Consider the following 288,358-nt stretch of genomic DNA (forward strand, 5'->3'; position numbering starts at 1 on the left):
TCCGCATACCTCGCAAAAGCGTCAGTCACCTTGCGAGAAGCGCAAAACACGGTGTCCGCACCGTCCTGACTTCCCAGTCTTTTACCTGCTTTGGAGCAGTTTGTACCTGTTAGTAGGTATGTCTACTGAAACTGCAACTCGAAACTTGGGGCAGTGCCAGAGGGAAAAGAGACAAATTCGGGCCTCTTCCCAATGTAAAGAAAAACCACTATGTTCTCTACGTAAAAAATTGGTCTCAGTTCATGCATCTGTTGGCAGGTAGAAAATCTTGCCCTAGTTTATTCACACCGTATGATGAGCGCAACAAACTCACACGAGTCACACGAGATTTACAGGAAAACATCGGTGGTAACTTAAGTTTCCCTGAAATTCTGTATAACCGGTCGTTTGCGGGACCGAATCATCTACTCGAGCGGTGTGCGTCGCTGTGCGAACACGTCGCTGTGCAAATGCAGTCTAACGACACGAAGCATAGAAACGGCAGATTTAGGGAAACTATCCGAAGTCCCTTGTTCAATTAAAACGACGTAATTTTGTTGAAAACGTCCGCAGCATTTTACTCACGGTATGCGTCGGGAATCTTCCACATTTTGAAACGGAACGAAGGAAGATTTACTTTTAAGAACGCTCGCTGCGTCCTCCCCGACCAGCTGGACCGGATCAGCTGACGGCGACGGGGCTAAACCCGTCAAACGCAACCCCACAACAACCAATATGAGCTCCGCGTTAGTGCGGGTTTCTACCTACAAGCACCGCACCACACACCAACACACCACGAACGTTTCGGCCCTTTCTAGCATCGCCGTGTTGCCCCAAACAGAACGAGATCGCCGAAGAACGCAGCGCTGTCGTGAACCTTGGCTTGTGGTTGCGCACTCGTGGACCCGTGACTCCCCTCGCTTTTAAAGCACACACGACGAATGGTACTTTCCGTCTTCCGGGAACATCACAGGGGCACTTTTCCGGTCACGTCTTCACTATGTGCTCGTAAACTGCGAAGCTTCTCGCGTCCCGTCAAACCAAAACAATAGCGGCTGCCAGAAATTTCTCCGGTCAAACAAAAAGAACGAAAGCCAACCGGCTCTTGCTTCCACCGTACATCGACGTTGCGCTTGATATGGCGAGATCGGCCAGATCGCTTGCAGTTGAAGCAGTTGAAGGTTGAAGCAAAAACGAAACCAACTGCAATGTCACGTGTTCACATCGAAGACACGCTTTTTATATCCATTTTAACTGTTTTGAACGAATAATTGGACCCATGACTTTATTTGTGGTGTGTAAGAAACTATTATCAAGAGCCCTAAACTAAATGCAAACATGGGCGACATGAGGGAAGCCGCATTGCCATCGACCAGAAAATGGCGGCGAGCCACGGTAAGCGCGGGTTTCGCCAACGTCCCGCGACATGGCGTAATTGCTTTTGGTGCATATCTGTTTCCGAGACATGTTTCTTTCCGCGGCATTTGTCTCGACGGTCCTTTCTAAGTGTGTCCCCAAGCATTCCGGTGCTTCGATAGCCGGCAATGCCGCGGTCGTCGCCGGAGGCGATGCGTGTTATCGAGGTCGGCTACACGGTTATGCGTGTATGACCGAACCAAAACACGTTTTTTACAACCTCACATGATATCTGAACGTATTATCCGTTACTCATCGTGTAAATTTATGGTAATTTGTGTAAATAGCGTGTTTTTCACCCCAAATATTCACCAAATACACGGCACTTGCTAACAGTGTACCACCTGCCATTGCCACAGAGGTGCGGGACTTGCTTATTTCACCGCCAGAAGAGGATGCCTACAACACCCACAAGGCCCAGCTTATCCGACGGACAAGTGCCTCCGAGCAAAAGCGTCTTCAACAGGTCTTGACAGCCGAAGAACTGGGTGACCGGACCCCCACCCAACTGCTGCGCCGACTGGAGCAGCTCCTCGGAGAAAAGGCGACCATCATTGACCAGTCCCTACTTCGTGAGTTGTTTCTGCAGCGGATGCCTTGCAATGTGAGGATGGTCCTCGCGTCCACAGGAGGGTGATTCCACGTCAATTCATGCATTGATGGTCCGGGTCATAATTTAGATATTTTTGTTAAAAATATATATGAAAGCCATGTTTTTGGGAGGGACATTCAGCTAGATACGAACGCCGTAACAATTTTTTTCGCTGAGATAAAAAATAGAGAAGCTTGAGGCGTGGAAATTGAGAAGATTTCACAACGCTATTTTGCACAGTCGTCATTTCCTTATCGAACCCTTCACGGCACCATAACTTTTTTAATAGGTTTTACAAAGGTTATACAACACATACATAAAAAATAAAAAAATATCAATAAAATATTTCTATGCAAACAAAAATATCAAACATGGCATAAAAACGCGTTTTAGAGACACATTCACAATTTTTTTGCAAATAAACCATCTTTCATAATACTTCACAAAACATATCAAAATATGGGTATTTAAATATTATTACGGATATGTAAAAATGATATGCCCACCATTAATTGTCTTCCTGTCATTAACGCGGAAATGCGGCTGATTTCTCAAAATGTGGCAAGATTGGGCGTCGATATTTAAAAAACTCCATCTTTCATTTTTTTTTTAACTCCCCGTGGCACTTTACAGTGACTTGAACTAACCTGTGATGGCAAAAGATTGAGTAACATATGACCTCCAAACGGGAAAAGCTACGACAAACCTTCACTCGGAGCGAGCCGACGTCTTCGTCAAGGCGGCTTTGCCGCACAGCACCAAACGTTTTGAGCGTTAGTTATGGCATGTATTTTATATTATTAAAATTCTTTTTTTCATAAGGGCTGAGTATTAGTGACGCGAAAATGGACTTTGAGCTGGAATACCATTAATTAGCTTACATTTCACAGGAACAAAATGGCCCCACTGTGCGAATTCGCTAACTATGCATAGATAAGCTTAAAACTCTCAGTTATGCGAGTGGCCATGTATGCATCCGGCCTCTCGGCATATGATGACTTCCACAGATGAGAAGCCTGGATTCCTCTCACAGGTTTTATGGTGGCCCACTCTGCTTGCTTTACCGCACGAAACTCTCGAACCCGTTCCACAGACAGGTGGAACATGCAGACATTTGTTACTTTTTTACGTAGCACTTCCACAAAGTCTTTAGCGGTGGCAATCGTTGAGTTGAGCGAAGATCTCAACTTGGTGAGCGTTGGTTCTTCCACCTACTTCATCACAAGCGCTTTCTCCGTGTCCAGTGGCTGAAAAGATCCATCTTGCCGAAGAGTGCGGTTTCCGAGACAATTCGTGGAATCGGAAGCGATTCTTGAAATGCGCCGCCGCTCCGTCTGATACAAAAATTATTTAAAAAAAAGACTGGGAAATGAACATTAACATACTATTTTATGGCCTATGTGGCTAGAAGAGCGTGAGCTGTGTCATGTGTTGTGTACCATCGGTGACAACGGCAAAGCTTTGCGTGCCTTGCGTGGACGTAACCACACTTGTGGAGAGAGACACTTGAGTTTTTTTTCAATGAAAACTCTGCACTTCGGTTGGAAAGAGTACTGTCAATTTTTCCGCAAAATCGAAGTGGAACATCACTGCTTTGGGTGGTAAGGCGGTTCGTGCGTCATGTATCAGGCTTCGTTCAAGGTCAAGGATGTAAGAATGCCTCATATACTTTTCGCTCTCCTATTGCCGCAGGAAGGCAGAAGTGTCCATAACCTTTTTGACGAGTTCGCCAGCCTCCCATAACGCGAAACAGATCTCTTCGTCTTCGTCGAAATGAAGCGACTGCAGCGAGATGCTCTGCGTTTTTGGGCACTTTTCGCAACGGCGCAGAAAGCAATCGTTCTGTGGAGCGCAGAAGAGGTAGATGCGCTTGAGGTCGTCTTCAGTAAATGTGTTTTTTGGGGCACTTGTTATTGCCGTTAAAATCAACTGAAAATTGACGCAATATATGCATGCGCACACCTCGTGCTCGGGACTTTTTTTTTACCCATTTTGGTCGTAGGGAATAAAATTTGGAGATGCCTAGTTCGGGATGGGGATGGTCCTTCCTAAAGAGCTGGTAAGCTTCCTTAATAGAGCGGGTCATAAACCTTTTTACGACTTTGAACATGTCGTTGATCATGGCTTTGACGACGTCCTTTTTGTTGGGGCTTTGAACAGAGCATGCGAGGTCGTCGCGTGTGTAGTACTCAATTGCAACCCTCACGTCTTCAGAATTCGCCTTTTTCCCCATGTAGGGATCAGGGGTTGCCCAAACACCACCTTTGCGCTTCCGTTTTCATGTTTGATCAATCATGTAGGCAGTCGGTTCCGACACCAGACGCAATATTTTTTCTTCAGGATGATTGGTGGCAGAAGCACGTACAATCGCTTGCGTTTCTGGTGGGAACTGCATGCCTTCAGCACTTCGCAAAACGGGTCAAACCACTCTGCGCAGTGCTCACAACTGTCTTCGAGTTCGAGAGCTTCGTGCGGTGAAGCAAGCAAAGTGGACCACCGTAAAACCTGTCAAAGGAATCCAGGCAACTCATCTGTGAAAGTCATCATATGCCGAGAGGCCAGATGTATACATGGCCATTCGCACAACTGAGAGTTTTAAGCTTATGTATGATGCATAGGTAGCGAATTTGCAGAGTGGGGCCGTTTTATTCCTGTGAATTGTAAGCTAATTAATGGTATTCCAGCTCAAAGTTTCTTTTCACGTCACTAATACTCACCGTTTATAAAAAAAGAACTTTAATGATATAAAATACATGCCATAACTAACGCTCAAAACGTTTGGTGCTGTGCGGCAAAGCCGCTATGACGAAGACGTCGGCTCGCTCCGAGTGAAGGTTTGTCGTAGCTTTTCCCGCTTGGAGGTCATATGTTACTCAATCTTTTGCCATCACAGGTTAGTTCAAGTCACTGCAAAGTGCCAAGGGGAGTTTAAAGAAAATAAAAGATGGAGTTTTTTAAATATCAACGCCCAATCTCGCCACATTCTGAGAAATCAGCCCCATTTCCGCAGTGATAACAAAATATATATTTAACGGTGGCCATATTATCTTTATATATTCGTAAAGAATATTTAAATACGCGCATTTTGATATGTTTTGTGAAGTATTATGAAAGATGGTGTATTTGCAAAAAAATTGTGAATATGTCTCTAAAACGCGTTTTTGTGCCATGTTTGATATTTTTGTTTGCATTGAAATATTTTATGAATATTTTTAATTGTTTGTGTATGTGTTGTATAACTTTTGTAAAACCTATTAAAAAAGTTATGGTGCCGTGAAAGGTTTGATAAGGAAATGACGACTGTGCAAAGTAGCATTGTGAAATCTCAATTTCCACGCCTCAAGCTTCTCTATTTTATATCTCAGCGAAAAAAAATTGTTACGGCGTTCAAATCTAGCGGAATATATATGAAAATATATATGAAAGCCATGTTCTTGGGAGGGACTCCCAAGAACATGGCCTTCATATATATTTTTAACAAAAATATCTAAATTATGACCCGGACCATCATTGCATGAGCTGACGTGGAATCACCCAGGAGACATTGCTCTGGCTAAGATAGCTGAGCTCGCGGATAAAATCATCGAGGTCTCGGGACCGTCAACCAGCATCTCAGCAATCCAAAGTAGAAGCATTCCGGATGAGATGAGCGAGCTGCGAGCAGAGGTCCGCCGTCTCGCCGACATGATGGCGAGGCTGCAAGCTCCACGCGGCCGCAGCACGTCACGCGGACGCCCACGACGCAAGCCTCGTTCATCGTCCCGGACGAACTCAGGTGAATGTTGGTACCACCAGTGGTTCGGGCCTGCTGCTCGCAAGTGTGAGTCACCCGCTCACAAGCGGAAAACGACAAGGCAGAGCATTAACGGTGGCAAGTGCTCCCACCAACGCAGACAGCCGCCGAACTTTGTTCTTCGTGTCGGACTGCAGCACTGGTGTTCGTTTCTTGGTAGACACGGGAGCAGAAGCAGTGTCATTCCAGCAACCGCGGAAGAGCGCCGGCGCTCCAGCACGTCACAGCTCTGCGCCTCCAGCAACACGGCCATTGCAGCATACGGTGAGCGCTCCTTGAAACTTGACTTCGGACTGCGGCGCACCTTTCGTTGGGATTTTTTCTGCGCGGATCTTCCCCACTCCATCATCGGGGCGGACTTTCTGACCCACTTTGGACTGCTTGTGGACGTCAAAGGCTGACGCCTCCGCGACAAAACAACTCGTCTGACGGTAAAAGGAATTGCCTTGTCTCTTGCTTCCATCAGTCTCACGTTCGCAGTTCCAACGGATGAGACACCGTACACCAAGCTACTCGCAGAGTTCCCGGAACTGACGCGTGTTGGGCCCGATGAGCGTCCCATCAAGCACACCGTAACACACCACATCGAGACGGCGGGTGCTCCGGTCCACGCGCGTCCACGCTGACTGCCACCAGACAAGCTACGAATCGCCCGACAAGAGTTTGAGCATATGCTCGAGCTGGGCGTTCTCCGCCAGTCAGAGAGCTCTTGGTCCTCCCCCCTTCACATGATTCCGAAGTCCACACCAGGGGACTGGCGCCCATGTGGAGACTACAGAGCCCTCAACCGGAACACAACCGAAGACCGGTACCCGATACCCCACATCCACGACTTTACAGCATCGCTGGATGGCGCTACTATCTTTTCGAAGGTTGACTTAGTACGCGCCTACCACCAGATTCCCGTTGAGCCCTCGGACATCCCCAAGACAGCAGTTACCACGCCCTTCGGGTTGTTCGAGTTTCTTCGGATGCCCTTTGGGTTGAAGAATGCAGCACAAACGTTCCAACGTTTCATGGACCAGGTGGTGCGTGGGCTGCCGTTTTGCTACGTTTACATCCACGACATACTCGTGGCAAGCACATCTGCCGAGGAACACGTCGCACACCTAAAACTGCTGTTCGCACGCCTCGTCGAGTATGGACTCGTCGTCAATGTGGGCAAGTGTGCTTTAGGGAAGCTGGAGCTAGATTTCTTGGGACATACGATCAACTCTTCGGGAATTCGCCCACTTTCCATGAAGGTGCAGGCCATCAAGGAGTTCCCGAGGCCGTCCAATAAGAAGCAACTCCGGGAGTTTCTGGGGTTGGTAAACGTTTACCGCCGTTTCCTCCCGGGCTGCACCACCAAGCTTGCACCTCTACACAGCATGCTTTCGGGCAAGACCAGCTCAGCAACCGAACTCGCATGGGATGCCTGCACCACATCGGCATTTGATCAAGTCCGACAGCTCCTTGCAACCAACACCATGATCTCTCACCCAAAGGAAGGAGCCCCACTCTCAGTTGTTACCGACGCTTCAGATATCGCTGTTGGTGCGGTGCTTCAGCAGAACGTGAACGGACACTGGCAGCCGCTTTCCTTCTTCTCTCGGAATCTGACACCCACAGAACAGCGGTATAGTACGTTTGGTCGAGAGCTCCATGGGGTATATTTGGCAGTACGGCACTTCCAGCACATGGTGGAAGGTCGGCAATTTTTTATATTGACTGACCACAAGCCTCTCGTCCACGCGTTCCAGTCTTTGAGACCAGACGGAGGAAGTCATTCTCAGAGAGAACTACGACATGTCCAACGTCACTGAGCTCACAAATGACATCGGGCACATCCATGGTGCTCAGAACGTTGTAGCGGACGCCCTTTCACGAACAGGTTCCTGCACGGTTGAACATTCAGCCGCCATCGACTTCGCCAAGCTGACTGCAGCGCAGCGCGAGGACGCAGAACTAAGAGAGCTCCGCACATCTCCAGGCCGGCTTGTGTTCGACGAGATTCCACTCCCCATGTGTCCCACCAACATCATTTGCGATACTTCGACAGGATCGCCGCGCCCGTACGTTCCGGAACAATTTCGTCGGCAGATTTTCGACGCCTTTCATGGGCTATCCCATCCTGGCATAAAAGCCACACAACATCTTATAACATGCCGGTACATCTGGCCCAGCATCAACAAAGACGTGCATCACTGGGCCCGCACCTGCTTACAATGCCAGCGCGCAAAGATCCACCGTCACACGGTAATGCCATTGGGAACCTTCGCCTACCCGGACGCACGGTTCGACAATATCCACCTAGATATTGTCGGACCGCTGCCACCATCACAGGGGAAAGCCTACCTGTTGACGTGCGTCGACCGCTTTACACGCTGGCCTAAAGCGATTCCGCTGCCCGACATCACCGCGGAGACCGTGGCGCGTGCAATCGTGGCGCAATGGATTTCAAGGTTTGGCTCGCCGTCCACGATCACCACGGACCCAGGCCGGCAGTTTGAATCCAGCCTTTTTTCCAGCCTCGTGGAGCTGCTTGGGTCAAGAAGGACTCGAACCGCAGCATACCACCCCGCGAGCAACGGTGTGGTGGTGCTTTTTCACCGTCAGTTGAAGGCTGCTCTCAAGGCTCATCAACGACATGACTGGGTGGAAGTGCTGCCTCTCGTGCTCCTCGGCATCCACACGTCAATCAAGAGTGACATCGGCTGCAGCGTGGCTGAGTTGGTATACGGGACCATCCTTCGGCTCTCAGGTGAATTCTTCGCGTCAACTCCATCCGACACCTGTCAGGATCCCGCAAGCTTCGCCACCAAACTCCGAGAGGCCATAAAGCAGCTTCGCGTCACAGCTCCTCGCTTAAGCCGTGGCCAGTCCACTTTCATCAGCGACGAACTGGAAACTGGAACCCATGTTTTCTTGCGGCATGACGCCGTACGAAAATCTCTCCAACCACGCTACGACGGCCCGTACAGGGTAGTGCGGCGAGGGTCAAAAACAATGACATTGGACATCCGAGAACGGCAGGAGGTTGTTAGTTTGGATCGTGTGAAACCAGCTCATATGGACTGTGATTCACCAACTACACTTTCAAAGGTCACACCCCAACCAGAAACACCGTCTGCAACTATGCCGATCCCACCAGACCAACTACACCTTCCATCTCCTCCCGACCGATTGCACCACGACTCATCGAATGCAAAACAATCGCACACACGAACACGTTCTGGACGACATGTGTATTTCCCAGCGCGTCTAGGCATCGCGCATGTTAAAACACAGGCGGCTAACCGTCGCTGTTTATCTCCCACAAGATTCCATCAGCAAATCGCGTAATGGTCAAACGTTCGCCTCCTGACTGGAGGTGGAGTCTATGGCGGCACGTGCCCTTTGCCAAAACGAATTCGCCGAAGCTCCTGCAGGCCTCGGGGATCGACAAGTTGAAGACGAGAAAAAGGAGGGACCCGAGCTTGGTGGATGCGCGAGGATCGAAGGAACAGGCAGAAGGCGCGAGACATCACCTTCAATTCCTGCTGACCGACGGACGTCCACGTTCTTTGTCTAGTTAGATTGGGTTGGTTTTAAGTAAATGTTTCAGTAACGTTCCTGCTTGTCTTGGTTATGACCCGTCGCGCACGCGAGCCCAATAGGAACGAACACTATCAATGTGCGGAAAGAGTGAGTCGATTTCAAATAGCCAAGTTCTTGGTTTCACTACCATTTTGCGTGCTTCTGTGGGTTAGCGACCTGGGCATATATTTTGATGGTCATCGTTCTTTTTCCTACCATGTCTCCCAAAAGGTCGCATCGGCTGTAAGATTGCTGGGCTTTAATTTTTCTTTCACCAATTTTTCTTTAATTCATTGTATAATATTCGCTTATTTTGCAGTCTAATTCGTTCTCGGCATGAGTTCGCAAGTGTTGCGTGGCATTTTCTCACAGCAACTGATGCATTGCAATTTGAAAAAAGTGCAGAAGAGGTTTATTTGAATCGTTTATGATAGTTTTTATGACTACGCGTACATAGGAGTTCTTATGACTCCAGGTACACGGTTGAGACCCAAATGCTTATAACAGTTGCGCCATAAAAATTCAGGTTCAGATAGACAACAGCTTGCTGTGTTGTCTTAACTCTTACGTCCCTCTACGTTGCAGTAGACACGGCAGTTTGTTTCATCCTGGCTTTCAAAAGAAACTTTGTCCGATCTTACGTATTCAACTGTTTTCTAGTGCCAAATCATCAAATACTTCTTTGGATGCTTTTACAGACTATGTATCTTTTTAACGTGATTTAGAAACTTTGCTTTTAACCTCATAATCATATTGTTTTCCTATATATGTGTTGTTTATATTGTAGGGACGTATGTGGCCCAGATCAAGACTTTGGTCGTTGTGGGGCACAGAATAATAAAGAGTGCATGATGTATGTATTCAAAGTTTAGTGTTTTTAGTCTCTAGAAATGTTTTTTATTCAGTAGTTTTTATAAAGCAAGAAATTATTGATTACGTGAATAAGCGGGAGCATACATCTTAAAACTGCCCTAAACGCCCTTTCGCCGGCGGTATAGTTGCAGTCTAGAAAAGGAAGAGGAAATAAAAGAAAGAACTAATTGAGGCTGTTAAAGTTTTGATAAAGGACGAGGCATTATGCGAGAAAACACTTCCGCAGTTTTTCTGAGTATCCGGAATTTTAGAATTATGTTAATATCAAAAACAAAATCATTTTTTTTAATTTTTTTATAAGAAGAGCAATAAGTCAAGAAGTCTGCAGTAAACTGTTTTAGTGGCGTAAGGAAAAAAATGAAGAACCTTCGATTTTGAATATGCATTGCGTCTACCAGATGCATTGAAAATGTATCATTCAGTTGTGTCACAGCATTTGGAAACGCTATTTTTCGCGCTTCCATAAACCACTAAAAAACTTAGTTTTGCCTACTCAATCAATCAATCAATCAATCAATCAATCAATGTTCATTTTTTTTGTTCTAACCAAGAGCTCTAAAGCCAATTGGGTTAAGCACACACACTTGAAATACGCACAAAATACAGAGTCGACAAAATAAAGAGTTAAAAAAAAAAACATGCAAGCACACAAACGTGTATATATGCCAATTAAAAACACATGCATCAAAATGATCGTTCTCCAAAGGACAGGTTTGTACTAAAAATATCGACGTCAGTAAATTGCATGTTTAAAACATGTTGGATACGCGGAACCGGTGATGCGTTTCGAATGAGGTCTGGGTAAAGTACTCTCGGATTTCTAGAGTTCGCTCTAAGTTTAATGCGAAAGTGAACACAGGTGAGGAGAGTAAGGCTGTCTATTGCATTATGAATTAGCCTATATAAAAACTGAACATCCCGAATAGACCTTCTTTTACATAATGTTAATTTCGCTGAAATCGATTTATATTCATAAAAACGCTTTCTTTCAAAATATCGGTCGTAAATGACGCGCACAAATCGCTTTTGTACATGTTCTATACTTTCACTTGCTCTTATAGATATGCAGTTCCACACTACAGATGCAAATTCTAGTTTCGAACGCACATGGGTACTATATAATCTCTAAAGACAGTGATGCGTGATAAATGATCTTGTTAAGCGAGACATTATTCCTAGCGTGCGTAATGACTGGCTAATAATGGAGTTTACATGAGAAAGGAAAAAAAGGTGGTCGTCCACAAGAACACCTAGGTTTCGCATCTGCGTGGTCCGACAGATCGTTTCATTTTCCAGAACATATAGATAGAATAAATTGTGGCGATTTCTCGACAGCGACATGACTTTTGTTTTGCGCGGATTTAAGAAAAGATTGTTAGAACCGCACCATTCTACCACTGAACGAAAATCGTCCTGCAACCAAGTACAGTAAGTGACTGAGGTGACCTCCCGAAACAACTTCACGTCATCTGCGAACATAAGTAAATGAGACTGTTTTACGGACGACGCAAAATCATTTATAAAAATAAGAAACAACCAAGGCCCAAGGTCTGAGCCTGAGACACTCCTGACATAGAAATGAATGGACGAGACAAGAACCCAGATACCCTTACACAGTTCTGCGTTTTATGAAGATAACTCCTAAACCAGGTATTGTACTCAGGACTGAGGCCATAGTCCCTGAGTTTCAACAATAGCAACTCATGATTGACCTTGTCAAAGGCTTTGGACATATCCAGATATACTGTGCCTACTTGGCTCCGACACTGAATAATTGGAAAAGCAAAATTTTAAAAATATGCACAGATTTGTCTCGACGGATCTGCCTTTGACGAATCCCTGCTGTACAAGAACAAACATTCTTTTAAAATAATTATACAAACGATTATACACCAGCTTCTCAAAAGCCTTTGAAAATGCATTGAGAAGGGAAACAGGACGCTAATTTCTAACATCACAAGAGTTACCTGACTTGAAAATCGGGACGACTATCGAATATTTCCATTTTTCTGGAAAGACACCACTCTGTATAGACAAGTCGAAGACTTTTTCGAAAACAGGAGCAAAACCTTCGGCACATCCTTTTACAACAAAGTTGAAAATACTATCTGAACCTGTCGACAATTTAGAATTCAGCTTTCCAATAGCTAAAAACACTTCGTGAACTGTAAACCTAGTAAAGGGTAAATAGTCATCAAAAGTAGTATTACATGTCACGGGTAAAAGGGTGGTGACATTAGAAAAGCATGAGCTGAAGTGATACGAAAACAACTCACAAACATATTTTGGGGACGTTTCAATAACTGACCCGTTGCTCAGCGTTATATTGTTAGAGTCCTTCGTGGTGTGCTTTTTCACATAGCGTCAGAACTCTTCTGGTCGATTGTTCAGGTTACGCTCCATCTGCCTGCGATAGTGATATTTATTGGTCGCTAGCAAGAAGCTTTTTTTTCATACCATAAGCCGAGCCTCTTTTTTTTATATATTATGTGGTAATGTAATTTTAATCTCAAGTAATATTGTAAATCTTTGGAAAACCACTTAGGGTACTTCTCTGGACGGTTGGTGCACTGGGGAAGAAACAAGCTCATGGCATCATTTACTACCGCTGTGAAACGATTCACCATGGAATCTACTTCAGAGTGTTGCAAGACGTCAGTCCAATCATATTGTTCGAAATATTTGTATAAACTAAAGTAATCACCAGCGCCGTACGCGTACCATAATGCACCTGACGAAGCTCTTGACCTTAGAAACATAGAAAACGAAACCGTAAGGGGAGGATGATAAGCATCAGGGGGACCAGCGGATCGTCTACACGAGCCACTTTCGAAGTAGGAATGTTAGACAAAACCAGAGCAAGAATGTTACCGGAACAGTTAGCGAACATGTGTTGTGGCGTAAAATCGTTAAAATTTATGAAGTTAAACAAACAAGACCAGCGGCGTAGAGTTTCCATTTTCCCGGGGGGGGCAGACCCGGAATGTGGCTCAAAAAAAAAAGGGGGGGGGGGAGAGGAGAAGGTTCTTGTTTTATTTGTTCCGTGGGTTCTCCCCATAAGGGTCACCTGCAGCAGTCGGAGCCTTTACCGAGCATATTGTTAAACCCGAGACTGGCGAAAAAGGGACAAGGACATAAACAAACGGACACGGACATTGTGACAGCTAACTACCTGGTGTCCCCAAATAAGACGCTCCGCAAAAGAATCGCTCTCTTCCCCACAGGCTTTTGTTTCAAAGCAGTGTCCCTTTGTTTTTGTTGTGTTTTGCGATGCTGTTATTTGGCTTCTGGTGTGTATTTTATTGTCATGTTTTGTTTATTTTGTTAACACATGCAGCAGGGGAGAGTGGGGTAATGGTGGCACAAGAAGCTTTAATTATACGACTGACTTCAATTTTAAGAGGGCCAAAAATAATTCTCAGACGGTAGCAAAGACCATTTGATACCACTATACCTTGTGCGAAGCTGGGGTTACAAATTTTTCCGCCAAAAGTTGTTTTCTGGACGAGTATTCGAGTCGCTGTTCGGTGACAAGACTGGTAGTAAAGCCCTTCACTGACCAATCAAAAATGTGTACAATATTTTCTTGGCCGAAAGGGCATTCATTTGTAGACGCGCAAGAAATTAAAATTTTTTTCTTGGCGAGCAGGTTTTCAGAATCAGTCACTGACTCACTGTGTCGGGGATGCTTCCTATTCTCAGAAGCATTTTTGTTGTCTAAAAACCAACAGAGATGTCGCGACGCTTTCAAGACTTTTTTTAGCCTGTCATAGCTGAAGCGGGCACTTCAGCTGTTCATTCAGACAACATATTCCGCGCATCTAACTTTGTCTGAGGGGAATTTTCCACTGAATGTCTGACCTGTCACTGTCCCGAGATGCACCATTTAAAAGCCTGAAAGGAAATAAGAAGCGGGAATAAACAGGCCCCTGTGAAATAGCTGCCAGTCAGGACGGCCAACAGTCCACTGTCGATGGGCGCAGACCCAAGCCAAGCTCTTTAAAAAAAATCCCGGGCCGGGGCCGGGGGGGGCTCTGCCCCCCCGTGAAGCCGTCCGGGGGGGGCACGAGCCCCACTGCCCCCCCGTAGTTGGCGCTTATGAACAAGACGCTTTTTGTCGTGTGCATGAGCTTTCACTGTTAAGACGACCATTAATCCAGTCAACGTTTGGTAGATTAAAATCCCAACGCGATATTTAGTAACGTCTATTTCATTTTCAAGAAAATTAAAGTAGCTTACAAATAGAGCCACATCTGAAGCGGGAGGGAAAAATTATGGCTCCAATTAGAAAGTTGAACACGTCACGAGACGGTATCTCGACCCAGACGGATTCTTGATAGGTTTCCAAATCATTTCGCCTTTGTGCATTCAGTGATTGTTTGCAAGCTATCAATACACCACCTCCATATTTTATCCAGAAAGTATAATCACGATCTCTACAAAACACAGTAAAGGAAGGTGTGAAATATTCACTTTTCGCAATGCCGTCGTGAAGCCATGTTTCTGACAATATGACAATATCGTAATCGGTACCCTGCAGATTAGACATAAATTCGTCCGATCTTGTTCAAAGGCCGCGGACATTTTGATAGTAAGCGTTAAGATTCCGAGCCATGAGTACCTTCGGTTAAACTTTCCACTGCAACCACGTAATTCCGGTAACTAGGCAACCTCCCAAAAAAAGGCGCAAAAGAGAGCCATCCGGCCAGACGTCCGAGTTGTTCAACACTTGCAACGACTCCTCGTCAACGGAAAGATGGAACGTGTTATACGTGGGGTATTTTGTTTTAAGTTGCGTGTAGATCACTGGCCTGTCCCCGATAACAGTTGATACTATATATTCGACGTCATTGACGCTATAGCCGTTCGCGATTAAGAATTGTTGTGCAGGTTGCGCAGAGTTTGAACGATTTCTTTACCTAACGGTCTGTAGGAGAGGGATCCTGCTTTTAGTTTGGAAAACAAAATGCGCTCAAAGTGCTTGTCATATCAAAATGCAAACATTGAAGGTGTTTGCCATTTAAACTCAAAACATTCCTCTAAATGCTTAAGTTGGTTGTAATAGGACATTCCTTTCATTCCGCCTGCCGATACTCACATGTATTGAGCTCTGTGTTTTGTTTATAGATAAAGAGCGATAGGGTCAAGTTTAATATACTCAAATGGGTCAGACTCTTTATCTTGTATATATCTAGGAGTCCGACTTTGACGTAATGTTTAGGGTTCGGGTTAAATATTGATCTACTGAAATATACGCGGATAAGAGATATCTATGTTCCTGAAAGATGGGCGTCGGAACGGCTTGACCGTAACACATCGAACGTACAACGTCAAATTGTTATTTCACCGAACCTATCTCGGCTCCGTAGTAAAGTACGACCTAGAAGTATTTACCTCGAATTTCAAGTACCCAGTCACACACTGGTAACACACACACAAACACACACACACGCGCGAGCGCGCACACGCACACACACGCACACACACACGCTATCCCAAGGATGTTCTCTTCGTTACATTTTTATATATGTATATTTTCAGACCCTCTCCAGACATGTTCTAAGCCTACATGTGCAAATGGACATGTAGGCTAAGAGCATGTCTGGGGAGAGTTTTTCTACGAGTTAATTGTTACAGAAGCGTCATGCAAAAAGGACACACGCCAGAGAGTGTCTGGATGATGCATTGTCAGTGCGGCTGTGTCTTTAGGGTAATCAAGGGTACACGTATACACCAATTCCTGTCGGATGCGTTTAGCTTAAAGTTGATTCTAAAGTCATGCAGGAGTGCTTTCTATTCGAGCATTTTTTTCGTTTTCAATAGAGCCGATTCATTACGTCGTCGATTTTTGAGTGATAGTAGAAGCGAAAGTTAAGGCTCGGCCTATTTGGTATATTATATGGGAGAATTAAAACCGCGACCAAGACGAGGGACCAAATGTGTCGGCGTCTTTCTTTATCTGGTCCCTCGTCCTTTGCGCTGTGTTAGTTTTGATAGTACAAGGTAATCTCATTATAATCATATGTATCATAACAATCACTAAATACGATGGCCCGGGGCCCCAGAAAAGGGGGGATATTAAATTAATATTTACCTAATTTAAAATTTTCCGAGAAACAATATCTTTCAGGCCTGTGTTTCCCAAACGGGATGTCGCGATCCCAGTGGGATAGGCTACAGATTCAGTGAAGAAAACAAAATGGCTCAAAAACGAAAAAAAAAAAAAAATTGGTCGTTCTGCGGTGATGTCGAGGAACACAAAGTCAGGTCCCCGTTCAACCTTGAGCAGGAACTAAAGAGGTGCGGTGTCCAAGCTCTGACTTTGTTTGAAGCTTTGCTCGAACGAAAAAGCTGCAGTTTTGTCATTAGGAGCAGTCAAGCCCGCTGGCAACCGTTGGTACACTTTTTTTGTGGTGGTGTCTGGCGCAGTTGATTTGTTGAAAGTATTAACTCGTAATCTAAATTCCAGCATAAATTTTGTGTAGTACTCTATATGTACCAAAATTAAAAGGGGGATCCGAGAAGGGGCAGGGGGGGGGGGGGTGGGGGGGGGGTCTGACGAGATCTTTTATATTTTTAATGGGTCTCAGGGTAGCAGAGTTTGATAAGCACTGCACCAGGCTGTGTGAAGTTTCCTCCTGACGCGCTTGGCGGATGCCTAGCTTACTTTATACTGCCGGACTTGAAAGGAGCGACATTTGCGCAACATTATAGTCGGTTTTCCAGCGGCATGAGACGTCAGCAACGTCTGATATTTATTTTTTTATTTATTTATTCGTACTCGTACTGTTGGCCTATAGGCCGTTACGGGAGTGGGATATTGGTAAAACAACCAATTTTTAACGCCCAATTCCACGAACAATACATTTCATGATTGTTTCAGCACACAAATGCGTTCACAATATAGGCAAATAACGAAAACAGGAAACACACAAAAAATAATTGCTTACTATTTAGTTGGGCGAGACTCCTCAGGAGGCCTTCAACCCCTCAACGGTGTCACCTTCAAAAACATCTTCCTGCCGTTCCGCTCATCTGTAGTCAGTGGAGATAAGGAATATTTAAAAGGATCGATTCGCGATTTCAATGGCGTTATCATTTCATTGTAACTTTTTTTACGTCCTCTAGGAGAACGAACAAAGAACAAGAAAAATTCAAATAATAAAGCAGTCTAGGTTGTTTCGGCTGTGTTACCTTAAGATTTTGGTCTACGCTCATTTGGCGATTATAGTAATTTAAAGAATACAATTATAAGATAGTTTTCTTCTTTTTGCTTTCTTATTTTTTCTACATTTACATTAATGCAGTGGTCTCGGAGAATATGAAGAAAAGCCCAAAGAATATCATATCGAATAAAATGTTTTCATCTCTATAATTGAACAAAAAGAACTATTTTCTATTTATTTGCGAACTTGAGTGTATAAAGACAGCGTTCGCCACCAGCCTGCGACAGTGACAACATTGGCACCCAGAGGATTTACACGCTGAGAGTCTGAAGCTTTAATATGCAGGCTCTTAACTTTTGAACAAAGAACGTTTGTTCGTTTCACTTGCTGCTACCCACCTACAGAAATGACATAAGAAAAAAGCACGCCCTGAAATTAAAGTACAAGTAGAAGGGGAAGGCGGGACGTGTACCGTATTTACTCGAGTAATAGCCGCACTATTTATGAACAAGGCCTTTGCGTCTACTTTCCCGCAGAACACATATACCGCCAATCATCGCGTTGCGCAGAAATAAGAGAGCGAATAACCCGATGGAGAACACGATTCTCCATACAAATGCAATCTTCACGGAAGGTACCTTCACACGAAGACGTTATCTCTGTCCTGTAAAAAGCTGGTATCATGCTGTCGATCGCGGTGATTGGCAATCTGCGTGCTCCGTGGAAAAGCGAACCCTCAGGTTTTTTTTCATAAACAGTGCGGATATTACTCGAGTAAATACGGTAATTGTGCTTAATGTATGCTTAGACAGCCGCACGGAAGTGTGCCTTAAAGAGCGACTTTTATCTCAGCTGTAGATGAGAAATTTTGCAACTTCTGTACAACCACTAGCCTAGGGCTTTAAAGTGCACCACGCGGTAGTGATACACGACCGCACGCCGGTGCGATGCTCGTCCGGATCGAAACGGGGTGGATATTGAACCCAGGGTCACTGTGTTCTGCAGTTTCACTCCACACGGCGCTCCCAGCTGCAATGCGCTATCAACGCCCCCATTCTCTCCAAGACAGCACAACCGCTGACTGGCAATTGACGTCGAATACACGAAAATAAGAAGAAAAAACACATGAACAAAAATAGTAAAGACAGAAGGAACGAAGTATATTCCTTCCTTCCTTCTTCTCCATGAAACGTTGATTAATTCTTGTCGGCACACTTGTATTTGTCTTTTGCGCGGTGTTTTCTTCTGTTTACTTATGTGTAACAAAGTAGCCAGCTAGTTACCGTATTTACTCGAGAAATAGCCGCACTGTTTATGAAGAAAACCTGAGGGTTCGCTTTTCCACCGAGCAAGCAGATTTCCAATCAGCGTGTTCGGCATCATCATTTCAGCTGTTTACAGGACAGAGATAACGTCTTTGTGTGAAGATACCATCTGTGAAAATCGCATTTGTATGGAGAATCGTGTTCTCCATATGGTTATTCGCTCAGTTATTTGTGCGCAACGCGATGATTGGCTGTCTATGTGTTCTGTGGGAAAGTAGACGCAAGGTCCTTGTTCATAAATAGTGCGGCTATTACTCAAGTAAATACGGTACTTCTATTGACAACGCACCGGCTTACCACAGAAAGGATAAATAGGGTGGCCAACGTTCTTAACTTGGTTGCATAGTGGCTTATCAGAAAGGAAACGCCGCCAAATGCATTCTGACATAGTTATACTTTTTTTTGTGCTATGAAGTGGCGAACTGAGTCTACCTTTAGTATATTGCGTATTTCAAAACGACACCTTACGTTCTATACTGGTGCAATTGAACATGCTTATGGTCACCCTCATTCGCTCTAGTGTCTCAGTATACAAATGCCTCTCGCGTAAGCCCCTTCCCTTTTTTTTGCAGACCCTTCAGCGGTGTCAGTCATCACCAGCCGCGAGGGAGGCGACGTAGCGCTGCCGTGCGACCTCCGCCACTCGACGCAGGACTCGTGGGCCTCGGCCGTCACGTGGTTCAAGCGGGGACTGCCGGCGCCCGTGTACTCGGTCGACATGGGCTCGCGGTCGGGCAACTTCCTGCAGGCCACGCACCAGCCGGGGCGCGTCTGGTCCGGCAGGGCGTACTTCTCGTCGGCCGACGAACCGGCGCTGCTCATGATCGGCGACGTGGAAGCCGCCGACGCGGGACTCTACGTCTGCTCGGCGACCTTCGGCACCGGGCACACGCGGAATACCACCGTCCAATTCATCGTTGTCGGTGAGTTTTACAGTGATGACTGCTATGGGCTCTCCCCACCACTGAAAATTACGTGACTTGTTGATGTATTTGTGGATGTTGTTAGTTGGCGATGTAAGGCGTCCGCCCTCAATGTTGCCGGATCCTTCAAAAAGATTGTGCGCCGTCTGCGACAACTGACCCTGGGTCCCCTCCGTGCAAAGCGGAGTCGTTTCCACACAGCTACGCCACAGTGTTAATCACCCGCTTTATACTTCGGGTTTTTGTAGTACCCAAAACTCGTGCACGCGCACCCTAGAAAAAACGATAACAAAATACCGTTGTAGCACTGTCAATCGAGACTTTTAGCGAACCGTTCCCGTGTTCCACATACCGCACTACCGGATCCTTGAAAGCATGCTTTTAAGCGGGCGCGCCCCGCGGTCATGGTGTCACCCGAAGGCGCGCTCAAAAGCGTGCTTCGAAGTCTCCGGTAGTGCGGTACATGGAATGGTAACGGTTTGCTGAAAGTTTCTAATGCCAAAGTCGCGTACAAAAAAAGGAGCTTTCACGCGTTCTAAGAATAAAAAAAAAAAAGAAAGAAAAAGAAGACAGCGTTTAGTGTTTGGAAAGAAATGGTCAGACGTTTATTTTGTTTCGAACGCGTTTATTCAGGCACCCCTCGGTGCGTGAACGCGAGCCCGATGACCCACGACTTTGTCGAGACGTGTGGCAGCTAACGCTGCGACCGCAGTGTGAATTTAAACAACTCTGCCTTTTGTTTGTACTTCTTTTTATTCCGCAACAACGCTTAGGTGTTTTTCACAGCGAAGATTTCTGTTCTGATCGTGCTGCGGTCACTTTTAAATGCGACATCATTTCTGAGCGTACCCTTCGCATGTCCCTGTCTCGGTTTGTTAGCGAGAAGAGTTCTGCTCAAGGCGCAGGCCTGCATCACGCCTCGGTGAAAGCCCGAACTACCACTGCTGTACGGAAGGGAGGTGCGCTGTCCCTCCTGTATAAAAAAAAAAAAAAAAAAAAAAACATTGACTTTATAATTTTGATAGACCCGGGGAACACAATGTTTCGCGCATGTATTATGCGCCCGTTATGATTTGCTATGTTTGTTTTCCGGAAGGTGTGGGGTTGATATGGGTGCGCCGCACACACAGCAGAATCTTGTGATCTCTCGGTTTATCAGAATGATCTGAGTGTAAATTTCTTCTACAGGAGTAGAGTGCGTTAGGAGCATATTTTTGATAAGTTTTCCACGGCTGCTGCTTCTTTGGTGGGTGCGTGTATAAGTTTCGAATTCTTCGTGCTCTTGAATTGTTTGAATTGTGGTAACTGAAGTATTCGCGAGGGAAGTAGGCTTATCGCGCCCTTTACTCTATTAATCGAGTGCTTCATTTAATTTCATTTATTTACTCTCAAGGCCGAAGCATTACATAGAGGAATGGTGAAGCAAAAAAAAAAAATACAACATGAACATAAACACAGCAGGGGGATTACAAAAAATGGTTGCAAATGGCACTTTCGAAACGGTAGGTGTCAGTGATTGAAGCGATGGAGGCGGGGAGGTGGTTCCAGTCTGTGCAGGTTGTGGGAATGAATGAGTGGAAGTGCAAATTGGTGCGGCTGCTTGGGACGCCAACCTTGAACTGATGATCGCTGCGGGAAGAAATGTACGATGGTGGCAGAAAGAGAGAGTCACTCAGTAGAGAATTGAAATGGTAGACCTTATGAAAGAGACAAAGACGAGATAGTTTACGACGCAATGAAAGATCTGGTAAGTTAAGATTAGTGTTCATAAAAGTGACACTGGCAGTTTAAAAGTAATTTGAGAAGATGAAACGCGCGGAACGGTTTTAAATGGCTTCTATTTGAAGAATAAGGGAGTTAATATGAGAGTTCCAGATCGATGATGCATATTCGAGCTTTGACCTCACTGAAGTTTTGTAAGCTATGAGTTTCAAGTTAGTTGGGGCTAAAGAAAAATTACGCCGTAGATAACCAAGTGCGCGATTAGCATTACTCGTGATGTCCTGACGTCCGAAGTCCTGACGTCCTGTACCCACTCTCCCCTTGGCACGTCATTTTATAATTTACTCCGCGATGTGTGAGTCCAAGTGGGGAGTTACGCATTGTCAGTATCCAGCTGCACGCGCCGACTGTCGCCTGCCCACTTTATTTCCTTACACTTTCAGTCCGACTTAAGCCTACGCTGCGATACGGTGAAGCCAATTCAAGCAGTGCCAGAAGTTCACGGTCATGACGCTCGTCGTGTTCGCACGTCTGCTATCACCGACTAGACCGATTGCGCGCAATGGGGGCGCCATGGTGCTGCGCTTTCTTCTAGCGTGATTGATGTAGCCGGCCATAGCAAACCCACGGAAAAGACGAGCGCCGTGACGATGCACTTTTCGCACTATTTGATTGGCTCCCTCAAATTTTAGCGTAGGCTGTGATCGAATTTAAGTATAATTATGTTGGACAAAGTATAATTTACGGCCGACGGTTGTCTATGGACTAATACCCCATTCACAAGACCTGCATAAAGGTACCTTTAACACAGGTCCCATTGCCATCGGGGAATCAGCCCACGCTGATGGATCGAGAGCACCTGCCACGCGCGGAGGATTGCGGACTGGTTCGCCGCTGGCCATAAAGGTCCCTTAGCTAAAGGTACCTTTATGTTCATGTGAATGGGGTATAAGTATGCTGGCCTAATGACGTCACTCCACCGATAGACTAAATATGTTGGGCAAAGTATGCCTTACAGCGAACTGTCGCCTACAAGCTAAGTATGCTGGACAATGTATGACTCGCCCCCGTTTTCAATGTTTTATTCTTTCATGTAATCGTATATTTAAAGGAGCTCGTTTCAAATGTCTTTAATGTGGCAGTCTGACCCACGCATAAATATTGCTCGGCGCCAACGATCGACTGCGTGCTAAGTATGCTGGAACAAGTATCACTAATCGCGGAGAGTCGCGTGCTACCGCAGGAAACCGTCGGCGGCATGTCATATTTTGTCCAGTTGCTTGAGCTCTTGGTCAATTCCTACTTGTAACGCCACAATAAAAACAATTATTAAAAATAATTCGCGGAGACTTTGGTTTGATACACGGTGAGCTGCTTAGAGAATATTTGTGATCTCTGCGCAAACCGCGTACTATACTTGATTATTTTGTTGTTGCTCTCTGCGGATATAGAACTAAATCCGCGTCTTCTTACTTCTGTAGAAGTAGATTTACTGAAAAGTCTACAGAGTGGTCAGGCAGACATTATGAAGAAACTAGGCTTTAAAAAAAACAGGTTCACCAAGCACGAAACTATGGTATCCAAAATAAACAATAAACTTGGAGTCGCAGAGGGACAGGTCGAAGCCGTTAACAAACTGGTATCTGAACAAGCTAATTCTATCAAATATTTAGCCCAACAAGTTAAGAACTTGAAAGACAAGGGCGTAGACTTGGAAAACAGAAGCCGCCGGCAAAATCTTGTTTTCTATGGTGTACAGGACAACCACTCAGAAACGTGGGATCAATCTGAAAAAAAAAATAATCGAGCGCATTTGTAAAACCAGCCTGGGTATCGATTTGACATCGGTACAAAGGGCGCATTGAATTGGTTGTTACAATCAATAAAAAAAACGACCGATTGTTGTAAATTTTGCGTCTTGCAAAGAAAACCAGGACATTATGTCCAAAGCCGAAAAAATTAGGGTACAACCCACAGCGTAGAGCAGCACTAGTCACCCGAAACTCGAGACATCCACAGGCGACTATGGGAATTCGCCAAAATTAAAGAGACAGATAGAGACAATCAGATAAAATTAAATTTTGACAAAGAAATTTTTAATGGTAAGGTTTTCACTTGGCACAAAGAAAAAGAGAAAGTTGTTCCTGTCCCAAAACATTGACGCCCCACTAAGAAAAAGGAAATAGTTCGTCGTGATTTAGGTGCTGTTCTTGTAAATTGCAAAAGTGTAGTAAATAAAGTGGATAAATTTGCAGGATTAATCGCGTCTGTCAATGCTGATATTGTGTTTGGGAGTGAATCTTGGCTGAATCCCTCTATCAGTGATAGTGAAGTATTTCCGAAGGAATTTATTGCTCATCGAAAGGATAGGCTCCGCCTCGGTGGAGGGTTCTTGTTGCTAATTCGATATTCACTAACGTCATCGGTACTCGATCTTGGTCATGAAGCCGTCGAGTCAATCTGGTGCACAGTCACTTTAACTGATCATCCTTTATGTGTTGTTGGGGCATTTTACCGACCACCAAACTCGGATATCGGCACATTGTATCTACTGTACGATATTGTCTCCAACGCCTCTGGCCAAACTATTTTGCTAGCCTGAGATTTTAACTTTCCAGATCTAGACTGGCAAGACGGCACTTGTGTAAACAATGTTAATAGCCGCGTCAACCTTGAAATGAAAAGTATAGCAGACACTTTCGAATTGTTACAGCACGTGAAAGAGCCAACTCGCATAATAGTATTCTAGACCTTTTCGTAGCTCACCAAATCTCGTTCGTTCGGTAGACGTCATTCCGGGTATTAGTGATCATCTCGCGGTCGTTGCAATCCTAAACACTAAAACTAATCGGTCGAAGTCGGGTGCATCAAGAAGAGTCTTTTTCTTTGTGAAAGGTGATTACAGTAGTATTTCCAGTGAACTTCTTGACCACTTACCTGTTTTTGAGTGTCTGTCTGAGGATTATGATATCCAAGCATTATGGCCAGTTTTTAAAAAAAGAGGTTACTTGAACTTACGAATAAGTATATCCCAAGCATAGAGTCGGCAATGCTTAAAAAATGAAAAACCATGGGTGACTTACGTGTCCTTGGAATAGTTAAAAAACGCAAGCAAGCGTTTGCCTCAGCAAACTTGCTGAGGTAACTCCGGACTACAAGTTGAATATAAAAAGTGCCAAGGAAAATTATTTCTGTAGACGAAATCATGGGATGAAAAAAAATTCTAAAATGGTTTGGCAATACTTTAAGGGGTGCGGCACAAATTTTGCAGGAATAAACAAATTACCTATAATCAGCAGGTAATTGTAGATGATGCATAAAAAGCTTCGTGTCTAAATAATTACTTTCAATCTGTTTTCTTACCCAAACACGACTGTAATTGTTTTTTACCCGTGAGCACTGTCCCAATAATGCGGCCAGTGGAACTAAGCGTGAGTGGTATCGAAGTGCTACTAAAGAGTATTGACGAAACTAAGGCTAATGCCCAGATGGCCTTTCTCCTCGTGTGCTTAAGCGCTGTGCTTATCCGATTTCACTCTATCTTTATTTAATTTATGCGCAGTCGCTATCTGTGGGTCTCTTGCCAAACGACTTGAAGATCGCTCACAAAGTCCCTATTCACAAAGGTGGCTCTAGGAAAGATGTCGAAAACTACAGGCCTATTTCATTAATCTCCATCTCATGCGAGGTCATAGAACATATTTTATACACTGAAATAATAAATCACATGTAAAAAAAACACAATCTATTATCTAAAGAACAGCACGGTTTCCGTAGAGGCTTATCTTGCACCACGCAACTTGTTGAAGTTTATCATGACTTGTCATCTGATGTTGATGAGGGAGGCCAAATAGATTGTATATTCCTAGATTTTCGCAACGCTTTCAATACCGTTTCGCATTAACTTCTGCTAAATAAACTTAAGATGTTAAATATAGACTTGACGGTACTAAGATGGATCGAAAATTATTTACTAGAGCGTTGTTAGTGTGTATTAGATAGTAGTGAATGGTAAAAGTTCGACATACGTTAATGTTACATCGGGAGTCCCACAGCGCTCTGTCTTAGGGCCGCTTTTGTTCTTAATATATATCAATGATATTTCCTTGGGTATTTCATCTTGTGTTCGATTGTTTGCTGATGATTGCGTGTTGTACAGAAAAATTAGTAACAAAAATGAAGCCACCCAGTTGAAAATAGATTTAGTATGCATTACTGCGTGGTGCTCTACGTGGAAAATGACTTTAAATCATAAAAAAGTGTGTGTATTTATGTTTTACTAAAAAGAAGTAGAAAATTGAAACCCAATATTATATAAATAACAATATAGTAAACAAGGACTCCAAGTATAGATACTTAGGTGTCACGATATCAACTGACTGTTCATGGAATTCACATGTGGATGACGTGATTGTAAAGGCTGGCAGGGCACTGAACTTCATTCAACGAAGCGTAAAATGTTCACTCCCTAACTTAAACGAAACCGTTTATTTAACATGTGTTAGGCCAATTTTGGAATATGCCTGTGTCGTCTGGGACCCGGAACAAAAATACATTAATAGACAAACTTGAAAAGATACAAAATAGAGCTGCTAGGTTAGTTCTGGGACGGTACGGGCGGAGAGACAGCTGTACTTAAATGAAGACTGAACTGAATCTAGAACCTCTTTCAACCCGCCGTGAAAAAATTGTGTTTAAAGTTTCTGTTTTTTGAGTTTTAAAAATAAAATTGGAATTAGCAATGAAACTTACTTAAAAGAACCATATTATATTTCTAAACGGAACAATCATGTTTCTAATAATAGAGAGTTCGGCGCCAGGACGAGCATGTACGCCAACTCTTTTTTTGTTAAAACGGTACGAGAGTGGAATGGGCTGTCGGAGCTGCAAGTGCGCAGTGAAAATGGAGATGTGTTTTTTTTTTTTCAGGTTTGTAACCCGCCTGTTGTAACGCCCTCGGGCTCTGCGGGTTAATCTCTGAATAAAGAATTAAGAAAAGATCTCGATTTTTGTTTTCCTATTTATGATTATGTATAAATTATTATACCTTATATCCCTTCTATGTGCCATGGATTATTATGCATTGCATGCTCCGGGCTATGCATACTTTATTTTGCGTTGGCCTGCATTGAACGGCTCTTCGTCGCAGTCTCTCGTTACGTTTTTTTTAAAAAGAAATTCAGTTCATAAACGCATTTTGCGTTAAAACATAGTTGCAGGGTTTGAGTCAAACCCTGGAACTATGTTTTAGGGTTTGCACCAAAACGAGAGAGAAAGCCGCCAAATCAGACTACTCGGCCAAGCCAGATCTTTCATTTCTATTTCATGGAAGAGAAGAACGTCATTGTAAGATGCCTTGCAATACTCTGCACAGCATACTAAAACTTGCGCATTTCGAGGAGTGCGTCCGATATGCGAGCCCACCCCGGTTCAAACTCCGGTTCACGATTAACATATGTTATCAAAACTTTTTATAGTAGTCTGAAAAATAAATATAGTGCCGAACTTCTTCCGCATTAAGTCCAGCGTGTCATACCGCCATGCGTGACCTCCACGTGCTGTACAAACCTAAAAACATCGTCATATCATAAATGACTCCATTCTTTTCAGACACGCTTAGGAAACGTATTCCGGTTGTGAAAAGGGGCAAAGGCAAATTACATATACCGTAGTAACAATGCTGGACGGTCACCTTACAAAGAAGGCGACGTCTACATCGCAGTGTGCCGAACTGAGCACGGTTGTTGCATGCTCGTTCTGCCCCACTAGCCTACCAATAATACACGACGACGCCATCGTCATGCTGTCCGATTCTGGGTTAGTCCCGGCATGAAAACGGTGTGCCGCCATGCAACCCGTTTTCAAGGCCTCTCGTAGTACATTATGGTAGACGTCGTTGCTTCTGCTTAGGACGTGTGGAAGACGGGACCCTTTGACGGTGTGAAGAAGCCCACACTTGGCTCGTTTGAAGCAGAACTGACGGTCCTTTCCTTGCCGCGTTCGTTGGGGCACTAATAACTGCCGCGGAGTTTGGAGTAGAGACCTCTCCAGATTGGCCGATGCAATGCAGAGCTTGAGCGAGTCGGGGAGCGTCGCATAGAATGGTCAGGTGATGCCCTCCGCAAGTGGTACAAGTTATAGGCTCCTTTCTGTGCGGCAGGCACCGGCGATGTGGTTGTGTTTGGTACACTTAAAGCAGCAGCGTGGCCGTGTGAGTCTTGATCGTTTATCCTGGGTTGATAGTGCAACCTGGAAGCTCTGAACGTCGTATTCGGCGGAGCCGCAGAGGGGACACGAAAGGGCTTGGTGGCGAACTGATTTCTTGGTCAGTGCCAGTGCAGATGCATTGTTTGATATGAAATGAGTTTGTAAATTCGACTGATGTGGTGTGCCTTCGTATGCCCGAGTAGATTGTTCGATGCATCCTTCCTCCCGTATTGTAAAATAGTTTGCTGTTGGGCGAGTTTGTGAACGTTTGGATACACCGTGTTTGTTTCTCTCTCTTGTGTCCGTCTTTTTTGCGCAAAACCATGTGTCTAAATCCTCTCGTATCTCTATCTGTATTTGACGAAACGTCATGAAAAGCTGGACTTGATCGTCTTGTCGCCATTCGAGCGCGTTGGGGCTGGCTGCTGTCGCGCTTTCCCTTAGTTTTTGGCGGTACATGAGTGCTATATCTTTGGGAAGAGCTCTTATCAGTACACGATGAAGAATAATCAAGTAGTTCTTAGGCGGACATCCAAGCCTTCTAGGGTTGTGCGGAAGCGAATGGCGTCGAACAGCTGACGAAGTTGGGTGACGTTTCTTGAGCTGTTTATTTTCGGGAGATTTAGTAGCTCGTTAATATATTTGTCGATCAAGATATCGCGTCTTCCAAATCTGTCCTAAGTGTACGAACTGCCAGGTCATAATTCTGCATGGCAAACCTCACTCACCCCTTTGCGTTGTGAGTGAGGTATGTCATAAGGTACTTAAATCTCTTGATGGGAGGGAGATCGCGATATCTGTGAATCGTGACATCGAAATGGTCCCAAAATTCCTGCCAGTCTGATGTTTCCGGAGAAGGTAGGTACCTGGAGTTTGGGAAGGGCAACCCTTCGATGACTGCCATGTGTTGGTGCTGCAGGGACGATTCCGGTGGAAGAAAGGCTGCTCAGGGTTTTCATTGTGGGAGGGAGGCTGCTGGGCTGCAGTGTGTTGGTTGGGGTGTTCGCAACACGCGTGGCGATGTTCTTGGGTTGGTTCAGTGCCTCCAGGGCGTAACGAAGGCGCGTGATGCCATATGGCTGATCCCTGTGCGGTAGTCCTCTGCTCAATCGATCTCCTTCTCCAAGTCGTTATCGGTTGTCGATATCAGGATATCCCGGTCCAGGTCGGTTAGGCTTGCCTCCTTCTGGATGAGATAGTCGAACGGGAGCCGCAAGTCAAGCTCTGTTAGGTTCGGGTTCTGGTAAGATCGTCCAGCTGGGATATTGTCCTGGTGACGGCGGAGTGGACGACGCCGCGGGTCCTGTGTAGGTGGTTCATGTCCTCTTCTTTGTTTCGGCACCAAATTTGAGCGGGGGAAGGGAACCGAGACGTGTCCCATTCGGATAGCCATTTATGAAACACTCACATTGTGGGTGCCCAAGCCCCGTGTGCTCCGCAATCGTCCGCGCGCTCTTCCCTTTATTTCTCAACACGACGCTCGTGGTCCAGTTTGACTTAATTCACATCCAGTCTACTCTACGTGGGTAGGGGGTCAAGAAAACACTCGACGATATCCATTCATGTTCGCCAACGGGATCGGAAGCCCAGACCTGTGAACACAGAATGCAGCTTGCCTGTTGCGTGGGCTCCGCTGTAGACAAAATGAAGGAAGATTCATTGGTGAATCCTTAGGAAATGTGGTAGCAACACCGTTGGGAATCGCTATCCCCGATGCCTTCACTATTTTGTTTTGGTGTTCTGTTTTGGCTTCTTTTTTTTTTTTTTTGCTTGCTGTATTTTTTTGCTGCCTCATTTTGGCTTCGTTACGGGGTCAGTGTTAGCGTTTCCCAAAAGGAACGTATGTGGCGTTTCCGAAGGGTCATGCTAACGGATTTCCTAAGGATCCACCGATGAATCTTCCTTTAATTTGTTTTTTTCTGGCGAAGCCGGCTCGCCGAGCTAGCTTCGCCCCCGCCTCTGTCGCAGGCAGACCCGTGTCGGCTTGCCGCCTCATGCGCCGCGTTTCAGCCAGCCGAGCTAGGTGTTGCTTCCGCTCCTCTGTCTCAATCGCTCGCCTTGCACGCTGATCAGCGGCATCCGCAGCCTGACGCTGGTCACCGCCATGATTTCCCGCGCGCCCATTGGCTTCCGCCCCGTGACGTCACCTCCTTCTCGCCTCAGTCTTTCTTTAGTCTCCTCCTCTCTACGCGGTGCGCTTCCCTTTTTACTGTTTTTTCCACAGGCGGACGCCATCAGCTTTTTCCCTGTCATGTAGATATTAATGATAACGCATTAAAATGTAGTGCAAGTCCAAGAGGGGTCAATTAATGTCAGTGAGAAAGATGTCCAGTAGCTATTAGGGGAGGTGAGTATGACACTGCGCTGTTAAGTCGCTGTGCTTTATATATCCGGCAACACGACAACCACATTTTTGATTCAGCTACCGAAAAGAGCGCCAAAATAGAGTGGTGAAAACAAAAAAAAAAAAAAAAAGTTCTACGGACTCCATTTTTCAGATCCGCCACGGCAGGACAATTCCTCAGGTTCAGTGTGCTGTAAACTGACAGCTTCGAGCATAGCGACTTGAAATGGCTCCACGCCTCTGTACAACCAATCGTTCCACTGCCCGTGGAACTATTAATCACTTTATTTTGTATCCCGGCTTTTTCTTTATTCCCTCGTTGTCGTGAACAATTAAAAAAAAAAAAAACATTTCTACGGGCTTCCGCAACTACTCGTTTCCCGCAGTGCTTGGCGAAGACGAGTTTTGCAGAGTGGCGCGCATTTCATTCTACAGTTATGTTAAGAAAAGATGGACAAGTTCCTCTGACAAAGCCTTCCATCGTTTAAACTTTGCTGTAAACGCTGGGGAGGAGAATAGTGGCGAGGAGGAAACTTCCAAACATATCGAGCAAAAATATCAACTTCGTCATTTTTTAACGTGCAACAGGTTATTCAATATTTTTCGTAAATCGAAGTTCTGGTCGTAATTTAGGCCTCGACCGACATTCGGGAAAATTCGCCGTAGTGTAGAAAGAACGCGTAAGTCTTCAGAAAAGGATATCCTAAGTACCTTAGCAATTACCGAGCTACTGCATTTCTACCGTGCCACAAGGCCAACGGCGATCGCTCGTTGCACAAACAGATAAACAAATGGTCTTCACCCACAGCTCACGAGCACTAAGCTAGTTCGAAAATTTCACTTGCGAGGTCGCCACATTTCACTTCTCTATAATGTGTAAACAGTATTGTCTCCCAAAAAAAAAAAAATATTCACAAAACGTAGATGCCAGCTTGTGGGAAGAAGTTTTATGCCGCTGAAGTGACGTACGTAGTGCTCTCAGCGTTTATTCAAAAGTCTTTATCATGCACTTGTCGTGTTTCTGCATTCAATGTTACCAGCTAAGTCTATCACCCGCAGAAAAAAGACCACAGGATCACGGCGCATTCACTGTGCGTGGCTCGCTTGGCCGGCGACAGCAAAAAGCACGAAAACAAGAGAGACGCCTTGAGCATGTACTTTTGGTGATGCTAAATGACTAATCCAGGGGCCCTAATCTTGACACTTGGCGAAAAAGTCGGCGAGAAATACGGCGGCCATGATTGGCAGGCGCCAAGGTCAAGTGCGACATCGGCCAATCGCAGCCGCCGAATTTCTCGCCGAATTTTTCGCCAAGTGTCCAGATTCAGGCCTGGTTCACACTTTCAGCTAATCCGCTGCCGCCGAAGCGGAATCGGCCGTGGCAATGCACAGTGGACGCTACGCCCGCCGGCAGAATTCTTGCAGATTCGCCCGCCGATTCGCAAGTGTGAACCAGGGCTAAGGCCCCAGGTCGAAGCGTCGGCTGCGCAGTGGGACTTTCTATGAAACTGAGCAAACTGAGTATATAGCAATATCTGTATTAAATGGCGTTCGACAGCGGGAGATATTGACCAACCCACTGTTTACAATCTAGCCAGTGTTCGCCCACACCTATAGCGGGAGCACTGCACTTGCGCAGAAACCAGATTCGCGAGAGACGGCGCATCTGCGCGTGCGCAGTACCGACAGTAGCGCCACCGCAGCGGCGTGACGTCAGAGTCGAGCTGGTGTATAGGAATGCCTGCACATACAAAGCAGACTTTTTCGATATTTGCTGGGGTAAACGTTGTTGACCGCCGTGCACACACCCCCGCAGCGCCACTTCAAAACTCGGACAGCCTGAGGAACGTTCGCACCCGCAAATTTTATAAGGCAGCCCAGGGACGATTTGTACAGCGCTACACTCTCAGGGGATCCGGAATTTACGGCGGTCGTTTTATAAAAGGAACTGGTACAGTCAGTATAATGAAGGTGCGAGCGGCTTCACTGAACTGCTTTACTCTGGCAGTGACAGCTAAGAAAAAGTGCTCGCTATTTTTAAGTCTGAGGTGACAGCGCTCGCAAAATTCACCTCGAACACTTTTTTTTTTTGCAAGCTGTTTTCGCTCTACATTTAAATTACCTACGTCAGTTTTTTATGATTTGCCTCAGGTTCATGGCCACACCATTGCGTTAAAGTGGCCTCATAAATGCATACAATGAGAGTAGAATATATAGAATGAAGTTTTCGGTTTCCGAATTGGAAAGACTGGAAAACGACGGACGGCGAATTCTGCCAAAAACTATCGGCCGAGACAATGCTGCGGAGCTTGGACGATCATTAGAAAGGCTTGGCGTGACTCAGCACTGAACCCTCCAGTGACTTATAAGCACACAAAAAGAGAGAGAAAGAAAGAATTTTGTTTTGTTGAGCTCGCATTGGAATTCGCGAGAGCACTAAGTGTTGTTTTATTTTATTTGTGTACGTTTTAGTCGCGGTGCCGTGGGATTTATTTGTCGAAATCGGGCGAGCTTAGAAATCAACTGAGCATCAAATATTTTTGATTCCGGAGCATTATCAACATGCAACTTTGTCCTCGAAGGATTCGAATTATGTTTTGTGACTTCGTCTCAAGAAAGAAACGTCTGCACTTTCTGCAAAGTGGGCTATCTCTCTGGAGTAAATTCGACTTTTACGATTCGGGTCGTTGACTCCCTATGCTGCTCGACGCACCACAAACTTGACGCCACAACAATTCCATTGTTGTAGCGTCCAGTATTGTATTACTTATACGCACTTTACACTGCGACGTTGCAATCTACGGAAGCCATGAATGTTAGATTTTTTTAAAGAATCAGTAACCAGTTTTTTGGGTACAGATTTCACTGGCGTCGTACTGCGCTCAAGGAGGAGAAGGAAAGAAGGAGGGAGAGGAGGAAAGAAGAAAGGAGAAGGGGTGAGGAGAACACTGGGGGAGAGCCCCGGAAAATTTGCTGGGAAAAAAAAGAAGGGGAGTTGACGAGGGTAGAAAGTTGGGCAAGTTGGTGATTCGTAATGATTAAAAAGCGCAACAAGACGACGGATACAGAAGAAGACACAGACACAGGTTTACTTACAACTGAACTTTATTTCCGCTGCAGCTCGGTATATATTACCGGCAACAACACAAACAAATTAGGAATATATAAGATGCACATCGTGAAAAAGCACATAAAAAAGGCTAAAACGTTTGCATCGTTCATTGGCACCCACCCAAAACTAGTCATCCTCGGTCAATAAACTACAATTCTTTTTCGGATAAAGATAAAGAGGGTGCGCTGGCACATTGCAGCCCTAATCTAGCAATATATCGAGCCTCGAGCATTTCCCGTGTGGTTTGGTTTCTGTTTTTGTTTAGCACAGTACAGTCTGTGAAAATCGGAGCACAACCACAATCCCGGCAATGCCCACCAAGGCGTTCCGATATGACGGCATCGACGTTGTAACGGTGTTCCCTCAATCTTTAATTTAGACAGCAATCAGTCTGCCCCACACAATGATGCCCACACGATAATGACACGGAGTACACAACCTCTTCTGTACACTCGACAAAGCAAGCTTTGTGCTTTTTCGTGCAGCCCGGTCTGCTTATGGTGTTCGAGGTGAAATTTACCTTTTTACATAAACTAGCCAACTTGACAGGTGCTGAAAAAACAACGTTAACCCCTGCGTGCAAGCCCACTCTTTTCAGGTTATGGGACACTTTATGTAGGTATGGTATGACCACTGGTTTCTCTTTTTTCTTTCTCTGTACTTCCGTTCCCTGCCTATTTCTGTTCTTTAACGTATTGAGAGTGTTATCTGCTACGGCTGATAGGAGGGAGACTGGATACCCCGCGGACTTGAGTCTTATTGACACCTGATTTTTAAAACTTTCGTTGATCTTGTGAGTGCACGACTTTTTTAGAGCATTACCGAAGCAGAGATTGATTATCTCTCTCTTCACGAGTTTTGAGTGCGCCGACCCGAAAGGCAGGATTGTCTTGTTCCCGCCTTGGTTCACAAATCCAACATACATGCTCCGGTCAGAAGTTACGCCTCAGGTGCAAGAACCTAATGTAAGCCCCACCGGCACTTATGTGTTACCACCAGGGGCCTTAGACCTAGAGTGGACAGGGTCACGGCCACTAGCTGCTCAAAGAGATCTGAGCGGCAGTCCAAGAGGACTAAAAAATCGTCCACAAATTTGAAAATGCTTATAACCTTAGAACCCTCAAGTTTGCTAGCCAGGATCCGATCAAGGACCACTTGAAAAATGTCGCTAAGTACCGATGCTATACGGGAACCGATACACACACCCATCTTCTGAATAAAAGTGCCTTCGTCCCACGTAGCAAACGTAAATCTTAGATAAAATGCCAGGAGTTCAAGAAAACTGCTTACACTGAGTCCTGCCTCATTTTGAAATGCAACCACATAATGTTTATCTATCGTATCTTCTACACAAGACAGCAACTCATCCTGGAGGATCGAGTGTTATAGATCCTTAATGTCAACAGAGCTCTTATTGGGAAGAGCTATGAAACATCTGTCACATCTTCCGAGCTCCTAACCCGAAAGGGTTAATCAATAGTCAGGAGATTTAACTTAGATATCAAGAAGATTGCTAGGGCTTTCTGCTAGGTACCATTTTTCGAGACAATTATTTGCAGAGGACAGTTTATCTTGTGTGTCTTGGCCGAAAAGAACAAGTTCAAACTCATTGTTTTACTCTTGTCAATGGCTAGGGCGAGTCCTTCCAAATATAATCTTTTGCACATGGTCCGTGCTTTGAGTTTCTTTTTTGCTAGCGGTCATCACGCCTCAGGAACGTGGACTCAATTGCCTCTGACGCCTTTGACATGAACATGCCCTTCGGCTTTACTGCGAAACCGCCCTCTTTATCTGCTGGGAGTGGCGACAATCATTATTTCTTAGAAATTTAACTGTACTTTTTAAGGGGAAATTACTGAACGTGGGTTTACAGTGTAGCAAAACATCCGTGCCTTCTGAGATGCATCTCTCTACATCAGACTCTGGGGCCCGTCCGGACACTTGCCTCACCAGTGTCAAAAGTTCAGGAGGTGTCTTCCTAGATTCGACGGCGAACTTTGGCCCAAGGCTAAGGACCCGCTGCACTTGTTCAGGATGGTTGACGTCTCCCAGCTTGTGGACCGACCCATCCCCAGTTGGCGGCCCCGTTGGTAGGCCTGCTCGTAGGTACAGCAGATTCCGCTGCCACAGGAAGTCCATCGCGCTGTCCGCCAAGCGAGAAAATTCACGCCACTTTTCACCACCCGTGAGTAATCCACTGTTGCCGAGGAGACGGATTCGCAGGCACTCCCTGTATAAGCGCACTTGTCTTTGAGTCTCTGAACGCAGGACCTTGCAGATCCTCATGCTGTGGCCCTACGAGGGCGTAAAGCCGCCGAAAAGGGCAAGTACCTTGCGGGGTATCATTCTCCGGTGTATGAAGAACGTCAGGGCTCGATCCCGGCAGGCAGTCCCAGCGATGAGTGGAACTAAGAAACTTGCTTGCAACGAAGCACATTTAAAAGGGCCCGATGTATTAGAAATAAAGCTGACGAGGGTAGAAAGTTGGGCAAGTTGGTGATTCATAATGATTAAAAAGCGCAACAAGACGACAGACACAGAAGACACAGACACAGCGCTACTTGCTAATGAACTTTATTTCGGTGGTGGTGGTGCGCCGTTCAGGTTTTACGTCACCTAGGTTAGCCTAGCCCCAATTAGCTGGCATGGGCAGGTGACGAGCTCTTAAAGAACTGTTAAAAAAAACGCACACAAAAAAAAAAACATTTTTTTGTTATGTTTTAGATACAACTACAGTCACTCGATCAAGCCAATGTCCCGCAGGAAGCGCAGCACCGCCTTGAACACTTTCTGGCACTTCCTTCGAGGTCCATCTGGGAAGAGTATATCGACTGTTGCTCCCGGATTATCCATGCCGATTTGTTCATACGGCACAGTTTGTTGAGTTTCGTATGCCGGGCAGACGCGGAGAATGTGGTGCACAGTCTCTTCCTTGTCGCATTGCAAGCATTCTGACATCCGCCGTTTTCCCATCTTGACCAGAAAAGACTTCGTGTTGGCCGTGTTTGTACGCAAGCGTCGCACCAGGGTCTCTGCCGCCCGTAACAATCCAGACAGGGCTCCTTTTGGCAGCGCCGGCTCGTTACTTGCATTTAAAAGGTACCAGCGGACGTCAAGTGCAGCCTGTTGCGGATTTGCCGGTGACGGGACAGCCGGGATTTCCAAGTGAGCAGCTGCGGCCAGCCTGTCTGCCTGTTCATTCCCTTCGATCCCCGCATGCCCTGGAATCCACTGGAGCCACGCTGTGGATCCGTGTGCTTCCAACGATGCTAGTGACTTTCTTACGGCGGTCGTTGCTGGGTCCCCGCACTCTGCATTCGCAATCTTCTGAAGGGCGCATCTCGAGTCGGTGAGCACCACCATTCCCTGTGGTGGCAACAGGGTGGCAGCTTGGAGGGCTTTATCGATGGCAACCATTTCGGCCACCGTGGAGGATGTGGGTGTTTGAAGTCTCCCGCCCCACTCCCAGCCTTTCTCTGGTATGCAGTAGGCCGCAGTGCTGGAGGTTCTTGCTTTGTTTACGGACCCGTCCCTGTACATTTGAAGCTATCCCCTATGATGTTCTTCCAAGTGTGCTTCAACTGCTGCTCTGATAGCGATGCCTGGCCTATCTTTCTTAGAACGCAGGTGCTTGATTCTTACGTCACTGGACACCTTGATTACGTCCCATGGAGCCATCCTTGCTTCGTCCGTCCTCGTCGGTAGTGGGTCCGTGACATTGTGGAACCCTTCTACCGCCTCGCTCCATAGCGATTTCATCCGGGCCTGGACTCGATATAGGAACCATCTGCCCGGGTGGGTCATAGATAATCACGCCAGCTGGTGAAGTCTCCTTCCTTTGGCCTGTCTTGCGAGCGACTCTGTCCCCGCCTCCAGAAGGACCGCGTCGTTCCTGGCAGCGTTGGGAATCCCCAGTGCTGTTCGTAGTCCATGCCGATGTCGCTGTTCCATCCTCTCCAGGTCCGTTCGAGGTGGGGCCATGTATGGGAGTCTATAAATTACCCTTGACGTTACAAGCGCCGTGTGGGCAGCTGTGATGGTCCGCTCCGTGCACCCCCACACGGTCCCAGTCATACGGCGAACAGTGTTCATGGCAGGCCTGCATGTTTCCGATGTCGCTTTTAAGGCTTGTGCCCATTTCAACCTGCTTGTGATGATGATTCCCAGGAACCTCTGCTTGGTGACCTTTGTGACGTTCTGCCCCGCTAACACGATGCCTGGCGGTTGAAACCTTCTTCCATTCCCCCGTACTGGCATCCAGACGGTCTTGCTCTTTGACAGGGACAAGCCCGATTCAGCCAAAAACTCGTCTACTGCTTGCGTGGCGTCTTGTATGCTCCGGTGTATCTGTGTTGTGTATATTCCTGCCACCCAGAGGCACACATCGTCTGCATAGATAGACACTTGTACCGGGAGTGCGGTTGGTGGGATGGCGTTCGGTAGTGTAGCCATCACGATGTTTAAGAGCACCGGGCTCAACACGCTTCCCTGTGGCAACCCTCTGTGCAGCACCCTTGGCGAGGACACTGTACCTTCGGACCTGATCTGAATTTTTCGCCTGGTTAAAAAATTTGCCAGGAACTTTTGAATTTTACCGGTCAGGCCAATCTCAGTCATTCTCTTAAGGACTGTAGGGAGAGGCACGCTGTCGTAAGCTCCTTCCACGTCCAAGAACACCGCAATCGTGTTTCCCCGCCTCTTCTTGTTGTCCTCAATATCACTTGTTAGGTCCAGGATACTGTCTTAGGCTGCCAGCCCTCTCCTAAAACCGGTCATGCAGTTCGGGAGCCAGTGATGTTCTTCCAGGTACCAGCATATCCGAGCTTGCACCATCCTCTCGAATAACTTGCTTATGCACGAGGTTAGTGAAACTGGGCGGTATGACTCCGCCTTTCCTGGCGGTTTCCCTGCCTTGAGCAAAGGCACCACCATTGCTTCTTTCCACTCGTTTGGGACGTTCCCGGAGTTCCATATAGCGTTGAACCATTTGACCAGGGCATCCTGGCCCTCTTCGGTGAGGTTCGTGAGTGCCTGGTACGGGACTCCGTCGGGTCCGGCTGCGCTCTTCTTCCGACATCTGGAAAGGGCACTCTGCAGTTCTTGGACTGTAAACTGGGCATCCAGAGGTCCCGACGTGGTGTTTGGTACCCCAGGTACAGGGCGTACAGGGTGTGCGCCCTGTACGCCTCTGCCGGGGCGTACAGGGCGCACAGAATCTCCGCTGCTGCTTGTGCTGTTTTGTTGGCCGCCAGCACTAAGACTTCCAGGGTATGTCTTGAATGGCTTTTCCCAGTCATTGTCCCTAGGACGGTCCACAGCTTAGTCACGGACGAGTGTGCGTTGGCATTCTTGCACATGAGTTTCCATCGATTCCTGACCAGCACCTTTGCGTGTCTTCGCAGCTTGGCCGAAACCCTGTTGGAACTGGTCTTATCCTCGGGCTCTCCCGTCCGGCGGTACCTCCTCTGCGCCCTAGTTCGTGCCGCTTGAAGGTTTAAAAATGTGAGGTCCGGCTTTGGGAGCCATTCTGTGACGGAAGTAGTGCGTGTGGCCATCTGTAACGCTTGAATTATAGCTGCTGGAATTTCTTCTTGGCTCAAATCCAGCGCTGCTCGAAAAACGTCCCAGTTTGTGCACGTACGCAAGACTTTCCTTGCCCCCTGACACCACTTGATGGTGATGTGGATGGCCCGTGTGTCCGGGGCTAGCTCCCACTTCATCTCCAGGGATGGCGAGTGCGCTGTCACGTCAAGAACACTGTACGAGTTCGGAGGCCTGAAGAATGTCGGCCGTCCATCATTTGCCACCGCAAGTCCCATCTGCTCTATTACTGTCATAAGGGCGTCCCCCGTCTTGTCTGTTCGAGCACTTCCCCAAGCCACATTATGTGCGTTGAAGTCGCCGCGTATAAGCAACTCCTCTGATCGGTCCTTACACCATGCCAGAATTTCCTCGCTCGGCAGTTCTGTGCCATTTGGTCGTACATATCCCAGAAGAATGGCGAACGTTCGGTTCCCGATGCTCATCCTGGCTCCCACGAACTCTGCTGAGGTCGTGTAAAGTTGGCTGGTATCGAGTTGTACATGCAGTATTTCCCTCCATATAAATAATACCGCGCTTCCATGTGGAAATCCTGGTATTGCCTGTGTCGTTAGTCTAAAGTATCCAGGTAGCGATCTTTTGCCCGGCAGTCCCGCTTCCGTCATTGCCAGCACCGGGCTTGGGTTGCTTTGCAGATGTAGGCTAACCTCACTGTGCTTGGCGTTGAGGCCTCTGGCATTCCACTGTAGGACGGTCGGTGCCGTTCGAGTGATTGTTGTTCCTCTGGGGGTTTGTGCTGCCATCCCGTGCGTTGCTTGCTTCTATGTGCTGTCCGTCTAGAAGACAGCCCCAAGGAGGCCCTCCAGGAAGAGAAGACTGTTTATTGTTGTGCGGAACTCCGATGGCGGCAGCAGCTCGAGGAGCCGGCGCACTGTGTTGAACACCAAGCTGATAAATTTGCTCGCTGTAGACCGCTCAGCGGACTCTGGAACTGACGTCCCTTGCTTTCACAGTATCCCCTGTGTCTCGGGATGGTAACGTAGCTTCTTTCTGTCCGCCGCCGGATTTGGGGGTGCCCCGAGTGACATCGCGATAGGTGAGACCCCTCGCATGGTTATCCCTGCCACCGTTGTGTAGGTTATCTGCCTTTGCTGCCCCTGCCGGACTAGAACTGTTTTGTGCCCCAGGGTCCACTCCTTGCGCGGTGGTATGGCTTTTAGGCTGCGAGGTGCCCGCTCCGGGTTTCTCTACATGTTGATTGTTGCGCCTTTTGATTTTTCGCTGTTCCTCGACTACCTTGGCCGCTTCCAGGAACGTGATGTTCTCTCGCACCTTGACCTTGCAGGTCTCCTTCTCCTTTTGGAGCTTTGGGCACTTCGTCGAGGTTGCCTCGTGCGCTCGCTGACACTTTACGCACTTCTGTGCTGAAGTGCAGTTTTCTTCACCATGAGCCTGTGCGCATTTGGGACAAATGGCGCTGTTAGGACAGGTTGCCACTACGTGTCCGATGCGAAAGCACTGTCGGCACTGTAGAGGACGGTGGACGAAAGGCCTAACGCTGTGCCTTACTAATCTAATCTTGACGTGGGCAGGAAGCGTGTCACCCTCAAACACAACCTTGACTGCTTGCGTTTTGCCTAGCCGCCTCCGCTGCCGATTATCTTACTCAGTCTGTCTTTGGTGATATCGGTGTCGACGTCCGAAATTACCCCTACTCGTGAGTTCTTCGAGCGAGGGAGAAAAGCTCGGACAGGCACTTCGCATATTTTGGTCAGAATGAGGAGCTCTAACACCCCCGCCTCCGTCCTCGCATCCGTGGCTATTATGTTTTTCCGTGTGTTTACTCGTACCTCGCTAAACTGACCGGGAGCCAGTGCTTCCAGTTGGTCCGATAGCAGCTGGCGGTTGATTTTCCTCAGATTTGTTGCGGGACCGGTTTGCGCGAACAGAACGGTGCGTGCCGTATTAGGAAGTTTGACGATACCTTGGCTCCGTTCAGATCCTTCGTGTCGAGTCCTCTTTTTCTTTCTGTTGACTGTTGTGAAGTCGCCGTCCTCCTTGCTTCCGAGAACGCTGCCGTCCATGGCCCCTTCGTCGTCTTGTAGCATTGATGTTGTGTGTGCAAACTCGCCGGAGCTGCTCTCACTCAGATGTCGCTTTGCTGGCGTGGGGGTCGCTCCTCCGTCCGGAAGTTGGCTGGCGTGGGACATCGTTTGGGAGGCCGGAACCCGCTGTATAGGGTGCTGTTTCCCGTACGGGGTGGTGCCGCCCACCGTGGCCAAAGCCTACGAACTTCCTATCCACTTTCCGAAAACACCCCCGCCCACTGGACTAGAAAGAAAGACTTTCACGTCCCAAGAAAACCGTGCGAACCGGTAGCCACGAGCGCTGAACTCGAAACCTCAACTTTATTTCCGCTGCAGCTCGGTATATATTACCAGCAACAACACAGACAAGTTAGAAATATTATCTTTATCTTTATCCGAGAAATAATTCCAGTTTCTTGACCAAGGGTGACTAGTTTTGGGTGGGTGCCGATGAGTGATGCATTACTTTTTTCCTTTTTTATCTTTTTTATGTTTTTTTAATATTTTTACGGAGTGTATCTTATGTCTTCTTAACTTGTTCGTGTTGTTGCCGGTAATATATACTGAGCTGCAGCGGAAATAAAGTTTAGCTTTCAGTAGCGCTGTGTCTGTGTCTTCTTCGGTGTCCGTTGCCTTGTTGCGCTTTTTAATCATTAGGGGAATTGCGGTCGGGGAGGTACCCCGGCGATCTTTTTGTGGGTAGTTTGGTATGGGGAAGCAGACGACGACTCTCAGGAGCACAGGGGCAATAAGCGTGCGCTCTTCACATTGAGACTATTTCTTTGGTTTTCGAGAACGTACTAGATTAATGGTTTTGATTGCGTATAGCTGCTTTCTTAGCATTTTTGGAGTGTGGGTTGTTTTGTTATTTTATTTCACAACGTGAATTATTTTTTTGGGGGGGACTGGGTCAATCCTGGGTAAGATTTGTTCTCCAAACTTATTTGAAAGGGGCTGTGAGGGTATTAATAATATAACCCAATTTATTATCAGTAACAATAAGCGACCACCGTTTGGTCAACTATCCAGAAACAGAGGTTCTAATGGTGAATTCCGCTCGCAGATCTCGAGCGCTCCAAAAGCGCTCCATTTGGAGCGCGCATATTTTGCTCGCAGATCTGGCTCGAGCTGGTCATCTTCTACTCGTAGATCTCTGGCAATGCCCGCTCCACGGAGCGCCTCAAACCCCGCCGAACTTGCTCTGCGGGATTTCACAGATCATTCCGGAAGTTGACAGAGCGGCCCACGTGATTTCCTTCTAAATCGGCAGTGCGCATGCGCGGCGAGGTTGGAGAGGTCGGCGGGCCGGTCGGGTCGTCGGGTTGGATCTGTTGGGGTGCGTTGGTTGTTTACGCGGGATTGTGACGGCTCGAACGCTTCTATCTCGCGTTGATCAGGGATACAAAGCCGGGACTGTGGAGCGTGGTAAATCTTAAAGGGGCGGTGCAACGATTTTACGATTAGAAGAATTTGCATCTCGTCATTTTTACGTTGTTTATCGTGTCCCGGAGGATGGAGAAAACACCTCCTTTATTAAAAATGTCGCGATTCCGCTGCATAAATGCAAAGCAAAAGTCAAGCTTCTTTCCCCACCTGCAGCCCCAAGTGGGAGCCGAACGAACTACGTCGAAAAGATTAGGTGACCTCGCTCGGCTCTAAAGTGCAGCATAACACCCGCTAATGTCAGCGGAGAGAGGGAGAGGAAGCGTCCTCCGATATAGCACACGGGAAGCCACACGGTTCTCCGAATGACGTCACTAGGAGGGGGACCAGGTGTGACCTTGAATGCTGGGAGTGAGTTGAGGGGTGCCCGAAATGCCAATCTTTATCTTTTTTTCTGCGCAACAACTAGGACACGCAGGCGAAATCGGTTTTCTGTTCTTTACTTCAAAAGTGTCAGAGGGCAACTTCTAGAAATCTTTGACCGAAGTCCGAAAATCGGTGCACTCCCCCTTTAAGTGCTGACATCTGTGATCGTGAGAGGAAGAACAAAAAAAAAAAAAACGACAGAAAATCCTGAGGCAGACGCAAGGGTAGGCCTGTTTATTCTGCAGCCAATGATCTTTTACCTTTTTACACTGCATTCCTCCGGCGTTTTCGCGTGCAATAAACCAAAAAGAGATTAGGCAACGACCATGCAAGTGATGGTTAGTTACCTCTGTGTTTATTAAAGTCGTACCAGAAATCTGAACTGCACCGCTGGCAATCGCTGTCCGCGCCCTGCCGCGTCGAGGCGGCCGAAAGCTATGTGACGGTGCAGAACGCGGACGTCTTCCTCGTTATTTGTGACATGGGCGCCGTGGTACGTATAATTTCGCCCAGCCTGTGTCGCGTGTTATTTCTGCAGCCAAGCAGTGACAGTTGTCACTGGTCGTCGGAAAGATCAGTCGGCTGAGGCTTGGTGGCCTTGTCAAGTTCGAGCAGCGGCCATTTTGAACGACGGAGGGGGAAGCTGTGGAGAGGGGTGTGGGGGAGATCGCTCCGAAAATCCAAGTTTATCTTTCCGTCGTTGATTCGGAGCGGGTCCCACGGAGCGGAATTTTGCTTCCCTTGCGGATTTTGGAAAGCGCTCCGGATCTACGAGTGGAATTCACCATAAATCTTCTAGAACGCCCTAAGCGCGGGAAAAAAAGATATTGCATTTCAAATCGTCGTCTTCCCCACCACAAAATACCCATAAAGAAATCGCCGGGGGACGTCCCCAACCGCAAGTCCCTTCTTTTTATTTTTCACAACAAACTTTCCGGGGGCCCTTCCCCAGTCTCCTCCTCACCCCTCCTCCTTCTCTCTTTCTATTCCTCTTCTCCTTTCTTCTTTCCTCCTCTCCAATTCTCCTCTCCCTCCTTCGTTTCTCCTCCTCCTCGAGCGGAGTGCAACGCCAGATGAATCTGCAGCCAGATTCTCAAAGCGAACTTACGACGAAAAAAGTGCGTACGACAAATTTAAGAGAAAATCCGTATTCTCGAAACGAAATTGTCGTAACTTTTGCGCAGGTTACGACAAAATCCTACGACAGCTCCGAAGCTGTCTTACGCACTTTTTTGCCAAGATGGCTGCTTACATCGCTTTGATGCTCAATCGCGACGCCGACAGAAGTTTGAGGCGCGAGCGGGTGTTCCGCAGTCGAATTACAGTAAACGACGTGCCAGAACACATTTTAGAACGTTATTACCGGTTGCCAAAAGAGGCAATACTCCGGCTCTGTGACGCGGTAGCCGCTACCCTTGTACGGCCGACGGCGCGAAACTGCGCGCTGCCGGTCGACGTGCAAGTGCTGGTGGCGTTGCGCTTCTACGCCAGTGGAAGTTTCCAATCTGTTGTGGGCGAAGTGGGCCACCTAAGCCAGGCGAGCACATCGCGTATAGTGAACAGTGTGAGCCAGGCCCTCGTCCTGATAGCCGGCGAGGCGATCTGCTTCCCCACCACGCAACGATCTGCGGCCCTTACGTCGATTGGTGAGTACCACAGCCTGAGAATACTCAAGGATGTCGATCCGCCGGCGTAAATGTAGTCGAGCAGTTTTATCGCTTTTCTACAAACGCGCTAAATCACAGCGTTAAGGCAGTGTGTCGGCTTACCGTAACTTGATATCAATACGGGCGCGATTGAGCGAAGTCCGCCGCCGCTCATGTGGCGAGCACGCACAAACACAAAACTTGCTAGAATGGCTCACGATCATCGATCGCGACGGACAAAGCGAGCTTGCAATAGAGCTTGCTGCGTCTCGCTGTCAGCCGCATACATCGCCGAAGTGCCACATCTCGGGCAATTCACCCCCTTCAGAATAACACGGAGGTCAGTGTACAGTAGTGAACGATTTTTAGCTCCAGGCTTGTGGATGTTAAGATCGTGGTCAGCGTGCTCTAGACACTCCCTGGTAAACAAGAACAACGATGGTGTTTGGGTAAACTATGCCGTGGCAGAGGATGAAAGGCAGCACTTCATAGAGCTTCCAACAGTATAACAAGTGCTGCACAATTGTGGTGGAGAGCCTCATTTCAAAGCACCAAATTTATAGGTCAGTGAGCAGATTATTGCATGTAGAAGAAACGAGACTGGCCTCCTCAAGCGTGTCGACATTTTTCATCATTTCTGGGCATATCAAAATCTCTATATTCTTTATGCAATATTGGTATTTACATGCTTATCATGCAACTAGTATACTTTGTGTACACATAAGTTGTAAAAAGCTAATGCTACGGCTTCCTCGAGCCAGCCTACGCGATGAAGCGAAGCATGCAGCAGCTCTCCACGGGAAGAGCACTCTTTGACGATACAGTGTCACATGCCTTGCTTCGACGTTCTGATCGGCTTGTTGGGGTTGCACCATGAGCCGTTTGCCAAGTTATAGTGAAATGGAGTGTACAAGGATCACTGTTGTATTGTAGTTGAATGCCTGTTTGCTTTTCATTCATTCTTCAGGGTTTGCTGCAATCGCCGGCTTCCCCAGGGTGCTAGGCTGCATCGATGGAACGCATGTGGCCCTCAAGGTAGCCAAAGCCGACAAGCCTGACTACCTGAACCGCAAGGGCTACACGTCGGTCAACGTGCAGGCAGTGTGCAACGCAAGCAATGTGGTCACACAACTGACCGTGAAGTGGCCAGGGAGCACACATGATAGCTTTATGTGGCGAAACTGTGATTTATATGAGCAGTTTGTCACAGGCACCGCACCTGATGGTTGGTTGCTTGGTAAGTTTCTGATGAAAATATGTAGTAAAGCATTGTTACACAAACATTCAGAGCCTAATGCTAAAACAGGGGTGCACAACATGTAACCCGCGGGCTGCATGCGGCTCGAGGGCACTTTCTGTGTGTCTACGCAGTTCCCAATGAACATTTTCTTGGCACGCGTCATTTTTTAGTTGTGCACCTCTGTGATAAAACAACAGTCAGCAATATGATTGCAAGAGGTAATTTCCATTTGTCTCCCATGGTTGGGAGAGTCCAAAGTAGTACTGATCAAAATGCATTTTTTTAGAGTTGTGTTGTCCCTTGGCAAGACTATTGCTTTGCCACACAATACATGAGGGTCCGTTCATTGCTGAAACCATGAAAAAACATCTTTTTCAGATTTTACAGCTTAACAATCGAAAAGCTTTAATAAAATCCAAGCTGCAAATCTTGGTTGATTACAATTCAATAGACTACTTATATAAAGCCCTGCATGCAACACGGCGCGCGTTGCACTCTGGGAACTAGTTGGCCAGGAAGGGGAGTGCCGTGGCTTCGGTTTCGATCGACATGTGAACAACAGATTATACACAGTGCGGACTACAAACGGCCATTATTTTATGTTTTCTGGTCCTGAGAGCGTCATTTGTGGTATCTAAGCTAACCTAAATGGCCAGTCCTCGAAGCTTTAGCACAAGCCCCAGACGTATTGCTTGTCTTAACGCATGCTTGTTGTATTTTTGTACTTGAGCCTTTCTGTTAGCGTTTCGAGGTATGTGGACTAGCCAGTGCTGGGAATCTCGACGCTGCGAAGCTCGGGGTTCTTGCTTGTGTATGAATCAACAAGCTGTAGACACCAGTAAGTATGCATACATCGAGCTCGCGCCTTTACGTTACTGCTGTTGATCAGAAAGTTTGTTTGTTTCGTGCATCCATAGACGAAATATAACTTTTTGCAATTACTGTTTTTCTTAATACGCCTGAGTATGCGAGGTAAAACTCGTAGGCGCCGTTGAAAAGCTCCATTTGAACACACTTCTCATCGCTTATCTGTACTGCCCCGCAGCACTGCACGAATTTGTGAAGCTGCTCAGTCGAAACTGAAACTGAGTGGCCAACTAGTTCCCAGAGTGCACTGCGTGGTATTTCGCCGCGATGGGGTGCGTCGGTTTTGGAAGAACTTAGGCTTAGATTAGGCTTTTATTTGGTAGATTCAAATGAAAGCACGATTGTGATAAAGTACTCTGCCGATGAAACTAGCTGTGCTGTCGTGTCACCGGCACAAAAGATTGCTCCACGAAAAGTGGGGCGCTCGAATTACGCAACACAGTTTGTTGCTTGTTTCTGGATGCCGAAGATTAACGCACTGCAGGAACGTTGTTATCTATGGTGTGCTGCTGTTCCCGCAATGTGAAAGGATTGCAAAACAACAGAGTGAACGTCCAACGAGTTAAGCGGCTCTTTGGTGAACATGTGTTAATATTGTTGCCGTCTTTCCTCTGCGCCAACAACAGAAAAAACAAGGTCTCGCACTTCCCTGCTTTCCCCACAATGTGGTACGCATTTGGTTGTGCTCACAGTCAGCACAACTGTATGAAGTGACCTTTATACATAGTCTCGGCGATGGGATAGTTGCCTTGTAGTTTCAGTGTATCCTGAGTCTCGGGTTTTTAAAAGATGAACTGTCGGGAGCTTGTCTCGCTTAAGTGAAGCAACATGAAATGACCATCTGAGCCCGTCTTGGATAATGCAGGGGACGCTGGGTACTCTGTCCAGCCGTGGCTCATGACCCCAATTCGAGCACCCAAGGACCAACCAGAGGTGGACTACAATGAGGCCCTGACGAAGACCAGACAAGTCATCGAGCGGACGTTCGGGCTCCTGAAATCCCGCTTCAGGTGCCTGGACAAGTCTGGAGGCTTCCTTCAATACAGACCCAAGATCTGCTGCAAGATCATTGTGGCCTGTGTGGTTCTTCACAATTACTGTATGCGCCACCACGTGTCTCTCAACGAACCACTAGGTAACATAATAGACCTTTTCCAGAGTGGAAGTGCCCCTAATGGAAAGGCATTACGCAGCACATTTTGGTTTTCAGTTGCTCAACCTCAGTTCCGTCATCATGTCGCGACCAAATGCACTGCCACATTTTACACATACTGTCGCAATAACTTTGAGGGCTCGTAGATCGAAACTGAAGCCCTGCCACCTCTTTCCATGGCCAACTCGCTGCCAGAACGCAGTTTCACACGCAGGGGTTTATAGAAGTAGGCTATTACAAGGCTGCTTTTTGGTGGGCGTTTTTGCACAATCTTTTTATATATTGGACCGCATCTGTTCACTTGACACTCTTAGCTCAATGAAATAATTTGTATCACCGGACCTATTTTTTTTTTGTGCAATGAAAACGTTTTTTGCAGTAAGCAAGCTATCTTTCAGAGCTGGCTCAGGAGAATAATTAAAAGACATTTGTTTCTTGCTAACCACCTTTAGCTTACAAGTTCTGTACAAACTAGCAGGTAGCAGTCACCATATACAATTGGCATTTTCTGCCTTAAATTTTTATGAGTGGGAAAGCGCTCTAATGAATATTCTCTTATGTATACAGTTGACCTGTCTGATGATGAAGAAGAAGAAGAAGAGGAGGAGGAGGAGGAGGAGGAGACACCCACACTAGCACCAAGAACTAGGAGGGCACGACCCATGGTGGCGGGTGCGGCTGCAAGAAGTGCAGTTGTTCGCCACGCTTTTACTTAAAAGTGTCCTCTTCCACGAGGAGCAAGTAAAGGTGCTGGAGACAAGCATGTGAGAGTGCTCCAAGCAATGAAGTGTTGTCACATGCTTTGCTCGGACACTCACTTGGCCAGTACCTTTATTTGTTGGTCAACAGATGTTGAAACGGGGCAAAATACATAGGTTTATTCAGGAAGAACAGGAGCGTTAACAAATTGCACTCCATATTTCTGTGCCTTTAGGGCCACTAACTGTTGCTGCGCCGCTAGCATGCCCTGCTGCGCCGCTAGTATGCCCTGCTGCGCTGCAACCAGTGCATCGAGCCGCTCCAGGATCGCCACCTGCGTCTGCAGGATCTCGTGTCCCACATCTTTGTTGTCGCCTGAATTGGTGGAGTAATGATTTGTTATTTTTTAAATTGGCTATGGGATATGTATACACACATGTGCCAGAGATCCTCAAAATACTAGCTCAAAATGATGAACTTTAATTTTTATTTAAATGTTTTTTTTTCATGTGTCGTGAAAAGTGCCTGTACATAAATATCCCCTCTAGCTTTGTGTTTTGAAGTATTTCTGAAAATAAATTTGTCAGCTTTGAAGTGTGGTCCTGTTCAGGATTGAAAGCATGGAGCACAAATAATCATCCAATTTTCTTTGCTGCAATCATAGTTTGTACTGCTACATGTTGCATGGATGTGTGACATAACCATTGTCATTCACACTTTAGACATTGAAAAATACAGGTGCTAGCAACCATGTCGGAGAGCTTTTGAATGTCGTCTGTGTAGTTTAGAGGTCTTCCAGTGATGTCACAGGTTCAAGCGGAAGTGTTGGACGTTTAGAAGCTCCTCAAAAAGTGACGCACAGCAAAAACATTAATCTAACAACAACAATGCAAGAATGTATAATCATGTTAAATATGTGTTTTAAGTATACTCACTCCGTCGATCTGTTGGGGGTGTGCTGGCAGCTATCTCAACAGCAGCCCTTGCTGCTGCAGCCCTTACTGCTGCAGGCCGTGCAGATGCAGGCTGTGCTGATGCAGGCCGTGCTGATGCAGGCCGTGCTGATGCAGGCCGTGGTGTTGCAGGCCCCGGTGTTGCAGGCCGGGCCGACGCAGGTCGCGCTAATGCAGGCCGTGCTACCGAGGGTTGTGAACTCACGGCTTCTGCAACTGCACCTCCACCTAATGAATAAAATATGTGGCGCTTCATGCTTACAGACTACTGTGTGATGGCTAAAGTGCCCGACACGGCCAACAAAACAACGTAATCATCGTACAATGTGCGTGAATGAAATTGGGTGGGATCAGAAGCAAAACAGATGTTAATGTATGAGGTCAGTCTGGTGTACAATTCTGCTGGTTATGCTGGAGATGAGGAATTTGGCCAGTGCAGTATGACTGCTAGCCTAAAGTCTACATGTATCGTGCAGTAGTGATAACCGACAGCACGCCGATACGATCTTAATCCAGATTGAAGCTGGCACAAATATGGAATGAAAACAGGATCCCTGGATTTTGAATGCGTGCTTGGAGCTGCGGAACACTAACACACCAGGCCACCGATCCTCCTTACGGAATTTCTGACCCAAGTAACGGTGTGCACTGTGTGCACCAGCAATCTAAGGTCTCCTGGCATGTCGTGATGCTTGTCGGATATTTAATTGCTGTGTAGTCGCAGTGGTGCGGCTAAACCCAAACTTGTTCGCTGCAAACTCGGGTTTTGGATAACTGGAACAGGGTTCGACAGTTGAGTGACAACTTTGACCAAATGTTTTCATTTTCTATACATGGGCAAGACGTGAAACATGTTACTAAATATTTCAGATGCCGAATGTAAACACTTGTACAAGAATACCCATAGCGTTGTTCATAATACTCACTCTGGTTGCACAGCATGCCATCCGAGGTACTGGGACTGGGACAGAGAAAAAGAAAGCACTTGTAATTTAACTGCAACTGTATATGTAGCACTTTAACTCGTTGATAAAGATAAAAACTGACCTTGAGTGCACCGACCAACTTCGTTGTGGTGCAGTGCTGGATCCAGCGCCCGGATCTATGACGAAAACTGAAAATACAATGTAATATTTTCACAATTTTATAAGAACATTGAGATATCGTGAACTTACAATCGGGGGAGATTTCCGAATCGCGATCGGCAGCTACTTGGGTCCTTTCGTGACGCTCTAGAAAATTGAAAAGGAAGAATCGCTCAGTTTTTCAATCAGCCTTTCATGCTTCTAGTGCTAGCAATACACGTTCGACATCATCAACCAGAGTGAAACCTCCCAGTATGTGCTGGGGGGTGGGGGGAGGCACCTTGCGCATTGGTGAACATTTAGCACTTACCCAACTGCCGTGCTCCGATGTCGAAGGCCCCTTCGATTCCTACTAGGGAGGCTTCGCTGAGGAGGCCGATCACCCGCTCCTCGGCGTCCGTTAGCTCCGGCTCTCCCGGGCCACCACCTGTCGCATTTTGGCTGCGCCGGACTGCAGCGCCTATACATTGCAACAAGGTGGTAAATCACGTGTAGCTTTACACTCAAATTGTTTAACTGAGTAGAGAATCTACCAAGCCTTACCGCGGATTTTGTTTGCACTCTTGTAATCGGTCCACTTTTTCTTTACTTCGTTGACGCTCCTCCGGACTCCGGAGACCGCGAACAGCGACGCGGTAATAATAGCCCACGCTCGCTGCTTGGCTAACGAGCCGTGCGGGCCACTTGTTTTTGCCTGAATGGCTAGCTTGTGGTCTTCGTAACCGTCGACCAAAGCGGTAATCTCCGCTTCCGAGAAATTTGGCATTCGCACTTTTTTGCACTCCGGTTCCGACATATTCACGCGCACGTGTGTTGTTCTAGGCGTTGTAAACACGCGCACGTGTTTGAAACTACGCTCATTGGTTGTTGGAGTCGCCGAAGACGCCGTCGCCATAGCAACAACAAGCTCTCGCGCTATTTGGGAAAAGGCGAGACACCGGAAGTCGTCGTTTTTCCGTAAGAGGTCGTAACCGGTCGTAACTTTCCTCCTCTCACTTAAGAACGCGTTTGTGAATACCGTTCCTGCCTCATCTTACGATGATCGTAACTTTACGAACATCGTAGCTAAGATGTCGTAGGTAAGAGGTTTTTTATGAATCTGGCCTCTGTACCCTTTTGTGCTTGTGAAAGCTTTACTCTAGCGGCTGCATGCAAGAGCGGTGATTGTGTGAACGCTTGAATCACTTAAAATGACCAACGCCAGGACATTTTTTCCTCATTTAAGGACGGTAACTTAGTGTCTCGCATTTCCATGAACTGGCTTGAAATCACGTAATAAATGGAGGCGCCAGACGTCGATTGAATGTTTTAACGTGATCAACCGCCACCCTTTATTTGATTAATTAATAAATTAATCGGTGACTGATTTCCAGGCATAATATCGGTAAAAAGCAAAAGTACACTTTTATGTTGTTTTTATGTGATAAACGAAGCAATGTACCTTTACTGCACTGTGCAATGTACATTTTCTGCACCTTACTCAGCTGAAGCATCTGCAGTTGCGTAATGGGTAAAAAAACACTCGCAGTTTATTCCAGCCGCGAAGGTGCAGGAGCTTTCTGCTCTTCTTCAAAATGAGAGTTTCTTACGTCTTTCCAATCATCCTTGCTGCATTTAGACAGGCACTGGAGGGGCGTTTTAGCCAGGAGATGCGTTACCTTTCTCGCGAGCGACACTAGCTCAGGAACGACGAAGCACTGCGATTGTCACCGCAGTTCACTGTTTCCCACGTCTGTTGTGGAGCGATACATCCACACATTCAGGCTTTTTGTTGACCATTCGACACCGCGCTCTAGTTGTGAAGGTCGGCTTCTTTGAGAGGATTGACAACGTCGGTGGCATCAAACACTTGACTAGAGTCATCTTGCTGGGACCGTGCTCAACGAAGTATTATGAACAATGTGTCGGCGGCCGTCGATGCCAGTGCAGCCAGGAAGAAGTCCCATACCCTTACAGGTGTGCCTCTAAGTGAGCGCGCCATAAGTGGAACTCAAGCCGCGGGGCTCAAGCGTGGTGTCCCTCTTGGTGAATTCACGCGTGCAGTGAACGCGCTGTCCTTGAGGAGCGTCTGCTCTAGATGGCGCGCTCCTGAGTGTCATGGACAGGTCATGGACGCCTTCGGCTTTCTATGAAAGCCAAGAAAAAACATGGAATTTGTTTGTAAATTGGACCCGCCCTTCGAGTTGGAAGTATCCCTGGCTTAGCCATGATAATTAATGACGTTATTTGTCAGTTTCTTGCCTACGAACAGGATAATGTTTTCGTTTTGAAGATGGTAAGCACGCAATTAAGAAAACAAGAAAATAATGCTTGTTTTGGTCTTGGTTTCCCGGTTTCATGTTAAACGAATTAGCCAGTTAACAAAAAATGATCGCGATTATAGCATTACTCGATTAATTGGAAGCTTAACCGATAAATTGCCCAGCCCGAAAAAAAAAGTGCCGTTTTAGGTTACCGCTTAAGTCGATTACGAAATGTTCTTGTCTACTCAGGGTCAGTTCACATAGGCGTCCAAGAGCTGAGAAAACGATGACTTGGAGCTCATTTGGCGCTGCACTTCGTGTGAACAGGAAAAGCCGGGTCTCATGCAGCGGAGTGTGGATACAGCCCTGAAGTATCACAATGTTAGTACCGTGTTTATAGCGATGAGCTAGCGCCGTGTTAATGGCGTGAGCGTGCCTTTAGTGCCGTCTTTCGACTTTCGACGTGCTATAAAAACCATGGCTCCTCTTACCAGCTGGACGTCACAATCTTCGTTATCGCATGGCCCACGGTAACCCGTCTTTTGTATGTGGGAATATTTGTTTTAAGAAAAATTTACTGTTAGTATTTTTTTCTATAACAGTCTAGTTTTTTTTTACAATATCTGCGCGGCTAGCCAATTCGCGATTGCTAACATTTAAATAATCGAAGTATTATAGCACATCAGAATGACATTCATATGTTATTGACCCCGTTGAACCGCTTACCTGCACGCGAAAGTAGTTTACGGTTACTTCATCATAATACACAATGGAACCCTAACTCGTTTATTATGATGTAACCTTAAGAAAATCATCTGAACAATATGTCTGATGAATTCCTTGCTCCAGAGATTGATCGTCTTTGTTAGGATTGTCGTGACTTTAATTATGCCAAAATCGTGTCACCGCTGTGCCTGCTTGCATGCCGTTTAATTTGTGGCATTGTCTTTACGCATAGGCGCGTTGTTTTGTCGACATGTGCAACACGTACTCACTCTCACAAATGATTAACAAAGCAACTCTCAGTTCTGCAACACTTAAACTTTTTCTTACTAGAAATCCCAATTCAACATCCGTGACGGCTGTTGAACTCCTAGAGGAACTTAGTGACCACTTGCGTATTATCGTCCAATTAAACACACCGACTCTAATGTTTAGCCCTTTAGTCAAGACAGTGTTCAGCTATCCACGTGCCGACCAAAAAGCCCTATTATTTTGCTTAATAAGTCTCAAGCTATCACTTTTTGAAGGTTTTTAAATACAACTGTGAACAAAAATGGGAATCTTATTCACACTGCTTTAATAGATGCATTGCAAATTTTCGTTTCTAGAGTTCATATCAGGTCATGTACGAAGCGCCCTTGGTTAACTTTCCGTCTCAAACCTTCCTTGAGTAAAAACCAAAGGCCTTACAGTCGCAAAAAAATAAATACTCTCCATCTGCAGCCTAAACATATCGAGAATGCGCTTTGACGTGTAAGTAAGAAATTAAGAAGTCCAAGCATAAGTTTGTTTTTTCTAATATAGATTTGTTTAACCTACTGAAAACAGATCACAAGAAATTCTGGACTGCTGTAAAACCTAAGCTACACAAAATGCCACCCCGCATTGTTTACCCTAAAGGAAATGAACTTTCCGAAATTGAGAGCTGCGAAGCCCTAGACTTTTTTCTTGTTGATGTTTTTACCGAGGGGTCTTTATTCTTACCGGCTCACTTGCCTCACCACACCATAACAGTAAAAATGAACCGTATTTCTATTACACCACTTGCAGTTGAGAAACTGAATGATAACATCCTGAACAACTGTGCGCCAGGTCCAACGGAATATCAACAAAACCGCTGCTCGTCCCTCCACACTATAAAATATATCCTAAGCTACTGTGGAGATTTTAAATGTTAACCACGCTGGTATATGCGAAAGGTTTGAATAATATTCGGGAACTACAAAAGTCTACGTAAACCTTAGTGTACCCGTCGAAGTTTTTACCTGAACACATGAAGTGTCCTATAATACTGGCAGAGTCTTTAGTAGCTCTTAAGGCTTTGGAAAATCTAAGATGTCTGACGTTTTACTATGCCTAAAAGTTGTTTTCAGGTATCTTTTTTTTTAATACTAAGAGGAGACCAGCACGGTAAGTAAGGTTGAACTCGCTTTTTCTCTTGCCCTTTTATCAATTTTTTACACGGCGGAAGAAGAGTATGGAACGAGAGCTTGAAAAAAAAATATTATTGAATACTCTGTGTGGGCCAACTGAGTGGCAGTATTGCAGCGGAGGCAGCAGCTGACTGCATTCATTCTTGGCTATCTACACTTACTTAAAATCTGCTCACTCGCCATAATAAAAGCAAAATCACCTTGTAATGTGTATGCCACGATTCGGTACTACCGAAAAAAAAAATCTTGTTTCGCAAAGCCGTTCAGACGATTTCCATTGGTGACAAATAAGTTTTTAATTTTATAGATTACAGGAGGAGGGCATGCATGGTCCTCGTTTAATCTGCGCACTTGATATGAGACGCGGAATATACTATCGTCAATGAAAACAACAAAAAAATATTATTTGTAAACAACTCATCTCAGCACAAAAGTAGCTATGAATCGCCAGCCTGTACATTCCGACCATTTGTGTTTAATACATTTGCCTTACCGCATTACAACGTGCGGATAAAACGCGTGTCTCACCATGTAGGATTCACATATTCATCGTCGAGTTTTACACACGAGTCATACGGACGTGCACACGCACACACACAAACACGAAGGAACGCACACGTAGATACGCACTCTAAATAATTATCCCGGTAGGTCTTTGTGGCCTCCATGGGGAAATTTGTGCCATATTGACGCACACTAATTGCAAATGCGCCGTCTCAATGCTCCAGATTAGTAAAAAAACAATATTCGGCACAAAACCATGGGCACTTCCCCATGCAACTTGATGTGAACCAAGCATTTTCTAGCTCCGTGTGTGCCGTGTATACGCTCATTAAATTCCCATTGTAATAGGCACAATTCGCGTTTATAGAATACCACGATGTTCTTTAGGGTCCAATATGAGCTGTCAAATACATACATATATAATGCAACCAACGATTGTTTGAATATATTACCAAATTTGTTTGTGTTATCATAACCACTCCACCGGAGTTTCCTGTGTTCGTCGCCTTTTATTCTGCGGAGTGTATACAGGCGCCGGATTACTGCAGTATCTCTTCGTGCTAGTGATGCAAAACTATCGATAAATTGACTATCGATACTATCGATAGTTTCTCCAAAACTATCGATAGTGTCGCAGAATTCTTGATAGTACTATCGATAGGTTTTCGATAGGCGACTATTGATAGTACTATCGATAGTTTTTTGATACTCGACTATCGATAGTGATATTGATAGTTTTTTTTACTACCGATAGCCAGGTCACTGGTGACTTTTGCTCCATTAGAGCGAACACAGTTGCCGCACCGCCGCTCGCCTCCCTTCCTCCTCTCTCCGCCCAAACTCCGTCTTCAGCATCACTGAAGGCTGAGCTGAAGTTGGGATGGTAAGTGCTAGTCGGTGCCCCATTTGAATAATTGAAGCGAGAAAAAGAAAAGAGGGAGCAAGGCGCAAACTACTACTGTCGCAAAACTATCGACAGTAAACCGTCGACAGTACTATCGGTAGGTTTACGATAGTCGAAAATCGATAGTTTCCCGATAGTTGAATAACGATCATTTTCCAATATTCGACTATCGATAGTAGTATTGATAGTTTTTGGATAGTCGACTAGCGATAGCACTATCAATAGTTTTTCGATAGTCGACTTTTGATAGTCCTATAAATAGTTCCTCGATAGTTGAGTGTCAATAGCACTATCAATAGCTTTTTTACTATCGATAGTCAGTTTACTGGCGACTATCGATACTATTGATAGTACTATCGATAGTTTTGCGCCACCACTTCGTGCCCCTTCTGGCCTAATATGGTGATGTTCGAACACAAAAAAACTGTCTGATCGCGATGAGAGAGTACTCTCTCTTTCTTCGCCGTCCTTCCTCGAACAATCACGTGAACTCTGACGAAACGCCCTCTCGCTAACGCCGGGCGGGGTTCGGAAATGTTCTCCGCACGTCTGGAAACAATTTGCGTGCTCTCGTGTCTCATGGTGAATTCCACTCGTAGGTTCGGAGCGCTTTCCAAAATCCGCGAGGGAGGGAAAATTCCGTGTGTGGAATCGACGAGGGGAAGATAAACTCGCATTTTTGGAGCGGCCTTCCCTCCCCCCGTTTCCCCCTCAGCCGTTCAAAATGGCCGCTGCTCGAACTTGACAAGGCCACCAAGCCTCAGCCGACTGATCTTTCCGACGACCAGTGACAAGTGTCACTGCTTAGCTGCAGAAGTAACACGCGACACAGGACGGGCGAAATTATACGTACCACGGCGCCCATGTCACAAATAACGAGCAAAACGTCCGCATTCGATACCGTCACACACCTTTCGGCAGCTTCGAAGCGGCGGGGCACGCACAGCGATGGCCATCGGTGGAGTTCAGATTTCTGGTACGACTTTGATGAGCACAGAGGTAACAAACCATCACTTGCACGGTCGTTGCCTGATCTCTTCTTGCCTTATTGCACGAAAAACGCCGGAGGAATGCAGTGTAAAAAGTTAAGCAATTATTTACTGCAGTAATAAGAGGCCTAAACTTGCGTCTGCCTCCGGATTTTTTGTCGTTCTTTCTGTCGTTCCCCTCGCAGAGGTGACCACCGAATTTCGGAAAGCATTGCCCTTCGGGTACTCGTGAGACGTCGGCGACCGGTTTCGATTTCTGAAAAGCCCTGACACCCGCATAATTCTAGAACGTTTCCGTTTTCACCCAAGAGTTCTCTGTCGAATTCGTGTGTAGTTCCCTGTGTTCCGGCAACTACTCAACAGAAGTATTTGAAAAAAGACACTAAATACCCATTGGAAAACGCATTTACAGAAGTCTTCAAGTTACTTTTAGTACGAGCGATGTTGAGTACAGTACATATGCATTAAAAACGTAATTTGAGTTTTATTCGAAGATAGTAAGTTTTGCAAGCCTCTAATTTAAGAGTAAAACGTTACAATGGACTGCTTTATTTTCCATGTATTTTCTGAAAAGCACGCTTTGCTCTGATATTTATGACCATCAAGGAGCGCCTTAGCTGCTGCAATTGAAGTTTACTCTGAAGTAATTCGAAGTATGCAACATTGTGCGCGCCGAAATATTCTAAGAAAAAACAAGACTTGTGGATTGAAGACATGAACTAGCCATGCTTTGGTTTGACGGCAGGTTTGTCACACGACGTATTCCGCAATGGGTTCGTAATATACCCTGCCGCGATTCGAGGGACTTGTCATGTTGTTCGGCGTTGCATATTCATAACAGCCGAGCTAGAAGTTGACCAGGCCGCCAGACTTGTTGAGTACGCAAGTGAAGGACACACGTGCACGCTCAGGAGAATCGTGGAATTTGAGGACAGCAGCCTCTGTCGCTGGTTAACAAACAGAAAAGAGTGCGTTGTCTTTTTTTCCAAAGCAAGAAAAAGCACCTGTACCTTTAAATTCTAAAAAAAAAAAAAAAAACGAAGGTTAAGAGGAAAACACAGGAGAGTTTCCAAAAAGCAGCCTCTGAACCCCCTTTCACCGCCCCCTTCGACACCAGTCCAAACCATTTTTGTCGCATTGAGGTCAATATCTCAGAATCTAAATCCACTAGTTTATATACAAGTCCATCTGGCAAAAAAAGAAACCTGTTTCGAAGGTTTTGAGGATGAAACAATGCGCTCATTCGGAAGCAGATGATATACACGCTTTTGAACGAGCTTCTAAGCATTTGTTCAAAGGGACCCTGAAATGGCCTTTTAACTTTTGCGAGATAAATTTTACATTAAACCTTCAATGTTCACTGAACACCGAACAGGCGACCGTTTTCGTTTTGGTTTATTCACTTCTACACAAAAAATATTAAAATATCGAGTTTTTCTTCCTCTCCAACTTACCGCAAGACAAGCCGCGTCGTATTTTTGATGGCCGTGTCGTACTATGGCACCGGGCAGTAGGAGAAAAATAGCTCTGAATTGTTTTAGAGGCGAGCTTGCGGTGTGCCGGTAAGTTTTACCACAAACATTTGCTGCGCTAATGGCGCCGATTCCACCGACATATTTTCTGAATCGGCGTCTCTCATTACCGCGATAGTTATGGACTCGTTGCAGCTGAGCGAAATTCAATTAGATGTGCTTCGGTACAGCAACAGCATGGGACTGGTCCCATGTGCCGGTACGCGGCGCAGCAGGTCGTCAGCACGACCGCCGCTTCTCCGACGCCGTCAGTCGTTTCCGCGGTATCTCTGAAAAGATGGGAACGCGCTGTTACTCAGGGGCGTAGCAGAAAATGCACATGTTTTTGTTTATGGGCTCGAGCATTATTAACTTTTATTTTGTCAGAATAGGCTCGCAGGGCAGAGTGCATGCATAAAGAAAACAAAAGGGGGCAGTACGCCGTCTTGGACTATCACGACTTTAAGACACAATTTTTCTGATAGTACAAATCTCGCCACACGCCTTTTTTACGATTGCAAACGACAATTTAATCTTAGCAAAGATATAGCAAGGTAAAATATGATATACTTTCGTTGAGCGCGTTGGCGATGAAGTTAAATACTATAAAAAAGAAAACATAAAGGACGGAGAAAACAACACATCACACTTTTTTCGTGATCATATAGACGTTGCAATCGTTCACAGAATTAACACTAATCACTTTTCTCGGATGATGAAAACGTGTCAAAGTTCGGATCCTTAATACACGTCCTTAAATACAGTACACACCAGTAATATCTTGAACTTGAGCGCACGCATTAAATGCACCAAAAAAGAAATCCCGGCAATGTTCGAGGACACAACTGCTAAGAAAGCACCACTGTAGTCAAAGTAAAAGAACACAACGGCTCAAGTGTTTCTGCTCTCTTGAAGGTGCCGCCACGACATCGCCGCACGAGGAGATGGATCTTCCATTCTAAGACGCGCTAAGTTCTCATCGCGACACGCAACGAGAATTCAGTCAAGGATAGCGCTCTACGCGGAACAATGAGCTTCCACCACAGCTAACACGTCAACGATCACCACCGACGCCATGTTTTTCAGTTAGAGCAGGAACGGCGCAGGCGCAGTCTTATCTTTCGCTTGCCTTGTTTACCACACGATAGATGGCGCATAACTCCGAGCATTATGAAATTTGGCAATTTCCGTCAGATAGCTAATTATTCAGCAACATATGGATCAGAATATTCTTTAACTAAACTTTGAAGACACATTCGCCGGCAATTTATTGTTTACGATCGCGGTGCTAGTGAGGCACGAATAGCTCTAACCCAATAGGCGACGTAGATTTGAATGACGGTCCATGGCCCCGCAAATGCATCGCAGTGGAGAGTCAGATAGCTTCGGAAGGAAAGAAGGTATACTGGAGTTCGCTTTTCTTTTAAAATTACTATAGCAAAATTGTTTTTGCGATCTATTTTTATGTTTTGGTTTTCTTTCCACACTCTTTACGACGTGCGGTGGATGAAATTTGGTTTCGAAATCGTTTTATGGTCCCTTTAAGCCACAAAAGACACGCAAGACGATTTAGGGATGGCCAATCTATATACGTTACTGCGGCTCAATGAAGCCAGCATGATCTACCCCCTTGACCGAGGGAGTGCCTGTGCTCGCATGCAAACGTGTTCGCGCATTTTCATACTCGAACCTCCTGAACCGGTAACTTCCGAATGTTGCTCATCGTGATCGAACTGAGCGTTGGCGTCATAATCATCCGGTGACGGGACCACTGTAGCTCCAGGAAAAGGTGAGGTCTGAGTGTAAAATCCGATGACGTCACCAGTACCTTGCTAGCTCGAAGAGTAACGTGCCATTCAAAGACAACTTAGAAAAACGAAAAGTGGACAAGAGGACACAGAGAGGCCGGCGTATTTGGAAGGGGCTATTCATTTAGTCTTTTGTCTGCATTCGGAAACTAATTTTCGCTCGTGCCTTGTTTCCTGTTCTGTGTTCGGTAGCTTGGCTCCAAGTTTGCAATAGGTTCAGCTTTAACATGGAGTCTGATGATCCCTAGTTCTGTACATGGTTCCGGCAAATTGTTTTTCTAGGGTTGCAAAAATGTATATGACATCCTGAAAACCATTTAGTAATGAATGTAATTAACATACAGTAGCAAATACTTTAGACTTAATGTGCTTGCATGATACCAAAATACTACAAAAGTATTTGAAATGCAGTATCTTTTGTAAAGTACTTCAGAAAAGCACAAGTCTTGTATTTCTAAAGTCTGCGCGACATGCGAGTTATATTTGCAAAGGGGCGAAATTCTGAACCTGACCACTAAAAGCAAATCCTTTGAAGCTCCAATATTTCAAGAAAGCAACGGCTACCACTCTCAATGGCGGCAAACTCTGTGCGGTTGTTTGAATTATTTCTTGCCCAATTAGTCCGAGTGGCTTGAAAAAAAAGATTAAACATTTATTGTTGCGGTTATTCTAAAAATTATTATTATTAATAAAAAATTAACCATATCTAACTTTCTTCCATTTAAACAATTGTCTCTACCAGAGAACGATACAAATTTTCGTTTATTGGTCCTGGTCTAATCGATGAATATTTCTGGTCGAAGACATCTTACTTTTCTCCTACGTCATCGGCTGACTCGTTGTTCGAGACAAATATAGAAGGAGGCACATGCACAGGAGACGAAGGGCACATTTATTGGTGCTGTGAGTTCTCTCCCCTTAAGCCCTCGGTCTCGTAAGATCTTTGTTGACTGAGGGATACCTGCATAGCGGGATGTGGACTGAGCGGTGCAATACTTCCATATTTTAGTAGTACTTGAATTACAGCAATTGAATTACTGTAATCTAATTTCTTTCTGGTAATTTGTAATTGCTATAATTGCTTTCGGCTAAAAGGAATTGTATTGCAATTCAATTACTTTCTAGCGTCAGTATTTACACAATTTATGGCACAATTACAATTTCTTTTGCCAGACTTTACGGTGCCGACGGAACCTCTCTGAAAGCCTGAGCGCTCGCACAAGCGGCCTAGTACTCGGTGACACACTCGCACACATAGACACGCACGCACATGCACTCACAACAAAAATAGCATCGCGTTTTTTTTTGTTTTTTTTTGCCGCTCACATTTTGTGCTGAGAGACAATCCTTTTTGGATCCTACCTCAACGGCGCCGTGAAGAGCCGTCTGCGATGCGACTAAAAAACAATAGCGTAAACATGAGAAAATATATAAAGCAAAAATTAACCTCAGCTTTCAGCCGAGGTTGAAAATTTTATTTGTCTAAAAAGTCACTTTTTTTGCGAGTTTTTTACGTTTTTTTTTTTTTTTAGTAATGTCGCATATTTGTATTTTTCTGTTATCTTCAGCTTTATTTCTTGCTGGGTTTACTTCGAACATTATTTGCATAAGCATTTAGTAGACTTACCTCCCATCTTTGAATATTGTCACCATTAATGGTTCGGGAGCCCCGATTCGGAACTGATGTATTTCTGAGGCATTATGATTTCAACTCAATATATATAATTACGATAACTTGATGTTTTTATATGAATGTGGTCGTATTAGCGCGCATGCATTTTAGTTTTGTATCACCACTTGTAAAATATGCATATATAACAAATTGTCGCATTTTTATTTGCCTGACTAACAAAGGAACCCTCAACCCTTTTTTTCTTTAGCCATCTGTCCTCTTCCAAAGTAATTTTCTGTTATTTCTTAAAAAAATTATAAAAATGTAGAACTTTATTGCCCCAAAATATCAAGTTCTATCATGAATTTAACAAAATCCATAAAAGCAAAGTACAATACGTGACATTTCTGTGGCGATACTTACGCCTCCTCAAACATTGGGATACAGAATGAACAAATGTGTTGCATTCTATACATCACTTTAAAAGTTATATGGCCCAAGTGGGGTCGCTCTAAGAAATAAGTAATTGAAAAGTACTCGCATTACTTTCGAAAAGTAAATTTAATTTTCACGTGGTAGTAATTCTAATGGCAGTTAAACTACTTGTGTACCAAAGTAATTGTAAATATAGTGAAATTACATTTTGGAAGTAATTTACCCGTGCGTCTAGACCAGGGGAGCCAAAGTGACATGGGGTTAGAGCCGCAGACAAAACAACAAAAGTTCAAAGAGCCACAGGAAAGTAAAGAAAAAAAGGCTACTTAAAAAAAAGAAAAAAGAAACCTTTGTGAAGGGAACAGCGCTTTCCAAAAAGGACAGGTATGATTATTGACTACAACAAATAACACCAAGCAGCGGCACGTTACTTTAACCGCTCAGCAAAAATGAAAGCTTCGACTGGTTTGCGAGCCAGCCACTGCCCCTGACGTCCGTTACGCGTATACGGTCCAAAATTTTCTCTAGAACAATAAAGGAAACAGCGTCACTGGACAGAATCTGTCAAAAACCAGTCCAGCTGTATCTACGCAGTGTAATAGAAGGCTGCCAAGTCTGTGAGCTTTTCTTTTTTAGTTCTAAAAGTCTGTTCGTCTTTGGAACACAGGAGGAGTAGGGTTGCACGCTTACCCAAAACCAGCGAGCCACACTTGGACCTGCGATGAACCGCATGCGGCTCGCGAGCCGCAGTTTGGCCACCCCTGGTCTAGACGAACTCAACTCTTTGACGTCACGTCACTGTGGTGGCACTGCTGTCTACTCTGCGCATGCGCAGATGCTTCGCCTCCGGCAAATCTGGTTTCTGCGCTTGAGCAGTGCCCACACCCGGTGTGGGCAGACGCGGGCTTGTTTGTAAACAGTGTGTTGGTCGATACTTCCCTTCGCCCTATGTCCGAGCGCAGTGAACGCTGCGAGACTAATCGATCAGCGCCGAACGTGCAACATCACTGCATTCGTAACCGTGCCTTGCGTATGTCTCTTCCTGCTCATCCAATGAACGCACAGAGTGCACCATGACTTTGCACTTTCTGGTATGTTTGTATTTGCTTGTGTATACTCCAGTCTTTGACTGCGTTCGGACTTTCGGTGAAACGGTGTACAAGCAGATAATGCGATTTTATCGTTTCAGCTTCCGCGCTCGTCACGGATGCGGTTCGCGTGTTCGAAGCTTGCTCGTCTGTGCTATTTTATTTTATTTTTAGGCTGCAACTGGCCTTCGGGGATGTGAGGCCCGTGCGTGTATCGTCTGTTTGGTCCATCAGACATGTTTTATACCGCTTATTTGTACGTGTTTATTGCTATAAAAGTGCGTAACATTTTACCTCATAATGGCGAAAGATAGGTGCAGGATGACAGTGTGACTTCAAGTCAGACTGCCTCATAGTTTGTCACCGACAGAATGTTTATTTATGAAGCGAACGCGGGATTAATGGCGTACTCTGATCGAAGAAGAGTGCTCTTGTACAGTCCTGAGAGCTTTTGCTTCTGTGTCCTCTCAAACAACACCGTTGTGTTTCAGCCTAATGCATTTGCGTGGTTTTCTCTTGCTCTCTAATGACAAAGCGTGACATACGTTCTACAGAGCGACCTAGAACTATAGTGTCCTTATTTTTTCCCGTATCCTAAATATAAACTATTGATAAAGTACAAAGGTACAGAGAAGTTATAAAGGAGGATAAACATCATGTTGTACAAGGTGGGGTTCCTAGTCGGTGTACTGAAATATATCATTTTGGTTCCTATATTCAGCGGATGAACTTGTCGATGCATAACAAACGCGGCGGTTGTTATAAACAAGAGGTAAAATAACGCTCTTTTTTTGTCACTTAAGTTAGGCTTATTTGATTTAAATCAGATTAATTTGGTTTAAATTACTGTAGCTAAAATAGTAATTATTTACCACTAAGTTTTTTAGCATGTCAAATTCATTGATTAATTTCTCGTATCACTCATAACAATACTGGAGTAAGAAGTGTGAAGTACAGTTGAAGTACCATTTTATTGCTGTATTTTTTTTTTCAGAGTATAAACAAAAACAACGATATTCTTTAGTTAGCTACAAACTTAATTTAATTTTACTTTCGAGTTGTGACTTAAAGAAAAAAAGAACATTAGTTTCACAATTTCCATTTCTGTCTTCGCGTTCTGATTTTGTTGCGACAGGATTGTAGTTGACGTAAAAATTGGAAGGTAGAAATCCAGCTCAACTTTCCGATTTGCTCAACATAGCTTTTTTTTGCTCATGTTCAACCTTATACGAATCTTTCTTGCTTAATGATTCTTTCATTTATATATAAATAAAACGCACATAAATGCATCAAATGACACACATAAAGTAAAGAAAAATATGTTCGGGATTATTTTTGTCGGAAAGTTTGATTTAAATAACCATAGTAAATCTAGTCTGATTTAATTCACGATATAAATTATGATTTAAATCAAAGTATAAATTTTATTAATTTTTAATCTCCACCTTGTTTAGGCGCACGTGTTTTGAGGAATGTTTATGAAAGAGGTTTTATATCTGTAATAAATATCGTGAGAATACGGGTACCCCTATGTGACCGTTACAGCTTGATCGCGGATAATTCTTGATGCGGCGAGATGAAAGTTGGCGACAAAACCACGTTCGCACACGTTTGTAATTGTTTCTCGCATATTAAATCACAAAGAACGCCGCACACTGCAAGGCATACTTTGAGGCGCCATCCGTCCTGGCGCACCAAACCCAAGATACATTTCAAGGGATTTCCGGTTTATTCCGTTCATTTCTGTCGTGACAGCAAGGTGGAAGAGGCATCTTCTAACCACTGAACCGTGTTTTTTTTTTACCACGCGATTATGTTTTTAGCTAACACTAGTGCGCAGATGCTCATTCAAGGTGGGTATTTGAATGGATCAGCTAGCACATACCTGACAGCGCCCTGACAGCTTAGCGCTAGGTACGCGCTAACATCTGGGGTCCGATCTGGGTCGAGGGGAAGGCGAGAACCCATTCGGCTGTTGATTGAACATGGCTCCACATCTTGCTCGTAGTCAAACAACTAGACGTTTTTTACTCCTTCGCGAGTTCAGAAATAGGGCCATGTTTTCGGTGAGAACGGCTCCCCAACATACAAATAGCGAGATAGATATGGCGGTATCTAATGGGCTTGTTTCTAGTACTCATTCATCCACCGGTCGATTTCAGCTTGTGTACGGCATCATAACCACTTCAGATTTTCAAACGAAGCGCTGGTAGTCAGTGACTTCCAAAGTTAAATAGCAGGCGACCACTCTGTCAGCCTGCGTCCAATCTACATTTCCCGCGGCACTCAACATTTTGCGAACGTGAGCTTTTATTTATTTTAGCCGACAAGGCACTGTGTTACCTTCTTTTACTGCCGTCTGCAAATGTCCCTTCGTAAGATACAAACCGCGTTTTATTTTCGTGTTAAGGTTGAACCCCATGGAGCGAATATGCGTCGAAGAACCGACGAACTTCGCCTAACGGAACATTGACTTCACGTTACCTATGCACCAATTCAAGTTCCCCGATAAATTTAGTGGAAAATTGACTTCTCGTGACCTTGCACAAATAATGGTTCCCTGTTAAATTTATCGAAATCAGGTCCCCCGTTAATTTTAGCGGAAAATTGACTTCTCGTGACCTTGCACAAATAATGGTTCCCCGTTAAATTTATCGAAATCAGGTCCCCCGTTAATTTTAGCGGAAAATTGACTTCACGTGACCTTGCACAAATAATGGTTCCAAGCTAAATTTATCGAAATCAGGTCCCCCGTTAATTTTAGCGGAAAATTGACTTCTCGTGACCTTGCACAAATAATGGTTCCCCGTTAAATTTATCGAAATCAGGTCCCCCGTTAATTTTAGCGGAAAATTGACTTCTCGTGACCTTGCACAAATAATGGTTCCCTGTTAAATTTATCGAAATCAGGTCCCCCGTTAATTTTAGCGGAAAATTGACTTCTCGTGACCTTGCACAAATAATGGTTCCCCGTTAAATTTATCAAAATCAGGTCCCCCGTTAATTTTAGCGGAAAATTGACTTCTCGTGACCCTGCACAAATAATGGTTCCCCGTTAATTTTATCGAAATCAGGTCCCCCGTTAATTTTAGCGGAAAATTGACTTCTCGTGACCTTGCACAAATAATGGTTCCTCGTTAAATTTATCGAAATCAGGTCCCCCGTTAAATTGAGCGGAAAATTGACTTCTCGTGACCTTGCACAAATAATGGTTCCCCGTTAAATTTATCAAAATCAGGTCCCCCGTTAATTTTAGCGGAAAATTGACTTCTCGTGACGTTGCACAAATAATGGTTCCCCGTTAAATTTATCAAAATCAGGTCCCCCGTTAATTTTAGCGGAAAATTGACTTCTCGTGACCTTGCACAAATAATGGTTCCCGTTAAATTTATCGAAATCAGGTCCCCCGTTAATTTTAGCGGAAAATTGACTTCTCGTGACCTTGCACAAATAATGGTTCCCCGTTAAATTTATCGAAATCAGGTCCCCCGTTAATTTTAGCGGAAAATTGACTTCTCGTGACCTTGCACAAATAATGGTTCCCCGTTAAATTTATCGAAATCAGGTCCCCCGTTAATTTTAGCAGAAAATTGACTTCTCGTGACCTTGCACAAATAATGGTTCCCCGTTAAATTTATCGAAATCAGGTCCCCCGGTAATTTTTGCGGAAAATTGACTTCTCGTGACCTTGCACAAATAATGGTTCCCCGTTAAATTTATCGAAATCAGGTCCCCCGTTAATTTTAGCGGAAAATTGACTTCTCGTGACCTTGCACAAATAATGGTTCCCGTTAAATTTATCGAAATCAGGTCCCCCGTTAATTTTAGCGGAAAATTGACTTCTCGTGACCTTGCACAAATAATGGTTCCCCGTTAAATTTATCGAAATCAGGTCCCCCGTTAATTTTAGCGGAAAATTGACTTCTCGTGACCTTGCACAAATAATGGTTCCCCGTTAAATTTATCGAAATCAGGTCCCCCGTTAATTTTAGCGGAAAATTGACTTCTCGTGACCTTGCACAAATAATGGTTCCCCGTTAAATTTATCGAAATCAGGTCCCCCGTTAATTTTAGCGGAAAATTGACTTCTCGTGACCTTGCACAAATAATGGTTCCCCGTTAAATTTATCAAAATCAGGTCCCCCGTTAATTTTAGCAGAAAATTGACTTCTCGTGACCTTGCACAAATAATGGTTCCCGTTAAATTTATCGAAATCAGGTCCCCCGTTAATTTTAGCGGAAAATTGACTTCTCGTGACGTTGCACAAATAATGGTTCCCCGTTAAATTTATCGAAATCAGGTCCCCCGTTAATTTTAGCGGAAAATTGACTTCTCGTGACGTTGCACAAATAATGGTTCCCCGTTAAATTTATCAAAATCAGGTCCCCCGTTAATTTTAGCGGAAAATTGACTTCTCGTGACCTTGCACAAATAATGGTTCCCGTTAAATTTATCGAAATCAGGTCCCCCGTTAATTTTAGCGGAAAATTGACTTCTCGTGACCTTGCACAAATAATGGTTCCCCGTTAAATTTATCGAAATCAGGTCCCCCGTTAATTTTAGCGGAAAATTGACTTCTCGTGACCTTGCACAAATAATGGTTCCCCGTTAAATTTATCGAAATCAGGTCCCCCGTTAATTTTAGCAGAAAATTGACTTCTCGTGACCTTGCACAAATAATGGTTCCCCGTTAAATTTATCGAAATCAGGTCCCCCGTTAATTTTAGCGGAAAATTGACTTCTCGTGACCTTGCACAAATAATGGTTCCCCGTTAAATTTATCGAAATCAGGTCCCCCGTTAATTTTAGCGGAAAATTGACTTCTCGTGACCTTGCACAAATAATGGTTCCCCGTTAAATTTATCGAAATCAGGTCCCCCGTTAATTTTAGCAGAAAATTGACTTCTCGTGACCTTGCACAAATAATGGTTCCCCGTTAAATTTATCGAAATCAGGTCCCCCGTTAATTTTAGCGGAAAATTGACTTCTCGTGACCTTGCACAAATAATGGTTCCCCGTTAAATTTATCGAAATCAGGTCCCCCGTTAATTTTAGCGGAAAATTGACTTCTCGTGACCTTGCACAAATAATGGTTCCCGTTAAATTTATCGAAATCAGGTCCCCCGTTAATTTTAGCGGAAAATTGACTTCTCGTGACCTTGCACAAATAATGGTTCCCCGTTAAATTTATCGAAATCAGGTCCCCCGTTAATTTTAGCGGAAAATTGACTTCTCGTGACCTTGCACAAATAATGGTTCCCCGTTAAATTTATCGAAATCAGGTCCCCCGTTAATTTTAGCGGAAAATTGACTTCTCGTGACCTTGCACAAATAATGGTTCCCCGTTAAATTTATCGAAATCAGGTCCCCCGTTAATTTTAGCGGAAAATTGACTTCTCGTGACCTTGCACAAATAATGGTTCCCCGTTAAATTTATCAAAATCAGGTCCCCCGTTAATTTTAGCAGAAAATTGACTTCTCGTGACCTTGCACAAATAATGGTTCCCGTTAAATTTATCGAAATCAGGTCCCCCGTTAATTTTAGCGGAAAATTGACTTCTCGTGACGTTGCACAAATAATGGTTCCCCGTTAAATTTATCGAAATCAGGTCCCCCGTTAATTTTAGCGGAAAATTGACTTCTCGTGACGTTGCACAAATAATGGTTCCCCGTTAAATTTATCAAAATCAGGTCCCCCGTTAATTTTAGCGGAAAATTGACTTCTCGTGACCTTGCACAAATAATGGTTCCCGTTAAATTTATCGAAATCAGGTCCCCCGTTAATTTTAGCGGAAAATTGACTTCTCGTGACCTTGCACAAATAATGGTTCCCCGTTAAATTTATCGAAATCAGGTCCCCCGTTAATTTTAGCGGAAAATTGACTTCTCGTGACCTTGCACAAATAATGGTTCCCCGTTAAATTTATCGAAATCAGGTCCCCCGTTAATTTTAGCAGAAAATTGACTTCTCGTGACCTTGCACAAATAATGGTTCCCCGTTAAATTTATCGAAATCAGGTCCCCCGTTAATTTTAGCGGAAAATTGACTTCTCGTGACCTTGCACAAATAATGGTTCCCCGTTAAATTTATCGAAATCAGGTCCCCCGTTAATTTTAGCGGAAAATTGACTTCTCGTGACCTTGCACAAATAATGGTTCCCCGTTAAATTTATCGAAATCAGGTCCCCCGTTAATTTTAGCAGAAAATTGACTTCTCGTGACCTTGCACAAATAATGGTTCCCCGTTAAATTTATCGAAATCAGGTCCCCCGGTAATTTTTGCGGAAAATTGACTTCCCGTGACGTTGCACAAATAATGGTTCCCCGTTAAATTTATCGAAATCAGGTCCCCCGTTAATTTTAGCGGAAAATTGACTTCTCGTGACCTTGCACAAATAATGGTTCCCGTTAAATTTATCGAAATCAGGTCCCCCGTTAATTTTAGCGGAAAATTGACTTCTCGTGACCTTGCACAAATAATGGTTCCCCGTTAAATTTATCGAAATCAGGTCCCCCGTTAATTTTAGCGGAAAATTGACTTCTCGTGACCTTGCACAAATAATGGTTCCCCGTTAAATTTATCGAAATCAGGTCCCCCGTTAATTTTAGCAGAAAATTGACTTCTCGTGACCTTGCACAAATAATGGTTCCCCGTTAAATTTATCGAAATCAGGTCCCCCGTTAATTTTAGCGGAAAATTGACTTCTCGTGACCTTGCACAAATAATGGTTCCCCGTTAAATTTATCGAAATCAGGTCCCCCGTTAATTTTAGCGGAAAATTGACTTCTCGTGACCTTGCACAAATAATGGTTCCCCGTTAAATTTATCGAAATCAGGTCCCCCGTTAATTTTAGCAGAAAATTGACTTCTCGTGACCTTGCACAAATAATGGTTCCCCGTTAAATTTATCGAAATCAGGTCCCCCGGTAATTTTTGCGGAAAATTGACTTCTCGTGACGTTGCACAAATAATGGTTCCCCGTTAAATTTATCGAAATCAGGTCCCCCGTTAATTTTAGCGGAAAATTGACTTCTCGTGACCTTGCACAAATAATGGTTCCCCGTTAAATTTATCGAAATCAGGTCCCCCGTTAATTTTAGCGGAAAATTGACTTCTCGTGACCTTGCACAAATAATGGTTCCCCGTTAAATTTATCAAAATCAGGTCCCCCGTTAATTTTAGCAGAAAATTGACTTCTCGTGACCTTGCACAAATAATGGTTCCCGTTAAATTTATCGAAATCAGGTCCCCCGTTAATTTTAGCGGAAAATTGACTTCTCGTGACGTTGCACAAATAATGGTTCCCCGTTAAATTTATCGAAATCAGGTCCCCCGTTAATTTTAGCGGAAAATTGACTTCTCGTGACGTTGCACAAATAATGGTTCCCCGTTAAATTTATCAAAATCAGGTCCCCCGTTAATTTTAGCGGAAAATTGACTTCTCGTGACCTTGCACAAATAATGGTTCCCGTTAAATTTATCGAAATCAGGTCCCCCGTAAATTTTAGCGGAAAATTGACTTCTCGTGACCTTGCACAAATAATGGTTCCCCGTTAAATTTATCGAAATCAGGTCCCCCGTTAATTTTAGCGGAAAATTGACTTCTCGTGACCTTGCACAAATAATGGTTCCCCGTTAAATTTATCGAAATCAGGTCCCCCGTTAATTTTAGCAGAAAATTGACTTCTCGTGACCTTGCACAAATAATGGTTCCCCGTTAAATTTATCGAAATCAGGTCCCCCGTTAATTTTAGCGGAAAATTGACTTCTCGTGACCTTGCACAAATAATGGTTCCCCGTTAAATTTATCGAAATCAGGTCCCCCGTTAATTTTAGCGGAAAATTGACTTCTCGTGACCTTGCACAAATAATGGTTCCCCGTTAAATTTATCGAAATCAGGTCCCCCGTTAATTTTAGCAGAAAATTGACTTCTCGTGACCTTGCACAAATAATGGTTCCCCGTTAAATTTATCGAAATCAGGTCCCCCGGTAATTTTTGCGGAAAATTGACTTCTCGTGACCTTGCACAAATAATGGTTCCCCGTTAAATTTATCGAAATCAGGTCCCCCGTTAATTTTAGCGGAAAATTGACTTCTCGTGACCTTGCACAAATAATGGTTCCCGTTAAATTTATCGAAATCAGGTCCCCCGTTAATTTTAGCGGAAAATTGACTTCTCGTGACCTTGCACAAATAATGGTTCCCCGTTAAATTTATCGAAATCAGGTCCCCCGTTAATTTTAGCGGAAAATTGACTTCTCGTGACCTTGCACAAATAATGGTTCCCCGTTAAATTTATCGAAATCAGGTCCCCCGTTAATTTTAGCGGAAAATTGACTTCTCGTGACCTTGCACAAATAATGGTTCCCCGTTAAATTTATCGAAATCAGGTCCCCCGTTAATTTTAGCGGAAAATTGACTTCTCGTGACCTTGCACAAATAATGGTTCCCCGTTAAATTTATCAAAATCAGGTCCCCCGTTAATTTTAGCAGAAAATTGACTTCTCGTGACCTTGCACAAATAATGGTTCCCGTTAAATTTATCGAAATCAGGTCCCCCGTTAATTTTAGCGGAAAATTGACTTCTCGTGACGTTGCACAAATAATGGTTCCCCGTTAAATTTATCGAAATCAGGTCCCCCGTTAATTTTAGCGGAAAATTGACTTCTCGTGACCTTGCACAAATAATGGTTCCCCGTTAAATTTATCAAAATCAGGTCCCCCGTTAATTTTAGCGGAAAATTGACTTCTCGTGACCTTGCACAAATAATGGTTCCCGTTAAATTTATCGAAATCAGGTCCCCCGTTAATTTTAGCGGAAAATTGACTTCTCGTGACCTTGCACAAATAATGGTTCCCCGTTAAATTTATCGAAATCAGGTCCCCCGTTAATTTTAGCGGAAAATTGACTTCTCGTGACCTTGCACAAATAATGGTTCCCCGTTAAATTTATCGAAATCAGGTCCCCCGTTAATTTTAGCAGAAAATTGACTTCTCGTGACCTTGCACAAATAATGGTTCCCCGTTAAATTTATCGAAATCAGGTCCCCCGTTAATTTTAGCGGAAAATTGACTTCTCGTGACCTTGCACAAATAATGGTTCCCCGTTAAATTTATCGAAATCAGGTCCCCCGTTAATTTTAGCGGAAAATTGACTTCTCGTGACCTTGCACAAATAATGGTTCCCCGTTAAATTTATCGAAATCAGGTCCCCCGTTAATTTTAGCAGAAAATTGACTTCTCGTGACCTTGCACAAATAATGGTTCCCCGTTAAATTTATCGAAATCAGGTCCCCCGTTAATTTTAGCGGAAAATTGACTTCTCGTGACCTTGCACAAATAATGGTTCCCCGTTAAATTTATCGAAATCAGGTCCCCCGTTAATTTTAGCGGAAAATTGACTTCTCGTGACCTTGCACAAATAACGGTTCCCGTTAAATTTATCGAAATCAGGTCCCCCGTTAATTTTAGCGGAAAATTGACTTCTCGTGACCTTGCACAAATAATGGTTCCCCGTTAAATTTATCGAAATCAGGTCCCCCGTTAATTTTAGCGGAAAATTGACTTCTCGTGACCTTGCACAAATAATGGTTCCGCGTTAAATTTATCGAAATCAGGTCCCCCGTTAATTTTAGCGGAAAATTGACTTCTCGTGACCTTGCACAAATAATGGTTCCCCGTTAAATTTATCGAAATCAGGTCCCCCGTTAATTTTAGCGGAAAATTGACTTCTCGTGACCTTGCACAAATAATGGTTCCCCGTTAAATTTATCGAAATCAGGTCCCCCGTTAATTTTAGCAGAAAATTGACTTCTCGTGACCTTGCACAAATAATGGTTCCCGTTAAATTTATCGAAATCAGGTCCCCCGTTAATTTTAGCGGAAAATTGACTTCTCGTGACCTTGCACAAATAATGGTTCCCCGTTAAATTTATCGAAATCAGGTCCCCCGTTAATTTTAGCGGAAAATTGACTTCTCGTGACCTTGCACAAATAATGGTTCCCCGTTAAATTTATCAAAATCAGGTCCCCCGTTAATTTTAGCGGAAAATTGACTTCTCGTGACCTTGCACAAATAATGGTTCCCGTTAAATTTATCGAAATCAGGTCCCCCGTTAATTTTAGCGGAAAATTGACTTCTCGTGACCTTGCACAAATAATGGTTCCCCGTTAAATTTATCGAAATCAGGTCCCCCGTTAATTTTAGCGGAAAATTGACTTCTCGTGACCTTGCACAAATAATGGTTCCCCGTTAAATTTATCGAAATCAGGTCCCCCGTTAATTTTAGCGGAAGATTGACTTCTCGTGACCTTGCACAAATAATGGTTCCCCGTTAAATTTATCGAAATCAGGTCCCCCGTTAATTTTAGCGGAAAATTGACTTCTCGTGACCTTGCACAAATAATGGTTCCCCGTTAAATTTATCGAAATCAGGTCCCCCGTTAATTTTAGCGGAAAATTGACTTCTCGTGACCTTGCACAAATAATGGTTCCCCGTTAAATTTATCGAAATCAGGTCCCCCGTTAATTTTAGCAGAAAATTGACTTCTCGTGACCTTGCACAAATAATGGTTCCCCGTTAAATTTATCGAAATCAGGTCCCCCGGTAATTTTTGCGGAAAATTGACTTCTCGTGACGTTGCACAAATAATGGTTCCCCGTTAAATTTATCGAAATCAGGTCCCCCGTTAATTTTAGCGGAAAATTGACTTCTCGTGACCTTGCACAAATAATGGTTCCCCGTTAAATTTATCGAAATCAGGTCCCCCGTTAATTTTAGCGGAAAATTGACTTCTCGTGACCTTGCACAAATAATGGTTCCCCGTTAAATTTATCGAAATCAGGTCCCCCGTTAATTTTAGCGGAAAATTGACTTCTCGTGACCTTGCACAAATAATGGTTCCCCGTTAAATTTATCGAAATCAGGTCCCCCGTTAATTTTTGCGGAAAATTGACTTCTCGTGACCTTGCACAAATAATGGTTCCCCGTTAAATTTATCGAAATCAGGTCCCCCGTTAATTATAGTGGAAAATTGACTTCTCGTGACCTTGCACAAATAATGGTTCCCCGTTAAATTTATCGAAATCAGGTCCCCCGTTAATTTTAGCGGAAAATTGACTTCTCGTGACCTTGCACAAATAATGGTTCCCCGTTAAATTTATCGAAATCAGGTCCCCCGTTAATTTTAGCGGAAAATTGACTTCTCGTGACCTTGCACAAATAATGGTTCCCCGTTAAATTTATCGAAATCAGGTCCCCCGTTAATTTTAGCGGAAAATTGACTTCTCGTGACCTTGCACAAATAATGGTTCCCCGTTAAATTTATCGAAATCAGGTCCCCCGTTAATTTTAGCGGAAAATTGACTTCTCGTGACCTTGCACTAATAATGGTTCCCCGTTAAATTTATCGAAATCAGGTCCCCCGTTAATTTTAGCGGAAAATTGACTTCTCGTGACCTTGCACAAATAATGGTTCCCCGTTAAATTTATCGAAATCAGGTCCCCCGTTAATTTTAGCAGAAAATTGACTTCTCGTGACCTTGCACAAATAATGGTTCCCCGTTAAATTTATCGAAATCAGGTCCCCCGGTAATTTTTGCGGAAAATTGACTTCTCGTGACGTTGCACAAATAATGGTTCCCCGTTAAATTTATCGAAATCAGGTCCCCCGTTAATTTTAGCGGAAAATTGACTTCTCGTGACCTTGCACAAATAATGGTTCCCCGTTAAATTTATCGAAATCAGGTCCCCCGTTAATTTTAGCGGAAAATTGACTTCTCGTGACCTTGCACAAATAATGGTTCCCCGTTAAATTTATCGAAATCAGGTCCCCCGTTAATTTTAGCGGAAAATTGACTTCTCGTGACCTTGCACAAATAATGGTTCCCCGTTAAATTTATCGAAATCAGGTCCCCCGTTAATTTTTGCGGAAAATTGACTTCTCGTGACCTTGCACAAATAATGGTTCCCCGTTAAATTTATCGAAATCAGGTCCCCCGTTAATTATAGTGGAAAATTGACTTCTCGTGACCTTGCACAAATAATGGTTCCCCGTTAAATTTATCGAAATCAGGTCCCCCGTTAATTTTAGCGGAAAATTGACTTCTCGTGACCTTGCACAAATAATGGTTCCCCGTTAAATTTATCGAAATCAGGTCCCCCGTTAATTTTAGCGGAAAATTGACTTCTCGTGACCTTGCACAAATAATGGTTCCCCGTTAAATTTATCGAAATCAGGTCCCCCGTTAATTTTAGCGGAAAATTGACTTCTCGTGACCTTGCACAAATAATGGTTCCCCGTTAAATTTATCGAAATCAGGTCCCCCGTTAATTTTAGCGGAAAATTGACTTCTCGTGACCTTGCACTAATAATGGTTCCCCGTTAAATTTATCGAAATCAGGTCCCCCGTTAATTTTAGCGGAAAATTGACTTCTCGTGACCTTGCACAAATAATGGTTCCCCGTTAATTTTATCGAAATCAGGTCCCCCGTTAATTTTAGCGGAAAATTGACTTCTCGTGACCTTGCACAAATAATGGTTCCGCGTTAAATTTATCGAAATCAGGTCCCCCGTTAATTTTAGCCGAAAATTGACTTCTCGTGACCTTGCACAAATAATGGTTCCCCGTTAAATTTATCGAAATCAGGTCCCCCGTTAATTTTAGCGGAAAATTGACTTCTCGTGACCTTGCACAAATAATGGTTCCCCGTTAAATTTATCGAAATCAGGTTACCCGTTAATTTTAGCGGAAAATTGACTTCTCGTGACCTTGCACAAATAATGGTTCCCCGTTAAATTTATCGAAATCAGGTCCCCCGTTAATTTTAGCGGAAAACTGACTTCTCGTGACCTTGCACAAATAATGGTTCCCCGTTAAATTTATCGAAATCAGGTCCCCCGTTAATTTTAGCGGAAAATTGACTTCACGTGACCTTGCACAAATAATGGTTCCCCGTTAAATTTATCGAAATCAGGTCCCCCGTTAATTTTAGCGGAAAATTGACTTCTCGTGACCTTGCACAAATAATGGTTCCCCGTTAAATTTATCGAAATCAGGTCCCCCGTTAATTTTAGCGGAAAATTGACTTCTCGTGACCTTGCACAAATAATGGTTCCCCATTAAATTTATCGAAATCAGGTCCCCCGTTAATTTTAGCGGAAAATTGACTTCTCGTGACCTTGCACAAATAATGGTTCCCCGTTAAATTTATCGAAATCAGGTCCCCGTTAATTTTAGCGGAAAATTGACTTCTCGTGACCTTGCACAAATAATGGTTCCCCGTTAAATTTATCGAAATCAGGTCCCCCGTTAATTTTTGCGGAAAATTGACTTCTCGTGACCTTGCACAAATAATGGTTCCCCATTAAATTTATCGAAATCAGGTCCCCCATTAATTTTAGTGGAAAATTGACTTCTCGTGACCTTGCACAAATAATGGTTCCCCGTTAAATTTATCGAAATCAGGTCCCCCGTTAATTTTAGCGGAAAATTGACTTCTCGTGACCTTGCACAAATAATGTTTCCCCGTTAAATTTATCGAAATCAGGTCCCCCGTTAATTTTAGCGGAAAATTGACTTCTCGTGACCTTGCACAAATAATGGTTCCCCCGTTAAATTTATCGAAATCAGGTCCCCCGTAAATTTTAGCGGAAAATTGACTTCTCGTGACCTTGCACAAATAATGGTTCCCCGTTAAATTTATCGAAATCAGGTCCCCCGTTAATTTTAGCGGAAAATTGACTTCTCGTGACCTTGCACAAATAATGGTTCCCGTTAAATTTATCGAAATCAGGTCCCCCGTTAATTTTAGCGGAAAATTGACTTCTCGTGACCTTGCACAAATAATGGTTCCCCGTTAAATTTATCGAAATCAGGTCCCCCGTTAATTTTAGCGGAAAATTGACTTCTCGTGACCTTGCACAAATAATGGTTCCCGTTAAATTTATCGAAATCAGGTCCCCCCGTTAATTTTAGCGGAAAATTGACTTCTCGTGACCTTGCACAAATAATGGTTCCCCGTTAAATTTATCGAAATCAGGTCCCCCGGTAATTTTTGCGGAAAATTGACTTCTCGTGACGTTGCACAAATAATGGTTCCCCGTTAAATTTATCGAAATCAGGTCCCCCGTTAATTTTAGCGGAAAATTGACTTCTCGTGACCTTGCACAAATAATGGTTCCCGTTAAATTTATCGAAATCAGGTCCCCCGTTAATTTTAGCGGAAAATTGACTTCTCGTGACCTTGCACAAATAATGGTTCCCCGTTAAATTTATCGAAATCAGGTCCCCCGTTAATTTTAGCGGAAAATTGACTTCTCGTGACCTTGCACAAATAATGGTTCCCCGTTAAATTTATCGAAATCAGGTCCCCCGTTAATTTTAGCAGAAAATTGACTTCTCGTGACCTTGCACAAATAATGGTTCCCCGTTAAATTTATCGAAATCAGGTCCCCCCGTTAATTTTAGCGGAAAATTGACTTCTCGTGACCTTGCACAAATAATGGTTCCCCGTTAAATTTATCGAAATCAGGTCCCCCGTTAATTTTAGCGGAAAATTGACTTCTCGTGACCTTGCACAAATAATGGTTCCCCGTTAAATTTATCGAAATCAGGTCCCCCGTTAATTTTAGCGGAAGATTGACTTCTCGTGACCTTGCACAAATAATGGTTCCCCGTTAAATTTATCGAAATCAGGTCCCCCGTTAATTTTAGCGGAAAATTGACTTCTGGTGACCTTGCACAAATAATGGTTCCCCGTTAAATTTATCGAAATCAGGTCCCCCGTTAATTTTAGCAGAAAATTGACTTCTCGTGACCTTGCACAAATAATGGTTCCCCGTTAAATTTATCGAAATCAGGTCCCCCGTTAATTTTAGCGGAAAATTGACTTCTCGTGACCTTGCACAAATAATGGTTCCCCGTTAAATTTATCGAAATCAGGTCCCCCGTTAATTTTAGCGGAAAATTGACTTCACGTGACGTATGTCCAGGGTTGAACTGAAATGTTCAAAAATTAATTGGGAAATACAAATACTGGGATACATTAAAATAGTAGCTAAAATACGGATACTGTAATGTATGTAAAAATGTATCGCGATACGTATCGGAAATACATTTTAAATAGAGGAAAAAGCATGCGACAATACAAATAAAGGAATGCATTTTAGGGAGGGCAGAAATACAAGTACAGAAATACTGATACTGCAATACATTTTTCAAATTTTTTTGAGATGCCAACTGAGATGAAGCTTGAAGTTTGAAGTGGGAGTTTTTGATTCCGAAATTACTTTCTCGTACGCTTGGCCCTTTGCCTTAAAGGTAGTGGATTCGGACGACGAAGAGTGTTCAATGGGATCAAAAAAACGTTCCATCAAGGACTGACCGCGGTCCCTTCCCTGACATCCTGTCTGTCTGACGAGGGATGCGAAAATGTTTTAACCTCTAAATAAGTTTTATGTCACCCTAAATCCCATCAAAACGTCACCACGCCCCTGACCAATAAAAACGCCATGTCAAGATTCATCACATGACGTCACGGTGGAATGAACTGGTATTCTTTATCTGTAGGTGTGGCCTTGAACATGAAACTTTACCATGCTGCTGTATGAAAGGACGATACAAACTTTCCTTGTAAGTTACTTCGTTGAAGATTGTGCAGTTAGTGTCGTTTGGAATTTTCGAAGTAGTGGACCAGCTAAAGCATCCTGGAACACATGTTTTATTTTTTATTACGGCTAAAAAAACGATACGGTGGCATCCCTGTTGTGAAGGACCTTCCTTTCGGCCCTCCGCCACCGACGCATGGATTGCAGTACTCAAGTTTCACCAAGCATCATCCAAACAGAGACCTCATGGATTGCGACCTGATATTGCCGGTACAGGTGCGAGCTCTCCGAGAAACAGCGCGCTTGGGACGAGTCTTAGGTGTACGAAGTCTGGATTGCCACAGCGAGGCCACGTCTGGCCTCGTTCCTGGGTTTCTAATCACCAGAGCAGCGGGTCACGTTTACGTCAGCTGATGACGTACCCTTGAGCCGTGCAATATTACGGGCGCAGCCGGAGGCGCATTCGAATAAGTGATGAACTTCACTGCGTGAGTAATCCTACTATTTCAAGTTAACCACCGCCAGGCTTGTGCTGCAACCGACTGTGACTCAGCTTTGCCGGCTGGGTGTACTGTGCGCGCTAATGCAAGAGAGACGGTTAGCAGCGTGAATTTATGCCAGCAAACAATGACTCAAGAAATACCTACCTGAGCTGTAAGATAACTTTTTGTTGGGCTAGTTGGTGTTGACTGTATTGAACCATGGTTAAAAGCGCTAAAAAGACGTACACAAGATAGAAGACAAACACGGGCGGTACTCACAAATGTATTGGAAAAGGAAGATAGAAGTACATGTATATATATATATATTTGATACACTTACTGTCACCCAGGCTATACATGCGCGAGATACAAGAGCATAAACCCGTTTACATATATTTAGACAAACAAGGGCCCGTGTTTGTCTTCTATCTTGTATACGTCTCTTTAGCACTTTTAACCATAGTTCAATACCTACGTGAGAACCTGCGGCAGAAGATGCTCCGACTCCACTCCTGACAGGACACCTGGTTTGAGTCCACTACTACGCAACACTTCTCAGGAAAGAGTAGAGGACGCATAAAAAATAGTTTGGAGAATCGGAAGGAACCTTGGTCAGCATAGTAATAATATGCCCCTTTACCCTGGTGCCCTCAGAAGAAAAAAACAAGCGTGTATTTTTTTCCGGTTGGGGGGGGGGGGGGGGGGGGGGAGGAGGAGGGGTGGTATTCTTTAAGAAATGTAACGGAATACATTTCATCCTGATTGTATCGCGATACAAAGAAACATTCCAAATGTATTTCAATACAGGAATACAGGTACTGGTGAAAAAAATGTATCGCAATACAGAAATACAGATAAGAAATACATTTCTGAAATACTCTCGCAATACATTTCTCTCGTTATATTGCCCAATCCTGCCTATGCACCGATTCAGGTTTCCCGCACAATTAAGCGAAATGAAGTGCCCAGCCCAATTCCAAGTTCTCCTTGACGCGATCAACTTTTAAGCATCACCCCTTGAGCCCCGACGTTCTGGTCATCTTAATAGCCATCTGCGTGTGTCAAGCTAGAAGTTACGGGTATTGTCTACGAGTGCACATGCTGCCTCACACCATCCGTAGGTCAAGGAAAGCGAATTTGCAAAATCCTTCAAGCAGAGTTGCATCGTCAAACACGGCACTACCGGAACTACCTATTTGTGCAGCTGCATACAAGCCCGACAAATACCTTCAGCAGAAGGGCCAGGCGAGAAATCGCCTTCCTCACAGAGAGAACGACCGACCATCTGTAGAAACTCACTTTGTGGCATCTCGGTAAGAACAGACCAAGGGAAGAACAGGCGTTGAATAACCCCGTATGCACAATAGGAGACATCCACATACCAAACGCAGTACAGCAAGTTCTCAGTCTGGGCCCTAAGTTTGCGGTGGAACCTAAAAAGACGGCACCGGAGTTACTTTCCCTCGTGAGGGAAGTCTCGAGACGAGCTCCGGAGACCGAAATGGATCGCTGCACCTCTGAAGGTGTAGACATGCTTATGCGGTACAAACCACCATCTACTCCTCTGCCCATCAAGAGAGTAGAAACGTACCTGAAAGAGAATTCATTATATCTTCTGCCCGCTGACAAACAAGGAGGTTTTGTCCTCATGCATTCGGACACGTTCGGAGAAAAAGCATTAACAGCAGTCGAATCCGTTTTCAGCAAGCACTCTGAGATCTCCCTGGAAAAAGTTAAAAGGGAAGCAAAACAATTTTGTCACTTGAACCATATAAAACAACTCTGCTCCTACATCGATCGCAGTAAAAATCTGAGTCTCGAATTATTTTTCAGCGCCAAAACTCACAAAGCGGATCGCCCCCTCCGGGTTATCGTTTCTGAAAGGGGACATGGAAAAAGTCTGTTGCCTTATTTCTGCAAACACGGCTAAACCTACTTAACATTGATGATCCATACCTGATCCGCAGCTCCTCTGAAGTTTGCAACTTTTTAGAAGAGCATCGTGACCAAGACCTAAAGGTGTTCTCCATCGACATTAAGGATCTGTACTATTCCTTGCCCCACGACCGCCTCCTAAGGTACATAGAGGACAGCATAGACACCTTTGGTGCTATTGCCTTTCAAAATGAGTCGGGCTTATCCCAAAGCAAGTTTTTGACCTTGATTAACATCTACCTCAGGTCGACCTTTGCTACCTGGGATTACCAACCATACCTACAGAAGAGAGGTGTCTGCATCGGGCCCTGCATTGCCCCTGTCCTTAGCGATCTCTATCTAGCGCACAGCGACGGGAAGATAAAAGAATCATTAGACAGCTCCAAAGTTATAAGAGTGTTCCGGTACGTCGACGATTATTTAATTGGTCTAGCTTCAGACGATCGCAACTTCACCAGCATGGTTGCTGACGTCCTCGACAGTTTTAAAATCTGCATGAGTCCTTTGGAAATTACCCATGAACTTCCAAACGAGCGCTCTTTAAGATTCCTGGATCTCAGACTCTTCATGTTACCCTACCATTTATGATGGTCGTATGAGCCCAGGGGAAAAAAACCGCTCTTACCAATCAACTCGGCCCATTCAAAACTTGTTAAAAGAAGCATCGTGCGGTTATGCCTCAAAAACTCACTCATAAAATCCTGCTCGCATTCCATTCCAGCGAGCTTTGACGGGCAAGTCTGAAGACTAAAGCGCGCAGGATACCCAAACTCGTTATTAACATCAGTGGCCGAAAAGCTCATCAACGAAAGCAGGCAAGACCTATGCACACAACAAAAGCAAAGAGACAAAACAAAGAAGGCCATCATTGTGCCATATATTCATAATTTTTCTCACGGACTAAAGAAAATAGCTAACCGAGTAAACTTCGAAGTCATCTTCTCAGCTCCTAACAAACTTCACAGCTTATGCAAGAAGGTAAATACTCCACCAATAACAACTGTTGGCTGCAAAAAGAAGCACAAGAACACCTTTGTCCCTTGTACAGAAAAGGTCGTCTACTCCTTCCCTCTCTCTTGTGGAAAGCTGTACATAGGTCAAACCGGAAGGTGTCTGAACGATCGCCTTCGAGAGCATAACAACACATTCACCAACAAAAGCTCCGGTCATCTAGGCATTCACTGTCGAGACTGTGGGTGCTCAGTGCAGCTGAGTAACTGCGGCGTGCTTGGCAAGCATCACAACAAGCTCACAAGAGAAATTATCGAGGCAGAGAACATTGCGAAACATAACGGCACATGCGTCAGTACTCCCTCTTTAACCTTGTCACAAAAAGAATTAGACTACCTAGCTTTCCGTTAATTTCAATTTAGTTCACTATTTAGCATCATATCGAAAGAAAATAAAAAAGAGCAGTTATAGACCCTTTCCAAAATTCAGTCTGGCCACTTTGATCACTATCATCACCTGTGGAACGGCATCTGTGCCATACCAATGGCGGCCTTCTAGTGACTGATAAAGGAAGACGTTGAAGATGCTCCTAAGCGGATGATGCGAGGCCTGTACGTTCGGGGGGTCAGTACGACGCGACGTAGGAATGGAACACAAGAGCTACGTAAGCGTTGATTTCTAATAACTCAGATTCAGTCATTCTGTGGGCGGCACACAATCGGCTTTGAAGCAGCTGGAGGCATTTGAGTGGGTTGGAGATTTGTTCTGAATGCAGGTTCTTGGTCACCATTGAACTGAAAGTGATCGAGAAAGAACTAGCTCACACTGAACAATCCCTCGGGTGCCGTTGACTTGCGAAAGTGACGGTGTTGATACAAGTTCATTTCCGCCATTGATATGGCAAAACCTAAACTGCTTTACGAACCACCAGATGGCACTGAATTTCGGAAAGGGTCTATTCTTCCTGGCCATCGCATACAGCTCAAATAGAAGAAGAGAAAGTGTAAATATAGAGAGTTGTCAGTCAGCGCTGAGTAAGTGTTTCTTTCTTTTGTGTGTATGTTCATTTGAATGACTGTTCTGCGGGTGCGCTGTTCCCCCTGTACATCGCGATCAACAAAATTTAACCATGTTTAAATTAACCTGAGACTGGGGTAGAGAACAAACATCAAAACGTAGAAGGGACAGAAAATAGACAGGTCGACGTCCCTTCTACGTTTTGATGTTTATTCTCTACCCCAGTCTCAGGTTAATTTAAACATGGTTAATAATCACCAGCTCGCCTGCACTCTTATGATTTTTTCTATGAACAGAATTTAGACGACAGGCAACTTCACGAGCTCCTGGTGAGAATCCCTGGTGATACCGTACCCCAAAGCCTGCCAAGAACCGAATGAGCTCACTAACCTCCGTCCAGTTTCCCTTATCAGTCACCTGTGTAAACTCACTGAACGGCTGGTCCTGAAGCGACTCGTGTGGCATCTCGAGAGGAACTCCCCGCTCTACCCACATCAAATCAGATTCCACCACGGGTTGCGCACGCAAGACGTTCTCCTGATGTCGTGCCACCAAATCCTTGACGCCTACTCGAAAGTGCAAACGAGAACGGTGATGGCAAAGGACGTCCGCGGGGCCTTCGACACCGTCCCTCGCAAGGCAGACATCGAGAGCGCGGACCATGCCGACCTGTGCGGCCACCTTATCAATTTCAGTAAGATCTTTCATACGTACTACGTACAAGATCAAAGCCGGTGAATACATCGGACCTGCTCAACCGAACAGGGCCGGGGTACCGCAGGGCGCGATCCTCTCGCCCACCCTTTTCAACCTGGTCACGGCAAGACTTCCCCCACTCCTTCATGCGGTTCCGTCGCTGCACTTTGCCGTATTCATCGATGATGTCACAATCTGCGCAACAACGGGATTGGCGGGCGAACAGGAGGAGCACACGCTTCAGCGTGGACTCGACGTCATACAGGGTCGTCTTCGGAATGTGGGCATGACGGCCTCGGCCGAGAACACCAAGTACGTCGTGGTTGTCAACTGGCCTCACAAAAAGACCGAAACGGTCAGCAACCAAATCACCTTCAGCATCGCCGGTGAAATGATACTGCGAAAACACTCCGTTCGAATCCTGGGAGCACACATAGATCAAGATAGGAAAGGCAAAAGGCGGGGGACGAAAGTATACTTTCGTCCCCCGCCTTTTGCCTTTCCTATCTTGATTCTACGAATGTGGAGGAAGAGGGATCTGCGCTGCGAGGCTATAGCCTCGCAGCGCAGATCCCTCTTCCTTCACATTCGTAGAATCACACACTTCCAGCGGGGCATGCGGGCACGCGGGAGAGAGAAACGCGCCAGCTCGCCACGGCGCTGCTTGAATTGCGTATCCTCTACGACTATAACTATCACGTCCTCACGCCCAGGCAGGCGAGGCAACTCGAAAACCTCAATCTCGAAGCTATCCGCATCGTTGCCGGACTGCCTAATACACGCCCCTCCGAGAGCTGTACGGACAAGGCGGCATGAACCTCCTGTCGGAGGTTCATGAGACCTCCGCGTGCCTCCCAGACTGAACGTCCACGCGGCAGACGCGCACTCGGCTCCTCCATGGGCCGCCACGGTCACGCTTACCGACGGAAAAGCCCTCCTACGAACAATGGGACCTGGACCAAGAAACTCGGAGCGACGCAAACGCTTTACCAAAGCGTTTGCGTCGCACACGTAGTGTCGCGCGCCAATCACCGCCTACGCACACCACCATCTACACTGACATGGCAGAGACCTTGCTGTCGACTGCCGGCGACGACGGCAAAAGAGAGGACAGAACCCCCAAGCACGTCCAGGTGGTCGCGTTGGTCGACACCACCCATGGCATCCCGAACGTGGCTGCACTTTCGACCACTGAAGACGTCGACACTACGCAAGCGGAACTCACGGCACTCCTCCGAGAATCCTAGTAGGTTCTTCGAACTTTTGCACCAACAGACACCCCACTCAGGCTCCTACTGTTCACCGACTCGACCCGCGCGTACGAAACTTGAAAGCGAGCGAGCGGGAGCCCCTCAACGTAGACGGGAATAGTCGGCGAGTTGCTTGCCGCATTCCTAGAACTCCGAGACAAGCTCAACATACAAGCTACTATTCCCTGGGTTCCCGCGTTCGCGGGCATCGACAGCAACCAGTGGGCCCACAGGGAGGCGCGAGCGGCAGTTCGCCAGGTGGCATCCGCGCCAAACAGATTCCACAATTTAGCCGGCGAGACAGCCAACCTGGCCGACCCGTCTGCCGTCAAGGAAATTGCTAAACAGCGAAGGCGAAGAGCCCTACGGCACCTCCATGAGTAACTGAAGGAACGTTTGACCGAGCAGTTGCGTCCCGGTCCTCCGATGCCGAATGACCTACCGCGGAGCACTCAGACCCTCGTCCGCCGCCTCGCGCCCAATAGTGGCCTGTCCCCGGTGCTGCGTCATAAGTTCTTCAGCAATGACCTCGACGAGGGGGCGTGTCGCCGGTGCCGCAGAACAGCAACGGCTGCCCATGTTGTCTGGAAGTGGGAGCGCCACGCTCACCTTCGAAAAACGAAGCTGGAGGAACACCCAGGCGGGATCCGTCCGGCGACGTATTGGATTCTGCCCACCAGTCGTGACAAGGCGATCGTCTCCCTGTTATGGAAAAAGTTGGCGGAGTTCGTCTACGACGACGACGGCCTGGGCGGACGGCATTGCAGCAGCCAAAGGCGCTCTGACCAACACCCACCAGACCGCCTTGACGGCAATGGCGGATCCTTCAGCCCCCACTGATGCAGACGACAGTAATGCACTATATGTGTGTACAGTATATATATACAGATATAATAGGCAAATAAACGTTCTGAAAATAACTCCGCAACCCGCTACGAAACCCGGAACTCTAAAGTCAAGGCAATCGGCGCGCAGGCGCACTAGCGGTGTTTTTGTTGCGAAGGGCGTAGCGGAGGGTGAAAAGCGGTACACAAGAACTCCCTATTGACTTCACTTGACACATGCGCCAATTCGAGATCGCCGATAAAATTAGCGGAATCAGGTTCCCTACTAAATTTAGCGGAAGATTGATTTCACGTCACCTATGCATCCAATTCAGGTTCCCCGATAAAATTAGCGGAATCAGGCTCACCGCTAAATTTAGGTGAATCAGGTTCCCCGCTGAATTTAACGCAAAATTGACCTCACGTGACGCATGCACCATTTCTGGTTCCCCTCTAAGTTTAGTGGTGACCTCTCAAGAACTTCACCAATTCAGGTTTTCCCCTAATTTTATCAGGGCACACCTGCCCGCATCTGCCACGATAAATGCTATCGAATTAATAAATAATCACACCTGTAATTTGGACAAATATTTACGCTCCATGGAGTCCAGCATTTAGCAGGCTAACTCCCTATAAACGCTCTCTTTGCTCCCTCCGAGAGAAGCGATTCATGGCTCACTCACGCTCTCGCGTTGACCAAAATTGGGCCCCAAGGTTTTAAGTTGGACACTCGGTGAGCAATTTGCTGAGATCGCCACCTGCCGCGATTGGTCAACGCCGCACCGCGAATAGGAAAGCCAAGGCGAAACGCGGCGCTGTCCAATCGCTGCGATCGGCTATCTCAAAAATTTTCTCTCGGAATATCTCAGGACAGGAGTCCCTTTTCCTGAAGATGGGGAATCTCTATCAACTTTGAGCTCCCCAGAAAGAGCCGAGGAGGGACTAAATCGATCGCGCAAAGCATATGAGATTCTGTGTCTGTTTTATTTCCGGAGAGAAAAGCATCTCTGGCGACAATGACCACCGAGGCTCTCAGACTGAAGCGTCCCGAAAAAGGCTCCGGCTTAGGGACTAGTGCTCGCGTGTACCAGCGAGGTTCCATTGCCAATATCGTACCGGACCCTTTTCACGTCGCCTCAGGTACACGTGAAAAATCTTGTTATCGGCTGTTTGCAGACGGATCAATTTTTCCGCGAGGATTTATGATCGCTGTTGTCTTTACCTCTTTTGAATGGTTCTCTCGGCGTCTGGTTGCGTGGATTTAAATGCTTATTGGAGGGAGGGGTAGTATTCTATGGTCTCCATTGTTTATCGCTTTCTCGCAGCCTTTGGCTGGGAGAACCGTTTGTGAAGAATTACATGCGCGTTTTCTATCATCTCCGCTTTATCTTAAAATAGCATTTTGTGTTCAAAGCATGGATATATAAAAACTCAGGAAAAGCTTCCTGATCGTTTAGCACGTAAAAATATAGGTTTGGGGTGTCCAGAGAAAACAACACGCTGATGTAAAATTATTTGCAATAAAAAATCAATCAACACTCAATGATGTAAGTTTTACGGGTAACCTCGCGCTTAAAGGGGTACGGAAACATAAATTGAAATATTCAAATTTTGTTCGGAAATGAGTCAAGCATGACGGATAATAACCGTAAATCATAATCGCACGTTTGTTTTTTTAACGATTGGCTATATTTTTCGCTCTAAACGGTGCACTCGAGCAAGCGCTCGAAGAGAAGTGAGCGGAGAGCGCGATGCGTCATGGGATGTCCGGCGCAAACAAAAACAGAAAGAAAAGATTTCCCGCGTTCGTGGAGTAGCAAGGCAAGCGTGGTTATGAGCTTTGCCCTTGGTGGCGTTGTCAGCGTTGTGGTGGTGTCAATAGCGTCAGCGCGTTACAACCAAGCCGCTCGAAGTACCCGTGGGGTGACGAGCGTGTGGCTGGCCCAAGGAGCACGTAGCTTCCACAACACTGTCAGCTTAGGGCTGAACGGGGTGGGGAAAGCAACTTTTGTTCGAGTTTTGAGCGACGGGCTAATCTTCTAGGGGGAGAATGGCTGTTTCCGGTTGCGCGAACGAGGCTCTGAGAAAGAAGGGAGTCCTTCCTTTTCGTCTTCTTGGACCATTTGGTACAATGCGCGATTTGTGAGTTCAGGAGGAAAGGTAAGAAGGAAAACAGTGAAATGCCAAAGAGCGACGCTGCTCCGAAGGAATCTGCTACGTCACGACTACGTAGCAGATTCCACAACGTTGCTAGACTACCTCCCAAATAGGCTCCGCATGCATCCACCAGGTGCACATTGAAAGATCGTTTATTTACTTTAATATTAGTTTTCTTGTGCTTTTCAACGGAAGACTGATGTTTTTGAGGTTAGGGTGCAACATGCAACATATTAAAGCTAGACAATGAGCGCTGAAATTTCGTTTCCCCACCCCTTTAAGGCATTTTGATGTAGGCGCCAACACAGCCTGCACGAATTTATCGTTTGTGTTTACCGGCTCCTGATGGCAACTCCCTCCCTGCAAATTAAAAAAAAAAAAAAATGCACCACCTGTGGTTAACGCTGCACAAAATTGAACGTTTAAGTTCCTTCATGACTACGAAACCTTAAAGGGGCCCTGCAATCATATTTAAGCGTCTACCTTTTTTGCGGTTTCCACGTCTCTTGGGGTTCGGGCAAGCCAGCGGGCACGGAGAGAGTAACTAAATATCAGTGCATCATATTTTAACCGAACGACGCGGAAACCTCCTCCACCGACGGGGGCGACCCGCGGTACCGAAAGCGCGCGAAATGTGACGTCTTTGGTCCTGGGCTTACTGCTGGTCAGAGCGGCTAAAAGCTTCTTTTTAGTCGAAATACAAAATATAAGTGTCGCGAACCGTTTCAATTATTTATAAAAGTAGTTTTTGTTAAGTATTTTTAGATCAGAAAAGAAACAAATGCAGTTCATAAAGTACGGAAACAAGAAATGACCCGTCGACATACCCGCCACCAAGCGGTGGATAAGGCGGCGCATACTAGAAAAGAGTAGTGGGGTCAGGCGCCGACACGGAAAGGTCCCGGATGTACGCGGCGGCGCTACGGTCGTTTACGGACTGGAGGATCCGACCGGCTCCGAGCGTTCCGAAGGCCTTCACCGAGTAGCTTTGTCTTGTATTTTGGCCATTTCGCGGTACGGCAGTGCGAAGGGACTCCCATTCTGAACTGATCTTTACCCCGTGTTTGCCGTCGTTTATAGCCAATGAAGTGTCATGCCGAATTAGTGTTTAATCGCGCAGCAAACGCAATGAGAGCCGCTCTGGCTGCCCGCTGTATACAGCCTATCCAGAACACGTTTTAGTGGCGCCCTCTCGCGCCGTCGACACGGCAGCGCGGCAGCTGTGAGCGCTCGTTGAGCTCACTATCCCTCCTCTAGTTCACGGCCACTCAAGCAACCAAGGACGTCATGAGGGAGGTTATTTTTTGCTTGTTTTTGTAATTTTAATTTGCCTATAACTTTTAAAATAAAGCGAAATTCGAGAAAAGAAAAGTTACATTAAGTTACTACGGTCCGTGCGCTCAGGTTTGGTGCAAATTAAAAATTAGTAAAAAAAGTGCTTGCAGGGCCCCTTTAAAAGGTGAAGCGTGACACGGCAAGACACGGTTGATGAGAGTTGGCTGGTTATGAAACACCTGCGTCAGAAGCTCTTCTTGTCACGCCACTTATAAACAACAATAAACTGATGAGGCAGGAGACAGGGCACTGAGACTCTTTGTAAAGACTTCGCCGGCTGCGAAAACTTCGAAAACAACAGCAACAGGGACGTTGCAAAGTCAAATACGGCTTCCCCTGCCTGGAAGGCTCACACTGAAGCTAGCTTCCTTCTCCGTTCCTCATAAAACGCCATTTAGCATCTAATTATTTGATCGTTAAATAATAAAACAGCGGTCAATCTTCTTTTACCACTCGTTAAGAAACTTGCGGTTTGAGCCCATCATCAGCTTGTTTCCTTACCCTTTATCCGGTACAAAAATTGATACCAAGGTAACGTTTAGTTGTCTATTATTTTATTTGCTTTTTCGCAATAAGTACTGATCAATATTTTCTCAGGGTTGTGCGGAATAAACCACCATAAAAACACTTTGCTTTATTTCTCTTCCAGTGCATTAGCACCTGACACTTGTCTGCGACAAATAAAGCAGGTGATTCGTGAGGAAATCGAAGTCCTAAACGAAGTAGTAATTGTCTAATACATTTCCGTCAGACTTCGCGAGACGCGTTTAACAGCATGACTAGTGTTGCAATGCAGAGAAACTCACTAACTGATATACATTCGATACGGCAGTTCTTCTATTACCTCGTGCCAACGTCTGTTCTGACACGGCAACTATGATAGCAGCGCGTACATATAATAAACACGAGCCCTCTGAACGTTACAGCTTTGTGGTCTGATGTTAAATACTTTCGGCTAGAAAAATAGTGCACTTAGAAGCGGCAACTTTGCAAAATCTTCTCAGCGCCTTTTTTCTTTGTTGTTCTTCCCAAACCTTCATTCCAACACGACTTTCGTATTTCCGCAGAATTCCTCTTATGTGTCTTGACCAGTGTAATAAACTGTACGATGTCGTATATTCTGCGAAGCACACTGTCAAAGCGCGCCAAAAACAGCGTTAGGACTCGCGAACTTTCCCCCGGCATCCCCCTCTCGTAGAGAGAGTGACTGCAAGGGAGTCGTAAATAGGAGCCGAGTTTTTGCCCTCGACGGCATACGTTGTTTGTTTTATTACCCACGTAATTGCGTAACACAGGAGCTCTGAAAATGAGGTAATGGCCGCCTGAAAGCTCATCGTCGCCGTCGCCCGGTCTTGGCAATCTCGTTTTATCTATCTACTCCTTCCGACGACAAGAAAAAGAAGAAAACCACTAGAAAACAACCACTAGTTAATATTAAGGAAAGCCGCTCATTTTCGGGCCCGCTTTCGTGGCTAGGTTTCACCAGAATATTTTTTTTCATTGTATTTCTTTACGAACATGCCTTTATAAGTAAGCTTTCAATTGAAATGCTTATTTCTTTTCACTTTGATTATGTCTGCAATGCTAAAAACTCGAAAAAACACAGACACTTTATTTTTTATTCTTTGACCTGCCTCATCTGCATTAAATCGACTGCCCAGGATCCCCCTTCTAACAAGTGAACGTGACAATCCGCCCAGGCTTCAACTTCGGCAACATTTATTTCTAGTACATTGGGCCCTTTTACCGCTCTCTGTCTGTGTCCTTCTTTACCCTGTCCGTCGTTTTTTGCGCTGCTTTAACCTTTTAAGTACGACAGAAAACCGTGACTTTTGACTGTAAGTCTGCATTTCGAGTTCATAACTGTGAATCACATCCAATTCTATGGTTTATTCTTATACCAGGATTTAATACAGCCTGTGGTTGTGCTGTAGAGATCTTCGATTGGCCGATTATTGATACACTTCAGAAGCTTTCTTCATATCTTGTTTGTAGCAGCATGTTCATTCAAAATCCTTACTCTCGTCACGCGATATGTTTGCTTTTGTTTCTATGAGAACTGTTTTTGCAAGACGTTGTGGGCTTTAAAGAGCCAGATTGAACCGCTCTGCCTTTTAGAGTTTTGTTAAACAACTATAAATATATGTCAGGTCCGCTCAAAAACTAGATCGCTTGTATTTCTTCTCCACGACTTACGATATGTAAAAAGTACGTAGTATATTATAAAAAAATAAAAATTGGCTTGCTCTTTATGTTTATACAGCCTTGATGAGATGCGCCTCAACGGGTAATCGGTCCTGTAGATGAGAAATTTAGCCAGTGCGGTACAACCGCTAACCTGGGATTTTTAACGTGCATCACGCAGTAGTGATCACACGAACGCGTGCCGGTACGAAACTCATCCAGATCGAAACGGGCGGGGGCGGCGGGGATCGAACCCAGGAGGTTCCCAGCGCAAGCTTTCGCTCCACGCTCCGAGCTGAGACGCGTTAGCCCACTTCCTCCCCTTAGTATATTATAAAGAAAAAAATCAAACTCCTTCAGTTAACCGTGGTTACTATCAAGTCAGTTGATAACTTTAGAGGCTGGATTAAACTAAAGTAACCGGATCGTGAGAAATTAGCTCCCAGCTCCCCGTGTGGACGCCATTTTGGTTTATGGAATGAGCAGCTTCTCGTTGATCTCTTGCATTCTTGGGGGCCTGTGTAAATTCGCTGACGACGGGTAGCTTTATGCAGACGTTTCTTGTATTAGCGCTGAGGTGGTTCGGTGGCGCCCTCTTAAGGTTTCCTTTCACGACGTCACGACCAGGATTTGCATCGCCGCGATTGGCGGGATTTGCATCTGCCTCGCAGTGATTGGCAGGATTGGCCTCGTTGTGAACTGCCGGCGATTGGGCATTATTATAGTAATAGGGAAAGCGATTATTTTGCCCAATCGCGAACTTCGACCACGAGCGACGCCCTTGGTCGCGCACGTCGCTAATACCGAGATTTCTTATCTGAATGCAGGAGAATCAAGCACACATCTTCGCACCGCCACCAGATGCGGCGTCGGTGCATGGCAGCTTTATAAAAAAAAGAAAACCTTCCTCTCTCAAAAATACGCAAGACCAGCAATGCCGTTGTGAGACAACTGTGGAGATAAGCATACGCAAGAACAGCGATGCCAATGCGAGAGATCTGTGGAGATAAGCATGATCGATAAATTGTTTGCATGCCCAGTGCCACATACGCTTATATTGACGAGAAACGCTTTCAGTACTACGGTGCTCGATAGCGATCTTGGTGCGACTGGTTCAGGACGACCCTTTCAAGGCTCGGAATATTCGAATAGACCGCAATTGCGATTGCCATGGCAACTAAGACCGTAGACCACCAAACCTTGCGAGGTTTGGTGATCTACATGCAAGTATCCGTTTGTGCCCGGCAAGTACTTCGGGAAGGCAATGTCGCCAATTTAACAGGATTCAGTGACTTAAATTCACAAAGCACCGTTTTCTTTTTTTTGCTTTACGAAGTTTACGTGTACTTACGCCAAGGTACGACCGGAAGTCAGCGGCACACCCCTGCTTTGTATGAAGCGTTCACCAGTTAAATGAGTAGCTTGGCACGCAGAATAAGAAACCACGGATGTGCCGGTGAGTTTCGGTCGTGTCTTGATGTAAGCCTACGTGAGCTTCGTAACGTAAGAAAACGGGGATTAGTAAACCATCCTTAACGTAAGAAGACTTTGCTATCTAAACCAGTCTTCATTCTTTATCGTTCGCTGTGATCCAACTCGGCTTCGTAAGTTCTCGATTTCTAGAAACGTCAGCCTTTAGGATCGATTAGAACGAATTCTGTCGCTGCTTGAGGGTCACGTTGTTCGAACTCAATAGAGAATTTTAGTAGATTGTGCGCTACGGAAAGCGAGTCCATAGCGGGCGCGTGCTCAATCCGTACTTCGAAGGGACAATACGAGCTCACGCTAGCAAAGCGAAGCTCAAGCATACGGATTACTAAAAGTTTCTATTAGATAATTTTAAAGGGATCATAAACTAAAACAATTATGGTCGTAGAATCAAATTTTAGTGACCCCATATCGCTCAGCGGACCAGGACAAAACTAGCACACGATAGTACGGAACCAGAAACAGGATATGCATCGTGAAATGTTAAACACAAGTTCGCGCTATTTCGTTCATTCTCTCTTTTGAAACAGTCGCTGCTTTTTTACCGTGGTGCCTCCGCGAAAGAATTGTGCGTCAGCCGATTCCAGCTTACCAATTGTTTACGAGCCTTTCGCCACTCGGAGGACAATCATTGGTGTCACGAAAACAGGCTTTAGCTGAGCTAGTCGGTTCATACCAGGGTGTAAGATAGACAGGTGAGGAAACGAGAGCCAAATGAGCGACCGGATTGTGTCCCCCTCGGGTTTTTCTTTTTCTGTGGCGCAATCTATGTGGAGCACCGCGAACTCTCACTCCGAGTGGGCGACCGCTGGCGATCGGCTAAACTGACCGAGATGGTTTATCGTGCATTTTCAATGGAGGACTGTCGTGCTCTCGGTTTATTCTGCGTACTCTCCCATAGAGTTCCATGCAAATCCGATTCCGATTTTTTTTTCTCGCCGCAGCGCCATCTGTCGCAAATCGGGGGTACCCGCAATCAGACGAGTACACAATCCGGTCACGGCGCTGCGGTAGGCTTCTATGGGCCGTTTCCCCACCTGTCTATCTTACACCCTGGTTCATACTTTGGGTAACGCCAGTTCAACTAGAATAAACAAGCACATAAAAAAAAGACCATGGAGATCGCTGGAGGAACAACTGATTTTTCTTTTTCTTCGTCTTCCACTTCGAGGGAAATATTATATTTTCATTTTCTTATTGTGCAGCGCGAGAGAACGTGCACTAACGCGACCATTGCCCTTTTCCTCAACTGAAGCCGCGCTGCAGGACCCAGGGATCCTGGGTTCGAGCCCCACCCCTGCCCGTTTCGATCTGGATGAGCATCGTACCGGCGTGCGGTCGTGTATCACTACTGCGTGGTGCACGTTAAAAACCCCAGGCTAGCGGCTGTACCGCACTGGCTGAATTCTCCATCTACAGCTGGGAGACTCGTCGCCCCTGTGAGGCAGACCAAGTTCTAGGCTGCATAAACACACACACAACCCCCCCCCCCCCCCCCTCAACTGAAGCCCAACGGCGGTTTGCTCAACTCGCGGACGCGGTCGCGGTTGCGACCAAGGGGGAGTTTTTTGTCACGTGACCAGCTCCATGGGACAAATAAGAACTTAGTGTCCCTGCTTATTGGCTGAGAAATCCGTGTCGCTTCGATTAAAGAAGTTTAATTTTGCTCACAGAAACTGACCGCAGAGGCTTTCAACTGGAGTCCAATTAACCGCAGCTTTATACTTTAGAAGCGGTAGGTAAAGTTACGGCCAGGGAAGGTAAATATGAGCCAGAATAATAGAAAAATCAAGCGAAATAAGAGCGGTGGCTCTATGTTAATGTACCTAAGCCAGCGTCGGACACATTGTCCTTCTGCAATAGTTGAGAGGCGGCGTGAAACTTCTGGGTTCAAGTTGCGCCAGAAAGTTCTTTTTTATATATATTTTGCGCGTGTGTCTTACTTTTGAACCGTGATCCTTTCTACAGATCGTCCAACTCATCCATTTGCACTACTGCGCCTTACACGGTTTTTGCTCTTGGTTCCAGTGCTGACTCAACACACCGGAAGGAAAAAAAGAACAAGCCAAGTTAAGGCGCCAATACATTCGTTTTATTATGTTTATTAAAAAGAAACCTAGGTCAAGCCAAGGTAGCGCGCACATACAATTGCTTTATAAAGCTCAAAAACGAAACCAAGATCACAGCATCGGTAGGACTTTCACACAAACGTGGCCCAAACAAGCATCCTTCCCCCAGCAACTACAGTTTTATGTGTTTCTAAATAAAGAACGCTTTTGCCATGACTTACACACTGGAGTTGTCTCAACTAAAAAAAGACAAAAAAACTTCCATAAAGTAAGCACAAAAAAGAGAAAAGGTTGCTGGTGCGGCTTGAACTTGGAACTTTCACGCCGCGATGACAAGCCCTTGCACCCCTACCTCTCAACTACAGCAAAAGGTTGAAGTCTCTAACACTGGCTCATGCTTATAAACCACCCCTTTTATCCCGCGTGATTTTTCCTTTATTCTGGCTGATATTTACCTTCCCTAGTCGTAGCTTTGCATGCCGCTCCTAAAGTATAAAGGGGCGGTTAATTGGATTCCAGTTGATAGCCCCTGCAGTCAGTTTCTGCGAGCGAAATTAGACTTTCGTACTCGAAGCGACATGGATTTTTCAGCCATTAGGCAGGGACGCTAGGTTAGGTACTTCTTGGACCCCATAAAGCTGGTCACGTGACATAAAAATCCCTCTTGGCCGTAGCCGCGGCCTCGAGATGAGCAAACCGCCCCAGATGCAGCCGATGCTAGAACCGTGAACATGTGGCTCGGAAGAGTGCTTGCACTGCACGAGAGCGCGTGCTTGGCAGGGACGCTGAAAGCTTGGAGTTCGCGGTTATTGGCGGCGAGATGTTTTGGTGGCGCCCTCCTATGGTTACCTCTTGTGACGTCATTACCTTGTGAAAAACAGGTTCGATGGTGTTTGTAAATGGCACGGTGGGAGCGTGAAGTCATTGCGATCTGAAACCAACACTGCCAACACCGTCGAAATTTAACTTCTTACATCACTCTTAATTCCGTCGATGGCGAATTCTTTGCTGACGTCATCGTCAGCATTCGGCCAATCGTGGAAGGCCGATCACAGCGACGCTTTTGATCGCTCACATCGCCAATAGCATCGGCAACGTCTGGACTTATGCTAACACGAAGTATAGGATTTAGGAACTATAGTATAGGAAAATGAGAGAGCGCGGCAACGTCAGTGAGCTGAGCTCTGATTGGAAGAATTAGTGGGGAGACAGAAAGGAAAGCTGCTTTTGTTCCTACCAAGTATCCCCTTCCAATCTAGCGAAGAAGGGCGTCATCTGCACCTGGCGCGGCGCCGTTTGAACACCTTCGAACAGTTAGGAGAAACAAAGTGGGATCACCTTTCCGTCTACCCACTATCCTTCTAATCAGAGCTTCGCGCTCTGTCGTCCCCGCGCGGTTTCCTCATTTTGTCTCCCTCAGTTTCTCACTTAGTGTCACTGACGGAACAGAAAATATCAGTGAGGTATCTCAGTTCAGCCGCCTCCAGCATCGATAACACCTCGGCGGATTTTTTAGCTTCGAGCGGGCACGCGCACTCAAATCCCGGCGGGAGGCGACGAACGCGTGGTGGAGTCTCTGCGTCGGAAAGAGGCACCCTGGGCTTCTCTTCCTGTTGGTTTTTATATAACATTCCAATGCACGCTAAAAACATGCCTTTCCGAAAAAACAAAAAGTAAAATGTTCCAAATGATTTTGCCGTTTAAAGAGAATTAAAATCCAGCGAGAGGGGTGTCTGTACCCGCTAAGTTCCCACCAAGTTATTTCAAGATTAAGGACACCCACGTCATTGGTTTCGTTCAGCAGTTCATGCGTTTATTATTAATATCGAAAAAAAAAACTTGAATAAGAACACTAATAAAAACATTAGTATGTTTGTTTTTGCCCTTGTCTTCTGCCTGGCCCATGACTTGCCTAATGGAGTACTTCGTTCCCATTTAGCTCAATTTTGAAGTTTTCAGCCCAAAATATGGTTAAAAAAAAGACTCAGACTGAATGAAGTGAAAATTTGCTCTACTGAACCCAGAGCCCTGAGCTTACGCCCCTCCCTTGTCTGTATCTGTGGTGTTGCTTATTGCACCATGTGTAGTCGCGTGACCACTGCTGCTTGCTGCACGTTAACAACGCAAGATTTGCAATTGTATTTCACTGAGCAATAATTGCCATTATGAAGCGTCAATTCAGGGCCAACATGTTTAAAGGGCAAACCAATGGCACGCTGTATGAAAATCCGAACCATAAGGAGTAGCTTATGAGGCGGAAAACTACCAGAATGATTCCCCATTTCGAAAATAGTCATCACATTTCATAACATAAAATTATCGTACAAGTAGTTTAGCAATCAAAGTAAAACATGCTTGGCGGAAGATAGGTTGTTCCTTCGAAACGGTCACACATTATGTTTATAGTTATGTTTATGTTTATGTATTGAGGCTCACCAACATCTATAGGCTTTTCCGGTTGTGCATCCGAAAAACAGACGAGCAAGAAACATACACACGAACATCAAACACTCTAACATTATACACCCAATATAACTACGTAATATTAATCTAGGACGTATTTGGGGTTCTGCACGCACCTGTACAGTTCTATGTGGCGGTAATAATTGAAAGACCAGCAAAAAAAAAAAAAAGAAAAAAAGATGACGCGGACAAACTTCCGACGAAATACGTGGCCACTGAACATAAGGCACATAAGCCCAGACAAAAAGATTTCAAGTCAATTTGCAAACTTCAACAACTCCTCGACTTTACGTCCTCGTGATCATTAGCTATGCGTGTCTCTTTTCCTTTTTCTATCTCAGTCGTTCTATTTATGCGTACTGGGCACGCCAAACGATGCCGTGACTCACTGCACTTCGAATTCGCGCTCCAGTTTTAACGAAAATTTTATTAAAAAAAAACAAAAACACACGAGTGTACACCCTTTTTAAGAACATTTCTAGCCGAAGCTATATTCCCAAAATATCAAAACAAAGCACATAAAAAAAATTTTTTTTTGTTTGTTTAGAAGTCGGAATTTTATTTGCAGAAAGTTTATGGGAACTTTGCCTCGTAAACATCCTCCATCTTAGGTACTCTCTGGGTTCGAGATTGCACTTTTTTTTCTCTTGAGCATCGTTTCGCTATAGTTCCCCGTCGGCGCGTGGCACGGGCTTGGCACGGGGGCTGGGCACAGCCGCCAAAGTATACCGCTCTCACTTTTTTAAAAGCAGTTTACGAGCACGCAATTGGCCTTCTTCCCCTGCTTCCCGGTGCGGGAGCGGGGACAAATTATTCCAGGAGTCGCTCCCTTATTTCCATGCCACCATGATAGTCTAGTTATTTATCTAAGCATACATTTTCTCTCTTCTTATATTTTTTTTTTCACTGTGTCGTTGGCTCGATCCTCCAAAAGGCTCGCCAGAAGCATCCCATCTAACCCCCCAACACATCCCCAAGCCGATACGAGCGTCCTGGCGTCGGAACAGGAAGAAGGGGGGGGGGGGGGGGGGGGGGGGCGGGGAGGTTCAGGGCGTTGAGTCAGGTGGGCGATTGCTTCCAGACAGACATTACAAAATTTCAAAAGAAACCATACGGGGAAAAGGAAGAAAAGCTTCCCCTTCCCCCGCTGCAACCGTCGCCCCATCCCCCTTCCTCCCTTATCTTCTAAATAGTTCCGACGCCTCTTCATCTGGTCAGGGTGTACACCCGCTCGTTTTTTGTTTTCTTTTTCTTTCATCTTTCAGATTGTTCGTTCGGTTCCTTGTTTGGTTCCCGCCCCTCAAAGCCGCATAAGCGCTCTCGCCGTGCTTTTATTAACGACGCTCTGAGCCATCCGGCGACTCGCTGAATATTACTGCGCGGTGCTGGCGTACGGATGGGACAACGTCTGCACTTCGCCTTCCGTGGGCGGGCGCCTGTTCATTCGTCCCCGACGTTTTTAGATGTTTTTATTCTCGCTCTGCCCGCTTTTTGACCCCCTGCCCCCCACAGACGTCGGCGCTGAGCGTGCACGAGGGGAAACCAGCGCCAACTCGATCTGAAGCAGGACGTAAACTGAGCAAAGGGAAAAGAGCTAAGCAGCATGATTTTTTTTTTCTGTTTGTAGATACATGCCAGTGCACAAGCATGTTCCTAACGACTCCATCGTACGTACCTGATATTTATACTGCACCTCGCTTCCCCATTTTCTCTCGCGATAAAATACCTACCCCAGTCAGTTGAGTCGCGAAAGTTTATTAGGGTGGTAGCCTGTGTAGAGTCGTCAAAATTTGGCACCACGTGTGCCTGTATTAGTGATCAGAGACTAAGGCGAAGGGAGGTGTGTCTGCAACTTTCAGAAATTCCATTTTGCTCGATAGTTTCGTTATTTTTATGGCATTTCCTTATTTCGTCTCCCTTTAGTAACAGTTTTGCATATTTACTTGAAGATCCTTTCTAGCGGCGGTTGTAGCGTTGCTCATGCTGTTGCGCTTTTATTGGAAAGAAAAGAAAACTGAGCTGTTACACTAGTTTTGCAAGGCGAGTCGCAGACATCGTCCTGAATTCCGTCGCTTCGCAAACGTCTCCACACGCTTTCAAATACTTTAAAATAAAATTAAGATAAAAACGGCGAAGTTATGCGTACGTTACTAGTGTGCCGCGATGTACGATCTTCAATAATATGAAATACCCATTTGACAATCAGTTAGAAACGGTTGCGCCGGACTTGCTTTTGCCAAACCCCACATCGCTGAACGTGATGAAAGAAACGAACCTTTGTTATATTCGCGTCCTGCAAGTAAACTGCAAAGACAATCGTGTGCTTCACCCCCCCCCCCCCCCCCCACCTTTATGTAGATAATTAAGATATGTGTACGGTGAACTTTATATTACACCATAGCCTCCTATGTACTGAAAGTGCCTGGCAGATCGCCGAGAAGCGGCTGCGCAAAAGGAAAAGGTGGAGCGGCAGACAGTGGATGAGAGGAGAGCCACGCCGAAACACACACTTTTCCCGAGCGAACAAGTGTTGTCTGGGGTCTTCGCCGCTGGAAAAGCTATGCGCTGAGGTCCAGGTTCCCCGAAAAATGACTTTTTGATGCTCTGTGCTACCAGATATTCGCTCTCCAAATCTGCGACCGGGCACTCTATGGCTCCGTCGTCGAACTGCCAGGCTTTGTGAGTATAGAGAAGGCTATGATAGAGGAGATAGAGGAGGCTTGTTTAGATAACATACGTTATCTAAACAAGAGGAGCACGTTTCAAACTCCAAATTGATATCTTCTCTTTCCCACGATCAAACCTTGTACGAACTACTTTGCGCGGCGTATGAAGGATGCTCCAAACTTCATTTTTTTCTTCAGGTGAAAACGAGTACAGACAAATCGGTCCTTCATCTTGTTGTGGACTGTAGAAATGCAAGCTCCGGAAAGCACACAATCTGCTTCCGTGGTTGTGGGTGTTTGTTGGAGTATGGCGTGTCTGAGTTTACGTGGTGGTATGAAACTGAGTGGTTATAGCGTGCTTTGAAAATTTGCATAACTGTAACGTATCATAAGAAAAATAATTTCGTGTAAACGGACAGCTAAACAGTTGCAACGTAAAGAAATAAATAAACGAGAGAGGAACAAACATAAACACCGCTGACTATCACCTTGCTTGCGTCAATACTTTGCCTTCCCCTTTTTTTCTTTTTTTCTACAACAGTTAGTGATAAAAACCATCCCCCATGTCCGTGCACTGAGCCCATTAGGATGTTAAGCGGCTCGTGCCTCACCATATTGTCTCGTTTTCGCGTGGATCGTGATCGACGGGGTGCTCACGCACATTTGACCACTTTCTTCAATGGCCAGGGCTTCAATTACTTCGCGTGCATAAGCGTTCCGGCGTTGCCCTATAATGAAGTGCAAATACCGGACCGGCAGTTTGCAGAGAGTTGTCCGGCTGATGTTCTTTTAATTGAATCCGCGTGCTCCCTAGCTCGATCGTTGACACACCGCCTAGGTTGCCTTATGTTGCGCTTGACACAGGAAAGTGGTATACGTGGTACAGGATGCCCATTTGGCTCGGGGTATACCGCGCCCTGTGAGAAATTCTGCATTGTTTCTATTCTTAATTTGTTCTTCGGTTTGTTCTGCGGCACATGGAGTACACCTTGTTTGGTGTCGAGCACACAACCCGAATATCATGCCTTTCTGTAATCTTTTTGAGGTTATATGTGAGTCCATGCATGTAGGGTATAACTGCAACGTCCCTTCGATTTGCAGCTCTCGATGAAGCCTCATTCCCTCATGTTGGCGTTTCAATTTCTGGCAAATAGTTTCAGAAACGGTCACTAGGGGATTATCTGCATAACCAGACCCACGTAGACGCCTAATAATTTTTAAAACCTGGCTCAAGTTGATTGTGGCATGATTCTTTGAGGCGAAAATAAGAGCGGTGTGTAAACAGTCCTTTTTGTGATTTTCGAATGCCCCGAGTTGTATAGAAGAAACCCGTGGCACGAGCGCGGCTCCTATCTCAAGCACAGGTGGCCTTCTTTGAACTGAAGCGCCAGGTCAAGGAACCTGATGAAGTTTGCAACGGGTACTTTATTTTATTTTCGTTCATGGATTTTACATATAAATTACCCGTAACCAAATCCATAAGGTTTCTTAAACTGGTGCTTCAGTTAAAATAAGGCCACGTGTGCTGGAGATATGAGCTGCGCCCGTGCCACGGGTTTCTTCCATACAACTCGGGGCATTCGAAAATCATAAAAAAGGAGTGTGGACACGACTGCTCTTATTTTATCCTAAAGAAGTCATGTCGCCATCGGGGGTGGCGACATGAAATAGAGCAATGAACAGGAGTATATTGAAACTTTTTTTCCGATCTGTCTTTAGGTTGTGCAGTTATCAAACTCCAATATCATGCGACTTCCAAGAAAAAAAACTTAAGCCTAGAAAATTTTGTTTATTCTCATGCAGGCTTAGATAAACGGTAAACAGAAAACAAAAACAAAAAAGAACGTTTGATTAACTCTCCTACACTCACATGTTGCAACACACGCTGGAATCTGCTGGAACCGCTTTCGGGTGCTTATCTTCCTCGTTTTTTGCTTTATGTTGTGCTATTCGTGAATAGGAACGCGAACCAGAGTTTTCTTCTCTTTTTTTTTTCGTTTTCCTTTCTGTGTGTAAAAAAAGAAGTCTAGAATAAAGTTGCTTTTCTAAATTGTGGTGGGCAGATTTAAACTAAATTCACACCCAGATGACGCAACTGAGTCACCGGGTCACTGGAATGACCGACCTAGCGGCCGTGGCCGTGACCCACCTAGCGGCCGTTCTTTCTCCTGTAATGGAAGCAGAATAGTCGAATGGACCATATTATGAAATCGCCTGCTCAGGAGGTTCTGGTGGATAATTGCCTGAACAGATGCTCAAGCGAGCGCAGGCACTCCCACGACCAAGAATGCTAGATCCTGCCGGCTCCATTGAACTGCTGCGACCTAGATTGAGCTCCCTCTAATTAATTTTTCTACGTATTTTGGCTTATTGTTTGCTCCAAACCTCCCCTTAAGACGAACTTCCCTCACATTCCTAATGCGGTCATTTTTTATTCGTGCAAATCCTCGAAACTTGTTTTCCGCCAAGTGGTACCAGTTATTTCTAAAATGCTGGATTGACGGAGAAAGATATTCCTACTCAACACTCACGTTAAACATCAAAGGGCTCTTCGAAGAACTGCGGTCGACGCAAGAAGTTCGGCGAAAGGCGGTCAGCGCAAGTCCAGTGTCCTGCCGTCCAGAGACAGTTAATACACTGGCTGTGATTTGAAGAGCGCGTGCTGTTCCGTTCTTAGTCCTCCCTTTCAAGTCCTGCCTAGCGAGATGAGTGCTCCTTGTGATAACGTCATTACCTCATTCCCTCTCTCTCCCCCCCCCCCCCCCCCCGTCCCCCGTTTCCCGTCTCTTCACCCGCCTAACCCAGCCACTGAGATCTCGGGCAGGAGGGAGATGTACCCTGCATCAGACTGTCGGTCTGCTCACCGGGCGGCCGGCAGTTAGGCTCGTCATTAGAGCCGCTCGGACTCAAACTCAATCTCGTGCACAGACTGCCTCGTGTCCCAGATTCTTGGCAGCCCGCCCTCATCCAAAAAACAACAACAAAAAAACACACAACGGGAAAGCGATGTAGGTACGAATGAGTCGACTACAACTCTGGGTCAGTGACCCAACCTAATTGTTTCGGTTCCGGTCCTCCACTAGTCTTGTATTTCAAAGAAAGGGCCGAGGAGGGGAATTCGACAGTGACACTTTATTAGTTGGATAGACCATTTAGCGCGAAGTAATTCATATTGGTCGTTGGGAACTGAATCGATCTTGCATCTCGTTTATTGAAAGTGGACTATCGGTGATCCCCTGTCTTCAAGACGATTCAAGATGGACGTCTTCAAGATGGAAAGATGGCGATTAAGAACTTATCTCATGAACAAGAAACGAAGGGGTCTATGCTGAACTGAGTGGATGGGCGAAGTAATAAGCTGTAGCGTGATGGGTTGGTACCAGGAAGCCATACAGCATTTAGCATAACACCAAAAACTGAATCGTAGGGAGAATCTCGGGCTAGTTACTTCGTTTTCTTAAGAACAAATACATAAGTACGTGATGCCACTCCGTCTGACGGAGCGTTCATACAATAGGAAGCGTCCGTACATTGACTGGCAACAGAAAGAGCAAAACCAACGAGGGACAAGGGACGAGGAACATTTCTTTCAACTACAAGATCCAGAACACTGCATATAACGCTGACAAATCCCATGCGCAATCGCAGCATCTGCAGTGCGTAGAAAGGACTAAAGAAGGACAAATGGTCTCCGAAAACGTCCCAAATATTCGGCGCAGAGGCAACACTAACGGAGCGATGGAATGCAATGGTGTGGGCCCGATTGAAAGAGAGAGGAAAGGTGCACAAAAATGCCCCTGCTGAATTTGAGTTTTGCTGCTACTATTCTAACAATGAGTAATCACCTGATTAATATTCAGCCCACCAGCTGTTTATACTATTAGTCCTGCTAACATGCTTGAAATACTGTTCAACCCGCATATTGAGATAGCATCGCAAGCCTCGATTACCGGCAATCACATCGCGAAGAGTGCGTTGCGACCAGAGTTAGGCTGACTTGGCGTTCTCGGGCTTGTTTGCCTCTGCGCCTTCCACGTCGGGGCATCCTTGGTTCCAAACTAAAGGTTTATACTATCTATGTCCACTTTTCAATCGGACAGGGGAGAGTGACATCTCCTAATTATGTAAGCGTGATTAAAGTAATTATCGGGGGTTAGCTGGGAGTGTCTCGGATCGTAATTTAGGGCGGCGCAAGTTAAATTTGAAGAAGATATAAATGCCATTGAAAAATAGTTTGTAGGAAATAGGTTGCGCGAAATTCCGCATATTAAGACCACACCCCCCAATTTGAGCTCTTTCCTAGAAGTACATTCACCACAAACATAGTGGTATATAATTTGCTTGAAAGGAGTACACTTTGCAACGAAATGCAACATCACGAGCGGGTAAATAACAGACAAAGGTAAATGCCATTATACTTAGTACGATACTTTTCTTTGTAAAATAAACAAAAACAATCATATCTCCTTTTTGCACAAACAAATCTCACAGTTGAAATAAGAAGGGCGAGTGCGTCCTCGCAACCCCCTAAATATTTAGATTCACCCCTACATTCAGTTTCAATATGAATAAGCATCATGCCGGTCTGGAGTCAACGTGGGTGAAGGCTCAAGGATAACAGTCGGGTTACACTTGCCAAATTGCATATCTAGGGCAGAGACACCATATGTCTCACAAAGATTAGCAAACTTCCACTATTCCGAACATTCGTGTAACAAATTATTGTGTTGGCAGAAATTTATTATCAATTGGTGGAAATAAAGAAAGTGAAAAATAACTCGACCGCTAGCTGTAGAAAGCCAACTGGCGTCCAGGGTATACAATAATTTGGGTCACATTTATTTTGTCTTTGAAAGTTAGAACCCCGAAAACCCAGAAAGGTCATGGTAAAGCCAAACTTTCATTGTTTTGCCAGATTTTGAGAATTTACGACCTAATTTGCCAAACAAGTGCCCAAGTCAGGCTTCACCACCGCGCTGCTTGCTTGTCACCTTCCATTTTGGCGCCCTGGTATCTGATTAAAAGTCAAAATTAGGCCGTTCGGTTTTCACCTGCCAAGTTTTGGCCTAAATTGCTAAACAAGTGCCAACATTAAACTCTGCCGTTTGTCTTTAGGTTAATACGTGGCACCTTTGCTCATGTTTGGCTCTTTAGAAAATATATGGCGAAACAAAGCAAGAACAACAACAACAAAAAATAAAAATAAAAAGCAAAAAAAAAAAAAACAGGAAAACACTGTGGCAGTGATAAACGCCTTGGAGCAAAACATTATTAAGCCGAAGTTGGGCACCTAGGATTGCTAAACCTTTGGCTAAGATAGGCATTTTTATGGCGTGCTATCTTGGCGCGGTTCGCTTGCCACCGTCTATCGTAATATACCTCAAGAAAAACCGTTTGAGAAAGGACTGCGACTCCCATCGATTGTCTGCTATGCCTTGGATTGCTCGGGGAACTGTCACACACCGCTGCCCGGGGCAAGTTTCTTCCGTTGACGGAACACGGGCTAAGACTGGGAGACGTAAGCTTCGTTCAGTTTGGGAAGCAATTTTGAGCCACACTGCATTTGCCTTTCGGTTCACAGAATGTTTTTGTCTTTGTGAGAATTCCAGATGCTGCAGCGTTCTCATTGGTCGTGCTTCTCATGGTAGCTCCTATCTAAAAGCTGCCAATGAGAATAATGCGTAGATGTGCCGCGAGAGATGAGATGTATCGACATTCCGGGAACAACGAGAAAACAACAATGGCAAGAGGAATTTCATCGATGCGCCTTTACAGATCCCGGCAGCACTCTCGTTCGTTTCTGGTGAAATGTTGAAAGAAGTATAACAAAAGGAGTACAATGAAAAAAAAATATTAGTATGTGTGTAGAATTTTGTTTGACTGGTGTTTGCTTCTGAAGGCGAAGGGAGCTTGAATACTGAGAAATATATCTCAAAGTCAGGTCACCTTTAAATTTATATGTTTTGTTTTAGTTGACAACTAATTGAGTTCATTACGTACATGTTATAGAGCTCATTGTGTTCGCGTAATAAATGAATAGTACACATGGTTATTTTGTTGGTTTCTAAAACTGTTGTCAACAAAATGGTTTGCTAAAAGAGTCCCAGACTCTTTACAAAGATGGTCTAGCAAGTACGTTAAAACTATCGCCCAAAAAGCGCAATTTAAAACGTTAGAATCGTATCCGATTCCTTATTCTTATAGAAAATACTATTAATGAATATTTCAAGCACTAGCACAAAAATATAGTCTATAAATGTCTGTGCGATTTATCAGTACACTAAACACAAAGAGCACTCTTGACTTAGTGAAGGTATTTGTGCTTGATGACTATATAACCTTTACAAATGTAACACGTGCTTTAATCAGCGAACGTAAGTTTAAGATTAGTAAGGTTTAAACTTTCAAGGGTGTTTGTTGGTATGAGTACGTATTGACTCTTTGATTGCGTCTTGTTTCCGTTTCAGGATAACTGCCTCATAATACATTATCTAATTGTAATGGGTATGAGCACGAAATGAGTAACGCTTCGAAATAAGCGTGAATTCAACCAGACTGTTGCATAGGCTGAGTGTTTCCGGATGTCACCCGCTTTCAATGACGTATTTGTGATACCAACAAAGGAGCTACCAGCACCACTATAAAACCTATGATTCATACACATTAATAGCAGCAACATAATCTTTTTTTTTTTTTACAAATGGAATTTTTTTAAACTACAAAATACAGTCTGGGAATTTTTGTTCGCGCGCATGCAGCATTCCGCCCTTCTATACTGCACTTCATCAAGGTTTGAGAAGGGCCATAAAGCTAGCCGTAATAGGAACACCAGCGAACAGACTGCACACGCGATGTCACGACGCCTTTTTTGCGCTCGAATGGATGAATCGTCGGTAGCACATGCCTACACACACACACAGAATTTTGTAACTTAAAGCGTGTTCCGAGATGCTCGTTTGACACCATTTGCTGGTAGCGTTGGTTGCGCTTGTACTTTAGCTAAAATGGAGTATCGTAGACTCTACGCTGGCTCATCGAAGACGGCTCTCACTGAGCTTTTTGGTTGCAGAAACTGCCAGAAGGACAACGCCAAGGCGTGTCTTTTGATCAGCCATCCTCCAGCACGCGCTTCCTCTTCGGTCATGGTTTAACCCTGCGTGCGTGATCTGTTTTTCACAAGAACGCCAAAAGGTTGTCCGATGTCAAATTTAGAAACCCTGCGCTGTAGGTGCGGCAACTGAAGCTCTTCCCTGCCTTTTTCACCTTGCCAGGGACCATCGCACTTTAACGCCCCCCTACTGCCAAAAAGCGGATGGTTGAAGTTACCTATATATTTATTTCGGCAGGCGTGGAAGCGTCAGCCGATCAAGCAGAAAATGTATCTCTTATGAGCGAGAGACATTGAGGCTTACAGAATATTTATTACGTCGTCGGTCGTAGGTACGCTCGCCGCCTCGGTAGCTCTGAGACAAGGTGCTTGTCATCGGATCCCAAGTTGGTGCGTTTGACTCCCGGCCGAGCTGTCAGTAGTCTGCGGAGAAAACGCCGTGTAACCAATATTACTTAGGTTGCTTGTCAAAAGCAAAAACAAAAGAAAACTAAGTCGTCTAAATTATAATTTAGTTTCTCGCTGGGGCCTGCCAGGGGCCCTTCGTTTGTTTGGCTCGTAAATCCCTTTAGATTTGGAGTGGTCACTGGTGCGCTCTTTTCGCCGTACTGGTCCTTTCCTAATAATCACATTGTTCCAATCAGGTGACATGGTTGTATACGCGGAACTGATGCTCTGCATTTGACGCATTCTTTATTGTTTTATTTATTTGACCATGCAGCGCCGCTTGGCGATATTGCTAAGGGCTAACAGACATGCGAAAAACATTCTCGCATTTGCGGCAGAATGAATCTTGCAAGACAAAGCATTGTATACTTTAAGGGCCTTGATAAAAAGAAAACAAATTCTTAGACCCTTTCCTGTTTGGTATTTTTGTTCTGAAATATAATTGGGAGGTAAAATATGAGTCAAACTATTTGCGCCTGTAGTTTTGTAATATGTACTCTATAAATCACTTCAAGCGTATTTCGTCTTTCATCTGAGTGCCGAGGAATTTCATCATATTCTTCGTTCTACCTTAAATCGGGACGCATGATGAGGCTATGAGCTGATGGCATCAATCAAACAGTACCAAAAGCAAAATTCGCTGGGCCTACCATTTGCATTATCTGTTCAGCTATTAAAGAACCAGTGAAGAAACAGGACGAACATCATGATTTGTTCGCCATTGCTGATTGGCTCTGGGAAAGCGGGCCGGGGGGGGGGGGGGGGGGGGGGGGTGGAGGCACGTCAAGCTGCTTTGAAAAATTTTTTTCCCAGCCCCCACCTTGCTTGTGCACGGTGAATAAAAATATTATTATTTTGCTGGCGCGCTTTTGCCTCTGACTCTTCCTATCAGCTCCCAGTGTCGGCTGCGTCCGGACTTAAAGTGAAACGAAGCATAGTGCATTGATGAAATCACCCACCCTAGCATAGCAGTTCAGAACGAAACGGGCAGCACGGTCTCGGATTCTTTCAAGGTTTTAAATGCGATTTCTTTGGGAAGGTAACAGCTATCGCCCTCGTTTCCGGACGTACGCGAGCCCACCGCAGCAGCAACACCAGTTTCTCTCAGAGGGCACCGTACGTGCGACCGAGGGGTCTGGTGAACACCAGCAGCAAGCGGTTTTATTGTTCTCACTCGAAAGAATGTGCCCAGATAAAGCTGATCGCCTTCTTTGCTCCGCCACCATTCCGCGCGTGCCGATAGGGCCTTTGTTCGCCTGGTTCGAAAGAGTGAGCCGAAGTTGATGGCGAGCGCGCTTGATAATGTAAAGCGGACAAATTTTCAGGAGTGGGGTGGCTTATCGTTTTATTCAATATTCTCAATATTAATCATCCCCTTCATGTTGTCGAGTGTCTGGGCGGCTCTTTGTTTATAAAGTTATAGAGTGCGCCGATGTGTGCGGGCACGCATGTGGGCGTGCCTGCGTGTGCGTGCCTTTGCGAACCAGTGTTGCGGAGTTGCGACTCAGGAAAAACAGTTAGGGCGCAGGCGAGCTGGTGTAGCTTTACCATTTTTAGACCACCTGAGACTGGGTGAAAGAACGACGACGTTCTTCCACCCAGTCTCAGGTCGTCGTCGAAGGACGACGTCTTCGAAAAACGACGACGTCTTTTGAGACGTCGTCGTGTTTCTTCCACCCAGTCTCAGGTGAACTAAAAAATGGCCACTCAAGAATTGGAAGGATTAGAAAATTATTCGGCATTTTCGCGGCTCCGGTATGGAATGGGACTGGAATGCCGGCAGCGCTGGAAGGAATACAGTGGGAGTGGAATGGGCTGGGTTTTTATGCCAACTGTGTCGAATTATCATCTAGGGCCTATTGGCTGATGGCGCAATTCGCTAGTGCATGGTAAGTGGCTCTTGAAACAGCATCATTGCGCTTTAGATGTCTAACGGTTGTGGTAATCATTCGCGAACAGCGTGTAGCTTTTAAGCAGGGTGTCAAACCAAACCCGAACCGAAAACTGGAGCAAAACTATTATTTTAAGTTGAAACGGGACAAAACTGTAGCCCAAATCCAACGTTTGATCTTGAGCCCAAATCGGATTGGAACCGTAATTTCATGTGTCAGTTAGCGGTTCATTTGAAACGCTATGGCGCTAACAAATGTGAGCCGCGCCTTTTTTCGGGTGGCGGCGCCAAGTCACTCAAATATTCGAGACAGCAGCGTGAGAGGCGCACTTTTGGTTAAAAAAACGGCAGCGAGGACATGAACACAGCTAAAAAAATGAAACAAATAGGCATATTTCACGTCTATGTGCTTCACGAATCGGCGTCGGTGAGGAGGCGTACACCTCTATAGTTCGTTTTCTTTTCACCATATCATGGACTGCAAAGGACGCTGCGAGCCGCAGGAGCCAATTCATAGCTCGGAGGGTGTCACGTGTCGTACCGGTTGGTCGGAGCGACGCCGGGAGCGCGAAGTCACGAGACGAGCTAGCAACTATGAATTGGCTCGTATAGGGCGTGGCCTCTATCGCAGTAAAACGGAATATATCTGCCTATACCAAAAGACTAGTGAGCTCTTCTTTGTTGGCGTGTGCGCACTCTCTTTTTTTTGCTGCTAAGCAATATTCCACAAGGAAGGAGAAAGCGGACATAAACATAAATATAGAAACAAAAAGTGGACGGCTATCGGCGCTTTTGTTCCTTTTGTGGCGACAACTGGAGGCGCCAAGACGCAAAGTCGCGACAAGCGCGACACTGCGGCGCAGGTCGCCAGTCGCCCAGCGCCAAAAACGCGGCTTAAAGATTTCTTCTTTTTTTTTTTTCGTTTTTAAACAGCAAGTTGCTCGTTGTATTTTTTGTCTTTTTTTGTTTTCTTTTCATCGTCTTTCTAGTGGCTTTCGCTGTCTTTCTTTTCTTCAACTGAGCCGTTCGAGCAAGTCGTTAGGGCGTGCGGCCTGGGTAGTTTGCCGTTTCGATCTGGATGAGCATCGTACCGGCGTGCGTGCGGTCGTGTGTCAGTACTGCGTGAGTCCGTGAAGACCCCAGGCTAGCAGGCCTACGCCACTGGCTAAATGCTTTATCTACAATTCTTAACAATTGTTTCTGCGCGTGCTGACTGATTGACTTCACATCCGAGTAGTGTACTATCGTAGATTCCAATCCCCTGCATAACTACGTCATTCTCCTAATACGGTGTTTGCGTAAAAACTCAAAATCGCAAAACGAAATTAAGCATATATTTGTTTGATGTCTTCGCTTCCGCAGCCTGGCTTATGATGGCTTATTTTTTCTTTAAATACAGGTGATGCCGAGTTGAACTCAACTTTTCTTGTTAACGACTGGGAGCTGTGGATATTTTTTTTTAAGAAGCGGTTTGAACTGATTCGCGCTTGGTAGAACCGGTAACCGAACTGTAATTTCAAAAGTATTACTGGACTTGCAGAACCAAATCTGAACAAAATGCAAAGCTACTGAACCAGAACCCGAACCGGACCAGAATATTGACCGCTTTTGCTCCCTGCCTTAAGTTTTACTTTGCCGACCTTCTAGTGTTTGCATGGGACACAAACAAAGAAGTCGAAAGAATATGTTAAGAAGTCGCCAGAATCGTACAGCAAACGTAAGCGTTTACGTTCTAAATTAGGTTCCATAATATGGCACTACAGTCGCTTGTGCTGGCTCCGTGTACAGATTGCACTTTGCCAGCGCTTATCTGTTCTTGCCGCAGACATTCGGGGCAGGTATACGCGGCGTCGCTTCTAACAGCGCACTAGCGGTGGTGTTGTGCAAGTATTCGAAGCGGAGGGCAAGATAGCCTCCTGCGCCACTCACGAGCTACACGCATTTAAGGCCTTATGAAACAGACAACACGCCAACCATGTATCTGCGGAGGGTATACGGTATGTTTGCGAAGAATATCGGTTGTTATAATTTTAAGCGTTTGTTGCTACTGGCGAGCATTTTACGCTTGATTGCGCGATCGATGTCTGCAGTGACACCAGATAGCACAAAGCGCTTTGTGCGACCACCCTTCAGCTTAGTATGCACAATAAGGGCTTTGAGGAAGCTTTTGCATACTTTTGCAGTCGTCTTCGCGCTTGATGTCAGAAGCCTTATGCTGGTTCTTTTCTTTTTTTTTTTCTAGTAACACAATATGGCTGTCAATTGTCGTTTTTTTTTAATAATTAGATGAGTAAAATTGTGGAGTTCAGTCATTCCAGGAGCGGGAAACTAATGGGGGTGCACATTCCTCAACACTGGTGTGTACCTTTTCAGCCCCTTCAACAGAAGAGAAATGTAGCTACAGCAGACGAAAGTGAAATAAAAATAAACAGAAAGTAAAGAAGTATGTTTTAGGACGTTTACCTTGCAGCAATAATAGCAGGACACACAATTTGCAGCGGTATTTTTGGCCATCCCAGCAAGATAACTGGCACCATTGTGTGCGTGTTCCTACAAACTGTGTGAGACGGAGGAGGACGCTGGAAGCATTCTTTTGGTTTGCTTCTATATTCTTAATACAGTTTGTTATGGCCTCTAGCTGTCAGGTAATGTGGAAATACCAATCAGGTTCTTCCCGCGGGTTTGTGATGGCTTGCTTTTGGGTCTTTACCTTTTGGCAGGACTATTTATAGGGGATACGGTCCATTCGTCACATGCGCACTCGTCACAGGACGATTCGTCACACAGGAACATTCGTCATAAGACGACTCGTCACACGGCCAACCGGTCCCACAATAGTTAGTCCCCTCCAAAATGTATTGTTCAATTTGGTTCGGTCGGACAAAGTGGCTCACCTCGTGTCTTGATATGTGTTTGGCTTCTCAAAGGCGAAGAATTTGTAACAAAGGTTTTAGCTTATCTGTTTCGGTCCCGAACATTGAATGTTGGTTCGGCCTTACAAAGTGGGTCACATCTTAGCATGTCTTTCGCTTCTCAAGGTCAAAGAATTTGACCTTGAGAAGCGAAAGACCTCAAGTTCCTCATCGTCCTCATCCTTATTTATAGGATGAAAATATGATTTCATGCTTTGTCAGCAGAGGACACAAGAAGCGTCGTAGATCTTCTTCCTTGTACGAAGACCTTTCAAGCGGAATCCCATTTTAAGAGCTGCTTTCAAGCGGCAAATTAAGCGCGAGCTCAAAATTATTAACATTCGTGTCTATTTATGTATTTTTAACTTGGCACGCTTTATTATTGATATACGACGCCTCTTTAGATTGCTTTCGTTCATGCGTATTATGTACTCAATGACACTCGTAGCACAATCGAGCCATCTCTGTTTTTCTCTTGTTTTATTATAGTGTTGAAAAGATGTAATCAAAACTGCTTTAACTGCAGAAAGTCCTCAATTGCGGTTCTAACCTAAGAGGAAAGTATTAATGCCCGCAAGTACCTATTAGAAGTAAGTTTAAAAAAAAGTGACAAAGTCGTGTTCGCGTCAATGGTGTCGCGCATTGTACACATTAAAGTTGTTGTCGTTAACGAAAATAATGTTTACGCTTACACACGCGAAAACTCATGAATGTGTTACCAAACAATTGATATACCTATATGTTCATCCAGCCGACAACTGAACTGAGAAACTACATTTAATGCTCTCTTCGACGAGCAAGCCGACACCACGATAACCGAATTAAAGCGTTATCAACACGTTTGTTATTCACTCAAGCCGTTTAAATCAACACATGTTAACCAAGTTTAGTACACGCGCCTAGGTCGTCGCTGTATCTAGTAAGCGTACAGTGCATTTGGCAAAAAGGACATAGCCTCCTTTGTGCTTCAAGAACACTTTGAACTAAACTAAATTTTGAACTAAACCAAACCAATTTAAACTAAACTTCCTGCGCAAGCTTTGCCCTAAGCCGGTGTGGGCAAACGAGGGTTGTTTGTAAACACCATGTTGGTGTAAATAAACAGGCAAAACATCCTCGTCCACGCTCCCCACCTGCCCAAGCATAAAACAGCAACTGTTCTACGAGGCCCCCCCCCCCCCCCCCCCCCCCCTTTTGCTCTCTCGCTCTAGTCATAATCCTCGGTCTTACTCACGCCAAATATTTTAGCAGTAAAACACATTCTACTCATATCATTTACGCAGCAAGGCACCTACAGTGCAAAATCCCCCCGAGGAGGGGGAACCCCACGTCCGAGAGAACACGTGCGCAACGTACGGTGCGCGCCGTGGGGTTTTCGTGCCGCCCCGAGAGAGAGAGCCGCCACCGGCGCACCGAGATACCCGATTTGCAAAGGGAACCGGGACAACCGTCTCCGCGACCTCAACGGGTTTCCTTGACAATATTTGGCCTCATCCACGCCTCCCAATTCCAAGGGGGAAACCCCCAGGGGGCGCGAGTATCGCCATTACAACTACGCAAAACCTTTTGGCGCCAAGGCCATTTGATTTTCATGGAGAAAAATAGATTCTCAAAAGTGTTTTTTTTTATTTATTTTTTTTATTTAAAGAGTACTGCGGCTCACATCTGTGAGCCATAGCAGGGGTGGTTACATGGCATGATGTGATGTACTTATGAGCACTTTCACGTGGCGGAAGCGATTGCTTCAACAAAAATATCAAGTGATGAGAGGGTGACTATTTCATTCGACAAAGAATTCCATTCACTGATTGCCCGAGGAAAAAAAGAATAGTTGAAGACATCGTGCTTAAGAGGATATTGTTTAATGGCCCTAGTATGGTTCAGTCTACCTGATCCGCTTGATGAAAATTGTATGTATCTATCACTACTGACATTACAGATTCCATTAATAAAAGAATATAAATTTCGCAGTCTGTCTATTTTAGCTCTAACCTCCAATGGCGGGATGTTAGCTTGCTCTAGTAAGCTCGAGGCAGACACACTATATCTGAACTTATTAAATATAAACCTTCCAGCCAGTCTTTGTACGCTTTCAAGTTTACCAATTCCTTCTGCCGTGTGCGGATACCATACTGTGTGCGCGTACTCTAGAATAGGTCGTACAATTGATTGGTAAGCAGTCTTCTTTGTGTCGTTATCCGCAAATTTCAAGGTGCGTCTTAGTGTGTATAATTTCGCCCTGGCCTTATTCGTTATGTCATCGATATGCTGGTTCCAAAGAAGTTTACTGGTTATTGTCACTCCAAGATACTTATAGTGGTCAACAAATTTAATGGGAATCGCATCTATTGAATAGCAATATTTCAAAAGATTTTTTTTCCAAGTAATTGTCATTGCAACGGTTTTATCATTGTTTATTTTCATTTGCCATTTGTCTGACCATTCCTTAATTTTTAATAAAGCCTCATTAAGTGCTACCTGATCTTGGGGTGATTTTATTTCAGATTAAATGACACAATCATCCGCGAATAATTTAACCGGAACTTGAACATCCTTAACGATGTCATTGATATAAATTAAAAATAAAAGTAACCCCAGCACGGAACCCTGTGGTACCCCTGATGTTACTGGCAGAAGTGAAGAAGTCCCATCCTCAAGACATACATATTGCGATCTATTGGAGAGATAAGAGGTCATCCACGTAATTAACTGATCGTTTTTAAAAATAGCCGATAGCTTCAGAAGAAGTTTAGGATGCGATACGCGATCGAACGCCTTTGAGAGGTCAAGAAAAATTAAGTCAGTCTGCCCCCTGTCATTTATTCTATTTGCAAGTTCATGAACTAGCTCAATTAGCTGTGTACTCGTCGATAATGATTTCCTAAAACTATGTTGGAACGGGGTAAGAATATTGTGATTATCAAGATATTGAGTCATATGTGAAAACATTATATGTTCTAGAGGTTTACTACACGTACTAGTTAAAGCTACCGGTCTATGTTTGATGGATTGTTTCTGTCTCCAGATTTGTGAATTGGAATAATTTTCCCAACTTTCCATTGTATTGGTAGTACACCTTAACGCAGTGACACCTTAAAGATTATGAATGAATACTTCGAAATCCACTCTGCGTAACGTCTCAAAAACTCATTATGAATGGCATCAGCACCAGGACATTTCTTTGGGTCAACGTTATTTAATAAATGAAAAATTCCCTCCTCGGTGACTACTACGTCGATAATGCTTGGAGACGTGTCGGGGGCTATTTCAGGGAGATGTCCGTCATCCACAGTATATATCGATTCGAAAAATGTGTTGAATTCGTTTGAACTTACTGTTGTTATCACTGTATCCCTCTTTGAAATCGAGACATATCTCCAAAATTTTTGCGGGGCATTTGAAAGAAATGATCTCAGCGTTACGTTATAAAAATATTGTTTTGACTCAGCTATCATTTTTTTTTTAGTTTGGCACTTAAGGTGGAAATTGCTTCATTAGGAGCATGTACAGCACTATGTCGCTTATTTTTTTTTACTCGGGCAATCTTACGCTTCAGGTGAAGAATATCTCTACTAATCCATGGATTTTTCACATTTGTTTTCTTATTTCTGAAAGGCACGTATCGCTTGATACAGGTGTTAACAATGCTCACAAAGTACAACCATATTTGATCTACATCCGCGCCACAAGTATCCACATAATTAGTAAACCTTTCAAGTGACCATTCCAAATGGTCCAGTATGGAAACATTATCAGCTTTTTGGTAATCCGGTACTCTAACAAATTTGGTATTGTGATTATTCATAATTTTTACCGGTATAATCACTTCAATCATTTTGTGATCTGAAATACCCTCATGTATTTTACACGTATAATAAAGATCGCTCAACTTATCATTTAAAAACACAAGGTCAAGGATTGAATGGGAGCAACCCTGGCTTCGAGTGTACTCATGAACAACTTGTGTTAAGTTGTGAGAAAAGGCAACCTCCAAAAGAGCATCTCCATGTAAACGGTCAACAGTTCCAACCGTCATCTCGGACCAGTCTATGTTGGGTAGGTTGAAGTCCCCTGCTAGTATAAAATTTCCCCTAAAGTTTGTATAATTATCTAGCTTATCACTAAGAAGTGGAATGAGGTTTAATGGGGAATTCGGTGGCCTGTAGAATGCACAAATTACATATGATACACCGTGTACAACGACCTTACACAACAAAGATTCCAAGTCAGACATGTCACACAGTTGTTTACAAGATATCTCCTGTCGGAAAAATATTGCCACTCCACCTCCTCTTTAGGATCTGTCCTTTCTCAACACGTTGCAATCAGGGGGGCATATTTCCGAATTTAATATATTAGCATTTAACCATGTTTCTGTGACTATCATTACATCAGGAGAATGCACCAGTAGTATCTGCTCTATATCCTCGACTTTGTTAGCTACACTCCAAGCATTTAAATTAATCAATTTGAACTCGCGACATTTCTTTCTCTGACGTCAATTTCTGTCATCCCCCGGTGTCCCTGTAATCTTCACCCTGCGCATCTGATCCATATCCGAAATATATGTTTCGTTATTAATGACCAGCTTATCGTACCGTAAGGACACCTTGTCCTCAGGTCTCCTCGAATCCTTCACCGTCATCCACAGCTGCTTTCTGATCATTTGTACCCTTCTGAAAAAATCATCTGATATAGAAATTGAAGTTCCCTTTAGCTTCCGCGCGGTTTTCAGAATATCAAGCTTCTGATTGAAATCATACAGCCTTAGGATGACAGGGCGGGATTTGTTAGGTGCTTTCCTACCAAGTCTGTGAATCCGTTCCACACTGGTCGCTGTAACTCCCAGCTTATCTTCAAATATTTCCTTTAATACAGATTCTTTAAGTGATACCTCAGTTTCACCCTTCTCGCTCATGCACACCGTAGACGATTATATTGTTTCTCCTGCTGCGGTTTTCCAAATCGTCAACCTTATCTGTCAGCCTTCCTATTTGCTGTTTCAACTCCTTAACTTCAGTGGTAATTTTTTTCATTTTTTCTGCACTTTTCGAAAATGCCTCCATTTTTCCTTCAATTGCAACCAACCGTTTACCAGTATCAGATATGTGCCTACCTAGAGCTTCTTTGATCGATGCGAGATCACGTGTAGATTGTTCTTGATTAGCTAGGGTTTCTCTCAGCTGTTCCGAAACCGTTGGTCCCGGATTCGACTCTACATCTCCACTCAGCAACAACACCATGAGGCAAAAAGAATCAAAACACCCTGCGACCGAATGACACAACACCTGCGGGCAAGGCAGCACCACCAAAAACACACAATCGCTCTTAAATGATGATACATTTCTACGTACCTGCACGATAAAAACGAAGAGGTTCATTCGTGGCTGCATCGCTCGGGTGCTGCCGTGCCCACTGAAGCGCATATCGAGGGGGGCGTTGTTCCAGAATCTCGCTGATACCGATGACCATTCGGCGTATGTCGGTGACATAGGGTTTAGTTTAAAAAACACAGTGTTGTTCCCGTTGGTGGTTTCCGCGTCGCCTGATACGCCGTTGCTGTAGTGACTGCGACGAGTCGTCTCTGCATCCAAGCAGGGACTTGATTTTACTTCTGCGATCCCAACGCTCTCGTATGTCTCATCAGTATTCTAAATAGCGGGCTTTATATACAGGTCAGCCTAGGGGACCTGCATTGCCCAAAATGTAAACGGGAGAAGTCGACTGCATGCCTTAGACAAATGGTAGCGAGGATGACTTAGTGAAGATTATCAAGAATATGGCTCCAGGCAAATCGCCAGGAGCTGATAGGATTCGCCTAAGAGATATATCGGCAAATTTTGAGCACCTAAAGCACGTACTTCTGAAGATAATCAATTCGTGCCTTTCTACTGGTCAGATCCCCAACGGCCTGAAGATCGCGGTCGTGCGGCCCATCTATAAGAAAGGTAGCCGTAAAGTCATATCGAACTACAGACCAATTTTTTATCCTGCCCGTGATTTCATTGATACTGGAAAAGTTCGTTTTCAACATAATGACTTCATTCTGTGAGAAATACTCCCTGTTATACCCGTCCCAGTATGGGTTTAGAAAAAATAGAGGAACAATTACGTTATTGGAAGATCTCTCTGACCATATTCACAAGAACATAGATAATAACAACTTTGTGTTAGCTCTCTTTCTGGATCTAACAAAGGCATTTGATTCAATTAACCACAAAATACTGATAAAGAAATTACTACGCATTGGCTTTAGGGGCCCTTTTATTGAATTTTTAACTGACTACCTCTCGGCCCGTCACCAAATGGTAAGCATTTGTGACGTTAAAAGCGATTTATTGCCAATTAGTACGGGCGTCCCTCAAGGTTCCATTCTCGGTCCTCTTCTTTTTAATATTTATGTAAATGACCTTGGCAGTCTACCATTTTCTTCGACGGTATATCAGTACGCGGATGACACTGTTCTGGTTTTTGCAAGTAATGACGAAGCCACAGCGTTATCGTATTTTCAACGCGATATACATGGGTTGATGGCTTGGTTCAGAGCTAACCAAATCTTAGTTAACGCGGACAAAACGAAACTAATGCATTTTCATAATCCTCACAAAGTATTAAATTTGTCTACGCCTTTAATGCTACATAAGTCTGACTGCAGAGACTGTGAATGCACACCTTTAGAATATGTGTCATCTGTAAAGTATTTAGGTCTTTTTTTCGACAAATTTTTAAACTGGGGCACTCACATAGACTACCTTGCGAAGCGTCTTCGCGTGGTTTCCGCATACTTGTTTCATCTGCGTATGGTATCTGACGTAAGTTTACGGATGAAGGTGTACCAAGCGTTAGGTGAATCGGTGCTCCGTTATGGTATAACGATATATGGAGCATGTTCAAATTACAAGAAAACAAAATTGGATAATATTCTACACAATGTGTCCAAAAATATTGCGTACAGAACAAGGTGGAGCGGTGTAGATCCTGATTTAAGAATGAGGTCTCTTCAAATTCTTTCAATTGAACGACTGTACATCTATGTAGTTTGTCTAAAACATTATTATAACGACACATTCAAGGTACCATTAAAAAAGCAAAGAACACCAAGGAAAACAGAGCGGTTTGTTCAGCCTAGGATTTTTACGAATTACGGAAAAAGAGTAAGATCATTTTATGTCCCATACTTTTTTAATAAATTACCTGACGATCTATTTTGTTTACAGTCATTCAGTGTTGTTAAAAGATGCCTAAAATATTGGTGTCTTACTCATACTAACTAGTTCAGTGCGTGCGTCTCAGTGCAGACTTTGTTATGTTTTAATATGTGTGCGGTTGCATGTGCAGTTGCATTTTGATATTGTATAATTTTGACTTCTGTTGGCTGTCGGGACCCGCCCACAAGCACCCTCGTGCTTTTGCGGGCCGTACGTATCTGTATGTTTTCGTTCAGAAATAAATAAATAATAATAATAATAACCTAACTCAGAATTCCGACGTAAAAGGCCGCCACTTATCTTACAGTAACCTACCCCTTGGGCGACGCAGAATTTGCGCATGGGTGGTGACCGAGTGACGTTGGCGCATTATAGATTAACCCTCCCATGGGCAGATATCACAAAATATGCGCAATTTGATACGCTTTTCGTCTTTCGGCAGAAATGGCCGAGGTCTGGATGCATGTTTTCAACACTATAGAATCCGGCCTCACAAGGCAGCTTAAGGCGGCCGAGCTGGATTCGCTTTATCCAGGACAAAAATATTTGGGATGAGGAAAGGAATGGCCTTGGTGTCCTTCTTCTAAAAACAAAGTGGTCTCTGGCGTGAGAGTGCCTAGCACCCCCCCCCCCCCCCCCCTTTTGACTTGGGTCTTCAATACTATGGCACAGGCTTGTACACGTTACTGAAAAATAGTAAGGAATTACATTTACAATTACTCGAGGCTAAATTGTAATTTATTACAATTACAATTACCCTCCCATGAAAGTAATTGACCGTTACCACAAAAAGTAATCCGTTACTTTCGTGGCGTTACTTTTAACATTATTGCCCTCGAGTAAGAAACAAAGGGAAGAGGGTTATTCAAGTTATTATTGTTGCCACCTGTTCCATTTAATGACCTTGAGTATTTTGAGCAACAGCTGGCTCTCGAAAGTTTCGTCAGACATTTTGCGTTATTTCTTACTCAATATGTCGACTGCTACGCTGAACGCTATTTGAGCTGAGGCACTGGATGGGAGTGCCATATTGCTCCTCACAAATGCTTCATGCTCTGCATTGAGCTTTTTCAGCGAAGCAAGGGAAGTACTATTTACCTCGAATGTAGAGCAAAGCTTCGTGGTTGCAGCCGTTGCCATGCTATTCGAGAGATTTAGTAGATCTTTCCAATACCTCCGATACCCGCGATAACGGTACCCGATAACGATATGATGCATACGAAAAGACGGCGGAGAAGTATGGGATATCATTATCGGAGTCATCAGACCGATCTACTAAAAGTCTCTATTGTCTAAATCACGAAGCTGTAGAAGTCATTAACAGTAAAACATAGTTGCAACAGTAAGGAGATAAATAAATAATAAATAAGGTTTGGCTCGACATTCTTCTTCCCTTGGTTCTGAACCAGTTCGAGCCTCACTTGAGACGTTTGCGAATAAAAAAAAAGTTTCCAGTATATAAATAAAAGTAAAAAAAGAAAAAGAAGGACACTCATAACAACAATTATTTAGAGCTTCGGTTAAAACAAGGAAATGTAAACGCACGTTTGCCGTGTGTACTTTTCTTGGTGCCATTCAAAAACGCACGGAGCACGGACCGACTGCAGTTTACTCCGGCGTTCTCCAGATAGACGTCCGCTGATGCCACGGGCAGCAAAGTGTAGAGTACTAAGTAAGCCGCGCTATGGCCCCACTCACGAATTTCACTCTCTCCTCAAGCCCAGAATACCAAGTCTATACTTTGTCTCATCCTACGATGGACTAAAGGCCAAAGCCACGGGTCGCCAGGTCCAATCATGTTCCACGCTATGCGCTTAACTTTGATTAGGGGTGGACGAATAATGCTTGAATCCAAAAGCGCCGCATCATCCCTATAGCTTCGACGCTGCAAAAAGCCTATATTTTGTGGCTTCCTTTGCAATGTAAAATTGTTCAGTCACTCAGTGCTCCTCGATTCGAAGCACTGTCCACCCGTCCCCTTATCAGTGATCTGAGACGCGGGCACCGATACGTGCATCGAAGCGAAATACCGCACAATTTCTAAGTGGCTCGTGATTGGATCTGGCGGTCCGTAGCTTTTGCCATCGTAGGGTGAGACGAAGTTTTTTTTATAGTCAGCCACCATTATGTTTTATGTGTAAAAATATCTGCTTGAGATAAGATGCGTCCTGCTGGGGCAAAACAAAAAGAAGAAGAAAGGAAGACTATTACCATTTTATAAGTGCTCGCAAAAAGCTGACTCACAAAAAGGGTAGGGTAGACGGAGCTTTGTCTGGTGTTGTGACATTATAAAAATGGTTTAATTATTTTCAGTGCACTTACCGCCTCGAGCTTCTCGAAGAGGCGCACAATCACTTGGTGTCCTCCTCTCCCCGTCTTCGGTCGCAAAGAAAAAACAAAGGAACTAAAAAAAAGCGGAAATGACTTGCGGCACCCCCCCCCCCCTTTTTTTGTTGTGACATTGATGTTAGGGTCTAAAAAGAAGATAGATTCAGGGGCTTGGTGTTGCAAAAAAAGGGTTTGCGGAACTGAAGAGTGCCAAGCCTCTCTTTGCGCTGGTCGATTCGCGTGACAGTGTCACTGCGCTGGACTTTACAAAAATGAAAAAAAAAAAAAAAACTTTATTTAGAATTTGGGGGGGGGGGGGGGTTGGTTCTGACAAAAAAAATGTAACGGATTACAAGGAATCCGCAAGGTATATGTACATGGGTAGCGAAGCTTCGGCCAAAAAGCGGTTCAAAACAAATCGCCAGCGACATCGACCTGGAGGGTCACGTGAAGGATGCGATTGAAGCGCGACTGGGAGAGGTGGGGACAAACATTATTAAAATTAATTAGTTTGTGACTAGAAGTATAATCACTGGTATATTTAAAAAAAGCTAAATATAATTATTAGGTAATATCAATCATATTTAACGTGCTACAAAATTCAAAACTGTTTTCGTTTTTGCTGATATTATGCATACTTCTTATTAGCGTCCTCTGTACGCCACCAGCAAAAAGGCCGACTAGCAATAGCGATATTTGCAGTTTTTTGTAGAGCTCGTGGCGCGCGGAAAGGCAGTCTGCTGACGTCCGTCTGCTTGCTTGTGTTTGGGCCTCCACGTGCTCTTCGCTTTTAATTGTTTTAGCGGCAGTTAACACCGTTTCGAGAGTTTTGTTGTTTGCTCGGGCGTGATTAGCCCAGTTACCTGCGCGGGAACTCGGCTGTCGTGCGCTTGGATCTTGGACGCTACTGCGCCCAAGGGGCTCGACGTCTTTTGCGACGATGAGCACAGCGCGATACGCAAAGAAACGGTGCTCCGTGGAAATGTGTGAAAGCAACACCCGCACGGCTGGCATCTTGTTGCACCGGTTTCCCCTCGACTCTCGAAGGTGAGACTTCGCTACTGTCAGTGACATGCCTGCTGTGTGATGTATGCCCCTTGTTCGGTCTCCTCTTAACTCTTGTTAGTTTTACCTAAAACTATTAGGCTTGTCTGGATGTGCACAAAAAGGCGTAATATGTTATACTAGGAATGTTTTAAGTTCGAAATCACTGACTTCGCAGCGTTGTGTGCCGTCATTATAGAAGTGCCCACGATATTAAAATTTACCTGTACCGGCCTGGCTCTGAGGAGCCTAGTGTCGTGATCATCGGCGTGGTTATCAGTGGTACAACACAGATATATAATAGTGCATCTGTGCGTAAGACTCGTGTTTTTACTCTTCATGATGTACACAGAGCACTGATCTCATGCATTTGTTAAGGCCCTTGCACTGATTTGCTTTGGTTTGTGGACATTTTGGCTACATTTTCTTTTCGTAAGTATTCATGGCACCCTCATAGCACCATGCCTTATCTGCAGGCGCGAAGCCTGGGTTCGGTTCTGCAACAACTGAAGTCTACAGGGGAAGACTCCATGGCAGATATACGAGACAGGGTAGTTTTCTCCTTACATTTCAAGGAGTCAGCTCTCATGCGCCCTGGACACCTCCGTCACAATGCGTTGCTAAGTGTGCTTCCCACAAAAAGTAAACAGACCAATAAACCTTCCGTGCACTTTGTGACTAAGCATGGTTAACCCGCTCTTAGAAAAATGGTTACCACATGGGGTTGAAATATTGCTTTTGTGGGCTCATAACATTTTATATTATTTGCAGGGACGACACATGGCGACATTTCCAGCAAAAGCTCTCCAGGTTCAGCAGTTTTGCATGGTGAGCTTTTTCACTGAAACTAACATAAAGTGGCAGCAACTGCCAGTACCACTGCATTAACTCATGGTCTTCATGACTTGAGCATTTTGCAAAAGAACTAGGTGAGATTAGCTGGGAAAAGCTGATTGAACATGTACAGAGGTACTGCTAGAAGTTCATTTCAGACCAGTCTTCCGATATGAAACTTTCGTGGGAACAAGGTGATTTTCTTTGTCGTGTGTTAGAATAGACACATAGGAGGGAACTCAACTACTATTCCATTACCAACTTCACGCTAAATTTGCAAAGAGGATTTCGCCAGCCTCATCGAGCTGTACATACTCCGGCCACTCAGACTGGTGGAGTTCCTGTAGTCACCCTGTTGACCAGTCTTCTGAATTAAACCTGTCATAGAAGAAGGTGAATATACTTTTTATGGATTCAAATAGGAAAATAAGGGAGGACTTCCTCTTCTCCTTTGCTAAGTTCACATTAAATTTGCAGAGCGGATTTCTGTGGCTTCATTGGACCACACATACTCGTGCACCTTACTAGAGAACAGTCGACTAGGGGCCAATAATAAGTGGTGGCCGAATATTGCTTGTTCTATCTTTTTTATTCCCCTTTCTTTGTGAGCTTGCTTTCTCAAGTGGTAGAAACAGCGCAACTTGACGTAAAACAGGAAACAAGGAGTATACAGACAGGCGCAGTAAAAGTACACAGAGAGGCACTGTTTCTTCTAGCTTAAATGAACGACCAACTCGTCCAGCTTTCCACTCTGTTGAACTTGCTTTCTTACTTGCAGTTTTTACAAAAGCTTTTCTTTCTTTCTTTTTTTTTGCGGTTGATCACAGCTGCGCTTTACGTCAAGATGCTGCTCCTGCTCAGAAGTCCAGCGGGGACATGGTTGACATGGAGATTTTGGTTTCTTCACCGTCGCCTAGAGACTCTCTCTCTGGCTGTGCTGCTGGGCCTTCTCACAAATGTGAGTGCTTTCTATGATGCAAACTTTTTTCTTTTGAAGTTTTTTTTTTGTGAAGTTATAAAAGATCAGGCCGCAAAAATAAAAAGCCAAGGCTCGAAAAACACCGGGGGTACTAAACTTTATCTTGAGAGCAGATGACGCAAGGGGTCACATAACACCAGACCGACTAGCTGGCAGCTACAAATCGAAGTTTGTTCAAAGTTCACCACATTTTTGTTTCACGGTATTGTCATTGTCAAGCACACAGAAAGACAAAAAAAAATGTTCCACACGCAGGCGTTAACACCGTCAAATCAAAACAGCTGAACCGGTTTCACTGAATCATAAGTCTTCCCGCAAAACCTCACGCAAGACAGTGTTTTTTAAGGTTATCGAAAAGCTGCCGTGGTCATACGTGTGGGATGCCGAGCCTGTCATGGTCCCTTGTCCTATCTGCCAAGCTTTAGTCGCCTGTTGTTGTACGAGCGCTTCACTGTTACAATGCCATGGGCATAAGTAAGGTATGGTCAAGCTTTAAAAAAATGCATTTCACAGTTCGGATGCCTATTCTGACTTGCATGTCTCTGTGTGCGCCCTTGTCTTTTTGGACTATCAGGTCTCTGGCCAACATGAAGCGCCTAGTCGAACATAAGGATGTACTGTTGCTTTCCTAAACTTAAATTGCATGTGTAGTTTGTCAAACTTACGGTTCTTGTTTAAAGACACTTCAGATCATTGAGGAATGTTCTTGAGCGTGAATAGATTACACACTTAATAAATTGATGGCGAATGCAAGTTTTCCTTGGGGACCTAATCTGGGTCATTTGCCAAACCGCAGCACCCTGCAAAAGCCGCAGCATCGGCAACAAGAAGGTGAACGCCGGAGAGCCAAGGTGCGACAGCTTCAAGAGCGTAACAAGAGGCTGCAAAGAAGGCTGCAACGACAACGTCAGATGAGGACTGTTGCCGAAGACGTTGAGAGTGTCCGCGTTCATGTGTCTCCTCGTGTTGCCGCACTCGTTGAAGCCCAGCTTAGAATGAGCAATGTGAGCCGGTTTGGCCAGAGATGGTGCAGCCACAACAAAGCCTTGGCTTTAGGCCTCTACTTTCATAGCCCCAAAAGCCATAAGTGTTGCAGGCGACTGTTCAGGCTGCCATCAGTAAGGTCACTGCAGCTATGGCTTCAGCGTGTGCCACTAAAGATTGGATTTTACCCTGGCATTTTTGAGCTGATAAAGAGGCGGGCAGCTTCTTTTCCTCGAGCCGATTGGGCCTGCAGCATAGTCTTTGATGAAATGCACATAAAAAAAGAGCTTTCATACAACCCCTCGTCTGACAGGTTTGAAAAACTTAAAGAACATATGGACATCAAGGCAAAAAACTAGCAAATAAAGCTCTCATGTTCATGGCGAAAGGAGTCGGAACACCGTGGAAGCAGCCGCTTCGCTATTTTTCGCTCACAAAGGCACACCTTCAGATGCACTAAAATATCTATTTTTCCAGTGCTCCAGCGCCCTTGTGGACGCTGGCCTGAAGCCGGTAGCTGCTGTATGCAATGAACGGTGCCAGAACGTGTTTCCTTTTCAAGCATCGTAACCGCCGAAAAACCTTACGTAGAGATCAATGGCAAGCCACTTTTTTTTTCCTTTTCGATGCTCCGCACCTTTTGAAGTGACTAAGAAACATGTTATCTAAATATGACTAAAACGTTGGTGATTACATAGTGAAAAGTTGCTACATCAAGGAAGCTTATGAAAAGGACCGTAAACTTGAAATCGGTTCTATGCTAAAGCTGAAGGAGAAGCATTTTAATTTGACCTTCTCGTCAAAGATGTCGGTGAAACTAGCACCTCAAGTGTTTAGCAATCACTGCGCAGCTGCAATGTACGCCCTTGTTACTTCTTAGCAATTGCCAGCCAGAGCTGTTCACACAGCGAGATTCGTTGAAAGAATCGACCGTCTCTTTGAAGCCTAAATAGCTCGCAGAAATCTGCAAAGACGCCATATGCCTCTGCAATCTGTAACGGCTCTATCCATAAGCAGTTTCTGGAAGAGTGCATTCTGGTTTCTAAGAGCCTGCAAGTACTCGGATGTGGAAGGCAGCCGCACTGCATTCGTGGCTTCTGCTTAACAGTTAGGTCTCTACTGCTGCTCAGCAATCACCTCGCGGTTAATTGCGGTTTTTCCCACCTTTTAAACCGCCATCTGAACCAGGACACCCTTGAAAGCACTTTTGCTGTTATACGTTCAAACTCAGGTGCAAACACGAACTCCACTTTCCGTCAATTTCAGGGTGCTTTCAGGCACCTTTTGATTAGCAACCTATTCAAGCTGTCGGAAAAATCAAACTGTGCTGATGACATGTCTCTCCTTGCTACGTTCCCAGCAGGCCTTTTGGCACCTTCTCCTCGTCTTGCCTTAGGAAGCACAGTTTTTCTTACCACGGCAGACGATTCGCCTTCAAACTACCCTTTGGCAATAGGAGAGAACAACATGGTTTATTTTGCTGGGTGGCTGGCATCGAAATTCCTCAAGGTTCATTCCTGTGTAGGAACATCCCAGAAATATGAGTTGAGGACAGAAAGTGCGTGTTTTTCTGAGGGAAATCAAGTGCTCTTGTATTTGAGTGTGAAAGGAACTGCCGACTCCCACTTTGGAATCCTCTCAGTTCCTTCTGCTTCTTTCATATTGTTTGTTGAAGCTTGTGAGGAAGTCTTCGAGACATGTATCAACAACCTAATTTCAAAGGAGAATGTAGGGCGGACTCTTTGTGTCCTTTTTAACCAGAAGATTTCAAAGTCTCTGACTGTATGTGACGAAAACTGTTTATGATCATTTGTTTTTTCTGATTGCCAGAGCCATTCTGCGCTGGTTCGCGCGGGAAAAAAAATGCTGACTATTTGATACAGTAGCAAAGTGTAAAGCTAGGCAGCAAGTGCGCAGACTACGTATGTGAGACCACCCAGAGGACTTTTTAAAGCAGTGCAGGCATGTTCTATTCAAGCCTTTAATTTTCTTCGGTTTCTTGAGGAGTAATGTGGTCTTCTAACTTATTCACATATATAGAGTTTAAAGCTGTGAAGCAAAACTGGCTTATGAAGTGCTGCATACCACAGGGCTCCAAGAGGGTTTACTCCACTTGGCTTCCTTGACCTGCACCAAACAATCGCTGCGTTGCCGTGTAGCGGCACCAGCCGATGCAAGTTAAGATATTTTCAGCATTATGGTACCTTGCCCAAGGAATGTGTAGAAAAGTGTAGCTTTTCTGTGTATTACAGTGGTGGCCTCAGTTGTCGTCGGAACACTGTGGAACCTCCGAGTTATTAGTGGCTGCCTATCAACTGTCAATGTCCTCACAACGACCAGCGGATTGTACAACGTCTTATGTTATAACAGTGTTCCTTATGTACCGATCTACTAATTTTCTTCAACCATGACCTTTTGAAAATAGTTGATACCGATTGTATAATTCTAGTGATTGACCTGAGTGAATGATTGTAAGTGAATAAAACAAATAAAACACGACTGTTAAAGCGACGTTGGACTTGCATTAGAGTTACTGTTGTGTACTTCATACGCCCAACACACTCCAGCAATTTGATTCACTCTTTTTTGTGACATTGCATAATTTGCTTTAAGGTTTCTCACATATTTCCCAGGGGTCCTGAAGGAACAAAAAGCAAAACACTGCGGCTGGAGTTTGACCAGAGTGCAAAGACACGATGGTTGTGACGAAATAAAACTACTCTCATAGCAGGTCGGCTAAGAAAGTCGGCTGCAGAAAAAAACATTTCGAACAAAATATAAGATCAAGCGCAAATAAGGGTGTAAACGATCCAGTATTCCAGTATAGAGTAAACACAAGGTGTAAACACCCCAAGAAAAACCCGAGACTGGAGGTAAAAAGAACGACATATACACTAAAAAGTATCAAACAAAGCTCAAACACGGAGCTATGCTTGTGACTTTTGAGTGTATATGTCGTTCATTTACCTGTGATCTCTGGAATTAGTTTTGTTTAATTTTCGCGCCAAACCGCACGCACGCATGACGTCACGTTTTTTTCCGGAAGTGTCGTCACTTCCTGTTGATTTTTTGTTCCGCCGGAAGTGTCCCCACGACTCATAGATGGCGCTAAAGCAGCTCCATGGGCCGCCATTTTTTCGACATGTGGGCTTCTATGGAAGCTTCGCTACCCATGTACATATACCTTGTAATCCGTTACGTAAAACAATGTAAGGGAATTACTTTAAAATTACTCTAGAAAATATGTAATTGATCCGTTACTAAATTACTGATAAATGTAAGGGATTACAAGTAATTTAGTTACTTGAAACGGATTACGTACAAGTCTGCTATGGTATACTGTGCGTGCGTGGTTCCGTACGGAAGTGCAGGTTCGCGTTTCCGTATGTGCCTGTGTGTCCTTACAGTTCTGAACGTGTAGGCTTTAAGGTGTTTTTGTGCACAGACGTGCTTACGGGTGGCGCACGCTCCATTCTAATTCTTGTGTGCGTTCGCGTGCCTGAATGTGTGCCTGTGTGTGCCTGTGCGTGCGTGCGTGTGCGTGTGTGCGTGCATGTGTCCCGATTCATGGTGATCAACAGTAGTTTAGAGTGTAGATCGAAGTTTTGCCCACGAAATATCTTTAAAGTTTTCCGATTTTCAGAAGCAGGCTGCACTATTTCATTGAGCAGCTCATCACAAAACGGGGCCGAATCCCAACGTCATATTACGAGGCCGCACGAATTCCAGTGCATAAATAGACTCCTGAGATGATGAGACAAATTCACTGCTTTAGTTTAAGTCCTTGAACGCCGCAACACGGAGCTTAATCTTCGCCCGTGTGAGCGTTTGCTTGCTACTCTGAAGCAAACACTGACACTGGGCTGTCAAGAATAATAAACTAATAACATCCATAAGGATACTTTTATTATTGTTGTCCAGCGAAATTTCAATTTTAAATGTAAAAAAAACGTGATTATGACAGCTCAACACTGTACCAGCCGAAAAGTCAGTGGAAGCTAGAGATATATCAGACAAAACAATCCATCTTAGGTTGAACTACCTTTTTCTCAACATATAAATTCCCATGAAAATGCAACCAATTTTTTTACACACTAAGAGATTATTATTAATGTTATTATTATTATTATTAGTAGTAGTAGTATTAGTAGTAGTAGTAGTAGTAGTAGTAGTAGTAGTAGTAGTTGTAGTAGTAGTAGTAGTAGTAGTAGTAGTATAATTATCAGAAAAAGCTTACTCGCGATGCATGAAGCCTTTACACTGTTTGGAGAAACAAAATGGCTAAAAACTTAATTGCGCTTTCGGGTTCCCTATAGAAGTCACAACAAATAAAGCTTAAGGATACAGCAAACGAAGACATGCAAGCAGCTTACTGCGGGGAAAACACTAGGAAGTTCGGTTAACATAAAGAAATTAAAATTGAGGTTTTTGAACTGATTGTGGTCTGCACGAACCACAAATTCATGTCCACCTCGCAACGCACTATACCGTAGGTAATAACTTCGCGAGTTCCGACGTGTGCATCTCTTCTTGAACATAAATCTGGGACAAAGCAGTGAAACCATCTACAATCACAGACAGTTTGAAGCCGCAATCGCGCTGCTAGTGCATCTTATACATCAGAGAGTCGGCAGACACTAGGGAGTTTAAGGGAAAGACTTTTTGCACATTCGATAAGGTACGATGGGCTCTTCAGCACGAACTGCGCATGAGCTACCGCAGAAGATTCGCTCACGCGCAGTTTATACCGGAGGACCCATCGGACCGTGTCGAATGTGCAAAAAAGTGAAAGCCGTTTACAACTCCCTGTAACACGAATTAGAGCGCAGCTCTTGAGGAGGAGGAGGGAAGGGTACGGGGGGGGGGGGGGTGAAGTGACCTGGAGGTTCACGTGACCTTGGGTTCACGTCACCTTGGGGGGTCACGTGACGATGCCGATGATGTCATCAGTGACGTCACTGATGACGTCATCAGTGATGATGACGATGCGGACTCCGATGACGTCATCAGCGATGATGACGATGACGATGCGGATGGCGGTGACGTCATCAGTGACGTCACTGCTGACGTCACTGATGACGTCATCAGTGATGCTGACGATGACGATGCGGATGCCGGTGAGGTCATCAGTGACGTTACATAACGTCATCACTGATGATGACGATGACGATGCGAATGCCGGTGACGTCATCAGTGACGATGACGTCATCGGGGAGGTCACGTGACCTCGGCAGGGGTCACGTGACCCTGGGGGTGGTGACGTGACCTCGGGGGTGGGGGTCACGTGACTTTGGATGTCACGTGACCTTGGGGGTCACGTGACCTTTGGGGATCACGTGACATTGGGGTGACCTTTGGGCTCACGTGACCTTGGGGTGATCTTTGGGGTCACGTGACATTGGGATGACCTTGGGGGCCGCGTGACCTTGGGGTGACCTTGGTTACGTCGACGCCGACGGCGACGCCGACGCCAACGGCGACGCCGACGCCGACGCCGCTCAAGCCGGGAACGGGCTCCTAAGAGCTGCCCTCTAAAAAGATTGAGGTACACTTAAGCGTTCCTTATGAGTTGTGAATGCGAAAGCATGCCATCCCCTCGTCCGCTTCTTTATTCGCCTGCTGCGTACTTTTCGTCACCGGTCAGCGCGTGTGCCACCCTGGTGACCTCGGACGCTCCGTGTTGACGCCGCGCTGATGGACAAGCAGCGCCATGAAGTGAGCGGTCGTGGAAACTGACGAGCGCAGCGGCCAATGGAAACCCCGTCGACGCGCGCCAGCCAATGGAACCGAAGAAAACTAGGGGCCGTTTTCACGCTTCAAACTGATGACGTCAGCCCGCTCCATGATACCGTTAATGTTTTCGCATTAAAACTGTTCCCCAAGACTTTCTACTGTCTGAGGCCGTGTTTCTTCTTCATAGGACGCTCCTGTCTCACTTATCAAACAAACACTGTCTGCTAGCATGTTCGAAGCAAGACACAATACCTCTTATTAGAAAGTTTTAGGGAACCGTTTTTGCAGATGCCGTACGGTACGATGGGTCCTCCGGAACACACTGCACATGCGCTAACCCCAGACGACGCTTATCTGGGCAGTTAATACCGAAGGACCCATCGTACCGTGTCGAATATAAAAAAACGGTGCCCTAAAGCTCCCTATTATCGATGCGCAGAATAAATGACGTATGAAGGAGCCTGAACATAATGATCCAGGGCCTTTGTTTCTGAGGTTGTCGGTGGCTCGTGCTGATTAAACATATAAAACACAAAGCCATCGTCTCGCATAAAGAGAGCCATTAAAAGGTTACCATTTGCCTAACACACGCGCGGCGTGGCCTAATATCTTCGCGCTCCTTGCTTCGCATTTGTTCCTCTGATGTTCTCTTTTTAATATTAATTGTGCATTTTTTTTTTGTTGCGGAGCAAAAAAAAATTTACGGGACTCGACGCACCTTGCTTTTCTTAGGTTGTCGGTGACGATTAGCGACGTGCGCGACCAAAAAGCGTCACGGAGCATCGAAGTTCGCGATTGGCCAAGCCAAACCTTCCTGTATACCGATAATGCCTGCCCAATCGCCGGTTCACGGCGAGGCAAACCCTGCCAATCACGGCGAGCCAAATCGTTGTCGTGATGCGACAAACGGAAACCACAAGGGGGCGACACCGAAACGTCTCGGCGCTAAAAGTGGCCATACGCTGACGAGGGAGTTTAATTCCAGCAAATAATTAATGGCTTCGGATAACGGCTTACTCAGTCGCCTCTGTCGTTAGCACTAGCCATCATCGCTGAAAAAAGAAACCACACAGAAGCCAATCAAGGCCTTAATATGGCATTTTCAAGATAAGCAGACCGTTTCAATGTGCTTCCTGGTAAATTAATCCGAGGACAACCCCTTGTAAGGGAATATCGTCTCCTGAAGTGTATCTAAACTTCTCCACTTTCTCGTCTCCTGAAGTGTATCTAAACTTCTCCACTTTCTCTCTGGGCGAAACGCTTCACAGTACATTTCTCTTTTATATCAAGAAGGACGCACGTGCGTGCTCCTATAGGAATCCTTCCATGTTTACACAAAAATAAGCTATCATCATTTAGATATCGGCTGCACGTCTCCAATACTCGAGCCGGTCTTGAGATTTCAAAAGAAGCCTCCTGATGACCCGAAATGAAGCGAGCTGACGTCTTCAGTTTGAAGCACGAAATTTGCAGAAAATCACTTATAACTTTTAATTAAGTTATTGGATCGGGCTGAAACTTTGGCATCTGGTTGTGACCTCTAGCTCTACCTTTGGGCGCAGAATGAGTGTTCGGTGCTGCTAGTTTATTTTTGCGGTAAAAAAGACCGTGTAAATTTTCTTTTGTGACACCCTGTACTTTCCGTCACGATTTCTTACTGTTCAGTCCTTGCCCCAGAGTGCAATCGCTCTCGGGGACGAGACAATTCCGACAGTCACATTGGCCACTGTACGATAGCGATAGGTGCTTCTGCTGTTCAGACCAGCGTTCCAACATGACTATCCGCACGTTGATCGATTGCACGTAATCCCTCAAGTGGTATTAAACTTTTTTATGGAAAGCGGAATGTCAACCTGCGACACCCCGCCCCCTGCGATCACGGCCCGACCAGCGGCATCACCGCCCGACAGTTTACGATCTCATCTTCTTGTTACACCACTGATACGCGAACACACGGTCACATCGGCGATAATTCCAGTCTTCTGTTCACAACCCACAACACTGCCATCACGATGTTGCAGCTATGGTGCTGACACGCACAAATACAGAACCACGTTGAACGCCGGTTGCACTCGGCATCGGAAAACAGAACCGAACTCAGCACGGGAGGCACCCAGGCAGCCGGCAGCAAAACCTGCCTGTCTTGGACGCAGTTCCTGCGGTTTCCACAACGTCGAAAACGTCGACACAGTTCCGCGTGGTTTCGCTACTGTAGTTCCGTCGGTTCCGTGCCGCGCGAGTCCCGCAATCCGGAGACGGCCATCCCCCAGTGTACGAGGCGCTGCTGGCACTGCTCTGGAACTTCGCTGTTTCTAGCGGCTTCGTTTGCTCGTTTGATAAAATTAGGGATAAAAACGTCAGTGAAACCGAAATGTTCTGCATGTTTAGACTAAAAGACGAAATTACAGGCGGCCTTCGCTGCCACTGAAGCTCATTCAACTCAACAGCTATTTATTAAACAACGTGCGCGACCTGCTCGAAAAACGAAATTGAAAGAAGATGAGTCGAGAGGGCGAAAGCTTTCTCCCGTCTGCCTGGAAAAGGAGAAAAACGTTTCGTTCCTCCCCTTTTCTCGTGTCCGCTTGGGGGCGCGTCAGTAGAAGGGAGGAAGACGCGCCGTTGCTACTTTTTTCCTCCATTTTTTCTTAGAGCGGAGTCGAAGGCGGCTGGTGTGTGCGCCATTGTATACCTCAGGTTTCTGAAAAAGTTGTACATTAAAAACAAGAGTGCAAGAACGCTAGTACGCTGACCTAAATAAAATATATCGACAGATTTAGAAGTGACAACTGGCATCGAATTACAGCATCCAAGCACTGAGTGATCGAAATTCGCAAAGGTTAGAGGATGACGCATGATAAGCACACAAAAAACGGTTTTATTTAATAAACTGTATCTCTCCCCCCCCCCCCCCCCGGAAAAGAATTTGAATTTAATATTGTTTTTATTATTTCAATGGTTGCAAAGGGAGAGCTGTCTTTTCTCAAAGGGATCAACATTTCTTTATAGTGTGCTCACCCGGCTCCACCAGCAGATATTCCGGAGCGGATAGCGCATAATGCGGCCATTCTAAACGAGCAACTTCCTATGTAGAAGGTGTCGACGTTGGCGAATGGAGGCAACCGAATAGCCAGAGAGCCAATGGTGTCGTTCCACTCTCAGAGAGGCCGTCGCTCCAAATCCCTCCGGAGCCTCCGACCGCCATCGTCTGGCTTCACCCCGTATAGCGACCTCGGGACTGGGGAAGAGCAACGCCGTGCCGGTGGTCAGCAAAACAATCTCACGGTAGAGTTGTTTCTACGCAGAGCCAGACAGCGTATTATTGAAGACGGCACTTCGAGACCACCGTCCAACATTCATCACACAGCAATAAGAGACTAACGTTTCCGAGGATGGATGGAGAAACGAAAATTAAACACTGACTGAGACACTAAAAGCTTCAGCGGGACTATCATCCCCGCAAGAGCAGTGAAAGCAGGAATCCACGCAGAACGAAACAAAAACAACACATCAGGTTATAATACATATAGATATAAATATCCATTTTTATACGTACTAAACTACACTTAGAAGGAGTGTCTTCACGATGAAGAAATCACTGTCTTTCTCAAGACAGTCTGAGCCGCAGGCATGGAGTGGTGTTTCTGTTGTGGCAAGTGGTTGCGGCGGGGTTCTCCTCCGCTCGCTGCATCAAAAGCGGTAAGCAGCATCCCGCTCGCGAAGAGGAAAGATACTAGGTTTAAAACAGACAGAAAATGAAACAAAAAAAAAGAGCGTTTGGAACTTAATGGTTCTGCGCAGATTGGCTGCTCACGCGCATGCGCGAGTTTCCTTGTGTGAAGGAAGATAGTTGAGCAGAGGTCGAAGACGCTCGCAGACAATCGACGCTTTCGACTCCTCCGCGCTGCTAGTATTGAAAAACGCGGCTCGTATATCACGGGACTCCAATCGAGCAGCTGGTAGCACTTTAAATCAACCGACCAATTCAACTCTCCACTGTTTTTGATCGAGGAAACTAGCTTGGACGCGCTTTTGAACATTCGCACGTTAGACGCAGCAAGCCAGTACATCCGAACTTGTCTGTCTTTTTAGACTTTCGCCTATGCGTAGGTTATATACTGGGGACTATATGCGGCTTGACAAGCTAGACCTACAACTTAACCGACGTAGGTGCCGTGGTCGAAACGTAGCGTAGCGCTGTTTCTTTTCAATATCAGCGCCCGAACTAAGAGTAAGTGAGATGTTTTTGACAACCAAGAAACCCTGAAAACCAATCCTATGAGGGACGATTGGCACAACCCGATCTTCGAAAACGAAATAGACGCTTAAGGTATTAAACTCATATGGCGGGATAGTTGGTTATACATTACACAAATATCGGTAGCGCAAAAAGACGAGGACAGGCGGAAAACACAGACACGGACAAGTTAGTGTCTTTGCCCTCTTATTTCGCTCTACCTTTATTTGTGCAATGCTACGGTCAGTGGTTCTCAGCAGACGTTTCCAGGTTTAAGAATTGATTAAGAAAGGTATTTCCGAACGGCAGTGACGATGGCGCTCTGATAAGAACTGGCGGGTGTGCAGCTTTCCGCCTTTATTTGCCTGCCTGTATCCGACCATGTGCGTGCATCTTTCATTTCATTTCATTTATTTATCCCTTAAATGCCCACGTGGGGCTTTACATAAGGGGGGCGGGCAGTATTTCTAAGATTTAAGTACACACGGTACAAACAAGAAAAACAAACAAAAGATAGCAAAAACGTCAGTTACGCGCCGTAAAAGGTGGCCAGTCCTTCTCTAAAATTTGAAGTGTCCGATATGGTTACTATTGGATCTGGCAGTTTATTCCAATTGGTAACGGAAAGCTGCAGGGGAGAAAATTTAAAGGTATTGGTCCTGGGAGTGGATAAAAATTGTTTGCAGGAATTATCTAAGCGACGGGAGATACGAGGAGCGGGTATACAGTGCAAAGTTTTCTGGAAAGGAAGATGGTAGTAAAATTTATGAAGAATAGTTAGGCGGATACCGTCATACGCGTTTTGAGAGAGGGAAGACCAAGTTGAGCTTTAAGAGTTGTGATACTAGTAGGGAAGGTATAATTTCGATGAATAAACCGTGCTGCGCGGTTTTGGACTGCTTCTAACATATCTTCTAAAAATAACTGCTGGGGATTCCAGACAGATGAGGCGTACTCTAACTGGGGACGGACAAGTGAGGTGTATGCTAATAATTTAGTTTCCTTGGAGGCAAGGGAGAGATTGCGTCGCAGAAAGCCGAGAGTCTGGTTAGCTTTGCTAATAATATGGGTTATATGATTTTCCCATGAGATATTGCTTGTTAAGTTAACACCGAGGTACTTGTAAGTTGGAACATTTTCTATCGTATTACAGGAAAGGGAGTATTGAAAATTTATTGTGTTATGTTTCGTAGTAAAGGTCATTTGTTTGGTTTGACCTACATTGATTTGCATTTGCCACCTTTCACACCGAGATTCAATAGCACAATGATCAGCTTGAAGCTGCACACAGTCAGAGCGATTGCTTACTTTAGAATACACAACACAGTCGTCAGCATATAGCCTAATTGAAGACTTAATTAGCGAAGGTAAATCATTCACATAAATGATAAATAACAAAGGACCCAGCACGGTTCCCTGAGGTACTCCAGATTTGACCACTATAGATGACGAGCAACTATTGTTAAGGGTGACATATTGTGTTCGGTTTGAGAGGAAGTTAGCTATCCAATTAATCAGAGTTTCATCAATTTGAAGCGATCGTAGTTTTAATAATAAACGTTGGTGAGGAACCTTGTCGAACGCTTTGGAGAAATCTATAAAAATAGCGTGCGTTTCTGCACGAAGATGTAGTTTTTTATGAATGTGTGTTACGAATTCGAAAAGTTGGGTATCACAGGACAGAGACCGCTGGAAACCGTGCTGGTTTAGAAAAAGTATACCATTATCAGCCATGTAGTTCATAATATTTGAGTAAATGATATGCTCCATCAACTTACTTACAACACAAGTCAGAGATATAGGCCTACAATTGCTAGGGCAGTCTTTGTCACCGCTTTTATATATTGGGCAAACCCTAGCTAGCATGCTTCCAGTCAAGGGGTACGTCACCGGAGTCAATAAACGGTTGGAATATTTTACATAAACGAATACTAGAAACTGATTTGGTTAATTTGAGCAGTTTAGTTGATATATCGTCCGGGCCTGGGGCAGAATTATTGGGAAGGTTGTCGATCAGTTTCTCGATGCCAGGCGGGGTAATAGAAATAGAGTCCATACTGCCTACGGTTGTATATTGAGGGATGTGGTCGGGTAATGGAAAAGACTCTTCAGTGAAGACGTCGCCAAAATAAGAGTGGAGGCTCTCGCAGCTTTCTCTTTCCGAGAGTTCATTTCCGTCTGAGTCAACAATGCGGAGGAATGGTCTAATTTGCTTAGGTTTTATAGTTGACCAGAATTTTTTGGGGTTTGTTTTTAGCAAATTAAAGAGGTCGATATTAAAGAATTTATGCTTAGCCTTCTTAATTTCTTACTTACGTCTCGAGGCGCATTCTCGGTATTTAGACCACGCTGGTGGGGTTCTAATTTGTTTTGCGTGGCTGTACACACTAAACTTTTTTACACCCCTTAGGGGTGTAAAGCACTTGTCCCAGGACGAACACCCTTTGAGGGTGCAAACGAGCACCCCTGTGCCAAAGCACCCTATAGGGGTGTGAAGTAGTATAGGGTGCTAGGTGCAATGCACCCCAATTCAAAGGTGCTGATGCTGGTTTTAATGGGTGCTCGACGATGATTCATTCTAATCGAAATAGAATTTTGTAAAGCAAAACTTATCTTATTTACACAGATGATTTCGTTACAGATGAGCACTTATTCAAGCCGACACTTTGTACAGGCAGGCTGGCACTAAAAGTGGACTATTATCTAAAATTAGTTGATTAACTTTTTCAATTACTGGTTCGACAGCTGTTGCTAAATTGAAGACAATCACCTCCTCAGACCAGTCAATTTTTTATAAATCCTGAAATGAGCACACTGGCCAAAAAAAAAAGAGAAAATATAATTTTACCAAAGGCAGCGGTAATGTAGCGGTCCAGAAAGTATTGTATCCCACAACCCGTTTTGTGTGCAAGGATCTTTCTCAATCGTTTTTCTAAGGTTAGTGCTCATTTCACGAGAAATAAGCTGGTCTAAGGTGACTGCCCCATTTTCACAATATGTGCTGGTGTCATCAAACCAGTAACTAAAAAGCTAATCCATGGATTTTATGCAATAAGTCCACTTTTAGCTGTCATCTTGCCTGTATAAAGTGTCTGCCAGGACAACTATAACACAACTATAAAAAGATAATTTGCATAAAACTGAAGATTTATTTTACAAGAAACTGTTCCGATGAGAATGAATCACCCTGTATCTCAGCACCTGTCAAACTGGGTTCAGTACACCAGGTATGGCAACCAGAAAACCACGAAGTATGCAGACCAGATAAGTGATGAAATAAGGAGATGCAAAAGTACAGTGCCAGCATAGGACCTCGTTACAGAAACTGGATTCATTATTTGATATGTGTGCAATGCATCGGCACACATGCTACTTGAACCAGCTGTTCATAGATGCACTGTCCGATAATGAAGGCAAGATGTGCATGGCAGAAAAGGTAATATTTCAATGTGAAGCTTAACTTATGTGCAAACGGAAGTTACAGGAAAATCTTACGTGATTTAAGTTTTACTTCCCACAAAATTTGGAAGAAAAATAAAAATATATCACATAATTTGTTCCATGGCTAAAGCTTCTGAATTTATTAATTGCTCGATGGTCTTAATACTCGTATACTAGAAAAGATCAGTGGGAGATATTTTCAAACATTATTTTAAAGAAGGAGTCTGCCACCAATCTCAATGTGTCATTAAAAGTGTCCAATCGTCAAACTGCCAACAAAGAAGTGTGATATACATCACATGCATAATCAGCACTTGCTCATGCAAACTATACAATGTGAAAAAGTGTATGGTACAAATATAAACAAGGAGCTTAGCTTGTTCAATCCCGATACTTGGTCCTTGCATCCCGCTCTGGCTCGTCGGTCATTTGCCTTGCATATGAGGTGGTTACGAGTTGTCATACTTGGTATGCCGTAGTACCTTTACACATTCGCCCAAGGCATGGCGAGTGGCATCAGCTGCATACAAACAGCATGTGATTAAGCTGCAAGTAAACAAAAGTTGTTATAAAATGAGAAACAAAAAACTGAAAAGAAAACTATATTAATAACTATTTATTGAGCCATTATGCGACTACAAAAAAATAATGAGGTATGTCCTCCTCACACATATCAAAATACAATACTTGAGGCATTCTATCAAATATCACAGCATATATAGGCCTAGATGCTAGTAAAAATCGAGAAACAATTGGGGGTTTGAGTTAATAAAAGCCAAATTAAATGAATAATCATTTATTGAACTATTATGTGAGCACAACAAAATAACCTGCTATGTCCTCCATAGAAATAACCAAATATATTTTCTTTAAATATCACAGCATAGGCATAAGATGCTAGTAAAAATAAGAAAAAAACAAAAATCAATACAGATTAACTTAGTACATCACAATGGTTCTTGATCAAAATGACTAGAACAGAAGAACAATCTAGATGCCTTCCGTTTCGACAGTATACTTTTTGTTCCATTGCACATGCGACTTTCATTTAGGGCCCTAAAGTTGCATAAAAATCAAGCTATACTTCTTTTAGTTTAGGGCTTAAAACATTAAAACAAGCTACCATATTTTCCAGACTATAGTCCACAATCCGGTGTATAAAGCGCAAGGGTAAATTTCGGCTAAAAAGAACAAGTATTTTCTTAGATAGTCCGCACTCGGTGTATAGTCCTCGGTGATAACTCCAGGCTGGAGAACTCCACAAAATGGATATCTGCGGATGAATGTCAGGGGGTTTTCTGTGATCCGCTCGTCACCCAATCGCAGAGCTCCTCAAGATTAAGCTTGACCTAAGTTGGTTGCTTGCAGGCTCCCAAGCAAACAACATGTCAGATGCAAGGTATCGAAAGCCTGGGAAACAGACTGACGCTAAGAGGTTGTCTTGATTACTTTATCCCAGCGTAAAATATCCAAAACACGGCAATCTGGTCAAACAGTTTTGTAATAATGAACAATCTTGAAACAAAAATTGTAGAGTCCACACCTGTAGATAGACTGTAACGTGTAAAATATCAACTTTTAGACATGAATAGTTTGTGCACTATAGTCTGGAAAGTATGGTACATTTATTTTAGTTTAGAATTAGAAAATTAAAAGTTAAATGGGTGCTGGTACTGAAATTTGACTTCACAAAACAAGGCACCAGAAGCACACAGTGGGATGCTACAGACCCCAAAACATCACTCACGCAGCAGTATCTCAACTGGATGGGGATATTTTCGAAAAAGGGAAGAGGAGAATACAGATGTCGCAAGCTTTGTTCACTCATGCTCACATGTTCCAAAAAGTACTGCCATCCATAAGAGATACCGTCATATGAGTTATGTGGTTTGCAGCATCCCACCTAGTGCTCCTGCCTGGTTTCGTGCTATCCAAATCTCGGTTCAGCATCCCTTTGGTACTAGAACGGTTGATTGTCGGCCTCATTGATTTTACGCTCTTGCGACCTTGTTCAGGAACTTCAACACAACTGGCCTCGGAGTAGTGCTGCTGAGGCCGACAAACAACCGCTCTAGAACAGCAACTGTGTTTGCTGCCTTTTTCGAGTACTTATACTAAAAAGCCAGTAAGCCACCATGATGACAGCGATGTCGTCCTCTGCATTTTTCACGGACAAAAACCGCTGCCTATCGACAGCGAGGTACAAAAAGTCAGCCCCCTCGGCGTCATTGCCAGAGTACACGACGCACGGCATTGCCGGGATGTCTTGCTCCTGTGTTAGCAAACAAAATCAATGCAATGTAAGGCAGGAACCATGCGTGATAGTCTTCTCTAAATCATCACAGTTAATATATCACTATCTACCAGCGAGCTCGTCCAGTGTTATTTGCTATAGTCACTTGATCTATGTGAAATATATAATACCCCCACCCCCTGCAGGCCTGCTTACACGTGTACAGAATGTAACTTAGACAAGTGGCAGTAAATCATGCTTTTCCAGCACTGAAAAATATGCAAAATCATCAGTGCAACAGGGACACCTGCATTATCTCTGCGATGAGTCAAATTTCGGCAATGCTAGCCAAAAGTCTGGTTCCACAAAGAGACGTAAACGTTGCTTTGGCTTGCTCATCGCAAAAAAACCAGAATCAGTCAACAGGAGCCCACATTCTCCGTGTGTGATCTCCTGACATGCAATTGCCTCAACTCCCATGTACATTTGGGCCAAAATATATTGCTTTAGGTGGTTAGAAATCTTGTGGAAACTACTTTTGGCCATGATATTTCCAATCATCAGTGTGTCAAAAAAGACAGCCACTGGATCTTTTGTACCTTTCTAGAAGAGTGTGTCGTGCAGTGATTAGAAAGCTTGTTTGTCGAAGTTGTAGTCAAACATCTGAAGCAGTGCCATCAGCATCGTATTGGCTCCCCTGAGACCATGCGACTCCTAAACATCAGCTCCAACTGCATAACTTTGCTAAACTATGATCTAGATGAAGGCTAAACTAGGTACATGCATGGAACATGGCTCTATCTGTTGTGCAAGAAAGGTGCTAGTTTATACTGTACTGCATGCTTGGCTGCCATTAAAAAAAAAGGAAATGGAAAACTTTAATAAGATGGATACATTCACAATTGCATATGTGCCCCAATGTTGCCTAAACATTTGCTTAGAAAGATTGTGCGCAAGGGAGTTCATAAAAGCGCTAGGTTACATTTTGCAATCTATGCTAGAAAAGATAGTTGAGAGCTTACCTCCTCTCCAAGAAACAGATGTGACAGTGCCATGGTTTCCTTGACATTGTAAACCGCGATCATCGTAGCCGCTACTGCCAAGATGTCTGAAAAATAGTAGCACCGTTCCAGTATAAGGTTAGTAGAAATTCTCTACAGTTTTCATGCCCTTGGAGCCGTGGAGGGCTCTCGCCTTCCACGGCGCTTGCCTACATGATTTGCAAGGTCCATCGAAGTTGGAGCTTCGGGTACTAAAAGGAGTGTGGAGCTGGATGTATGGGCTGTACAAGCATACTTCTTGTAAGCGTGTAAAGCATACTTCTTGTAAGCGTCTAAAGCACACTGGCGAAGACTCTTGGCTCCAGCCGGTATCAGGGGCAGCAGAAGACGACAAAACCACGCTAATGTTCCGAGCATGCCTACTCACAGCGCCCGGCGAGTTGAAGGCACAGATTGGCGAGCATTTGTTGCATTAGTCCCATAACCACCTGTTGCACAAAATTAAGGGGCTTGGTTCTAAGCAAAGTTTCCTGCGATCACACAGGTGTAATTTCAGCCACTGCACAGCTGTGACAACTGCTCAAGTGTGCCTTTACTGCTGAGAGCTACTGTGGTGCGCCCCCTGTTCCACCGCTTCATGGCGGGTGTGTTGATGATTTGTTGTTTTCGTCGCTTAATGATTCCATACTTTATAATTATAACTTCAGATGTTCCTTGTTTATCTGCAATATTAAATAAAAAGTACTTTAATAAATAACTGGTGCAGCTCCCTGATTATAATATTCATTTTGCTTTAAAAAAGGCATCGCGCGTCTGACCCACCATAGTTGCTTCATGAGGCATCGCCAATGCGTCGCAAGTCACGTGCATTCGGCATTATGTGACGCCACTGCAGCACAAGCTGGTTCTGCCTTGTTCAATTAAAACATAATGCACTAGTAACATAATTCTATCCTTATTGCCTAGGTCGCCCAAATTACTAATACAAGGATTCTAAGGATTCCTTTTATCTGAAGAAGCTGAAATGGAAGGTCATAAATAGCAACGAAAAAAAATGCTCCTTCATCGTATTTTGCCCAGTACAAACTGACATGTCTAGCTAGTTGCTTCAGAAGCTCAACGACGTCATAACGCACAAAATGAAAGCAACTGCATGGCAACTCCATCGGTGGTGGATTATTCTGTCCGTCTTGATTTTCTGTAGGATTGTTCTGTCGTGTGTGCATTCAATTTTGTTATCCTCTGCCTGCATTCCTCCAGGGCAGTTTCTCAGCCGCTAATACATATTATAGCTTTTTGGATCCAATTAATTTGAAGGATATGAACGTCAGCTTTCCCAGTGGCACAGAGGCATTGCCAGCGCCTGTCCTACTCAAAAGATAACGAAAGCCCATCCCCCTCTCCGCTCTCTCCTCTCTCTCCTTCCCCTAAATCTTCCATTTTGCTGGGTCCTCCTCTCCCCCATCCCCCTCATACAGCATTTTGTCATGGGCACCGCCGAATCAAAATTTTGGCTACGTGCCTGGCTTGCTCCCATTTTTTTGTTTGTTCATTACTGTAGGATTTAACTGTAAGCACAGTGTTAATGCAGAGTAAAAAATAGCAGCATACTCTTGTTGGCTAGTTCTGATGATTGGACCAGTTGGTAGACAATTATTAAAAATAAATTGTGAAGAATATGGGAACAGAGCATATGGACATGACACAGCACTGTGTTCATCTCCTCCTCCTTGTCTGTGCGACTCCCATTCTTTGTGTATAATAATAATTAATTTTTAATGATTTTCTGTTTGGTATCATCTGTATGGGGGTTCACTGTAACGACCCACCTGCCATTGCATTCACTTTGGGGGCAGCTCCCTCTTCCTTATGGTGCCATCGTAGAGGAAGTGCAGGGTGGGCGTCACTCTCACTCTTGTGGTGCAGTTCTTCAGGTTCCCATAGGTTGCAAGCTGCCAGCCAAACTGAGTCAGGCCTGCCAGCCCTGCGGGAAATGTCAATTCCACTCTTTTAGACGTAGACACCCACGTTTTGAGTGTACCTGTAAAAAGCTTTAACAGAGAGGAAACACAATAATTGGCCCTTTTTGAATGCATCTTTTTCTTTTGCTGGGAACATACATGAAAGTCACAAGCTATTGGCATTCAATGGTGCCGCTTAATTTATGATGAGCATTTTTATATAACTTCAAGCATTTAGAGAAAACATACAATATAATGGGTCGGACATAAATTGTTCCTGTGAACTATCCTATACATTTACACATTACCTGATACCATGAAAGCAACAGAGCAAGGAAGGCTGTAGTGAATAAATTACACATGATTTATAACCAATTAAAAGTTGGTATTTATTTCATTTATTACTATTGGCTATTATTTTTTTTACAGAAAGAATAACTGGGCGAGTCGGTACGTTGGTAGTCTCAACATCATCGAATATTCAGGATCTTTTTGAATTTTTTCATACTTTTGCTTTTTTTAGCTGCTCTGCTTTTTGTAGCGGCTTTCGCTGCCCCGTAAAAACGCGACATCCAAACTCCCTTTATTTACATCGCACAATCGTAAACTTCGAAAGCGTGCCGCTTCGGCATACGCCAAGAGACCGCGCACCTCTGCGGCACAGGCATAAGCATAGGCAAGAAATCATGCTGCTCGCTCTTGTAACGTTTTTTTCTCGCTCCCGCTTTACGAAACGAATCGGTGGTGAGCGGCTGTTGAGACCACACGTCCGAACTAGCATGACCTGTGATTGCTTGAACTGCCGTCAGACTGCACTTGAACGCTCCGCAAAAGCGTCGTCGGACGAACGTCGTAGAACGGCGCCCAGAACAGCCTCTCGGCTCCGCCGCACACGAATCTCTTTCACCCTGCGGAGCAAGCCATAGGTTTTGAACAACGTACGCTCTTTTCAAATAACGAAATAACACCGGCCAGAAGCATCGTTAGAATCAAGCATAGCTTAGCAAGCCCTTGGTCCACGACAAAGTTTGAAACAGCGACGCAGTTCGCAGAAACAAAATTGCTCACCGGCGTTTCCAGCAGTGTTGATGGACTGTCCGCAACTTGCGTTGGTAACGCAGCGTCTCCCAGCTCTCAGTCATCGCTTGCTATGCTTGAACACGTTATTTGTAAGGAAGATATCTAAAATATCTGCGAAAACGGCTAAAACGTAAAAAGGAAGCGATCCTCGAAGCCTGCGTTGCCCCAAACGGTCACTGCCAACGGCAGCTGAGTGCAATAGCGATGGCCCTTGAGCAGTCTTCAAAAGGCTCTTCTTTTTTTTTTTTTCTGAAAGCCAAACTAAGCAAATAAGTATTATATTACTATTAATAGTGTAACTATAATGTTGTAGAAAGTTAACCAAAAATTTATTCTATCTTAGGTTTTATCTAAACTTTAGGTTTTCTTTTTCAACACGAAACCGAAACTATAGCTCAAGCACGTTTCGTTCAGTTGTATTAATTTCCGTGCGTTCGTGTGTGCGTTCATGCGCCCGTGTTCGTGTGCGAGTGTGGATAGGTCCGCGTGGTTGTTTGTGCGTGCGTCTCCGTCTGCGTGCGTTTGTGCGTGTACATGCTTGCGTAAGCGCGTGCGGGCGTGTATGTGTGTGTGCGCGCGCGCAAGCATATCTGTTTATGCATTCTATTGAACTACGCTAGCAAGAAGACCAATAGACCGATCTCATCAAGCGTTCCACGCATGCGTGACGCCGCCATAAGTGTAGTTCGTAGGAGGCAGACCACTGATCTCTATTGTAGTAGGCTGGATAGCGGATCGGGAGCCCGTCGGTGTCGCCACCGGCGGCCATTGCTTGACACCAGGCAATACACGCAAGTCTATAGGAGAAACGCACAAAAGTAAGCGTATCAAAGCATGTACGCTGTGCTCGGAGGCGAGTATTTTATGGTGCGCTGCGATCCTTATGTCGGGTATTTGGAGATCGAATTGGTATTTGTCAAACGTCCGGTCGCCGAATAAAAAAAATCAAACGTACCGGAGCAACTACGGCTGAGCTGGCAAGCTTGCTCTCGTAGTGAAGTAAACAAAGGAACTTGCCGTCAATAAGACCGTCCATAGGGAAGCCCAGAAGTCGACGAATGACAGAGAAGTTTCATCTCGACAGCGGCTTTCCGGGAGCGAGCAAATTCTGCGTAGCAAAGGCTTCGAGCTTGTCGTCTGCTAAACCCAACTCAACGAAACCGCCACCAACTCCGCGGTGACTCTAGGTAACACTCGCCTCATCGAGCTGCAATGCAGCGGAGTCACTCTCGACCACAAAATATTTATTTATAAGAACTGCGAGGACTGTCAGTTTTAATGTTTGTATGCAAGCTATTTGACGGGCTTACCGAAAAGCAGTCAAAAAGTTTCAGTGCCGACAACAGCCTAGAAACAGAGGAAAACGTAACTTTTACTCGTTCTTCCCATAGAGTCCCATGCATTGGCTGGTGCCAATCAATGGCCGCCGGTGGCGACGCTCGGCCCCAGCTGCCGTAGCCGCGGTCCGCGATCCAGCCTACTACAATAGAGATCAGTGAGGCAGACGCCAATTCACGAGATAGCTGATGCCGCCTCGTGCTCTGCTCGCGCAGACCTCTAGCAGGGTTGTCGCGTGTGCAGAAAAGCTACAGCTCCCACGATGCATGTCGGCAGCGGTGGCGTACTGAAACTAGCTGTGGAAGCGGTCTATTGGATGCCCCTGGGCACTGCAAAAAACAATAAATGATTTTATTTTTATTGTTATTATTGAACTATGCCAGCGTGAAGTCCAGTGGTTCTTCCTTAACTCTGCAGTAAATACTAGTTGATTGATTGATTGAGCTTTATTTTTGCTGGTCTTAATTTGAAGCAGATGCCAATCGGATTTTCGGAGTAACAGATTTTGGTTGATTAGTCATAAATAAAAATAAAATGAATAAAAATTTACTGTGGTTCATCAATTCATCTAATGTACGCTGAGGCCAGTTATATAAACTGAAGACGACATACAGATAGCTATCGCTTCCTTTTTTTTTCTAAATTATGCTGTTAAAAATAAAGAACACCCTTGACCGAATAACTGAGCACCCTTCCAACACCCTTCCAACTCTCAGCACCCCTCACAATGAATCGGAAGGGTGCTCGCGCTCATGCACCCTCGCGCTCGTCGTGAGGGGTGCTAACCCTGCAAGAAAAAGGGTGCTGGACGGCTAAGCGAAGGGTTCAGACCCCCTGCAACACCCCTAAAGGGTGCTGTAGCACCCTTAAAGGGTGTAAAAAAGTTAAGTGTGTAGAGCCTTTGCTTTTTGCTCAGGAGCCGTTTGAGACTGACGGAGAACCAAGGACGTTCAGTACATGACCTGATGTGAATTCTCGGAACAAATGTATGCAAGGCTTCCATTAACGCGCTCCTGACCAGGGTCCAATTTTCGTCAACATTTCTATACTGAAAGCCATTCAGGAAGGTATGCATGAAACGGGAGAGATGCAGGAGGAGAGCATTCTGGTCGGCTCGTGGATAGCTGAACACAGTCTTAGTTAAAGGGCATGACTTACTGGTAGGTATTGACAGTTGGACGTGAATAGAAGACTGATCACTAAGAGGCTCTAGGAGTTCAACAGCTGTGACACACTCAGGGTTGGTAGTAAGAAAGAGGTCGAGAATTGCAGAAGCGCGAGTTGGTTCATTAATCATTTGGGACAGTGAGTACGTGCTGCACAAGTCAACAAAACCTCGGGCCTGAGCGGGAAGGCAGCGCCACGAGTCAAACGGCATGCGAGCAGGTACAACAGGCCATGGGATTTCAGGGTAGTTAAAGTCTCCAGTGAGTATAAATTCGTCTGTGGGATACATCTCCGCGAGTGATTCCAAACTTTTCTCAAGAAAGGATGGGAATCCAAGAAGATCGGGCGGCCTGTAACAGGCAATGACCAGTACAAAGAACGAGGACATCTTTATTCGAACCCACAATGCTTCACAATCATGTAATACTTCGCTTTTTTGAACATGTAATGTATTTTTTAACCGCTATAAAGACGCCTCCTCCCCTACGTCCCATTCTGTCTCTGCGAAAGATTGAATACGAATCACTCAAAAGTAGTGCAGAGTTATCAATGTTTCGAGTCAACCAAGATTCCGTTATAACGACGATATCAACCAAACATGAATCGACAGCTGATTGCAACTCTTCTTGTTTAGAGAATACGCTTCGCTGCCAGAATACTGGCAGCGACGCGGGTTTGTTTCGTACAGGCTATCCACATAACAGGGAACATAATGCGTGCGAAAATAGGTCATCGCAAGAATCTCGCTGAGATATGTTTAGTTAATTTTCTCCAGTATGTTTATCATTACTTTACTAAAGAAACTAAAAACCCTACTAGGTTAAGTGGGGGAGTTGTCTTCACGTGTTGCTCGATGACCTCGCTAATGGGAGACTGAACTATCATTTCTCATTTCCCTTTTTTTTACATTTTTTTTCAATAAACTTACTGACTTCCTACTTCTAAAACCCACTCTGGCACCTTCAGCTTAGTAAAGTGCAGGCTATTTAACTCTGAAAGGCAGCGTTCAAGCGGTGAACTACTCCAAATTCTCAAACGGTTCCAGACGAAGCGCCCTCCAATGTTTTTTTTTTTTGATAAATCGTCTTTGTGCAATTACGGTCGCTCATTGTGGGCACAAATTAACGATGTCCGAAATTCTTACTATTCAGCTCTTGTTCTGACAGCTCGTGACGCCGGGACCAAATTGCATCAGGTGTGAGTGTGTACGACTGGCTCAAACAGTGGCCTGAACTATTTTTCTTTGCTTTACGTAATTGGTGTAACCTTGTTTCTGTTTTTTAATCTTCTGCAGTTCCGCCGGACTCGCCGATAATACGAGACAAGTTCGGCAACAAACTCGGCAAGGTTGCCGGCCCCTACCGTGAGGGAGAGCCCCTGACCTTAACTTGCGAGGTCAACGGAGGTAAGTCATATTTTTATATAATTTAGGGTGAATATTGACGGAAACAACAGAAAAAAAGAAATGGGATTATCTTACATAAATCCCCGATACTAAGTCCCTAAAAATATGCAGAAATTGAAGTAAGAGACCTGAGGCAAAATCCCCGTATCTTATAACATCGCAGCCCATCTTTGCTCACAAAAAAATAAGATAATAACTTTTCTAATTATAGATGCGGTCGGTTTTGATAAAAAAAAGTATATACAGCAGACTACTCAGGATATTCAGAGGGTCGAGACATTAAGAGACACAAGTTACTAATACCGATTCAGTGTTTTAACACAATATTGAATTTAAGGCTTTGATAACAAAATAAAGGAAAATCACAGGCTGAGTTTCCATAATTTGCACGTGAACTTGATCAAAAAATTTAAGTCTAAGGCATAATTTCTTTTTACATAAAATGTTTAATAGATTTGTGCTAAGACATCTACAGGCACCTCCCCGTCTCCTTTTAAACCTTGAGGGTCCTTTAGGTCTCAAGATGCCATCGTGAAAGAAGCAATCAGTCGGGTATTTTTCCCTAAACACCGGAAATATTTAAATAGGTACGTTCGGTTGCAAGATCACCAGAGTCTGTAGGCTGAACTAATTTATAAACCACCTTGAGAGTTTGTAACTTTACGCATCATGAGGGTATGTTTTCCGCCATTTATTCATATTCTCTTAATTCGTCTTCCGACATGCCGAATTCGTTGCTACTTTAAAGGTTCTATTATTAAGACGGCGGTTTCCTAGGAGTTGCGTCTCGACCGTGAGCTTCAATATTTAAGGATATATTTTACTCTATCCTTCGCGTGGTTTAATATTTACCCAGTGTCGCTCTCTCGCTCGCTCTCTCTCTTTCAGTCTTAAGCACAATTGTGAGGAAAAAAATTCCATTCGCGGTGGCTGTTTATAACGGCATCCGTAAAATATATTGCTGTGTCGCACATTTAAGAGTGCGGTTGAGACCTAGTAATACGATCTTTCATAATGCATTGTGTCTTGTCTGAATATTTAAACTTCGCAAATGTCCTCTCTTCGATGATGAAGAGGATAGATGTAGGCCCATTTCTTCAAGTTTTCGAATCGCCCAGCCAAAAAGCACTCAACCGATTATTTTCAAGTTTGTTTCAATATAAAAAAGTAAATAAATATTGCTTTTTGTGACAATTAACAATTAAAGTATTCCATCCTTATAAATGCCTAATGTCCGTTTCAATAAAGGACCGCAAAAAACAGAGTTCTTGATTTTTTGTTTATCTAAAGACTCGCATAATATATTTATGAGCGAAGTTTCTGGGCGGTAGTTTGCATTCTTACGGCCAAAATGAATAGTGAGTTCAGCGCCCTACAACTCAAAATGGTACACTGGTACTTAAGCCCCATGTTGCGGAATATCGAAAGGGAACAAAAAAAGTTTAAAGCGAGGAACGTGTTCAGGATGCACGGCTTGTCATTTTGTAAAAAATAGCTCGAAACGTATTTCGAAACGCAAATAGTTCGGAATAAAAAATGTTCGATAGTGGGTCGCAGAATACGGTTCGTCCAAATAGTGTTCTCAAAACGTTTTAAGTAGTGTCGGAGGGGGGGGGGGGGCAGTTAAACATGTAAGCACTAGATAATACTCTTTCCAAACCTCATTCAATAACATTGGCAGCCGCCATTTTTTGGGGGCACAAAGCGAATGATTGAATCCGAGACATCGCTGAACGCTTACGCACCGCTCGCTTTCGGTGCGAGCTGAGCTTATTTCACGCCGAATGCTGACCCAACCCTCGTGTCTTCTACATGCATAGTGTGCATTCCCAAACCATGACTGACTGTGGTCATTGGTGCACCAGCCACCAGATGGCACGCACATTTGGAAATGGTCTACACTACAGAAGGAGCGTATTGTTCAATCTTTGAAACTGACGCTCTAATGATTTGCAGCGGTAAAAAAAAAAGAAAACATCTTTAGTATAAAACTACGCCTTTTCTTCTCATTCTGTCGTCTCGTATGTGGAGCGTAACTACTGTAACGAATTCAGACATTTAGGCAAATTGAAGTTAATGTAAGGATTGGTCTTGAAGCATATCGGGAAGTTCCAGCCCCATTAAATATATGGTGGTAAGACGTTTTGCAATCCGCAAGGCCTTGCGCTTTCTGCGTTGATCTCCGTTATTTTTTTTTTCCAGTGAACCTCTTGCTTTTACAAAGTTTATTGGTCTGGCACCACATAATGCATTTGCACGTCACAAAAACGCCTAACGTGGACACAGTATCGCAATTCTAGGGGTTGGACTTAATAAAGTTTTGTTTCAATGCGTTTGTGACGAAGTATCCTTCTTGAGGTTTTCTCAGGTTCGTCACATAAATGCCGTCTATCAAGCCTAAATGTGATGCTTGTCATCTCAATTTAGGCCCAGAGTTGCTAAGTGAAATCCCAACGGACAGAAGTGGAAGTGTAATTCTGGCATTTTGACGGGAACCATGTCCCAAAGAAGCCATGGGTGACAACCGAACTGCCAAGCTGTGAATCCTAACTTTGACACGTCTTTTACAAATTAGTGCCAAATACCCGAACTATGCCAAACAACATCAAGTGTGACTATACGTTGGCTTTTATAAAGCCTTTCAAAACCACAAATTGCCAGAGAAAAAACAAACAAACAGAAAAACATATTTGACTTGGGTGCAGACATGTACAAGTTACTCAAAAAAAGTAATTAAGTAAAGTTACTGAGTATTGGCGTCAAAAGTAACTTGAGTAGAGTAGATATTACTCAAATAGAAAGTAATTAAGAAAATTACTAATTACCGTAAAAAAGTAGCGAATTGATATTGAGGCTACTTTTGAAGTTACCTTTATGTTTTTTTATGGTAAAAAAAAAGTACAGAGGTTTTGATCCGTTAGCGAAATTGTGCTAGCCAAATATGAATAGGCTTGTTTTTTTTTCCCAGAAATGCTTTAATAGCTGGTTCTGCTTCTGCGTGCTCAATTGTTTTGTACTTTTTTGTTTGTTTGGCCAATTATGTACTGCGAATGTGTCATTTCTACTTTGAGGTTTGGCACTGTCTGAGCTTGATATTTCAGACAGTGCTTGCGTGTTTGCAGTGATACGTAAAGTACATATAAAAAGTACTTGAAGTAAATTACAAAGTAAATGAGAGGTTAAGTACTTCAAGTAAAGTAGTTAGTACACCGGGTGCAATGTACTTGAAGTAAAGTATATAAATACAATATATTTCAAGGTAAAGTACAGGCACTTTTAACACAATCTTTCATGATGCCCCTTCATTCCCTATATATATATATATATTTTTTTTTAACAGGTATGCATTGCTCCAGGGGTAATCCGAGGTGCATCATAATTTTACGGAAATGGCAGCAAATATTGTACAAGCTCAAGTCGCCGCAGAATAGTTGTTTTACTGTCGCTGACGAACTATTTGGCACAATCAACTTATACGGCACTTATTTCTATCGGTCTTACTGTCGCCATTACTTCACTCAGAGAAATGACCAGATGACGTCTCGAAAGAGCGCGTTTTCTCAAGACGATACCACTTTTTTTTTTGTCTTGAAATTCGGGGAATGTACATTGAAGTCGGGAGTTTCACTTTCCTCGGAAAGTACAAGTAGCTGTTCAGAGATTTTACTTCAAGTTAAGTACCATTTTTCTAAACAGTAGTACTATAAGCACCATGTACAATGCACCCCAAACATAACGCCGCCACTGGGTTCCCAGAAATTTAGCTCATGTCGGCTGCTTACTCTAAAATGTGTCACCAAAACGTTGGGGTGCCTTCTCAGGCTGGAATAGATAATGGAAACCCAATTATTGTTCAGATATTTCAATCGGCCGCCACTGGGACTATCAGAAACGACAAATGCTGTGGCGGCGTTAAATTTGAGGCGCACTGTACATAGGGTACTTCCCAAAGCTGCTAGTTTATAATTTTTTACATAAAAACGTTGGGGGAATTACGACAGGTTTCTCGAACGATGTTTGAATCTTTGAAGATCTGCTTATTCTGAGTTTTGGGAGGAAAGACAACGCAAAAAAGTAATCTTCGCGTTGCCTTTTAGCACGCGATTCCATGAGTACAGCACAAACTACGGGAGCACCAGATGAGTTTTAGAGCAGGTGCTGCATCTTGTTGCCTCTTTTGAGTGAGGATGCAGTGTGTGCACCTCCTGTAGTGGGCGGGAGTTTCTGCGTTGGGGAGAGGCGGGTATCAGCCCTTTCTTCAAATGGGTCAACTCTCCTTGAGCTTCGGGACACAGAGAAGCGCCAGTCTTCGACGATAATCCTGCAGTTACTCCGGCTCTCTCGGGGAGCGCCTCCTAGCAGTGTTGTTGCAGTGTGTGTTTGTTTGTGTGTCTGTGCGGGGGGGGGGGGGGGTCTTATAAAAATTTGGGGGGCTTTGAACTCTCCAAACCATTTTCTCCTTCCCCCTTCCTACGCCACATGCTTCCCACTCTTTGCAAATATCAGCTGATCTTCCAACATCTTATCTCCTTTGTGCAGGAATGTTTGTTGATAGGCGAAACAACCACTAAAATTCGAAAGTAATTCTTAAGGTGAGTAGAAGTTACTCCAAGAAAGTAATTAAAGTAAACTACTAGTTCCCCAAATAAAAATGTAATTGAACGTTACTAAACTACTCAGAAAAGTAGTTAAACTACAGTAACTTGAGTAGAATAGTTGAGCTACGTACAAGTATGCTAGGGTGTATTAGGGAGCCTTCATGTGCGCTTTGCTAGGGTGATGCCACCCTTTGTAATACCACTCGCCGACAAACCAGCAGCCATTTTGTTCCTCGGCGATAATCCGTGGGGCTTATAACCCTCCCGGAAACAAGCACCTTATCTCAGAAGTTCGGAGCAGCGTTGTCGAACCCACGGAGGGAGGATTAGCATTTTCCCCCTCGGATGGGATTACCGATGGACACAAAGGCCACTTTCCGGCGCACGAGGAAACAATGAGAGAAACAAAATGGCGGTGGAAGAGGGTGTGGGAAAGGGAAACAGGCAGTTGGCATCACCCTATGCGAAGCGCACATGAAGGCACTCTAGGGTGTATACTTTGAAGCTGCCGTGGCGGATGACAAGCATCTCGTTACCGCTTCGCCGTCAATGAGATTGTGCCATTCAGCGATAAAAACACCGAATAAAAAATAAAAATGTAGAAGGCTAAATAGGATAAGTCAGGACCTGCGGTTTTTGTTTTCTTCAAGATTTCAATGCCTATAATTGACTAAAAATCAGGCAAAACAGCTGCAGATTTTTTCTATTGACAAGTGATTTTTGCAACATTGTATATAATTACAACTCTTGAACTGCACGTGTTATGTTTGCAGCCTTATGACGACCATGGACGGTTTCAAGCGCAGTAGAGTGGTATGAATGACGTAGCTTTTCGAGCAAAAGTGCTCGTGCAAACGAAGTGTTTGTCGAGTATGTGCACGTCTACAACGCCGTGTCCTTACTGGCCATAGTTCAACACGTCGTGTAGAAATGAGGTGTAGAGTAATGACTTGCAGGATCTAAAAACACGCTTTGTGCCAACAAAATAGATGAGAAAAAATATCATGAGGTCTAGCGTTTTTTCTACAAGACAGGTGATAACTTATTTCCTATTATTATTATTATTATTACCATTAATATTGTTATTATTATTATTATTATTTTAGAATGTTGCGTGCACTTTTTAAAATGAAATGCGCTACTTATGGACCCACAATAACCAGGACTGGGAACCAAGTATGAGGCTCTAAGATCAGAGCTATTAACTCCAATATATACTATAGACTATAAGTGACCGTCGCTCCTTAAGTGATATTGATTGGAAATGAAGAAGCATAATTAATGAACAAAAAGTTATACAGTGGTTCAAAATCAAGCATTCACGAAAAGCGTTCGCTTTATAGCTTCGTCGTCTGGGTTAAACAAACTGTTGTACTTATTTTTTTTTTTGCGTCTACGTGCCTTTTTTCCAACAAATATATAAGCATTTATTCTGTCTATTCATCCGGTCGTTCGCAGTAGTATTGATTCCACGGTAAAATGAGGAACGTCCAGCGGAGAGGGCGATTCTCCGCTTTGTTTATTTATATTGTCTAAAATATACCCACCATACCTCTCTAACAGAGCCGAATCTTTGTCTCAATCACCGTGGTCTCAATAGACCTTTTGCTTAATTACCTAATCATCATGAAGAATGTATGATCTAGGTTTACGCGCCGCACGTGCTGGCGTCTGCAGCAGTAACTGTTCTAAAGCAAGAACCTAAAACATAAGGTATCATGCACGCGCGTTCATCAACTTCTTATTTTAGTCATTTACTTCGAATCTTGTATACGGGGAAGCCGAGCGCGTGTGGAGCGCTGACCAACATTTCCAGAAATTATCTTGATAATTTAGCAATAGGTCTACTTAGGGTGCCTTCATTGGCACTTTGCTTAGGCTGATGCTGATGACTACTGGCCATTTAGTTCCGAATGCTTATTTTAATTTTTTGTTTCGAAGCGCGTGAAATAGCGTTCTTGGCGTGGCCTGTGCTACGGCGATATTTTGTTTTCGATGATTTATTTGCAATTTTACTGTGAGCGTGTGCTGTCGGCATCGGGTTCTACAAAAGATGGCATTACCCTAAACAGAAGACCACTGAGGCCCCCTATGTCTATTATTTGAGGGCAATCGAGCCGTACGGGCCACGTTCGAACGGCAGCTTGGCTACTTCAACTTGAAGTTGCAGCAAATTAACGTGGGCTCTTCGGAAAGCTTTTTTGTATGTATTATTCTAATTTCCTCGGCACGCTAATGAGCGGCTGTGTCCAAGGTTTGCGACTACTGGCCCGCGCACGTTGCGAATCGCGTCGTATGCCGCGTCTCGTGTCGGAATCCAGATTCTCCGCCAGAACTTCAGGTGATTTGCGTCATTATCCCCCACGTATACATTCCTCGCACGCCTCCTTGCGCTCTTTGAATAGCTAGCAAATATGCAAAACTTCTTCCGCACATAAACAAATAAATATTCGTTTCCCACATGTGTGTTCTAGAAAACTCGACCTTACCATCACAGAGGACCCATCTGTATAACGATTAGTGTGGCACGGTCCGGTATTTTATTCACGTGCTCGCGCACTACTAATGGCTACGTGCGCGACAAAAAGCGTCGCTGTGATCGGCCCTCAACGATTCGCCAAACGCTCACCGTGACGTCACGAGCATGATAAATTCAACTTTTGTCAATGGAGTTGAGAAGACTATCATACTGTCTCCAAGCTTGGCGGTGTTGGTTGAAGGACGCACTGAAACCAATCATCCACTCTGCTTTTTCCACACACCGTCGGAATTGTTTTCCTGACAATTGATAACCCTGGTCGTGACGCCACAAATAGAAATCGCAAGGAAGAGTCACCGAAACATCTCGTCACCGATAGTCACTGACGGCTTAGGAAATGCATGTTATGGTATGGATTATTACGTCGTACGCTTCCTGCTTTCTGATCGGTTCTTCAGCCTTACTATTGGTTAATACCGCTTTCTGATTGTATGTGCAGCAATTGCGTGATGCATGGGTGAATGCACGTCCTGCAGCTCTTAAGGTTTCAGTGACTACAGTAACAGTAACTACAAACTCGGCAAAACTGTTGGATTAACTTTAAGAAAAACGTAGAAAGTGGAGCATGTTGCTTTCTTTTTGCAGCCGAAAAGGTTGCGGCATTAGCGAATAAAGGCGCCAAAGAGCAAAACACGACGTACACGTGAAATAGATGTGTACACCTGTGAACCACAGCTACTTTTTCTTTCTTCCGCTGCTGTGACTCTCCCCCACGTCTTGACTCTCTCGCATGGTGTCGACCGATCTTACAACCCATTAGCTTCCACCCCACCGTCATCCAACCCCAACCTTCGTTAATATAAAAAAGCACAACCCTTGGTGCTTTTGAGACTGAAACAACGGAAGATGTTAAAAGGCGGTGCAACGATTTTAAGACTTTGGCCAATATGCTGCGGAAATTGATCAGCGTTACCTGTAAAACGAAAAACAAAAAAAAAGTATTTTCTTGCGACCGCAAGTTCCTATTTAATAAAAAATGAAACAACTCAAAGGTCAAAGTGCCTCTCAACTCTCCACGTCAACTTTAGAATGACGTACTCTGGAGGTTCACGTGCTTTCCCCTTGGGTCCTCTCTTCAAAAACCCCACCGCTTCCTTGGCGATTGTCGACTTTTAAATGATTAGCATCCTCGAAGGTCGCGGCGAGCGATCGACACAAAGGACGGTTCGCCACGGGGCTGACGGCGAGTGCAGCAGCGGAGGGGGACAGGTTTTGTTAACTTCCGCGTATCCCCCATAGGCGTGGCCATTTTAGCCCCTGTAACCGCCACAGGCGGCTGCAGATCGGCAAATAATCCGTTTTCTCCTTTGCGATTACGTAGCAGAATAGCAGTTTTTTGGGGAAAGGAGACGCGTTTTTGGACACTTGGGCTTGCATAAACAATATAAAAAATTAAAACTGCCAATCCTTTCAACATTAAAATCGTTGCACTGTCCCTTTAAGGCTGTTTTCGTTGTACGTAATTAATTCTGATAAAGCAGTAAAAAAAATTTAAGCTGAGTCGGTACGTGAATTGCTATAGCTAAAGGTTCGATACAAGTCTCAATCGGTGAGCTCTTACAGGTCGTGAAGCGAAATGCACAAGTTTTCATTTGATAGCAGGCAACTGGAAATGTTTAAGAAGGCCCACAGAAATCAAAACAACAACATAAAAAACGCGCTTTATCTTGACTAGTTTAGTGCGGAAAAAACCGCGAATGACTTGTTTTCCGCGTTTACACTTGGATATCATTCCAAAATAGTAAATAAAGAAAGACGCTTGTGTCGTCCTCTTCTTACCTTGTCCTGGTCTTTCGACGGCTGTCTTTTTCTATTATGAACCAACTGGCCCAACTCACCATTTTGTAGTAAATACATTTTTTTCCAGGCTTTAAATCAATCGTAATTACAGTTGACCGAATTTCCTCCGACTCTTCGTGTGTTTGCTGCTTGCGTTCTTTTCCTTCTCCGACAACGCAGGAGTGCCTGAACCCAAGGTCACGTGGTGGCGCAATGCGAGCACGCAGCTCCCCAGCAGGGCGGACAGCTCGTCCCAAGGCGTGACCCGATCGACGCTGCAACTGGCGCAGCTCCACAGGCGGGACCTCAACGCCAGCCTCACATGCAGGGCGTCCGATCACAACGCGACCTACGCCGTCGCGGCGTCGGTTACCCTCGACCTTTACCGTGAGTGGGGACTCCCGCCCTACGCTCGAATGTTCTCCCGCCAAAGGAAAAAAAAAAAAAGATATTGACAGCGGCATTTTCCTAACCTCCAAAACAAGCTAACAGTCGTTTCCGAAGGTAAAGAAGAAAAATTTTTGATCACTTTTCCCGTTAAAATTAGCGGGGAAACTAATATGGGGCACAGGTCACGTGATTCCAATTTCCCCACTAAATTTGGCATGAAAAAAAAAAAAGAAAGCCGTTTACAACTCCCTGTAACGCCGAATTATAGCGCAGCTCTTGAGGAGGAGAAGCCAAGGCCCCAAAGGTCACGTGACGCCCCCTGAGGTCACGTGACCTTGGTGGGGTCACGTGACCCCATGGTCACGTGACCCCCTCCCCAAAATCACGTGGTGGCCACGTGACCTCAGGGGAGGTCACGTGACTTCAGGGGAGGTCACGTGACCTCGGGGGGTCACGTGACCTGGGGGTGTCACGTGACCTCGGGGGTCACGTGATCTCGGGGGTCACGTGACCCCACAGAGAACTCTTTCAGTTTGACTTAGCGGGGAAATTTTTCCGCTATCCGCTAAATCTAGCGGGGAAATTTTCTGCTAAATTTAGCGGGGAAATTTTTCCGCTAAATTTAGCGGGGAAAATTTTTCCGCTAGATTTAGGGGGGAAATTTTTCCGCTAGATATAGCGGGGAAATTTTTCCCCTAGATTTAGCGGGGAACTTTTCCGCTAGATTTAGCGGGTAAATTTTTCCGCTAGATATAGCGGGGAAATTTTCCCGCTAGATTTAGCGGGGAATTTTTTCCGCCAGATTTAGCGGGGAAATTTTTCCCCTAGATATAGCGCGGAAATTTTCCCGCTAGATTTAGCGGGGAATTTTTTTACCAGATTTAGCGAGGAAACTTTTTCCACTAGATTTAGCGGGCAAATTTCTTTGCTAGATTTAGCGGGGAAATTTTCCCGCTAGATTTAGTGGGGAAATTTCTCTGGCAGATATAGCGGGGAAATATTTCCGCTAGATTTATCAGGGAAAATATTCCGCTAGCTTTAGCGGGGAAATGGTTCCGCTAGATTTAGCGGGGAAATTTTCCCGCTAGGCTTAGCGGGGTATTTTTTCCGCCAGATTTAGCGGGGTAATTTTCCCGCTAGATTTAGCGGGGAATGTTTTCCGCCAGATTCAGCGGGGAAAAGCTTTCCGCTAGATTTAGCGGGGAAATTTGCGCTAAATCTAGCGGGGAAATTTTTTCGCTAGATTTAGCGGGGAAATTTTTACGCTAGATCTAGCGGGGAATTTTTTCCGCCAGATTTAGCGGGGAAAAATTTTTCGCTAGATTTAGCGGGGAAATTTTTCGCTAGATTTAGCGGGGAAATTTTCCGCTAGTCTTAGCGGGGAAATTTTTCTGTTAGATTTTGCGGGGAAATTTTTCCGCTACATTTAGCGGGGAAGTTTAGCGGGGAAATTTTCCCGCTAGATTTAGCGGGGAAATTTCTCCGCTAGATATAACGGAGAAATTTTTTCGCTGGATTTTGCGGGGAAATTTTTACGCTAGACTTAGCGGGGAATTTTTTCCGCCAGATTTAGCGGGAAAAATTTTTCCGCTAGATTGAACGGGGAAATGTTTCCTGCTAGATTTAGCGGGAAAATTTTCCGCTAGACAGCGGGGAAATTTTTTCGCTAGATTTAGCGGGGAAATTTTCCCGCTAGATTTAGCAGGGAATGTTTTCCGACAGATTTAGCGGGGAAATTTTCCCGCTAGATTTAGCGGGGAATTTTTTTTGCGCCAGATTTAGCGGGGAAACTTTTTCCTCTAGATTTAGCGGGTAAATTTCTCCGCTAGATATAGCGGGGAAATGTTTCCGCTAGATTTAGCGGGGAAATTTTTCCGCTAGATATAGTGGGGAAATTTTCTCGGTAGATTTAGCGGGGAATTTTTTCCGACAGATTTAGCGGGGAAATTTTTCCGCTAGATTTAGCGGTAAAATTTTTGCTCTAGATTTAGCGGGGAAATTTTTCCGCTAGATTTAGCGAGGAAACTTTTCCGCTGGATTTAGCGGGGAAATTTTTCCGCTAGATTTAGCGGGGAAATTTACAAATTATGCACCGCGCGGTTTCGCCTACGGCGACGGCGACGGCGACTCTGCTCAAGCCGGAAACGGGCGCCTAAGAGCTGCGCTCTAAAACAAGTTGTCGTATATGTCACGTGACGTCAGGCCACGTGGCGTGAATTCTTTCGCTGAAGTTAAGTGAGCAACTGACTTGGTGCATTGGTCTCGTGACGTCAGGTCACATGATGTCAATTTTTCCTTCTAACTTTAACGTGAAATGCACTGACGGACGAACGGACGGAGAAAATGTTGAGATTGAGGGGTTTCGTCAAAGAGCATTTAATACTTTAACTCTGCGCGCGCGTTGAGACGCTTGGTCGGTGAAAACGCCACATTAAGCTCTCGTATATCAGGCTGCATTTGTGATGCCTCCTGAACACTTTCAATTTTAAGTATGAGGGAAGAACGGAATTTCAGTTAATACTTCTTTGGTTCTTTCTATGTTTTTTTTTTTTTTTTTTTTTTGCGGGGGTTGGGGGTGGGGAATAAAATACCACAAAGCTACATTTTGTTTGAAATGCTGCGAGTTCTGCAGACTGGGGCTGAAGCAAAAAAGCTTTAAAATGTGTCAGGATCAGTGTCAGCGTATTTCTTGGCTGATTGGTTAGTCCGAAAATGTGTACAGGTGACGTAAAATAGGAAACTAGGCGCCATTGGGCCCCAGCTGCCTCTGCGAGAGGCGCCGAGTGCTATGGCTGCATTTATGGACATGTGTTGTAGTACGACTTTCTTGTATTCCTGTAACATGAACGCAGGAGTACAGGAGGTCTCGAACATTGATTATGCCTTCTGAGAGCATTCGCATTTAAAGATGAGCGGAGTGAAGCCAATCTCAACAATCTCCATATCGAAGTAAAAGTGGGCCTGCATATGTATGTAGACTTCATAAATGTTTAGGTCAAATTGACTCTCTGCAAAGGCTCGTTCACACACTTGCAACCGTATAGGACTGGCTGAGACGCGACCGATTTTTAAGCCTCTTGAGGCGGCTTAGGACCTGCTCATCACCAGCGCATCTGGTTTTACGCCGCCTGAAGAGGCTTACAAACCGTTCTTGTCTTACTCGGTCGTACTCGGTTGCAAGTTCGTGAACGGGCATTAAGCTGTAGATTCAAGGTGAACTTGGCCATTGCTACCTGTGACAGTCGCCAACTTCCTTCGCCTGCTTACATATGCGATTCCACATCCGATTTTCAGTTGCGAAGTCTAGCGGAGCAGCTGATGTTCCCGGATCTTTTGAAGTCCGAGCTACGTCGCACCTAATTATTGCGAGCAGAATCACAACGCGTGAATCAAGCGTTGGCACGCCTTCTGCGGCTTTCACGCCAATGGAGGCGCCATTCACGCAAAGAATTAGCAATGTACTGATCCTCGTTCTTTTGAATCAGGCCACTAACGTAGCCAGACCTGGCTAGGAAGTCGCATAATTAACAATCTCAACGTGAACAAATGCACGCAGACTCACACCGACACCAACAACATTGCATCTTTATACGCCAACAAACTAAGAGAGATGACGAAATGAGAGCGTGTGGTGACTTCAGAACGCTGAGCTATGGTTGTAATGATTAGTGGGTAGACATAAAGCCTTTGTCTACACTGCACTCGTCGAACCCGTTTGAAGGCGAGAGCCAAGCGCTGGACGCCAGTGTTCCGCGTTCTAACGCGTTCGATGAGTGAAGTGGAGACAAATACAACTGAAGTTAGGTCTACCCACTAATTATTTGATCTACGGCTCGGCGTTCTAACGTTCCCGCGCGCTTACGTGCCCTCTTTTTTCTCAGTTTCTCTGCGCATAGTATGCTGATGTTTGACGCCGCGCTTTTTGTCCGCACCCCATCGCAAATGCGCGGCAGTGCAGGCATCGCTGGAAGCACACCGGTTTGTCTTGCAAATATGAGCTGGTACATACACATATTGTGGCGTAAAAGTGGCGAGCTCGGCGCTGCTGCGCTCGAAAGGCAGTGCGTGCCAGAGCGTAGATCGTCTCACGAGATAGGGTTAGATTCACCCTGGCCTCGGCAAGCCGTCGGCCCCGTGTATTATCCCTTCTCCCGAAACAACCTCACTGTCTGGTGGAGGTTCAGAATCAACATCCCTGCCTTCTTCAGCGCCTTTGAGTTAGACCTCACAAAGTCCCGCCTTCAGGCAACGCCGATCTGGAACTGCAAAGCCGCACTCTACCTAGCCTTGCCATGACAACCTCACTGCCACCGACCCAGACGTTCGTCTTCACTGGTGATATGAGCTTCACCCATGCACCTACCTCAAATTTGACAACCTCGACACCACCAAACCCCACCTCCGGCCATTCTGTCTTCACCCGTACGAGCGACTCACCCTTCAATGCCGCTCACCTGTTTGCCTTCCCCTCTCCGGGACCCCCGAGGTTTCTCTGGGATCGGTGATGAATAAATAGAAAAATGGGCTGACGACTCTGCTCGGGTGAGTTTAGACAGCTACTGGGATGACCCAACCGTGCTCGCAAATGTAATTTTTTGTCTCAGCGATGTTGCGAATATGTGGCTTCTTAACTATGAAACAGAAATGCCTTCATGGGACGCATGTTTCTCCCGAATCGGAGAAATGTCTGGCCGCCCTGAAGACCGGAAGGCGACTGTCGCCAAAAGCTCGCAACACAATCACAGCTCCTCTCGGAAGCAGTGTTGGGTAAAGTATTTCTCAAAACTGCTTAAAGTAAAGTACGAATTAAATATACGTGATGTACTTTAAGTAATTTTTTAGACACACTGTGTGCAACGTCTTGAAGTAAAGTACGATAAATACAATGTACTTTCAATGTAAAGTACAAGTATTTTACGCAGTCGTTCATGATGCCCTTAGCGCGTGTTTCCGGCTGGAGCGGCGTCGCCGTCGCCGTCGATGTCCCCTTCGGCGTCGCCGTCGGTGTATCCGCGTGGAGCGGTAATTATAGGACGCGTGAGGTTACTGGTGACGTCACTGATGACGTCATCAGTGACAATGACGATGACTTCATCACAATGACGTCACTTTTGGTCCTTGTGACGTCACGTTTAACGTCACTTGACGTCATCGTGATGACGTCATCGTCACTGATGACAACGTCACGTGACGTCAGATGTGACGCTGTTATTGACGTCACCATGCAGTGATTGCGTCGTCGTCATCTTTACTGATTACGTCACGAGTGACGTCACTAGCGGAAAAAAATCAACGCTAAATCTAACGGAAAAACTTCCCACTAAATTTAGCGGAAAAAGTTCCCCGGTAAATCTAGTGGAAAAAATTCCCCGCTAAGGTTAGAGTAAAATATTGCCCGGCTAAATTCTCTACAAATTTACACGCGATGCTCTCACCAAAGATGTGCATTTTCTGCGACTTACGTTAAGCACACGTCGACCCACACACATGTTAGTAGTGGAGGACTTTCCCCCTTTTCACCTCAGTACCCTTTTCCTCCTCCTCCTCATGAGCTGCGCTCTAATTCGGCGTTACAGAGGATTGTAAACGGCTTTGATTTTTTTAAAGCTAATCTTCGGAATTCGACATACAATATCTAGCTCGTTGGCAATCGCTCTGGCTGAAGCCTGGGAGTCCTCAATTTTATTCAAGGTTATTTCACATTTAGTCGTACAGTTTTTTTTTATTTGTTTTTTTTAATAAGAGATTGCTTTTAGCGCAAGAAGAGTGTTAGTGATGCCGCCATCACAGATGTTGATAGAAACTTGTTGCTGGCAGGTGGCTACACAAATCAGAATGTCAGGTTTAGTAATTCAAATGATGCATCTTTTTTTCAAAAGTATTTTTTACATTAACTGAAGAGCGTGCTGGTAACAATGACTGGCAACAGAAAGAATAAAACAAAGGTTGTCCCTTGTCTGGAGTTTGCTTTAATATTTCTGTTGCCAGTAATTTTCTTGTGTCAGGAGTATGGCAGAATTTGCTAGTTGCCCTCGTCTCTACTCGCTGTTCGAACACATTCGAACAGTCACTGGACAGAACGGCAGCTAGTCTTTGCCTCTACCAACTAATCATTCAATACAAAGCTCGGCGCTCTGATGTCACTGGGCTCTTTTCCTCCTCTCCCTCAGTTTCTCGCCATAGAGGCTATTTTTTTTTTATCCTCTTTGGTTCCAATCTAAACCTGCCTAAAGGTACCAAAAACAAGCGAAGTATGCCATATTTACTGGAGTAATAGCCGCACTGTTTATGAAAAAAAAAACACCGGGTTCGCTTTTCCGCGTAGCACGCGGATTGCCAATCAACGCGATCGGCAGCATGACTTCAGCGGTGTACAGGACAGAGATAACGTCTTCGCGCGCAGAGACCATTTATAAAGGTTGTATTTGTATGGAGAATTGTTCTCGATCTGGTTATTCGCTATGTTCTTTATGCGCAGCGCGATGATTGGCTGCATATGTGCTTTGCGGGAAAGTAGAAGCAAGGGCCTTGTTCATAAATACCGTATTCACTCGAGTAATAGTCGCACTATTTATGAACAAGGCATTTGCGTCCGCTTTTCCACGGCACACATATACAGCCAATCATTGCGTTGGGCATAAATAACATAGTGAATAACCAGATCGAGAACACGATTCTCCATACAAATGCAATCTATATAGATGGTATCTTCGCACGAAAACGTTATCTCTGTCCTGTAAACAGCTGAGCTAATGCTGTCGATCGCGGTGATTGGCAATCTGCGTGCTCCGTGGAAAAGCGAACACTCAGGTTTTCTTCATAAACAGTGCGGCTATTACTCGAATAAATACGGTGTTTCCTAGCACACCCAAAAGAACCTATCCGTGGTGTACAAAATATTTGTATATATATATTTTTAGTTACCACTTACGATGAATGTTTTTCCGCCTCTTCCATGCCTTAAAACAACCCACAACATTAAAGAATGAACCTCGTTATTCAGGAGATTGTTCTTCTTTTGCGAGTTATTAACAGCACTAGTTGGAATGAAACAGCACTATACGATACACAGGTAATGAGTTAACTACGAAAATCTCTCTCTGATTCTGAAGGTTTCTAGCTGAACGTAGAAGAAACAAAACCAAGGAGTGGAAAAAAAGAGACAGAGCAGCAGTGTGTGTGTTTTTTATTTTCTACTCCTTGGTTTTTCCTTCTATGTTCAGCTGGAAACCTTCAGAATCATGTCATACCAACCGGCTCAGCTCCAGGAAGTCACGAAGCGCTATCTGCCTTTATTGCATTTATATCTGCATCTCGTTAAAAAGAGGTCTGTATTAGTGACGTGCATGACCAAAAATGTCCCTGCGATCGCCTTTCCACGCTTGACCGAACCAGGGTCATGAGTACATTGTTGAACTATGAATATAGACGGTATTGGTTTAGTAACGCGACGGCTTCTAGCTTCCGCTGTACTTTTTAACACGCCATTCAACATTTCGTCGTATGTGATCATAAATAGCCAGGGTCACAACTCGTGACGTCAAGGCGAGGCAAGTCCTGATCGTGACGTCATGGATGATTACTCTGAGAGGGCGCGACCGAACCATCTCGGCGCTAATATCGCTGACCAATACCGCATGAAGCTAAACCTCCCTTAGCTTGCGTTTGCTGTTTACGCAGCACATAGCACGACGCATCGTAAATGTACTACTCGTCGGAGAATCAACAAAGCCTAGTTCTTACGAAAAGACCGAGAAGGAGCTACAATAACATCGGCATACACTTGGGCAAGAAAAAGAACCGGGAAGTAGTCTCGATCGATGGCCTCCACCGGAATAATATGCCTCCCGTGGAGATTAGACAACGCCTTCGGTCAACGTCCGTTGTTCCGTGTCCGCCTTCTGCAGTGAGCCTTAACAATCGACGGTGTTGCCTATGACAGAGTCAAGAGAACGATTCGTAGCAGAAACGTAGCGTGTGCTCTTCTCGTGCGCTGGAGAAATCTACGCACGCACGTTAGATGTAGTCGAACTGAGCCCCTCCTTCATTTTTTCAATCTCATCTTTTTTTCTACCTTTTTTTGGAAAGCTAGAATATTTGTATTTTGCGAGTTCTACCTCGTCGTTAGACGTGAGAGCAAATACGGCGTCGTGCCACTGGATAACTCGGCGACACCCAGCATAGCGGCAAATGTACGCGGGGTTCGCCGTGGCCTAACGCGATCTCTTGCAATAGAAAACAAAAGCACGTGATTTTATTATTTTGATTGACCCGAGAGCACAGAATATGTCGTGTTTTCATTATGCGTGCGTAATTGTTGGCTATGATTGGTTCCGGGAAGCTTTGGGAGTTTTCGGATGAATTGAACAGACGCGACGCACTCATATGCTTACTGTATTTATCAGAATGATCAAGACAAGTGTACACTTACTCGGGAGCGGAGTGTGCGACGAGTATCTTTCAATGAGAAGTTACCACGTGTTCTGCAAATATCTTGTTATGTAATAAAACAAACTCCGGGAAACATATAACTCTGTTTGCGCGAACAGCCTTTGCGTATTTGGAACTGCTGGATGCGCAAACCCTCGGGGGTTTTCGCACCTTGATTAGGCAAGGGTGGCTGTGTAAATAACCCGTCGATACAATAGAGAAAGCCCTGTCTGCTCTTTTGGCGAATCGGAGATTTGGGCGCTGAAAGCGCGTATTTTAATGCAAATGAGCAAAGCGGAATGTATTCTCTTATAATCGCCGAATACTTAAAGAAAGGCAGGACATGGCGTGTTGCGAGCGCCCTATTATCCATCCGCTTCTAACTAGATTGTGGCATTGACAAAGACGAACATCAAAGAACGAATATGGGAACTAGAAACGTGAACACAATTTCTTAAGCTGTCCCTGACTCTAAAAAAGTATTTGGGCTCTGGTTCTTCCGGCGATGCGTGTACCACTCGTGGACCGTGCGAGGAGTTCATTGTGCTAACTGAAGCAATCGCCAGAGGAGGAGGCTTATCACGCCCTCTAGTCTATATCTATTGGCTGCTAAGCTAAGTTTTGATGACATACGTCCCGCTGCGTTATAGTCGCGTTGTGATCTGCCCCATACCGTTGTGGGATCATGTGTAGAGTTGCGCTTAGTTATTCGCTTGGTCACGGAGACTTGCGTGACTCGTGCTTGGCCCTGCTGTCTTCTGCTCTCGTTTACAGTCTCTCGTAAGATCGAGTGAAGGCGTCAGGCTGCGGATCGCACGGTCTGGAGTCTAACTCCTCTTGAGCCGTTTATTATGGTAAATTATGCCCACTTATGAGTACGTATGTTAATTGTGGCTAAGAATTCCATCTATCTGTTTTTGCATTGTCTACTTCGTGCTTTGCACGCTTTACGTTGACTTGGCGTATAGGTAATATCTTTTTGTCACACGAGAGCGTGACTTTTTTCGCATTAAATCCATCCCATAAACAAACACAAAAACAAACAAACGAGTGTCTACTTGGCATTCTTGTCGGTTGACCAAAGTAAAACTTTGTAATCATTTACGTACCTCCAGACGTTAAAAGGGTGGCACGGCCCGAGGACCACCAAGTCCCTGGATTTATGCCCGTTCGCGAAACGGGAACTATGGCAAACCAGCGCAAGGGCGCGCATGTAAATCCACGAAATACTCCGGCAGAAAAAAAAAAAAAAACTCCGCAGAAAGTGAGCTCTCTTTTTATAGCAAGAAACCAAAGTCATCAAAATTTGTGAACGTGTAGATAAATTAAAAGGACAACGCAACAATTTTAGACGTAATTTTACTGACTGCATATTGTTTATGGGATCAAAAGAAAACTAGCACGCGAGATTAGATTGGCTAAAACCTAATTTTTTACACGACAATTTTGGCAAATAAAAGCGGTCTATTTTTTACACTCTCTCCCTCGAACACTCGCAACAAACCCAAGTATATGAATGGGTGGATAAATAAATAAGTTGTGGCGAAACTATCGGGAACCGGCGGTAGTTTGCGCCACCTTGAAAAGTAACCACAACATCCGCACTGTCGGAGTCTTTTTTGCCCCTTTTTTTTTCCCCGAGCACGTCAGTTGAACTGAGCTTTTGTATTGGATACGAGTAGTGTGCACTTCAACTGTTCTCGCAGACGATGAAATTGTCAATGAATACACTCGACGAATAAGACCGAGTTCAAAATCTGGTTGCAGAAGCCGCAGCGTTAACGAGAGCGCGAGAGGTTTCCCTACGAGTAATTCCATTAGGAATTTATACTATTTAGTTTCCATTGTTTTCTGTTCGCAGCCGCAGTGTGAACCTACTTTTCCATGCGGAGTATTCTCCACTCTTCCGCGGCCGGTTTCCGCACCGAACGGGTACACCCTTCGTCAGGCGAGTTCTCGTTTTGCCGCGTCCCGGCGTACGGAATAAGGCCCAGAATTTTACTATTCCGAAACATTTGAGGCTGCACTTCACTCAGCTGCGGCGTATCCATAGACATGGCGTTGATTACACAAGCGTTGCGGTTCAACGAATTAATAAAAACCTCAGTAGGTGACGTCGTTTCGATGTCCTTCCGTCAAAACGTCGACTCAAAAACGTTGTTACGACGAAATGTGACGTCGGACTGACGCGGCTCCCTCGCTCGGCCGGGAGAGCTTCCGTTTCCGGTAGAAAGGCATACTCTACGACACGGCTACGTGATTTTAGACGTTGGTCGCCAAGTCCGGTTGACTCGAGGAGGAATGCAGACGTGTGTTTCCATCGTTTTGGGTGCAAAAGTGGAGAAAATAAAATAAAAACGGATTTTTGTTTGGGGTTTCATGAACAATTGGGGTCTTCATTTGGACAAAAACTGAAAAAATCCTTTCATGGTATCTTTAAATTACCTACTTGTCCAGGGCCTGATAACGCTAAACATCACCCGTTGTCTCTCTTCGCACCATTCGACCCGATATTTTTTCATGAGCCTTAGGTAGAATGACCTGCACATTTACCAATGATGAGCTGTAGCTTCCTAATGATTTGGTTGCTTCGAGTAGAGCTCAACACTTATTTACCAATTTTCTAGTATTTTACACGAATTTGCGAATACACACGTGTTATTAAGCTCACTATGCACATTTCCGAAAAACGCTCCTAGGTCGCCACTATGTTGGTGATGCTGATGCGGCTGCTGCGACTCTCGCGCCCCCTTCAGCTAGAAATTTTCGGTCACTCGCTTGGACTGTGGAAACCCGCTCAGCGCAATTATCTTCCTCTGTTTTGCAGTCTTTAAATCTACGCTTTTTGTCCCTTGTTGAACGTTTCCCCTAAATTTTTCTGATGCATGCTGCGTACCTTTATGTGTTATCTTTCACCGTGGGAAAAAGGGTCGGTCATTGCCTACCATTCAAGCGTTTCTGCCCGACATTCACGGGAAACGAAAGGTGGGATAGACGTCGAACGACCCTCGACGCGATTTTCCGAACAATGACAACTGTTCTCTCCTCTCCGAGAGACAATTCGCGTAGAGTACTTCTCAATCATAGCCAAAAAATAGTTCTTCAGCTTGGAGTAAGTTGTGCCGGTTCCTTTGCCTTAGCGCTTGTGTGGAAAAAGTAAGCTTTCCCCAAAACGTGTCCTTGAACGTAGTCATCATGGATTCCGTCCGATCTTTAAGATGTGACTGTCGTTGCTGTGACTTTTATTTGAGATGTCTCGAATAAATTCTGTTCAGATAACGTTGCATCGTGTGGTACGTTACAATATATTGTTCTGATGTTAAAATTTGCTAAATTGTTTGCCTGTGTCCTGATTATCGGTAAACCCGTTGTCTATGAGCGTGAAAATGCATGTCTTTCGGCTGCCTTTTGTTGTAAATTATATTCGACAGCTAAGCGCTTCGTCGTTTTACACGCGGCTAATCGAAAGGCGCTGTCAAAGCTTATCCTAAAGAAGCCAACGCAACTAACATTCCAGTCGCACTCGTTTTTCGCGTGCGTACCAAAAAAAAACTTAATTTTTTTTTTGCTTTTCTGTTTTGTTTTTAACTTTTGCACAATGCTTCCTTAACGTCCTGGGGAAAATACATACAACATGAAACACGAAATACAGCGTGAAAAGACAAGAATTTAGCCGCCAGCAGTGCTTGAAACTGCGCCTCCGCAGGCTGCGCCTATTGAAATCGCAGTCCACTCGCAAGGAGGCCGATGAGAGTCTAGCCTCAAACCCAGTGACCGGGCCAAAAAACGGTCTGTTACCCCTGCGGTCGAGTGTTTTATGAAAAGGTGCATAGTTCTGTGGAAGCCATCAAGCTAGAAGTTAAAATACCGGCTTTATACAAACACCGTCGTTAAGACGAACCACTACAGATATAGCCGAGTTCGGGTCCGTGACCGTGTGTTCTTCAACATCATTTTCGCTATAGGGATCGGCTACAGGTTCCCCCTCGTAACATAGAAACTGGGCGAGCGATATGTGGAGAAGTCGCGTAAATATGGTTGCCCAGTGCACATGCTTCACAGTCCTCACAGAACAGAGTCGAAGTTTTATCGATATGTTCTGTTTCCGTGTAATATAAGCTTACAACCTCTCGTCGTTCATAATTGTCCAAGGTGAAGGTTTTCGTATCTCGACGAATTATTTTGTAGGGACCACTATAGTGTGGATCTAGCAATATTCTGGGTTTGTCTCTTCTCACAAAAACGTGTGCAGATGTTTCAAGGTGCTTGTTCATGAATTGAATTCGCTGTGATTGGGCTCGTAGCTCAGCTGGTTGTAGTAGTTGCATTGTTTTGCGTAGGCGAGTTGCATAATCCGGATGGTCAGTTGTTGAGGATGGAGATGCTTGCAGAGATTGCCTAGGAGGACGTAGTGTTGTGGCGTTCACCAGCTTAGGTGATGAGCAACCGAGATCCTTTATAAAGGAGGACCGAACTCCAAGGAGTACGACGGGAGTTACTTCAGTCCACCTAGTTGCCTGGTGAATTTTGAGTACGGTCTTTAGACGGCGGTGAAAAAGTTCTAGCACCCCATTTACTTGAGGATGATATGATGGAGTGCGTATTCGAGCGCTTCCAAGGAGACGTGTGAGGTCGGCAAAAAGCTACGACTGAAGTTCTCTGCTACGATTTGTGGTGATGGTGGTCGGGATGCCAAACCGTGTGACCTATCCGGTCGTAAGAGCTTGAACCACAGCAGATGCTGTGATGTCAGGTATGAGGACAGCCTGTGGCCGAAGCGTGAAGCGCTCTACAAAAGTAGGCAAATACGTGAGCCCGTTATATGATGGAACCGGTCCAACCAGATCAATGTGGATAGAATCAAAGCGCTGATCTGGTAAGGGAAATGTTGAAAAGAAGGTTTTCGGTATGGCGCTGAATTGCTTCTTGCAGGCATTCGTGACAGTAACGTGCCCAGGCACGCACATCTAGATTAATATTTTGACAGACGAAGCGGGATGTGACCGGCTTTTCCGTAGCCGGGGTGAGAAAGCCGGTGAAGGGCTTCAAAGGCTGGCCTGGGAAAGTCAAGTGACACATATGGGCGAGGAAAGCTTTTTGACAATTCAGAAATCAACATCTGACTCGAAGATTCTAAGGCTATAATTTTGAATCTTAAGGATGAGGACGGTCAAAGTTTATATTGCGCAGTGGCCATGGCAGCAAAGACAACCTGATAACTTGGTGATGTCCGTAGGCTAGCAATGTCTGCTTGGGACAGAGTGTCTGCCACAACGTAGACGTTTTTTTGAACTTGTTTCATATCAGACATAAATTCAAAAATTTAGGTTAAATGGCAAAGCTGTCTGGGTGTGTATTCATTTCCACTAGTAGCAAGAGCGAACGTAACGGGCTTATGGTCAGGAAGGATAAGGAAGTGACGGCCTTCGAGGAAGTGCCTGAAATGTTTGAAGGTCAAGTAAATTACAAAGAGCTTTCTTCCAAAAGTACTGTACTGTACATGGTTTCGGTGGTTGTAAATTTATTGGAAAAGAATGCGAGTGGACGCCACTCCGTGCATTGTTGAAGTACGGCGCCAACCGCTGTTTCGGAAGCGTCCACCATGACTTTCGTGGGGGCATCTGGTTTCGGGTAAACTGAGCGGATATCGGTGGCCATCGACTGCTTTATGCGTTGGAAGGCAGTCGTTGCAGTGTAGGACTAATAAATAGCTGATGATGCGCTTCGTTGACCAACAGGAAGGTCATTTTTTATTGCAGCTGGTGGAATCAGTGGGCAACAAAACGTGTACCAATTTTCAGCAGGCCCAAAAATTCCCATAAGTTACGTACGCTCGTAGGCTGCGGAAAATCTATGATGGCGCTCACCTTCGATGAGAGAGTCGTAACACCAACCTGGTCTACATCATGTCCTAGGAAGTCTAGCTCTTTAACTCCTAATTCTCATTTCCTGGCATACACGACAATATCGTGAGCGTCAAGACGTTCGAAAAGCTGATGTAGATGCAGTTGGTGTTCTTTGTCTGATGCACTGACCGCTAGGGTATCATCTAAGTGGGCAAAACAAAAGTCGAAACCCAAGAGGACATGGTCGATGAAGCGTTGGAATGTTTGAGCCGCGTTGGAGAGTCTAAAGTGCATAATAACAAATTTAAAACAACCGAAAGGAATGATGATGGCAGTTTTTGGCAGCATAATAATGATTAATTTTTAAAATGATTTCATTCCTTGGCGGCAGGTTGTGAAACCTTGCAGATGTGGGATTGGGTGCTGATCAGCAGAGTAGTTGTGTTATTGTGGAGTTTCATGTAGTCACCGTTATTTTTGAGCACCGTATGGAGTAGATAGGCCCAACTGCTGGAATATGGACGAACCAGACCGAGGTCGAGCATGTGTTCGAACTTTCATTTTGCTACGGAAAGCTTTTCTAGAGGCAGTCGCCGAGGGCGTGCGTACGCAGGAGATTTGGTGGTACGAAAGTTATGAAAGAGATCATGCTTGGTCAGGCATTCGGTGTTGCAAGGCTATGTGAAACTTGCAATTGCGTAACGAAGTTTTTTAAACGTTAATATTGGTTTAGAGGGGAGGAGCGTCGTAACGACGATCGCATGTTGAATAGGAACGCTGCAGACAGTGAGGTGAATGTTGCAGTCGATTAGACCCCGTTGACGCATGTCAATAAGAAGATGAAAGTGATATAAAACACGCACTCCGATAATGGCGTGTCTGACTTTAGCAACTATGAACACCCACCGAAAAATAAGGCGTAGTCCCTGCTCTAATGTTGCTAGACGTTCTCCTAATCCGAAATAGGATATTCTGGCGGGCTAATTAGCTGTCCATCATGAGGATATATAGCGCGAAACTACTCGTCCTTCCCTCCTTGTTGTTTCGCGCTAAATATCGTTGTGAGATTGGCAGCTCAATTTGCCGCTTGGAGGGAATTATTGTTAATGGTTTGTTTTACGCATTTGCTGTTTGTAGAGACCACACAGACTTCGGCCCTAGCGTCAATTAAAAATTTCAATGGAGTTCGACGGTCCATGAGAAAAAAATAACGTGAGATGGTCTGGACATGTCGCAACTCTACTGGCCGCCTTCATTTGTTAGGTAGGGAGTTTCCTGCGAAAGACAAAGGTACCATAAGCTGCGAGATCGTAAACCGAATCAAGCGTGGTACCAGCACCTTGTGTCACCGTGGTCTCGGGAGCGTCGTCTGTATGTAGACCAGTTGCGATGCCCGGATGGAGACCTGCGAGTTATGCGATACGAGCTTGGCGGCTGTAAATGCTCTGTAAAGAACTCAGTCTGACAACTTCCGATTGAAGTCGACGCAGCTACGCATCTTGGCTTGTCATTACTGTAGTGGCCACAGTCGACCTTTCGAATGTACATGACGCATTCTCAAGAATCTTGTCTACATATTCGGTCATCGCATTCAAAGTGACACTAATTGAGGTGGTAAAGATCATTTCAGAAGTTTTATGAGAAGCGTTGAAGATGCAAAACTCGAAGGGTGTTGCGTCTTCAACGCTGTTTGCACTCCCTATCCACTGTCTCATGTGTCAAAGTAGTTGACACGGCTTGCGGTCTCCAAGGTCTTTCTCAACGAGGAGTTGTCGAAAACGGCGCTGTTCTGTGGCCGTCATACGCTTGATAATCTTGTGCTTGAACTTACCATATGGCGCGTCATGATTATGTCTCTAACTTCGGCAGCTTCAGTGGAACTGAGGGCACTGAAGGCGTGACGATACTTCAATGTTTGGAATAATATGCGTCATGCAGCGAAAAGGGACTCGACATGTGCAGACCACATGGCGGGGTCGGCTGGCCGAAAGGGTGGAAGTTTAAGGAAGAAAGCCCCAAGCTGTGCAGTCGGCTCACCATTAGCCTGCACGTTACTTGAAAACTTACGGCAGTGGTTGTATCACGCACAAGTCACCAATGCTGTAGTCGCCTGACTAAGTAAAAGTACACGTTTTATACGGAGACCGAAATTAAGGACGACACGTACACGTAGAGCCGAGCTCTGGTCAGTGTCTGCACATTCTCCAACATATTCTTCGCTGTAGCTACCCGCTACAGTTCACTATATATACTTACTTAGAGAATTAGACCTACAGGGAGTGAATTTCGAACGCCAGTCCTTCCGCACGCGCTTGTTGTCTTCCTTTCTGCTTTGATTGCGCGTGGGCGTTTGAGGTGCATGAAACACCGAAGCAGTGTCGAAGGTAGGAAACTTGCTGTGGAGGCGAAAAAAAACGAAGCCCTAATCCTGTTATTTTCATCTTGTCAGTGATTATAACTATCAGTATTGTTCATGCAGCGAAAGGCTGCTTATTTAAAATATTTTTTCGGAATTATTCTAGATCGGCGAACTGCTTGTCTGAACATCCGGATCTCACAGGATCGGTAGTCTTAGGATTAATTTTTTTTATGTAAAAAAGTAAGCAAAACGAGCTTCTCTCCTTTGAACATGGTGCATATAACTAGAAATAATGGCAAGCAAATTAATTGCTGCAATCGGTTCATCTAGAATGCAACATACTGTAAGAGAGAGCGAGAAAGGAACAGAGGGAAAGAGAAAAGGCAATAAAAATAAATACAAATTGAGAAGAAATTACGAGCTTTAGAAACGCCGCCAGGCCCTTTTTACGTTGAAACTGCGATGTAAGACATATACTTATTGTGTTAATCTTGGTGAAGAATAAAACCATAAAAAAAGATATGAAAATTGGGAGATTCACGAATATTCACAGCAGCAACAAAAAAAAAAAAAAAAAAGAAACTGATGGGTATGAATCATTGCTAAACCTCAGTCGTCGGCAAAGTAGACTATGCCGGTCGTCGATTAAGGAGTTATAAATCACTTCCTGTATGCACATTGTACAATGCCGTGCTCCGTTTCTCGTACACCTACTCATGAACATAAATAACCATAGTTGGGTGAGGGTCTTATGCTGAGCAATCGCAAACGTATTCGCTGTTGCCTTTTTTGAAGTGGCAAATAACGCGATGTTCCCTTTTTAGAATTTCGCGGTTTGGCCGAGGTTTTAGTATATTTACTAAAATTAATGGATGTCTTTTAACTTTTTAAGACTAGACTTTTTGGTGCCTTTCAGTGGCAAAGCTTCCAACATTTTTATAGTGTAAGGAAGCTGACGTTAATGCCCCACCTCCACTGTAATAATTTAGAACTACGCATACATCAAAGCATTATATATACTAGTATAAACAAAACAAAAAATCATAAACTTCTGAACTTATTTGCGTTCCTTCGGTGTGTTTTTTTCAGCATATTTGTCGAAAGTAAAGTTGTCTGGCGTACATTTATTCCTTTTACATTCTGAAAACCTAAATCCAGAAATATTTGAATGTCCCAGGTTCATCATGACCTCTCAGTGGACGTACATCAGTCAACCAATCTATCACGGAAAAACACAAGTTTTTTTTATTAAAATATATTTGAAATGAATGTGTTCAAAGAGTTCATAAGGTGCGACTATATCTCCTTCCAATTATATATTTTCTTTTAGCTTACAGTTTCGAAAAAGCGCGAATAGTTATTCATTGCACAAATTGACTCAGGTTACTGGATTCTGTTCTTTGGCACATTTAAATGAGTATAGAGTTTAGAAGAGACGATCAAAAGAAACAAATGGTAGCTTACTATTTTTTATTTCAGCTTCGCTAATTACAATAAACTAAACCTTCTTCAATCAAGAAAATTTATGCGATAAGCCACATTCCTTTTTGTACTTTTTCTATTTTGCTTATTTTGTTCTGGCTGATATGATTTGCTGTTTACATATACCTTGAAACATTTGTTTGACTAGGTTTTCAGCTTTCTTCTAAACTGACTTTCTGCATGGCTTTGTGATTATACTTCTTTACGCTAATTCATTGATCCTAATATCTGGCTTTCAGTGAAACTTGCGTCGATTGTCTGAATCGCCTACATAATTGTTAATATGAACCGAGCCAGAACAAATCTGTAGCAGTTGGAAATGCAATATTGCAAGTGGATACAATTTCGAAGACCTCCATTTGCTCGATATAATAAATATGCGATTATCATGTTGTTGTTTTGTTTTTGTTTTCGTTACTTATGCCATGCTACTTTTGTAAATAACAAGGCGCATTATAAAATTGCGATATCCTATTTCCCGTGAGGCCGGCCTTCCCCCTTAGAAATTGAAGCCCCGACGGTGATTCCATCGTCTGTCAGACTGCGGCTTTTTAGATTAATGAATTCGTTGCCTTAATTTGTCTTTGGAGTTGTTAATGGTCTTCCGGTGGACAGGTTGAAGGCACGCGACATGAGATGTGCTCTAGTCATTAACAACATTTTTAAAAAGAGTTTAACGAAAACTAAGATTGGGGAGGGATGTGTGGAGTATGTAAAGTTTAGTTTTGTAGCTTACCGGCCGAGGGAACTGAAATTAAGGATGTTTTGATTCTTATGTTTAGCGCTTTGTGCCTGGTGTTACCTTGTTTGCTACCTTCTTTTTTTAGCTTCATACAAAAGCGCTGTGAGTCTGTTTATACTTAAAGACTTATTGAAGTAAAAATGTGATTAAACTATCGGTTCAGATACTAGTCAGCTGGGTGCTTAAATTAACAAGGTGCTTAAAAGTAATTTGGAAGAAAGTTTCCTTTTACAACATTTTTATTATTCGTAAAATTATCGTATTCTTTAGGTAAATATCAAATATATATAGAAAAACAAGTTAAAACATCGATACCCTTCGATTCTGCGAATTTTACTGAACGTAAATACCCGCTACTAGCAAACACAAAAAAAGAAAAAAAAAGAGCGGTGTGGCGAGGCATTTTTGACACTGTTTGATTGAATCCAATGAATGATAGCATCGGCTGCTGTGAAATTTAATGTGATATAGACCATAATCTTCCGGCTTCAAGAGAAGACAACATCGGATCGCCGATTTATGTAGAGGGAGCCCACGCCCTACTAAGTCATAATCAGCCACTCGCGGGACCAATTCGTCGCCTATTCACACACTCAGACGCGCACGTCCGGCAACATTGGAAGCAGATATTCACCCACATTGCTCGAGAGAGGTCATAATACCCGGTCATCGCAAACGGGCCGATTATTCATTGCAGCCGAATGCGAATAGAGCTTCCTCCCCAGTCAAAGAAGGGGCAGTAGAAATGCTCCTCGCTTTTCTGGCTGCACCTGTGACTGAACTAACCGAAAATATGAGGGGAAGAAGTGCGAAGCTCAAACGAACTAGCGCACGATTCCGCAGCCTTCGATCAAGTAATAAGGAGAACCATCCTGTAGGCGGTGTCATTCTTATGCACTACCAAAGGTACAAAGGGAGTTCGTGAACTTTTCTATTAAATATGATTGATTTTTATTGCAGGGCTTTTTCCACTATCTTCTTTCGCTTTCTCGCTTGCACATGCGTATTTACGCAGAATTTTTTTGTACGTATTAACCTTAGGAATAATCAGCTGCAGTCTGCGGACGAACCGTGCTGTGGTGTTTTGTTTTTTTTGTCGATCAACATGACTTCGTTGGTATAAGCAGCTTTATAAGGTGCAGAGAGAAACGTCGAGACAATTGACTGCATTCTCATGCAGTGAAGGTGACTGTGTTGACAACTGCGAGCCAGCCATTTCGATATATAAATTCGCATTTGTATTTTACCGGCGCGATCCTGTATTTCCTAAAGGTTCGAGTGTGCCCTTTTGTTACAACACGCACAGTCCGTGAGCGTTATGTGGCCTGCCACATGAGCTGGAATGTGCGAGCGGCTGCTAGGCAGTACACACCAGGCAGTCTAGGGGACGGAAAGCGAAGTGTCAGAGGGGTAGTAGTGGTTTTTAGATTTGTACAAATCCTCCCCGTGCGCCATGCTTCTCCACCCTCCGACGCAGGCATAATAGAATCGCGCATGCATTTTCTCTATTCTGCTTGGTCGGTGTTTTCGTATTCTAGCTCATATAGCCGGTCACTGTACACCCGCCGGCAATATGAAGGTGAACACCTTTCCTGGTTTCTTGCCTGTTTTACGGCTCCCTAAAGTTATATTAACTCTCAACGTCTCAAATGGTACGTTGCCAAGGGTCTAAACTTTGCGTTCTAGCCCTCTTCTGGAACAGAGCTTGTTCCAAAACTTGCAAGAGCATCAAAAACATGAAGAGGGCTGATCACCTTCATAAAGCTCATGACTGTACATACCGCGGGTTAGCGAAGACGGGTTCTTTGTTAGGAACAGCACAGAGAAGACACCGTGGCAGAGCGGAGTCAGCTAAACCATAGAAGTAAGTCAGGAGATGGAGTTTGGGTATTCCTTCGAGTTTCTGGCCGGGAGCCCTGCGTTGGGCGTGCACGAGGAGGCAAATAGCGACGTTGAGTTGGAAAAATTCCTCTGTTTGATGGCCGAAATTCACTAGAGTGCTTCTCAAGGACTACCATCTAAGCGTTAAGATGTTACGGAAATCAACTCAAATCGAATATAAAAAAGCAGGCAACAGAATGCTTCAAAACTTAGGTTGTAGTTTCGCGTGAAGTGTCGCACCGGACATAGTTCTTATCAGGTGTTGACAACTGCTGACTTGGGTGACGTTTTAGTGGCACCTAAACAGTACGAGAACAAAAGGCGCGAGTTTTATTTTCTTACGACAGCTTTGTTGTAGGGTAGCAAAGGAACAACAAGGAGGCACCATTCTTTATTACTCTAACACAAAGCCAAAAAACGTGATCCGCCCAAAGCTCGGTGGCTTCCAAGGCCGCTTCCCCACAGAGCTTTGGTGTGCGCGCGTGCGTGCGTGTGTGTGCGCGCGCTTGTGTGTGTGTGTGTGTGTGCGTGTGCGTGTGCGTGTCCGTGTCCGCGCGCGCGCGCGCGCGTGTGTGTGTGTGTGTGTGTGTGTGTGTGTGTGTGTGTGTGTGAGATCTCCTCTCCGCCAATAAGTAGTTGACGACGAACGAAAAAAAATTACTGACTCTCTTTCTGGTGTTTAGTTACTCTGATTTTTAAAGTGCATTATTCTTTTGATAATAATCTAGACACTAACATATTCTAAACTCTAAATGGTGTAAGGCAGCTTGCCTGAGGGCTAATGTACTAAGAATGTTACAGAAACATTATCAGACTGCTTGAAATCACCGTAAAAATAAGATGCTGGCGGTGCTTAGCAACCTCTTGGCAATAGTTTCAAGAGAACTTTACGAGCAAGAATCATCACATGAGGTTCTCATGTGCACAAAAAAGGCCAGTACAGACGCAGTAAAGCACGCACAATAGAGGAATCACATCCTTCCTGTCTTCCCCGCTACCGAAATTCAGACATGATTCGCAGGCGAACATCTCCACGATTAAAAGAGTTACAAGTATGTTGCTTTGTTATCGTCAATCTATCACGTAATTCAAAATAGATCTAAGTTTTAAGCAACGAATCTCCAAGGAAATAGCGCTGGTTTAGACAAAACATATTTGACATATTCGCTGAAACAAACATCACCAAAGTTGCTTTCTAACACGATAGCGTTTAGGAACTGGTGTCGCAGAAACTTCGGCGTCGGCGGAACCCAAAAAATCCCATATTGCAACGCGCGTAGCCACGTGTGACGTCACATGGGACGTCGCGTGTTACGTCACACGTGGCTGTGATCTCATGACCCTATAAAACTGCTAAATTTGCCGCAAATATTTTCCCACACAAATTTAGCGAAAAATGTTCCGCTAACTTTAGCGGGTCATCGGGTCAGGACGTAACAGCCACGTGTGATTTCACGCGTCACGTGACTTGATATCGCACGTGACGTTATATTTTGTCACGTGACACGTAAGGCTACCGACAAGACCACGCACACGCGCTTGCACGGTTTGAAAACGAGCGCGGTGAAGGCTTTGCAAACGGGGCCCGATAACACCATCGCATTCCATTCTTAAAGGCAACGCTTAAGCGTCCCACAAGTTCTTGCAGTATGAACACCCTTCAAGAAAATGTTAACCTGCAAAAGAATTGTTAACATACGCAAAACAGGATGAAAGGGTGTAGTCATGGGTGACGTTTTTGGTACAGCCTTTTTGCACCCTTATGGGTGCCAACTACTTTAGTGTGATACAACCACAGTGGGAGCTCTAACAACCGGGACATGATATGCTCCTCCATCATATTTAGCTACCAACGCATAAAAAAATGAAAGCCGCTTACAACTCCCTGTAACGCCGAATTAGAGCGCAGCTCTTGAGGAGGAGGAGGGAAGGGCACTGGGGGGGGGGGGTTAAACTAACCAGGGGGGGGTCACGTTACCTTGGGGGTCACGTGACCCCCAATGCCGATGATGTCATCACTGACGTCACTGATGACGTCATCAGTGACGATGACGATGCGGGTACCGATGACGTCATTAGTGACGTCACTGATGACTTCACCAGTGATGATGACGATGACGATGCGAATGTCGGTGACGTCATCAGTGACGTCGCTGATGACGTCATCAGTGATGATGACGATGACGATGCGGATGCCGGTGACGACATCAGTGACGTCACTGATGACGTCATCAGTGATGATGACGATGACAATGCGGATGTCGGTGACGTCATCAGTGATGATGACGATGACGATGTGGATGCCGGTGACGTCATCAGTGATGATGACGATGACGATGTGGATGCCGGTGACGTCATCAGTGATGATGACGATGACGATGTGGATGCCGGTGACGTCATCAGTGATGATGACGATGACGATGCGGATGCCGGTGACGTCATTAGTGATGATGACGATGACGATGTGGATGCCGGTGACGTCATCAGTGATGATGACGATGACGATGTGGATGCCGGTGACGTCATCAGTGATGATGACGATGACGATGCGGATGCCGGTGACGTCATCAGTGATGACGATGACGATGTGGATGCCGGTGACGTCATCAGTGATGATGACGATGACGATGTGGATGCCGGTGACGTCATCAGTGATGATGACGATGACGATGTGGATGCCGGTGACGTCATCAGTGACGATGACGTCATCGGGGGGTCACGCGACATCGGCGGGGGTCACGTGACCTCGAGGAGGGGGCCACGTGACTTCGGGGGGTCACGTGACCCCCCACGAGGTCACGTGACCTTGGTGGGGGGCTCGCGCGGTGCATTATGGGACATTTCCCATGATGCACCGCGCGGTTACGCCGACGCCGACGGCGACGGCGACGGCGACGCCGACGCCGACGGCGACGCCGCTCAAGCCGGAAACGGGCCCCTAAGAGCTGCGCTCTAAAAAGCATCCCCATAGTGCGACATGTTAGCACACCATATTGTGTTATAGCGACGTTAGCTTGCTGAAACGGGTCGTAAGCTCCGTCCAGTGACCAAACTTCCTTAGTATAAACGGCTCTGGTTTTGTGTAGGGTAACAGCTTAATGCTCCACTTGCGGCACACTCTCGGCACGGTCTCGAATTTCAGCCTCCAAGTATTGACAAACGTGAAGACACGACGGCATGAGCCGCGCAGGCGCCATTATCCGTCTCCTGCCTTGGCCTCGAGAGCTCGGGGACGTCTATCCCTGTCGTCTGTTGCTTCGATGCTCTTAACCAGTGGTTCTCAGCCATGGATGTGTCGGGGACCCCTTGCGGACCGCTGGCAGTGATGGGGGACCCCTTCTAGCGTGGGGGGGGGGGGGGGCGTTAGTAAGTTAACACATGTGGAGCATGAAACAGGTGCCTTTCATTGCTACGTAAAACATAGAACAAAGGTGCCACATCACTTCATTCTGGTCAGTTCATCAATACGTGGCACAGTTGCGCTTCGAAATACAAAAAACGTGCCAACTAAAAAAAAAAAAAAATTTGTTTCCGGTTACGCGGACCCCAGGAGTGGCTTCGCGGACCCCCGGAGTCCGCGGAACCCCATTTGAGAACCACTGCTCTTAACAATGCTGGTGTTAAGAAAACACCCAATTGCGCATCATCCCGTTGGTGAATACAGTGTTAAAGGTTTCAATAAACTTCTTGCTTTTCAAGCTCTAGTGGAAAATCTACCTTTCGCGAAAGCAAAGCGCAAATAATGATCCGACACAAGTCGATTTTGGTGGGGTGCGTGTGCCGGCGGTGACCATGCTTTTGGGAAGCGTGCGCGTGTGCGTTGAGTCGTCGTCTGCTTGTTTATGATCGGTTTATCACAGCGCTGGCGTTCTAAAAGGGACGAAACTGTGCAGGTGTAATCGGCCCCCATAATGTTCGAATTTTCAAGGAGCTACCTGCTCGTCCTACTCTAGTGTAAGCTTTACGTTTTGCGAACGCAGTGAAAAAGTATGTTCCGCCCCGCAAACCCGGTGCTAAGAAAGGCCGCCTCTCGGCATGTCTTCTTGGATTATTTGTCGCATGTGGACTTTTCTCCGCCGATGAGGACTTGGTGGAGAAAGAAAAAGAAAGGCGATATTGCGGCTCCACCATTTAGTTACTCTAGTTTCTTAGAGAAATCATCACTGCCTGTTGGAGCACAAGAAACAAGTAGTAATCACACTCCGATGGGCGGGCCAGCATTTGAAACGTCAGGTGGCGTGCTTTACTTTTGAAGTGACAAAAAAGGAACAATATGCGTCTGCACAGTCGATTGCCACTCAAAGATGATTCTTTGAACGAGAATTTGATATTTAAGATGTGGGGTTCTTTCCCGTTCCCGGGCGTTCGTCTAAGAATAGACCACGCTACGCAACTCTAGGTGCAACTGTTTATTTGCGCCTCACGTTCGTGCGGGGGATGCTCCGTCATGACTCCGATCTGCGGCCGGCGTTCTCTCGCCTCGATGTCGTTGCCGTAGGCTGGTCCGGAGGGCCGCTTGTGGTGGTCCGCGGCGCCGATGCTCACGCGACCGGCCACGCTCCACCACGGCTTCGGTGACCCGTCCGTCCAACAGAGGCGGCGTAAGGTCGTCCCCGTGGTCTCTCATCAGACCAGGGACGTCGGGGGCCGGGCCCCAGGGGGTGGCGGGCAACGTCGGCGTCAGCGGGGCCGCTCGTCAGCCAGGCCTAGGATGTCCACCGCAGACCCCGCCGATATCTTCAAGATGGGTTCGAAGGGAGGAGTCAGTTGGCCGCCATATTTCAAAGGCGCCACCTTCGCCGCGGAAGCGACCCACTAACGAGTCCCCAGGCGCCGGCGTCCGGTTGTCGAACAGCTGGGGGCTGACGAGATCCCACAAAGGGAGGATGTCGAACCGAACTCGAACCGAACCGGTCCGAGTTCGGACCGGTTCGCGGTTTAAACCGCAAACCGGAACCGACCGGCACCGATCTGGACCAAATCTTTATTTTTAACCGAACCGGAACCAAACCGGAACCTAAATCACACATTTATTGATAGAGAGTTTTAGTAGGTCGTTCCAGTGACTCCGATAACGATACCCGATACTCCGTTGTCACCTTTGCGGATTGCCTTTGCACATGCATCGTACCGTATTTGGGGGTACCGGAGGTACTGGACCGATCTACTAAAAGCCTCTATACACCAACTCATGCTTACAAACAAACCGGAGCAGCCCTAGCGGACGCCACCGACGCCGCGCATGCGCGATGGGGGTGTGGGCAAGAAGCTCGCCGTCGTCCATAAAAGAACATTGAAATGTGATGTTGTCGGCGTCGGTGTGAATTCCCGGGCTCTTTTTCGCGTTGAAATTTGTTGATTCTACGTCTTCCTGGCAATGTCTGACTACTTGAGCGGCCTCAGCGAAATTAATGAGGCTCGTTACACAGCAAAGCTTGGTGTGAATAATGAAACGTGGGGATTCATTCCGCGTGGACGCCGCAGTATGTACGCTAAAGACCGATTCGCATGGTGAGGTTCTGTCGTTATTTTCAGTCATGACGTCTCTAGGACGACAAAAGCCTGAACCGTAATTGAGATGTCGACGTCGATTTTTAAAATCGCAAGCAAAATCGGACCGAGTGAATCAGGCATAACATGTCGGTGTTAGCCTCTGGTAACAATTGTCAACATCTCCTTATATCTACCGTTTACACCGAGCCTACATAACCGAAGCAACCTTCAAACTTAAACGGCTTTTTAGATCAGCACTTCTTATCGCAAATACCGAGTCAACGTTTGGTCTACGGGCCGCTGTCGTTTGAACGAGCAGACGACAAGAAGAAACGTTTGAGAGAGCTGACGACAGCTCGAACGATGGGGCGGTCGTTTGAACGTGATTACGCACTGAACGCGGTTCGTAGGTAGTCCGTGCAGCTTGACGGTTTTCTGGCGTTCATGTTGGAACAAAACAAATAAATCTGACGACCACAATTAACCGTGAATTTAATGCTAGGTGCTTTCCGCTCAAGCAATCGTGATCCGACGGGGTCCGTTTATTCTTCTTTTACGGCCCTGTACACGTTCTCGTACTAACCGAGCAGGCAGAAAATGCATAATAAGAGGAGAAGGCAGGTTTTTGTTCAGGTTCTTCCGAAGTAACACCAGAACGCACGTGCCCCACGGCGGCTTCCCCACACAGCCCCAGACCGGGAGTGCGCCCGACACGCCACCACTGCGCCGTGACGTAACACAGATGAGTTTGTGCATAAACACAATGTGGAAAGAAGTCGCAATGTCATGTGACGGTTACCAGTTTAATTGGGAAACGGTTCGGTGTAATAAAACGTGAGCCTTACTTCTTACATATGGCGGCGCGAAGCCGATACCCTGGACAACGCTTGAAGAAAACCTTCTGAGCGTTTTGTTTTCAATTCAGCTTGTTGGACATAATTTTTTTATCTTCATTTTTGTTTTCCTAATTTTTGGACCGCCCTTGACTGTCGTTTTCCTCTTGACCTCAGTTGTTAGAGCGAGGTGTGGGTGTGTGGGGTGGATCGTTTGCAATTACAGTGCGTGTACCTTTACGATGCCACTGTGCATGCCTGCTGATTGACTTGAGTGGTGCACTTTGGTACTGCTTTCGAGTACCTGTATGACCTCTTAATTTGCGTTGAATGGCCATTGCGCTAAAAAGACAAAATCACAAATCAAAATTAAATTTATCTTTGATTTGATGCCATCGATTCCGCAGCATGGAAAATGCTGCGGATGAAGGTGTGTTGAAATTTTCTTTTATTTTTAAACACTTGGAACTGTGAACTTTCTTTTTAGGCACCGTTTGGAACCGCTTCGCTCTTGGTAGAACTGGTAAATGAACCGCTATTTTGAATATATCACTGAACCGAAACTGAACCGGAACAATATGCAAAGCTACTTATCCCGAACCTCAACTGAACCGGAATAATGATTGGTTTGACTCCCTGATTAGGGTCATCGTGACTATTGAAGCTACTCTAGCACGGACATTTCGTCTCCTCAACCGCAGCAAGACCCATCATTTTTTTTGTGTATGTCTGTCTCTCGCAAACAAACCCCTGCTTCTAAAATATTTACAATGACCAAGAACTGCCATATGCCCGCCTTTATAATGGCCAGATGTCTTGCATCACGTATTCATTTGATTGACCCGAGAACGAATAGAGCGACAAGTGTTCTTCGTAACCTCCGGTATTCTGAAGTCTATGTTGAGAGAGAAAATGGAATATGTGCCGAGACAGAGGTACACTGAGAGACATGTAAAAAGAAGCGCGTAACCACTGTATTATTCTCTGAGAGAGAAACCTGCGGTCTTGAATTTCTATTCCGGTCTTCCAATTGTCACTTGAAGTACGCCTTGCGCGCTGACAGGGTGACCTAATGCAGCTTGTCTTGCGCGCTGCACGAACGCAAGTGAATATGTTCGTAGACCAGTCTAGAAGACGTTGACAGTCTTTCTCACACGCATATATTCGAAAATGCACTCACCCATGGCGACATACCGGCGAAGTGAGGTGTTTGAAGGTAAGAACAATCTCAGTCATACACATGCATACTCAAATACGCACATACGCACACACGCCTCTCTCAGAGATAGTCGTGGGCGGCTTATTGTACTGGTACAAGTTCCCACACCAATACATTCGTGCACGCACATTGACCCTTTAAACCAAGCAGGCCTGCGCAGATACGGTGACCTGACAGGCTGGCACAAACGTCTTCACCATCTCCAGCTGGCAAACAAAGAAGGTTAACACACCTAAACCCCTTTGTGTTTCTGATTTTGAGGGGAAAAAATAAAAATAAGTTAGGGGTTTTGTCCGGTGTGGCCATTGATGACAACGAAGGGTTTCCTCCCTCCCTCCTCTCCAAGTTCCACTTGTCAGCCCGGGGCGCGTATCTGTTTGCACAGCGTCCGGGGCTGCGAACCCGGACACTTTCTGTGGGGCCTCTAATACCACGTCCGTGCAACCCGGCCTGACTCTTCAACCGATCCCCATCAGGCTCACTCCTTTCGCTTCGAGCAAACAGGGCCCGTTGTCTGTCGAGCAGAAGGTCTTTGTTTTTCGCGCAACATGGCACGGGACAACTGCGTTTCGCACGCATTCAATGCGATAGCGTTTAGGACCGTCGGCGTCGGTGGGACCAAAAAGTCCCATTAATAGCCGATTCACACGACGGACCAAATCGCGATTTTCGTCCGCGGACCGTGTACCACGTGACCGGTACGTCACCGATTCCTGCGATCCGCGCCACCTCCGCGGAGGCGCGGACTGATAAAGTCGAGCGCCTTTTTCACTCGCGGACGTTTGGCGGCAGACTGACTTGGAAAGCATTTAGTCTGGCAACGGTACACGGTTTTCTTGGTATTTTGCTTCTGTGCGTTCAAAACAAAAATGGCGCGTCGTTGCGTTTTGTGCGTTTGTTGGTTCATTTTGTCGTACGATTCTTGGTTCCACGCGTGGGAGAAACTCCAGAAACTTTGTCCGGCTGACGCGACGCAGGTTCCAGGGCTCCTCCGGGTCCGTGTCAAGAAGCTCCCGTCAAAACTAGTCTAGCACGCCGCGATAATTCTTGCACGTCCAATCAGGATTTCACCGAGCAAGCCCTCTCTTGTGGATGTGGTGTGCTTGAGTGTTGTGCACGAGCGCGGAGTGTGTGAAGGCATCTCCAAACGCCCCTCATCAAGCCCAGAAGTTCGTCGCGTCTGCGCCGAAGCTTTCTCGGGCAGGATCATGCCTGTGTCACTGTCATGCTTTGGGTTAGTAAAGTTAGTGGCGCTTCGCGCGAAGCCTGTCCCGGTGTTTTGTTCTCGATCTGTACGTAGCAGCGGCGTACGATTCTTTATCGCGGTAGAAACCGTCGATTTCTCTCTTGGACAACGGTGCTACTGTGCGATGTTGGAGTTTCGCGGCACTGTGGGGTGGCGAACAGGTTCGGTCCATCCTCGCTGGCGTCTGCTCGTCGTCTCCCTCGTGTGGATGCGCTTGGGAGACGGACGAACCGCGGATATGTCGTCACGTGATCAATCCGTCCGCGGATCAGTCCCTCGTGTGAATCGGCCTTAAACAACGCGCGCAGTCACGTGTGACGTCACACGTAGTTGTGACGTCATGACCCTACTAACCCGCCAAATTTCCCCGCCAAATTTAGCGGAAACGTTTCGTGCCGAATGTAGCGGAAAATATTGCCGTCAAATTTAGCGGAAATTTTCCCACCAAATTTAACGGGTAAATAGGTTCATGACGTCACAGCCACGTGTAACGTCACGTCTCACGTGACATGACGTCACACGTTACGCTACCGACTAGATCACGGATACACGTTTGCACGGTTTGAGGACGAGCTCGGGTTTATATGAGAAGGCTTTGCAAACGGACTGTGAATACTGCAGACTCGGCAAGTTGTTAAGGCATAATTACGACCCAGCGCACAAGTCAACAGTCAATAAAAAATCCAAACACACAAGAAAATACACTCCAACAGCGCTGTGTGAGTGTATCTTTTTTTGTGCGTTTAGATATTTGAGTGACTGTCGATAACGCTATCGAACTAAACTGTTAGAGACGAAGCTTAACCGAACCCTAAATTTTGTTTTTGGTGAGATTAGTAGTGTTGGCAACTTTTTAGCTCGCAATTTGATCTTGTTTTTTATTGCGATCTATTGAGTTCTGTGTTTTGTATTTCTCTAGTAATTTTTCCTTCTTTGCGTTTTTTTTTTTTTTTGTAAAGAACGTTTTAATTCAATCCCATTTCTTCTACTTCTTAGTTCTCTTAAATATCGCGTCATTGTTTTTTTCGTGGTTGTTTTTCTCCTGTGGCTTATATTTTGTTTACGAACCTTGATTTCTTGTGAGAAATAAAATATTACATTTGCCTAGGAACTGGAAGTTGGTGGCCAAACGTTTTCCTCATCATTCTTCTTGACTCCACGTGTAGTATCGGAAACAAGATGACAGAAGTCGTATGGACTCTCACAAAATCGTTCACACATTTATACTGACATGGCGAAGGATTTTCGTAGTACAAATAAATGGTGTCTTATATACTCATCCGGATAAATACGAATATTAAAAAAGTGAAAGGCAAGTTTAAACACCGAATGTCGACACCACACTGTAAAAAATTGAATAAGTATATTTACTTATTCAATTTTTAACGGTGTGGTGTACACATTCGGTGTTTAAACTTGCCTTTCAATGCACAAGAAGAGGCGTGTCCAATATCGTGCTTCTTGTGACATTAATTTCATACTGTGTGTTTGTTTGTGGGCAGAAAGACAACAAAACAAGCGAACAAATCTAAAGAGCCGCGGTACGCCGAAGTCAAACGTAATGTTCTTGCCATCGCCCGAAATGTTTGCTGCTTTTTCGCTCGCTCGACACCGAACAGGCAATGAGCATTTCAATTCCAACCGACATTAGAAACCGCCAAGACCCGTACGTTCAACCTCATTTCCACGGTAATTTTCGCACGCCCTGCTCGCTTATTTTTTTGAACCCCACTCACGTTATCTTCTCAACACCAAACACCTCAGACGGCGCGAGACAACGACGGAAGAACGGTTTCAAAACGTATCACCTCGTGGCCTTGTCATGGTGACGCTCGACCCTCTCCCTGGTCGGCCTTGTATGCGCTCGTCATCGCCTGCGTGGCCTTCTCGACGACGACATATGACGACGACAAACACAATGGGGGAGGCGCGATGTGAGACCACTTACCTAGAGATCCGAGAAGAATACGCGAAAGCTTTGCGACTGTTTACGGTGGAGCGTTCACCGAACATCTCTTTGAGCGCTTCCAGCGTGCCGTTCTAATTCTTCGAGTCCCCCCGGTTGCTGGTTCTTGCCACAATCAAGTTTAGTTTCATGTCTTAGTACCAAGTGTCTGTGGTAAAATAAAAAAACAATTTCGTCCCGTGTAAATAAACTACGCGCCGCAGAAAGCTGGAACTCCACGAAAAAGTGACGCTAATGTTCTTAATAAAACGCGAAAGATTTTCTTAAAGATATTACCTGGGTTACAAGATTAAAGATAAAGGTGAATATTTTTTTTTATGACCCTACGTCTTTGGGCGGACGTAGGTTCATAAAAAAAATATTCACCTTTATCTTCAATCTTGTGACCCAGTAACATCTTAAAAAATAAAAAAAAATAAAAAAAAAACTTTCGCGTTTTATAAGAACATTAGGGTCACTTTTTCGCAGAGTTCCATCTTTCTGGCGATGTGTAGTTCATTTACACAGGACGAAAAACACGTATCGTCAAAACAAAAACTGGCCTTGTGAACTCGAGTGGTATTTCTTTCAATGAAAGACACTTGTCATTAGAAAGAAAGAATATTTTTTTACTTTCTTGCTGACAAGCTTTTCATTTTCACTAAAATACAGACACCCATAATGTCATTCATTTTTTGTTGTTAATATAAAATTATGGTTGACGCCTGCTGAAAAAAAATTGTTCTTTTTGTTCAATCTATGCGACGAAAAATCTCAAAATTCCGCGTTTTATCACCACCGATAGTGGCACGCTGTCGCGAATTTCGAGATTTCTTCAATGCATAGTTTATTTGCGTGGGCAAAACAAAACAACAAAAAACTCCGTTCTATTTTCCTACAAATACACAGTACTTTTCTTTCGACTTAAGGGTCTGTTAGGGAACGGTGTGATTTTCACGCTTTCGCTTAACTTCGCTTGAGCAGCGCAGCAAGAATGAGGCGACTATTTTGGTGTGTAAAGGAGAAGTTCGTCTTTGTACCTCACTTTTTTACTGCATTATATCGTCATCTTTTGATCCTAAGTAAGATCAGGAGCATTATTTCCTGATTTTGTTTTATTAGATTATTTTTACGAACTACCGGCGGCACTGCAAGCGTCAGCAGAATGAAAACTACCTTGCCATTTGCCACGTTTCCCCCTCCACCAAGAGGTTTCTAGATTTTTTGTTTTATGGCATAAACATTACTTTTATAATTTCATCCAACATAACCAAATGACCCCCGTCCCCTCCTCTTTGTTTCCGCTTGTCTCGATCATGAACACAAGTTTGGAATCCAAAATTCGGTCATCAACTTCCGGCCCTCGCACAACCGAGGTCTGGAAACTCCTTCCCGCCTCAATTGCCATTATCACAGACTTTTAAAACTGACTATATTAAATATATTTCAATTCAATTCGGTTGAATAATCTTTAAATTCACTTCAACAAAGTGCACTATATGAGGGAAGAACTAGTAAAAAAATAACACTCTAAATTGCAGGAAAACAGTTCAGTTAATTATGAACAAGATATATATTTTCAGGTAGTAAAAAAAGACACAATAAAAAAAAGTGTTAATGAATAAACATTTTTACTAACAGTAAACCGAGTCTGGGGAGTGCCTCGCAAAAATAACTAAATTTAGTGTGATTAGTCTTGAGTGAGATTGTTATAGAAAAATATTTCTTGTCAAACTCGGCTAGGAATAGCGTGGAAGTTCGAAATTCTTTTTGATTGTGCCGAGATTGCAATTTTCATTTTGTTACTGTCCAATTTTTTTCTCTTCCGCTTTGTAATTTTATTGAAATTTGAGGTCACAATACACAAAATGAATGACTAAAATATTAAGGTGCACGCTAAGATAGTTTCGGCATTAGGCTCGTGAACTTCCGCTTCGGATAGATTGTTGTTTCTTACCAAAAAAAAAAAAAAAGCTTAAAGGGTTTAAAAAAAAAAGTTAATATTCTTTATGGCGTAGTTTTTCCCGGAGACTCTAAATATTTTATTTTTTGTTATTGAAACAACACTAAACGTGAAAAAAATTAAGAAATACGAAGCCGCTCGCCTCCGCTGAACGTCGAGTCTTGATGTCGTAAAATGAGGAGAGGCGATTCCAAATGCATCTGTCGCTCAACTATCAACTAGAAATCCTTCCCTCGTTTCGTCTGCCCTTCGTGTAAGGTCCTTGGGTTCGCTGAACAGCCTCCATCTGCAGTAGAAATATGCTAGGAGCTGCTATACCATCAACCATTTACCGAAGATAAACATCTTCCATACCCGTTCGTTCGGAGATCTGAAATTAATGGCTGTGGAAGAAGATCTTCAGTAAACGGTTGCTAGGCCAGCAGTGTGCCTGCCCTCTTTTCTATCTCTCCCTGTCTTTTCGTGTATGTTCCTACGTTAAGCTGGCATCTTTCAGGCGCATGAATCATCAACTAGCTCAGTATCGAGAGAGAAAGGGAGAAAAAATGGGTTATTTTCGCTCCGAGTGCGGAGCTCCCTCAGTCTCGAGGATTGACGACGCTGCCTCTGCGAGTCGAGGAACACGCGCGAGGAACCTTTCGTGACGACATGTTTTTCCTTCTCAACTTACTGCCCTCTCTCACTGCCGCAAACGGGCGTGGTTTGAAGGCAACTTCACAGACGTCTTTTTAGGCGATGCGTGCGTGAAATAGCCTAATTTTTGGTTATATTCGTGGCGCTTTGGAGTCGGATTAAGACAAATCAAGTGTTTTTAATTCAACTCAAAACCGCTCTGGCATCCCCTTAATACATACGTTGCAATAAAAAAAAATCACGGATGCGATAAAAGCGTTAAGAGGCTTATGGCCAGGACTGTTTTTAGGTGGTGAGATGGCAAGATATCAGCTGCTCTCTCCCTCCCCCTTTCCCTCCCCCAGTCTTCGCACCCCCCCCCCCCCCCCTCCGAAAAAAAAAAAACGCGCATCAGTAGTGGCATTACAACTGATAGTGTAAGAAACACAGGCCGTCACCCGTTCTGAACATTTTATCTCTCCACAGTTAATGTCAGGTTCGCCCGGTCCGACACGCGAAATGATTGAGACAAGACCAGGTGAGACAAAGGCATGTACATACGTAATAATATAATGAAAGGAAATCAGGAGGTAGTTATCAACAATAAAGAAAGGAAAAGTTCAAAGCAGACCGGAGTCCCCGTGGTCAAGTCCCCACAAAAGCTCGACTCACGCCTGACGTGGCGGGGCTTCAAGAGCGTGGCGGGGCTCGTCGTGGCCTCAGGAATCGGAGCGTTGCCGGGTTCTTCGTGGCTTGAGGAACTGTAGCGTTTCTGGGCTCTCAGGAACCGGAGCGTTGCTGGGCTCTCAGGAACCGGAGCGGGGCCGGTTACGGTGAGGCTTCAGGAGCCGGAGCGTGGCCGGGTTCTCGGGAACCGGAGCGGGGCCGGTTTCGGTGAGGCTTCAGAAGCCGGAGCGTGGCCGGGGTGTCAGGAACCGAGTGGGGCCGGTTTCTGTGAAGCTTCAGTAGCCGGAGCGTTGCCGGTTTCAACAAGCGACGGGTCAGAACTCCCGCACCTGCCCTTCGTTTCTCGCGATCCTCTTCTTCCTCTCTTCTCTTCTTTTTCTTCTTTTCTTCCCAGCTCCACGCCCGTGACAATGCCCCCCCCCCCCCCCCCCCCCCCAACTTTGAGAAGTTCATCGTTGAACTTCTTCTACACCGTCAATCTTGAAGTCCATTGGTAAAGTCTCGGACTGACGGTAATTCCTGCCGGCACTTGCGCAGCGCTCACTCTTGGCCTGGGCGATCTCGAGCCTTGGCAAAGACCGCATCCGTTTTCGTAACACTCGCACGCGCAGCACCAGTCTACACTCTTGACCGCCCCCGATGTAACATAGTTCCTTCATTTCACGCTCGCGCGCAAAAAAACAAAAAAAAATCATGCGTGAGGAACTTCGAAATAAAACTCAATTGACATTAAAATGCGTCCCTTTTCCCCCCTCAAAAAAAAGAACCATGTTTGCACTTCGAAACCAGTAACTCGATCCCCGTATTACCCCATGCGCTATCGAGCAAGAAAAAAATATAGGCACGAGGGCATTCTATGTCTAAATTCCTTATTTACATCCGACTTAAGTAGTCTGCGCCTATATTATCCTTCCCCTTAATGTATTTTACGTGAAAACTATAGTCTTGCATCTTCGTGCTCCATCGCATGACTCGACTATTGGTGTGTTTAGCCTTATTTAAGATTTCCAACGGCTGGTGGCCAGTTTGCACTCGGAAATGCTTGCCATATAAATATAGTGCAAACTTTTCAACGGCCCAAACTAGTGCCAGGCATTCCCTTTCAATCGTGGCATAGTTCTTTTCCGCCTTGCTTAACCGCCTGCTTGCGTAGGCGACAGGGTGCAGTACGCTATCTTTTTCCTGTAGAAGGACTGCTCCCAAACTGACGCTTGAGGCGTCTGTACGTAGCACAAATTCCTTGTCTAGGTCGAGAGCCATGAGGATGGGACGTTTACACAATTCCTCCTTCAGGCGCTTGAATGCCCTTTCCCGCTCGTCGTCCCACTGCACCTCGTTGCGAGTTCCCTTTTGGGTCAACACTGTCAGAGCAACCGCCACCTCTGCGTAGTTAGGAATGAATTCCCTGAAGAATCCAGTCAAACCCAGGCAGGACCTGACCTGTCGTTTTGTTGTCGGCCTTTGCGCCTCTTGGATCTTCGTCAGGATCTCCTGTCTTGGGGCTACTTGGCCTGATTCTAATCTGTGGCCGAGAAAGCTGATTTCGTGAAATCCAATTTCACACTTTTTTGGCTTGACTGTGATCCCCGCATCGCGCAGCCTTCCGAATATAGCCTTTAGTGAATCTATGTGTTCCTCCCACGAGTCCGTTGCCACCAGAACATCATCGATATAGTGGTGTGCATTCGGTATGTCTCTTAGTAGGATCCGCATCAGCTTCGTGAAAGTCGCGGAAGCTGTCTTTAAGCCGAACGGCATGAATCTGAAATGATACAGACCGCTCAAAGCTGAGAACGCTGTTTTATGCTTCGATGATTCTGTCATGGAGATCTGCCAATATTCTTTGGCTAAGTCTAACTTTGTGAAGAAACGTTTACATCCCACTTTAGCAAACGTGACATCTACCCTGGAAATGGGCTCGGCATCGGCTACCAACACGTCATTTAGCCGCCTAAAGTCAATGCACAATCTGCTGGACCCACCTGACTTCTTCACTAATACTATAGGCGCGTTGAATGGTGATGTTGATCTCTCGATCACTCCCAGCCGCAACATCTCTGTTATTTCCTTTTCCACTGTTTCGTGTACCTTTATCGGCAGGGGGTACTGTTTAACATGCACTGGTGCCTGAGTTGTCAGCTTCAGATCGCACTCAATCAAGTTTGTTTTTCCGGGTAGATCAGAGAAGATTTCTTCGAATTCTCCAATCAAAGTCGCGACCTGTTTCTTCTCCTCTGTACTCAGGGCCATATTCACCAGTACGTCTTGCCCATTTTGTTGTCTTGTCAGGCACAGAGTCGGGACATCGTCTATGGCGTCTTCCTCGTCGTTTTTGTTGTCATCGTCAGTTGCTGTTGCCGCGCTGCACCTCGCTGCCGCCGGGTCCATTTCGGTCCTCTCTTCATATTTTTTTGAGCGTATTTACATGGAAGGCTTTTCTCGTTCCGGCAATCTCCAGCTTATAGTCAACTTCATTTCTTCGTGCCGTGACGATGAAGGGACCCTTCCATTGCATGAGCAACTTGTTATTGTCGCTTGGAAAGAGGATTAGTGCTTTATCCCCTACCTTCATTTCTCGGTTGACTTTCTTCCGATCATAATACCCCTTGTATTTTACCTTGGCTTCATCCAAGCATTAGTGTGCCAGTTTGCAGGTCTCCTCCAGTTTGTCTCTCAGTTCCATGACGTAGCTGTACGACGTTTTTGTTTCCTCGTTCAACGCCTCGTTGGACCACACTTCTCTCAGTATAGTTAATGGCCCCCGTACCGTTCTCCCATATAACAACTCAAATGGAGAGAATCTCAAACTGGACTGGGGTACCTCCCGGTAAGCGAACAACAGCGCTGGCAGGTACCGGTCCCAATCCTTGGGCCTCTCCTGACACATTCTACGTAGCACCAACTTTAAAGTTCCATTGAATTTCTCTACCAACCCGTTGCTCATGGAATGACAGGGAGTAGTCAAAAGGCGTCCCACTGACAGCAGGCGACCCACCTCCTTCATCAGGTCTGAAGTAAACGCGCTACCACGGTCACTAAGAACCTCTCTCGGTACGCCGTATCGCGTAAACATGTCAACTAAAGCTTCCGCTACTACCGGAGTCCCGATGGTTTTCAAGGCTACCGCGTCGGGGTATCGAGTAGCCACATCCACCATGGTTAAGATGTATCGGTTCCCCGAGTCTGATTTGGGAGCAATCGGACCAATGATGTCGATGGCCACCCACTGAAAGGGAGTTACAATCGTCGGCATGGTACCTAAGGGGGCCTTGCCTACTCTCCCTTTGGGGACCGTCCGTTGGCAAATGTCACACGACCGCACGTACCTCTTAATGTCGCTTTGGACACCCGGCCAAAAAAACTCTTCAGACACTAGTGCTATTGTGTTGCTCACGCCCTGGTGGCCTGACATTATTCCGTCATGTGCCATCCCGGTGACAGTTCGCCGAAACTTTTTCGGGAGTACCAACTGGTCGGTTTTTCTTCCGGAACTGTATGTACAGCTCCTGTACAACAGCTGATTCCTAATGAAAAACTCGTACTTCGTTCTGCCCCTGTGCTTCTTGGTTACTTTCCCAACGTCGTGGAAGCATTTCTTCAGGGTTTCGTCATTCTTTTGCTCCTGGATGAGCTCCTTTTTAGTTGTTTGAAGCAGTGGTACCTCAGGTACTCGCAGTTCGGGAGGCGATGGCGGGGGTCGACATGTAGGTTTGTTGGTCTGCACAGCCCCCGCGGTGCCCATGAACTCTTTATCGCCCCGTTCGAGTAAAGACTCGTCAGCAGAGCGTTCTAGAGACTCCACATGTGTCTCTTTCGCCAGGACGCCTTCCGTCCCGGTCTTCTGTTCATCGGCTGGCTCTGTCGCCGACATATGAGCTTCCCTCATTTTCACATTCAAACTCCAGTTTGGATCGGGGTCATTGGCATCTCGTACAAGCGGCACATTTCCCAACACCAGATCGTACAGAGGGTCGTTTACACACTTCGTTGTTAACTTTCCCGTGTAGTATGGTGTCCTAACCATAATCTCGGCCTCGGGAAGGTGCCTTACTGTTTTGTCCAGTAGAAACACCGGGCTCAATATTCCCGTGTACGCTTCCTTCGGAACCAAGCTTTGGCGAACAACGACGGTGTTGCAGCCCGTGTCCCTGAGGACAGTTATTTTGTGGCTACGCATATCTCCCTCTACAACTGGCAGATTCTCCACTAGAAACTTGGGAGGATGTCCTACTGTGGAGTTGACAACCGGAATCTTGTCACCATTCTTGAGGGTAACAAAGCCATCTTCAGGCTCGGTCACCTCTCCGTTTCTTGCCTTCGTCCAAATACATGACGCCTGATGATTGTCGTTAGGCTTTGACCTGCAGCTATCTGCACGGTGTCCAGTTTTTCCGCATTGCCAGCAAGTAATTCCTTTGGAGGCCGGCGGACGTTCATGGCAGTTTTCCCCCTTGTGCCCAATTTTGTTGCATAAAAAGCAACGCAAAGCTTTCCTGCCCCTCCTGTTTTAGACTTATCCGCTAACGCCACACTAAACTGCTTACTCGTCTCGTCGATTTTCGACTTACTCGTAGTAGGCTGGGCCTGAGCCTCTAGGAAAAGGTCCGCCTTTGACGCAACTTCTTGCAAGCTTTGGCATTCTCTCTCTCGGAGAAAAATAGTCAACTTGGTGGAGCAAGTGAGCAGAAACTGCTTGACCAAGACGTTGTCACGGAGGGCTTCAAACGTGTGTTGAATATTGGCCATCTCAACCCACCTGTCAAAATACCCAGCGAGACGGGCGGCAAACTGTCTCCTCGTCTCTCCCTCTTCGGGCTTTGCATCCCTAAACTGTTCTCTATACCCTTCTTTAGTGTAGCGAAACCTTTGAAGCAGTGCCAGCTTCACTCTCGCATAATCCAGTGCGTCTTCTGGCGACAACCGACCCACTACCGTCAATGCTTCACCAGTGAGGCACAAACTCAGAGTCGTCGCCCATTTTTGCTGAGGCTAACCCATTCCCGTTGCAGTACGTTCAAAGGGTAGCAAATATGCATCTAAGTCATCCCTTCCTTCTTCGAACTGAGGAATTAACTTATGAGGGCCAAAGTGTCGCGCCTCGCCGGTTGTCGCGGCCAAGTTAGTAGCTTCTCCTTCACCTATACCTTGGATTGCATCCTGACGTGGCGCCCCTGCGCTTTGTACTGCCAACCGAAGTTGCAGAACTTCGCGTTCTTTGTCCAACCGGACACATTCATCCTCGCGTTCCTGTCGTGCCCACGCTCTTTCTTCTCGTAGTCTAGCTTTTTCGTCCTCCATCCATTTCTTCAACTCATCTCCCTGATAACCCAACTCCTTTCCCACCGCCATTAATTTCTCGTTCTCCATGCTAGTCTTTTTGACTCTAGCAATTTGTGTGTGTCCCGGACGAAGTGATCCAATTAAACTGATGGTAAATGGGATCCTGGCAGGCTCGCCACAATTGTCACGTTCGCCCGGTCCGACACGCGAAATGATTGAGACAAGACCAGGCGAGACAAAGGCATGTACATACGTAATAATGTAATGAAAGGAAATCAGGAGGTAGTTATCAACAATAAAGAAAGAAAAGGAAAAGTTCAAAGCAGACCGGAGTCCCCGTGGTCAAGTCCCCACAAAAGCTCGACTCACGCCTGACGTGGCGGGGCTTCAGGAGCGTGGCGGGGCTCGTCGTGGCCTCAGGAATCGGAGCGTTGCCGGGTTCTTCGTGGCTTGAGGAACTGTAGCGTTTCTGGGCTCTTAGGAACCGGAGCGTTGCTGGGCTCTCAGGAACCGGAGCGGGGCCGGTTACGGTGAGGCTTCAGGAGCCGGAGCGTGGCCGGGTTCTCGGGAACCGGAGCGGGGCCGGTTTCGGTGAGGCTTCAGAAGCCGGAGCGTGGCCGGGGTGTCAGGAACCGGAGCGGGGCCGGTTTCTGTGAAGCTTCAGTAGCCGGAACGTTGCCGGCTTCAACAAGCGACAGGTCAGAACTCCTGCACCTGCCGTTCGTTTCTCGCGATCCTCTTCTTCCTCTCTTCTCTTCTTTTTCTTCTTTTCTTCCCAGCTCCACACCCGTGACAGTCAACATAATAGCGGTCTCCGCCAAAAAGAACGCCCAATAAGGCATCACAAGCAAGTGGCCTAAATACATTGGGCAACGGCCCGCGTTTGTTTTAAGCTGTCAGGGCCAATAGCTCCACCGTAGATTAGGAGTAGTGGATAGCATGCGCCGTCACGAAAACGAGGCTTCCACCGCCTTGGCCGAGACGCTGCTTTCACTGAGCCGAAAAGAGCGCACGGACGAGAGCAGAACAAAATTTACTTCAGCTGATCCTGGATAACTTACTGACTTGTCCGAGTTCTCAAAACATGCGCCACCTACACTCACGCTGTGCTCACTTTCTCAATTCTATATTTCTTTGAACCCATATTCAATCAGAAGGAGATTTAAGCTTATCTGTGTGTCCCGACCGTGTTTTTAACGTACATTAAACTTTTTGGAGGTGATAACTGAGTGAAAAGGGAAGATACAGAGGCGAGAATCAAGAGTGTTATGACCACAAATTCCTCTAATTTTAGAGGTACGTTAAGTCCATTTGCATTAGCCGAAACAATTTACGCCTGCTGTGGCGCAGTCAACTTGAGCCCGTACGCCTTTGATCAATTCGTTAGCCTAAAGGACCATGTTGTTCCCATAGCTACAACTATTGGCGTTCTCGTCAGCAGTTCCGGTATGCATCATGATTCACAAAGTACTGACGACGACAACAGACCAACCTGCACGGCGTGCAAGTTGGTCTGCTCCTTCCGCACCTAGCGCGTTTGTTTATGCCCTATATGCACCCACGTGCTTTTTTTTACACGCACCTCGACCTCTTCTGGTGCTTGCTTGCTTGGCTGCCTCGTCAACGCGCCTTCTCTATGTTGCCCTTTGATTGGCGTGCTCCTCATTGCGTGCCAATGAGCTAAAGACGCATTTCGGAACACTTGCTCGCCGTATGGACTCCAAGAAGTATTCTAATAATACCGATTCGGCGAGGCTTCCTACAAATAATGCACTTTCATAAATGGTTACAACACTTCTTCGCATCCCCTCATCATCTAGCAAAAAAAAATGTTGTAGTTGTTTTCGTTAAGCAACTTTTTTGGGGAAAAAAGAATGGCGTAAAAAGGATCCCTTATCACCCCACGTTTAACTCAATGAGGCTCCTTACAAACTTTTTACGAGGTCGGTGGTTATTTATTAAGGTGAGTAGTGATTAAAACACTAAAAAGACTTAGAGTTAAAAGTATTATAAAGTAGCTTCCAGTTTCAAATTTAAATGACGCCTTCTCGAAATCTATGAATGCAGACGTCCAAGCATCAATTTCGTCACGTTACAAATAGTAGGCAAGACTTCCACCCGCCAGCGCACATATGATCGTGTAATATTTATTAAACAGATCACTCTTCTATCGACTGGGGACCGCTTTAGGTGTGGCTCTACCGAGACACAGACTACTCCGACACAGGAACGGTTCTCAAAATTTTTCTCGTCCTCCCGACTGTTGACTTAGAATGCCACACTGTAGCCGCCACTACATTATGTACACGAACCCTGTACCCGGTTTCTAATAACAAATTAGTCACGGGTTCGAGATATCAAAACAGGTTTCAGCTGCGAGTCTCCTGGAAGCTGATGCCGGGCAGACTCGGGTCATCCTAGGAGCGACTTTTAGCGCACAACTTTAGTATTGAAGAAACTCATCAGTCCACGCTGAAATTAGAGCAAACAGGCCATCTTTGCTGCCTTCTCCCTCTCCTCTATTTTTTCTTCACATTTTTGTTTTTCCCTTTTTCTTGACGATAATGTTCCTTGGAGAAGGGGAATAAAGGTGGCAAAGGACAAACAGAATTCTCCAAACACAGCTAGGCGCCTGGCGCGCGACCGAAAACATCTCACTGGTCCTGGTATTGATCCAAAGATTTCACCATATCCAGTAGACCGCTCTACTAACTGAGATAACCAGGAGTCAGACGTCAATAGAGTAAACGGGTTTTAACAGTTGCCACCAGTCTAGCACCAACGAGCGTGATCGGCCTGCATTTTAATGTTACGATGCTAATTTAATTAATGCAAAAGTGCAAGCGAGTTGTACAAGAATGACGATAATATTCCCTGTAGAAGGGAAACAAGGGGTACTAGTGACAAAGAACAAATCTCCAAACAGGAGCAGGTGACTGGTACACGACCGAAAACATACGTCTGGTCCTGGTATCAAACCAGAATCCTCTTCATTCTCAGTGGAATGGGACGCCATAAACTATGTTAGAACAAGACAGACATAATATTTCTTCTTTTTCTTCTTGTTTCTACACTTTCGCTGTCCGGTTAGAATTTTTATTGTGTGGATTACTGCACACATGAGATTAAATATAACAGGAGATGGCGGAAGCCCTGTTAAATTTTAAGACCGTGAAAGATAAATGAATTATTTTAATTTGGCTCTAGTGCCTGGAAAGCGTCTCCGACGGCTGTGTGTTACTTGCGTCCTAAGACGTGGTCCCTCAAATTCTGCCTGATTACGTCATGGAAGTGTGTGTGTCGCCAGCCGCGAAGACAGTGACACTGGCGTTATTATTATTATTATTATTGAAAATGATGCACGTTTTTGGTTTTACTCTTCAACATTTTGAACCGGCGTGAGTGCCTAAAAGCCTTATTTTTTTCAGATCTTCCCATTAATATTTTCACCAATCTTTGCTTCTTGAGTACAATCCGTCGAAACCGAATATTCTTTGCAACTATGACGCAGCAAGTTTGTTTTCCCTCATGAAGGTGGTTCGGGAGGAAAAGCAAGCTTTACAGGTTAAAGGGAGCGCCCGCTAATTCAGTTTTCCGTGTACGCTGTGACAAGACTTCGATCTCTTCGAGATTGTTGGAATGTGTCGCCATATGACTTATACCTGAACAAGGCAGACATGATAGAAAAAGGGCTTACCGATATGGACAGTATGTAATAAACTCTCGGAGAGACACATCGTCAGTAACTTTTCTCACCGCTCAATCTTCCTCGATGGAAAACGATATAACACATTTGTGAAAAGGATGTATTGCTGGAATGGTTCGGCTCGCCTCAAGACGTGTTCTTGTATGCCGTCGAAAACTGGAGGTTGTCGGTTTGCCAGTGAATACACTACATGTTGTTGACCTTCAGTTTTTCTTTTTCGCGCGGTATTGCTTCTGCCTTGGTACTTTCTGATCCATACAATCGTGAATTTTATTAGATTGTTCCGACAACGATACGATGAAAGCGCATAAGCGCTAGTGGACCATCAGGTATCGTTATCGTAGTTTTCAGAACGATCTACTAAATGTTTATACTATTTATCCTTGAAACGAAAATGTTGTTTATGCTACATCTGTATCGCGTCATCATCACATCGAAATTAAGAGATTCGTATGCATGCAATGCAGGGTCATTTCTTCGAACATCAAAATAGAGACAAAACGGTAATTTTATTAATTCTGTGCACATATATTTTGTCACGATGAATATATTTCTGTTTGCTACCTTTCCACGCTGCAGTGAAGCCGTCGACGGTTCGAATCCGGTCCAAACAGCGTCCCCTTGCGGCGGGACTGGCGGCCGAGATCGAGTGCGAGGCGGCCGGATCCCGACCTGCACCCGTGATTTCCTGGTGGAGGGGCAAGGACAAGCTACCCACGAATCACTTCAAGGTGCATCTTTAAGATATTCGTTGTGAAACTGAAGGGGCCTTTAGATGCTGCAACATTGAGAACTGGTGCTTACATTTTTTTTAAATATCTGTAACGTAGTTTATTAGCGTAAGAGGGCAGTTATTTTAGCATATCCTGCACAAGATTGAATGTCCTTCAATAAAGCAATAATTGTATAACAAAAAAAAAAGAAGCCCTGGGGATTTGCCTGCTCTTAAACTTGGCAGTACGCCAATCATTTTGATAGACAAAAACATCTGAACAAATGAAGTGACCCAGAACAAATTTAAAATCCAAATATAATTTCTTAGCCCTACCCCAGGAAGACTAACAACTTTGATTGTGATTATATTTGGCACACGCCTCTGCTACAATTTGATTGGACAAATCACTATAAGGTAATGTAATCTATAAAATCTTATATTTCAGACATTGTGAAAGAGTGACTTAAAATATAGTTCCGGTTTTGTCAAGTACCTCGAAGTTTCAGGCAAAAGGTGCTGAGCCAAATGCACGAAATATTCATGAATCGGCGTTTTGTACATATCCACCAATAATTTAGTAATATGATTTTTATTGAACAAACTATCGAAATATAAGAGCGCATTATATCGCTTCTTCATGCTTCACATGCCCGAAATAGCATAATGGTTTAGAAAGAACCGTTCTTCTTATCATGTAATAAGACCACTGCGCGAACACAAAATACACAGTTAAACATATTGATCTTATATAAAGTGTCATACGCATATATAAAACAAAACGCGTGATCTATTATTTTAAATAAAATTATGAATGACATTAGCCTCAATATCCCAATCACCCTCGTTCCTTTACCAAAAAAGGCTACTAAAACTATCGATGTTTCTTGTTTTTATTATTTCATCGCATCTTGATAATCAACACAGGTTTCGAATGGTTCCTCTGAAAGTCTCACTCATTAACAGTTAGTTACACTTTTAGGAAATCTCCTGCACGCTCTCCACGTGACAATTCAGCAACAACATAAATGTTCATTTTGTGCTTGGCTTCAAAGGCAATTGCGTCCTCGATAGCAATCCAGAACGCAAGTTCGTCTGCTTCCTTAGCAGGGATTCTGGCGACGTCAGAAAGACGCCGATTTCTGATTGGCTCTGATTGAACGATAGTGATTGAAGAAAGCTGCCTTAAGGTCTATACACTATCCTTCAAACTATGCTTCAATCAGAGCCAATCAGAGCTCGGTATTCTGACGTCACCAGAACCCCTGCAAAAGAGGCGAACCGACTTGCGCTCCGCATTGGCACAAAACAAATTGTATGATCTCACAACGTATGTTCAGTGATCTTTTTTTTTCACTTCATTACTTAATTTAGTACTTTATTTCTCATTGGCGAGTTCTAGTCTCACGTATTCGAGTAAACGACAAGCATGGTGCCCTTGTCGTGTCTTTGCGTGTTCCACACTGCGCGTGCGCGGGAGCCCTAACTGCGGTCTTAGATTGGCGCGTGAAGCACGTAAAGGTAATGCTAATGCACATCGCTTGCGTTTCCTCCTATACACAATACTAGTGAGTTTTAGTATTGCGAATGCGAGCAAACGCAAGTGCTTTGCGTTTGCGGTAGCGTTGCGTTTTCCACGCTGCGCATGCGCAAAGTCTCCATGCGCCAATCCAAGGCCGCAGTTTGGGCTGCGCGCACGCGCAGTTTGGAATACGCTACACTAACGCAAAGGCACAGGGCTTGAGTTCGCTTGTATACGCAGTACAAAAACTCGTTACTAAGACTCTACAAAGTGCCACCGTAACCAACGCTATACAGTCCGACGGAGTGAATCAAGGAGCGCGAAAAGTGCATCGTCATGGGCCTCGTCGTTCTTGTGGGTTTGCCATCTTGGGGCCCTAAGCTGGACACTTGGCGAAAACGACGGCGAGAAATCTAGAGGCCGCGATTGGCCAACGCCGCACATGACCTTGGCGCCGGCCAAATATAGCCGCCCAATTTCTCGCCGACTTTTTCGACAAGCGTCTAGCCCCTGGGCTGAACTATATCGTGCACAGAAAACAACGCGAAGAATCGCGCCGGATTCATCGTACTTGATCGGTTTCGCGAGCGATAAGATCCGCACAAAGACGACAAGCGCCGTGACGATGCTCTTATGCCGTAGCCAGAGTGGCCCCGTGGAATCGTAGCGCTAGCTGGGGTCGCAGGTAATAGGAAAATTAGCATTTTTAATGGGAGGGGAGGGGGGGAGGGGCTGCAATTAAAATTTGGGAGTTTAATTTTGTCATCAGCATCGCAATTGCGCGTGAATCTGGCGGTAATTCTCGCACGTAGATCTTGCTGATCGGCAACCGAATCTTCTCCGTGGTGGCCTACACACCAACACGGGAGGACAACGGCAAGAAACTGCGCTGTCTGGCTGAGAACCCCAACTTGATCGGCAGCTCAGTTGAGGCGTCGTACATCCTTGACGTTTACTGTGAGTGCGCTATATAATTTGTTTTTATTTCATCCCAGTCCCACGACCCGTAGTTGAAAAAATCCTGTATGAGGGATGAATAAAAAAATACAAGCTAGGCACTACAACCGGGGACACGTAAAATAATATAGTAAAGGCTAAAGATAAAAATAATAGACAGTCGCGATTACAAAGTGAGCTTTTCCCAGTGGGTGTGGCGAGTGCAAAACGATGTTTTCCCGCATACCGGAAGTTCCGGAATTCAAGATGGCCGCGCCCGCTCAGGAAAGATCTAGGTCACTCACTTGTTTAAGAAGCGTAGGGCGTGGGGCGTCTCGTCCAACTTAATATCGCTCCTAAGCCAATGTAATTGGAGGTTTAGCCAAGAAGAACGTTAAAGGCCAATCACGAAGCTAGAAGTGTGAGCATATAATTAGCCACACCCATCGCGTCTTAGCTTGTCAGCGACCATGCCCACTTTTGCATTTTGACATGAGCTTAAAACGTCATGTGAACTCTTGTTTACGTTGTCGTTCACATGAAATTTTATTAAAACAAAAACAAAGGACGTGTCCAGCCTGGAGGCCAGAAACATGCACGATTACCATAAAAAATCTGAGGGGTAAACTAAAATATGTTAATGGCGCTCCCTAAAACCTGCGTCGTACACACACTCAAATCAATAGGTACCCTCGCAGCATACTTACAGTAATCAACCACTACAACTATTCGTTGCACGCATGTACGTGAGCAAGTATATGCGCATGTGATGGAATCTTGGTTTTAATTGCTTCTGGGTTGTTTGTATAAGTATGTCCGTGCACACTTATGTGTTTTTATGCTTATGCTTATGGGCTTACGTGCTCGCGTATATTGCCTGTGCCTTTGCATGTTTGTGTCTTTTCACGTACAGGGGAAGGGGTGTGTATGCCTGCAGGTCTGCCTTTGCGTTTGTGTTCAGGCATTCATATCTGTGCTTGTGTGCGTGGCTTCCTGGGTGCGTTTGTATGTGCATACGTGGGCGTGAGAGTGAGTCACCGGGTGTGACTGTCTGCTGTCTACGTACACCCCGAGTTAATATGAGATACACTCAAATGGATTCTTGCTATGCCTACAGTTCCCGCAAGCTTCACTGACTGTTAAATTGTTAAAGAATTCAGAGACGGACACCAGATCCTTGTATTCTAGCGGATATTTTCACTCGACTTTTTTCAAAAACGAACAGCTAATTCAAAGAATAATAGAAGGCTTTATCAGCGCGTGTTGTTTACGGTAGTACCTGTCAAACCACAGACGCCTCAAAAGGCTTGATTCCCTCCGTTAGCGTGTCGGAAAGAAAACATGTTTTGGTGTGTTCCCATGCAATCTGCTCGTTCTTGATGATACTTGAACCTTCCCACTGTTTCAGACAAACCAGTGGTGAGGCTGCAGCTAGGGAAGCGTCTTCGGCTAGAGGAGCTTTTCGAGGGCCAGGACCTGTACCTTGAGTGTAGCATCGACGCCAACCCAAGCGTCTCCGAGGTTGTCTGGAGGATCGAGGGAAGGGAAGTGCGCTCAGATCCAGCAGCCCATGTCATCACCAGCAACCAGTCTCTGGTCTTCCAGGCTATCCAGAGGCACAACGCGGGACGCTACAGATGCGTCGCGATCAACTCCGAGGGGGAGTCTGAAAGCAACGAGGTTCATCTGAGAGTGCAATGTGCGTACCATGATCGTTTTGCTTCGCGATATTTTGGACATGCCCAGCCCAAGTCTTTTTTTTCTGTAGTGATAAAATTCAGGGGAACACTATGCCCTAAGTTTAGCTACAACTGATGGGCATTTAAACAGTATGATACACGGTATCGGTATAAGTTTTAAACCTTACCGGTCGGAAAAGAGCTAAGCCTAAAATTGAAACCCTACGAATGATGAAAAACAACGAGTTTAAATTGCGACTGACTCTTTCCCCTCTTAAAGAATTACTACATCCTAAACTTTTCCAAGGGTTTAGCTTAAATTCACCATGAATAGTGTCTGTAAAGAGCGAAAAATCCCAAAGTCCCCAAAACGAAACACTTCACCAGAAGAATGCATTATAGTGCGCTCACTTGCATTGGAGAGCGCGCATAAGAGCACCAAATCCTCTCCTATTGACGAAAACACAAGCGCATTGCGCTGTCCATACTGTCGCGCATTCGTGCTGCGACGAGGAAGAAAGCTGCCACCGACGCACCGAGAAAGGGGATTCGCCAAAAAAACAAAAATGGCTTTCTCCGCTATCTCCAAGACTCTCCACCGCAACAGATGGCGACAGTCACAACTCACAATTCGAAGAGAAAAACCTTCAGGCTGCGCACGACCAGCTGATCTAACTACTCAAAAGCTGTCGGCTCCAAGGCAATTGAGTTTTCGCGTCTTATGATGTACTGCCTAGTAAGGTGTTTGCTTATAAGTACTTATCAATCTGTCCCTCTATCCTTCTCCCTGCCAATGCAGATTCTCCGGTGTGTTCGTCTCGGCAGCGCACCGTGTACTCGGCTGCGGCGCACGAGATGGTGCAGGTCTCGTGCGACGTGGACGCCCACCCGTCCGTAATGAGTTTCCGCTGGGCCTTTAACGGCAGCTTGCGCAGCCACGAGGTGCAGAGCTTCGTGTCCGAGAGCGGCCGTAGTGTGGCCTCGTACGTGCCCCGGGAGGAGGCCGACTACGGCTCGCTCTTCTGCTGGGCGACCAACAAGATCGGCACCCAGAAGACGCCCTGCCAGTTCAAGGTCACGCCGGTCGGTACGTGCGTTTGAGTCATATCCTTCTCTTGTCAATTTCGATGTAGATCGGGCATTGTACCCTCTTGTCCTGCACTAATTCTTGCTGCTTGAATCACATGAAATAATACATGCCAGTAGTCGTACTGCACTCGCCAAATGCCTTCTCAATAGGGCGAACACAAACAGACACGTTTAGTTCAAACTCTCTAATGCGCGTACAGCTAGTTTTTCAGAAAGCAATTTACTTCCCACCTATTTATTATGTGACAAAATGTAGTACAAAAACTACAGCACTGAACTGAAACTTTGGTTACATCAGGTGTTTTAACTGGTTCTGGTGATGAGACGGATATAGATGAGTGAGCGCCATGTAGGCGCGCCGGAAGCCGGAGGAGCTCCCAGAATCCCGCAGAGGCGCCGACGAGAGAAGAGAGGGATGGCGGCGAGAGAGACAGGAGGGTGATGACAGGCAGCCCTCTTACTCTTTCTCAATCGCCGTACCCCTCGCGCAAGGCGGCTCACTCATTTAGTCCTCGATATCATGTGGCTTTTTGTGTGTGAACACGCCGGATTTTGCCGCGAAAGAGGCACTAACAGCTACCGCTCTAAAATACTACCAGCGAAGCGGTCACCAAGTGGACAAAATGGCGAGCAGAGTCCTCCGTCGCGCCTAGCCGGACTAATTCTCAGAATAAACCTGCTCAAAATTTTCGTTTGCGTGAGCAGCTCGAACCAATTCAATGCGTGCATTTCCTTCCAGTGTTTACACATGTAAATATTTTATGAGCGTCCAAAGCTTGACAACCCTCTCGGAAAGTGAAAGCCGATGTTGTCCAGCGCTAAAAAGCGTGTCCTGCGTGCACAAACCTTTCAGGCAGCGATTTCACTTTTCTCGTATCGCACAGGTCCTCCTCCGGCGCCATCCAACTGCACGCTGAGCAACCAGACGCAAGAATCTTTCCTAGCGGTGTGCCGCGAGGACCACATCGGCGGCTCCAGGCAGCTGTACTCGCTGGAGGTGCACGACGTCTCGTGCCACCGGCTGCTGGCCAACCTGACGGCAGACCGGCCGGCCTTCTGGGTCCAGGGAGTGCCAGCGGGCATCAACGTCGTGCTCGTGCTATACGCCGCCAACCAGATGGGCCGCTCCCAGCCCGTCCTGCTCAGGGCCGAGGCCACAGACCGCCGCTGGGAGGGCCTTCGACACGGTACACAATGCCGTGGTTCTTGTGCAATACTCCATCTCACATGCCGCAGGCAGCGTGAAAAAAGTTATTGGGGTCAGAGCGTCACCCAATCAGTTAGCGAGGAGTACAAAGAGGAACTCCCTTGTTACCTAGATCACTTTTTTCTGTGTCACCCAGACGTTACTTTTGTCCTCGAAGGTTAACTTGTCATACAGAACTCGTGCGAATGCGGCAATCTTTGTCTTTCACGTCCGTGCATTCCACAGCGCTGAGCACAACTAGTGAGATAAAGCTCTACTTCACCTGATGGAGGAGCGGCGCTGTTTTCAGGGCTTTCCATATTTCCACAACAAAACTTATTCCATATCTTTCTCTTTTTTTGCGTCACCTACCAAAGGCTATCGTGGAGCGAAAATTGGACATGAGATACTGCGTTTGCGATCGGCTGGCAGTTGTCTTTTTCCTAAATGAACGCGAGTGTAGGTTAAACGCTGATCCAGCAGTCATGTCCCATCTGCGCTGTTCATCGATAGGTGTCGCAAAAATCCAGCTATGGGGCCTCATTATCTTGGGGGTGTAGCCTCGTGGAGCACGTGTCGAGAAAGAAATCGCCTTTTTCTATGACGAGTGAGCATGCTGTGTTAGCTTTCTTTAAAAGAAACGTTTTATATGCGACGTGAGTTTCCCGGAGGCCGTCCTCTATGTGTGTTTGTGCAGCTCGGCGGACATCAAATGCGGGGAAAGCCTTTTTCGATCTGACCAACTATTGTTCATCCATTAGTTTTTTGGTTGGGCACTTTGAGGAATCGGAGAAAATGGAACGAATGGGTTTCGAGATATTCAGAGATCAGTCTTCACCTTTTTGTCGCCCAAACCTCAAGCACCGCTATGCAGAAAGAGCGCTGCGGCCATGTTCACACCCATGCGTGTGACAATGACGACCTATTTATTTTCGGCGCCTCGTCACAATTTTCACAGGACTTTATTAGCGCATCTGCTAAGGACGCTCTACCGAGATACATTCTTTTTTTGAAGTAGAGTTCTACTGCAGCCGACGCTACCCTCAGATGTAGCCAACCAAGCAGCGTCAAATCTGTACCGTCAAGGCGGTCTTCGCGCATTTTTCTGTCCTTGGCTTAACCGACGATGTACACACGCAAAAAAAGAGTGAAATCGCGGTAAATTGACAGCGTATGATTGCTAAAGTCCAGGGGTGGCCAAGCTGCGGCTCGCGAGCCGCATGCGGCTCTTCGCGTGTTAAAGTGCGGCTCCCGGCTCCCTACCCTAACCCGCTCCCTCCCCCCCCCCCCCACACACACACATACACACACACTCCTCCACTTTCCTCCGGGTCACACGAGCACTTCCCCAAAAAAGATGATTAAGACGCGTTTTAAATTGAAAATAGGATGTGGTTTCGTAGTCTTGTGCTACTGCTACCTTACATACAGTGGGCTGCTTTTGACTCGAATATATTAAAAGTAATTCGAGTTTCGTTGTGTTCCTTCGACCTCGTTCTACGTCTTTTTTGCGCTGTTCCCACCAAAGAGTATGTACCACCAACTAGCCCCAACTACATGCCTTGCTTTCATTTATTGCTCAGAACAAAAGTTTGCCCCCCCCCCCCCCCCCCCCCCTTCCCCCACCGCGGCTCTTGGAAGTTTCGTGGTTTTGTTTTGCGGCTCTTAGGCCAGGTCAGCTTGGCCACCCCTGCTATAGTCAGTGATGGTAAGCGCACAAAGGCGACTAGCGTCGTGACGCTGCACTTTTGGCGCTGCTTTATTAGAGAGTTTTAGGGAACCGTTTTTGCACGTCCCATACGGTACAATAGGCCCTCCGATACGCACTGGCTATATGCGTGTTTTCTGCTGTAGCCTATGAGCAGTTCGTACCGGAGGGCCTTTCGTACCGTATTAGCAGTGCAAAAACGGCTCCCTAAAAAACTCTAATAGGAAGTTTTGCGAAACCTTTTTTTGCAGATACGATGCAGTACGCACTGCGCACATGCTAGTTTTCTGCGGTAGTGCATGCGCAGTTCGTACCGGTGGGCATATCGTACGGTATCGGACGTGCAAAAACGGTTCCTTAAAACTATCTTATAGGAAGTTTTAGGGAGTCGTTTTTGCTCATTCGATACGCTATGGTGGGCTCTCCGGTACGAACTGTTATATGCGCAGTTCCCACCGGAGTGCCCATCGTACCGTATCGGAACTGCCCAAAAAGGGTTCCCCAATACCCCTGTCAGACGGCCACTTAAAAGGACATTTTCGCCAAAAGACCATTAGCGTAAATATCATCTAAGCAGTGCCATACGGAAAATCAAATATCACTTAGCGTAAAGATCGTTTTCGTGAACCTGAGTTTACGCAACTCCTTTAAGGCTGCCAACGTTACTCGAAGAACGTTAACGGCTGCTAAAGGCGTACTCTCGTCAGCAGCAGTCTACAGTAGAGAAGCGAATTGAAATAACATATCGTGCTAAAATATAAAAGCAAAGTTTTGGTTTTTGAAAACGAGCGAAGTCCACGTATATTCTGTTGAGACCTCGCTCTAATAATAGTTGTCTGTACTCCCGGCCCCAGCTATCTAGTAGGTCTCGTCGTCCCGCCAGTCCCGCTGCTCGCATTGTCCGCTTCGGAACGTTGGCTTTCCTCCTCTCGATTTTCCTTAGAACCATAGTTATCTAGGTTTTATTTCTCTACTTTATATTTGATCATACTTTAATAGTGTATTATTACCTGTACTGTATGTATTTAATATTTTTTCACGCGAATATTTATGTGTCTCCCTCTCGTGTCGTGCGACATGTCGAACGACCGAGGAACGTCCACGACTAAGAAGGGGTCGCCGCGCTTCCATTAGAGCGTTGAGCCGACCCGGGCGCTTATACGATTATGGGAGGATCGGCTGTAGGTCCTCCGACGCGTGGGATGAAACTCAAGCGCGAGCACGACGCTCAGCCGAACAGGGCAAAGCAAAAACGTAGCAGAAGCACGTAAGGGTGCGGGAGCACTGATCAGTGAGCAGGGGGCGCGCGCACTGGGCAACGCTAGCACTTAAAGCCACTTTATACGGAAAAGTAGCGACTTCCTTTGAAGAATGCCGCCTGCTACCTTTTAGCGGTCCAGGCGTCGCTACCGTCGACGCCCAAGAGCGCGAAAGAACAATAACTTAAGATAAAGGAGAGTGCACGGGGAAGGAGGAGTTGCCCTCCAATCAAGTAACACCCAAAGTGTAACGTAACGGCTTCCATCGTCTTCGAGAACATTCTTCGCGGTTCATCCACTAAAACGCAGATGGTGCACTGCGATGGTGCTCTTTAGTCCGTGCATCTGTCGCTATCATGGAGAGATCCAGGCGGCGCTACCGTCCATGCGAGAGTGCGGAAGTGAAAAAAATAAACATAAAACGTGCGTGCTGGAAAGGAGAAGGGTGAAGATGTCGCTACCTTTCCTTATCCAGGGGCCTTATTAGGATAGAATGAGCAGGAGACGAACAGTGTTGTCGCTAATTGCCAAAAAAACACTTTGCATGGGCTTAAAGTGGACTTTGTTGTAATCACTCGACTGAACTCGTCATTTTTTTAATATTTGGTTTGCTTAGAAGTTAGGAAAGTCCTAAAATATTTATATCGCAAAAATATTATTTTTCTGGCGTGAACTTGATTTATGCGGTTGAACGAGCTACGAGACTTTAATCTCTGTAGACATCGTCTAAATCATTTTTGCTTGCGTTGTCTGGCATGGTAGAACTTAAAGGTACCTTGAAAATCCTAAAGGGCTTCGGCGTAAAGGTCATTTAGGTGCCTGTCTGACAAGTATAAATCCAACTATTGACTTCATGTTATCGTACCGTCGGCCGCGGTCGGACTTCACGTTAAACGGAAAGAAAGCGTGACTGTAAATACTATCTTATTTCACCTCGTCGTCACTGCGGGCAAAACCTCCGGGACGCATTGCGCCTCCAGTTTGAAAATCGGGCGAGAAAAGCGAGAAAACTGATCAATGAACGTCTAGAATTTAACAGTAAGTATCGTACATGCAGCGATTACAGTATTCCCCGATACTACTCATTGAAATTAAGTGCAAGATATTAAGTTAAGTAGCCCACTGATAGCGACGGTCCTCACGTCTAATGTCCTAGTAAAAACATTTTACGCTGGCGTGACATAATAGCAACATGGCAGCATGAACCTTTTCACTAGTACTTCAACTGGCTTTTGGAGCAGATTTGCATCTAATGTGCGCCAAGCTAAAAAAAAAAAAAAAAAAGGAAAGCATATTCAGTGCAGTAAGCCGTTATTATTTTTTTAAAATCCATTCCCATGAAAAGGGTAGTACCCTGTATACCTTTTCTGAACTCCCTCATTGTAGAACTCCCTGATGTAGCGCCACCACGAGGGATCTACTGTCGGCATTGCACATGCGCAGACGATTCATCTCACACCAATTTGGGATCTGCGGAGGCACATGGTCCACACCTGTTTTGGACAAACGCGGGATTCTTGGCAAACTGGGTGTTGTTTTAAAACTTAAAATTACAATATCGCGAGGAATCGTGGAAAATTTGCGGATGTACTGTCCAGGCTTTGCCAATTCAGCCGCTTGCCCATTGTCACTTGAAAGCCGAACTCGGCGCCTTCGCTCCCCAGAAAGTTCTCAATTCGATGTAAACATCTTTGTTTTTTTAGTTTGTTTATTATGTAAAGTTATTTCAAAGATTTTTCAAGATATTAAACTTTGTTAAAAAGGATAGCTAAATTAAATAAGTTTTATTTCAGTTTTTCGATCATTCTGTCATTTGATATAATTGCGTTTTATGTGGAACGTACAGCCGGGGTCACACTGGTCATACAACATGCACAAGACAGTCTGCAAACACGAGTAACCGGAATATCCGTGGTTTGAATGCCGCGTGCCAACTTTCCACTTTGAAATCATTGCCATGCCGCATTCGAAGCACGGATTTCGCGTGGACTCACGTTAGAATCTGAATGCAGACTGTCTTTTTTATGATGTGTAACCAGTGTGACCCCGGCATAACAGACGCTAGCTCTAGTCACATGCACCCAGGTGCACGGTGCCGTGTCACCGTTGGGACGCCTTCCTTCTGTACTAGTTTTAATGCAAAAGCATTAACTGGTCCGATGGAGCGAGCCAAGGTCATTAGCCGCGCCAAAAGGCAGATAAGTTCCCCTCTCCCAATGAAGCGAAGAGAAGCCGCGATCTGAGGCATCTCAGCTTTGAAGGCCCGCAAAAAGCCACGCAAAAGGTCAACTAAATGAAGCCGAAATCTGATGGATATGGCCACCGCGCGTTATTTTCAAGGAGAGCCTCTTCATCACGCTACGTACCTGCGCCAGAGCGCGCTGGGAAAACCAAGCGGTTGGCTGGCCGGGCCAGCCGGGCCTCCCAGACCTCAACCCGCTAGGGCATACCCCGGAGCGGCTGCACGCCAATGTAAGCGCGGCGCGCCCACTTCACAAGAACGCGCGCAAGAACGACATTCATGCTTTCGCATTCACAATTCATAAAGAGCATTTAGGTGTACCTAGAGTTTTTTTTGTTTTTGCTTGCCCTTGTTGTTTGGTGTTTTCGCAGCTGGCAAAGTGTTCTGGAAGCATCCCAGAGTCCTCTCTTCTCCCTCTTTTGTTTTGTTGTTTTCTGCACAGCTGCGATATGTTGCCGGCGGAGCTCGCGGTGTAGCTGTCTAACAGCCGGCCAACAAGGCCAAAACACTAGGCCTACTTTTTCCAACCTTGGCACGATTCACTCTCTATTTTCAAGCCTAAATCAAAGATAGCTTCCGTAAGATTGCAATTCCGTATTAAAAACATATACTCTCTGTGACTACTCTAATAGTACTGTTGCTGTTCATTTACAGGAGGTGAACGGAACGGCTGTGAGGGGAGCAACCATATGGTGGTTATTATTGTCGCAGTCACACTCATCACCGTCTTTCTCCTCTTTCTGCTCGTAATCGTCACCAGGTGTCGCAAGAAGAAGAGGTTAAAGGAAAACATCGGTGAGGCTCTATACCTGCCTACCTCCCAACGGCTTCGCCCATCACAGTTTTGTTCACTACTTTGCATGTCTGGAAAAGACACCGACATTGGACAAGTGCCTTTTGAAGGGCGGTTAATTCTAATCCAACAACAACAACAACAAAAAAAGCCGACCGTCTTTATTTTTTTTTTAGGACCGGGCACGTCCCTCATTTAGCAGCTTCTGTCTTTGAAAGTCGGCAATAACGTTAAAGCTGATTTAGGTTTGTACGCTGGTGTTTGAACGGCATGTTCTTTTTTTAATCTCATATAACCCGCGAACATGTATAGGAACTTTGAGAGACGAAAATGCGAAGTTAGTTGACCATTCAGTACGTCGAAAGAACCGGCTAGCCTTTCAGGGCGTTGAGTTTGGCATTCGTCTCAATTTATGCGTTAAGAGTCGCACGCTCAACGTACCTTAACCTGTGAGACGCCACCGTTTCTTTACAATAGGGCTCACCTTTTTAGTGTCATTTTCGAAAAGAGAGAAAGCGCGCGTACCTAGCTTTAACCGGCGTTCAACAACGCGCTCCTTTAACTCTCGGTAGATTGTCACAGAAGCTTGTCCCCGAGCGTTGTTTTCCTTGTAGCTTCAGGAATTCTTTTTTTAATGATAAATGAGATTTTGTTTCATCACGTGTTGCGGCTACCTTAAAGCGGCTTTGTCCTATAGTTACCGACACGTTAAGAAACAGAATCAATTACTTATTATGATCCCTTTTCTTGCTATGTGTTTCGTTTTCGAACGGTCTTATCAGCTAATGTCGCAATCTCATTGGCTGCGGATGTATAATGAAATAATCGGGACTCACCACACCCTGCGTTTGTGACTATATTGAGATAATAGGGTGATACTGACACGGGTCTTTAATGCCAGCGGGGAAGAAACATCTCTTACGCACTACGCAAACCCTTTTCTTGGTGACCAACCTTAACCACCATAAGCGCTTTTTTCGTCTTTGCGTTGAAAACGTTCCGACGACAAAATTAAAAATATAAAATTAATTTTTTTTTGTCTTGTACAATATTTTTATGTATGCTTTCTTTCTCTCCCTTTCTCTCTCTCTTTCTCTTAGGCAATAAAATAGTAGAAAACGGCAAAGCGTAAGTGTAATTCACTGCTTTTCACATATCGTTAATATATACAGGGCGTTTTTTTTGTTTTTTTTTATGGGGCGATACGTTACCGAAAGCACCTAACTAGTTTTTAAATTATGGTTAAGACATCCCTTTTGTTGCCTTAGGCGCGGAGTCGGAAATAGAAAACCTGCTGTTTTTATGCACATGGGGCTTCACAAGAGCGTTTTACAGAACGAAAACGTATTTCAATACCCTCGGGTCCTAAGGAAACCTTCTGTGTCAGTTCTAAAATGATAGTTTCCGGTGATATCAAAGCGTACTTTTTTTTTAAAGGGCACTCTTATTGCATTATAATATAAAAAAATTACAAAAATTGGGGTTAAAAAAAATTGCTTTTTGTTATGAAAGTATTATTGGGATCTTTACGCTTGTATGAAATATTGTTGTGTTTAACACCTGATTTCGTCAGGTGCTTATTACTCACGTGTCTTCTTTCTTCTTTTTATTACCTCGCAGTTCAATGCCTGAAATCTGCACGGATACAAGCGACAAGGACAGCAAGAACATCCTTTGGCCGGTCTGAAATATGGAGGGAAAATGACACTAAAATAATTTGGTGGTCACCAACGTTGTTGGTGATAATATCGGCATTCTTATCGCCTCCATGCTTATCAAGTACACTATGGAGAGACCATCTAACTTAAAAACCACTGTGTTGTCCACTGTGTGGATGTCGTAATATTCCCACCGATGGAGCGTGGGCCCTGATATAAAATTGTGCGTCTATTAAGATTAACCTGCGCACACCACAGACAACTGTAAAAGTTTTTATCGACATCTGTGGCGTCCATGTTTGCTTCACAGACAGGACTTGACCCTGACTCAAGCCTGACTTGCTGTAATCGTAAGGCACCTTTTCGCGCATCGTGTGGTCAGGGACGTTCTAAGCAAACAAACACTACACGTGTTTTAGTCAAACGTAGAATGTTCCACAACAATTATACGATTCATGTAAATATATATATCTACCAAGAGTCGAACACTGCCCTTTGTATAAATTATAAAATCGCTTCTTACTGGGCTGCACCGTATTCACACGACGGAGCTGTTTTTTTAGTTATGCCAACATCTCTTTTGTTATAACATCTCTTAGTTATAAAATTATGCGAACATCTCTTTTGGGTTTTTAAAGGGATTTTCGCACCGCCAGTCATGCATCAAAGCAGGTGAGTATTTCAACGTGGTGGCTGTCGGCGCTCGTTTTCAAACCAAAGAGAATAGAGGAACACAAGAAGAACTCTTGATAACTTCTCAGGAGAAAATTCAGATAGCCAGTTTCATCTATTTTTAACAGAAATGCATGACTAGAACCAAACTTAAATATGTCCCCCACCCGCGAAAAGCCATCAGCCATCGGCCCAATTTGATAATATCGAATACCAGCGATAATGCAAAATTTATCGAGTGAATAAACGTTTTCTATTTTCAGCGTCCGTGTTTTGTCTTTAAATGAAGTTACGCTCGAGTTAAATAGCTTCCTAGTTTTGTCACTAGTTTTTTACGACTTTCTGTTTTATCATAGTAATAAACCTCATTTCCGAGCTAAGCTCCTTTGTAAAGACAACAGGAGACAAAAAAACGGAACTTTTTTTTTTTTTTTACAAAGTTACGAGCTTCAAAGCACTTTCCACCTGAAGCCTGATTCACATGGTGCGATTTTACTTGCGATTTCGTAATGGCGACGTCACTCGTGCGGCAAAAAATTCGTAACGGGGGCAGCGGGGCTCAACGTCGCAAATGCAAACTCGCCAAAAAAAAAAAAAAAAAAACCCGCCAGGTGAATAAGGTTTGATGCATTACACTTGTAATGTATTTTCCAGCGCAAAAAAACTGCCTTGAAATATATCGATGCTCATTCCTTTAATTGTTTCTGGCGCTTTTTGTTTTACCTCTTCCACATTGGCCAACAGTTTCCTTTTGATAACTTTAACATCCCGGATAACAAAGAAGTAACACGGACTAAGGTTGAGTGAACATGGATGGTGGACTACGGGGGTCATTCCTTTTTGTTCGAAAACGCTGAACATTCATTGCTGCGTGGCCGGGTTGTGTGTTCAGCATTTTTTTTTAGGTGAAACAGCGTTGATGTTGTACCCCAGCCTTCCTATTCACACCACCTGACCTGGCGTTACTTTTGTTTGTTTCCCCGGCGAAAATCTTCCGAATGGAAAACTTTTTGCCGATGTGGAAGTGAAACATAAAGCTGCAGAAGCACTGAAAGGCAACCAAATCGACGACTGAAGGTTGTTTCGAGCATTGCAAGAAACGTTTTGACTAGTGTATTGCATCAGGCGGAGAATACTTAGTAAGTGACTAAAATTTCAACGTGGAAAAGATTTAGAAAATTTTGTAAACATTTTTTTTTTGGGGGGGGGGGGGGGTTGGAAGATATAATCTTACACGTAAGTTACTTAAAGATAAAAACATAGCAGGCTGCATGCAGCCGAGAGCCAAATGTGTTGTGTCCAACAGTCTGAATAATATTATAGAGGGTTATTTTACTGGTCTAGACTATGTTTATCTCGGCATACTACACATATCCTTAATGTTTTATAAAAAAGAAAACACGATTCTAGGTATGGTTTTACTTTTGTAATAACACGAAATGTGTTATATTAGCCGGATTCTATGGAAAAAAAATAATGCTCGGAACAGTCACGAGGCACCGTAACGAAGGATCGTCTTGAAGAACTATGAGAAAGGACCGCCACGAAGGACAGTCATGAAGGACCGCCACGAAGGGCTGTAACATTATGATGTCATGTTACTTTATGATATCATGCGACAAGATGGAACCATTGTGTCATGCGACATGATACTATGACATCACGTGAGAATACGGAGTTTTAGTAGATCGTTCCGATAGCCCCAAAAACGATACCCGACACGCAACTATTGCCTTCGCGCATGCACCGTATCCGGGTCGTTAAAGGAGTTTGGGAACGATCAACGAAAACTATAGTGTGACGTCACGTGACACCTTCATCCCATGTAGCACCGTGCCGTCACATGACATCGAGGCGTCATGTGACTTTATACCATCACGCTGTCACGTAGCACCATGTCGTCGAGTGAAGTCACAGTGATGTGACCCCATGACGTAACGTCACAGCACATTCAGTGCTCCTAGTGTTTTATCAGCTTGATGAAGCTAGAGTAATTTTGATGATGACTATAACTTTTATTTTTCCCTTACTCTTGCATAAAGAAAATGAATTTTCACCGCCCATTCGTCTGCACCGGAGTACCGAAAACAGAGTGGGCAACAGTTGTTTTCCTCTTCCCAAATCTTCCTCCCACTTCCTACTAATTTCCTACTGCTCAGTGTTTCAAAACCGTCTCCGTCGGGCAGGTTTTGCGTCGCCTAATTCTCGGTTCTCCGGTTGGATTCTCCCCCTTCGAAGGTTTCAATTGCGAGTGCATTTCTGAGTGAACCCTTCTCATTTTAGAGTCTCTCCTATTGCATGTAACGAACGATGCAACCATGGACTGCTGTTTGTTCTCGCATATCTTCGATGTACCCGGATTTCTCCGAAGAGAAATATCTCGCGGGCATGAATCATTAACGGGGCGGGGCGTCTTTCTGATTTGGAAGTTAATTAGAAGATCGAGATTCAGAAAATGGATAACCGGTTCGAGTAAGAAGGAAAGAAAAAGTTTCAGGCCTTTTCACTCTGGTGAAGAAGGAAGACCAGCGACGCTGTACTATGGAATGAAGTAATGGCCGGCCGCAAGTCAGCAAGCCAGAGTAGAAAGGCTGGAGATATTGCCGCCATCTATCAACGACGGCGACAACCAGACAACCGGCACGCCGGTTGTGTGGTTACCACCGTCGCTTATAGATGGCGGTAGCTGTCCAGAGTTTAGTGTCATCATTTGTTTGTTGACAGACACGATACTGGGGAAACTAGCTCTCAACAGGCCCGCAGTAAAAAAGTGGTTCATGTTGTGGACGCCTTCTCTGCCGTCTCCTGGCAGCCACCATACGCCGGCGTCTCAAGGCGGAGCGAGGACAAGCTGTTGGTGTCGTTCGTGGCTGAGTTTCTTTCCTTGAGACCAGTTACATTCGACGGCGCTGACGACGGCGGCCTCCTCCAAAGGCGCCCCAGCCTTGACGGCCTGCACGTGCGTCGGTCTTCAGGTTTAAAATGGCTGTTTATTTTTAATAAAATAAAAAAAGGAACGACAAGCAAGGCAATGAGGTGGTTTGTGAAAGCCGCTGAAACACATCGTGTGCGTCCGCTTGCAGTGAAATATACCAAGCATTCCAGCGACGAAGAAAGCTGTTGATTGACCGGTCGAAGTCGTCAGATGAGAAACGAAACCTCGCGAACCGTGGCGCAGTGAGGCTAGCGGCTGTGATTCAGACACAAAAATCGCAATATCAACGCGGAGATGAGCCCCAGGATGAAACGCGGGCAGCCGGCATATCCTAGTTCAGCCCCGTGACTGTGTCTGGGGTACTACAAGGGTACTATGAGCGATCTCTGTGATGCAACCAAAGATGATGCCGAGGTTAGGAATTACACGAGGCATACACCACCATCACGTGCCTGTGGTGGCGTTCCGGACTGGCGCCCGGTCAAGGGCTGTCGTGAGCCATGTATTATAGAAGTAGTTGAATTCGTTGTTTTTAACATTTGGCGACGAGAAGTTACTAAGGGTCACTTCTCGTTAACGCGCATTGGCCGTGGTACCGAAGAAGTGTATCGCCAGCGTCACGCCAAAATATAGAACCTTTCTCGGGGGAACTCGGTCAGGAGTGGGACGAGTTGGTCGAGATTTTCGAATAGTATTTAATCGCGAACAATGCTGCGGCAGACAAGTGACAAGCCGTGGTCCTGAGAACCTGCCGCAGGCTAACATACTGACTGCTACGCAGACTGTTTTCGCCCACGGAACTATCGAAGGCACCTCTTAGCGCAAGTCTTGAATTTCTGACGCCACATTACTCACGAGGACCGTCGACGGTCATAGTTTAATGGTGCCTTCAATTGCCGCGTGCAAAAGACAGGGGAAGCCGGCAGGATATTTGGGACCGGTTTGTGTTTGTTGAGGTAGGCCGGACTGAATTCGATGCGGAGTTGCCAAACAACCTACGGGACCGTATTGTGCGTGGCATTCAGGATGTCAAACTGCGGAAGCGGTTACTGGAAGAACCAGACTTAAATTTATACAGGGTTGTGCAAATATTCACAGGCATGGAAGCAGCCGCAAAATGTCCAGGACAAAGAACCGGCCTGCGCAAATGGCCGATTCACACGACGGACTGATCCGCTGACGGATTGATCACGTGACGACATGTCCGCGGTTCGTCCGTCTCCCAAGCGCATCCACACGAGGGAAACGACGAGCTGACGCCAGCGAGGATGAGCCGAACCTGTTCGCCACCCCACAGTGCCGCGAAATTCCAACATCGCACCGTGGCACCGTTGTCCAAGAGAGAAATTGGGGAGTTTTAGTAGACCGCGTTTCCCCCTCCGCCAACCTTCCGCTACGAAGAAATCGCCACTGCGCCTGCGCGCCGATGGCCTTGGATGTAGAGTTCCGGGTAGCGGAGGGGCTTAGCGGAGGGGAAAACACGGTCTACTAAAACTCACTACTAACGTTTGCTACCGCGATAAAGAATCGTACGCCGTTGTTACGTACAGATCGGGACAAAACACCGTGATAGGCTTCGCGAGGATCGCCACCAGCTTTACTAACCCAAAGCATGACAGTGACACTGGCATGGTCCTACTCGAGAAGGGCTCGGCGAAGAAGCGACGAAGTTCTGGGCACGGGCGGAGGGGCGTTTGGAGTGGCCTTCACGCCCTTCGCGCTCGTGCACAACACTCAAGTACACCACAGCCACAAGAGAGGTCTTGCTCGGTGAAATCTTGATTGGACGTGCAAGAATTATCGCGGCGTGTCGGACGAGTTTTGACGGGAGCTTCTCGACACAGACACGGAGGAGTATTGGAAGCTGCGTCGCGTCAGCCGGACTTTCTGCAGTTTCGTTCAAGCCTGAAACCAAGAATCGCCCGACAGAATGAACCAGCGAACGCAGAAAACACAACGATGCGCCATTTTTGCTTTAATCCTCCAGAAACAAAATTACAACAACAAGAAAACCATGTACCTTTGCCACTAAACGCCTTACTTGCCTTACTAAACGCTTTTTAAGTCAATCTCCCGACAAACATGCTCGACTGAAAAAGGCGCTAGAGTTTATCAGTCCGCGCGTCCGCGGACGAGGAGCGGCTCGCAGGAATCGGTGACGTGCCGGTCACGTGGTACACGCTCCGCGGAAGAAAATCGCGATTCGGTCCGTCGTGTGAATTGGCTAAAACGAGACTGCTGTCAACCCTGTGGCAGCATCACCGGCATCAAGGAATTGACGGAGCTGTTTTCGTTGCGGAGACCAGAACCCAGAGTACACGTGCAAGGTCGTCCACAGCGGTCGTTTGAAATGCTGACTACGCTGACGCAATAAAAGAATGTGCAGGTACGAGAAGTGTCCCGAGAACAGTGGTGATAGCAGCAATCCCGAATGCCGCCACGTGCGGTTGCCAACCACGGCACCATCTGCAGCCGCATCCTTGAGATCGTACACGGAATCACGGTTACGCTCACCATGGTAGCGGAGCGTGGCAGAGCAGAGGAATTTGTTTCGTGTGCCTCGGCTTGATGGCGCTATTAACACCTAGTATAATAAAATTCTGCGCTTGATACGAGGCTTTTGATCCGTTTATTTGTGTTGAAACTGGAAAATTGATAACACGTAACCTTAACTAAAGCAGATAAAGACACATTTCGACAACTTATTAGAAGGCACCCGGGTTGACGTTACGCCGTAGTTCCCATCTCTGCCACTCACGGCTACAAACCGTGAGATATTCCACTATTCTGCTTTGTTAATGCGCAGTGTAATCGTAATATAAAAAAACGAGTTGTGTTTTCTATTTTTTTTTTTTTTAAGATACGCAATCTAAAAATTACAAGCTAAGATTTTTTCAGCGCTAAAATGGTTGCACAGCGCCCTTTAAAGGACTACTGAAACAAAGTCCAAGCGCATAGTTTATTGTCAAATTGTCAACCATGTTCCGGGCATACCACGGAGACCGCAACGTTTTGCTCGTAAAGCCCCCAAAACATTGTTTAAAAGGAATAAACCAAATTTCGTTACGTCACCATGCACTTAAAAGCGGCGGCGATCCACGGAAGTACGGAAGCAAGCTGCGTCCGCATGAGCCCTGTCAAACCGGATTTCATTTTTCTCGCGGCCTTTTCAAATCCACCGGGGAGCGGATGAATTGAATAAACCGGGAAAAAAGGGGAAATCCGGTTTGACAGGGCTCGCACGAACGCAGCTTGCTTCCGTGTTTCTGCGGAGCGGCGGTGCTTTTATCTGCATGGTGACGTAAGTGCATGGTGTTTGACAACCACCCCAGAGGAGTGAACTCCTTCGCGGAGGTGGTAAAATATGGGTTATGATGCGTTGAAAACGCACAGTGGCGGAGCTTATAACCACGCGAGCCCCCGAAACAGCTTTGCCCGTGTCGGGAAGAAAGTGCCAAGGCATCCGATCGGTTTGAGTTCTCAAGGAGTCTCTTCTCTGCAGGTCTCGGGAAGTCTTGGATAGAGTTGATATTGGCAGATAAAAGCCGAACTCCTGAGCTATCATGACGGTGTCCAAGAAAGTCCAATGCGGGTATCCGGAACTCCCACTTCAAGGCGTTGATGATGATGCCGTGCTTGGCGAGCCGCTCGAAGAGGAGACGGAGCTATGCGCTGTGCTTTTCTGGAGATGGGCTTGTGACGAGCAGGTCTTCGAAGTAGCAGAAGACAAAAGGCAAGCTGCTTGCAACAGCGTCAATAAATCGCTGAAACGACTTTTCCGCATTACTGAGGCCGAAAGGCACGCGTAAAAATTCAAACAAGCCGAAAGGCGTGGTGACGGCTGTCTTGGGGATGTCTTCTTCTGCAACCGGAATTAGATGGTAGTCTCCGGTCAGATCGATCTTCGAGAAGGTGGTAGAGCCTGGAATGTTAAAGGTGATCTCTTTTATATTGGGGAGCGGGTACTAATCTGGATCGGTGTTTCGCTTCAGAGCGCGGAAACCTCCGCATTATCGCCAGTCTCCGTTCTTTCTGCAGACCATGTGCAGCGGAGAGGCCCAACTGCCTGCAGGATGGTCGTACTATCCCCAATTCGAGCATGTGGTTGAATTTTGTTCGAAACATTTGGAGCTTCATCGGTGATAGCCGTCTGGGACGGCAGAAAACAGGTGGTCCTGGTTTCGGAATGTGATTTGTTACATCATGTGCAACGGGTCTCGTCCAGTCGGGCCGTCGCGTGAGAGAGGGAAACTCACTGAGCGGTGATTGCAAGGCGCCCTGCATCTGAGTGGAAGTCGAGGCGAACGCCGGAGTTTCCGTTATAGCGATCCTTTGTACCGAATGTTTCGCTGTCGAGTCCAGTATGAATTTGCTCTTGATGTCGTTTAGCGGCGAATGGTGCTGAAAGAAGTCGACGCCAAAGATCGCCCAACTGGCGTCTGCCGCCAGGAACACCCACCGGCGGCAGACGCTAAGGTTCAGAGAGAGAGAGAGAGAGCGTTCCGCGTACACAGGGATGCGTGAGCCGTTCAGAGCCTGAAGAGAGCAGAGGCTTACGTGAACGGTCCGCGCATTATGCAGGAATGGCGCTGACCTCGGCGCCGTGTCAACCAGCAGGCGATTCTCAGTGGTTCTCTTGGTGATGTAGAAAAGGCCACCCTTTGTAGGGCCGGGACCGCTGGACGGCCTCTAGTCGTCGGTTTTCCGGCCACGCGCAAGGACGCACGCAGCGACGTACGCCTGGACCGAAACGGCGGTGGTGGGGTGGTGGTATCAGAGTCGTGATGAGCTGTCTCTTTCATACCGGTTGTTGTCTGGTCGGCGCGATGTAGAGTGCCAACGACGATAGGGAGAACGGTCGGGGTCTTGACGTCTCGTAGTGGACGGAACGGCTTATTCGAGGCTTTGGCAGAGCTCCTGAACGTAGCCCTGAGACGTCTGCGGGGTCCGGATGTCTTGCGCCGTGTTGGATGCGTCACCTGCCGACTGCGTTGTGTCGGCAGCTATGATAACGGATGAGGCAGAGACCTCCATGACAGCGTTGGCCAACCCGGCGAGTCCAGCGAGACCGAGCTGTGCTGCTGGCACGAGGACGATGTGAACGTCTGTTTGCAACCGCTGAAGGAACAGCTCGCGGAGTTGAGCGGTGTCGATGTCGTTGGCGTCTTCTCCGAGAAGCTAAATTATTCGACGCAACAACTTTGATGGACGTCGCTCAACGAGTTCTTCGACGGAGAGCAGCTGTTCCAAGCGGGAACGTTCGCGGGTTTGGATTCTTTGAAGTATGACTGACTTCAGGTGATCGTAATGTGCTGCAGCGGATGGGCTAGACAGCACGTCGTAAACAGCGTCGTCCGAGGTTAAAGAGAGGGCTGAGACAACGTGATGATATTTGAGTCCTTGTTTTTCAATTCTAGCGATGTGGAACTCTGACTCTGCTTGAGCGAACCAGACTCGAGGGTTCCGGTCCCAGTACGGCAAAAGCGGAACTGCGAAATTCGCTGGTGGAGCTTACGTCGACTCCTGAGTTTTTCCTTGATGCATGCTCGGATGCTTATTCGGCTCACCACTTGTGGAGAAGAAACAGCCAAGCCATCCGACCGGTTCGTCGGATGTGTCACTACATATCTGTGGTAACACAGATTTAAGCAGAAACCACAAATATGCCCCCTATTTTCGGGGTTTCTGCTTATAGCTGTGTCACCACATCCGTGCTGGGCCAATTGAAATTTCCTCTGTGACTTTAATAGACCTGTTAAAAAACGTACAGCGCCACGGCGGTAGGAAATTCTGGAAACCCTCGCTAGAAAGCACGCGCTTTTTCATTGCGCCTCCGCGACTGCCAGCAGCCGCTGCAGCCATCCTCCATCCAGTCCTCCACCGAGTCGTACGTCGTTGGCGGCGTACCGTATCTGTGGCAGCGTAAAGGCATCGCGACAGGTGAACTTATTTGAATACGTTATTCGTCGGAACGTACCTTCGCGTATTGAAGTGTCACCGAATCCACTTATTTTGCAACGCAACCGCGGCAGGTTTCTACCAAGTTCGACAAAGCGCTTGTACAGCAGTCGACAGGGCCGGTACAAAGGAGAGGGATGAGGAAAGGGCGGCCGTTGGCTCGTCGCTCGCCCGACTCGGCTGTTCAAACGTTGTTGCCGTGATAACCTGCGTCTGCTCGCGTATGCCACGCGGTAGCGTGACGTTGGGAGGGGCGTACCGAGGACTCCAATTATTCGTTGCCTGGCGCGCGCGGGCTTTTGGGATTTTTAAAAAGAGTCTATTGGTCCATCTCCCGTGATGCATCGCGCCCTTCAATGGCTGATCTTGGAGGTTCGCTTAAAAGGGCGCGGTACCTCTATTTATTCGTCCCTTTCAGACACCATATGGCGCGCGGCTCGTTATGTGGTTGAACGCGCGACTTCTAGATGGCGCCAGTATCGACGTGTGAAAAGGCCCGCGTTATCCGCTGCGTGAAATAGATCCCCGAAACGTGGCATGTTTTCCCGGCGCAGAAAGTTTCTCCCTCCCTCGCGTTCGCTTGGTATGTCTCTGGTCAGTCAGCTCAGTGTGCATTGCCTCGGACATCAGTGATAATACGCGCGGTGGCCGAGTCCGGCCTCTGCGCTGGGTGATGCAGTGGGTGGCGTTCGTTTCTGTTCGGAGGTAGGAATAAAAACGTCGGTTCCCCTTTTTTACGACGCTCGTTTCTATAGCTTAGGTTTTTATCTCAAGGGACGTACAGTACCGCCCTTTCGAAATCGTATATTGCGGCGAGCGATTGAGGTTAGCATTTTATTTTGGTCAGCACTACACGTTCAATGAAGACCTCGGGCGGCGATGTAAATATCTGTTGTTCCCCAAAGTGTGTCCAAGGTGTGCAACGATAATTGGAAATGGTATTGAAGGCGCGCGACCGTCGGTTGGTAAAATACGTGCGTTAGATTGATTTATTCACCCAGGCAGCATACAGTATTGAGCCAACATTGAATTTGATGGGGCAAAGAACGGCCCAACAATGGCCCAAATGAGCCATATGTTTTCCAATATTGGAATCACATTGAACAAAAATGGACTATCAAAACCAATGGTTTTCCAATATTGGTGATACGTTGGCCTAGGCTGGTCAACGTTGGACTGTCAAAGCCAACAGCTTTCCAATATTGGATATACGCCGGCATAAGTTGTCCAATATTGGACTGTCTGAGCCACTGGCATTCTTATATTGGCTATACGCCGGCATAAGCTGTCCAATATTGGGCTGTCAAAGCCAATAGCTTTTCAATATTGGATATACGCCGGAATAACTTGTACAATATTGGACTGTCAGAGCCAATGGTTTTCCGATATTGAATATACGCTGGCTTAAGCTGGTTAATATTAAACTGTCAAAGCGAAGGGTTTTCAATATTGGAGAAGTCTTGGTATAGGCTGGTAAATATTGTACTGTCATATCCAATGGCGTATCGATACTTGTGTCGCCTAGGCTATAGACTCACTACCCCGTTTCTTTGCATTGCAGAGGTAGGAAAGTGGAAAAGAGACATTCGTGCGCTCGCTCGGGCGAGCATTTTTGTTTAGCCAAATTCATGGGCGTACGTCGCCGGTGCTTTATAACCGCGGTCATAAATACGTCATTGGCTGCCCATAGGACTATTGAACTTTTCTTCTTTTTTTGCCGGCTGCTCTCCCTGCGCATTGCCTTACCTCGGCGTTGACAACTTAATTCCGTTTTTTAGATTTAATTATTTTTGTCTTTTCCAGTGTATTTTGTATGTATACGTAGCGTTAAAGTATTCTCCTGTTCCGTGCCCTTGCCATGTTTGTGTTTCTTTCTGCGTGCTCTATTTTTTTATATTTAATGTTTCTGTGCATATTTCGAAATTGTCGACACAGGTGTCAACAAAGATAAAGCCGCCGCTTACGCCGCAAACTAAGTGACTTCTACTCTCAATTTTACGAGAGTCTATCGCGCTATAAAGTCGTATATTGGACTCGAATGAAGTCTAGAAAGGGCTGCTTCGACTGCCAGTGCACATTTCATCACTGTAGGCAGAGCAAAAACGTAGCAATCGAGACGCGAGAGGATACTGCGCCTCGATCTGGCCAGCCGCGCTCGCTCTGTTGAAATGTGAGCGTTGGACTCTCGAGCCTCGTTAGCTTACTGAAGTTGCAAGACGCTACTTTGTTGTCGTGAATCCTTTGCCCTTCGAACGGTCGCGAAGCCGTTGCGGCCGGAGTACCCTACACTCTAAGAAAAAATGGAGGAAAAAGGTAGCAACGGCGCGTCTACCTCCCTTCTACTGACGTGCCCCCAAGCGGACACGAGAAAAGGGGAGGAACGAAACGTTCTTCTCCTTCTCCAGGCAGACGGGAGAAAGTTTTCGCGCTTCCGACTCATCTTCTTTCGGTTTCGTTTTCCGAGCAGGTCGCGCACGTTGTTTAATAAATAGCTGTTGAGTTGATTGAGCTTCAGCGACAGCGAAGGCCGCCTGTAGTTCCGTCTTCTAGTCTAAACGTGCAGAACATTTCGGTTGCATTGACGTTTTTTATCACTAATTTTATTAAACAAGCAAACGAAGCCGCTAGAAACACTGAAGTTCCGGAGCAGTGCCAGCAGAGCCTCGTAATCTGGGGGATGGCCGTCTCCGGATTGCGGGACTCGCGCGGCGCGGAACTACAGTAGCGAAGACCACGCGGAACTGTGTCGACGTTTTCGACGTTATGCATGGAAACCGCAGGAACTGCGTCCAAAATAGGCAGGTTTCGCTGTCGGCTGCCTGGGTGCCTTCCGTGCTGAGTTCGGTTCTGTTTTCCGATGCCGAGTGCAACCGGCGTTCAACGTGGTTCTGTATTTCTGCGCTTCAGCAACATAGCTGCAACATCGCGATGGCAGTGTTGTGCGTTGTGAACAGAAAACTGGAATTATCGCCGATGTGACCGTGTGTTCGCGCGTCAGTGGTGTAACAAGAAGATGATATCGTAAACCGTCGGGCATTGATGCCTCTGGTCGGGCCGTGATCGGAGGGGGCGGGGTGTCGCAGGTTGACATTCCGCTTTACATTAAAAAAGTTTAATACCACTTGAGGGATTACGTGCAATCGATCAACGTGCGGATAGTCATGTTGGAACGCTGGTCTGAACAGTATAAGCTCCTATCGTACAGTGGCCAATGTGACTGTCGAAATTGTCTCGTCCCTGAGAGCGATTGCGCTCTGGGGCAAGGACAACAGAACGAAATCGTGACGGAAAGTGCGTATATTTACAGTGTGGATTTTTGCATTGAAAAACAATAGTAGGTAAAATCGAGAAAAAAAAGGCTACCCTTTATTTTGCTGTTTAAATATACTACGGTTCCTGGAGAAACTGCCCTCCAAGTGGCGCGCTGGGATGAGCGCTAGAAGTTATCTGGCTTACCACGGCGTAGCTCCGTACACTTAACACCTGCCGCAAGTCGCGGCTTCGACTGCATTCAAGTTGATCGAAAAGCGATTTCACAGCCCGTGAAGCATCACTTCCAGCTGAGTGAATATCCGCTCTACAGAGATTAATTCAAGACGGCAATCGCAGCTTTGCGCGATCAGCGCAAATAGAAAAACAAACACTACAGTGGAAATACAGGCTACGACGTGCCGTGCGGGGAAACAAACTGATGGCTTCGAACCGCATTGGAGCTGCTTGATTTATTGGCTTTCAAATAATTACGGCATGATCGAGCGTTTGCTTTTTAATAAGAGATTCATCCTCTGAGCCATTCTAAATACTCTTATACCCTAGTTACACGGGCGCTCTCAACTGCCATTGAGTTCAATCACAGTTATCGGCCTCAACTGTGATTGAACTGAACTGAACTGAGATGGTGCTACACGGCTCTCTAGAACCCAGTTGAAGCTAAAACGTAACTAGTTATTGTGCCTCGTGATCAGTCTAATTGTTAAAGTAATCTACTCGGAGAAACACATTTTATTTACTATAAGTGTATCGTACATCATGTTCAATACCTTGTTGCTTTTTAGCGGCGTTTACATCAGTACCAAAGCAAATGGAAAGCTAAGTTGCGCATATTTTAGGCTAGGTGGAGCTAGCTACAACCCGCTACGATGGGTGAACCCATTACTATCTGTCCATTCACACAGCTGGCCCCGCCGCCATCTTCGCTCATTTGGTGGCATGCCGGCTAGCCGGGATCGTTTTAGCGGCAGCTCGGACGCCTAAATCTATTCCTTCCCGGATATTTTGTTGCTACGATTCTTTTTAGATGCCTCCCCCTGCATTCCAAAACAGTAAGTGCCTCGGAAACGACGGTCGGCGGCAGCGGTCCCGCGGACAGGCGCCATTTTACCTCAGTTGGGGAAGTCCACTGATCTCTAAGTCCGTTCAGTTGAACTGAGGTAGGGGAGCTCAGTTGAACTCAACTGTCATTAGCGGCTCGATGACAGTTGGCGCCGCCGTGTAACTCCGGCCGATCGCGATTGAGTCAACTGTCGTTGACTCAATGGCAGTTAAAAGCTCCCGTGTAACTAGGGTATTAGAGGTATGACATTGCTAGAAAAAAATCAGCATGCTGGGAATATTTTTTACTGCTTATTCAGTCACCGGGAAATTCCGTCCGTTCAAAACGACCGGTATAAAAGATGGGAACGCAGAGAACGAGTAGTGGTCGGGCAAGTGTGGTGTTCCGTGTATGTGTTCAATGCATGTTCACTTGATGCTTCTAATAAGCGTAATATGTGTATAGTAGAGGATCCCCGAGCGCCATAGTGGCCTGAGAAAATCAAGTTATTTTATGTAGAACATGAATCGGGCGGTGCCTAGCGCCACCTAGCCTAGCTACTTGCAATTATACTCTGCTTGACCCCGCCATCTGGTGTCTAGCAATTTAACCTTCTTTCACGCTACGCGATAAACAGCGGCTTCGAGTTTGTCCTTTCGAGAGCAGCTTTTGGTTTCACGGATTGAGTTTGCCCTTCTCCGTGATGTGCGGTTGACGGAGGAATTGTGACTTGAGGAACACCAAAGGTAAGACGCAAAGTGCGCGAAGTAATTGGGTATCGGTTTTCTCCGTTTAACGTCGCAGTGCTGTCGACGAGAAGACTGAGTAACTGCTTTCGAAACGCAAGTTTCTGTACCTGTGGGGGGAATCTGACTTCGGAAATAAACACAGTTCGCGGAAAGCTCGTGTTACGCTTTTATTTGCTGCTCCTCTCGTCCCGTACAAGAGACGTAGCGTCCTCGTTAAGCCTTATTGGGCTCGATTTGCTCGATTCGGGGCCGCCATATCGGGATGCAGGCGACGGAGGAACTTTGCTCCCCTGCTTCAGGGGCGAAAGTTTCTCCCTTTCTAAAGGAACATAGGTTACAAGACCGTTCCTCCCCTAAGGGAGGACTATCCATGCCCTTTTTTCTAAGAGTGTACGCAGCATCTTTCAGAAACCGTTCGCGCAGCATCGCAACCTTCTGCCTGCGAGCATCGGCGATTAATCGTGTGTTGAAAGTGCTGCTCTCGCGAGCTGAAAGTGCTGTCCGGGGTGTCCTTTATGTGTAACTCTTTCGAGAAAACAAATGTGAAGTTTAAAAACGCGAACCTAATAGTGCACAAGTAATTTTAAGTTTATTGATAACAGATATATATATATATATATATATATTTTATAGATATATATATATATATTGGTGTACATCGTGCGCAAAAAATAGTCGCGCTTAGTTGTTCAGTCTAAATTATAATGTGAGTTATACGACGTAAAACAAACTGTCTTCAAACTTGCCCCGTTTAGAACCACTTTTGGGCAGGACAGATTCTTTAGAAGTTCAAAAGCTGACCTTTAAAGAGCTGTCCTGTTCAATTGTATTGACAGCAGGGTAGACGCTATGCGTGTTTAAGGCCAATCGTGTCTCCGGTTAGGGTCACGTGACTACAGTCTCGAAGCTGGTGATAAGGCAGAGCACGGAACCTGCCTAAAGCCCAAGGTCACGTATAACATCCACTGCACTATCAACCTTGGGTAGAAAAGACAAATATTCTCGTGTCTTTGTTGAGATGCCCCTGATGATTAGCCTTTGTAGGGGCACCCCCGTTCTGGCCTGCTTCCTTTCTACTCCTTCTCTCTTTTTCTCTCTCTCCATAAGCTAAGGACGTGGTATGTGGTGCGCACTCGCCGGACCAATGAACAGTACACTTTTTATCGCTTGAATCCGCTCTCTGTGCGCGGGTAACGGCAGAAGCGTGATCACGTGGTTTGACGGATGTCGCATTAGCCGTTGACGAACCCGGCATGCCTGCGAAGACCGGACCTAGTTTCGCGTGTTATGCGGCCTGCTTTAAATTTCGCTTCTACATGTGGTAATGGTATCTCGTACGAAAAGTCCTACCCGTATCGATTTCTTCAAAGAAGCCCAAGACAATCTTATGAATCGTTTACTGTTCAGTTTGGTAAATGGCAGCGTGTGCTACATCGTGTTGAATCTTCACGGATCGCTTCCTTCTAGTTTTTGTGTTTGAGTGGTTGTTTTGCAGTGCCCGCGTTGTCATATACATCGGATTACATCTTTCAAGTCCGGTATTTCCAACGTAAGTGCGCTGCAATCTACTTGGTGATAATTGTCCGTTCTTGTTCAGGTACTCTTGCGGATAACTTCTAGAATAAGGCAGTGCCTATCTCCTGGCAGGAGGGAGGATAATTTTCGGGGAATCTTACCAAAAGTCTCTTGCCATTATCTGTCTGAGATAATGTCACAACTGCAGGTAATCTACTGACTTTCTTATTCTCCCGTTTCGCAAAAACACGTTTCGTGGCCACCTTTTCGTGAATACACGTTTCGTCGACATTCACGCTTCATCGACATTCGTTACGCGAATTTCACGCTGTAGGGGCATATCGTCGCGCGTGTATTCCTGAGGCGCAACGATTCCTCGACATTCGTCACGCGAATTGTACGCTGTGGGGGCATTTCAACGCGCGTGTATTCCTCAGGCTCGTGCTTACCGAGACAGCCCACCCTTTCCCGCTGCTTTGTGCTAAGTCTGCAGCGGTTCATTGCGAAAGAAAAAAAGACGAAACGAAAAAGCTATTTTGAGTTTTTTTAAGAAACATCGCGTGTTGATGAAAAGATCTTGTTCATAAAATGTCGTTCGATGAACTGATTGCACCGCCAATGAGGGGCGGCTACGGGTAGAATTTCAGGGAAAAAATTCTGCCAGCTGCCGGGAGACTGGACACTACCCAAGAATTACCCCGGTTGTTGTTTGCTTTGCAATTTTCTGAATTGTATCACAGCTGAGTAGGACCTCTTCACCTATTACAAATTGCTGAGTTTATACTTGTCTACAGAATAAGCTGTGCGTAATAAACTTTTAGGAGATTTCAAAACAATCTCTTGTGTCTGTGTACCTTCCTTTTTGCTAACAACTTGGCGAGTGCAACGATGGCCACAAATCAGCATGATGGCCAACATTGGATCGGGTCGCGCTTCCAGTGTTGTCCAATATTACGCCGGTCTTTGCCAATGTGGGACCACCATTGGCTGAAATCATGGTTTAGAAATGGCCCAACATTGGCACCAATGATGGGGCCGACATTGGCTGGAACGATGGCTGAACATTAGCACCAATGACTAGGACAACGTTGGATAGGGTAGCGCTTCCAATATTGAGGCCGGTCTTTGCCAATGTTAGGCCGATGTCGGACCAACATTGGTGTGCTGCCTGGGTAGTCTAATCATTTTTGCCAACGTCTTTTTTTCTGTTTCGACAAATGACGTGGTCGAGTCTATTCATAATCTTATTTGAACTGAACGTTCGGAGTGTCCGGGCTTTAAATAAATTTGCTTCGTTTATGTGTATTAATAACTGTTTTCTCTTTTCCGTACTCGGTGCTATGCAAAATTGCTTAGATGTTATGGTAGCGTTCTGGGGCGGAGTTTTGCACGCTGACTTGCTATTGCATTCGCTGTGCACAGTATGTGTTCAGATGGAACGTGTCAAATTGTATTTCCGATCGATATGATAGATTTACTTTGCTACAGTGTTAATTATATTTTCCTGATTTAAACTGGTTCGTTCCTGATCTGAGCCGAAGTTCTAATTCGAGAGTGCAGACAGAACTTAGCGTCGTAACAGCTGTAATGCGCAGAAAGAAATTAGTACCTTGAAAGAAACACAACACGATACGAGGCGGCTCGGCGTTATAGAAGTAATGAGCGTGCGAAGGATGCCATCGTACGTTATTTTCTTGTTGAACACTCCGCATCGCTGGGAAACACTGAAGGTACCGGCGAACACATCGAGCTGGCGTGAAATTTCTATCGAAAGGAAACGAAGGTTAATTTCGTCATGCGCTTTCATTTCAATATGGCGCAAAACACGCGCGAAATAGTAACAGGTAAGGCAACAAAATTTAGATGTTAAGTCTGGAACACCGCCATACTCAACCGTGTTGGGGGCATCTCTCGCGAGTCAATACGTCAACAGTATTGTGCGTCGAACTTTACGTGTGAGTTATCCATTTGAGCGAATCCTTGATTGCGCAAAACTGTTGTGCGTTAGAGATATGCATCGTGTTAATCAGCTAAAACTGTACCCTATCTCACTTGTTGCGCGCAGTACCTGGATTCCGCGAGCAAGAAAGAAATGAAAGTTGATTTTGTAGGATAATCGCGACGTGGGGACACAGAAAAGAAAGTCCCGATAAGAAGAGAGCTCCCACTTCCCCTTCTCTTCAAGTGCTTGGGTTACGCTCTCAATCCTGCACCTTTGGTAAAACTGCGCGCACCTAAAATCGCCTTATTCCCTGAAAAACGCGGTGGCCTTCAGAATTGAGGCGTGCTACGCGAAAGCGAGCGACGGGATCCGGACATTTCGGTATAGGACGTTTCGTTGTAAGGCGTTTCGGTGCGTTTTTTTCGGTGCACTTCACTTTTCGGTGCACGGACTTTTCGGTGTGGAACCTTTGTGTGTGTGGACATTTCGGTGCACGAAAAATCAAAATCACGATTTCTTCTTTTTTTTTTTTTAGTTTTGTCGAAGCGTAGTGAGCACTATTCTAGCTAGAAATTTATTGTTTCGCACTTTATGAATTTGTAGACTTGGTCATCCATTTACGGTCACTCACTCATATACGACCTAAGTGACTTTGTTAGGCGCAGCACCATTCTGCGGGAGGACTGGATACGTGGGACGTTATGTTTAATTTGACGGTGTCTCTTTTCCACCGTACGCACTAGACGCATTACATTGTGTTTGTGCGTTAGGTCAATACAGGCTTTTTCGGCGCCTTCTGTAAAGGTGTGGGCTTTATTATTGGTAATCCGTATAGGAAAGGCTCCGACAGCAAGAAGCTCGAGATTGTTAAAATAACTCGATAAATGTGATGCGCCTAGTGCGAACTTTGGAAAAGAGACACCAACAAACGAGCCATATAACGTCCAACGTCTCCAATCCTCCTGCAGGATGGTGCTGCGCCTAACAAAGTCACTTAGTTCGTACATGAGTAAGTGACCGTCAATGGATGTCAAAGTCTGAAAATTTATAAAGTGCGAAAAAAAACTTTCTAGCTAGGTTTAGACAAGAAAAATACTCCTGATTTTGTTTTTCCGTGCACCGAAATGTCCGTGCACCGAAACGTCCTACGCCGAAAAGTCCTAAACCCACGAGCGACATGTTCCGGGAACGAAGGTGGAGTGCTCTGGGCTTTGAAAACGCTCCTGCTCGCAAAAGCAACACAGTTTTATTCTTCCTTCTTTATTTTTGCCGAGGCAAAACATTTTTTTTTCGTACCTGGATATTTTATTAGCGCGAAAACTACCATACACTGATGAAAAAAAAAATTAATAGTGGGCATACAAAGACAACGCACTTACTGGGACGCGAGTCAAGGCAAGAAGAACTAACTATATATAAAAGAAAAAAAAAAAGAAATAATGTTCGCATACATAGACAGAACGCATCCATCGAGAGATATGGATCCCGCTCTTGTTCTGGCAGTCTCGTTGCGTTTCTGTCAAAAGCCACAAAGGAGTGAGAAAATCAGCGCTATACATGTCACATGCAAAAATAATTGCGTACTGCGTGATACCAGTACTTTCGCTCTAGTCCACGACGTACAAACCTACTGGCAGGGAATGCATGCGTGTGTAAACTACTGACAACTGCAGTGTAAAGTGAGTAGTTGTCTATTTCAAAAAATAAACAAACAAACATTAAAAAAAAAAAACTTTAAAATTCACGCAATTGTTCTGCATTTACTCATGAATTGTCGGGTCCCGCCCCAAATCACCCCCGTGCATTTATAAACGCGTTAGATGTAAATTTCATTTTTTAAATATTTTTTTTATTAGTGGAAAATTACGTTTGTGCAAACTGCTGACGCCTCGCACCAACAGCTCCCAAAGCTCTTTTCAAAATTTTAAATATTGGCTCTGCGTATAGTCAGTGGCACTGGAGGGCGGTCATGTGCTTACATTGTGAGTCTCCGTACGTAGTTCATCTATAGATCAAAACGGGCAGGGATCAGGACTGACCTAGAAATCCCTGAGATCTGAAGTACGGCTTTCGCAGACGTCCCCCAAGGGTCCGATAGTGAAAAGTGCCCGGGTCGTTGAAAATTATAAAAGTCGTGTTTTACGTGAATATGTTCACTCACGACTCAAGCATATAAATAAATCGCGGTCGCACTGTCGCAGCAGCTCTGCGATAGAGTTACAACCAGTCCAAATCCGATCGCAGCCTCGGTATGCTTCCTGGGCGCGTATCGGTGTTATGAAGTGTTGTGTCTTTCATGGTGTTATGAATTGTTGTGATGTGTTAATATCAGACGTGCGTTGGATGATTTTGTTGATAATGACAATGTTAATATCAATGAATACGGTTTTCTCCGGTTTTTGTTTCATGGTTTTTTTTCATTAGTTTGTTTCTTTTTTTATTTTTATTATGACGCATTGCTTATGTTTATATTGATGATATTGATTGGCATGGTTCACTGATGCCTATGTTTATTTCAATCTTGTTGCAAAATTATTGTATGCTGTCTCTGTTGACTGCTATGGGCAGGGGAGGGGGGCCTCGTCAGAGGGCTTTTTGCCTTCTTTTGCTGCAGCCCCCCGGACATATGTATCACACATGTATGTCTGAAATAAACTATTCTATTCTATTCTATTCTATTCTATTACTGAATGCCACGTGACCAGAAAAGGCAGAGCGGAAACGACGCAAGCCAATCTTAATAAAGCATTGTATTAATTATTAACGTTGCCTACTTGTTGTTTAACACATGGTTCACTGCGACAGAAATCACTTTGGTGGCCGAAGCATGCAAAACTAATCGTCGCGATAAGCATCAATGTGCCGAATCCTCTAGACAATCACCGGACATAAGCTCACCACCTGAGGACTTCACCTGCACGAAGGCTTAGTGAAAGTAACTTTGTATTTTATCACTGATTTTGATATGAGGACCGCATATTTGTTTCTAGGGGCCGAGAAATCCAATCATAAATATCTAAAACTTTCACCTTCGTTTATAAACAAAGAAAGAGCCCAACAGTTTAATGTAATTACACATACTACACCGACTTGACCTAGCAATATTACTAACACTTTAATCAGGCGTTTTTCTCCTATGCGGGGGACATCATCATTGAGCGACGAGAAACACCAGAAAGGAAAATACAACAACTCCTACAATACGGAACGAAGACTGTGGCTGGGGATAAGCACGATTAACGATTATAAGAACTCTTGTGAACCCCACATTTGCTTCCGCGCCAGAGTTGGGACCTTCTAAAAAGCAAACGCGTGACCGATTGTCAATGATCAACGAGTTCGGTCTTTGATCTTGTAGCATGTGACCTTTTCCGCGTCATTTGTTTATTATAGAAATTATATTTATATTTAGATATATAAAACGAACAATAAATGTATTTTTTGTTTTAGTTTTATTAAGTCTATAAAATGCACGAGCATACTTTTAATTTTATTGGGGAGACTTCGCAGAGGCAACGTCAGCGGGACAAGCTCAGCGGCACGCCAAAATAACCGTGCATCAAAAAGCCCGGTACTGAAAAGCCCGTTACCGAAACGACCACGTCCCGAAACGACCGCGTACCGTTATCTCCGCACCGAAACGTTCGGTTCTCCATTCCATCGAACGAATTTTTAACCGCCCTAACTATCAGTAATCCTATTTTTTAAAAAATAAAATATTATATAAATTTCACGCAATTTTTATTTCATATCTGTTGAATATTGAGAGTCGTTGGACATTCAGGCACGTTGGAAATTCCGCCTCGATTGGACCTTTCGTCGCTTTGGACATTCAGACTCACCTGTCACATGACCGATTGGACATCCGGGCTCGTTGGACATTCAGTATCGTTGGACATTCAGGCCATAAGCGCCCTCCCCCCCCCCCCCCCCCCCCCCACCCCCAGGAAAAAAAAAAAGGAGAAGAAAATAAAGGTTTTTTGGACGCCCGCGGTCGTCCAAGCGATGACCTTAGAAGGTTATGCGATTGTAGCACGTTTGTCCCGCGGCACTTACCCAATTTCAAATGCCACGGTCCGTTTCTCCCAAGTACCAAAGTCCCCGCCTTATTTTCCCCGAGTATCAACTCCGCACTAATTATGAATATTACGATGCTTTCCAACGTTGCAAAACTGTTAGCTCAGAACTATCTACAGTGCTAAAATTTAAAAGCACTCCGTTGGATTCGGGAACTCGTGTAGGTTGGAACATTCTTATTCGCTCGATAAACTCCACGAAACATGTAAATATTAAAATGGACTTTCCAGAGAACGATATTAGTTGTCGGGGACCCAGGGGACCGGGCAGGTTGCAATTATTGGTTGATTAAACATTTTATTTCATAATCTCAATCGTATATCACGGGCACGTCATTTCCTCATCACTTCTACGAACGGAGTTGCTGTATTAGTAGGACACGTAGACGGAAACGGTTGACATTGTGCTCAAATAGGCAGGTAGTGCGCAGCGATTACACACAATGCTTCTAACATAAACATGCTGCTTCGTATGTGTATTCACAAGAGGCAACACATCGTTCCCCCAACTTCGTTGAAATGGGCATGAAAACGCGTAACCTTTACTTGGTTGAAGTTCTACTTCGGGGTAAGGTGTTTACCCTAACAAATTGGTAATTACTTACTTTTTTTTTTTCATTCCACTAGAAGACTCGGGTAATTTCAAAATTGTTTTTTTGTTATTTTTTTATGTCGCCTCCACAGCGCTTTTACGTCGGCACTTTCGGGTTATAGGACATCACATAATGTGCGAAAGGAAACGGTACGATCGATGCTGCATAGCCTCTTTTTTTTGTGGACATTAAAACGAAGTAGTGTCTTCACTTCGCACTGCATGTTTTAGCACGCAAGTTTCTATTTGGTTATGATGTCTTCAGTTTCTTAAACAAAACTATACAGGTATTTAAATTACCGAATCACAGAGACGTTGAAGTTGCATAGTTGTTTTCAGCACTTCCATCGATTTTCGCTCGCATACTGAATAAGATTAGTTCAAAACATACCCGAAAGAAAAAGCTGGTATGTGTATTCTCTGAGGTGTTAGAACTTTCCTAGCGGTCTAACGTGCCGGGAGACCTATTTCCACGTGTTGTGTACTCGCTGTTTTTAGCTGCGGGGCATTTTAAAGTGGAAATCAAGAAGAAATAAAACAGCATGATCCCCTTAGCTTTGCTAAACCAGATTAATCGCATCTTCTGGCAACAATATGCCTTTGGGGATTCTATCCTTGCCGGTCATGAGAAACAGAGCTTGCGTACTCTCTCGCGAGCTGAAACAAAAACGGCGTCAACCAAAAATTAGAACAAATATAAGAAAACAAACAAAATATCTCAGCTATAAACGACTTACGTCGGTAGAGATCCTAGATTAAATTGAGATGCCGTCATGCACACGTGCGTTTGTAGAGTTATGATATCTCCGAAAATTTGCCGCCACACATTTTTTTTAGGGCACTCATTGTTGTTTTATTCGAAAGTCATCAGTTTATTTGTGGTTGTTCTTTCACATGGTGATGAGAAGCGTTGCAGCACTCGGTGTCTTCACCCTGAGACACACACACACACCGAGGCCCTTTTAAATTGAATAAACAAACCTCGCATTTCATTCACTACCTTAGGGCACCAAAGAAGTGTCATGTAAAACAGTTCCCACTTTACCGGGTACCACCTCCCCCTATTTTTTCTGATATATATATATATATATATATATATCAGTGTGTCGAACCGAAAAAAAATACGGGTTCGGTTACGGTTCAGGTTCAGGTAAATTTATTTTGTTCCGGTTCAGTTCCGGTTCGATTAACTCGATCCGCGAACCGGTTCGCGAACCGGTTCGGGCGCTGAACCGGTTCGCGAACCGGTTCGGAAATTATAAATGACGAATTGCAGCATCAAAATAAATTACTAATAAGACATCTGAAATCAGCACATACGAAACGGGATACATCGTAGTGTAAGGCTCAGGGATTTCTACCAGGAATGGTTTCTTTATGTGCACTCAAAGGTTACCTCACCGACGTTTACGCATTCAGACTTCATCTAATTGGGTCCCACGCAGTAGCTGTAAAATCCGCGACCTCCTTACAAACCCACTTACAAGTAGAACTGGCTAACTATCCCGCCACCTTGGCGTGTAAGCAATTGAAGGAACAGTGGGGAGAAAATACAGCTTTCTTTATTTGAAGTAGCCTTCGGTAACTCAAATTAGACCCTTAAAGAAGTTTTCATTAAACAAGATACGGAATATGAAAAACACTTCACGGAACGCAACGCCAGAAGGACGTAATAGGATAAATATTAAAATAGAAGAGTTCGCTGTCTCACAAATATGCCAGCTTCTAAGTGCCTATACGAAACCGGATGCATTATTATCAAACTCCACTGCCTTTTCTTTTCTCATTCCGATGGAAGCAAGCTTCAAGAACTCGCGCGTTCTAGAAACGTGTTATGAAATGAGCACACAGCAGCATTTAGGATTTACGAGATTGTAGGAAAATGAAATCCCGTGACGCGATTTTTTTTTTTGCACAGCCTTCCAGTTCTCTTTCTTCCGTGCAAGCCGCGAGCAGCGCAATACTCGTTCCTATGTCAAGATTCATGGATGCAGCGTTTGTCGAGATTCATGGATGCAACGTTTATATTCCTAAGACTGAGTGGAGAAGAAAAATATGTAAGCGAGGTGTGTGTCAGTTGACGGCACTTAAAAAACAAATGGCATTGATAGCACATTCATTGTCAACCGCGCGTGGCCGAACCGTTTTGACATGAGCCGGTAACCGTTAGTTTTTTTCCGGTTCAGTTCCGGTTCGGGTTCATCGCGATAACAATATAACGGTTCGGGTTCGGGTTCAGTTCCGGAAAAAATACCGGTTCGGTTCCGGTTTTCGGTTCGGTTCGGTTCCGGTTCGACACCCTGATGTATTTATATATATATATATACTGTTTTTATTAGTAAATAGTGTTGTAGCACGTCGTTGACACAAAATAAAAAAAACTGGAGCCCCGCCGACCTTCCTGCACTTGTTTTCGCGATTCGTGGTACGCGCCGTTGCATAGGATCAACAGTCTACTAACATAACCAGAAAACGAAAGGTAAGTAGAAATAGCAGTCAGTATCCTGCATGGATACTGACTGCTGCCAAGCTATGTATTGTATTTATACTTCGTTTCATCTTATGTTGAACCGCAGTGGAAGGTTAGGAGCCTCTACAGACAGTCAAGCGCAAGTCAGAAGTAACGTCACCAGGCTCTTTGGCCGCGTATCAGTGCGTGACGTCACCTCTGAACTGGCGCTTCATTGGCTATGGGGCCCCCAGCCTTCCGATGAGAAAGGCTAAACGTCATCCCCCCTCGAGGACATGTGAGCTGCGTCGCAGCAGAGCCTTTTATACTGGGAGAGTTCGGCGGGTGGGAGGGGCTTACGGCCCGCTAGGTCTAGCGGACTCAGCGGCCGCCGCTTCCGCCATGATGTGCCTCCCGGCGAGTGGGTCCCCATTGACATGCGATGTATACGCGTGTAGGTTTTGCCGTTTGCGCTTTTGTTGGCGTAAGGAGAAAGTCGAAAAATCAAGCATTTTGCTACGTTAATCATACGTTAATCATAAACTTACCTCGCACAATCGAGAACTCGGCTTCCAGTCAGCCCTTCTTGGTTTCCCAGATCTTGTGCTTTGCGCGGTTTTCATTTCCTTGCGGGAACCGGTACATCCTGAACCCCTTTTTCGCGTTGTTCGAGCACCCAACGGCACTGCAGCCCCCCCCCCCCCCCCCCCCCCCCCCCCCATTTCTTTTTCATCTAACGTCTGGCAGAGCGCAGAACGATCATTTTCATCGTCGTCTCTCGCTCCATGGACTCTAGCGAGCCGACTGCCGGCTCGAGTCAGTAGGGCAAACGGGTTTTATCAGCCGCCACCAGCCTTACACCAAACAAGGGTGAGGCTTGCAATTTAAGATTATAATTATAATGCAATTAAATGCAAAGGTGCAATCAAGCTAGACGGCAAGGCACATCATGGCGGATGCGCACAGTTGCCAGGCTGTTTGATCAGTGCTGCCAGACTGGCGGCTGGATCAAAGAACCGCCGAACTCTCCCAGTATAAAAGGCTCTGCGTCGCAGGTGCCTGTTCTTCCTTTGACTCCACGGGGCTTACAGATTCTTCGGAAAATCTAAGACGGAGAGCCCGCAAACTGGAGGGTGCCCCAAACAAAGGCACTGAACTTGGGCTTTGGGGTACTGTGCTTTGCCGCGTTCTCTTCTTTTATTTTCTTTTTTCTCTTCTCTTCAGTTTGGGAAAAAGGGATACAAGCTGTTTGTTCCTTCCTTAATGTTTGTGCGTGTGGGTCTACAAAACGGCTGCTTCTTCAGAAATAAAAAAGAAAAAAAAATAAATGCACGAAAAGAATTAGTATAAGAAAATTAGTTGACAACTTGGACTCCACTCTGGAAATGCTCGATTGTTGTTTGTGAACCACCTCCTTCTCCTCCCAGAGATCTGACGTAGTCTCATTCTTACGCAGAAATCCATTTTGTAGGAATACACTATTGCTTCGCCGAAAGTCATAAGTTGCAGATGTTTAACTACGCGCGCCCTATTATACCGCTTGCCCAAACAGCCGCAGTCGTCATATGAGTTCCCTATTGGGGGGGTTAACTCTCGTATTAGCCGTTGAAGACAACGTCCATTGGGACGCCCTTGTTAGGGAAAATATTTTATTTATGTAGATCACAATCTGCGCCCGTTCGGCCAAATTGACCCTTTTCAGAGATCGCTGGGCGCATGCGCAGGCTCTGAGAGAGGGAAGGAAAGGGGAAGGCGCCACTTTTGGTGGCTCTCTCGTCCGCTCAGTCGTTCAAACAATGCTTGTTGGGCTTCACTTTCTACGCTATTCTCGCGGCTTGGTTTCATAGTCGTCATTTCTCACCACTGCACAGCTGTTTAGTTGCACAGATAGCAGCAAAAATGGTTGAAACGCAACATTTTATAGAGTTCCACCAGTCTTTTGGGGGTGGCGCACGAAAGCACCTGATGTCAAACACCCCGCCCTTTTTGCCTAACTTTCAAAAGACACCTCCCCCCCCCCCCCCCTTTTTTTTTCAAAAGCCTATGATGCGAATCCTCCGTGTCAGGTGGCCCGATCCTCAACGTGACGGCGGGACATGCTGCTTTTAACTAAAATACAGTAAGTGTTCACGATAGGTTGTACAACGTAATCATAACGTTCCCAACGCTCGAGTAAAGAATAAATGGATAAAGCTTTCCGTTCTTCAGGCATGTGCCATACAAATTCGCATCATGCCACGTTAAAATAAAAAAAAAAAAAAAAAAAAAATTGGTCATTGGCGAAACATTTAAAGCGTGCGAAATAGATTCAAGCCCTATAGAGACGGAACCCTGACGGAACGCCTCGGCAACTGACCGCGAACTCCCCTGTTTGCAGGGCCCACTTTGTCGGAGGTTCGTAAAAGTGCTGAATTCAGATCGAGATTGTTTTTACCATACTGTTCCTTACTTTTCGACGGTGCAAGAGAGCCTTCGCAATAACAAGACCGTCCGAATTTCACCCCGTCAAATTTGTTTACCCGTTCCCGGGTACGGCGATGCCCCGTGCGCCCGCGCTGTACAAAGGACGGAGAAGTGACGGAAAGGAATAAGCTTGAATGAGTTAGGCGCTCAATGAGGGCGAAATCAGCTGTCTGTAGTGGCCGGGCACCGCACAAAGTAGATATTGAGTCAGGATCGAAACTCGCCATCATCACCTTCCTTACAAAACACTCTGCTTTGAAAGCCGACCCCTTTTTCAGTGGCTTCCACGACGCCACACCGAAGTGACGATTAATTGACTCCAAGTCAACGGTAGGAACCGATGCAGCGTCGGCGGTCTATCCACCTTTGAAGGTATAAAAACATACAAGGTCGTCTGTATTGTTGACAGTAGCTTTCGTTAATATTCGAGGGTCGTCCTCAGCTATTTTGAAGAAAAGATGCGCGCGAAGCGACGGCTGGCCTGGCGCTGGCGCGGACCACGGAGCGACGAGCCTTCAACACTGTTTGGAGCGATTCCCGCGAGGGCGCGCCATGATCGTGGCCAAACGCCGAAAAAGGTCATTTGGGCGAGTTGGGGTACGCTCACTGCACACACACAACGACCGGGGGCCCCCCTGACAGCTGCCCCTATCTGCAGATCTAACCTCTCCCTGAGCAGGTCACTTCGGCGTAGGCGCCGGGCGATCAGAGAAAATGTTTAGCCTTGCGATAAACTGTTCAAGGTTCCCGCACAGGGACGGCCCGAGAAATACTTGCATGACAGACAAACGAGGCCCCCTCTTTTCACCTTCTATTTTGTATGCATCTCACATTCGTCCTTTTTTATTTTAGTATATGTAACATTCGAATGGTTTTGTATCTTAGCAATCGTCAAACACCAAGGCACAACTAAGTCAGAATCCAGCTTCACTCTCGTGGGCACGTAAGCAACAATACGTGTCCCAATCCGATGTCCTTTCAAATGTTTTGCCTGCGTGCACTGCGAACAAACGCAAGGAAATCAGACGTTGTTTCCCCATAACTTGGCAAGCGGAGAAAGCTAAAGCTCCACTGAGCCAAAGAAAGGGTTGAAACGGGGCACGTGACTACGTACGGTAGTGGGTACTGCTCCTAAAAATAGCGGTTACGTGCTTTGCTCTCTGACTGTGATTCTCTCAAAGCAGCTGGGTCATTCCACGCCAAACCGCACGACGAGGTGGCTCGACCTCCTCCGATCTTCACCGAAAAAATCACAGTGGTAGTCAATTGCCCCGTAAGTAATCGGACAAAATATTTCTTCTAAATATTTGTTTGTTTTGCGGCGGCCATTTTTTAAACTTTGAGAAAAGTGCCTTTACTGTAGGACATTTCAACATTTGTGTAATTAAGTCGAAATACGACAAAATTATTATGATATCGGAAGAAGACTTACAATATAATTCTTCTTATGTAATTTTATTATCATAATAAAATAAAATATTTTAAATAGTTTTAGGCCTAAGGAAAGCTAACACACATCATGCCATATTCATTGAATTATTAAATCAACTTAAATCCTAGACACTGATTTAAAACTTTTTTTTTCTGAACAACAGCTTCTATTTTGAATTGTTAAAAATTTACTACATCTTAGAAACTATTACTTTTTATTTTAAAAATGTATGAATTATGTCAGTTTTTGTAAATTGGCAATTTTCGGAGTAATAAAAAAGAATGTTACCCCTCAGTCTCGAACAAAGCATATATATCAAGATATAGCTCCAAGCTTCTACAATGAAATATCAAAAATTTAGAAAGGTACTTTTTTTTAAATGAAGAAATAATTTTTTCTTTCGGACAATAGGACGTAATCTGGCGTGACGCTTTTGAGCAGGCTAGTTGCATGGTAGAACAAAAAACGCGGGAACGCATTTCAAGTGGTGAAGACGATAATACTAAGGGTCGTAGCGAGCACCCTTTACAAGTTATTTTATTGATCTTTAGAACACTAACAGTGATGCGTTACAATAATAAAACCTTTACTGTTCATTTTCAATGGGCGCTCAGTAAAGCAGACGGAGGATCCGATGGGAGCGCCAGCTGGTATGCCGCAATCACATTAATGAGCGAAACGAAACCGAAACTAAACTTGTGAAAATTCCTTAGAATGACATAATTGGTCTTAACAGTCCCAAAGCTAATAGAATATAAAAAAAAAATGTTCCCAGACTTTATTTAAATGGATGCACGCCACGAGTAACAAAGACTTGCAGGCGGAGGAATTTGTCGACAGGATGGCGCTTGTAGACGGAGCCAAAGTTGCGCGTTTATCTCCGTAGCGCCGTCCTTCCTGCACAGCATGCTGATCCTGCTCGTCACGTGACTGAATTCGGCGCATAGCGGCGCCACGCGTTCGAGGCGCGCGGCGCGCTCAAAAGCAGTGGTACGTACGTCGGGGCGCGTGCCACGTCTACTTTCCTGCACGGCACTTGATCCGCGGTCCTCACGTGATCGGAACTCGGCGAACAGCGACGCGGCGGCTCGTGGAAAACAGACGCGCAACCCTGGCTCCCGTAGGGAGCCTATACGGAAACTCCAGGGACAAAGAGGAAGAACAGGAGAATACAGTGCGCGACTTGTTGAGAACACAAGTTGCGCACTGTGTTGTCCTGCTGTTCCTTTTTGTCCCCATTTACACGCGCTATCATATCGACAGATAATTATTATCAACTCGCCCAACAATCAGCACGGACAATTTGTTTAGGTGAAGGGCGAGCTAAAGTGTTAGCAGACAGCTAGAGCTTTTGGAGGTTCGCTAAAACTTCAGGCTTATTAGCGGTCTTGTCATTAGGAAAAGGAATTCTCGATGTTTGCACTTCTCCCATCTCGTGACCAGTCGGCTACGAAAAACTTATTTATTCCTCAAATAGCCCAAAGGGCTCTGCTTTCTCGCAAGGTTTCCTACCTCGTCTTTTCTTCTTTTTCTTTTTGTAATTGACTTGCTATGCATCGTACAAAGAAGTGAGTCACTTGCTGAAGATCCCGCGAATGTTCGTGACACGGTCTCCTTACACATAGGGTGGGGTCGAGGAATCTGCGAGGGAATTAAGTTTATTCTAGAAAAAAAAAAAAATCAATTTCTTCCGACAAAAAGTTTGAAGATGTACACACGTATGCAGTATTCTAAGACAACTAAAATAATTTTTATGTGGTCAATAAAGCTTTTTTTAGTTTTATGTGACAGGGTCTGTTATTTGAATGTATTAAAAGGTCAAAGTATTTAAGGGCTTAGTTTATGTCGACTAGTTTATAAATGGAAGAAAAAAAGAAAAAGTTCCAGGGTGTAAGGTTGTGAGGCGCTTAGGCTTTGAGCGACGCGCCAGACTCCTTAGGAAAGAGAACACAGGGTTCGAACCCTCGGTTTTGTGCTCAGGAGGCCGTAATTCTTTACCTGATTTTGTTTTTGCATGTACGGCTCAGATTGCAAGTGTTAGGCGTTCAGTCTCTCCATCGCTGTAAACCTTTAGTAATAACGTTGAAGTGTGTGGGCCGCTCAATATTCACCGCCACCCGAACGGTCTCCGCCTCGCCCACACTCTCGAGAATTCACACGATCAGGCCAAGTTGGTTAAGCATTTTACTTTAGCTCTCAGGCTGGCCCGGGCGTCCCCTATGTTCCGTAGTCGAATCGTCCGCGGTGGGGCTTTTGAAGCAGGCCCCGGTAGGTTCTGCTGCTCTGGTTTTTTCGTATCACTCGGCTACAGTGTAGCTCGGCTGCACCGCTGTCTTCCGACGCCTTCAATCTTCTGCCGCGCACCACCTTCTCGCGCCTCGTGCACCGCCTCTGTTGGTCTCGTGTATCTTTTTGAGACTTCGTTTTTTTTTTTTTCCACAATTGTGATACACTTTCTTTGTTGTAGGTTACTTCTCGTTTCTTTCTCCTTCAGGTATTTATCAACATTAACACATGCCACGATCTTCAGTGACTCGGGATTTATATTTTGTTGACTAAATATTTTAGTTTGTTTCTCGCTGATGACGTCACCCCTGCTTTCACTTCTGCTAGGGAGATCGGGATGAAAGCTTGGAATCCCCTTGTTCCGGGAAGGCTTTTCGCATGTTGGTAGCGGCTTGCGAGCTTCTCTCGTTCAGCGTTGATTTTGTCCTTAGATACCCATATGGGTTTTACACTGCAAAGGCTTCGCACTGCCCATTCGTACAAATCTCGGGGCGTGCAGATCTGGTCATCCAAGGGGCGTTGGAGGCTTGCTTTGGCAGCCAGTCTCTTTAAGGTTCCTCCTACCCCATCACATGGACCTTTTCCGTGTATGTGGCAAAGAAATGCCACGCTGCTTCAAGGCCAAAATCTTCATGGTGGAAGCAAAGATTGATGAAATTTTTCTTACTCTTGTACTGTGCAGCTGCACCATCTGTGAAGTAATGAATTTTCATTAGTTCTTTCTGAGTGCATTGGAAAAGCTCAATCACCTTCCTTTGAAACAAATGCATGGCTGCATTATCGTGTGTTAGGTCATCAGAAATTATTGTGAAGGTTTGGTGCTGAATTTCCTTTTCGCCTTGCGCCCGGTAATATACAACGACGGGGTGAATGGTCGCTTGCGTCTCACTCCAGTAGAAGGACTGGGGAGAGTCTTGCGCAAGAAAGTTGTAATTTTCAGCAAAATCCATTAGAAAGATGGCTTCATTTTCGAGTAAAGTGTCCTTCAACTTCCGTAAAAAAGTCGACTGTTCTTTGGCAACGAAGTGATGCGGCTTCAGAGACAACAGCTGACTGGCGAGGTGGTCCACAAACTCTTCAGACGGAAGCTCCACCGTTTCAAGTGTAGCGTGGTTTCCGGAGATCCACCTTTTGAATTTTACGGTGCCGGCGGCTTGCAGTCTACGAAGGTTGTCACTAAAAAATGTTCTAAGTCCTTCCAGACCTGGACAGGAAAGGCATCTGCCAAACATGCAGTCTTCATTCTCTATACTGCATACAGCAGAACGTAGTAGCTCCTTGTAGTCGACGTTTACTCCTGCAGCTTGTAGCAGGAGCTTTATGTTCTGGTGGTAGGAGCAGACGCAAACTGTGTGCGTGCCGGGTGCTCCTGCTAACACACACCACCGTGGTCGCAACGAGGCAAAACTGAAAAATACGCACTGTGCGTCTGGGCATTGGCTTTTCCATTGAAGAAAAGCCTCCTTCAGATTAATTAGCATTAACCGTTTTAGTTTTCCGCAAATGACGTCTTTCTTTCCTGGCATGCAGTAGCTTACAGCGCCGTCCTCATAAAACTTTTTAATGGAGATCTTGATGCTCTCCAGAAGACGCGGTGCGTTTTTGGCGTCCGGTTGAGAAAGTACTCCGCCATTTTTTCGGAGCTTCCTAGCTTCGCGCACCATCCATTTTGTTGCACCAAAAAAATCGGCCACTTGCAACATACTCCATGACGCCGGTGCTAACGTCAAAATATACATTTTTTTAGCCCTTGAGGTTTGATTCCTGAATTTTTGTTTCAACTCACAGAGAAGACCTAGGTAGTCGTCCGCGAGGGTCTCAGCGCAAGTTGTACTTGGGACACGAATGTGTAAGCCTCTGTGCAGCTTTGCAGAAAAAGTGTTTTGCATGCTTTTTAGCTTTTTTTAGCGTAGCCTTGCCGTTGTTTGTAGGACCTCTTCAGGCTAACTTTGGCTTCCCCTACGGCAGACAACGAAGCATTCAAGGATTCAAAGATCGCATAGGGCTCAGGTGACGTTCCATCTGTAGAAAAGTTCCCTTCGTGTTCGCTCAACTGACCTGGTGACAGCTGTGCACTTGCAGCCTGAATGTTCTTGATTTCGTCGTGCACACGTATGTTGCATTTTACGCAAAGGTAGTTTCCAACTATTAGCTTCAAGTAGTGAACTGCGGATGAAACTTTTGAGGTGATCACCTTCTTTCCGCAACAAAAGTTCTTGTGTAGACGAAACGGATCCGCACACCTCTTGGACCGTGGCATCTTGCTAAAATCAGGACAAGTTTTCTTTCACTTCACGGTGCTTCTGAATGATGCGTGTTTTCTTGCTCGCATTTCACTTTACACTGCTTCTGAAGGATGCGTTTCCTCACAATTGCATCAGACGTTCAAGAACTAGTGTCGTCTGCTAAAAGTTTAGCTCGCCCTTTCGTAAACAAATTCCTCCGCCTGCAAGTCTTTGTTACTCGTGGCGTGCATCAATTTAAATAAACTCTGGGAAAATTTTTCTTTATATTCTATTAGCTTTGGGACTGTTAAGACCAATTATGGCATTCTAAGGAATTTTCACAAGTTTAGTTTTGGTTTCGTTTCACTCATTAATGTGATTGCGGCATACCAGCTGGCGCTCCCATCGGATCCTCCGTCTGCTTTACTGAGCGCCCATTGAAAATGAACAGTAAAGGTTTTATTATTGTAACGCATCACTGTTAGTGTTCTAAAGATCAATAAAATAACTTGTAAAGGGTGCTCGCTACGACCCTTAGTATTATCGTCTTCACCACTTGAAATGCGTTCGCGCGTTTTTTGTTCTACCATGCAACTAGCCTGCTCAAAAGCGTCACGCCGGATTACGTCTTATTGTCCGAAAGAAAAAATTATTTCTTCATTTAAAAAAAAGTACCTTTCTAAATTTTTGATATTTCATTGTAGAAGCTTGGAGCTATATTTTGATATATATGTTTTGTTCGAGACTGAGGGGTAACATTCTTTTTTATTACTCCAAAAATTGCCAATTTACAAAAACTGACGTAATTCATATATTTTTAAAATAAAAAGTAATAGTTTCTAAGATGTAGTAAATTTTTAACAATTCAAAATAGAAGCTGTTGTTCAGAAAAAAAAAGTTTCAAATCAGTGTCTAGGATTTAAGTTGATTTAATAATTCAATGAATATGGCATGATGTGTGCTAGCTTTCTTAGGCCTAAAACTATTTAAAAATATTTTATTTTATTATGATAATAAAATTATATGAGAAGCATTATATTGTAAGTCTTCTTCCGATATCATAATAATTTTCTCGTATTTCGACTTAATTACACAAATGTTGAGATGTCCTACAGTAAAGACTCTTTTCTCAAATTTTAAAAAATGGCCGCCACAAAACAAACAAATATTTAGAAGAAATATTTTGTCCGATTACTTATGGGGCAATTGAATAACACTGTGATTTTTTCGGTGAAGATCGGAGGAGGTCGAGCCACCTCGTCATGCGGTTTGGCGTGGAATGACCCAGCTGTGACCTTTGAGGTTTGCCAAGTTACGGTGAGACGGAGTATAAACAAAACTGACAGAAAACGCGCTGCCAGCATACGTTTGTCAAACTTCCAACAAGAAGGATTGGTTTCTCCCCAAGCTGGACGACATTTATCGTGCATCTTTAGAGCTGCGAAGCTCAGAATCACTCGTACTCTCTGTCGCGTGTATGTGATTTCTACAATGCCCTGCAAGTAAACAATAAAAAATATATGATGAAGTCACTCCGAGGGGGTTCCAATAACTGCGAGCCGCGGACATGAAGGATTCGCTAACATCCTTCGAGAGTCCGAACGGTAAATCGTCACGCAAACATATTCTCACAAGCTGCAAATTTTTATTTGGCTTAGGAAGTAGAATATGCTAACATGTGATTATTATGAATCACAAGATAAAATTTCTCGGTTCTTCAAGACCATTTCCTTAGTCCTGAACGGTCGCTCTACGGGCCGCGGCTGCACGCCCAAGCCCCTGCCCTCGCCCACGGAGCTGCGTGGGCGAAGGCAAAAGCCGTGCCCTCGATAGACTACGGAGCTACGTTGTGTTGTCTGCTACTTTATAGCCAACAGGAGAGCGACAACTCTGTGTGTTCCGCAGATGCGTGTTGCGGTATAGCTCTGCACGTCTGTCCTGGAGGAAGATAAAAATATAGGCTTTCTGACCCGCTCCTAATCTAGCAAAAAAAAAAAAAAAAAGCATACTCGTTTGGAATGAAAGGGTTCCGAAATCGTGGCCAGGCATTGGAAAGCATATGTGACAAAGCTTGGTTTGTGAAATGGCATTATTTTTTCGAGCAAGAAATCTCCTGCTCACCACTGGGTCGACGAAAATGTCACTAATGTTTGCGTCAGGTGTATTTGTGCTCATAAAAAATCTGAACACGTCCGTCGTCCAATGGCCTATGTCGAATAACAAACACTTCTTTAAACATGTATTCACAAATAACTCATTTATTGCTACACTTGTATATACACGTGAATTAAACGAAGTCCAACCGCATTTTTGATTAGATCTTAATGTCTATACCAACCACATTCATACTTTTTAGAGCTTCACTGAACGATAACTTTATTAGTGTCGTGATGTAGGCGAGTTGGTTCATGGTAACGGAAATAAACAGCGCGCAAAAAATACACAACTTCAACAATAGTTAATGGAACACGATGGCTCGATCTCACCAAAAACCTCAACGTGCGAAGAGCCGACTTCCAGGAAGTGACTTCGGCCGCTACAAAACAAGCCGATTCTCCCTCACCAGGGAGCCTGGACGCTAAGTCTTCCGTGGTCACCGCTTCAGCATTGCCGTCGTTGCTCCCGGACACGGAACCATGTGGGCTACCAAACGAGCGCTCAAAATTACCAAACTCATCAACCGTGGCTTCCGCGAGGACACGCTTACATGGAAACCCTTTCGGGCGCTTTCGCTTGCCATGGGACGGTTGTCTTCGACCCATAGCTACAAGGGGAATTGGCCACGTGCGAAAACACGGAGACCTATCCACCACAGAACCAGGAAAGCGAGACACGCACACTGACACCCCGGTGTGCATAATGAAACAGGATACGGACGCCGAAGAACACCATGCACAGTGCCGATCGTCGAACTGCAATCGAACAATTTTGTGGACAGCGAGCGCCACATCACGGGAGAGAGAGATACCTTAAAAATAAAGAAAACCAGCACCAACATCCTTGATTCTTTTAATTCGCTGTAGTTACCGAACAGCTCGACTTAAATGAATAATTTTGATATTATTTAATTTTGTAATAAATTTAGAAGACATTCAATGAAATACTTTATCAAGCAAGCAAAAAAGCGCCGAAAAAAAAAATGCAGGCACACAGACGAAGGGAAACAGGACAAGGCTTTATCTATTTGCATTTAGATAATTTTGTAAATTCGCTCCGAACGCAAGAATGCCGAATTAGCCGATTTCGACAATTTTCAGAAATTTTTAAAAATTATAATTAAAGTTATAATAAAGCATTTGTTCCATTTAATGTTTCGATAATGCCTCAATGTCTTTAAAGCCCGAATTCGCAAGATCTGCGCAGCCGTTATTATGTGACAATTTTCGAAGATGTCGAAAAACCTCATGTATTCTCTATGGGGCTCTGAGATGCGCCCCCTCTTAAATCAGTCCTTTGAAACAAAAAATATATACCCATCCTTTCAAAATGCAAGCGTGCGATTGTCATTAGCAGATTTAGTTGATCACGGTAAAAATATTTCTGAACGTGATTAGTATATATTAAGTTTAGACTGAGAGTTCCTTTAAGAGCGGCTGTAACGGCTCGCCTAAGGTCAATCGCAAACATGGACCTACTTTAAAGAGATACAGAACCCAATGTATGGCGCTCATTTTTTTTTTTACTCCAACTTGGCGTAGGTATCAGTAGAACCTCATAAGCATCAATATTTTGAGGAAAAAGGCAAGCAAACATATTTAAATTGAAATAAACGATATAGAAAAATCAACTCTTCTTCTATTATGAATGATTCGATGAAATGTGGTGACCGCATCGGCCTCCTAAAGGCAGTGCCAGTATATGTGAAATACTTTCACTGGTACAGATTACCTGGGCCAGAACGTAATGCCGAAGGCTTGGTAAAAAAGCCGAAACATAGTTGGCCACCTTTGCTTCACTCAACCAGCCAACCACTTCCACTCACTCTTTGACGCTACTCACGTCAGGGTTTGATGAAGCATTTTTTTCAACATGGCTCGCGCTAAATTCGAAGTCTGTTTTACCGAGGGGCGCCAACCTCTCAAAACTACCCTAGTTTACATCGCAAAGCTGTGACGCTATCCACTGTTATGCGCCGTAGTTTGTGTGCTACGATGTAAGAACGCAGTGATCACCTCACCATCTAACGTAGGCGCCGTCGACGTGCTGACGCTTATGGGATCGTCCAAAAGGGGGCCTCTTGGACGATCCCATAAGCGTCTCTTGGCGAGACCGACGAAGCGGTGCCGATGGCTACTATTGATTTGCTAAGTGTTCGCCATTGAGATAAGTCGCGTTGCCAATTCGTGGTGATGTGATCATAATTTTGTGGTAGTTTTTGTGTGAGAATATGGAAATTGTACAGTCGTGTTTATGTGCTTTGTGCCCCCACTTAGACAATCGCGGAGGCCTCGTGCGTCGAGACCAGTGCAAGCTTCCTCTGCGCCTATGCCTTCCCATCGTTCGTTTAGTATTTGTCCCGGTGACAAGGAATGTCGCAAAATCGTCATGATGTACTTGTTCCTTCACGGTGGCGTGAATGTGCTATGGTCACACCACTATTCATGCCATGCACTCTGTGAAATACTGCAATGATGCCACCGCCGTACTGACTACGGACTCCGCCTGCTTCCCTGTTCACTTTAGAAAATGAATGATGCCTAGTGGTATGGCGCCTTCAAAGCTATATTTATTTATCCGTGAAGCTGGCGTCCTCGCTGAGCCTGGTCATTGCACTCTAAGAAAAAATTGAGGAAAAAGTTAGCAACGGCGTGTCTTCCTCTCTTCTACTGACGCGCCCCCATGCGGACACGGGAGGAAGGGAGGAACGAGACTTTTTTCTCCCACTCCAGGCAGACGAGAGAAAGCTTTCGCCCTCCCGGCTCATCTTCTTTCGGTTTCGTCTTACGAGCACGTCGCACACGTTGCTTAATAAATGTTGTTGAGTTGATTGAGTTTCAGCGGCAGCGAAGGCCGCCTGTAATTCCGTCTTCTAGTCCTAACGTGCAGAGCATTTCGGTTGCATTGACGTTTTTATCACTAATTTTATCAAACGAGCAAACGAAGCCGATAGAAACAGTGAAGTTCCAGAGCAGTGCCAGCAGCGCCACGTACACTGGGTAAGATGGCCGTCTCCGGATTGCGGGAACCACGCGGGACTGTGTCGACATTTTCGACGTAATGGAAATCGCAGGAACTGCGTCCAAGACAGGCAGGTTTCGCTGCCGGCTGCCTGGGTGCCTTCCGTGCTGAGTTCGGTTCTGTTTTCCGATGCCGAGTGCCAACCGGCAATCAACGTGGCTCTGCATTTCTGCGTGTCAGCAACATAGCAGCAATATCGTGATGGCAGTGTTGTGGGTTGTGAACAGAAGACTGTAATTATCGCCGATATGACCGTGTGTTCGCGTATCAGTGGTGTAACAAGATAAGATGACGTAAACTGTCCGGCATTGTTGGCCGGGCCATGATCGGAGGGGTAGGGGGTTGACATTCCGCTTTACATTAAAAAGTTTAAGACCACTTGAGGGATTAGGTGCAATCGATCAACGTGCGGACAGTCATGATGGAACGCTGGTCTGAACAGTAGGCTCCTATCGTACAGTGGCCAATGTGATTGTCGGTTGTCTCCTCCCCGAGAGCGATTGCGCTCTGGGGGAAAGGAGTGAGCAGTACGAAATTATGACGGAAAGTAGTGTATTTACTGTGTGGAATTTAAGCATTAAAAAGAATAGTAGGTAATATCCAAAAAAAGCCACCCTCTATTTTGCTTTTTAAATATATTATGGTTACTGGGGAAACTGCATGCCCTCCAAGTGGCCCGCCGAGGTGAGCGCTAGAAGTTTTCGAGCTCACCGCGGCATAGCTCCGTACACTTATCATCTGTCGCAAGTCGCGGCTTTGACTGCATTCAAGTTGATCGAAAAGCGATTTCTCTGCCCGTGTAGCATCACTTCCAGCTGAGTGAGTATCCGCCCTACAGAGATTAATTCAAGGCGACAATTGTAGCCGTGCGCGAACAGCATAAATACAAAAGCAAACACTGCAATAAAGATACAGGCTACGACGTGCCGTGCGGGGAATCAAACTCATGGCTTCGAACCGCATTGGAGCGGCGTGATTTATTGTATTTCAAATAATTATGGCATAATTAAGCGTTTCATTTTTAATAAGAAATTCATCCCCTGAGCCATTCAAAATACTCTCATTGATGGAAAAAGAATCAACGTGCTCGGAATATTTTTTATTGATTAGGCAGTCACCGATAAATTCTGTAGGTTCAAAACGACCAGTATAAAAGACGGAAGCTCAGATCACCGTTATATTGTTCGGGTTAGTGTGCAGTTGTATTGATGTTTGTATGGGGCCTTGCATGGTGTATGCGCTCAATGTATGTTCACCTAATGTTTGTAGTATGCGTAATGCGTTTACATGTGTGTATAGTAGAGGTTCCCGAGGATAGCGAAGCGCAATGATGGCCTGAGAAAAAAAAATATTTTTGCAGAACTTGCAATTACTCTGCTTGACCCTGCCACCTGGTGGCAAGCGACTTAACCCTCTTTCACGCTTCGCGATGAACAGCGACTTTGAGCTTGTTCTTTTGAGAGTGGCTTTTGGTTTCGCGGATTGGTTTGCCATTCCTCCGTGCTGTGCGGTTGACAAAGGAATTGTGACTCGAAGAACATCAAAGATAAGTCGTAAAGTGCGCAATGTAACTAAGTATCGGTTGTCTCCGTTTTACATTGCAGTGCTGAAGGCGAGAAGACTGAGCAACTGCTTTTGAAACGCAAGTTTCTGTACCTATGGGGGGAATCAGGGTTCGGAAGTTAACACAATTCGCGGAAAGCTCGTGTTGCGTTTTTGTTTGCTGCTCCTCTCGTCCCGTACAAGAGACGTTGCGTCCTCGCTAAGCCTTATTGAGCTCAATTTGCTCGATTGAGGGCAGCCATAATGAGATGCAGGCGACGGAGGCACTATTTGCTCAACTGGTTCAGGGACGAACGTTTATCCCTTTCTAAAGGAACATGGATTACAAGACAGTTCCTCCCCTTAGGGAGGACTATCCATACCCGTTTTTCTAAGAGTGTGTGATCACGTGGATGATAAATCAGGTGAGCAGCAATGTCCTCGTCGTACCAGTATCCCGCATGAAGGTGTTCTGCCGTTAACTTCGACAATATGAGGTAAGAAATATTCCAGCATCTCGCCTCCTGGGATATAACAGAGGTACCTTAGCCGCCTCGCGACAATATATTCCCGTTCAAAATGCAGCGAGCTCGTGCCTTAATCTGACGTGGCCGATGTCGTCATATCGGCCATGTCGCGGAGCAGACGAGGCACAACTTTTGGACAGCCTTTAGAACTCATTCATCCATCATCTCGGTCTCGTAAGTCTTGTGGCTCGGTCGTTTCGCTCGTTCCACGGGCGTTTGTCTTGAGATCGTTACCTTCGAAACAGTTTTTGGTGGGTTTTCTTGACGAGCCTACGGCGGGGTGCCGAAACACTGTGTTGCTGAAAGCCGTGGAAAGATTCTTGTGAATTGTGAGACGCCGGTACACAGGTCTCGCGCGCCTGTCCTTTCACACCTGGACTTTTGCGTAAGGTGATCGCTTTTGCGGCAAGCACTTTCGGGATGAGGACTACGTCAGGATCCCCAGTGCTCTGCAGAATGAATTGAACGAGCAGGCACAATCGGTTCACCCTAGGAGTTCTTCCGTGTGTATTCTCCAAAAACAGCACACTGGAACAGCTCGCCTGCGGAGAGGTGGTTGGTCCTGGTGTTGTCATAGTGCGGATGACTCCGCCACTCCGCCGGCGCTGCCATATTCCGGTGATGGGTTACAGCCCTCGGGTGCGCAGACAATTCAAGGTAGTAACACGTTGACGCCACTAAGCATCAACGCCCATAACTACGGTACGTTGGACATTAGGTAAGTCCATGACGTCGCGAGCAAGTTGTGGGCACGACGGATATCTCGAGACGCACCGCGCTCATCAATGATTGATTTTGAAGCGCTCACCAAAATCGAACATTTGCCAAGCATGCAATTGGCATTAGGAGCTAGAGTTGGTCATCCATAACTTATCTGTGAACATGAGAGATATATTTTAAATTTAGTTTCGGTCCCCTTTTAACACAAGAAGTGGTCGTAGGGGACTAGCACGATTTCCACGCCTTGGAACTTAATATTTTAAATGTTCGTAGCCGAAATTGGGGCGCGCGATTCTTGTTTTGCAAAAAAAAGGTTAACAGATTTTTTTTTTTTTTTTTTTTTTTTTACTTTAAAGCGAAAAAGGGCGGCTGCGCTTTTTCTATGTCCTATTGATGACTCTAGAGAGTTTAGATTGCAGAGACGGGGTCCATCTCAAACCATGCAAGGGAGTCTTTCTTTAATGGCGGGCGCCTCCAACTCCGACTGGTCGCAAGGCGCGTGGCGAGTAGGAAGGCACGCGGAAACGCAGAGACGCTCGCAGTCGATCAACGCGTTCGTCACCTCCGAGCCACTCATAATGCAAACGCGACCCATAAACCACGTGACCCCGATTGAGCAGATGGACACAGTGTGTAATAAAGGCGACTCTAACAAAATTCACGGCACCTAGCAGCTAGAACAAATTGCTGCAGAAACCACTATTGTTGGTGGTCTATAAATTGCGGTAGCTTTGGTCTACGACAAACACAATAACGACATCTAAGACGACATCGAGAAAGACGTCATAGAGGACGAAATCAAATACGACGTCTAGGACGACCTCTAAGACTACTTCTACGACGATCTCACGGACGACCCTTAAAGGACCTCGAGGACGACCTCAAGGACGACGTCTAGAACGACCTCTTTTGTGATCTTTAGGACAATCTCAAAGACGACGTCCAGGATGACGTCCAAAAGGACGTAATTCTTGACGTCGTCCTTATGCAAAATGATTTGTTGGCCTAGTTGGTTAAACATTACGAAAAATGAAAAGCGCGAAAGACAAGGACAAGAAGGAGACAAGCGCTTGTACTGTGTTGTCTCCCTCTTGTCCTTGCCTTTTGCGCTTTTTATTTTTTGTAAAGTGGTCCTTATGGTCCACGTCCACGATGACGTCGACCTCAGGGTCAACGTCATCCTCGTTGTGGTTCAAAGACGACGTCTTTGACGACTTCTAGAACGACCTCTAAAACGATCTCAAGGACGACCTCTATGACGGGACATCACTCGCAGCAGCGGCAGCTCGGGCTAGCACTTCGAAAATAATCACCTGCATTACTCGCAGGTTGATCGTATTTTCTCTGGAACAACCTCAAGTACGACTCTAGGGCGACCTCTGGGACGACCTGAAGGACGGCCTCTAGGACGACATCGACGAAGACGCCAAGGTCGTGACGTCCTTCGAAAAAGTTCGAATGTGAAGGGGTGTAAGAATAGAAGCTGAATTGATGTTCTACGCATACTTACTGTGCATTAGGAGGTCAGAAAAAAAAAAAAAAAAATCCGTTTCTTTCTTCTTTTCTTGGGGGGGAGGAGGGAATAGCTAAAGAATGCTATCCTATTAAAACAGTCGCGGCAGGTTCGCCACCTAACCTTCGAGAGCTAATCAAATATTCATTGCGCTTGGCGTTCAAGAGTCGAACCTGTGAAAGTAGGTTTAAAAACTCGGAGATGCTTCAGCTTTGCCTTTGAGAATGGAACATGGTAGCGTTATTAGGCCCGTTCAAAGCCTTCTCATATAAACCCGCGCTCGTTCCCAAGCCTCGCAAGCTTGTGTGCGTGGTCTAATCTGGAGCGTCACATGCGACGTCGTGTAACGTAACGCTTGACATGACGCGTGGCTGCGCGCGTTGCATTATGGAATTTTTCGGTCCCAAATTCCGTAGACTTTCCGCGAAACGAGCTCCTAAACGCTATCGCGTTAAAACACGTGATGCAAATCCCCGATAGTACCGGATTTACGTCGTTTACGCACTTTTTTGCGAGCGAGCGAGAGGTTGTCTTGCTGAACGCGAAAACTCTGGGAATACCACAGCCGTGGCTGGCCACAGGTAGGATAATTCCATTAAGCAATAATTTTACCGAAATGCATGAACGATGGTCACCTGGTTGGAAGATTGTAAGCCATGTGTACAGCAAGAAACACCCTGTATAAAACATAGGAAGTATACCACCGCCCTTCTTGCTCTAGTTTCAATATTTCACCACCAGTGAACTGAGCTTAACTAAAAAAAAAAAAAAAATACCGTAATTTTTTTTTTTTAGAAATTGCGTTTGTGTGCTTATGTTTAAGCATGCTAGTTTAGAATTAAAAATTTGCCAGGCTTGCGAATTGCACTGGACCTTAGGGACGTTGCCTGTACTTTGGATCAAGCAGATTTATTCAGAAATCGTCGTTTGTTCATTTCTTATCCCCTAATGAACGATCCCGAGAGAAGAAGGGGAGCAAAAAAGCACGAACGAGACAGACTGAAACAAAACGAACAAGGTACAGAGAAACACCCCTTCTGGGTCAATCGTGTTTATATATAATTTAAAAAAAAATCGAACTGATGCTTTGCGCATATGGGCAAATCATGTTCTCTTCGAGAGCTAGATGATGCTCGCCATCATCAATCAACGATTCAATAACTTCGCGGTCTATGCAGTTCAGTTAGAAAGTCTACTAATGGCTGCGAAATGATTTTCTTTATTAAAGCGAGAGCAAGTAGCCAGGGAAATGCTTGTTTGTCAAGAGCGTGGGATTTATAACTTTACTCAGTCGCCGTCATTAATTTTGTTCTAATTGAAACTCTGCGTAGCTCAATACCTCCGTTACCGAATACGTTACTCTAGTATCGAGAAAAAAAACTGCTTTGCTGTGACAAGAGGCAAGCCGCAGTCAATGTAAAACTAAAGCAAAAAGACGCAAAAAAAAAAAAAGAAACAAGAAATAATATGGCAAACGCAAGGCTTAGAATGCAAGTGCTCCCGTTTCATATACAAATAAAAAATATAATTGCAATGACCTGACTCCTGGGAACACAGTGAAACGATATAGTCGGCAATTTGTTTCAGTTCCCACGCAGCGCGTCGTTCACGGAGTTATCTCTCTGAGAACGATATATATTTTGCTGAAAAACGAGGAGTAATTTTTTATCAGCAAGTCGTGTTAAAAAAAAAGTGAAAGCCGTTTACAACTCCCTGTAACGCCGAATTAGAGCGCAGCTCTTGAGGAGGAGGAGGGAAGGGTACTGGGGGGGGGTGAAGTGACCTGGGGGGGTCACGTGACATTCAGGGGTCACGTGATGATGCCGATGATGTCATTGGTGACGTCACTGATGACGTCATCAGTGACGTTGACGATGCGGACTCCGATGACGTCATCAGCGATGATGACGATGACGATGTGGATGTCGGTGACGTCATCAGTGACGTCACTGATGACGTCATCTGTGATGATGACAATGACGATGCGGATGCCGTTGACGTCATCAGTGACGTCACTGGTGACGTCATCAGTGATGATGACGATGACGATGCGGATGCCGGTGAGGTCATCAGTGACGTCACTGATGACGTCATCAGTGATGATGACGATGCGGATGCCGGTGACGTCATCTGGGAGGTCAGGTGACCTCGGCGGGGGGTCACGTGATCCTGGGGGGGTCACGTGACCTCGGGGGTCACGTGACCTTGAGGGGTGTCACGTGACTTTGGGGTCACGTGACCTCAGGGGGGTCACGTGACCTCGGGGTGTCACGTCTTGGGGGTCACGTGACCCTGGGGAGGGGTCATGTGACCTCTGGGGAGGGGTCGCGTGACCTCTGGGGAGGGGTCACGTGAGCTCTTGGGAGGGGTCACGTGACCTCTGGGGAGGGGTCACGTGAGCTCTGGGGAGGGGTCACGTGACCTTGGGGTGACCTTGGGGGTCGCGTGACCTTGGGGTGACCTTGGGGGTCATGTGACCTTGGGCTGACCTTGGTTACGCCGACGGCGACGGCGACGCCGCTCAAGCCGGGAACGGGCCCCTAAGAGCTGCGCTCTAAAAAATTAACCTCCTGTTGTCGGTGAAGTGAACGACAGACTTTTGAGAGCTAAAAAGCAGAGAGGAATAATAAAGCATAAATCTTTAATCGTTGACTAACGAAATAACGTAGTGCATAATGCGTTTTTGAAAAGTTGTGAATCCAACGGACCGAAACGACAACCAACAAGAACAACGAAGACAATTTTTCGAAAACAAAAATGACGTCCTTCAGTTTATTTTGCTGCTGCACTCCGTCATTTCGTTCTAAGAACCCGCACAGTCATGGAGGGGCTTGAAGGGAGGCATCCAAAGTATACCGGTACTCGTAAAGAACACAAAGTGCGTCTTTAGTCCAATGGCTGGTTCACACTGACTGTTAGTTCACACAGCAAAGTTTTTGTATTATGTTACAAAGCTTACGCTTACGCTGAGACACGACCGCGAGTCTCCGGCACACCCGCAGCGTTTCGTATGAACGCTGCGGTGACTTGTGGTCGTATCTTCACGTAGGCGCACGTAAGCTTCGTAGCGTGAAGGCCCGTTTATGCACTTGCATTCGGAGCGACCACTATGCTTACGAACGAATGCAACCGGTTGGAACGACGAGTTTCCATAGCAACGAAGCGCCAAACGGCCGTTTCGTTCTTGTTCGTTCGCGACGTAAAGTTGAACCGGGCTGAACGTTTTCGCTACGTTCGGGAACGGCGGGAGCGAACGCACCGACAGACCAATCACAGATCGAGGAGAGCACGGTTGCGTAAGCTGCATGCCGGTCGCGGTTCCAGCTAACATGGCGTTGGTGGTGATCGTCGGCGAGGTGAAAGCTTGTTGTTCCGCGTAGAGCGCTTTCTTTGAATTAATTCCCGTAGTGTGTCGCTGTGATAACCTAGCACGTATTAGAAGGGAAGATCCGTCCACTCGTGCGGCGATGTCGCGGAGGCACTCTCAAGATAGCAGAATCGCTCGTGCCTTCGTGTTTGTTTACTTCGACTAAGTTGATGTTTTTAACGATTGTGTATTGTGTACGCCCGTATTTCTTTTTTTGCGTATTCCATTCGTGTGTTCAAGTTGAAGGTATTACTGGTGCGTACCGAATGAAGGATGAGAATTTTCACTCGTTTTCATGAGCAGCGGAAAGTGATTAGTGTTAGCGATCCTGAACGTTTGGAGCCTCTATATATGTGACCACGAAATCATATTTCTACGTTCCTGTATCGCTGGTAACATCTTCTTTTGTAATCGTAGAAAAGGCGTGTGGCGAGATTTGTACTATTGGCAAAGTCGTGTGTTAAAGTCGCTATCGTCCAAGATGGCGTACTGCATCTTTTTTGTTTCTTTTTTTTTTCATCCACTCTACCCTGCAAACCTATTCTCAGAAAAAAACAAAAAAAAAATAAAGCTCGAGGATATGGAAAACTGCGTCTATTCTCTGTCACGATAGTGAGTGGCAGCGCGTTCCTTTTTTTCTTTTTTTAAAGGCACTGCTGAGACAACTGACGGCGCCGTAGAAGCGGTCGCTGTCCAGACGACCCGCTGCGCTTGTTGCAGAGGTTGCGGGAGTTTGTACGAGCTGCGCAGAGCGGTCGTTCGGGTCGCTCCGGTCACAACGGACGCAGTCGTAGATAACGCGCTCGTTGCAGGCGTCTGAACCAGCCTTAAGAAAACCAGCCTTATGGAGCTGTGCAACAATATTCAGTTGCAATGTTTTCTATTATTTTTTTTTTAATTTACACGAGCTTAATGATTCCGTAACTGTGACGACATGGGTACGAGCAAACCATTGCTAGGGTTGTTGTAATCGACAAATACATGTGGCTAGGTTTCGCAACAAAAACCCGACCGTTCAAAAATCAGGAGTAGGATTTAAATCTCTAAAAATCACAGATATAGAAAGCTTGAGTGTCATATGTTTTAACAGGAATGTGCCGGTAATCGCTTGTTTCTGAAATATTTACGACTGCAACTTCCGGTCCTCAAGATGCCTGCAGCAGACGACGAATGCAAGAAGAATGCCGTCTGCCACACACCCACCGGCCAAGCCGGCGCCGCCGTCTGAATCGTATGAATAAAGACGATATTATGATATTGCATTTGTTTGAAATATAATTAGTTTCAGACACTTATAAGAATTCATAGTCGGGTGCGATGCGAAATATGGTTTATCGGAAGTCCGAGCGTCGATCGAGATGATCGCCTGCAAAAGATCGCAATGCACTCGTGAGAAAAGCACTTCAGGCGATCGGCTGAGATCCCAAATTTTGTTTGCGGAGTCGCGCTTTGGAAGGGTGCTTCGTACCTGGGTGTAACCATTGCGTGGAGAAAGATTCTAGCAGTTTATTCAGATTTCCACAAGACGCCAAGGCGCGAAAGAACTGGATAAACAACTTAAGTTAAGATTATTACAGATTATACTCGCATCGCGGCTTCGATGGAGATCTTCACCAAAAGAATACACCCACGGAATTTACGTACACCCCCACCCCCAAAAAGAAAAAAGAAGAAAAAAAAAAGAAAAAAAGCAAACTACTTTGAAATCGCGATAAACATGTAATTATTTAATAACCTGACAGCCTCAATAATAATAAGAATAACAACGACTTACCTCGACGGCATATGATTTGTTTCTCATGCTGGCCTGCACTACGACGGTAAAGCACTTCAGGTCGTCGTCGTAACTGATCAGAATGGCGTGGTTTGATTTTACGGCATTTTCAATCCTCTGAACTAAGCTAACTTCTTCACAAAAAAAGCAAAAAAAATAAAAAATAACGCACATTGCGGGGGGCCTTTTTGGCCATGGCGATGCACTTGTTTTTGTCGCTCGTGTACCGACACAATTCAACGAAGACGCCCGCTGCAACAAAGGCCAGAAAATATATCGTGTCGTCAGCTACCAAAGCAAAGCGGAGTGGAATACTTCAGAAATGACTTTCATCATTGCAATACGACACTGAGACGTCAAGAACAACTCCATAATTAGATATCAAGAGGTTAAGTTGCTTACAAAAAAATATTTACTTACTTGTCAGCAAAAATCTAGCCTCATGCGGAGTCTCCATGCATTAGTACATAGCAACGTCCCTAGCAACGGTTTGTTTGGACCAACGTTATTAGATTAGCTCAGTTACGGAACTGCTCATAGACGCTGCATGCACGAACAGTACCCCCCCTCACTCACCACGACTCGCCAAGCGTCGCTCGACGCGCCGCCGGACAACTGCTTTGGTAACTGCAGCGTGTTCTATGGGAATCGGGCACGGTTACAGCACGGTTAAATCGGGTAGGGATCGCTGGGATCGCTACGTACGTTTCGAAGCACGGCGTCTAGATGGCGCTTCATTTTTGCTCTTTGGAACGCACAGTTATGAAACGAAAATCTAGATGGCGCTTCGAACGACACTTGGCGGATTGAGGTGAGTGAGGGGGGGTACCCCCTTCCGCTTGAGTTCCACAACTGAGGTAATCTAGTAACGTTGGTTCACCCTTAAGCTGAGACGGCAGCCACGCGCAAGCTAGCCCGCGCTCCTGGCTGTGAAACATACATTTCATGCGCGAGCGCTTGTTCTGCGGAAGAAGGCTTCAAGCAGCGACCTCGAGCTCTCGTGCTTTTGGCAATGGCTGTAGTCTGAACTTAAAGGGAGTGCCTGGTAAAATGTTGCCTTCCAGAAAACAATAGACCTATTGCTATATTACCCGAGCATCAAGGTGAATGCAGGAATTGGTGTTCCACGCGCCGCACGTGCTGGACTCAGCAGTAGTGACTTTTCTAGAGCAAATACATAAAACAAATGGCATCTTGCTCGCCCGTTTGTCAACGCTTTATTTTGGTTATTTACCTCAAATCTTTTATGCGGGGAAGGCGTGCGGGTGTGGGGCGCGTGGAACGCCAATCCCTGCATTCTCCTTGATGCTTGGGTAATATAACAAATGCTCTATTGGTTTTCATTGCTTTTGGGTAGTGTTGCAGGCGTTACCGAAAAAAAAGTCACGAAATAAGTTACGGGTTAGTTAGAAATGAAAGGAACGCGTTACCATTACCAATAAAAGTAAGGCACGTTACTCTTGCGATCCTTTGGAGCGCAGCTCTTAGGTGCCCGTTTCCGCGTTGAGTGGCGTAACCACCCCGCTAAATTTAGCGGGAAATTCAGTAGGTGTTGAGGTCACATGACGTCCATCTTTCCTGCTGAATCTAGCGGAGAAACTCAATTCCTTTATGAGTGACATGACACGCAGTTATGTGACGTCATTTTCCCCACTAAGTTTAGCGGGGAAACTGAATTGGGGTGCTGGGGTCGCGTGACGTCAATTGCCCTGCTAAATTTAGCGGGGAACCTAACGCACCAATTTTAGTGGGGACATTTTCGCAAAATTTATAAAACCATTTAGCCGGCGAAATCAATGGGAGGAGGAAAGAAGGGCGAGGTGGAAAAGAGGAGGAGGGGAGGAGAAGAAGAAGGAGGGAAGATGAGGTGGAGGAGCAAGAATGGGGAGGAGGGGAAAGGAGGACGGAAGGGTGCTGAGGGGGAGGAATAGCATACCCTCCCATTCGTACTCTCCCTCCTCCTCCTCAGGAGCTGCGCTCTAGTTTCGCGTTAGTGAGAATCGTAAACGTCCTTCATTTTTTAATTATAAAATTACACGTTTTGACGGTGCAAGTATGAATAAGCGCCACATTTAAAAAAAAAAAAAACATTATGTCCCTACAGAAACTGAACGTTCATACTTTACCTGTTTCACGGTTTCACCTAAAAACTAAAAAAAAAAAAAACCAAAGAAAAACGCAAAACATGCATGTAACTTGGACCTAAGAACACGAAAAACATATAAGTGTAATATTTCTAGGTCTTGGAAAGAAGTAAGGAGTAAAGAAACTACGTTACCTGTTACTTGAACAAAGTAATGTAAGTACTTTACCCGTTACTGTTTTGAAAACGTAAGTGCACGTTACCAAAAAAAGTGACGCGTTGCCGATAACGCCGTTACTTCCAACGCGTTTCCACCAACACTGCTTTTAGAATTATTATTCGCACAATATCCGGCTACTTAATTCTCCGCCAGACAAGTAACTAAATTTTAAACAGAGCCCAACTGCTCAGATTGCACCTGCAAAACACACAGCGCTTTCCTTGGCCACAGCGGAAGCACTCACGAAACATTAAGCATAGAGAACCCCCTCAGCTTTAGAGTACTGTCTCAGTAAAATAACTCCGATCTAAGAACGACCATATTTACGGTATTGAGAGAAGCTCACCTCTTTGACGATGGTCTTTGTACGCACCTGTGACGTCACGACACGCTCAGTGATGTAAATTTGGCGTTTATTTTGTACTTACATTCATATTTGATTTAACACGAACATTTTGGCGTCTTTTAATGAAACAAATATCACACATGGCTATATAAAGACCCTCTCTACGTGACCAGCACAAAAAACTTAGTGACTTCCGGATGTCACCGGACAATCCCTTTAAACGTAAACGGAGTAGTGGGAGGCAAATTTACTCGCATGCGACGCCGTTGACCTAGAGACCTCTTTATTGTGGTGTAAGTTCAAGAAAACAACCACGCGCTTTATTTCAATCTCTCCTTCGCAAAAGCTTAATAACGTAGTTTAGAGGTTGCAGTGTCCCCCAGTTACAAAATGTGGTACTCTTGTGACGATACTTGAATACGGCTCATAGATTGTACCCGAGCACTGCATTAGCGTTGGATTTGGGTTCGCGATAGCAGTAGTAATCTGCCCCATCGCTTCGATTACGAAAACAGCCGAACCTTAACAACGTCTGGAACTCATCCCGTGTCCTGTGCTTTTTCAACCCCAGCGCGTGGCTCTGATTGACATTGGCGCCGTATAATTGGCTCCAGGTCATATGGCCCCCTGTTCCAGCCGCAAGTTCAGGGGAAGAACGCTGCTCATTTTTTTCTATTTTTATTCTGCGACCATTATTGCACAAGGAGAAAATGTAAGGTGTGTTTCATGGGTTATTAGCCTAAGGGATTCATTTTACGTGGCATTTACGCCAAGTACAATAAATCGTTTCACCGATACTTTCAGACTTTAGCCTGGTCGATTCCACTTGGGCACCCCGCGAAGAGGATACATGACTAACATGCGAACAACCTTGTCGAACAACTTGTGCTGCCAGGGTGGCCACATAACATGGCGACGAAAACTGGTACTCTTAATATTTACCACGGTGATATCCAGCTGGAACATATAAAAAACCGTGCTGCTCTTTTTGTTAACGGCAACTGCGGTTTTCGTTCTCGCATTATTGATATTAAAAATCAAACAAATGAAAACCTTGTTTTCCCCAACGGAGGAAATAACGTCGCTTTAATTATATTTAAATGTATTTTATACATATGAAACCGGCATCTAAATTTAAAAAAAATATGATAATTAACCATATTTTATTTTGTAACAAATTTGTTGTGAAAAGACGCACTGCCACTCAAATGTTTTTGCCCCCTTTTTCTCTTTTACTATTCACATATGAGATAGTCTTAATTACAAAATTGTCAATTCACCCGTGTTTTCTCAGTTATGCAAGACGCGTATTAGATGTACCGTAATAAATATTTTAAGTGTATATTATTTGCATTTTTGTATAATGTGTATTTAGTTGATGAAACTCCCGCACAGAATCACCTCTGGGCGATGTAGGTACCCCAGTAAATAACTAAATGAATAAAACATAACTTCATGTCTCGCTTTGCTCTAACATTTCAGAAGCACTGCATTTTTTATTAACCGGCTTTAGTAGAGCTAGTTCGTACATATTAGTGACGGGTCAGCATGAATTAAAAAAAAAAACAGGCTAGAAAAGACGGGACAAGGGAAAGCAGCTTTCAACGTCTGTTTTACATCTTCAAATGTTCCTACAGAAACATATTTTCCACGGCTGATTTTCTAAGATCAACTCGACCCATCTCTTATTGCAACCCAGTGCAGCGAAATTGGCTCGCAATGCTGTCGAAAAATATTTGTACTGCTAACTTTTTGCCTTCTACTAACATGACGCACGCAACAAGAATGAACTGTATTGTCGTCGTTAAATACATTTTTTTTATCGCCACTTTCTAAAGAGGCGATGTGTTTCTAGGGACGAAGCTCTAACGACAAGCTGAGGTTTTCTGCGAGGGTAACGAGACGATTCAGGTGAGGAAAACCGGCAATACGTTAAATGATAAAAAAAATTAGACTATATATAACACAAAGATCGTAAAATGACATGCGAGACTTACGCTTTGAATAAGAGGCAATACAAAAGTTATGATCACTAGGCGAGCGTGCTATGAATAAAGTTTTAATGAAAACAGTTAGGTGAAAATATCAAGAAGCGCGGAATGGATGTGTGAGAAGGGAGTCAAACGCCTGCAATTAGACGAAGGTAAGATGACACTGTGAGTGCAGCATCCTCCGTTTCCTAGTCGTTTGCATCGAGATTCGGCTTTCTTCTGCAACTGTTCTGTTTTTTTTTTATTTTTTCCAAATGCTTGTAGATTTTCATTTTACGTTCCAACCCCTGGTGCAGTCGCATGCTCATTTTTAAATTTTTTTGTGCAAAAAGGGGTACTTATTAGACGGGTCTGAAGGAAGAGATTAGGTAGAGTCGTTTGTAGAAGGTAGCAATTTTGGATCTTTTGTTAAACATTTTTTTTTTGTATACTACTCCTGGTTTTAATGCCGCGTTCTTGCTACTTCAATACGTTGTTAGTATTGGTAATCTGAATCACCAGTTCTTTTTTTCATATATTTATCTGCCTCCGGAAATGTTTATGCCATTGTTTGCGAGAGGCATAAACTTCACTCTGCTTCCGTCAGAAGCTGCATGAGAAGTTGCTACAAGCCAGAGGTTTGAGGTTTGTGTGACTTGTGTTGTTTTACACTTTTATTACTGATTTTCCTTCAGGTAATGACTGAAGAAATACAGAACACCCAATAAATATTTTTTCAGTGTTTGGAAAAGACAAGCTGTTCACAAAAACAAAATCATTACAAAAATAATTGTTTAGCGAACAATTTCACGTCCAGGGAAACATTTTGAGTTCGCGTCGTTTCCTAAACATGATTCTGTTTCGAGCGTCAACCATGAAATAAAAGCCTGTTAGGGAATCGCTGAATTTGGTCACTTCACAAAAATATCACTGTATATATTTGTTTCTCCTTTTCGAGAAAGTACCCTCTGTGGCATAAGTATCTCATCCAGCGATATAAATAAAAAAATATATGCTTATTTGGTGTGCCCGTAGGAGCGCTGACGCAGAAGTCGTGTCCATCCTGTGCCTGCGCGCGACCTCACTGTGATCACGTTAAAATTCTAGTGCAGCGCCTTTGATTATTCTAGATTGACTCAGTTGAGTTCAATTTTTTCCGCTGCTCAACGACAGTGGAAGCTGCCGCGTAATGCCGGTCAATCATGATTGAGTCAAGTGGCATTAACTCAGTGAGAGTGGAGAGGGCTCGCATATAAGGGTATTAACTCTGCTTTGTTTCTTCCTCATCTTCGTTTTGTGCTAAGAACCACGAAAGAGGAAATTCCGAATAAGTTGTGAATCGCATCCACAGGACAGATCGCTACCCGAATTGGCAAAGGAGAAAAAAAGAAGTTTAATAAGAGGAGTGAGGTTTAGAAATAGTTCAGATTATTACAGGTGTGGGGCTTAGGGAGCTAATGCTTTGGCTCTTTGTTCTTGTACACGGCAATTCACAGACTGTTGGTGAGTTTTTTTCCCTCGCCAAGTTTAGGAACTTAACAAGTTCAGGGAGGCGAAGTCATTTTTACTCCAGACTTTGAAAATAATCTAATACATAGGAAAGCCGTTTGTGTAAATAATTATTTTGAAAGTTACCTCGTAATTACCACTTTACTCTCTAGCGAAGGCAATTTGTAGTGCAGTTGAATCACAAAGTATATTTAAATGTATTTATTTTTCCCTTTTTACTTGCATAAAAATCATGAACATCTATTAATTAAAGCGGTATGTCCAGTAAATTCACAACCATCAGAAAATACCCCAATAATACAAAATATATCCACGTTATAATTAAACTGAGAGCTCCTATGGATGATTTATTTTGTGCAAATTGACCACGTTTCTTTTGTTGTCTTTATTTTAGCATGCCATAATTTTACATTTACTTGGGTATTTCGAAGGAAGCAGGCGAAACTATCAATAAGCAAGCCGCAGAAGCGGGGGTATCGATGTCAACTATGGTAATATGTTATGAGCACATGAATGATTCCAGGCTACATGGTTCGGCGGCCATCTTTAGGGACAGTTTGCGTGTTGAAGCGGGCATCTTTTCCGCAGGCAAAATAGCCGCCAAAGGGACTTTGAAGTTAGGTGATTAGATACGTGGGGAGAAAGTACCTAGCGTTCCAGCCAATTCTACACTGCAGACGTCTGGTCTTTCGATTAATTTATTTCCCTTGAAGACGACCGTCCATAGAAGTAACATGTTGTTCCTGATGTACACGAATAGGATTAATTTTTCTTCGATTTCGTTCTTGCCCACCCTCTTTTGTCGCGCAAAAGTCAATCTTGAATAATCGAAGCGTGAACTGACTGCGGTATTCATCTGTCTTAATGCAAGGTACATTTGGCTCCAAGGTATCGCGTAGAGCTCTCAGCCAAAATGTGGCTTTTTGGTCTAGGTGTTTAGGGCCTGGAAAATCCCATAGATTCCAAAGTCGAGTCAAACCTGACCTTCTTTGGCAAGAGTCCTTAGTTCTAATTCGCCAAAACAAACGCCAGAGTTAAGCTTCACTTTCTTGTTGTTCGCGTGACATCTGGCATTTTTGGGCCCAAATCGACGCACACGCTTCAGAGTTATGCTTACTGCCTGATAAATTAACTGTCATCAGACATTTTTTAACCCAAATCTCTAAACAAGTGCCAAAGTTAGAGTTCACTTCCTGATAGTTCGACTGTCATCTGGCATATCTGGGCCGAAATGGCCTAATAAGTGCCACACTTAGTCTTCCTGTCTGGAAGTTCGGTGGAAATATTGTGCCTTTGGTCCATTGTTACGGGCTTAAGCCCAAAGAATGAACAAGTTGACATAAACAAGCGCACTTGTTTAAACTCTTCTAGAATTGAGTTAGTCTGTTGTTTTAAAACAATCGTTTTTTTTTCTCAGAGACAATGTCATGGGATGATCACGTTAATTACATTATATCTCAATCGGCCAGCATTGTTCGCTTGATATGTTGTAATAAACACATATTTCCACTTAAGGTAGAGTTGTTAATATATAATGCATTATTTTATTCCCATATAAACTGTGGTCATCTAGTTTGGGGCAAAACTACCTTTACAAACCGTAAAAAAATATTCATTTTGGAAAAAGGGTATTAAGAAGTATTTGCAAAGTCCCACTCGAATATCCAGTAGATTCACTTTTACTCAACTAGCCGTAATTAAAATTTTTGATTTGTATAGTACCGCCTTTGCGAAAAATATAGGATTGAAAAAACATGAATGTACAACATCTTAAATATTCAGCGAATCTGACACAAAAAGTAAAATCGTACCAAGCGCGCATTCTGCAACCCTTGCAAGTGCCTCTTTTTAGAATAGATTACGGCCATTATACCACAGCATATACGCTACCGACCATCCTTAACAACCTTCATATGCACAACATAGAACTTGACACGCTATCGGTAGGTAACTTGCGGGACATGGTACTCTTTGGGCAAATCGGCCTCGATTGAACGGTGCCTTTGTGCGCATTTTCTGCGTATTTTTGTAAAGGCGAATATGCTTGTGTTTTGTGTATTGTAAAATTATTAACATAGACTATTTTTCTGTTTTTTTCTTGAATGTTGCGGCGTAGTGCTCTTTTTTGTCCCCTCTTAAATGATGTATGCCAAAATCTATTTGTTATAGTGCCTTGAACGATGTATGCAAGTGACTTTTTGCTATAGTGTCTGCTTATTCTCTGTAGTTTCATATATATTTTTGCTGATTGTTCAACCTCTCTTTTGTTTAGTTTCCTCACTGTATTTCCTTTTTTTCATGAACGCTGCTTGTGGCTGCTGAAGTTATGGGGGCTTAGGGCTAGTGAAGTTGTATCAAGAGCTTTTTTTCCAAAGGCCTCACCAACACTGTACCTTTCGTTGAAAAATAAACCTGTTAATGTTATTATTAATATTAAGTTGGTTCATTGCTTGTAAATGCGGCCAGCTGAACATGGAAAGCACACAGAGAAAAAATGATTACGTTCGCACCGCTAGACTAGCAAAATTTAATAATGACTTTTTTCCTTTTCATTTAATCCTTGATTCCGGTTTTCTTTTAGGGGCGAAGCTCCGTAGGGGCTAGCCATGTCCGTATGTCCGTCTGATGTCCGGCGTAGGGGGCTCGTGCTCCTGCTTGTGAGCTCACGCGCTCACGCGCTTCCGAGCACGTGAGCTCCCGTGCTCGAGGAGGGGCAAAAAAAAAAAACAAAAAAAAAAACGCATCTCCACGTGGCGAATGATGTTGATTGGGGCGAGGCTCTGGTGGTGCCTGTCTGCGTAGACGGTAAGCCGCAGCATGCCGAGCCTTTCGCTCGTTCTCATCCATGTCAGAAAGAGAATGTGTGGTATGGAACGTGGTTATATACGCATTTTAGCATTCGACCGCAGCGTGAAATGGATGAAAACGAACGAAAGGCTCGGCATGCTGCGGCTCATCGTCTACTCAGACAAGCACCACCAGAGCTTCGCCCCAAACAACATCATTCACCACGTGGAGATGCGGTTGTTTTTCTTTACACTAAATTAGATTTTTTTCATTCTTCACACTTCATGTTTGGTGTTTTTTTTTCTTTACACTGAATTCGGGATTTTTTTTTCTCCTTTAACTCATTTACCTTTCTGCTGTCGGAATGTTCGCATTCCTTCCCTTATGTCTTCTTTAAGCGACCTTCCTCGTCTCTTCTTCTGTGTATGCCTGGGACTCAAGCCCCTCGCAGAAAAATCTTTTCTGAGTTGTGCAGTGCAACGGAAGGGGCACCAACACGGTCTTCGTCTTCGTCTTCGATGGCTGGGGCTTCCAGCAGTTCACGGAAGAGTTGAGTTTTATGTCGTCCCACGAAAACTAACGTTGGCACTAATGGGCATGTAACATCGCACACAAAACAAGGTACGCTCAGTGTAAACAAAAGACATTTATAACATTTTATTAACATGTGTAAGGTGTTAAATCGGGCAAACAGGGCGCTGTATTAACGATAGAACCAGGGAACATGCCACATCTCTACGAAACTTAACAGCAGCAGGACAACTTCCAGCCCACTGTCGCGCATGCCAATTCAAGGCAACAATGTGCAACGTAAGCGTCGTGGGGCGACATAAAATTCAACTCGAACGTGAATTTCTGGAAGCCCTAGCCATCGTAGGAAAAGGCGAGGGCAATTTTAGTGCCCCTCCCGTTGCACTCCACAACTCAGAGAAGTGTTTCCTGCGGAGTGACATGAGTTCCAGGCATAGATAGAAGAAAAGAAGAGGAAGACCGCTTAAAGAAGACGGGAGTGAAGGAATGAGAAATGGGTAAATGCGTTAAAGGAAAAAAATCCCGAATTAATATTAAATAAAAAGAAAAGCTAAATTAAGTGTAGAGAATGTAAAATATTTCATTTAGTGTAAAGAAAAAGAAAATTGGAATCAAGGATTAGGAGAAACGGAAAAAAGAGCCATTATTAAATTTTGCTACTTCAGGCCTTTCCTTCTTGTTCGACACCCAAAAACGTCAGCTGCATCCCGTTGGCCCATTGGGCCTCGGTGACCAAGAAACGGCTCCCCCAAACTTTGTTTTTTTCCCCATTGTGTTCATGTTCGGCCCTGAAGTGGATACAAAGAAACCATCTTTCCCCTCTGGAAGGCCAGAACGAAGAGAGAGGAGTACCAAATCCATTTACTCTCGAACCGATACTTCTGCAATGCCACACCAGAGCATGGCAATTAGGGCGGGTTTCTTTGGCGCTGGTTCCTTTATGTTTAAGGATAGTGCACCAATTAGGTATTGGTAGGGCGGGTGTGACCTGTCACTTATTTAAATATTATTTAAGTTCCATTCTGCTCGCAATTTCTTATTTTATTTTGTATGTCTGATGATTTTTTTACCCTGAAGGTTGGCGAAATGTTTAGTCGCGGCTGGACAAGCCAACGCTGATTTTGGAAACACAAAATGTGCCGGATTTTTTGTGCTCGAGTATGTACAGATCAATTCCGGTCATAGAGTTACACATTCTCTTAATGGCGCGCCGTGAGGCTGGCTCGGCTTTACCGCAACTGCTTCTATCGAGCGAGCGCTGCGGGACTATGACGTGCGCAGGTCTCCTCAACACAGGCTATAAATAGGCGACGCGTTGCTGAAGCTAGCGTAGATCTGTGCGTGTCTTGCATTATGATTGATCACTGTTAAAGCCTGGCGATGAATCAAAACAAACGGCTGTGGTTCTGGCAAGAAAAAAGAAATCGGGCGTGGCTCTGTGGAGCTGCGGCTGCTTCACACTCAGTGGACCCAAAATCAAATCCTGGAGGTGCCCTTTTTTTCCGTTCCTTAGATTTTTTTTTGGTTATTTGACGATATCGACAATTGTGAGGACATCTGACATTCATTTTTCGTAACACTTATTTTGTTTTTATTCTAAAGCGCGTGAAATAGCAGCCTTGTGGCAAACCAGAGAAAATCCAAACTTCGGCATGCCTTTGGGCTTTTTTTTTTGCCATTTTCGGACTATATCTGGCACTCCAGCTGTTGACCAGAGAAAGGCCTAAGTTTGGCATATCCCTGAATCTTTCAATTAGAATTAACTTTGGCAGTTATGGCTTAAGTATGACACCTCCATCGGCACTCCTGTGGCCGACCAAAGAAAAGCCAAACTTTGCCATGTCCGAGGATGGCCCAACCAAGGCTATAGTTAGTCAAAGTTCCTTGGCACTGACAAGCGGCATGGAGCAAAACCTAACTAGGACAAAGTTACCCAAGTACGTTTGCTACACTTTTGTCAAGTGAGGCGTTTCTCTGGCGTATTCCCTCGGTTTCTTCTCCCATGAAGACGGTTACGTGACATTAAAATCTATTTGCGGCTATTTTAACCACCAAGAGAAATACTAACATTCAGCAGCAAACCCGCCCTGACATGCGGCTGGTAGATGGCGACTCAGATTACACATCGCAGTTGGTTTTGTCAGGCCAAAATAATTTCGAGCTGAAAACCTCGCCAGAAAGAAGCAGAGGAGGCCTAAGCTTACATTGAATTCCTGGAGTCAAATATCTTTGGACCACATATAAAATAAAAACATTTCTTAGGAAGGTGCGAAAAGGCTGCCATATTCAAAATACTCTCCACTTTCACCAGCATCTATTAAATAAATAAACTGGGACTTTTTTTTATCGGTGAAGGCCGGGTATTTCACGCTGTGTACCATTCTCACCGTTCCCGAGACGGGTGTAAGGAACGTTTGCATGCATTATTCTATTCTAATTAATCCTGGAAAACAGAAAGCCAAGTATTTTCCGGCTTATAGTCTGCGGACTAAACATGTATAAAAGTTGAAATGTTAGGCTGTTCGGACTATCTACGCCTGAGAACTCTACAGAAATTTTGTTTTTCAAGATCGTTCATTATGACGAGGCCTGACGGATTTTGTGAATGGAAGATTATGTTAATGATGTTTTATGTATATTAGAAGCTTGTTCGTGAGTTACGAAAGAAGCAGACATTTGGCAAGGTTTTTGTCTCATCTAAGCACCAGGTGCGAACTATGCATGACGTGCAAACTATAGCCCGGAATATACGGTGTGTGCTCTATGAAACATCAAAACTATTAAATGGGAGGTCAGGCATAATGTTGATATTAAATTATTTGCCTCAAAATTGATTACACACATTAATAGTATTAGAAGTAACAAAATCTTGATTTTTGGAAAAGTTATTCAATTTTCAAATTTGATCTTAGAGGCTCTAGTGGACACACTAAAATATGATATGAAATTTAACAGGTTGGTGATGCAACTTGTTCGTAATGAATTACAAAGAGTTTTATGTTGCGAAATTATGCTGGGGAAGCGCGGGCAAGAATATCAAAACAAAACAAAAACTCGAAAAAAGTTTTCTTCCCAGTCTCAGGATTTTAAAATCATGATAAACATACACCAGCTCGCCTGCACCCTGATAAGTTTTTTAAAGAAATACCGGTTTTTAGTCTGCCTGTTAGACTTTCAAGTTATACAACACGCGACGTGATCTTTGGAAACCACGGAAATATCTGAATGTTGGTTTTGACACAACAATCATTTTCAATAGCTCTTTTGAATTGATAGATAATAAATATCTTATTGAAAGAGTATTAAAATAAAATATATTTAGTTTGGCTTGCTGGACAAACCGTCAGAGCCGTCCTTTGAATTTGTAGGCGGAGAAAAAAAATCCACGTGTGAAAAGGGGACAGTGTGGTCACGTCGTTAATCCGAGAGGCAGGGAGTAGCACGTCGTTTAACTCGGAAATATCTGGTTACCCGTACGGAAAAGGATTGTCAAGCTCCCCACGAAACGTTTTGAGCTTCGAAGAAATATAATTTCTGCACTAATTAGTCAAGGATAAAAATAATAAACTTTCCAGACTTCGCAAATGCGGAGAGTCAAACTAAACTTTAAAAAAAGACAACTTTGATTTTTTTTTTGCGGGGTTACTGTGATTTTTTTTTTTATTTTAAAGGAAGTTCTGCACTCTTACAGCCTCACCTTCAACAAAACGAGGCGAATTTTACATTAAATAGGAAAAATATCAATACAAATCATTACGTTATTATCGAAGCGGTCACTCTGTTCGCTGGAAACTTTAATCAATGTGACCGCGGCTTTCGCTAACAACCGCTGGCTGTCCTCGTTGCGCCGCAAGTTACTTCGTTGCTGTATTTTTGACAGTTTAGGTTTTTCCCCCATTCTTGGAGGAAGTTGTGCATTCTGCCACTTGTTCTTCGTATGGGTAATAAGATTTTTTTTTCTAAAAGTTTCCTTCACAATTAATTGGCATGTCGCTAAGAAGTTACAGTTGAAGCGTGGCATTTTAGTTCCTCGCCAAGTTTAAATTTTTTTCTAACTATGTGAACCAGCTTCTTCACATTTGGTTTATCATCGCCACTGAAAATGTTGTAGATTAAAAGAACAGTTTGCTACAAAGTGGAAAAACGACTATTGGTAGGATAATTTACATCCGCTCTGAATATAAAGGAGGAGCAACAGAAAATCCCGTATCTGCCTCTTGTGTTCCTCATTGGAAGAATCATTTCTTCAAAACATGATGCATTCATTCTCTTTTTTCTTTTCTTTTTTTAACACTTCGCTCCTCGTTCAAGTTCTATAAGGCTAATATTATCCTTCTCATCCCTGTCACCAAATCATGCAGATGTTGGCAGTATGTTACAAAATGTGAGCAACAGTTTCACTGAAGGGGTGGGGTGTCACGGGTTGAAGCTCTATTAGTTGGCCGACCGTCATGTGAACATCTTTCAGCCTTCTGACGCCAGTTGGCTGAAATTAGTTTGCGTACAAACTACAAATTAGGATTATTCCCCGGCGGTTGTTCAGACGTCATCTCTGGCCCTCAACGCCAGGGTTATTCCCATTGAATTGTGAGGGGTGGCTGCCGCCCTGTCTTGTCGTGGACAACCAACCTTGGAGACTGCGGAGGCAGCCGCTTCTGCTCTCTTGCGTTTCCGGTATCTCGGTCCGACGGCGGCAGCCCTGTTCTTCGGCGGTGTGAAAGCGCGACAGCGTGAAGGCAAGAATGCTCATCCGTTCCCTGTGACCCGGACTAGCTATGCCGATAGGGAGGAATTTGGTGCTGCAGGCGCTCTTTCTAATTCAGATAGAAACAGTAGAATGATTTTTTTTACTAATAAAGTATTTGATAAGAATCTCCGGGTCGTCTCCTCGCACGTTTGGGCGCGAGCGCGATTCGAAACCCTCTTTAGAAGAGTGCGTACCTCTGACGGTATGAGATGGCCACCATTTGCGGGAGCGTCGTAGAGGCGGACCCCAAAGAGGTCATTAATCTTTTGAGATTTGCGTCCAGAGTGAAATACCGAGCGCCTTGATGAAGAGAGATTCACGAAGGGCTGACGTTAAAAATGATTTTCTCTTCGCTTGATTCACGTTGCCATAGAATAGCGCGAAGAACAGCCGAACTCTGTACGTCGCAGCACATTGCTCTTGGAGACACCGGAGAAGATCAGAATATGGAGGTGGCAGAGAGAAGGGGGGGGGGACTCGAAAATGCACTCTCTTCACCCTAAGTTGGTACTGCTGTAGAAGCTACGTGCTCGTTGGACCAATCATGCGTCGCTGTTTCGTCTCATGATCACGCTCTCGCCCATTCTCACAAGCACAGGGCGGCGTGGGATGATGAAGAGAAGGCGATTGATTTTTCCGGCGAGCGTGTAGCTCCCACTGCACTCTCAGTGTGCGGATGAGGGGAGTGCAGTACGTGAAAGTTGTTTTCTTCTCGCGTCCTTTTGTTTATTATTCACAACTCCGTAGCCCTCGTTGCTCATTTCTATATGCCCTAGGTGTTGTCCGCCCTGTGTCGAGAATTTGAGCATATTTTTCTTCGGTTTGCCGCTTTTAGCTGCCGCGGCGCACCACGTCATCTAAGGCAAGATGAACTACCGGTGCTTCTTCCTCCCCCCCCCCCCCCCCCCCCCCCACCACCCCTTTACTCGCTTACACACTTCCGAGTTTTAAACAATTTTCCTGCGCATTTAGAAAAAAAAAAATATATATATATATATAAAGGTGCGATTTCGAGTGGCTTATGCTTCCAACCCCCCTCCCCCTCCCCTCCCCTCCCCCCCCCCCCCCCCCCCCCCCGCAGACGTGGTTCGGGGATCTAAATTAGACATTATGGCCGGAAGTCGGCGGAGTCACCGATTGGCAAGCGTCAAGGTAAAGCGTACCGCCTGCCATTCGTAGTGGTCGGCGATCTCGCCGACTTTCTCGCTGGATTTTTCTCGCTAAGGCGAATAGCAAACGGAAGCGCCCCTCATGCTAAAAGCGAATAGCAAGCGCTCCGCGCTGAGCAGTCGACGGAGCGCCGCAGCGGTACGAGAACAGCAAGAAAGGCAGCACTTTGGCGTCTTCTAAGCGTCTCCTAAATCACCTTTCTACAACTATGCCCCTAAAATCAAAGCTCCTAAAGCAAACATTCTAAGGGAAATCGAATAAAAGCAGAACAAGAAACAGCTGACTCTCTCAATGGTAGGACTGTTTCTGTTGTCGTCTGCAATTTTTTGCATCGCACCTCGTGCGTGGCTACTTATATTGATTACATAAATTGATTAAGAAGCAGTGTGACAAAAACAAATAAACCACGTAATAAAACAGTAAAAACTGAGCTAGATTATTGTAACTTTCCGTCTAAGTGACACTTTCAGCGATACGCTTATCAGATTGCGCCTTGAATATTCATTTCCTTTTACACTGTACTATGCGTTGAATGGGTGAGGTGGTTTAATAATGCGAAATCAATGATTTCCAACACTTTCAGATAAGGAAACAATAAAGCTTCTTTTCTCCTTTCACTCCCCGAGTTTAAAGCAGGGCAAGCGAAATACGTATCCTTCATTTCCTTTTTTTTTGTAGATATATTTTCAAACCTGTCTTTCAGGGCAGCGGTGCTAACTCCGAACATTAAGCATTACTTTAAGCAAAAGTGCTTATTGGGTATCGACTCTTGAGATCAAAAACCGCATATCGGAGTGTATTAAGCTCAACGCCTTCTTGAACTTATAGTCGTATGATGCAAAACATCGTAGTTTTAAGCAAACCGAGGTGTGCCTCTTATAAAGTACCGTCCGACAAATGATTCCACACCTCTCAATTGTTTCTGCGGTCTTTTGGAGTTTTGACGGGAAGGTTTTTTGGAAAAGTGGTTTTTATTTGTCCGTTGTTTTTAGCGCTTTTAACCTCATATACATGGATCACCAACTAGCCCAAGTGCATACGTTTCCACAGTAATATATCGACATTGCAGTTTTTTTTTCTTTTCTTCTTTTCTTGCCGGTGGACGGTTTTGATCGACCGAGACACGAACAGAACCTGATACCTCTTGTTGACGCCATCAGAGAAATAATTTTATGATTAATGATTAACCACCGTGGTTAATCATTCTTCAGATTTAGTGTTCCCAAAAATGTACTATATGAATTGCTTTTTTTTGTTTATTCTTTTAAATTTGATTTTTCAAACTTGATTAACAGATTTAATTATTTTCGCCTTTTTTGCGGTCACATGTTTGTAGGCTTCGGGATATCTAAATACTACAAATATTCTTATTTAATTCCTAACACTGCAGGAAAGACGACATTAAAAAAAAATGGCATGCCTCTTTCACTTCTGTAGCAAGATCAACTAATTCCTTCAAAAGAGAATAAGTAACAAAACCTGATAATGCTTGAACATGATAACATTACAAACGAATGATAAACACGAGAAAGATTTTACCCCGGTAGCCAAAGCTAGATTTTTTTCAAAACAATTAACATCTCATTATTTATTTTCCCCACCATGTTCTAGCAGCTCCTGCAATGTTTCCACCCCTCTAGTGTTGGTTTTTTGTTTTTTTTTGAAGGAAGAATGGCGCCGCGGAAACATATTTGTGGCTGATCTACGAATATTCGCGTCTGCGACTAAGACAAACAAGTCACATCTTGAAGGAGATTACACATATCCTGGGAGTTTAGCTTCTGTATTAGATTTTGCGAGACCGGGAACCACTTGTTTTCTAATTTTGTTTATTTTTCTGAGGCGCACGTGGTATCTCCGCCAGCTCAGTCAAGTCCCCTCCTCATCCAGCGGCGATTAGAAGTTCGAGTACATCGGGGTTCTTTCCCTTCTTTCCTCTTGGATGCCTTTCCGAATCTGAACCCTTGTTCCCCTTCAACAGTTAGGAGCTTTCAATAGACCCTTTTCAAAAATCTGTCAAGCAGTATAGCCGGTCGTCATTCCTTGTACACGAAGCGTGTGATTCGTTGGAGTCCACGCCGAACGTTGACGCAACAGCTGTGCCCAACGTTACTAGAACCACTCAGTTGGGAAACTGTCATAGAGCCTGCTCTCAAAAAGTGGCACCGATCCCTACTCGAGGACCGAACTGATGGCGTTCGCAACACCGCCATTTCTCCTGCAGCGGCCACTCGAGGAACTGCACGCGCTTTCTATTTCGGCTTTAATTGTCTATTTTGGCGAAGAAACATGCACGGTAGGAGGGGTTTCAGGAGTGCCACCCCCGCCTCCCAAACAGACGCGCCGCGAATTACTGCCGAAATTAGGATGCGCCCAGGTCGGGACGCCCTACTTGAAATCACCGCTGAGACATGGTTGTATAAAAAAAAAATGTTAATTATGCCGAAAAACCTTGCAAACTAAAGATTTTAGAAAACATCACGCCCCCGACATTTTGTACTAAACTCGGATAAAAGTTACTACAAAAAGAATTTTATTCGTTTCGTTTTGCGCAAGAACATGCTTTCTAAAAGCTCAAAGTGACCACAGTAAAGACAGAAGATTAAGGGTGGCGCTGCTGTCGTATTTAGCTCGGTCTCGGTGGACGCCAGCGGCCCGGGTTTCAACGGCTAGTTTCAACTGATTGTTCTAGTAACGTTGCCTGTGCCCACGGGGGAAGAAATACATTTAGGTGATGACCCTGGCCGCTCTTCCCGCAGGGAGCGGGCGACCAGATCGTGTTCGGAGCTAGCCTCGAACCAGCAGTAGTTAGTTCCACGCCGCCGCCGAGGACTATGAGCTATTAACACCGTGGGTATGAGGTCCCTCCTCGGCGGCCACGGTATCGGCGGCGTAGCGTGCTCGCCTTTTCCGCAGTGTGGTGGTGTGGTGGTGGTGTACGGCCAGAGGCTGGCCTTGTGTTTTGCTTTGGTGCTGTGTCGATCACAGGTGCCACCATCGTGCACGAAGGTGAGCCTTAACCAGAGAAGAAGCTATGCTATAAGGATGGGAAAGACGTGCATCGTTCCCAACTGAAATTCGGGCGACCGAAACTGTGCAGAGCGAGTGTCCTTGTTTAAAACTCCATCGAATGACGCTCGCTCGGAGCAGTGGCTTTGTGCAATCCCGAGGTCTAATCGCAAGCTCATGATGATCATGAACTTGCGATCCTAATGATCATGTTTGTTACAGGCATTTAACCGACGAGCTGATATCGAAATGGTATCATGCGGAGTTCTGTGGGAGATTCTCCTCCATGCTGCAAAGACGCCCGTGCTATCTGTAGCCGCTGTTCCGAGCATTTCTCTAGCTGCCCGAAGTACCTTACGCGTTACCTGTAATACCTGTAAGAGCTGTAAGACAGAATGGCACCATATTGTGAGTGCATACATGAAAATTGATTTAGGTCCTATAACCGCTACTACTGTTCGACTTTCAGTCACTGTGTCATAATTTCACTCAGGACGTCATCACACTGTGTTATCATTTCAGTCACAGTGCCATCATAAATAAAACTGTTTTCTGCTCACATGGTTTGTTTTACCACAGTACAGTTGACATCGTATGGATAAACCATTTGTAATGCTAATATCTTTATGCGCATATAAAGGATTATTTAGGCCCCACTATCTAACATTATTAGAATTATTTTTTTTCAATAAGAAGGCAGGAGCAGGGTTGAAAAAATCCCCCGACCTCCTATAAAGCCACGCAATGTGTGTAAACAAGTTACGGAACTGTTAGTAAACATGCTGTCGGACAAAACATGCGTGCACGACCCAGCTGTGTAAAAAGAATTATTTAAAATTACTCTAAACTATGGAAAGCCCAGTAGACTGTGTCGGGAAGTTTTGTATTTATACGAGTATTTTTGTGACGTTGAGTCATCATCGGAATGTTCTCGTTTAAATAAAGGAGCAACCGCACTGGGGAAAAGGAATCAGTGCCAATGCGCCAACATAAATCTAACACTTCACCACACGGTACACAGGAACCGAGTAGAGAATGCATAATTTCCTTCACAAGCCTTCTATACAAGCCTTCGCATGCCCCTCGATACTTGAGCGCCATCTATGCCCGTGCGGGTGAAGCGCGCTTGGTGTGCCGAACATAATGTGGTCGCCGCGTCGGACAGAGAGTCATCATCTAAATGTATTTCTTCCACCGTGCCTGTGCCCAACACGTGCTCAGAGTACCTGCCGCCAAAAGGATGGCCGACTCGGATAATTGGAGCAGCAGCTACACGATGACATGTACTCAGGAAAAAAAGGCTGATTTCCGATCTCTGAATCATACACGAGCCTAATACCCTAGTTAGACTAGCGCTCTCAACTTTCATTAAGCGAACGATCGTTTGCACCTCGCAACTGTCATTGAACTCAATTAAGTTGCTCGTTATAACTCGGTACATAAGCCCAGTTGAGATGCACGCCCAGGGACATAGTTGAAAGTGAAACAAATTTACAACTGATGGCACATTACCTATTTTCTTAAAACAAGTTATAAAAAATAATTATATGCACACTTTTCAACATTACAAACGTTAAAAAAATGAATTGTTTTTTTTTTGTTTTTGTTTTTTGCTATTAGAGTGAAGAAACGATAATCAGGGAGTTTCACACAAATTCAAGCAAGAGCGATATATAACGAAAATCTTATCGGCACCGACATCACAATAGCCGCCCTCGCCGAGCTCTGGCTTCCGCGACGTGCCGTGTTTGTTCTACCTGCAGCTCTGACCCCGAGTCATACCTCTTCGGACAATATTTGCTGCTACGATGCTCTCTAGATACTTCCCCCAAACTTATGCAATAGTAAGTGCTTCGCTGGCGCTGGACGTGGGCGGCGATGCGGCGGACGCCGCCGTCTTTAACCCTATTGGAGCGAACCCTATAAGTTGACTGAGGTAGACCAGTTCAGTTGAACTCAATGATTGTCAGCGGCTCAAAGACAACTGGCGCCGCCGATTGAGTCATGTGTCGTTGGCTTAATGACAGTCAAGAGGGCTTGCGTAACTAGGGTATAATATACCGACAAGGGTGCTAGCGGTGCATTACCTAGACTGCAATGAAGGCGGAATAGACCGATCTCTAAGCCGCCTCGGTGGCTCCGAGGCGAGAGCGCCAGCCTATGGATCCCCAGGTGGCGGGTTCGAATCCCGCTCGAGGTGCCCGCAATATGATGGAGGCTGATTGCGGAGAAGGCGATGTGTAACCGGGCTTTCAGTTGCATGTCAAAAGATCCCCAGGTGGTCGAAATTAATCTTCAGTCCTCCGCTGGGGCGTCCCAGATGCCCGTCGTAGGTTTGGCACGTAAAACCCCCAAATTTTGACTTTTTAATGGACCCATCTCACGAAGCGTTTGGCGCATGCGTGACGCCGCCATAACTTCAGTTCACAGGAGGCAGACGGCCGTCCATGCGGGGGCTTGTGCCGTCTCGTGTTAACCACGCGCAGAGCTCCAGCAAAGTTGACGCAAGTGCAAAGATATTAAAATTCCTTCGATGCATTGCGGCAGAAGTGGCGTAGTCAAAACAGCTGGTGAGACCGATTTATTAGCGTTTAATTTGAAAAACGAATCCAAGCACGCGACCATGTGTGCGATGCTAGCGTGGGACCCAGACAAGGTCACAGATGGTGGCACAGCGACAGAGTTCCAGGAAGGAAGGAGAATGCAGATATTGGTGTTCCACGCCCCACACGTGCACGCCTTTCCCGTATAAAAGATTCGAAGTAAATAACCTAAATAAAGCGGTTACGATCGCCCGTGCAAGATGCCATTTGATTTAGATGTTTGCTTTAGAAAAGTTACTACTGCTGACGCCAGGACCGGCGGCGTGTGGAACACAAATCCCTGCATCCTCCTTGATACTTGGGTACTTTGGCAATAAATCTAACTGTTTATTGAGCTCCGACGACGAGGGGCCCGGATTTATCGCACCTGGACCAATTTTAGTTGTTGAGCCAGGATGTATTGTTGTTGTACTTGTGTACGCCTAAAAAAATGAAGCGGTTTCGTGATCGCCCCCTGCATGCTGACGGTGTGCTGCGAATATTGGGTGAAAAAGAACGCCACTGGACCAGAAAGGAAAAAACAGGGGGTCGGGTTATGTTTAGAACAGACGTTTAATATAAGCCTTGTTTGAAGACACAATGCCTTCATGTTGAAAACTTTGAAGAGTATTCGCAGATATGTTGAAGGTGCGAAACGAGTTAGCAAAGTTAAAAACTTACGAAGGTCAAATCAAAACTGTATGGTAGCCATATTTCCAATATGTTTATATTAGTTTTATTTATATTTTCAAAATGCCCATGTCATGCAAATTTCAAGAAAATATTTTTAAGTCAGTGCTAAGGAAAGTTTGAGAACATTTGCTTCGAAATATTATATTTTTTCTTGTGATTTACACAGCGACAGGTCAGTAAAACCAGGAGGATTGAACCCCACCCTCGTAACTACAAAACCGCAGTCTGCGATACATTCATAACTCCCTACTGCAAGTCTTAGAGACGAAGAGTGGTTGTTCCAGCTTGGTGCTTTGACTGGTATGCTTACCGTGCCATAATAAGTGGTCTCTCGACTTCTTCCCGAAGACGTCATAGAAGATTCATGTGTTTGCCCGCAGTGATCCTGGCGGAGTTACTGCAGCCGTAGCGGATGTGGCGAAAGCCTGCTTTGCTGTAGGTCGCTTTACAGCTTGACAATTCCACCAAAACTTCTGCAGCAATGAATTGTGGCTCCGCGAGTCTAGCAACCCTCGAATTCGATCACACTTTAAATTGAGACTTCTAGTACCAACCGCCACGATCGCGACATCCTTGAACATGACACGCCGGCATATGTGACGTCTATTGTTGCCACTTCGGGGCGGTTTTGATGTATAAGAGGGAAAGGAGGCTAAATGAACCAGTCGAAGACACGTTCCAGACACTGTGGTTGCTACTATTGGGCACTCTCTCAAATTTGTTACCACGTTATTTCGGCCCATGCTTTGTCTCTTCCCAGATACCCCAAAAAAACTACGACGTACAATACGTCGTGTCAACCATTGAACGTCGTTTCGGCAGCAAAGAAACATCGTCCTCAGGTCTGTTACTGTTGGTTCAAATCGCTTTAGT

General features: G+C 45.1%; 2 protein-coding genes across 2 annotated transcripts; both read left to right on the top strand.

The window, feature by feature from the left end:
• Positions 1–43,697: 43,697 nt before the first annotated feature.
• Positions 43,698–48,995, top strand: LOC8028390 (putative nuclease HARBI1). Its single transcript, XM_040217114.3, has 4 exons — positions 43,698–44,093; positions 45,061–45,330; positions 47,066–47,335; positions 47,921–48,995. Exons 1-4 carry the CDS (start codon positions 43,709–43,711, stop codon positions 48,067–48,069), a joined length of 1,074 nt encoding a protein of 357 aa, XP_040073048.1. The 5' UTR covers positions 43,698–43,708; the 3' UTR covers positions 48,070–48,995.
• Positions 48,996–84,319: 35,324 nt separating this feature from the next.
• Positions 84,320–217,640, top strand: LOC120845275 (B-cell receptor CD22-like). Its single transcript, XM_040503413.1, has 11 exons — positions 84,320–84,419; positions 149,687–149,797; positions 158,894–159,100; positions 203,407–203,558; positions 205,874–206,018; positions 207,406–207,696; positions 208,476–208,763; positions 209,650–209,952; positions 215,815–215,955; positions 217,054–217,081; positions 217,574–217,640. Exons 1-11 carry the CDS (start codon positions 84,320–84,322, stop codon positions 217,638–217,640), a joined length of 1,833 nt encoding a protein of 610 aa, XP_040359347.1.
• The last annotated feature ends 70,718 nt before the right edge of the window (positions 217,641–288,358 follow it).

The sequence above is a fragment of the Ixodes scapularis genome, unplaced genomic scaffold (genome assembly GCF_016920785.2).
Source record: "Ixodes scapularis isolate PalLabHiFi unplaced genomic scaffold, ASM1692078v2 PGA_scaffold44__24_contigs__length_19508400, whole genome shotgun sequence".
In the NCBI taxonomy this organism is placed as follows: Eukaryota; Metazoa; Arthropoda; class Arachnida; order Ixodida; family Ixodidae; genus Ixodes; species Ixodes scapularis.

Bases quoted from the DNA above. Each gene is read 5' to 3' on its own strand.
- LOC120845275 (XM_040503413.1), top strand. From the start codon at position 84,320: ATGACGGCCTCGGCCGAGAACACCAAGTACGTCGTGGTTGTCAACTGG. The intron at 84,420-149,686 runs GTGAAATGATAC...AATCTTCTGCAG, and splicing joins AATCACCTTCAGCATCGCCG to TTCCGCCGGACTCGCCGATA. The intron at 149,798-158,893 runs GTAAGTCATATT...CCGACAACGCAG, and splicing joins AACTTGCGAGGTCAACGGAG to GAGTGCCTGAACCCAAGGTC.
- LOC8028390 (XM_040217114.3), top strand. From the start codon at position 43,709: ATGCTCAATCGCGACGCCGACAGAAGTTTGAGGCGCGAGCGGGTGTTC. The intron at 45,331-47,065 runs GTAAGTTTCTGA...TGGATAATGCAG, and splicing joins ACCTGATGGTTGGTTGCTTG to GGGACGCTGGGTACTCTGTC. The intron at 47,336-47,920 runs GTAACATAATAG...TTATGTATACAG, and splicing joins GTCTCTCAACGAACCACTAG to TTGACCTGTCTGATGATGAA.